Source organism: Diadema antillarum, unplaced genomic scaffold (genome assembly GCF_040938485.1).
Source record: "Diadema antillarum isolate AM-2024a unplaced genomic scaffold, OU_Dant_1.0 seq00000744_RagTag, whole genome shotgun sequence".
Lineage (NCBI taxonomy): Eukaryota > Metazoa > Echinodermata > Echinoidea > Diadematoida > Diadematidae > Diadema > Diadema antillarum.
Genome location: NW_027271641.1, coordinates 157,965 through 405,000, shown reverse-complemented (window position 1 = coordinate 405,000; position 247,036 = coordinate 157,965). Strand labels below are relative to the sequence as shown.

The following is a 247,036-nucleotide window of genomic DNA, read 5'->3' as shown; positions in this document are numbered from 1 at the left end:
TCATCGTTACTTGAAATATATATGGTGTCTCTTGTTCAATGCTTATATGTAGCCTATACAATGCATGGTTGGGAAGGAGTCATCAAATTCTACATAAAACCCAATTAGATGAAAAGTCGACCGGACGTCCCAATATAATCATTTTTCGCACATTTTCAATGAGAGTGGAATATGAAATATACTTATACACACAATTTTGTTTTGGTATTAGGTTACAAATTAATGAACAGTGTAGAGTCATCTGCAATCGAAACTTAACTTACGTAGTCCCAAACCTCGAAAAACATCTTGTTTATACACCCCAACCACCATCTTCTAAGTGTAAGTCATTGGTAATGTACATAACCAATTTAAAGTGAAATTCATCACCATGTTCAAATTGGCTTTACTCAATAAAGTACAACTATACTCAACCAGAAAGGCTTTGCCAGAATCAGACGTTATAGGAATAAAAAAAAATCATTGATAAAAAAGGAGTGAAATTGATAACAAGAAAGCAAAAGGTGAATATGTAATTAGTCAATGTGTCGTGCCTCCAGAACTCTTCCATTTACCTGCACAAAATTGTCACTTTATTAACCATACTTATATGAAGCTTTTGTTGAGGTGCCATGGCAAGAAATTTACACCCGATTATTATTGTAGTTAAACCAGTTGCAGAATTGTGAGGAAGAATTATCATCTTAAGAATATACATACATGCGGTCAATATCAATTTTCGGGGAAAAAAAGGAGAATTAATATAATACACTGACATTCCATAAAGAGTTGTTATTTTACGCCCAATATCCGTTTGTCCAAAATATTGTATTATTTTTCAAAGACAGCGTAAACATAGTGCCAAACTGAACTCAAGAAAACAGGTGAATGAAGTAGGAGAACCCCGTACAAAGATACGTTCTTGCATCAGTGCCAGATTTAAATGCTCAACTGCGCAGTATACACGTAGAGTTCTGTTTATCAGGCACTGGGAAACTTTAGTGAATATCGACAGGAAAAGACGAAACAAGTGTGTTTGCTTTCCCCCTCTCAAACTCAGAAGCCGTAAGTTGCATCGCAGTAGGAGCATCTTGAAATAACAGCAGCCCTATACACATTCTATCCGAGGGTGCGGCATTCCGTTAATGTTTATTCGGCACCAAATCGGCACACACTGCAAATAGTACAGCCCGAATGGAAGATTTACCCAAGAAGCACGACATATGCAACGAATCGCCTCAACTCGCACTCAAACTATATTTGGAGAAAGCTGAAGTGTTGTGTTTGCTGCCTGGAGCAAATAGCACACACTATAGTTTATCGCGGAACCCTTCTCGACAAAATCGTCTATGTTTTCCAGTCACGTATGTGCCAAACTGAACATGTTTTGTTTCGCCAGTGAAAGTGCTACCGCTGCTATTCAATCACCTGCCACAGAAGGAGTAATCACTTTTCACACACAAGACAAAAAAAAAAATATATATATATAGAAGATGTCTCAGGGAGCGGCCTTGTAGCATACATCATTTGGGAAACGCCTTTATCTGACAACAATCGAAATAATCTCCCAAGGTGTCGCGTCCGGGCCAGGCCAAGATGAAAATTGGTTCTTATAGGAATGTACGAATCTGCCATCATCTCGTGAAACTCCTCGCCGTCACTGGCTCGATAGTGGCTACAGCTAGTCACTCCTTTTGATTGACAGGTATGAGAGGAAAAGAGGCGGAGAAGAAAGTATTCTTCACGGTAGACACTTGGGATGAAATCAGTGACGCCAATCCAAGAAATAGGTTCTATCTCCATACGGCGAAGTTTTATATACCTCACAGGAGCTGGGTTAATTGGTGGGTGCTGGGCAATATTGGGTGGTTCATCAGTTCATGCGTTGCTGCCTACTTGCTAAAGCCTTTCTTAACTCAAGTCTGCATTAATTTTGCGTCACTTCGATCCGCACCTGAAGCGAGCTAACGCCCAGTATAAAAGGGGCAAGAGTAAAACAGTACTTGGTTATGCACAAACAGGAAGAAGTTGTCCCAAAGGAGAAGAAGAAGAAGAAGAAGAAGAAGAAGAAGAAGAAGAAGAAGAAGAAGAAGAAGAAGAAGAAGAAGAAGAAAAGCTCCTGTAGAGGAACACGACACGGGGTCTGTTACAAAGCTGCACTGCAATAGGGAACATGAAGTTTGGAAAAGTTAAAAACGTTTAAACGTGTTTCTATTGACCCGATTTCTTGATATGGCTTACCAACTGCACAAGATTTTAGACAGGGCTCTATACATGATCTTATAGCGCAAAAACAAAATCAAAGTCTGTTCAGTTCATCTAATTAAAAAAAATCCAAAGGAAAAAAAAAATCGTACATTGTGGGGGACCGAGGAATAAATTTGCTTTTCTTCAATTTCATAGATTGTCGATAAGCTGGAAGAAGTTTTGAATTTTTGCAAGTTTTGATTTTTGTTTCTTATCATGTCATTATGTGGATATATCCTTAAACATTCAATTTGGTAAGATACTGTAAAGGCAGATATAGATAACTGAAACATTTTTTGGGGGGAGAATTTGGCTAATTTATTCCAGACTTCAAATAGAAAGAGAGGGTGCCACATGGAATCTAACACAGCTTTAAGAAGTCGTATAAGGTTTTAACGAATTTTCCAATAGTTCTCAAACTTTCATGGCGTGTTCTGGTAATCTTTCTTTATTTACTGAATACATGTCTGTCATTGTCTGGGGAACCTTCTTCATCACTAACAGACATAATAGGCGGAAAGATGAGAGGAGAGAAAAAAAGGGTGACTTCAAATTACACAAGACGTTTCCAACTAAGATGCTACTGGGGTATTCCAGATTATTCACACTGATGCCTGATTCAGGTTGTGTCGTTCTCCGAAACGCACCGTACAAGCATTTATTATTTAAATTGCAAACATCAGGTCCACTTACGGGAAGAGAAGGGGACAATTCTAGACGATACAAAGTGCGGAGTGGCATACTCCAATAGGAATGAATCAAATCAGGAAAATAACGACATCAACAAGAACAAAACAATGACAACAATAAGACAAAGTTTTATATACCAGGGGAATTCTATCGAGCTAGACCCTGGGACCAGGATTCCGTCCGGAGAACAGGGGTGTGTTAAGCCGATTGGACAAGCCCGATTGAGGCTGGACAATATATCGACATCGTAAGGCTTCCAAGTTACATGCACACACAACCCCAATCACATTGTCATATACATTTTACACGTGCACATGCTCCTGGAAACTTTCGAGAGACCTGTACATGTACATGTTTTTCTCTTTTGTTGAAATCCTGTTTGACACTTTTTTCTCTACATAAGATTGCCTAACTTTAAGTCATATGAGTTATATATAAAGTGCATGTTTTTATCTCTACATATTGGAACTGAGTGGAATTCAAATCAACACCCATATGACCCGAGTATACAAAATAACATTTATTTGTAACCATATACATCAAAACACAAAATAGCATGTATATGTAATGATTGTAAGTTCATTGATTCAAAGCACAGAAAGTTCTGAAATGAGTTTCTATCCCGGCGCTTTTTATCTTCTCCTACATTTTTGGAGTCTTTCTCCTCATTGTTTATTATTCATCCTTATCATTTCATCTAGAAGCACAAATGTTTAGTTTTATTCGAAAAATAACACCACTGCATCATTTTATTTGATTGACGCCGCCATACATCTTTCTCAGCAAATGTGAAGATTAATTTTGAACTTCAAAGCAGCATCGCGAACAGTCATTTCCAATTCGAAGGTGTTTGTTTCTTCGTTTGTTTCGTTTCGTTTCCATCTGAGAAGATGTATGGATAGCCAATATTCAGCTGCAATAGCTGGTTTTCCATGGGGTCCAGTTACAGTGTCCGCTTCATCACATTGCACACACGCCGAAGCAAATGCCTAGAAATTCGTTACTTATAGATTCTATTTGAAAGCATTTCGTAAAGGGCTCATTTTCTTTGTTTTTATTCATAACCAAACCCTTTTTGATACCAAAGTTAACAACCCAGTTTCTAAGCAAGAGACGGAATTAGCAAAGTTGTTAATTTTGACTAACTTGGTCTACATCTGACTTTCTCTCCACTGAACCGAAGGTGAAGTGTTGGAATAGGCGGACGTTCATTCATTGGACAAAATTTCGAGGGCAACATTCACTTATATTCATGCAACGCCAAAGAGGTTATACATACTAGTCGGTATATTGAGTAAGCAACCTCTTCCTGGAACACGCAAAAAACCCTGAATCAATGAGCTTGGAAAATGTAATGCTCTCTACTCTGTCGTTTATACCCGTAGTCTGCATTGAACCGTTCAGACACGGCTATAACAAGCACCTCGATGCCCTGTACAATGTATTGACAATAGAAGAGCTCGAGACTTCTCCAGGCGCTCTTGATTCCGAATTACCGAACTTTGTCTAGACTTGGCGGCAGCAATTGCAATATATTCACAGATCTCGTCGAGCGAGACCAGAAATCACCGTCCATGCATCTTGTCTGCATGATTTCACTTGTACGTGATCCTTCCAAACTGCCTTCTTTTGGTTTTAAAGTTGCTCCATCTCCGTCCATTCATTAAACTTCCCCTCCCTATATACCTTGTATTTATTCCTTCAATTGCCCGTTTACCAAAGATAGCCTTGTTGTCTCACTTTCTTTTCCTCCTATCTTTCCTCTTAAGATCCAACATCTGTTATGATTACTGTATTTATTGTGAGTAAACATCGGCTTTACAGCTACAATGTCGCATGCAAAATGGCATGCCTTATTATTTTTTTAACGTCTGATATAGCATTTACATTGCAAGTAATTTCGTTGCGTCGGACAATCTTATCAAGTTTGCAATAGAAAAAAAAAATAAAGTTCACTAAGTTGATTGCCGAAAATAGCATTATTAAGTACTCAATCGAACTAACAGCCCTATAGTCCCTTTACTACAATATTATTACTTTTGTTTTATGTGGTATATGGACACTTTTAAGGCATTGTGTTACATATGATCATTCTAAAACTTATCCGAGTTCTACGTAGGTAACGATATCACTGCATTCTATATAAATAGATTATGACGTCGACTACACATTGTAATCCTATATGCCTACAATCACGAATACCTGAAAATGTGGACTGTTCTTCCCTCTGCTTTGTTTGTTATGCGATGTGTTAACGTGTGCGATGTGATGTGACAACCTTGTGTAAATTTGTTATGCAAACCTACAAATCCCCAGTCACGAAATAAGGTTGAATGCGCTTCATTATGATCCGAACACAAATATCCGAAAAGCTCACTTGCACTTTCTTTCAATTTAAAGAAGGCACTGTCCACTAAAGGTGTAAGAATAAAGGAAATCCCTTAAGTAACTGTAAAGTGCAAACACGCGTACATTTAAAAACACAACGTTTCAGCCTTATCATAATTTCGTTTAATTTCATTTATTTTTCCATATAGCCAAATAATGCCAAACTATTACAAAGTAATGAAACAAGTAGGTGAAAAGACATAAATAGGATAGCACAATAAAGCACCTAAAACAAATGCATACTTGAAGAAAACATTAAACAACCATAATGAATAAAATTACAAATAAACACCTGCATATACATGCACGTACAAACACATATGCAAATATTTTGATCTTGGTGAAGTCAACGCGAAATGAAGTAGCACGAAATTGTAAGGAACATAGAGGGAACTTAAAATAAGTACAGCTTGTACAGATATTAGCAATTTATGACCGCTGTCGCAATCTGAATAATCTGTCTTATTGTTCAAAGTGAAAGCACAATGCAATAAAATGTAATTTATAAAAATCAATGCCATTTAATATCGGAAATTCATAATAAACTATCTCATCATTCACCGATGCCATGCACGAAAGGGGGGGGGGGGGTGAGGACACAACGTGCTTTCTATGATACGAGAATTTTCGAGGGAACTCGTCGTGATGCCTCTTTATCCAACTCATCAAATGAAATGTTATATAATCAAACGTCCATCAATTGCAAAATAGGGGATGACATGTACCCCTATTATACGAGCCGTCATTTCACGGCGCCTTGAGCGAACTCCCTCTCATGACGCAAACAATGGTTTAAAAGCAGCGATACCATACCATTAAGGGTATAATGACGAATAGTTGAAGTCGGTTCGTTGTCGCGAAATCCTTTCAATTTCATGTCTCTCCTGTCTGATGTCTGTCTGTCTGTCTGCGCGTCTCTCTCTCTCTCTCTCTCTCTTTTTACCTTGGCAAACAATAGGACTAATAGGCCTACAAAGTGTGCTTCTTCTTGTTTTAACTCTTCAGGGACACGAATATTATGCTTCGAATGGATTCCTTTGTCAGGCAGACATCTTCTCGGCGCTGTTCTCTCACAAGTGCAGACCTCGTCGAGGGAAGGGCTTCGGCACCTCGGCCAGTGCGCGGGGGCTATTCCTGCGTTGTTGCGCTTTTCCAGCACCGTACTGAAATCCTTTCAAGTGAAGAGTATTTCCTCTGGGAGAAACAAGGAGACAGACGAAGCAAGAGAGTTAGAGAGAGGGTAGGAGGGAAGGGAGAGAAAGGAGCAAACAGAAAGACAAAGAGACAAAAAGATGAGAAAGAGAAGGAGAGAGCTGTATTTAAGACAAATGATATACCATTCGTTGGGTTCGTGGATTACTACATATTTACACTTAGAAGTTCCTCCACATCCGTGTGATTTGCATTTCTTGCATCAACACGTTGATCTATCAGGTAAATGCATACAGGGTGTGATCCCTAATTCTGTCTGACAGCACATTGCATCTTTAGTCGGAAGACAAGTAAACAAATTGACTCAATCTCTTTGTTTTATCTTACGTTGTGCTACGTATATCATTTAGTGTTTTGTCCAAGAGCCCATTACTACAATTTCACTTTCGTAAAGGTTTGCTTCTATAATCACAGCAGGCGCATATTGAAAATTCTAAAAGTAGCCTATACCTTTCATGAAAATATCATTTTGATGATTGGCGCTGAAAGAACTTTGACTAACTGCATGGGCTTATCAAATTTCTAATCACGACACTGGCGAATGCAAATAAGAATCACATAATCATTTGAAAAAAAAATTGTGACGCCGTGTTTTCTTCACTGAATTACGCGAATTGCAAAAGACAACTTTTGTAAAAACACGTTTTGAGTAAAACACCCCTACCTTGATTTATCTCAAAGGTGAAACGGTTACAGCAACAACAAATTAGATCTTGTTGAAGTCTTTCGAACCATGGAACTACAACATTTCATCATCGAAAATCTCCATTGTATTTCATCTCGCTTTCTTTACACACATGCATGTACGTCGAAAGTTCTCGTGGTCGTACTGGCGTCCTTGGAGTGAAATTTTTACTTCCGCTCCCGCTAATGCCACGCTACCTCCACCGACCACGCCCAGTTTACAAGCAATTAAAGGGAGGGGCTGTCATATAGTTGTAAGTGTTAATTGCTCAGCAAAGAAATCCCTGTTCATCATTCCTTTGTTTCGGACTTTAAATAAATGAATCATTGTTGGCAAGAAGGGATGTGCCAAAAAAACCACATAAATTGACCTTGGCCAAAAATGAGTTGTGCCCTCGTGGGCTGGTCTCACTGTGGGAGCGCGCATCGCAGATTGTATATCTACAGTTGAACTACGCTTAAAGATCCGCAAACCTGACAGTATATACCTACGACTATTGATGCTCTGTTTGTTCTACACCGACGCGATTACTGACATCTTAGTCAGAAGGGCTTTCAGTGTTTGTGCATATACACAAGTCCTTCTTATCCCAGCTAACAATAAGCCACCAGTTCCAACGTAATACCAAGAGCTGCGATGCATCAGAATCGAATGAATGAAAGACGATTAAGTCATTATCATAACAAACCTTTAGCGATGATCAATTCCTTTCCAAGATGGAGGTTGTGGTATATAGTGGATGATAAGACTCTTGATTTTAAAACGGCGCCGGCCGGAGTTCGAGTGCTGTCAATGGCTGACGTCTTTGGTCAAGATATTTTTTTTACTCATGATATCCCTTTCGACCCGAGTGTATAAAATGGGTCCCTGGATGATGAGAGATGAGATAACTTTAAAGGGGAAATCCAGTCCAAATATAAGTAAGTTGGACAAAAAAAAAGAGAGAGTAAAATCATACGAGTTAAATGGCAAAAATTTGACTGAAATCGGATGAAAACAATAAGTTATGGCATTTCGAAGTTTTGCTAATTTCTGCAAAACAGTTTTGTACAGTGGATATGAATATGCAAATGAGTGAGCTAACCATGTCATAACCTCACAATTTTCCATTGATCGTGTTTCTGTCATTGTACTCCGAATTATGATGTTATCCCTGGTTGTGTAACTTTATGATAGTGATCCTTTAGATATACGAGGATTTGGGCCTCGGGCATAATTGCGTTTGAATGAAAAACTGGAAATTTCACAATTTCACGAACAAACTATATAGTTGTGAGGGATGACATGCTCACTTTTCCATTTGCATATCCATATTGACCGTTCAAGAACCACCCCCCCCCCTAAAGCGAAACTTTAAAACGTCAAAAGTTCTTTATTCTTCATCAGATTTCGATCAAAATTATACTGTTGAACTCGTAAGATTTTACTCTTTCTTGTCAGACTAACTTATGTTTGGACTGGACTTCCCCTTTAAGGTCTCAGTGGGGGTATCAAATGGTTTTACAGGGAATAAGTCTTTTGTGAATTCATCTCCTGGACCTCCGAAATAGTTTGAAACCGTTATCTACCTAAGATTGTAACCTATAGACTGATCGCTGATGTCAAAATGGTATGTCTATTGTGTGTGCGTTTGTGCGCGTGTGCGTGCGTGTGGGTGTGGGTCTGGATGTGTGTGTGTGTGTGTGTGTGTGTGTGTGTGTGTTTGTTGTATGTGTGAGCACGATAATGAGTGTGTGTATGCACATGTGTGGGTGTCAAATAAACCTAGCCAGAGAGGAAGAGAGAGAAAAAAAAATAGATGCACAGACAAGAGAGGGTACACCACCACCACCACCAACAACAACAGCAACAACAACAACAGCTGGCAAGTTCTACAGACACGCACCAAGGTACACCCAAGGGTTATACCAATACCTATTTAGAGCCCCAGAACCAAGTCTCAAGTTGGAGTCCGATGACTGTTTAATCATCGGACACTCAACAGACTGTCATAGGACACAGGATGGACACTCCCAATATCAAACCGCACAACACGAATCTGACACACTGGCACTGGACTGTCTCGACTCTAATCCGACACTGAAACGAGTTGTAACGGCAAACGGTGTCCGATGACGGTCTAGGCTCAGAGCTTAGTTCCTTCATCGGACGATCATGCCTCATCGGCACACGCCAGATACAAAATGGACGACAAGCACAAGTAGGATTCATCGGACGGCGAGCCGATACACTTCGGTGAGTGGTCGGGAGCAAAAAACTTTGTATCCGATGAATGACCAATGAAAAAAAAAAAACAACCCTCTGTGGAACGGGAGCATTACTGCAAGTAATAAGTGTTGGATTCGGAGCGCTCAAAAGCTAGCCCCCTTTTCATTTCTGATGGTGAATTGACCCTCTGTATGACAGTATAAACAATTCGATACGGGACCAACACCAAACGAATGTCATACGTGTAACAGTGTTGCAGCCAATATCCAGAATATGGTGACCGACATAAGCTAATAACAGTGGCTTGTTTCACGAACATGCAAACGATTATTTTCTTGTTGGTAACTTTGCGTTTATTTTTCACGAATGTCTCCAATAGGTCTGTTGATTTTTTTTTAACGTAATCATGCACGCACTCAAGGAAAAACCGAAGACAAGTTGTCTCTCCCTTGATCGGAGCGACGTCCAATTATCAACGATTCTTGATTTTTTTCTAACAGTAGCACAATGCGTTATTTCCGTGTTCGCCGGCGCAAGAGTACAATTGATTTCAAACACCGTGTTCAATTAAGAGGAGAAAAGAGCATGAATTCGGCCTGCCGGGACCGACATTCCAACCAGCTCGATTTACATTTTCGCTAAAGACATTCTAAGAATAGGCGAAATCGTTATCGACGGGTTTCTCAGATCACCGAAAGCTTTTTAAAACAGTGCTACCCTGTGGCAAACAATGCTACATAACCCCCTCGGACCATTCTGGGTTCCGTAATGCTTAATTCGGTGTCATGTAAGGGGCTGAGATCTCGGGGAAATGAAGTGAATAAATTATACAGTCTTGCCATTCTTGGTTTTGACGCTGCTTCAATATCATGTAGGGGAAAATGAGATAGAGGCAACTCCCTTGCGTGTGTCTTGCGTTCCGTGTCATATGTTGCATGATTCATAAAATGCCGAAGTACCCTTTGACTGATCAATGCTCTGCGGCAATTGATTTGCATTGTTACATCACGATCCGAAATGCCAATTTGAACATTCCTCGGAATGGACTCTCCTTCACTCTCTCTCCTTCACTTCTCCCCCACTCCCTCCCTCTCTCTCGCCATCTTTCACCATGTTCCTATTGTCCGAGTGGAGTGTCCTGTCAAGCACGTCCTATTGTCCGCAATTCTTTGCAATTTGCATACGCCAATGAATGGCGAGAATGAAAGGTGAATGGCGAAGGGATTTTAAAAAGAAGCCCTCGATCCTTTGCGCAATCAAAAGAAGAGCTTTGGAGGAGATTGCTACGTACGGCGTCTGGTGCACTGGTGCGTCGTACCAGGTCTATTCAACTCCTCAACAGTTATACGAGGAGAGAACGGAAAAGAAGGGCCAGTCGGCGAGGTTCAACTCTGCGAGGAGGAAGCCAGCCGTCCCGACCACTCCCTTTTCTTCCAAGACCAGTTTTTTTAAATCCCCCCTTTCTTCAATCCGGACCCCCATCATTCCCGCCCATCTTTCCCGGCGACCGTGCTGAGGAAACCTGTGGAACCTGTCCCGAAGCGGGGATTCATCAACCTCAACTCCTTGATTTTGTATTCCCCCAAAGAGGAAATTTTGTCGACAGGGGAAAATAAATCGGTTTGGACTCTCAGCAAGTCCCCACCTTCACCGTTCAGAGTAGATTACCATCCATCCTGTACCTCAAACGATGGGGAGGTTAACATTCATCCTTATAGCAGCCAGCTTCCTTGTCCAGGCTCTCGCACAAGGTAAGGTTGTCATTTTCAGATCAAAAAAGAAAAGTTTAAACTTCACTATTGTTGAAGAAAAGCTGTATTTTTTTCTCTCAAAGTGATTAAAAGATGATTATAACAAAACAAATTCTTATGTGTGTGTGTGGGGGGGGGGGGGGGGGGGGCTAACGTGCTTTCATGGCTTTAGCGACCAACTATACTTAGACCTAGTCTATGTGTAAAGATCTGCTATTTAAGTCACATTTTGTGATAAGTCCCCTCCGGACCCCGAAAAAATAAGAACGAAAAGAAGAAACAAAATTCACCGAGCCGTAAGGATTTAGAGCTAGTCTGTAGACCTATGTCTCCAAGCAGTCCAATCAGAAAGTAGAAAACTGACTTGAGTGTAGAATCCATGACAGTAATAGCTTATTATTTCGCTGCTATACGTTTGTCGAGAAGCCTTTTGGTTTTCAGATTCAAATTGTTAAAACCCGCTGATGTACATTTACATCGTGTATAGAAGAAGCAAAGAGGAGAAGTTACTGCTGACTTTTGTCGTTTTCATTGGTGGTTTGCATTAACATTTTACATAGATCTAGATCTGCCTATCCATCTCTTGTTCACAGAAATGGTATTTGAAAAATTGGTGGGAGCGAGGCATGTTGAATGAGCCGAAGTATGCAAGCTAGCAAAAGCAACAAGTAAAATTAACTAAACCTTGTGAAACTACTACTGAAAAACTTAGAAAAATAAATGTAAAGATTTTAAAAAATGAATTGAGACTTAAAGCCACGCCGAAATTTCCCTCTAAAAAAAATGTATCCCGAAAATCGATAAAACATTCAATCTTGTTAGATCTCACTTCTTTACATCACTGGTATAAAATTTAGTTCCCTTTATCGTTGCCAGTCAATTAGATTCCACTCTACGGCTGTCTGAGCAGCTTCTTTGTAGGAATTCACAGTAAAGCCGCAGCATCAATTCAAAAATGAAAATCAATTCAGACAACTGCACCAAGGTCACGGAATGTTCCTGGAGAATTGATTTGCATAATGTTCTGGGGAACGAAATAATCTAATTATGTTTAGTGTAACCCCGGAATGCAACAGACCGGTTTACTTTTAGTGAGAGCTAGACATTATTATTTTGATTCACCCGTTCTTCTGTGATAACGGCTGCTCGGAAATAACGGTTGTACGCATCACCTGTCCTGTTGCTATGTCGGGTGAATGTGGGTTGGCCTTTGCAGTTACGTCAAACCACCACTGTTTCTGTTAGTGAACTCTCCGCTTGAGTGGGGATGACTACAATACCACATCACGTGATCTTCAAAGTAGTGTCACGTGACATGCACGACTCGGATTAAAAAGAAAATACCAGTAGTTTGTAACTTTGTAGGAACACTTTAAAGTGCAACCGAATCTGAGGTTGCAGATATTCAGTCTCATAAATCTCGAGTGCACAATTAAGGTGTCTATTTTGTTCGTTCAGTATTTATTGCCGGAGTTATGATTCGCAATTTTCCTGGTAATACCTCGCAAGATGTGAATGTATAAATTCTGTTCCGTAAATTTCAGGTGTTCCACAATCTGAGTGTGCGTTTGTGCGTGTATTTGTATTTGAGTTTACGAGCCTACATCCTCCATGATAGGATGGAGGAACCTGCAATGATAAACATACAATATATACTCGATATGTAAAAGGCAGTTATCGAATCGTGCGATTAGTTTTGCACCAGGTTCGTTGGGTGTTTAAAGCTTGACACATTGCAAGTTCCGCTTCAAAGTGCCAGTTTGCATCTCCGATGTTTGTTTCTGCTGCTTCTACTGGTATGAAAATATAAATCTTCAAATCACAGCAAGTCTACTTAAGCGTCTCGAGTTATCGGTGTCACGGTATGGTCCGCTTGTCCTTACTTTCAGAGAAAAACAAATGTCAACAGATACACTTCATATGTTGATCTAAGAACATGGTCAATGACAGTGTTCATACTCACACGTCAGTTTGGTCTGTGTCGGCATATGAGATAATTCTCTATATTACTCTTGACAATGAAAGTCTATCATAGGTAACACTTCGTTGACGGAGCAGCGAAACTCTGTGACGACAACGATTAAACGTTATAATAGCACTTTCGTTTGTCCGAACCGCCATTTGTCCATGTTCAGTGACGGATCCACTCTTTGGTTAAATTTTCATTCTCTTAGCAACGGTTCGCAAAGAAAGCAGATAGTTGTGACAAACAACAACAACAAACAAACAAACAAACCAGGAAGTTTTGTAAAGTTGGCGGAAATCGAGAGGAGAAGATTTTTTTAGGATGAATTCCTGCTAATCGGATCTTGGGCAATTCCATCTTTCGAGCGTGACACGAGGACATAGCTCCGCATGAGAGAGCGAAGCGTCTCCTTTGATTGATTTTATCGAACCAAAACGCGTTCCTTGCCCTGTATCGATTTCACGAGTCCAGTTCGGGCACCATTTTTAAATGGCGATTTCGACGTTCCGCTGTTGGATTAATACTTCAATAATTATCCTCCTTGTGGGAACAGACTATATAACGGTTTGTAAAATAATACTTACGGTCACGGTCGGCCGGTTGATCTGTCCGCACGTGGGCCAGGTACTCGAACAATGATTTGAAATAGGGCATTATTGTACACCCTGCAGACAACCACCATATTCACACAAAACGTTGTACATGCATAATACCTAGTCAAAGAGGTTTTAGCGCTGGGATTCCAACTGGCTACGATTCTTCCAAACAGCCGTCAATATTCTAAGGGGATGTACAAAAGAACCATACGAGTTCGCTTATGCCTTTGATTGTTGGTGTTTGCATTATGTCGCTGTCTTTCTGAGCAATCTTAAAATTGATTTTGAACTCTCATTTTAAACTGTCAATATTTTTTCTTGTTTATTTATTAAATGAAATTGAATTTTGCCCCTAAAAATACACAATGAAATGAAAGTCAATGTAGTCCAGAAATATGATTATACAAAAGTTTCAATCAAAGCAGTACGTTATGAATGTGTTCGAAACTGTATCTTCCTCGAACGAAAATTAGCTTACTTTTCCGATTTATCTGACAAATAAAATTATTTGGTTTTGATAGCACAATCTTCAAGTAGAATTCTTTATGAATTGATACATCAGATAAGTGTCAGGACATGACCAGTCGAGCAATTTTTATTCTTATTTCATCAATTTTTTCTCAATGTTTTATTCACGCATCCCCATGTGTTGACGATTATGATCCGCTCATATTTCATAAAGTATATTAATAGGGATGGCTTAAAGTACTTCCCATCATAAAGACAATCCATGATTCGTGCTGAGAGAGTGGATGGGCAGTATGCAATGTGACGTAATCCATTGTCTTCCTATGTGTGATGCAGATTTACTTTGGTATTAGGGGCTCCATTAAAGTTGGTTCGAAGTATAAAACAGGACTGCTGTGGTTCCATCTCTTAAACTTCCTTGATCTGCAATTTGTTCGTTGTGCGCTTTGATCCCTCTCATGTATTCGAATGCGTTTAGATCACTTGCTTGAAACTTGCAATGATGGATTTTTTAAATAGTTATAATATTGAAGAGCTTGCAACCAAAAGGGCGCTAAATCCATTGAAAATGATGGATTTAGCGCCTTTTGGAAGGAAGCTCTTCAATTATTGAGCAGGTTCCGAGCTAGCGGAATGTTAAAGGTGTTCTTCTCTTTTCAAATAGGAAATTGAGAAAAAATAACTCACAAGGAGGTGGGGGGGGGGGGGGGGGCGGGGAACGTTTGAGCATGCGTCATGAGTTCAATATGTAACTGATAGTCACGTGTTTGCCCGCAGATCACCTGACTTGACTTCCGGGAGTGTCGCCACTGTTCTGTTGCTATTCCCGTATTCGTAACTAGCTTTTATTCCTCCAAGCTATTGCTCTCTACATCCTTCTTAAACATTTAACAAAAAACTCAGACAGACCAAATTACAATGATAAATTAAGCAAATGGGGGTGAGGTACATCGACGACAGTTCACAAGGTTAGTAGGCCTATCGGATCACTATGCATCAGCGACCCGGATCACGTTTTTGTTTTTTTGTTTTTTACTTATTGATGACATGCAGGAAAGCCCGCATTCATGATATCAAACAGTAACGTTCTTTTCCGGTTCATTAAGCACCATGAGTCGTTACTCGATATCCTCAGCACACTATTTAAGAAAAACACTATTTACGTATAGAAAACATTGCGAATGAGATTAGTCAAACCAAAATTGAAGTGAATTCGAGAATGATAATATAAAAAAAAATCAAGACAAAAATGAAATTTTCCGTAGACAATTCATGGAACATGACCAAATGGTCGAAAGATGGAAAAGAACTGCATGCAATTCACAGGTATATGACGGTACATACACCGGCACATGCACTTCGTGTTTTCTTCAGAAAAACATATTCGTCGTGGTTACGATTCATACCAAAGGGTAACACAAACAAATGTTTATAATGAAGTCGCTCGAGTGTTTTTCAAAACAGTGGAGAGATTTCGCTCCTCAGCACCTTAGATGTGAAAGGCAATAGACAGGTTTCACCCACGTCACGTGACTGACCAGATCGTGAGCGCGAGATGCCATGGGAACGCCATTTTTTGATGTTTCACACCTTTGTACTCATTTTTTTCTCATCTCATGGATTTCCACATACACTGTATGTACTGTGTTTTGTTTTGTACGCTGCCTATGTCTTAGGCAACGCCTTTTTATTCTTGAAGGCCTATTATTTCGAACCTATAATCTGACTTCTGCCTACAATATTGGACAAATATTGTATTTCACCTGTTGAATGACTGAATCATCCTTAATGGGAATTTTGAAAGTTAAAACAAAAAATGATGGTGATGCAAAATCGATAGACCATCAGCTTAGTACTCTTTTCTTATAGCAGTGATAATCGAATCTTTATTTCATGTAACGATTGAGGCATTCTTTGTAATTTACCATGAGGTGGCCGCATTTTTCATAACCGGTTCACTGCTTAGGCTTGCCATCGTGTGAATAAAAAAGTAAGTGGAGTCGTCGATGTATACACATAACTTGTTAGTCCTGCTGTGAGCGCATTTTGTAAAACCGTGGCATGGTCTTGATCTTGGTTAGTTGAAATATCCCAGCATTCCCCGCTACATTCGTAATACATGTACTGCATGTGATGAGATGGCGTGCAGGACCCCGAGTGTGTAGTATTTTTGGGCGTGGCCGGTCTCGCAGTGTCCTCGATATACGGCGGAAGCGCTTTCTAAGCTCCCAAAACTAATCTACACACGAATGTGTCACGCATCACAACATGATCCCCGCCAAGTCAGGGAAGCTAGGGAACAAAAAATTCTTTTGTTTGAGAAGCTCACGAATGCCACAGCATTTGTGGGCTTATCCAATCGAGGGTCCTGTAGATTTTGGTCCTGTTCGTGAGCGTTTATGTGTCGTGTGTGTTTCTCGAGCCACGAAGAGACAGCAAAAATCCCTCGTCGGTGGTTTGGACACCGGGTTTTGGGTGATGCCAGACACAGGCTGTTCTTGTAGAATTTCGGTTCATTCCAAACAATTTCTTTTCTTGTAACACATTAATTCCACAAGAAAGTATTGTGCGTCTTGCACAACTGAGATCTTATGCAATAAACGTGTTGACGTCTAGAGGGAACCAAAGGGGGAAAAGTAGGGCCCACACACACAAAAAAAGTTAAGAATGACTCATCGCAATAAGTGTTTACTGTGTTTCGGAGAGATAGTCTGATCATTGTTCACTTTCTGTAAAATATGAAGTATGAGTATACTGTAATACGTGAATGAGTTAACGTGAAAGTAGCTTAAAATTGTTCTTCATTTAGGCTTCCTCGAAACGTTCTTGGCATTGCTAAAGGGGAAAGATTTCAGTGCATAATTTGGGGACTGTAAAAATTTATTCCAAATTAAAAGCAGGATTCTCAACAAGGGCGACGTCAATCTGTAAGCTAAATGTTTAATCCCAGACCGCCTCGGCGAGACGCCATCAATGTTGTGAGCAAGAAGTATAGTATGATGATGGTTATGACGGAGTTTAACAGCAACCACAATAACGCCACCACCACCACCGCCAACATCAACAACAACTTCATCACCACTAGCAAAACAGACGTAAAAAACAACAACAAAGACAGAACAAACAAAACAGACGAAGCTCCTCACTAGGCTAAAAGGGCGCGTCGGTGTGCCTTTTTAAAAGTACGCCTCAGAGCTTGCCCCTCCCTCACGACCTTGGGTATGTCTTGTACTTTTTATAAGTGGATTAAAGAAAAAACAAGCAGAAAAAGACAGGCAATCGACGCCTCGCCTGCCCTTTGTCCATACATTTATTGACAAGAACCGAAATATTGTGTAAGCATATCGATCCTCGGCTTAGCGAGACTCGCATCAATGTATCAGTGCGAACCCACATTACGTGGAGGTCCATTTCACATGGGCATCATGATTTCTTGTCTCTAGGTCTTAATGTTTTTCGTTGTTGCTGTTGTTGCATTTCGGGAGGGGGTATGGGAGGAGGAGAGGGGAGGGGTGTGTTGGTGTTCAGACTAAAATAACCCTCAAAAGAAGAACCCTTTACAAATAAAGCGATGGGGATTGAAGTTGTAAACCAGGATGGGGGGGAAGGGTGTGCACGTCACGATCTAGACACCTACGAGTCATACAGTCCACGAGTAATACAGCTCACGAGTCATAAAGCCTCGAGCTCCAAGGCCAATGAGCTCGACATCAAGACAGACCAACGAGCTATCGAACTACACTACGGCCTTACTTGCCTATGTCTATAGCTCGTGAGCTCGTGGGCCCGTTTAACCGGGTGCACGTCACATGTCCGACATTCACATACGAACGAAGCATTTATGTGTTCATACATGAAAATGGAACATTCATAGCCTAATGGAATGTGATTGATATAGCCATGAGACATGTTTGGGTTATTAACGTAGTTGGACATTCTGCGCTTTATACCTGCATGGTTAAGTTACGTACGATATATTGTACCAAAAAGTTAACCCGAGGCTTACCTACGTAGTATAGCTCAGTACCTTCATATACATGCGATTGGAATCACCACACCTTCACTATACAATATTAATGACGCAGCTTTATAATGAAACAGCCTTGATAAAGCCTCTTTCTCTTTAACGATAATGGTGCCTCAAACATTCACTGATGTGTTATCAATCATTAATATAGCCTATTGATTCGTTAATATTTACGATTCACCGCGCAGCTCCATTGTGGTGGCGAAATGAATAACAGGATCTGGCAAAAGGGCATTTACTTCCCGTCGCTTACCAAGCTCCTGTATTTGCCGCAATTGTCCGGGCAAGGACATAATGCCGTCAACCCTTTTATGCATGTGCGTCCGAGCTCGCTGATGCGAAACGGAGGCCCATTGTTTGGAGTGTCCGTTAGCTGGCATTCCGAACTGTGATTCGGATGAATGGAGAAGAAAGTGTGGTCGCTACATTCAAGAAGAAAAATGCGCTGTTCAGCGACACACCCCGGGAGATCGGTCTTCACAGATCCCATGTGACCTCGCTTGGTGAATGCCTCGATCAGTTCACGAGTCTGAGCTAAAGCTATCATCTTGAGTAATCACACACTCTGGTGTTAAACGCTTATGTGAATGACATGTGTTATGGAATATACACATGTGTAGTACAATAAAATACTCGTCTGTGCTACTGCGTGTATGTTTGTGTTGTGTGTGTGAAAGGAAAGATGGTGCTTATGTTTGTAGGCCTCCTTTATTGGCCATGCTGGTGTCAAATCTCCCCCCCCCCCCCATCTAACGCGAAGATTTTGGGCGGCGCCATTTCGCCGTCCTGAAAACTTGTGACCCGATAATGAAGGTGCACTTACACCACAAATTCACAATGCTTTTAGACGGAAATGGTGCTTCTTCATTTTGTGAACATCACAGTGTGGGGAATCTGAGATCCCTTTTGTCCGCCTTTTTTTAATAGGTTCTATATTTTAGTCATTTCTAACCACTTTCTGGAAAAGTGTCGACAAGAGGGCTGAAAGCTCTCACTTTTTCGTCAGCGGCACAACATTTCACTCGATACTTCGATACTTCATTTGTTCTTTTTTTTAAATTCAATAAGTGGTTTACATGATTCCGCTGAAATCGGCGAGCAACACATGCAAACGTCAAAATATACATACACTGTATATTTATGTAATATTGTGTATGTATGTTTTTCACTTTTGTAAAATCATTTGTAATTCAGCCTCAGGCTGCGATCAATGATTTGTTGAATAAAGATACCATTAATAATAAAAAAGTGACGCAATTTCGACACCATGAGGGCAATGCTCCTGGCTGATTAGAACGTCGTAGCTCCATGATTAGAATGTGCCACGAAGCAGCAGTAGGGCGTTTTTCCAAACGCCGCGAGGTACGCCGATAGCGACCATTATCATCTTTCCTCTTATGATTTGTCGCTTACACAGCGCAGTTTGCCTTTCGTTTTATCCCTATAAAAGGGACTCGCCACAGGATTATACACTTTGGTTAAAAAGAATGACGATTTTAAACATCGGGTGTATAGATAGATCGGCGCTCACATCATAGGATGGTAACCGTTGCGAAAAAGGACTCGTCCATCCTTGCAATCACATCGTCAAGCGTTTGACGCTTTTTCGGAGACGGCCAAAATACAATGCTGTAGAGTGTTACGCTAAATCATGTTTCCATGTTATCTTAATAATAATGGTATTTCGATGTATTGCAATTCAGAAACGTGTCCACAAGATTGATCTGTTATTTCGAATTTCCAAGTCCGGCATGATTTGAATATGAAAACTTTATTTTGGGAGGAACCATGAAACATCTTATTTAAATACCTTACATGCCGGATGAAACAAATTTGAACATGATTGCGCAGGAACTGACTTGTACCCTGGATGTTAATTACACAGATATGGATGAGTGGGAAAAGAAAGGCTACATAAAAATTGCTGCATGAGTGTGTTTATAGGCAAAATACAATAAGAACCATTAAGATACGTGTTTCGTTTTGCTTTTAATCTTGAAGAGATTTCACTGTTCGAGCTTCACTTAGCTTTATCAAGTTGCGGGTCTTTATTTTCATAACCAAAGAGTAACAACACAGTCAGTATTTCGCAAATGGCGATTTCTTAATATTGTTCTTGCCACAATAACCGTGATTTGCGATACCCTATATACATCGACACAATCTGAATCTTTCGCAAATGATGTAAAAGATGTTTGACCCGATTCCCGCTGAATGATTTGAGCAAGATTCTTTTGCAGGAAGGAAAGAAACCCGTCGTTCTGCTCAACATGTGTCTTTAAACATAAAAAAGTCACCAAATAATAGGGAGAAGACTCTATAAGCCGTTGGATTTTTTTCCTCATCGTTTTAAGAAGATTACCACGTGCAATTCAGAGAGCGAACAAATCGATGACATCGCGAACAGAAAAGGTCACTTTTTACTCGCAGACTATACCTCTATTCTACTACTCAGTATTCGCGTTTTGTGTAATCTCCTCCTCGAAGTGCGCATAATGGCGTAACGGGCTTGTCGAGAGTCCGGAGCGAAAGAGGGCGTGGTACTTTGTCTCCTTCGTGATTGGGCGGAGTCCCTCCTTTTTTATTTTTATTTTTCAGGGTCGCGACTTTGCACCCCTTGTTCTGTTGCTCCATTAAAGATTCTTCTTGGTCAGGTGACCATGATGAGTTATCCACGTGATCAGGTGATACAGAGAAAGTATGCACGTATAACGATGTTAGGATTGTAAACCTTTGATTACGCACCATCTAGCAAAGCATTATGGGATACTGAGGAGACCGGTATTATGTCACAGGGAAAAATTACAATGGGATGTGCAAAGCAGGGACTGCGCTCATTCTTGGACACCGATTGAAATATAACAACAGTCTTACGTGGGTCTGTAAAAGATGACAAGTCCCTGGTGTCTGAACAATTTCTGAATTTAGTGTAAGTGTTTCTGCACAAGAAGGGTAGATCTAAATTAAAACAAATAAGGGTAGAAATTTATACACAAATGATTTCACTTCAATTTGTTTCATACTTCTCATAGGTTCTATCAAGTTGCATTGAAAACCATTAATGTGAGCACACATTTTTGCACTTTGTCAATAGTAAACAAACAAAAGAATACACACACATGCACTTCTTTCGATGATAACTTGTCAATATCGACATTACGTTACGGGTTAATAGTAAAGAAGTTATGATGGGATCTATACACCTATTTTTTTTTTTTTTTTTTTTTTTTTGGCTGTATGCCCCGAATGAGCAATGGTTGCAAAATGAACGGAGCGCGGACAAGAAAATTCAGAACAGATCAAATAATATCAAATAAAGAAAACGACTTATGTCTATATGCCTACCAACCGTTACGTTTACATTTTCAATCATGACTGTGACCCAGTTTGCATTTGCTTTGAGAATCGAAAATGTAATTTTTCAGGCCTATATAGGTACGTATTATGAAGCGGAATGCACAAATCGTTATTCATAGGCCTACCCTGCCGTCGAGCTCTCAGCAGAGAGAGAGAGAGAGAGAGAGAGAGAGAGAGAGAGAGAGGAAGAAAAGAATCGCACATAGAGAATGAAAATCACAAATCATTTACGAAGATTTTATAATTCAGCAAGCGAATATTGGTACTAATACTGAATTCTCAGTGACTAGGTCTAATTGGTGTTTGTAGTCGAACGGAAAGATAGTGAAGGAATTAGTATCCTTAGAAACTATCATGGCTAGACCCATTCCGATACGTGTTGCAGTTTTCACACTGATAGCAACATAAGGTGTCAACAAGATTGACTTGCATGTTTGCTAGTCCCACATATAATTGATTTTGTTGATTTAAAAAACAAGTCTCATTCTTCAAATTCATGAAATTCTTCCATCGAGATGTTTTTGTAACACTCTAATGTTTTTAGGTAGATTGATTGTGGTACGCGTGGACTTGTAGGCGAGTGTCACTGGAGTATATTAAGTTGTATCACGACGATGACAATAATGCGAAGACACCACTTGTAACACTTGTATAACTGAGTGTAACTTTAAACGTATAACCGTTCAGTAGACTTTACGATGACACAATAATGATGACGAAGAGACGCGAAGGAAAGTACAGTTCAGCCAGAATGTATACTTTTAATATTTGTCGTAATACAGGAACTGCGTGAAAGTACAACCTCAGTATAATAGTAAAATAAACACTTGGCACTCCCTGTTGTGCTCCCAATCGGGGCTGGAGTGTATAGCTCATATAACCCTCTGCCGGGTGGCAAGAGGTCTGGCAGTACCAGTAGTTAGGCTGAACTAGAACCAAGAGTAGTATGGATTTACAGGGACATTTATACTAAAACTTGTAAATACATTATTATTAACACTTTGCATAAATTGAAAGGGGAGATTATTGTTTACTAATACATATGCAGGATATTTCCTAGAAGGCAACCCAAATTTGGGAAGGGGAAAGTTCTTATACCATATTTGGTCATGAGAGTTTATGAATGAACTCACTATTCTGTAGTAGTGGTCGTCAGCACAAAGGAATGTGCTTTTCTAGTGTTTTAGGGAGAAGTCTAAACAAAGGGGCACAGAGAGGAGGGTGGAATGGGTCAGTGGGGACTGACCACTTTCCTAATAAATCAGTGCGTCATGCGTTATAATGCACTGCAAGGACATCTACAGTGGGGAAGTGAGGAGTGGGGAGATGGACACAATTTTGGGTCTTACATTTTCATTGCAACTGATTGACAATCAGTATTTACGTCGATGTAGGGCAATTTGTCAATCAGTTGCAAAGACTCATTCTTATGCTGCGAATAGCTTATGATAATCATTATTTTGCTCGGAGAGACCCCTCTCCTTGGTTTCACCAGGGAGGTGTTAGAAAAGGAGAGACAACTCTTCGTAATTCATGCAAACACATGTTGGTTCAAAGCGTTACAATGGGATGTCTAGCATTCCACTATACGCTTTGAAGTCATGCTCTGCATCGCTCTAGTTGCAAGGCGAAGTTCGGAGACGAAGAACGCATTTCCCTTTTCGTTGAATTACAAGCTTTATTTCCTCGTAAAATTTGAAATGAAATACTAGAATTGATTAAGAGTAGTTGAGGAAATAATTCAATATTATAAACATGTATTTCTAGTTTCTTCGTAATGCGCAAATTGAAATGAAATGAAAATTAGGCCATCTTAAAAACGTAATATTTTTCTATAATCCGCACATTTCCGCATGTTAGTTTTCTATCCTTTAATCTTGGATATTTTGATCTTTCAAATAAAGTACTCCGCTAAAGCCTGCACCAGCGTGCTTTTAAACTATTTGCTGTTAAAATTGTCAGTTTTACACTGCATTTTGATTCGCTGCTCCAATTCAAGGTACACAAATTCATTGTTGCCATCACATTGAAAGAGAGAGAGCGAAATGCAGTAGGGGCAAGTATTTCTAGATGTGAGAGCGCTATAGTCCCGATTATTGATGCTCTCTTTTGTCAAAGCACCTGATATCCACCTGCAGTTAAGCGCATAACTTCTCGGCGGTGCCGCGCATTACTTCAAAGGAGAGCAGGAGTTGTCTCTCCTTTTCTAACACCTCCCTGGTTTCACCGTAAAGCTAAGGTCGACAGTTTAATTTAAAAAAATAAAATGAGCCTCGATACTTAAAGATTAACAAAACAAACAAATCAACAAAAACGCTGGGCTGGCTATGACATTTTCTTGATGATGAGAATGATATAGGCATAACAATTTACTTTTACTGCCATTGTATTACCATACTAGAACAACCAGAAATGGAGATTCTCAAAACAACAACGATCGAAGGTAAACAACAGAAAACAAGCAAAACACAAAAACCCACGTGTGCAAAAGGTTGCAACCAAGTCACATGACCAAAGTAATGTCAGGTGACTATTTCGCGTCTGTTTTGAAAGGTGCGACATACATACTAGTACTCACAGCGCTGACCTACAGTGCATGATCATGTTCTCTCATACCTCCTTGGTGATACGGTGTCCCCGATTCGCCTGCGCGGCACACTAGCTTGCGCTTACACACGATCTAGCTGAGGTAGAACCAGTGCAGGCCACTGGCAGTAGAACAACAAAGTTGGTAAGAAACTCTCGGCCATGTTTTGTGATGGAGATAGCGATCAAAGCCTGTTGGAGGTAATCAAATGAATGTACACGAATACTACTAGATAGATGATAGATTTAAACACTAAACTTTACCCGGGCGCTCGTACAATTAAGTTGTATAAACGTTACTAGTTAGACTAGATTCTAGTTGTAACAACTGTTGACACTGTGTTGTGTAGGTCCTACCCTGTGGCGCTCTTCACACGGTTTAACTTCGTGTCGCGGGCCGAGATTGTATATTCCAACCTGCTGTGTGTGCTAATGCTGCCTGGTGGAGTGGTGATAACAAAATTTGGTCTTTAATCATAACATGTTAATTTTTTCCACCTTTATTCAGGGCCGGACATCGTGGGCTGCCCCAATGACGTGAGAGTAGTCGTCGCTTCCACGGCCAGTTCGGCGCAAGTGACCTGGACGGAGCCCACGACAACTACACCAGCGTCCGTCATTCAAACGGCATCGCCTGGAGACACGTTTGGCTTTGGCTTTACAGATGTCACGTACACATTTACGGAACAAGCGAGTCCATTTGATTCGTCTGTTTGCAGCTTTACTGTGATTGTCTCTGGTAAGTTGAAGAAAAAACACAAACAAACAAAAGAGCAAAAATGTAAAAATATTTTATTCTTATGACTAATAGATGACGATAGATTGTGAATTGTGTGCAGTTGAGATTCAGAACATGTTCTGGATATATTCTTATTTTGAATATCGATTGCGTTCAGGATCACACAATTAAATTAGAGCTTTGTCTAGCCAACCAAACCGATCAATAAGAGCCTAGATTCAATCTTAATCTATTCATTCTCAACTGAAATTTACACTGAAGTTTGGCATGCAATCAATGGAAGCTTCATGCAGTCAGTACCCAGACAATCGGCAATCATTCATGACCCATTATTGGAGACACCTCACACTAGACTATTTCTAACTGCACTTTAAAATCGAAAAAACAAACAAAACAAACCAAAACTAGATTTTAGACATTCTACCACCTACCCAGTACCATTAAAAGGAAGAATACAACTTCTAGACTCATGTTGTGAACTCTAAGACAATACTACGTGGAGTAAGAAAAGCTTGAAGTAGAATCCTATGTATGATGTCTATCATCAACTGAGTTAGTTTGGATGGTCTCTAGTAATGTCATTATTGCCATCTGCTTGCAGCCATCTTGTTTTTAGTGACTTTATCTTAAACCCTACCGGTAGTGTAAGCGTTCGAGGAAAAATGGATCAATTGAGTATCTCAGTATGACCTTCATTTTTGTCGATTACAGTCCCCAATGACAACACCTTGCCAACGGTCTTCAACTGTCCATCCGACATCATTACCTATGTGGCAAATGGGGTCTCGAGCACTCAGGTGACGTGGACCGAGCCTACTGCGTCGGACAACCTCGGTGCTGTGCGGTCATTCAAGACCAGCTCACCTGGTGACGTGTTCTCCGTAGGCACCACTACAGTCACATACACATTTGAAGACACGGTCCCAAACCAGTCGACGTGTACATTTGATGTTGCCGTTGTTGGTAAGTGGGCAACAGCCCCTTTTTTCATTAATTTAAGATTGTAGTGTGTTGATATCTTTAGAAGAAATAAGGCACCCATCTTTGAATTCTTTTTTTTTTAAAAATTTTTTTTTTTAGATATCATCCTGAAAGAAGATTTTAAACAGCATTGCATTCATACTCATTATGTAGTTAAAGGGTGGAAAGTGCTTGCAGATTGCACATTTTAGAAATATAATTTTATTCCGTCTTGTAGTAGCCAGAAAAATATGGCAGGGTTTTATATGATTTTAACTTGAATTTTATAACAAGCAATGTCTGAAATATCTTATAAATCTATCTTGCGGAATTGAAAATTCTTTTAAAAGTGCAGATTACATTACAAAGTTCAAAGTTAGGTCTTCTTTTCAATGTCAATTTCTCAGCAGCAATTCAGTGCAAAATTGACAAGAGATGTTGTCATGGGGGAGGCATTTCCTGAAGCTTTTTGTCTGATAAATTTGTTTGAAAATTTGCTCCCAGCCAATCAGATGCAAGGATTTCAGTAGCTTATAACATTTTTGTCAGAAAAAATATCTGACAAAATGCTTCATGAAATGCCCCCCAAGGTCTGATGTTGATGAAAGCTCATCCATTCTGATAGTGTCATTTTGCTGCATGCATCATCAAATGTTATGGTGTGGAATTGAAGGTTTAGGTTGGCCTTATTATTCTGTCAGAGGTCTGCTCTTCATCAGTGGCTGGTTCAGTTAGCTTCAGATGAGTGAAGTCTAGTATTAACCTGTTGAGGACGGGTCCTGAGTATACTCGAGCAGGTGTCTATGGTAAATGTAGCAATATCAGTCTGTCCTCAAGGGATAAGGCACTCATCTGTCAGGGGGCTGAGAGTGCCACAGATGTTAAAATGAGGACAGGGATATTTTCCCCCTAGAATCTAGGGACAGACCACCCATTCTTTCCAGCCATTGAATAGGTGAAGAGGGGGAGGTGATGCCCACTGCTTCTGTCAATGGGATTAAGGTTGTTGTGACCACAGGCCTGTCATTTCAACAATGCTTGAACTTTTATATTGGAGGAGGATTACTAGTAGAGCCACTTGTAGATTTACTGTGCTGAATTCGTAGTGAAAGCCCCATAGATGTTAATCCCCAATAAAATCTAGGGCTATGAAATACACAAGAAAAGAACTTCAGAGTCTGGATGACAATGAAAAACAAAACTTGCGTTTTTTTTTTAAGTCGGAAGTTACTGAACTGATCATGCAAACATAGAACAAAGAGCTTGATGCAGGAAACCACATGATAGGGCATAGTATGGGCGTTATAGAGCAAAGCAAGTGGTACAACAGCAAATGTCATTGTCCACCGTGCACTCGCGAGAGAAAGGGCTAATATATGCATGAATTAAACGTAGATGGGTCTTAATGTATCAGCAGAAATCTGTTAAAAACACACAAACTGATCTATGCAGTAACAGGCACCCCCTCAAAAGACGTACATGGGCACACAAACAGCAGGGTGGTGCACCTCCTTGCACAGAGCAAGACTTCATTAAATACTTCATTTGTCACTGTTTGCATGTGAGGAGGAAATGGTTGTACAACAAGCATCTGAAACAAATATAAAGAATGTTGCAATGCTCTTTGTGCCCAGTGGTACTAATTTGTTCTTCATGTTTTGTTCCTGATCCAGTCGATTCGACGGCCCCCGTTGTGTCCAACTGCCCGGCGGACATCAGCTTGCTGGTGAACAACCTTGGGGACACCACGACGGCGACATGGATTGAGCCAACGGCCACTGACAACACTGGACTGGCCGTGTCGGTCATCCAGTCCCACACCCCGGGAGATTCCTTTGAAATTGGTTTCACCGGTGTCACCTACGTCTTCAGGGACTCTGTCAACAATGTCAACATCTGCAACTTTGTTGTCAGAGTTGGATGTGAGTTCCCCTCCCCATATTTTTACCTCTGGAGTAGCATCTGTTTAACCAAATCTCGAGAGAATTTTATGAACCTTTCACATTTCTGGTGTTAGCATTAGGGTAAACTTTTACGCTGTCAAACCTACCTTGCCAAAAGTCCAAAAGGAAGTGAAAAGAACCATACATGATGAAGCCGAAGCTCCCTTTTCCTTGGTTCACAGTAAATATGTAGGGCCTGGTAATTACCTTCACTCTCTTATACCGCATCATTGAAGGTGCTAATAGGGTGAAAAATCTTTCATGTTGCATGAGTTTTAGGTAGCTCCAGTTTTAGAAGTTTTACAATGCAATTTTTGGACCAGTGTAGACAGACAAGATGATTAAAGATAGAACATGGCTGTGAATGATAGTTCAAAATGTACTGAATCATTCAGGTAATATCTTTACCTTTTTGTTGAATTTGGTTAATGCCAGAGCTTTTATTTGGTATCATAAGCAATTTCCACTTTTTTTTGTTGTTGTTGTTGTTGCAATTTCCCATATAACGAAGTCCTCAGGACCAACAATTTTCTTTGGTTTTATCAAAAGAAAGTATTGAAAGACATATAGATAGTGATGTGGGGACCTGAATGTTTATCTTGTTTCAAGAAAGTGTCATAATAACAGTGTTCATAAGAATGGGAGTGCACTTTATAAGCCAGTTCAGCATTCTTGTTCTGTTCATAAAATGTGTCCATTTTTGTTATGGGCAGTTTTTAAATTTCACTCTGGCTGCCTCGGTGATTTTAAATTCTTTCCCCTTTTGCCTTTCCCCTGTGATGCACCATATTTCCTGAAGTGGTGGGAGATGCCACAGCACCTGTAATAAGCAACTGCCCAGCAGATTTCACCATCTTTGTCCCGACGAGTGGCTCGACGGGAACGCCGACGTGGACGGCACCAACAGCGACAGATGACACAGGCGTGACCCAGTTCACCGCAAACCTCTCGCCCCTGACCAGTCTGCCCGTCGGCACGTTTACGGTCACCTACACCTTTGAGGATCCGTCCGGCAACGAGGCAACATGCTCCTTTGCTGTGACAGTGGCTGGTAAGTTCTGCAGGCTGCCCTCTAGAATAATATTGCTATTTTTGAAAGCAAACAAAGTTAATATTCTGTAAAGTCTAGACATACTTGTTAGCGGCTGTCTTTTTTTTTTTAGCCAGCCAACTTCAACGTTGTTATTTCTGACAAGTTCTGTAAATGCCATGATGTAATCATTCAAACAGAGTTCCAACCCTCTTAGGCCCTTAGCTTTACTTGCCAATTTTTTTTTTTTTTTTTTTTTTTTTTTTGTTCTTGCATTTAGTAATTCAACCAAACTTGGCCAAGGTGTAGATTAACAAACCCAATCAGGTGAAACAAGTCTTTTCAGTCCAACAGGAAGGCCATGCTGACACAATAGGGATTAGACAGAGGGGAAAGGTAATCTATTCACTGACAGTTTGTTACCAGACATTTGTGCCTTATTGGCGAACAAAGCACAGTACGAGGTTAAGGGACGATACAAATGTATATGCACTTCCTGTTGTGGCAAAGTGAAGCTGATTCAGTTTTAGGCCATGAACCTTAAGAAGTAGGAAATGGGGGAGTACACTCAGGCTTTATGCAGTGACATTTCACTTGGTTTGCTTTCAGTGTTATTCCACAAATTTGTGTCTTAGCTAAATTAGTCCCACTTCAAGTCAGAATTTATTTCATTGTCTTTAGCAATCTGCAAAAGTGGTGAAATGGATTATTGGGGCTAACTTTCAGGCTGTTTTTTTTTAATTGTACATCACCCAGTCACGGTTGAATAAAAAAAGTAATGCAGCTGTTAATGTCAGAAAATCATATCACTAAATATTAATTTTTTATTCTACTTTGCACATGATGAAAAGCGAATAGACATTTTTTGTTCTATACTAACATATCATGTTAAGATAAAGTGAAGGAGGTTCATTAAGCCTTTTCTTTTGTCCACATTGGCTTGAATGAATATATTTCTCCCTTTTAGATTAAATGAAGTGTAAGGTTTTTGTTACTCTCTAAGTCAGTTATGTACTGCATAAAATTTCAGTTCCATATTTTTGTATTGTTGCTCTCCGTAGTTGGGACTCCCGATACCACTGTTCCCATTGTGACATTCTGCCCATCTGACATCGTCCGCGCAAACGGTGGACAGAACTTTGTTCTCGTCACTTGGGATGTGCCAGTGGTTGTTGATGACTCGGGCGTTGTCAACCAGCTCTCTGGCCCATCATCGAACTCCCAGTTTTACGCTGCTGGTACCACCAACACCATCAGCTACCAGTTTTATGACCCCTCTGGTAACCGTGCAGACTGCAGTTTTACAGCAACTGTTACAGGTAAAGACTTCTTTTAGTCGGGTAGGGTAGATTCCTAGTCATAATTCCATGAGATTTCAGCCTATCCCCACTTTTTAAAAAAAATTAATTCTGTGAAAAGCAGAAGAGAAAATTTGACTGAACTTCCAAGTTTTGCAAGATGTTGTGGAGATACTCCTTTACATACCATAGAAGTTATCATAAACTCTTCAAGCACGATAACCTAATTGTATAATTGATGCTAGAAATTCACAAGTCTATGAGTAGCAGCACAATCACAATGCAGTTTTATTACAACCACCTGGAATCCAAGGTATGAATATTTAATGTGACATCAACATTTTGTGTTTAACAATCAAACTTGACATTAAATTCCAATGTGTAGTTGTCTTTTAGAATAAAAGGCAAACTTAAAGGTCACATGAAATACCTGCAGTGCAACTATGAATTTCTTGAAAGGCTGGAATTCTTGTTGTGGTCTTCATTTATAAGAAAGGGTTGAGGCTGGTGTGTAAAGGTTACCCACAGATCTTCTTGTCACAGTGAATGTTTCATGTCATTGAAAAGGTCAAAGTTTGAGTGACCAGTCTCTGTTGGTCTGTCACAGCTCTTGGTGATACCACCGCACCTGTCATCAGCAATTGTCCAGCTGACATCACCGCTACTACGGCCTTCGGTCAGACAAGCACCATTGTCACATGGACCGAGCCAACGGCCACCGACGACTCGGGAGCAGTCAGCTCATCCAGCACCAGCGTTCCCGGCCAGTCGTTCTCGACGGGAGTGACTACAGTCACATACACCTTTACAGATGGGTCAGGGAATTCTGCAGTGTGCTCATTCACTGTCACTGTATTGAGTAAGTTGATGTTTTTTTCTTGTCTTTGATATTGGATAGGAATGTGTGTGTGTCAGAGAGAGAGAGCTATGAGATATTCTTTATATTATCTAATGGTGTTGGTGACCTTTGACCTCCTGACTTAACTGATATAAACCCTTGATTTACACACCTTTGTCTGTCATATCTTGTACAATGGGCTATGCTTGGCTAATATCGCTACTACTATTCAGCCTAGCTAGGCTGCTGTGGAAGATGTGTCACTTTTACTTGCCCAGAGAAAAAAAATGAAACCAAAATTGAGAGGTTACAAAAAGTAGGTTGAACTGTTGGTTCTACCTGTCTTCACATACAACCCCTGAAATCTCGGCACTTGTGAAAGAATTGACAACTTGTATCAAGTGTATAACTGAGACTTTTTACACAAAATATGAGAGCATCAGCTCCATATTGATTTGCACCCAAACAAATGCATTGTCTTTGCATGGAGCATAGTCTGACATTTCTAAGAGCGGTCAGACTTCAGAAATATCCAAAGTTTGCTTTCGTGCTATGTCAGTGGTGCACAGTGAAACCTCATCTCCTTGCAATGTTGATTTTTTAGTTTTCTTGTAAAAAAACCTGCCAAATGCAATGTAGTATACCAATAATTCATGGATTTGACATTTCCCCCTCCGTACTGTTTGAGTTTTGCAAATTCATCCCATTTCACATTGTTTATGTGTCCAAATGTTCTCTGTGAGTTAGTCCAGTTGCCATTTTCAAGCTGTGATGACTGTTTAAATCCACCCTCTGCAAGATTTAGAACTTTCTGACTACAAAGAGGAATCTAGTACTAGAGCATGGGTCTCATTTAAGAGTGGCAAAAAATTCTTCAGAGGTTGTGACCAAAGGTTTACAGAAAATCCACAAGTCTTGTCTCCAGAGGTTGTCTTCTCAATTCATTTTAAGGCTTAAGATGTATGTTTAGGCCTTTGCAGCAGAAGATTCCATTGCAGTAAAAGGAGGGAAACTTCATAAACTCTGTGTGACATTGATCAATGTCAAGTTACGGTATAATGGCACAATAAGGCTTTCGTTAGTGCTAAGCATGGTATCTCAAGTAAAGCTATTTGAGATGATTGTCATAAACTTAAGAACTCGGTTTTTGCGCTTTATATTAGTATCAAATTATTCTTATTTCAATTATTCATTACAGCCTCAAGTGACACCACCGCACCGGTCATCTCCAACTGTCCGTCGGACATCAGTGTGGCCATTTCATCTGGGTCCTCTGGTGTAGCCGTCACCTGGACTGTTCCCACAGCCACGGATAACTCTGGTTCTGTCAGCTCTGCGTCTACTGCTAACCCCGGCGATTTCTTCCCTGTTGGCACAACGACTGTCAGCTACACGTTTTCTGATCCATCTGGAAATTCAGCTGTCTGCTCATTTGATGTCACCGTCAGTGGTATGTTGTTGGGGAAAATGGAGCAAATGGCGCCCCCCTTTTGAGTGGGAAGTGGTGACGTGGGTCGATGGATTTTGTTGCATTCCCTGCGGGAAATTGTCTGGTTATATACTATCACTTGCAGCGTTTTGTCATATGTGCTTGTCCAAGTCGAGTAATTCTGTCCTGTCAATGTACTTTTCCAAATTAAGTAATTCTGTCATGTCAGTGTACTTGTCCAAGTTAAGTAATTCTGTCCTGTCAATGTGCTTGTCCAAGTTCAGTAATTCTGTCATATCAATGTACTTATCCAAGTGAAGTAATTCCGTCTTATCATATCGATGTAATTGTCCAAGTGAAGTAATTCTGTCCTGTCATTGTTTAAGTCTGTTTTAAAATCTTGTTGAAGTGACTAAACCTGTGCAACCAATGATGAATATTTCCGTGTGATTTACCCCAATTTCCTGTGGTTTGAATTGTATTGAGCTAACTTAATACTCTTTCCACAAGTGATCTCAGATGTAAACAACTTAACACAACTTAACAAGCAACCCACTTGCAAATACCGAGCTTTTCTTGCTAGTCCCTGTTCATCATTCGATCCATTCAGGGACCCCCAGATGCATGCAGCTATCTCCTTATACTCTTCACACAGCAAACTTGCATGAGCTTCTTTCATCCACGATTAGCCTCATCTGTCTTCTCCATGTGCCTTTCTCGTGTACCCACATTCCTTCCTCTTTCAAGCATCGTCGGATGGGGACACGACCCCGCCAGTAATCACGGGATGCCCCGCCGACATAAACCTAGAAATCCCTTCTATTGCCCTCACGTCCGTCTCGATTTCATGGACGGAGCCAACGGCAACTGACGACTCCGGTTCGGTGAGTTCCGTGTCAACTCACCAGCCAGGTGACTCCTTCGACGTAGGGACTTCGACGACTGTCAGTTACACATTCAGTGATGATGCTGGAAATACGGCCACATGTTCCTTTGATGTCGTCATTACCTCTGCTGGTATGGGATCTTTCTTTTCCTCTCCTGACCAGCACGTTGCTTCAAGAAATGTGATTGTTATTCCACACCTGTCTTGTATTCAAATCTTCACTCTTTTGAACCTTGTACCAGACAATTGTTACATTTTGATTGATGAAGCTGATAACATTCCTAACCTAACTCTTAACCAATTATTAGAATTAGTTACAACTCGACTCCTAACACAATGAGAAAGAGTTGTATGTGACATGCTCTCAGACAATAACTCGGTACTCTTGAGTGCCCATCTATCTTCCTATTTATGTGCTGAAATGAGACTATGGCTTTATCTGACAACTATAATATTTCCTGTAAATCCTCTCTTGAAAAATCAAGATGTTTTTGTGGTACAGGATACAGTACCATCTAACTACTTCACTTTTCCCATCATGTTCCGTGTGTTTTTCTTCTCACCTTGTGTTGTACTAGTATTTTTTGTGTGAGTGTTCCATATCATTGTGTGTTTATTTCTGTTCAAACATCTGACTGCCTGTTCCTGCAGCTACATTAGACACCACACCCCCAGTGATTGATGGGTGTCCGTCCAACATAGCGATTGAAGCAGTGAATGGAGCCAGTGATGTTTCAGTCACATGGATCGAGCCAACGGCCACGGACGACTCTGGCTCAGTGAGCCTGACTCAGACGGCCATTCCTGGAGACATTTTCCCTCTGGGGTCCACAGAAGTGACGTACACGTTTTCAGATCCATCGGGAAATTCAGCCACCTGCTCATTCAGTGTTGTAGTGTCTGGTATGTGTTCCTTTCCTTTCATCTATTTTCTTTTCATCTTATATTTCCTTCTTGTGCATGTGTGATAAGCATTTGTAATTGTACCATGCTGTGCACTTTGAAAGGTCTTTGAACCCCTTTGCGCTTTGCACTTTGTGATCAGGGTCTAGTCACTTGAAGTACCTCACAGTTGTGAGTCAATTACGATAAACTTCATTTGGCCACAAATTACCAACCGAGATGTGGAATATGTGGAATATCTTGTACAAAGGCTACAATGATCAGAGCAGTCAATGTAGAATTTCTTTCAAAGTTAAAGTCGAATCCTACACCTGCCAATGTGCTGTGGGATGGCGTCACTTAGCAATAGATGTGATTTAGTGACTCCTGTTAGTAGTCATTTACATCTCATTTCCCCCTTGCCTTCCTTCCCTCTGAAGTGGCCAGTGGTGACACAATAAGTCCGGTCATCACGGGATGTCCATCAGACATAAACCTTGATCTCCCCTCCGATTTCCTCTCGTCCGTCTCGGTGTCGTGGACGGAGCCCACGGCCACAGACGACTCTGGTTTTGTCTCGTCCACATCGACGCACCAGCCGGGTGACATCTTTGATGTCGGATCTCAGACAACTGTGACCTACACATTCAGCGACAGTGCTGGAAACACAGCTATATGTTCCTTTGATGTGATTGTTTCTTCTGGTATGTCTTTCTGAACACTTTTCATGAAGAGAAAGAAAACCTGAATTCTTACTCCTCTTTCAGTGCTTATCAATTCAGACCCCTTCATGTGTGATATGTTTAAATTGCCAATCTCGTCCCTGCCCTTAATAAACCATGTTTTTGTACCGACTGTCAAATGTTGCTGTCATGCATGTGTGTCCCCCAAGTATTGTTTGTTATAATGCATGTGCTTCTAACAACTGAACATTTCTGTTCTAAGTCAAGTTTTCTTGATATACTGTGTTCTGTCATTAACCATCCATCTGTGAAATTTCTATGTGTCCCATCTATTGATTCATGTCTTGAGTGTATGTATTACTTTGTGTGCTATGAAACACAGCCACTCCATTGGATACCACACCCCCAGTGATTGATGGGTGTCCGTCAGGGATAGCAATTGAAGCAGCGAGTGGAGCTAGTGATGTTTCAGTCACATGGGTCGAGCCAACAGCCACAGACGACTCTGGCTCAGTGAGCTTGACTCAGACGGCCATCCCTGGAGACATTTTCCCTCTGGGGTCCACAGTAGTGACATACACATTTTCAGATCCATCGGGAAACTCGGCAACCTGTTCGTTCAGTGTTGTAGTGTCTGGTATGTGTTCCTTTCCTTTCATCTGTTTTCTTTTCATCTTATATTTCCTTCTTGTGCATGTGTGATAAGCCTTTGTAATTGTACCATGCTGTGCACTTTGAACAGTCTTTGAACCCCTTTGCACTTTGCACTTTGTGATCAGGGTCTAGTCACTTGAAGTACCTCACAGTTGTGAGTCAATTACGATAAACTTCATTTGGCCACAAATTACCAACCGAGATGTGGAATATCCCTGAACTAACATCTTGTACAATGGCTACAATGATCAGAGCAGTCAATGTAGAATTTCTTTCAAAGTTAAAGTCAAATGCTACACTTGCCAATGTGCTGTGGGATGGTGTCACTTAGGAATAGAAGTGATTTAGTGACTCCTGTTAGTAGTCATTTACATCTCATTTCCCCCTTGCCTTCCTTCCCTCTGAAGTGGCCAGTGGTGATACAATAAGTCCGGTCATCACAGGATGTCCGTCCGACATAAACCTTGATCTCCCCTCCGATTTCCTCTCATCCGTCTCGGTGTCATGGACGGAGCCCACGGCCACAGACGACTCTGGTTTTGTCTCGTCCACATCGACACACCAGCCGGGTGACATCTTTGATGTCGGATCTCAGACAACTGTGGTCTATACATTCAGCGACAGTGCTGGAAACACAGCTATATGTGCCTTTGATGTGATTGTTTCTTCTGGTATGTCTTTCTGAACAACTTTCATGAAGAGAAAGAAAACCTGATTTCATACTTCTCTTTCAGTGCTGGTCAATTCAGACCCCTTTATGAGTGACATGTGGTTTTGCCAATCTCGTCCCTGCCCCTAAAAAAACATGTTTTTGTACCGACTGTCAAATGTTGCTGTCATGCATGTGTGTTCCCTTAGTATTGTTTCTTATAATGCATGTGCCTCTAACAACTGAACATTTCTATTCTACATCAAATTTTCTTGATATCCTGTGTCCTCAACCATTCATCTGTGAAATACTTGTGTGTCGCATCTATTGATCCATGTCTTGTGTGCATGCGTGTGTTTTTCTGTGTTACGAAACACAGCCACTCCATTGGATACCACACCCCCAGTGATTGACGGGTGTCCGTCTGACATAGCGATCGAAGCAGCAGATGGAGCCAGTGATGTTTCAGTCACATGGATCGAGCCAACGGCCACGGACGACTCTGGCTCAGTGAGCCTGACTCAGACAGCCATTCCTGGAGACTCTTTCCCTCTGGGGTCCACAGAAGTGACGTACACGTTTTCAGATCCATCGGGAAATTCGGCCACCTGCTCATTCAGTGTTGTAGTGTCTGGTATGTGTTCCTTTCCTTTCATCTGTTCTCTTTTCGTCTTATATTTCCTTCTTGTGCATGTGTGATGAGCATTTGTAATTGTACCATGCTGTGCACTTTGAAAGGTCTATGAACCCCTTTGCACTTTGCACTTTGTGATCAGGGTCTAGTCACTTGAAGTACCTCACAATTGTGAGTCAATTACGATAAACTTCATTTGGCCACAAATTACCAACCAAGATGTGGAATATCCCTGAACTAACATCTTGTACAATGGCTACAATGATCAGAGCAGTCAATGTAGAATTTCTTTCAAAGTTAAAGTCAAATCCTACACCTGCCAATGTGCTGTGGGATGGCGTCACTTATTGATAGTAGTGATTTAGTGACTCCTGTTTAATAGTAGTCATTTACATCTCATTTCCCCCTTGCCTTCCTTCCCTCTGAAGTGGCCAGTGGTGACACAATAAGTCCAGTCATCACAGGATGTCCGTCAGACATAAACCTTGATCTCCCCTCCGATTTCCTCTCGTCCGTCTCGGTGTCGTGGACGGAGCCCACGGCCACGGACGACTCTGGTTTTGTCTCGTCCACATCGACGCACCAGCCGGGTGACATCTTTGATGTGGGATCTCAGACAACTGTGACCTACACATTCAGTGATGAAGCTGGAAACACGGCTATATGTGCCTTTGATGTGATTATTTCTTCTGGTATGTCTTTCTGAACAGCTTTCTTGAAGAGAAAGAAAGCCCCAAATTTTTAACCCCTCCTTGAATGCTAATCAAATCAGACCCTTTGATGTGTAATATATGCTTTTGCTTGGCTTTTCTCTGCCCCGAATAAACCATGTTACTATACTGTCAAGTTTTGCTTTCATGCATGTGTGTTGTTATTGTTAGTATTGTTCGTTATAGTGCATGTACTTCTAACAGTTGAACATTCCTGTTCTTACTCGAGTTTTCTTATGTGCCATTTCCTATCATTCATTGTCCATCTGTGAAATTTCTGTCTGTCCCATCTATCAAATCATGTCTTGTATGCGTATGTGTGTCTTTCTGTGTCATGAAACACAGCCACTCCATTGGATACCACACCCCCAGTGATTGACGGGTGTCCGTCTGGGATAGCTATCGAAGCAGCGAATGGAGCCAGTGACGTTTCAGTCACGTGGGTCGAACCGACGGCCACAGACGACTCTGGCTCAGTGAGCCTGACTCAGACAGCCATTCCTGGAGACATTTTCCCTCTGGGGTCCACAGAAGTGACGTACACATTTTCAGATCCATCAGGAAACTCGGCAGCCTGTTCGTTCAGTGTTGTAGTCTCTGGTATGTTTGTCTGTATGTGTATCATACATCTTGACTTCATCTTGCTTACCTGTCTGTGCTCCTTTGTTTATCTCTTCCTGTGCATGGAACTATTCTGTCACAAGATCCTGTCTCTAACAAGAAATTGATGCACAGTTACCCAGCTGATAAGACATTTATGCCAATCCAGCTGTCAAAGTCGTACCCCATTTTCAAAATTGGTGGACTAGTTCTGATAAATGATCAGTTTGATTTGTTACTCTTGACAAATTGTAATTTACAGCTTACATTCAGTGCACAGTACAAATTAGAAATACACAAACATTTCTCAGTGAGCTATATAATGACACCTGGAAATGTAACAATGCTAAAGAGTGTGGTAAAGAGTAGAATTGTGCAAAGTCACCTTTTAGAGGGCATAATGCTTTCACAAAACGTTTCATATTTCAGTCAGCTTGGTTAGACAGGAGTCTTTCTCTATTACTTCTGTATATTCTGTCAGTCCCTCTTGTGCTGCTTACAGCTAATGCCCAACTCCTCCATTCACACTCTCTTCTACACTTCTCTGGCTAAAACCTTCATAAAGTTTGTCTACATCAAGCTCACATTTTCTCCTTTTGTAGCGTCTACAACCAGTGATACCACAAGTCCAGTCATCACTGGCTGTCCATCTGATATAAACATTGAAATCCCTTCTGCTTCCATAACGACCATTTCTGTCACCTGGACGGAGCCCACCGCGACGGACGACTCTGGCTCCGTCACGTCCTCCTCAACCCACCAGCCCGGCGATTCATTCGCGCTTGGCTCGTCCACGACTGTCGTTTACACGTTCAGCGACAGCGCCGGAAATACTGCTGCATGTTCTTTCGATGTTGTATTAACATCGCCTGGTATGTGTTTACTAATCCAATGTGGTCAAAATTCACATCACTCATTGATTAATATTTGCTGGTTATCAGCTACTGTCATGATTTGATAGGCTCTTTACAGAGTGAAAACATTATAGTTGTCATGTAACCTCAATAACAGCATCTGTGTCCACTGTTAAACTCTGTCTCTGTGTATAGAAATGTCAATGTCCTAATTCTGCTAATTACATGTACTACTTTGACTCGACATCTTATACATTTACATTTATGTGACTTTATTAAACAATTGTGTGTGTTTGGACCATTTGTAAAGACCATGGCAAGTTATGTTAGACACCTTCCTTGTGTTTGTGCACACTATGTATATACTATGTGTGCTGTCATTTTTGTAATCCATTCACATGCTTGTCCACATCTACAGCTGTACAAAGTCTTAAAATACATCAAAAAAGGAAGGCTCATTCATACTGTGATGGCTCAAACTCATATTTCACTGTGAGCCATTGTTGTCATTGCTCTGGTATTCGGTCGTACTAACATTTAAGAGTATGTTTTCTAACAGCAACAACAGATACAACGCCACCCGTGGTCAGTGGATGTCCATCCGACATCACCGTTGAAGCAATTTTCGGCTCCAGTGATGTTTCGGTCACGTGGCCGGAGCCGACGGCCACTGACGACTCGGGGTCTGTGAGCTCGACTCAAACGGCCATCCCTGGGGATCAATTTCCGTTTGGATCCACGGAAGTGATTTACACCTTTGCCGACCCCTCGGGAAACACGGCTGCTTGCTTGTTCAATGTTATTGTCTCTGGTATGTTGTCTGTGTTTTCTAATCTTTGTGCTCATCACAAGTGACACATGCTTGAGGGTCACTGTGTTTGGTACTAACACACACACACACACAGATGCGAACACACACATACACACACACACACACACTTGGCAGTAGGTAAAAACCAAGATTTGAGCACAGCAGAACACTAATGTTTTATTGGCAAACTTGAAAGAACAGTTACTGACATTATTTAACTGGTGAGGCCATGAGAGGGTTCACTAATGCAAAAGTCATGCAATAATAATAATAATATAAAATATAATGAGAAATAGTAGTTTCAGATCATATCTTTATCTATTTTTTGTTTTATTTTGTTTTTCTTTTTACGCTTTTGAGAGGTTAATCAAATGGAAACAAGTGCCAGTATCTCCTTTAAACACATGATAGATAACAAAGAATATTTTGACACTTTGTAGGAAAAACTTGACTAGTCTACATTTCATTTTGGACAAATTCAAAATACCAACAAGGTACATGTTATTCAAAAGCTTGTCATGAAAATGCATTTTCCTCTTTGATATGAAGAAATGTTAACCAGTTGATGGAACAGCATTTACTGTCGATGAAGTCAAATGCAAGAGAAAAAAAATTGCACGAGTTGTCCGAGGGAAAATTCACAAATTGATACAAATATTTCATCCTTCAAAAACATAAGAAGTTCAAGAATTGCACATTCACGTCATTGTACCTGTCACTTGTACTAGTGTGTCTTTTACTAAAAAAAAAAAATATTCCTGTCCATGTACAAGTATCTATTTCATGTTAATGCAACCTCACATTCGCACGACCTCTCAGCCATACCCGATGAATTTGCACCTGTCGTTGAGGGCTGCCCGGCGGACATCGTGGTCGAGGCTGTGGTCGGGTCCAGCGACGTTCCTGTGAACTGGACGGACCCCACTGCCACAGATAACTCTGGCACGCTCACCCAGACGCAGACGGCCCGGCCCGGGGATACCTTTCATTTCGGTTCCACTAACGTTGTGTACACTTTCACTGACATGTCGGGCAACAGTGCTTCATGTTCCTTCACTGTAGTTGTGTCTGGTATGTCTGAAACACCTGTCACTACTCTCCATTATTGCATGCCAATATTATCACAGACAAAGAATGCATTGATTATCCCAAGACTTATGTACATGTATTTTGACCCCACTTCACTATCTCAACACTAAGAGTCAGGCAAATGCCTTGATTTTGAAGGGGCTGATACTTACATAACCTTTGAATGAAGTTTTCATACATTTGCTCATGCATTTTACAGATATCCCTCACATATAGGTCAGTGTAATCCAAAAGAATCTCTACTGAAATTGTGAATAATCACGTAAGTGCAGTTGCACTGCATTTTGCATATCTAGCTCTCTTCCCAACCCCCCCCCCCCACCCCTGGTTTGGCCAAACCAGTATGTGCATCCAAATCACTTTGCTATCTACTGAAGATGTGAATTGTCACGAAAGTACAAGCACATTTGTACTGTTTCATTTCTGTAGCAGTTTGGTCGAGTCTGTATCTGCGTCCAAATAGATGTTTGGAATACGCTCTTTGGCAAGGGTATGCATTCACCCAGATCTTGAAATGCCCCAAATTTGCCGTCTTTCTACCCAAGCAAAAGGTTCTGTCAAGTGGCAGTAGCTTCCATATGGGTTTTTATTTAGTATGTCCCCAAGTGGCTACTGCAACGCCACATGCACGACTGATGATGACTAGTGAAGTCAATAAATTCGCAATGCTACCACCAAAAATTTATATCGTATCCAACTGACTTCAGAGTTGCAAGGGAGAATTTGTATACTTTCGAAGGCTTAAAAAAAAAAATATATATTTTACATCTTTTTTTTTGCACCCCTGCCTCCTAAAAAGTGTCTTGCCGCTCTTTTTCCTTCATTTTCTAATCTGTAAATTTACGCAAAAGATGTAAATCACAACCGTCTAGAACCTCATGAAGTCTCCAAACTCCTGTAGGTTTATCCCAGATTACTTCAATGCATCCAGAAAGTTAAGGTCACTGCAGATCATTTATGCATAGGATCCACAATAATGTCAAGTGTGTGCTGGTCTTTTGACCTTTGCTGCCCACCCCTCTCAGTTGAAGGCATCTTGGTCACATACCACTCCCATCATCCACACTAAACCGAATAATAATTCACACAGCTATTCCGGATCTGTCCCCTCCTGTCGTTACCGAGTGCCCCACCGATATCGTCGTGGAGGCAGTGGTTGGCGTGGATGGGGTTTCGGTCAGTTGGACCGAGCCGGCGGCCACGGACAACTCGGGGAACTTCTCCGTCACTCGATCGGCCCTTCCAGGAGACACTTTTTACTTTGGCACCGCTAACGTTCTTTACACCTTCACTGATGCCTCTGGAAACACTGCCACGTGTTCCTTTGATATAATTGTCTCTGGTATGTCACATGTCATCAACTCACCAACTTTCCCCACATTCATTGTGCAATCACAGTAATTTAGTACTTTTCAAATTTTCAAAGGTTTGACTTCTTAAAGAATAAAGAGCAGAAACACAACACAATTGTAACTTCTTAATCAGATGACAATGGCAAATATCAAAACATCAATTGCAGCAACATTAGCAAGTTAGATATGTGTACTTCATTGCTTGTACACAAGCCTTTGATTCTTTGTGATTAGGGAGCACAACCACTTTGTGAACCGTTCTATATTCAGCCATTCATATCCTATCATCCACAAATTGCTGATTCTGTTCCTGAAACAACTTGCAGTCAAATAAAGGACATGACTGGTATGTCACATATCAAAGAAACAAAAAACTTCTCTTTAATGCTGTTACTGTCTCTTTTACTTGTATGTGATGAGCATTGTGAAACTTGTAATTGTGCAGTCCCATATTTGTTGCTCTGTGTTATGTACATCTTATTAATTGCAACATAAACATATCTTTGTTGCTGTCTGTTTCACATTACGGTCACCTGCTAAAACAAAACTGTCTTTTATGTCACTATGTGTTCCATTACCCCTTCTGCTGCTAAAACAACCTCACCTGTGTTTTTCATTATTATGTATGTGTCTCATATACCCTTCTGCTGCTAAAACATTGCCATCCATGATTGGTATGCCTGTAGCCATACCTGACCTTGAAGAGCCAGTCATACAAAACTGCCCTGCGGACGTGGCAGTGACAGCTCCAGAGGGTGCGACTGATGTTAGCATAACGTGGGTGGAACCGACGGCGAGCGATAACTCAGGATCTATCTCCTCCTCGGCATCTCACATTCCCGGAGACACGTTCTCTCTCGGCACTACACCTGTCACTTATACATTCTCCGACGCTTCTGGCAACACGGCGACTTGTTCATTTAATGTGATTGTGTCAACTGGTATGTTTACTCATGACTAATTTCATAATTCCTTCTGCACTTCAGATATTCTGTACTGTTGCTAATTTCTTTCTTTTGTAATTATTGTACAGCAAATGAACACAACACTATGAGTATTCTACTCCCTGACCCACATATATGTATATGCTGTCCTGTTCAAGTTAACTTGTTGTGTGGTTCACATGTATTCTGTGTAATCAATTAACATTGCTGTAACTTAATCAATTTGTGACTTGTAATCATCTACCTCATGTCTTTCAAACATGCTTTGCATACTTGTTCAATCGATAATCGTTGTGTCCACTGTCCTTTACCCACTAATCTTGAAGCTCTTATGTGTCTTACAACTATTCATGTCCTTTCTCTTGCCCGTCTATTCTCTTTCTTGCTTGCCACTATTCATTGCGGAAATTTTAGCAAGCGTTGACACGACAAGTCCAGTTATCTCGGGCTGTCCCTCCGACATCAACCTCCAGATTCCCTCGGATGCCATATCGACCATCTCGGTCACATGGTCCGAGCCCACGGCGACGGACGACTCGGGCTCGCTCACGTCGTCATCGACCCATGCGCCGGGAGATTCTTTTGCGGTGGGTTCATCGACGACGGTGACCTACACTTTTAGCGACGAGGCAGGGAACATTGCCACGTGCTCGTTTGATGTTGTTGTAACCTCTGCTGGTATGTGTAGCTAACCCTTTGTCGGTGTTTAACCTTTGAATGTAATTTCATGTCTTGCCCCCCCCCCTCCCTTCCATGTTGACAAACTGTTTAACTCTGTGTATGTACAACTTTTTTGTGATTGTTTTGTTTTCATGTATTGTATGTGTATGTGTGTGTGTGCTTGTATGCATTATGAGATGAGGATTCTCCCTTGTTCACTTGATTGCATCTCATACTCGGCAATTACTATTCAGATGCCCCCCCCCCCAAAAAAAAAAAAAAGTATTCTATTGCTCATGTTATACATACACGTACATTGTATATAGAGATGTGCAATTTTCCTTCATGTTTACATTTTGTTATTTGCAAAGTTCTTGTCATGTAAATGTTCTTGTTGCCTCACTTGTGCATTGCACCGCATCATTTTACTTCGTCTCATTCAATGTAATGTTTGAAAGGCACTGTAGAAGTTGTTGCTGTTCTCAATACATGCATTGTCCTGTGACTCATCATGCTTATGTCAGTACTGCGCACACAACCCTGCTATTCACTATCCTGCCTCTATGTGTTTAGCCACGATCGACAACACCGCACCGGTCATCTCCAACTGTCCGTCGGACATCAGTGTGTCCATTGCATCTGGGTCCTCTGGTGTAGCCGTCACATGGACTGTTCCCACTGCCACGGATAACTCTGGTTCGGTCAGCTCTTCGTCCACTGCTAACCCCGGCGACTTTTTCCCCGTCGGCACAACAACTGTTAGCTACACATTCACTGATGGCTCCGGCAACTCGGCTGTGTGTTCTTTTGATGTCACTGTTGCTGGTATAATGCCTTTTATATGTCACCATTTGTCTCTGTCTGTTAATGTATATCAAATGCGACTCTGTGTCAAAAGAACTTGAACAAATTCTGCTGATGAGAATTCCCCTCCCGCAATTCTGATTCTGAAAGGAAAGGTTCTTACATGTAGCTTTGGAGTAACAGTTTCCTGTCCATGTTGAACGTTTCTATGAAACCAGCTGGATTGCTGGAATACAATTATCCATTTAAGAGAATCATTGCTTTTGAGAGGGTCTTTTAAAGTTGATTAAGTTTCTACTGACCTTTTGTGTGTGTGTGTGTGTTTCTGCACACAGAAGAGTACTATCTACGAGTTGGTATCAGAGGATTTTCAAGTTACTGAAATATTTGCATATGCATTCTTAAGCACACAATATTCCAACTTATTTCAAAGTATTGAGGCTACCAATGACTGCTTTTTGAAAGTTTATAGGGTTGTCATGTTCACTCTTATTTGCCTCATTGAAGGAAACTGGAGAAAACAACATCAGACTCCGGAAATGTGGCTCCACAAAACTGTCAAAAGCACTATTGTCCTTTAATTCTTTGCTTCAAAGTTTCAGATAATTAGGTAGAAGAGGAAATGGTCTTCAAAAAAAAAATCAGAATTAATCATTTACTTTCATATTTAGGATGAGTGTACTTCACCTGTATATGAAATATCCTGTTGTGTTACAATATGTGTGAGGAAGGGTATTAAACGTGAGGTTGGAATGTGTCAAAGGAAATACAGTTTGTGTAGTCCAGTGTTTCCTCATTCACCCTTGCAGCACATTCCCTTCCCATACACAAGATCTATTATCGTGCAAATTATCTGTAGTTCTAGTCCTCGCCCTGCCTTTGACTTCATTGTGCTAGTATATGTTCATGCCATTTCCAGCACACAGTTGCTTCATCTGATATGTTGCTTGTCATGCATTCTTTTAAGATGTCACATGCACACACTCTCCGTTCACTATCCTGTCTGTGTTTAGCCACGATCGACAACACCGCACCGGTCATCTCCAACTGTCCGTCGGACATCAGTGTATCCATTGCATCTGGGTCCGCTGGTGTGGCAGTCACCTGGACTGTTCCCACAGCCACGGATAACTCTGGTTCGGTCAGCTCTACATCTACTGCCAACCCCGGGGACTTTTTCCCCGTCGGCACAACAACTGTTAGCTACATTTTCACTGATGGCTCCGGCAACTCGGCTGTGTGTTCATTCGATGTCACTGTTGCTGGTATAATGTCTTTTATATGTCATTGTTTGTGTCTGTGTTATGTATGGATGTACTACATCAGTAAAATAGAATGTAGATGTATGTTGTGTTAATGTGTGCTTGCACTATAGCATTTGAAACAGCAAAATGTAAACACGTTTTGTATGCTGCCATTCATATGAAAATTTTTTCATTGCTCATATATATATCAGCATAGCAGCGAATTCCATTTTTTGTGTATGCCAAATCCATTATAAGTAATGGCACGTTTATATCGTACCCATTTCACTGTACCAATATGGTCCAATAAGTACCTTGCATGATGCGATGATGTACACTTGTGCTGCTCTTTTCATGCATATATCTATATCGCATACACATACCAGTTGTACACTATCCTGTCTGTGTGTAGCCACTATCGACAACACCGCACCGGTCATCTCCAACTGTCCATCGGACATCAGTGTGTCCATTTCATCTGGGTCCGCTGGTGTAGCCGTCACATGGACTGTTCCCACTGCCACGGATAACTCTGGTTCGGTCAGCTCTGCATCTACTGCTAACCCCGGCGACTTTTTCCCCGTCGGCACAACATCTGTTAGCTACACATTCACTGATGGCTCCGGCAACTCGGCTGTGTGTTCTTTTGATGTCACTGTTGCTGGTATACATCTTTTATATGTGTTCATTTGTCGCTCTGTTGTTATGTATAAATGTACTCCATCTGTAAAACAGAATGTATGTTTTGTTAATGTGTGCTTGCACTTTAGCATTTAAAAACCTCAAAATGTAAACATATTTTATATGTTGCCATGCATGTGAAAACTTGCTCATTGCTCAAATCGTCATTGCCACATTTTATTCCCTTTTTTGTGTATGCCAAATTCAGGATAAGTAATGGCATATCCATCTCACACTCATTTCATTGTATCAATATGATCCAATATGTTACCTTGCATGGATATGATGATACACATGCACACTGGACTGTTTTTCATGCATCTACGTACGTAGTATCTATATCGCATACACATACCCACTGTATACTGTCCTGTCTGTGTGTAGCCACTATCGACAACACCGCACCGGTCATCTCCAACTGTCCATCGGACATCAGTGTGTCCATTGCATCTGGGTCCTCTGGTGTAGCCGTCACATGGACTGTTCCCACTGCCACGGATAACTCTGGTTCTGTCAGCTCTGCATCTACTGCTAACCCCGGCGACTTTTTCCCCGTCGGCACTACCACTGTTAGCTACACATTCACTGATGGCTCCGGCAACTCGGCTGTGTGTTCTTTTGATGTCACTGTTGCTGGTATACGTCTTTTATATGTGTTCATTTGTCGCTCTGTTGTTATGTATAAATGTACTCCATCTGTAAAACAGAATGTATGTTTTTAGCTCACCTGAGCCAAAGGCTCAAGTGAGCTATTGCGATCGCCCTTCGTCCGGCGTCCGTCGTCCGTCGTCCGTCGTCCGTCGTCCGTCGTCCGTCGTCCGTCGTCCGTCGTCCGTCGTCCGTCGTGCGTCGTGCGTAAACTTTTTACATTTTCATCTTCTTCTTGAAAACCCCAAGACCGATTTTCATCAAACTTGGCAGGTAGCATCCCTAGGGGGTTAGGAACTCAATTTCTTAAAATGGGCACCATGACCCACCCAGGGGGCCCCCAGGGGGGCCCAAACCCCCCAAAATTAAGGAATCTTTAAAAATCTTCTTCTCTAGAACCAGAAGTGATAGAGCTAAGTTAATACTATGAGTTAGTTCATTGATGACTGTAGTTTCAAGTTTGTTCATGGCAGAATCAGGGATGCCCCCCTTGGGACCCAGGGGAGGGGGTGGGGAGGGGTTCTAATGGGGCCTAAATTGTACATTTTCATCTTCTTCTTGAGAACCCCATGACCCATTTTCACCAAACTTGGCAGGTAGCATCCCTAGGGGGTTAGGAACTCAATTTGTTAAAATGGGCACCATGCCCCACCCAGGGGGCCCCCAGGGGACCCCCAGGGGGCCCAAATCCCCCCAAATTAAGGAATCTTTAAAAATCTTCTTCTCTAGAACCAGAAGTGATGGAGCTAAGTTAATACTATGAGTTAGTTCATTGATGACTGTAGTTTCAAGTTTGTTCATGGCAGAATCAGGGGTGCCCCCCTTGGGACCCAGGGGAGGGGGGGTGGGGAGGGGTTCTAATGGGGCCTAAATTGTACATTTTCATCTTCTTCTTGAGAACCCCATGACCTATTTTCACCAAACTTGGCAGGTAGCATCCCTAGGGGGTTAGGAACTCAATTTGTTAAAATGGGCACCATGCCCCACCCAGGGGGCCCCCAGGGGACCCCCAGGGGGCCCAAATCCCCCAAAATTAAGGAATCTTTAAAAATCTTCTTCTCTAGAACCAGAAGTGATGGAGCTAAGTTAATACTATGAGTTAGTACATTGATGACTGCAGTTTCAAGTTTGTTCATGGCAGAATCAGGGGTGCCCCCCTTGGGACCCAGGGGAGGGAGGTGAGGAGGGGTCCTAATGGGGCCTAAATTGTACATTTTTATCTTCTTTTTTAGAACCCCATGACCCATTTTCACCAAACTTGGCAGGTAGCATCCCTAAGGGGTTAGGATCTCAATTTGTTAAAATGGGCACCATGTCCCACCCAGGGGGCCCCCAGGGGGGCCCAAACCCCCCAAATGAAGGAATCGTTAAAAATTTTCTCTAGAATCAGAAGTTATACAGCTAAGATAATACTATGAGTGAGTACATTAATGACTGTAGTTTCGAGTTTGTTCATAGGAGATCCAGGGGTGCCCCTCTTGGGGGCAGGGGGTGGGGGGGGGGGTTGGTTAGGAAGGTCCAAATGGGGGCCTGAATCGTACATTGTCATCTTCTTCCTGAAAACCTCATGATAGATTTTCGTCAAACTTGGCAGGTAGCATCCTTAGGGGGTCAGGATCTCAATTTATCAAAATGGGCACCATGCCCCACCCAGAGGGCCCCAGGGGGCCCCCAATTCCCCAAATTAAGGAATCTTTAAAAATCTGGGCCCTTATTGTACATTTTCATCTTCTACTTCAGAATGCCTGGTCAAATTTTGGTAGAGCTGTGAATAATTTAGATTAGTGACTGCGTGAAAGGTGAACTTGCGATACTCAGGTGAGCGCTAGACCCGCGGGTCTCTTGTGTTAATGTGTGCTTGCACTTTAGCATTTAAAAACCTCAAAATGTAAACATATTTTATATGTTGCCATGCATGTGAAAACTTGCTCATTGCTCAAATCGTCATCGCCACATTTCATTCCCTTTTTTGTGTATGCCAAATTCAGGATAAGTAATGGCATATCCATCTCACACTCATTTCATTGTATCAATATGATCCAATACGTTACCTTGCATGGATATGATGATACACATGCACACTGGACTGTTTTTCATGCATCTACGTACGTAGTATCTATATCGCATACACATACCCACTGTATACTGTCCTGTCTGTGTGTAGCCACTATCGACAACACCGCACCAGTCATCTCCAACTGTCCATCGGACATCAGTGTGTCCATTGCATCTGGGTCCGCTGGTGTAGCCGTCACATGGACTGTTCCCACTGCCACGGATAACTCTGGTTCTGTCAGCTCTTCATCTACTGCCAACCCCGGCGACTTTTTCCCCGTCGGCACAACCACTGTTAGCTACACATTCACTGATGGCTCCGGCAACTCGGCTGTGTGTTCATTTGATGTCACTGTTGCTGGTATACATCTTTTATATGTGTTCATTTGTCGCTCTGTTGTTATGTATAAATGTACTCCATCTGTAAAACAGAATGTATGTTTTGTTAATGTGTGCTTGCACTTTAGCATTTAAAAACCTCAAAATGTAAACATATCTTATATGTTGCCATGCATGTGAAAACTTGCTCATTGCTCAAATCATCATAGCCGCATTTTATTCCCTTTTTTGTGTATGCCAAATTCAGGATAAGTACATGTAATGGCATATCCATCTCATACCCATTTCATTGTATCAATATGATCCAATACGTTACCTTGCATGGATGTGATGATACACATGTACACTGGACTGTTTTTCATGCGTCTATCTATATCGCATACACATACCCACTGTATACTGTCCTGTCTGTCTGTAGCCACTATCGACACCACCGCACCTGTCATCTCCAACTGTCCATCGGACATCAGTGTGTCCATTGCATCTGGGTCCTCTGGTGTAGCCGTCACATGGACTGTTCCCACTGCCACGGATAACTCTGGTTCTGTCAGCTCTTCATCTACTGCCAACCCTGGCGACTTTTTCCCCGTCGGCACAACCACTGTTAGCTACACATTCACTGATGGCTTCGGCAACTCGGCTGTGTGTTCTTTTGATGTCACTGTTGCTGGTATACGTCTTTTATATGTGTTCATTTGTCGCTCTGTTGTTATGTATAAATGTACTCCATCTGTAAAACAGAATGTATGTTTTGTTAATGTGTGCTTGCACTTTAGCATTTAAAAACCTCAAAATGTAAACATATCTTATATGTTGCCATGCATGTGAAAACTTGCTCATTGCTCAAATCATCATAGCCGCATTTTATTCCCTTTTTTGTGTATGCCAAATTCAGGATAAGTACATGTAATGGCATATCCATCTCATACCCATTTCATTGTATCAATATGATCCAATACGTTACCTTGCATGGATGTGATGATACACATGTACACTTGACCGTTTTTCATGCATCTATCTATATCACATACACATACCCACTGTATACTGTCCTGTCTGTGTGTAGCCACTATCGACAACACCGCACCGGTCATCTCCAACTGTCCATCGGACATCAGTGTGTCCATTGCATCTGGGTCCGCTGGTGTAGCCGTCACATGGACTGTTCCCACAGCCACGGATAACTCTGGTTCGGTCAGCTCTACATCTACTGCTAACCCCGGCGACTTTTTCCCCGTCGGCACTACCACTGTTAGCTACACATTCACTGATGGCTCCGGCAACTCGGCTGTGTGTTCTTTTGCTGTCACTGTGTCTGGTACGCTACACTTATTGTCTTGCACGACTGTCACACTTGATATCGAAGTGTCTCTGTAAAGCATGCATGTGTGTCTTTGTACATGGCTTTGTTATTATGTATTGCTTTTGTAAGCATGTTCATTTTTTTTTTGCAATTGATGTGGTCATTCCATCAAATAATCAATATATTACATTCGCCATCTTTGTTCTGTATTACCTTTGCTGCATGAGATGTGAATGAAGTTTTTCTGTCCTGTATTATGTAATCACTGTGTGCATATTCCCTTGCGATAAACTCTATATACAATGTAGCTTTCATACTCCATTATCTTTTTTGTCAGAATTGCGTAAATACTGACGGGTATTTGTATGACTTGAAGCGGAGCCAGCTTTGCGTGTTATAAACCACTACTTACCCCCAGATTGCCCAGCATATTCTAACTATTCTCGTTATGCGCATCGCATGTCAATTCTTTTCACGCAGTATTTCGAAGTGCTCCACAAGCCGAGTCTTGCAGCTGTGTGCTGTATACGGAATATATTTGGCGAGTCTAAATTTTTCGCAAATGGGCACTTCCTGATGATTTCGTGAGTGGTTAAATTTGCGATGGTGGAGTACAGTACTGAATTACGAAATGTATGTGCATGTCATATTCATATTTGGATCAGAGTTAATATTTTTGAATGTCTTTAAATTCCAAAGAGCACCTGACTCGCAAAATTTGCAAAAATAGAAAACCTTGCGATATATTCAGCTTATACAGTACTCGCTGGTTGTCATGAAATGGAGCCAATGTTCTTCTTTCCCATCCCACGTACAATCAGTTGGTATGCCAATGACATAGTGGACGATGTGCGGCAGCTTTCTTCGTTACTGTACAGAGGAGTCACCTCTAAGCATACATAATGTGATATCATTCCTGCAGCTGCCGCTGACACCACGGCACCCGTCATCACCAACTGCCCCAGCGACTTCTCCGTGAACTCGGGCACGAATTCATTCGTCTTTGTCTCCTGGGGCGCCGTTGACGCCACCGATGACTCGGGCACAGTGACTCAAGTGGCTGGGCCCTCCTCCAACCAGGGGTTCTACCAGGCAGACACGGTCAACACGGTCACCTACGTCTTTGAGGATCCCTCGGGCAACCAGGCCACCTGTACCTTCACCGTCACCGTACTGGGTATGTTCTCCCTTGAACGAAAATGCTTCTGAATTTTGCTAGATGTATACCTGCAAATAGTTAAAGGGATGGTACAGTTGGTCGAGATGGGTGATTCAGAGTTTAACTAATTATAATTAAAATATTAATGAGCAAACATGTACAGTATGATTCTAAGAGGAATTCAAAGTTTATTTGATGAAAATCGATAATGAAACGACTGAGATACAGTGTATCAATAAACAAAGTAAAACAAAGTAGTCCTAATAAAAGGTGGTTCCTGCCTTGTAGTAGGACCTCTTTATTTTTTTGTTGTTGATATCTCACCCATCTTAAAACCAGTATTCATCAAATAAACTTTACATTCCTCATAGAATTGTATGCTCTGTGTCACGACATGGTAGGTTACATTGTCCATGTGACAGTCCCACTGATAATCTCATCAGCCCTTTTACATCAAATGTATGGTTATGTGCAAGGCATCCATTAAAATGAGTTTACACTGCACAGGAAGCAAGAGGGTAGTAACCCCTCAGCCCTTCATTACGTCAGGGGCACGAGTGTAATAAAGCGTAACATAAAGGGAGAGGGTGACTCATACCAAGTGGAGACCGCTACCAGGAGCGAGGGTCGTAAACCTACCAAATGTCCACCAGTGGGAGGACAGCCCAGAAGAGGCATAGGTTAAGAAATTGATAGTCACACCCAGCTGCAGTGGTCAGCTAACGTCAGAGGAATATCCTCCTTCTTTGGAAATCATGTTCAAAAACAATTCTTTGAAATTAAGGAAAAGTCACTCATAGGGGTGTGTCCATTCTGACCAATTGGTAGAAAGTTTTCTGAACCATCTAACCCCCTCCTCCAATAAGATAACTTGTTTAATAAATTAATATACAGTGATTGGTCCTACATAGACAAGTGTAGTTAAGAAGGAAATTTTGGAGAACAAAACCGGGATGCAAAACCCGAAATTCTTCAGACCAGAGCACAAAATTGTTTGTGAAATCACTACGTGTGTATCCAGTTCGTCGGGAGGGTTCGGTGTACATCAGTGTCGCCGACATACTGGTTTACCCTTTGGTAGATGGATTTGGAACAAGGAGAAAAAGGTTGTGGTGGCAAAAGGCCACATTCAGTGTACGTTTGACAGTCTGAGCACTAGAGAAATCTCTCATCAACCCGAAGGAGGTTGCGGCAGGGGCCAGGGAGAAAGTAACTTGCACAGAAAGGGGAGAAACGCCAACAAAAGTTGGCAGTTAATGTCGGAGCAGGGATCCGAGTTTAAGGTAGGAGCAAGGAGTTTTAGGCTGGAGTAAGCTCCAACTGTATTGGACTGCAGAGTCTGCTAGAGAGGGATTGAGGGGACTCCGTCTAGAGGGGAATCAAGTTTGATGAAACTTAGACCTATGGGCGAGGACAGATGATCTCATCCCGAGAACAAGAACCAACTGGCTTTAGCGATAACATTTAAATGTATCTCTTAATTGGCAACAGTTTTGTCAATGATTGTTAATCGCCATTTTTATTCCAATGTTGTAAATATGTTTCAAAATTCAGTACAATAAACCATGCAATTATTGAACTGAAGAAGCATTTGTTTCGCCTACTTTGTAGACTCTCAGAAGAGAAAGCCTTTGATCCAGTTACGGGGCGGTGCGGCGGCAGCGCCCTGTGACACTCTGTAATATTTCATAAGAGGTTTCTCATTATCGCACACAAAAAAGTTGGAAACCTGAAGCCCCATCTCAACCAAAATTACACCATCTCTTTAAGCTGTGCGTAGAGACATGTTTAGCTTTTGTTGTTTTGTTACTCTGAAGATGATATCTGAATATGTTTGTATTCTTGGTAGCCAAAGTGTTAAGAGACAACCCAGGCTCACTGATGATGAATTTGCATGTGCATATACTTTATTTATGAAGCGTATAAGGGTTTGGTGTGATCTCTCTCGGAGACATACACTGTATTAACTGGGAGAAGGATATCGCGCTATACCATATTCTACTCCAGCTGTTCGGCAAGAAAAATGCTACTATACAAATGATGCACAGGATAGGGTTAGGGTCAGGGTTAGGGTTGCACTAGATAGATAGGGTTGCACTACATTGTAAATACCCGAGAGTGAGCTGCATCTCCACTAACGCCACAAAATAATCCTGTGCATCATTTGCTTTTAATAAAATGGGTCGAAAACTAACAGCATTTTTCACGTACCTTTGTGGGTCAATACCAGTCAGCTACATGTAGCACTCGCTGAAGAGTCAAGATGTCCGAACGGCGTCCCAAACATTTACGCACGTCGCACTCGGAAATCCCGCACATATAAGTACTGTACGTATAAGAGTATACGTACGCCACACATGTTATGCACACAAGAAAGACCGGCCGGCAGCCCGAACTAGAAGTCGTTAACAAGATTGACAGCGTGTATAGTAGCGCGCGACGCACTTGTAACAACTGATTGAGTGCGCACTGCTAGTGTAAACATTGTGATGTCAGGCCGTGCATGTTAGTGAGCAATTAATGCACGCTCACATGACTCATTTCAGCGCTTCCAATTGGCTACATTCTTGAACCCATTTTATAATGGTTGATAACAAGCAGCAGTATCAAGTTATGGCTGCTGGCAGTAGGAAAATGCTATCTGTTCATTCTGGTCATAAATTCTGAGATAGCGTGCATGGCACTGCCCAAGTGGATGCAGGTTGAGCGTATGCATCGCATGCTCTGACAGATTTGTATTCCACGCTAGACAATGATTGAAGCCTACAGATGTGCTCAGTGCAGACTCTGTGGGTTGAACATGAATGATCGTCAGCATGTCATGTGGCAGACATGGGCATTGTGGTCATTTATTCTGATAAGTAAAAGTAACCTTTTTTTGGTTAATTGTAGGGGTACATGTATGAGAGGTTATTAAAAGCATTTAGCAGGTCATGCTTTGATTCAAGCAACCTTTTTGTTTCAGACAGTGACGATTATGTGCCATATGCGGTTTTAATAATCCTCATCTTGCAGGCAATGTGGACAACACAAGCCCCGTCATTTCTGGCTGCCCATCGGACATCACGGTTTCGACGACGCTGAATGGCAATCCCGTGGCAGTGACCTGGACGGAGCCCACGGCCACCGACGACAGTGGGTCGGTCACCACCACGCAGTCCGCCAACCCCGGCGATTCTTTCAATGTTGGCTCCACCACTGTCACGTACACCTTCAGTGATGCTGCGGGCAACACAGCTGTCTGTTCCTTTGATGTAATCGTGGTTGGTGAGTGTGTGTGTTGTGTTTTGGGGATGGCAAATGTCTTTTGAATAGGGAATAACTTGTTTATCTAACCTCCACCTATACAGATACATGTACACGATGTTCTTACTGTAAAGGAATGATTGATATTTTCTGTGCAGTGTCTATTTTAAACTAATCAGGGTCCAACTATCACTGCATTTTATGATGTTGTGCATGTTTTGGTGGTGGTGACTTTAATGGTGTACTTCTTTGACTCTTAACTCTTTGTTTGTTTTGACTTTTGCCGTGATGAAGTTGAAACTGTGAGAGAAGGCCAGATTGCATATTTGAGTGTTTGTACAATTCAAATACTGTATCACTGATTTTTTGTTTTAATATTGTTATTCACACTAAATCTGATCCATGAACCACATTTTCCTGTGAACAAACCAAATGGCAGATATATATTATGCTGAATGCAGCAAAACTGACCCAAGTTGTGATCCTCTTTTAGTTTTAGGAATCAATTTTCCTCTTTTCAATGGAGCAATAAGGCTCCAATACAAAGATGTAAATCCCTCAAGGTGCCGGTCACTTGAGATCTCTTGTTCTAAAGCTTGGTATTACGAAATTATGCCAGATTCAATTTCCTTTTTTTTTTCCTCTTTGGCTTGCCACTTAAATCTTTGTGGTGGCCATGCAGATGATAATTGTCAAATTTTGTGCACAAAACAATTCAAAATCTTTGATTTGATTTCTGTGGTTTATTAAAGTGTAATAAATAGGCGTTTCATCATGTGTTATATCATAGTCTGCACCAGCAGACAAGAAGAATGAAACTTATTTTGCCTTCAATACATGGGACAAGCCTCAGCTGCTGCTGCTATAAACAGGAAAATGCGGTTTTTAGTAACGCAAAGTTAACATTGAGTGCCTACAACCAGTGGAGGAAACTCGGCAAGTTTGTGAGTATACAGTTCCACGCTCTCCTCACGTTCATCCAAATGCATGTCATGCTTGTCTCGAACAAACAGCGACAATCGACAACACAGTTCCGGTCATTTCGAATTGTCCGAGCGACATCGCCGTCCAGACCACTCTGGGTGGTGCCGCTGTGGCCGTCACCTGGACGGAGCCCACCGCTACAGATGATTCAGGATCGGTTACCTCTGCCTCGACGGCCAGTCCCGGGGACTCTTTCCCGGTCGGGATTACCACAGTCACGTACACATTTAGTGACGGCTCTGGCAATTCTGCTGTCTGTTCATTCTCTGTTACTGTTTCTGGTATGTGTTTTCGATTGTTTGTTCGTTTTTTTGTCCCTTTCCCTGCCTTTGCATGCATATAATCCACAGGGAATGTAATTGCTGTAATGTATCTGCAGACAAATGTTGCATGTCTCATATAATCATTAAATATTACATTTTTGACTAGACACTTGGTTGTCTTTGAAATGTAGAAGCTAACCTTATAACAAACGCTTGTTGTGGGAGTGGCAAATCATGTTCAGTTGTAGCCAATATCCATGATTTTATAAGCAGTAAGAAACCATGAATATACATATGCCCACTTTTTTCAAAATTTTACTTTACCAACTAAGTGCTTTGTGACAGAATGATATGTTATCATGGCAAGAACTTGACTGTTTTCTTCAGAATTATTGAAAGTATTTACAGCAAGCCTTGTGTTTGTAATTCTTATTATAGCCACTTGTATGCCTGTGTACCCTTTTTTGTTGTACTGCATGGTAAAGTCACCTCTGGATATTTTGGAATTGAGCACAATCACAGGAGTTAGGATGAGCACATTGGTCTGAGGGATGTGTTTGTGTTATTCTACGGTGAACAAAATCAAGCAAGAAAAAACAAAATTGATAACTCATCCACAAGTGGTCTGCATGTGTCATCATAGATGGCACTCACTGTGATGTACATCTTTTATAACACCAAGAGGCTAAATATACCTCTACCTTTTTTTGCTGGCTTGTCACAACATTGAGTATTCTCCTCCCCATGATCATATACTGCCCATTCTAAGCACAAAATGTGCCTTCCCAGTGGACTGCACGTGGATGCAATAGAGCTGTAAGTCCACCACTATGTAGTGCTGAAAAGACACAACTCAAAAAGGTTTTCATTGATGCCTTCAACCACGTACTAACTTCGTATCATGCAGCTACCGTAGACAACACCCCTCCCGTTATCTCGGGTTGCCCAAGCGACATTTCTGTCCAGACGACACTCGGTGGCGCCGCTGTTGCGGTGACTTGGACAGAGCCGACAGCCGTTGACGATTCCGGCTCGGTTAGCGTCGCCTCGACAGCTAGCCCCGGAGATTCCTTCAATGTTGGCAGCACTCTGGTCATTTACACTTTCACTGATGGCTCCGGCAACGCAGCCGTTTGCACATTCACTGTGACTGTATCTGGTATGTTTTGCTCACTTGTCCATCCATAGTGAATGTATCAGTAACTGTCACTCAGTTTTCTGTTCTCAGTGTCTCTTGTCACTGTGCCTGTAATGATAATGTTCCCCAAAAAATGCCTTCTATAACGATCGGATGGAAGTTGTCGCAGGAAAATTTACTTCGAAATCAGCCTTCACTTCCTGATGATGCCATGGTTGTGTTGTCAGAATCTGGTCCAGCGTCCGGTTTATGCACATACAGCTGTAGATGAATGCAAAATGATATTAAATGAAGTAAACATCTTCAGAAGTCGTACAGTATCTGTTGAAATCACATCACATTGTTTCACCCTGTACCAAATATATTGTTTTCAGATCACAGTAAGATGCCAAAAGTAGACGCAAATATATCAGCATTGGTTATTACAGTACATATCAGATGTTCATCATCACCATGTAACTATTTAAACAAATATTTCTGCCTGGTACAGAAAGTCCCACCACATCAGTCCTGGTATATTTCATCAACTTGTATTTGTTTTGTGTGTTTGTGCAGTTCTGTGAAGTGTGTCTAAGGTGCATAGATTCTAAAATGCAACTGCATTTGTTTGGAGAGTTTTCTGTGGATTTCTGTTGAAGAGATTGTTTGCATTTTGTATCCTACAGCTACCGTAGACAACACCCCTCCCGTTATCTCTGGTTGCCCAAGCGACATTTCTGTCCAGACAACACTCGGTGGTGCCGCCGTGGCGGTGACTTGGACAGAGCCGACAGCCGTTGACGATTCCGGCTCGGTTAGCGTCGCCTCGACAGCTAGCCCCGGAGATTCCTTCAATGTTGGCAGCACTCTGGTCATTTACACTTTCACTGATGGCTCCGGCAATGCAGCCGTTTGCACATTTACTGTGACTGTATCTGGTATGTTTTGCTCACTTGTCCATCCATAGTGAATGTATCAGTAACTGTCACTCAGTTTTCTGTTCTCAGTGTCTCTTGTCACTGTGCATGTAATGGTAATGTTCCTAAAAAGCAATGTCTTCTTTAGCAATTGGATGGAAGTTGTTGCAGGAAAATTGACTTGGAAATCAGTCTTCACTTACTGATGATGCCGTGGTTGTGTTGTCAGGATCTAGGTCAAGCATCCAGTTTATGCACATACATGTATAGCTGAACATGAATGCAAAATGTTTGATGAAGTAAACATCTTCAGAAGTCATGCTGTATCTGTTGAAATCACGTCACATTGTTTCACCCTGTACCAAACATTTTGTTTTCAGATCACAATAAGATGTCAAAAGCAGACTCAAATGTATCAGCATTGGTTATTACAGCATATATCAGATATTCATCATCACCATGTAACTTAATTACACAGAAATATTTCTGCCTGGTACAGAAAATCCCACCACATCAGTCCTGGTATATTTCATCAACTCATAGTCGTTTGTGTGTTTGTGCAGTTCTGTGAAGTATGGTCAGAGGTGCGTAGATTCTAAAATGCAACTGCATTTGTTCGGAGAGTTTCTGTAGATTTCTGTTGAAGAGATTGTTTGCATTTTGTATCCTACAGCTACCATAGACAATACCCCTCCCGTTATCTCGGGTTGCCCGAGTGACATTTCCGTCCAGACGACACTCGGAGGTGCCGCCGTGGCGGTGACTTGGACAGAGCCGACTGCCGTTGACGATTCCGGCTCGGTTAGCGTCGCCTCGACAGCTAGCCCCGGAGATTCCTTCAATGTTGGCAGCACTCTGGTCATTTACACTTTCACTGATGGCTCCGGCAACGCAGCTGTTTGCACATTTACCGTGACTGTATCTGGTACGTTTTCTTTTATACACCACCCGTTTACCTTCACAATGTACTCAGTTGTGTTTCACCCTTAACTGATGAAGACGTAAATGACATTTCATGCATGCACAGGATTAATTCAGACCAGTATTTTTGTTTCATTTTCAGTGGTTCTCATGCATTATATACTGATTACATAACATGAGTGATCTGTTTATCCATCATACAATGAGAAATTGTTACTCACCTAACTTCCATCTTGATTTATCAGCCATGCATGTGTCTATTAAGCCGCATTCATCCACGCACCGTGTGTTGTGTAATGTATTCACGAACAGCCACCATTGATAACACCCCGCCCGTGATCTCGGATTGCCCCGACGACATAACGGTCCAGACGACGCTCGGCGGGGCCACCGTGGGCGTGACGTGGGCGGAGCCAACCGCCGTGGACGATTCCGGCTTTGTCACCTCCTCCTCCACAGCTGCTCCGGGAGATTTGTTCGGCGTTGGCGCCACCACAGTGACATATACGTTTAGTGATGGCTCCGGCAATGTAGCTGTGTGTGAATTTACAGTCACTGTGGCTGGTAGGTGCATTTTCCAAACCAACCCATCATATTTTCTATTTTTCTCTGTAAATGTAGCAGTCACACTACAACCCTCGTGTTGCTTTATATTCTGTATCCTGTGCATTCCAGTTCCTATGGTTTCAATTTTATAACACTAATGACATTCATGTTTCCATTTTTTCTACATAGAAAAGCCCATGCATGCAGATAATTCTTTATCAAATATCATATTCTCTTCTGTAGCCCATTTCTAGATCCTTGCATCTAAAACACTTTACTCGTCTGAATATGTTTCTCACTGATGTACTGTCCTTGTATCAACAAGTTGTGTGTGGTGTGTGACATAATTTCCCAATGTGTGATTTTCAACAACAATTAAAGAGAAATATAATATTTATGTAATGTCAGGTAAAATTTTGTATTTTCCTCACAATTTGTATATACTTCAAATATTTACAGGCAGTTTTTAGCTGCATCACTCATACATGTATGGTCTTTTCATTTTGTTTTGTGAATTGTTATATGTAACTGTGATAATGGTTGCCCATGACATCACATTCCACATTGAATTACCTGTATTTTCATTATTTTATCTTAATATTCATTTATTTGTTCTAGCAGATACTGCCCTCATACACACTTATTGTGATGTGCTTTTAAAATGTTGTCAAGAATTTGTCAGAATCGACCGTAAATGAAGCAAAGAAGCGAATTTCCAGACTTGCATTTCTCGCCAACCTTCCATTCCTCTGGGATCATCCATCGGCCTCTGTTACCCCACAGATAATTCTATGCTTTGGTTGTAACAGGATTATGGTAGACATATTTTTTCCTTCCAACCTCCCCTGGCTTCTATAACACAAACTGCATTTATTGTAGCATCCATCCATGCTGCCTTAGCTTCTGCCACAAGCAGTATGATTAAATTCACAACGGCAGAATGCTATCTGCCTCCTTTAAGTTTAGCACTTCATGGTGTGGGGATGGTGAAAAGGGAATTTGAAGTGATTAACACATATCCAGTCACCTTGGTTGTGGTAGTCCACTTTTTGTTTTTTTTGTTTCATTTGGTTATCGTCCTCCCTGCGCTTTGCTTAATTGAAAGACTGAAGTTGTAGTACAAATGTGTATGCTGCAACATACAACATTGGCCGTCTCTGATGTACTGGGTAAAGTGTTGACTTGCCTCTATATGGAGTATCTAAACATATTTGCAAATTTCACAAAATTTGACAGCTGTACAAGCGCTTGACAGCTGCAGCTAACACAATATGGTGCAACTGCCCTCTGCTGGTGTTGGAAAGAATTACTCGTGCTTGACCAAGGCCAGGCATACCTTTCTCTCAGAGATGATAACGTACTGAGTTTATTGAGTTCCCTGTATCATTGAAAGCCCAACCCTGCACCCCCCTTCTCTCCCAGCTACCATTGATAACACGGCACCCGTGGTCACTAACTGCCCCTCTGACATCACCGTGGCGACCACCCTCGATGGCAGCCCAGTCAGCGTGTCGTGGACGGAGCCCACAGCGACGGACGACTCCGGCAATCCCGTCATCACCACGTCAACGTCTTCCCCGGGAGATTCTTTTGCCGTCGGGGCAACCACGGTTACGTACACCTTTGCCGATGATTCGGGAAATGCTGCCGTCTGTACATTTGATATCATTGTTGTTGGTACGTGTCAAGCTGCATGCCGCTCTCTGCTGTGATTTTGTTCTTCGAGCTCTGAACTTTGATTTTTTTTCCCTCAATCTACAGTTTGTAGATATTAACAACTTGTTTACTCAAACACTGACAAGTTCTAAGCCATACAAGTATCCTGCCCTTCTGCGTTGATACTCCATTGACTATTACTAAAACTCTGAACTATTTTTTTTCACTCCTGCAACAGCAATGTACATTGCACATGAACAGGATGAATTTGGGGAAAGATTAGTTCAGGTTGATTCTATTTCAGTATGTGTAAACCTGAGAAAAAAAATCAAACACTGCTGTTTAACAGTATTTGTCTGCACAAACGATACATGGTCACTTCTCTTATGCATGATTAATATCTGATTGATGACAAGAAATAATGATTTTCCAGTCTTTAATGTATCCAGTGTGTAACATTAAGTATAAACATCAGGATGTTAACATGATCTATACTTGTACCTCGCATATTCCCGTCACTAACCCAGCTACTGTCGATAACACGGCACCTGTGGTTACTAACTGTCCAAATGATATCACCGTGGCCACCACCCTCGACGGAGCGGCGGTTGCCGTGACTTGGACCGAACCCACTGCTGTGGATGATTCCGGCTTGCCTGTTACCACCACCTCCACATCTGCACCGGGAGATTCTTTCCTGTTAGGAACTACCACAATTGTGTACACGTTTACCGATGGTTCCGGCAATACCGCCGTGTGTACATTTGATGTCACAGTAACTGGTATGTGGTAAATTAACTGCATACTACTACACAAGTAACACTTACAGCACTGTAACAAGCCTTCTCTATCCAACTATTTTCTTTACATCCCAATCCTGCCATAAAATCAATAATGCATCAGTTTCCTTTAAAATGTTGCCTCACATTTGCCAACAAATATGCAGGTTTCAGTCAAGCTGATAAAGTGATTGTAAAGTCAGTTTTTCATAAACAAAAAGCTTGCTCTTAGAACAAAAAATTATTGTTTGGCTTCCTAAGATGTTGCAACTTTAGTTGCTTTTTTTTTTACTCAAGTAGAGAAAAAATTGCAATGATTTTCTTCCAACTTTGTGCAACACCTTAATCATTCAAAGAGATGATGAATGTTTCCTTACTGACGTCACACCTGAAATTGTCCTCTCACTAACTCCAGCAACTATTGATAACACGGCACCTGTGGTTACTAACTGTCCAAATGATATCACCGTGGCCACCACCCTGGATGGAGCGGCAGTTGCCGTGACTTGGACCGAACCCACTGCTGTGGACGATTCTGGCTTGCCCATTACCACCACCTCCACATCTGCACCAGGAGATTCTTTCCCGGTCGGAACCACCACAATTGTGTACACATTTACTGATGATTCTGGCAATACAGCTGTGTGTGCATTTGATGTCACAGTAACTGGTACGTGGTAAATTAACTACTTGTTCATGCACTTGCACTGATACTTAATGTATTCTTTGTATCTAACTTTCATTTCCCTCAAGTTCAAGTCTCATAAATGAGGTGAATAGAGATGATTATAATCAGAACTTTTCTTTTGTTGTGAGACAGCTTTGGTATGTTTTATAACCTGCAGGCATATTGTAGCCATCAATTAATTTATTCAATTCTCGGTGCCAATCTTTTTTTCCTTAGTGCCACTGTGCATTATAAAGTTGCTGTCAAGCTGCCACAATCTCTCTTGAATTCAACTTCTCACCAATTAGACACTGCAAAATTTCAAGTTCTTTTTTTTGTGTCAATATTTCATCAAAGCTCAATACTGCAACTTTTTTCTTCTTCTTCTTGGCACTGCAAAGATCTTTCAAATTTTGTGCAATACTGTGATAAGTGAGCAGAAGAGTCACAAATGCGTTCCTCGCTAACATTAATCCTGTTATTGTTTCTTTGGCAAACCTTAATAGCAACTATTGATAATGCTGCACCTGTGGTTACTAACTGTCCAAACGATATCACTGTGGCCACCACACTTGGAGGAGCGGCGGTTGCCGTGACTTGGACCGAACCCACTGCTGTGGATGATTCCGGTTTGCCCGTTACCACCACCTCCACATCTGCACCGGGAGATTCTTTCCCGGTGGGAACCACCACAATTGTGTACACTTTTACCGATGGTTCCGGCAATACAGCCGTGTGTGCATTTGATGTCACAGTAACTGGTATGTGGTAAATTAACTGCATGTTATTGCACATGAGTCATACTAAATACATTCTTTGTATCTTTTTACTTTCTTAGATCTAAATGAATAAAGATAATTAAAAAACCAAGTAATGAAGCTTTCCCTCTACTGCGAGGTCAGCTTGCGTATTGTCACCTGCAAGCCTTCAGCTTACTTTCTTATCCAACTCTCTCTGTCAATTCTTCCAACTAAGTGCTATTTTGCCTCATAAAGTTGCCATCAAGTTGCCAAAATCTTTCTTGTGGTCAACTTCTCACCTATTGGACACTGCAAAATATCAATCTCTTATGATTCTGGAACTTGTTCCACTCTTGCTTCTTGGCAAAGGAAAAACATTGCTGTCTTCTGTACTATTGCTGTTTTTATTTGATAGCATGATTAATTCAAGCACTACAGAGTCTAATCCTAACTTTGTGTATGGGAGCATTCTTTTGAATGCTGCATCACCTGATGTTTTTGTACTCTTTGCAAGCAAAGCTTCTGCTCCCTTGCACTTTTCCTTTTTCTTCGAGTGCTTATTTTTCCAAATCTACATAAATGTATCTTTGCATGAGGTCACATGAAAGTTGCTAGAATCTTTATTTGGTCGTTATTTCATCAAAGCTCAGTACTGTAACTTTTCTCTTCTTCTTCTTGGCTCTGCAAAGATCTTTCAAACTTTGTGCAATACCGCGAAAAGTTAGCAGAAGATCTAGAGTCACAAATGCTTTCTGTGCCGACATGAAAGCTGCTAAAATCTTTTAAATATTTCATTAAAGCTCAATACTGCAACTTGTTTTCTTCTATTTTTCTTCTTGGCACTCCAAAGATCTTTCAAACTTTGTAATCATTTCTTTGGCTAACCTTAATAGCAACTATTGATAATGCGGCACCTGTGGTTACTAACTGTCCAAACGATATCACCGTGGCCACCACCCTTGACGGAGCGGCCGTTGCCGTGACTTGGACCGAACCCACTGCTGTGGACGATTCCGGTTTGCCTGTTACCACCACCTCCACATCTGCACCGGGAGATTCTTTCCCGGTCGGAACCACCACAATTGTGTACACTTTTACCGATGGTTCTGGCAATACAGCTGTGTGTACATTTGGTGTCACAGTAACTGGTATGTGGTAAAGTAACTGCATGCCGTAACACTAAACATGCCCACAGTATCCAACTATTTCCTTCAGGTTCCAATTCTGTCATAAAATGAAATATGCATCAGTTGCTTGAAAAATGTCAACTTGAGTTTTAACATTTGCAAACAAATTTGTAGGTTGCAGTCAAGCTAATAAAATCTTTGTAAAGTGAGTTTTTCTCATAAACAGTAAGCTTGCAATTTAAAAAAATGTTTGATTTCCTAAGATGCTGCAAATTTAATTTTGCTTTTTTTTTTCACTAAGCTAAGAAAAAATTGCTATATTTTGCTGCCAACTTTGTGCAACATCTTAATTATTGAAAGAGATAATGACTGATTCCTTACTAACATCACTTCTGAAATTGTTTCTCTAACTAACTCCAGCAACTATCGATAATGCTGCACCTGTGGTTACTAACTGTCCAAATGATATCACCGTGGCCACCACCCTGGACGGCGCGGCGGTTGCCGTGACTTGGACCGAACCCACTGCGGTGGACGATTCGGCTTTGCCCCCGGCTACAACCTCCTCGTCCCTCCCGGGGGATTCTTTCCCGGTGGGGACCACCACAGTTGTGTACACATTCACAGATGGTTCTGGCAATACAGCCGTGTGTGCATTCGATATCACAGTGACTGGTACGTCCATCCATCCCTCCCTTGCAAAGTGAGGGTGGCAGTGCTATGCTGACACTGCCTTTCGAAAGGCCAGTCATGTTATTTCAAATACCATCTCCGTATGGGCAAAGAGAGAAAGAGATATTTTCATAATGCTCTCAGACTTGGTTTCATGTGGAAGGAACTGCAACGTCTCATTGTGTTCTCACTCTTTCGAGAACATTTGATTTTGTTCAGCAACAATAATAGCAAAACATGCCACAAACACACACACATGCACTAAGATTTGATCTGATATCTTGATGCCATAACATTTTAAATCAATAGTTACAGCTTCTCCATGATATTAACTTGGTTTGAAATCCTGTCCTCCGAATCTCAAAAGCATCTTCCCTCATACTTTTTTTTTGAGTGTGTGTGTTAAAACTGTTTTTCTAACATTTAAGTGATGATATTGGCATTGTGCAAAGATTGATTCATATTCCTATAAATACTGTCATTACACCACAGCACTGAAATGATGTTATATTCCCTCTCATTTACATGTTCAGTGTATTGTGCTTTGAATATATACTTGATACATGAACACTATTTCTTCCCCTTTCACTAACCCAGCAACTATTGATAACACTGTACCTGTCATTGATAACTGCCCGACTGACATTACTGTTCCGACCACTCTCGACGGCTCGCCGGTCAGCGTGTCTTGGACCGAGCCGACAGCCACTGATGATTCGGGCGAGATGTTGAATGTGATTGCCACTTCAGTACCCGGGATCAGCTTCCCCCTGGGCACAACCACTGTCATATATACTTTCAGTGATAATGCCGGAAACAGCGCCTTGTGCACATTTGATATTACCGTCACTGGTACGTCTCAAGGTTGAATGTCCCCTCGTTATAGCGCCCATCATCCTAGTTTTGGAGCAGCGACCAGAAGAGCATGCAGTTGGAAGCTGTTTTAGAGTAGGGTCAGATCTCATGGCTCAGAAGACATTTGCTGCTTTCTCCAGGAGGTCATGGAAATACAGTGTAGTATACCATAGGTTGGTCTGTTCCGTCATTGGAGAGATGATGCTCTGGACAGTTTAGCATTTTAGTTCCGGTTTTCATCACACAATTTGTCAATCACAGTTAATCCTTCGTTCGGTTCCATTCTCCCATCTTGATTGCATGGCTCTTTAGATGTAGAGCATTGTGGAGATACTGTACTGTGTTCCTACTGTAGTTTCACTCATTTCTTGATCATGAAGACAGGGCAGCATGCGCTTTTGGTGCATTGCAACCCACGATGCGACATTGTGCTTACAGGTTCCAGTTCACAGCTTGATCCATCAACTGTTACAATGCAATTCTTGTACTCATAGATCATGGTACAATAAATTTACACTGTAGCATGTCCATGATGTGTCCATTCCTTCAGGGTATTGGGAAGAAAGCATCAATTTTGATATTACTCTCTAATTCTCTGCATTGACCTTAATCTGTTCTCTTAATTTCAAATGAACTAATGTGGTTTCAACTCCTTACTAATTATTCTTTTCCTCGCTATAGGAATTGCTGCCATCTGCAGGTTCTCGCATCACATTTTTAGCTACTTTTATCCAAACATACATGTATATATTTCTATATGCCTTGTCTTTATATAGTTATGCAGCAGTTGTATCTCATTGCTAATGATTGAAGACTTTGTAGCACTCCTAACAATATCTCTTTCATAGCATAGGTAAGAATGCATCATACTAGTATTCTGTCCATCTTGTTCCTCACCTATTGCATTTAATACACTATACTATAGAGCCATGTCATGTTGATATGGCTTTCTCCATCCTATATGTGTATTATATACAGTTGTCACTCTCATTACTCTATAAAATGGTAACTTTTCTCCCCTACAGCAAGCTGGAAATGAAACTTCTTTGAAATGCAAGCCGTGCATTTCATTTGATCCATTCCCTTCTGGCAGCCAGTGCCTACACATAATTCCTCTTGCAGCGAGCTGCCCAAAAGTGCACACGAAAAGGAACAGCAGAAAGATAACAAAACTGTAATTCAACGTGCCTACTGGGCATCAGTTCTTTTGTAATAATGGATTAGATCTTAGCATTTTTAAAGATTTATGTATTCATTCTTCTTCTTTTTTTTTTTTTTGGGGGGGGGGAAGGGTGGGATATAATGTACATGTAGTTTCCTGTGGTCCATTATAAAAAGAATATTCAAGCCAGTGTGCATTTTATCCTCAAGTGACTTTTGTGAAGTTTTGTTTATGAAGGTACATTGTATGCCATGTGTGCATAAACCTTTCAAATGACTTGTGACACACATTTATGGGAATGGATGAGAAGGGTGCACTAATTTTAGGCCTACATACTACATTCCATGTATGGTTTGGGAGTTTGTGATGTAGGCAATATTTATAATCACCATCTCGGGTTGTTTGGTCTCATTTAAAAATGCCATCCCTCGCTCACACAGCCACCATCGACAACACCCCGCCAGTCATCTCCAACTGCCCCGGCGACATCACCGTACAGACCAGCCTGGGCGGCGACTCCGCCACCGTCACATGGCAGGAGCCGACGGCCGTCGACGACTCGGGCTCTGTGACGTCCACCTCCACGACCTCCCCCGGGAGCTCGTTCCCTGTCGGCACGACGACGGTGGTCTACACGTTCACCGACGGCAGCGGCAACACCGCTGTCTGCACGTTTGCTGTGATTGTTCAGGGTATGGGTTATCACCCGTCACTGGTTCACTTTTGTCTTGTGTTTGTGTTGTGTGAGGCTTTTTATCACCTTTTGTGATTTGTGGACACAATGCTGCCAAGCGTTGCACTCCACCGATTGTTTTATCCCACCGTAAACCCATAATTAAAATGACTTGCACCTCACGTCTGCAATGTGTTTGAAAGCGTACACCCAAATATTGTTTGTGGTAAATGTACACTGTATGGGATGTGTGACTGTAATTGAAGCAATGCTGGATTTGTAATTTCTATTTCTACTCCAATGAATTGTACATTTACCCCAAGTTATTTCATGCATGTTTTTTCTGCTTGAAAAAGGTAGAATAATTGTATGTGTTTCTGGTCTCTGTAACTATCATGTAGTGATATTTCAGTTGGTAGAGACATAGTCACAGACTTAGCAGTCCATAGATTTCCTTTTAATTTTCATCTGATTATGACATTCTTTTGTAAACCAGAAATATTATATTATGACCAGGAATATGTTCCAGTGAGATATTTCCTATTTATTGTTTTCTTTTTCGAAAGGAGATTCTTGCTAGTAAGAACACTTTGGACTGTGATTGCACCAGTACCACATATAGGCGATGGTGTCCAGTTTGTTTGTATTTCAAAGGAGTGAATATACAGTGACACGACATTTGCTCCTGCGACAATTGCTCCGGTCTTACATGTATTTCCTCCAAGGACTTAGGGTTAAGTTTAGGATCGTGATAAAGTTTTAGGTTTAGCTTAATGTGAGGATTAGGATTAGGGTCAGAGTTATGTTTGTGGGTAAAATTTTTGTTTGCTGTCACGTGCAGATACTTCATGGGAGCAAATGTCATGGAACGGAATATACTGCCCATTAATGCAAGGTTTGGGCTTTAGGCCCTTGTCTGCAGACACTCGCCAACCATTTATTAAAATAAACCTGCAATATGTTTGTTTGGATTTTTAAAAAAGAATCTATGTAGAGCCATAGATTGAGTCTCCTTGCTTTAGTATGAGTCCGCAAGTACACAAAAAAAAGAAGAAAAAAATGGTCTGAATGTATCCTCTTCTTTTACCCTTGAAGCCACCATTGATGTGACCGCTCCTGTCATCTTTGGCTGCCCCACCGACATCTCGGCCAACAGTGTGTCCAACAACAACCAGGTGACCGTCACATGGCTGGAGCCCACGGCAGTGGACGACTCGGGATCCGTGTCATCTGTGGTATCCACCAGCAGCCCCGGAGACCCGTTCTTCATCGGCGTGACGACCGTCACCTACACTTTCGCTGATGCGGCCGGCAACACGGCCACCTGCACTTTCTCTGTCACCGTTGTTGGTAAGTCGTGAGTTATTCCACTTGAGCCAATGTGTTCCTATTGATGATGCATGGTTTGCCCATAGCAGGCAAGTACACTCAGTGGGGTTTCTGTGTAGGTTTTTTTTTTCATCTTCTGCTTCTATGCATAGATACTGATTTGATAAGAACAGATATTATACGCTGCATCTTCTTTTTCTGTAGAAGTGAAGAAACGATAAGTGCAAAATTTTGGCAAATAACCAAGACCCTTTCAAAGATATTTACATGCCCTCACCACTGAAAGCTGTGCAAAATGTGCATCATCAGCCAGCTTTGTGGCAGTAAACCTGTGCCTAATCATCAACAGCCAGCCATGCACTCTATGTGATTATGAATGGCAATATGCTATGCAGAAGGGCCTTAGAATGAAATCTTATTCTCGATTTGTCCTTCAATGTCACCTTTCATCAAAAGCGAATAGGTCTATTCAGGCCTTCAGCTCTCCAGTGTGCCTCTATTGAAATGCTGCCCACCCCACCCCATACTTCCTCTGCAGTCCTCGTAACTCTTCAGTGTGGCATCAGCTGGTAAATTTCCTGAAATATTAACGAGAAATGACTTCTCTCCCCCCCCCAAAAAAAAAAAAAAAAAAAAAATTCCCTTCCTTTTTCGCTGACAGACACCAGTGCACCGGTCATCAGCAACTGCCCCAACGACATCGTCGTCAGTGTTCCGTTTGGCACCAGCAGCACCACCGTCACGTGGACGGTGCCGACTGCCACCGACAACAGCGGAGGCGGTGTTACTGTCTCTGCCAACGCCAGCCCCGGAGACACTTTCCTCGCCGGCGTGACTCAGGTTACCTACACTTTCACCGATGAAAACTCCAATTCTGCCGTCTGTAGCTTCAACGTCATCATCCCTGGTAAGGCCATGGGCTTATTTTTTTTATTTTTATTTTTTTTTTTTTGGGGGGGGGAGTAGGGGCAGAGTTTAGTGGGTGCAAAGAGAATTAGAAATGGAATTATAAAAAATTGATCATATTTTGATCACACATTGCCATAGTGTGATCTGTAGACCTAATCACATCAGCTGAAATCAATATGGATTTGATGGGGACCTTTGATTCCCTCTTGTTCTCAACTGGTCAGTCTTGACCATTAACTACATTCGTGGTCATCCTTTTCTTCTCTCTTGCATGCTAGTTGAGGGCGACATCACTCCCCCAGTCATTGCTGGCTGCCCGAATAACATCGTCGTCGCCAGCGACGGCAACTTCAACGGCGCCACCGTGACCTGGACGGAGCCGACGGCCGTGGACAACTCGGGAGATGTTCCGACCGTCGACAGGACGAGGGCGCCAGGCTCCCTCTTCCCCATTGGAGACACCGCCGTAACGTACACGTTCACCGACGCAGCCGGAAACATGGCCAGTTGCTCCTTTGATGTCACCGTCGTTGGTGGGTCACATGCCGCTTGGGTCTTGTCGTATCAAAAATTGATCAAAAGATAGGAAATCTGTATTCCTTCGATTGAACCAGTTAGAAACCTTGATCTTTATGAATGAACTAGTGACCATCTCATGTGAAAATGAAGGTACCAAACATTTCTTTGAATGATACCTCTTTTTGAATGTGGGCTGGAAAATCTGTTGTGGTGAAATGTGAAGTGCTTTCGTTGATACTACCATTGTGTATTGTGCCGAATGCACATCTTCTATCAAATCTACTCCCCAAAAAGTGCAATACAAGGCATTTTCTCAAAAAAATTTTAGGGAAACTGAAGGTTTTAATTTTGTCATGGTTGTCTTTCGGAAAGTAATTTTTGTTTTCCACTAGTCCAATTCATTCGTTCTTAATGTCGATGGTGGTGTTACCACTGCCTACTATAATGGCTGAAGACTGACAGCACTTAGCATCTACATATTTCACATGTTTATTGGTTTACAAATGGAAGATACCTCAGAAAGGTATATTCATTTTACATGGAAACAATTGGCAAAACAGTGTCTGCACTTTCATAATTTTCTTCAGTCTTTTTTTTTTTTTCACTGCAAATGGTCATTGGGTTTCTTATCTGAAATGAACCAAAAAGAGAATTTTGCTGTTACAGAAAACATTTTCAACATCAAAAGTTTCTTATGGTGTGTGTGTTTTTTTTTTCTCCATCGTCAGATGCATCTGCGCCGGTCATCGCCAACTGCCCAGTGGACATCACGTTGACGGTACCGTTTGGCACAACCAGTGCGGTTGTGACCTGGACCACGCCTACTGCTACCGACAACTCGGGCGGAGTGGTGACCAGCACCAACACGGCCTCACCCGGCGACGTGTTCCCTGTCGGTCTGACCCAGGTCCTGTACACCTTCTCGGACAACCAGGGCAACTCGGCCGTCTGTAGCTTCACCGTGCTGGTCACAGGTATTTTTGACTCGCTCGCATGCACTTCCCCCTCCCCCCATACCCAAGAATTACTATATGTGTATATGCCATATATTTTGCAGGTTTTTTTATTTCACAAATACCGGTGTTGGGTGCTAGTCACAAATTCAAGAACACGCAAGAATATTATGTCTGATTCCAACATGAAAGCGACATTAACATACATGTATCTTCGGCTGAGAATGATAAGGGCGTTAAGTTGCCACTAAAGCCATAGTGTTTGAGGCACTTTAACAAACTTTAATACCATTCTTGCCCAGTGGTATGAATTTTCTCCATTCATCACAGTTTTCCATGTTTGCGATTGATTTTAATCACGTCTGATATTGTCAACGAGTCCTGATTCGCAAAAAATGAGACTCGCTAAATGTACGTTGTATACACTATCCGACGGAAGGGCACGTTAAAAATTAGACTTTTAGGAACTGGGACACATGCTAGAACATGATGAATAACGAAAAGCATTCCCCCTTTCTACAATGCATCAAAAAATGCTGGTGAGGGTACAAAGGATTGCCCAGGGATTTTAGATGAAATTAGTTTCGTTACTGACAGAACTTGACATTACACAGAGCAGAAGCAGGAGGTCACAGAGAAAGGAATCGTTACCTTCCCATTATGAAACACTTTGAAAGCAAAAAAATAACAAAAACAAAACAATGAGTGACTGCAAAAGGTCCTGACACTTTGCCAAAGTTCATATCTCAAGTATACACACGTATACACATTCTGTTCTAAGTTTCTTTCCATCTCGATTCACATTGCAGTTGGCCTTGATGAAAAGGCCACTACATTGTACATTCTAATGGTGTCAGAGCAGTAGACTAAGAAAACAAAAGAAGAGAAATTTCTTTCATGTTTGCTCACCCACTTGCACTGACTGAACAAGTTGAAAAAAATATGTAGGTGATTTAAACAGTGCCATATTTTGTTGGTTTAATCCATAGCCCTCGGTGACACCACTATTCCTGTTATCACTGGGTGCCCCAGCGACATCGGTGTCACGGCCGACAGCAGCCTCAATGGTGCATTCGTCCAGTGGACTGAGCCAACAGCCACAGACAACTCGGGGTCCGTCAGCTCGAGTTCCACGGCATCCCCGGATGACTTCTTCGTCATTGGAGAGACGACTGTCACATACACCTTCACCGATCCTGTGGGCAACCAGGCATTCTGCTCATTCAACATCCTTGTCACTGGTGAGATGATTAGGACCACAACTTAAACGACATACATGGAACATTTTCTTTCTTCTTCTTTTTTACATGCAAACGACCATATTGTTCCTTGGATGAGAAGACCTTGTATCTCAGTTGGCATATATTCAGAAACCTACCTTAATTTTGAAAAACAGAGCAGTAATTCAATGTAATTCACCATGTTTCTACATTATTGAACATCAAGAGTCATGTAATCTTGCAGCTACAAATGTATGGGGGGGGGGGTGAGAACTGACTAGCAATTTTTCTGAAAAATGTCATATTGTGCAATCTGTGTCACCTAGAATCTGTGGGTCTAATGTTTGAATTAGTGTCACTCCTTGGCAGAGAGGTCAATGAACAATGAGTTTTTTCACCTTTTTCCATATTGTATATTTTTGTGCATGACCCCATAGGGTGGCCAGTTGTGACTTTGTTCTCAGCTCAGACCACTGCAGTGACAGTATCAGGAATCCATCTAAAAGTTTCCTATGACACCCCAGTAGAAGTTATACAGTATATAATTAAGGGCATATGAATTTTGTATCGGTGTTGATGGCGGTTAGGGGAATAAATTCATCCTGTTTGATTTTGTTTAATTTGGGGGTATTTACCAGATATGAATTCTTCTCCAGAAGCAATAGCAAATAAATTACAAGTATGAACTCGTTTTAAGTACATCGTAGTACAAGATAATGTTGCAATGGTCCTTTTTCATGACAATGGCAAGGTCGCAAATTGTATGTAATAATCATGTATAAGTGGGAGAAAGAAAGAATTACAGGAGACTGGCAACTAGATCTTGAGCCTGGGTGATGGATCCGATAATGTGAGGCTTCTGTCATCTTCTGTTTGTGTAGACACCACCGCTCCTCTTATCAACAACTGCCCCGAGGACATCTCCATCACTGTGCCGTTTGGAGTCAGCTCCGCCGTCGTCACGTGGACTGTTCCCACGGCCAACGACAACTCTGGTACCTCCACCCTCACCTCCAACACGGCCAACCCGGGAGATGCCTTCTCTGTCGGCAGCTCCCAGGTCGTCTACACCTTCAGCGATGACAACGGCAACACCGCTGTCTGTGCCTTCAACATCTTCGTTAACGGTAAGGAAAGCCACCATACTGCTTTAATGTTTGATTTGTGTGACTTTGTCTCATTGTTAAGAGTTGATGAGAAGTTCAAAGCTACATGAATTGTAAGTCATTGCCTTTTTCAGAACAACGAAAATGTAAAGTAGCAAAACAAGAAGTGTCATGTCCACAAGATTTGCACATACAGTGTATCAGTTGGTTTCCATGATTGTTGCAATTATGTTGTAAGTTATAGTTGTAGCAAGTGTTGTATCAGACAGGAATCTTATACAAGCACCCTTCTCGCATCTTTGTGTAGCTAGATTTGCAGAAGCTGCCGAAAAGTTCAGATACGACATGTATCTTGACCTGCTTTGAAAATTAAAGTAGATAGTACCCCTTTTTGTGCTCAGGCACTGAGCTTGATTTGCCAATCTTTGTCACAAGCATTCATTTATCTATCCTAATTTACCTATTTTTAAAGCTAGCAAGCCCACTGAGGTGCAGCGATGTGCCTCAGTCCAACAACAAGGCCATGGTGCCACAATAGGGATTAGGTAATCTCTCTTTGGTTTCAAGTACGGTATCAGTAGTTTCCAGACATATGTGCTACATGTAATTGGTGAAAAAAGCACTCTAGAATACAATTCATGCTATTTAGTAGCACAGTGAGGTTTACATGACATCTTTAAGTCAAATGTCCAGGGGTGCTATTTGACACTGCCTTGTTTTCATCGTTTACCAAACTGTCAAAGCCTTGGGCGACACAACCCCACCGGTCATCTCCGACTGCCCAACTTCCACCATTGCCGCTCAGGCCGACCCTCTCCTACCGGGAAGCAACGTGGACTGGACGGAGCCCACCGCCACTGACAACGACGGAAACGCTCCCACCGTTCAGGTCGCCAATGGCCCCGGCACGTTCTTCGTTATCGGTACCACGACCGTGACGTACACATTCACCGATGCTTCTGGAAACGAGGCGGTCTGTTCGTTTGACGTGGTGGTCATTGGTGAGATTTGATGTGTCATTTTGCCACAGCTGTCCTTTAAAGACCCAGCAGCATAGGGATTCATGTATAGCATGATTCATTTGCTGCCTACTGGGGTACACTCAAAAACCATGAAAGTACCGGTTGGGGTATATGTGCATCAAAGCATCGACTCATTGGTAATGGCCGACTTACACGTTTGAAGTCAAGATTCTTTGGCTATGTGTGTGTACTTTATACACAGACACGAATGATAAAGCAGTACGCAATTTGTTACAGGGATTCCGAAATATATCCGAGCCAGCCTCTCTCCTCCATTGTATTCCCACATTACCTGGTCTTTGAACTCAGTATTTCTTTGTCTGTGATCAGATTCTGTTGTGATGAAGCACATTACAGAAAACATCTTGATGCACCTTCCAGTGAATGTTGTCAAAAAATTTTGCAGATCCAAATGATTTTAACAAAACAATTAAGTATCATGTACACTAATCCTCTAAAGTTATGTCATTTCTCTTCATCAGCACCCTTTCATGAAGAGTAAAATATGATGAGCTTCACACATCTCTTGCATGGTGTAATTGATATTTCACTTGATATTCCCCCAGTGTGTGCACACAGTGATCAGATGGGTAGGCTACACTGCACATCCACTCTCAAAAATCGCCAAGACATGTATGGTCTGCTTCATTGGCAGTGCAGTTTGAAATTCTGGTCTGACTGGTAAATGTGCTTTGTGTATTCTCCAAAATTACTCCAGAGTCTTTAATCAAGACGTAATGAACTACATGTACTTGTTCCGCCCCAATAATGTTAAGGTACATTGTAGTAGGATTTTGTATTTGTTTATTTTTTTTTTCTACTTTTTATATCAAGTCCATGATCACATGAGAAGAGACTTGGTCACTGCATACCTTTACATGAAAATCTTAAAGCTTCAGATTTTTGAAAGCTCACTACCCTCTGTGTGATGACTCTGGCAGATACGACTGCACCAGCTGTTACTGGATGCCCCGAGGACATCTCCCTCAACGTTCCCTTCGGCACATCCACCACCGCTGTCACGTGGGAGGCCCCCATCGTTAGCGACAACTCGGGTTCGTTTGACGCCACCAACAACTTCAACCCGGGCGACACCTTCCCAGCTGGTGTCTCAACCCAGGTCACCTACACTTACACGGATGATTCCAACAATGTCGCTGTCTGTACCTTCCTGGTTACAATCACCAGTAAGTAGTTGAGAAAATGCTATGCTCCACAATCGTCAATTTAACCACATGCTAAGTGTCAGAATACTAATTGCTTGAAAAATTAGTGTTGCTAAATATATGGCATTTCCAGCACATCTAGTGTCTGAAAAAACAAGTAAACTGAAAAGAGACAAACAAAAATTTCATATGTACAAATTATTCCATCACATCCATAGGGTAGAGACCTTCTTAAAAAATTGATACCAATATGTAACACATCTTGTTCTTATACTGTATGCTGCCTACCAGTACACATACGTGTATGTGTGCATGTTGCATTCGTGTCAGGATCAGATTTTCCCATGTTCTTAAATTGTGAATAGCAACCGACTCCAAAAATTTGTGGGCATAGACAGTAATTGTTTTGTTTGTGTCAATGATGGTATCTTTGTTGTTTCATCCATGGTAACTGCTGACCAATGAAAACTATTTCCACAGTCGGAGCTGATATGACCGTGCCCGTCATCGCCGACTGCCCAGCTGACATCGTGCAAATCCTGCCCGACGACGCCAGCAGCGTGTCCGTGACGTGGACCGTGCCCACGGCGACCGACAACTCCGGGGCTACGCCCGCCGTCACCACGACAGGAAACTCTGGAGACTTCTTCGCCGTCGGCACCGCGACCGTCACCTACACCTTCACCGACGTTGCCGGCAATGAAGCAGTCTGTTCATTCATTGTCACAGTCGTTGGTACGTCTTGCAATGTTTGCATGCCCACTCTGACATGATAATGATTATTTTACTATTTCATGCATACTTTCCTCAAAAACTCAGAAGAAAAAGAATGACTTGTTTGCATTTTGCATTGCATGTCCCTCAAACACAATTCATGATTAGAGAGTTCAGAAAGTTCAGAAATAACTTTCCTATTCTCATGGTCGGACATCCGGGTATTTTGCGTGTCACGGGGTCATGGATAGCGGTGGAGTGAAAACAAACAGTCGCGTGAGCCTGGAGTGGTAACGCTGTACGTGTTTTCTGCCGGGGCGCCCCGCGAGCATAGCGCTAGCGCAAGCTGTACTACTGTAGAAGTGCGGGCGGCAGGATTAGGCCCTAGGCCTACCCTAAATTAGGCCCTACCCTAAGCCTACTACAGTACTGACGTTAGGCATATAGACCTACCTGAAGTTTCTATGAGGTACTAAGTAAGCGTAGATATCGGGGTAGGGCCTACTCAAAGAGGTTCTACTGCACATCTGGCCATTTTGTCGGGTCGTTGATCCAGAGTCCTGCCGCGATTTCATACGGGCACAGGTCCAGTCCGACTGCCTTCAACTTGGCAAAATACCGGGCCCGATCGATCGACAGGATCCAGATTATTAGAATATTGCTGGCAAGACATGATGCATGTATCTCATGAATGATGGCACAAATGACAAAATGAATAATGAAAAACAGTCCCCATGTCTGCGTAGAGCTGCACATAAAACGCGTCGCACATGCACAGCATGCAGTATGCGCATTATGCAGGCTTAGCGCGTGCAAGCTGTTTGTTTTCACTCCAGTCAACCGGAAGTGACGTGTAGCCGACCGCAAGAATAGTATCATTAAAGTCATGAAAAAGTTCTAATATTTTGTATTTATGAAAGCGGGTGCATCAATGTGTTGCCGTGGTAACGGATTATTTTGAATGAAAATCATACAACAATATTGTGAATTCAACTAAGTTGAGCATTTGGCTTGAAATTTGGCTCATGTGATGGCTATGATATACAGTTGGGCAAACTTCATTTTTGTCAATGTCAAACATTGTGTTGCCACAGTAATACCATTATTAATGAGAATCTTAGAAATTGTCAGTTTATTCATCTTGCTCACTCAGTTCTTGACCACTTGACTTGAGCTTTGGCACAAGTGACTAACAGTGAGCAAAATACATTTATTCAATGTTAGACCGTGCATTGCCATGGTAACAATATTTAGTTTCCTTTAGAAAGTAACAAGATAAATCCTGGTTGAACTAATTTTCTCAGTTTTAGGTGGGGGTATTAATCACAATGAGTGATAGTTCTAGTTTCTGTAGACACACCTTTGTATGGAGTTCCAGAGAACAGCGGCGGATACTGAGAAGGCTCTATTGCCATTTGTTTGGGTTTTAACCGATTGCACAGATAGATTAAAGTTTGAAACGTTCTCCTCTCTGTTTCTCTCCCTCCCTTCAGACAACACCCCACCCACATTCCTCTTCTGTCCCTCGGACATCGTGCTGGAGATCCCACTGGGCACCGCTTCGGCCATCGCCATCTGGAACGAGCCTGTTGCCCAGGACAACTCGGGCACGGCCACCTTCCAGAGCCAGACGGCATCCTCTGGGGATTCGTTCGCCGCCGCAACCACCACCACCGTCACCTACGCGTACGCTGACGACACTGGCAACGTTGCCACCTGCTCATTTGACGTTACCGTCAACACATGTACGTGTACCCTCGTCAAATAGCAGAATTTGGGGGAAAATGCAACCATGACCCCATTGTAGAAAATTGTTGTGCAATTGATAGTATGGAAGGCATTTCACACCTTTTGCTTTACCTCGCCTTTAGAACTTTTGCAAGAAGTGAGGTATGCATACTGGATTCAAAGTATTGAAATCATTCAGTACAAATGTATAAGTTGTATTGCAGATTACATATGTCCTCTCAGAGAAATTATGCATGAATGTGTTTGCATTAGTGAATTCGCCTTTTCTACGAATGAAAATTGCTGGACTTATTTTTTAGATGTAAATGAATTTGAGCTTTCATCAGTCATCAAACAACTCTGTTTTCAAAAGGCTTGTCAGATATTTATTGAAATGTATTTGTATTTACGTTCAAAAATGTTTGTCGAATACTGTGATAAAATGGATAAGATTTTGCAGCCCTCAAGTTTTACTTTTATGTGGTGTTCACCCGCAGTCGACGATGAAGGACCAGTGATTGCAAACTGCCCCGACAACATTGTCGTTGAGGTGGAGATTGGTGTCGGAGGAACGCCCGTCACATGGGCCATCCCCACGGCGACCGACAACTCCGGTGTCATCGTGACAGTGGAGAACAACTTTGCACCTGGAGACTTCTTTGATGTGGGTTCCACCCTGGTCGTGTACACCTTCACCGACAACGCCGGCAATCAAGTGCAGTGCGCCTTCAATGTGGCTGTCAATGGAGGTATGCAGAGTTTGGGCTGAATCATGTGCATTCACAGCAATTTCCCTGAAGTTGATGAGATGAAACCCTTTCTGGAAATTGAGTTGAATGTTATTGCTTGCATTATTATTGATGTTGGTTGTTGAAGGGATGGTGTAGTATTGGTGGAGGTGAGGATTCAGCTTTAAACTTTTTTGTGAGATACTCAGAAACTAATGTATGAAATGTTAAAGAGCATACAGTTCTAAGAGGAATTTAAAGTTTGTTTAAATGAAAATCAGTTTTAAAATGGCTGGGATATCCAAAATCAAAATAAAACAAAGTGATCCTAATAAAAGGTGGATCCCACCTTTCATGAGGATCACTTTGTTTTGGATGTTTCGGCCATTTCAAAACACTACGCTTTGAATTCCTCATAGAATTATGTTCTTTCACATTTCATAAGAGGTTTCTCTAAAAAAATTGTCACCAAAAAACGTTGGAAACCTGAAACCCCTTCTCAACCAAAACTGTACCACCCCTTTAAAGTTGCTACTCTTCTGTGTGTGTGTGTGTGTGTGTGTATGTATGTGTATGTATGTATGTATATATATATATATATATATATATTTATGATTATAATAGATAAACCTAAAAACCGATCATTTTATAAATGCTTGCATAAAAGTCTTCACATCCACTTTTCAAGTATTTCTTTGCTGTAGCATACCAAATAACATCCTGTTATTCACATTGCTCATTAACTTCTCTTGGTTTGGCATCATTTACATACCTGTTGAAATATTAGCAGTGCTTTGCCTTCAGTCTTCAACTTTGTAGTAGAAGGGAAAAGACTTTTCATCAATATTCTCCTTGTTCCTCTTTTTTTTCTCAGTGGACACCAGACCACCCCTCATCCAGTTCTGCCCCGATGACATCTCCGTGACGACGGACATCGTCAACACCGGCGCCACCGTCTCGTGGGATAATCCAATCGTCGCCGACGCATCCGGCGATCCCATCAGCATCGTGGTCTCCAAGGCATCAGGCACCTCCTTCGACGTCGGAACCACGGAAGTCATGTACACATTCGTGGACTCGTCTGGAAACAGCGTGTCTTGCAGCTTCTTGGTCACAGTTGTGGCAGGTAAACAAAAAAATGAACTAGAGAGAAAACTCACTCTTCTCTTATGAATTTCCTTGATATTATTGTTGAAAGCCATAGCAACCAATCACATTACCTGTGTATTTCTTTGCCCTTCTTCAAACTCTACCATAAATAACAGAAGAAAAAAAGAAAGCAGTAAATGGGAAGAGAGTGATCATCTTACATCACAGAGGGTTAAGTTTAACATTTTCCCATCTTCCTGATTTTTTGTTTTGTTAAGAAGATTGACGGTTCTAAATCTGACAAAGTGTAGTTGTCACTCTGAAGAACTTTGATAAAAGTCTCTGAATATGAAATCAGTTTGAGATTGTGATGATTACTTTGATAAAAGTCTCTGAATATGAAATCAGTTTGAGATTGTGATGATGTTCATGTGGCAATGGTGATGTCACAATAAGGAGTCATCTGCCGTAAGTCTTGAAATCTATTCTTATTTCTGACCAGTTTTCTTCAGTTGTGATGCAATACATACAAGGTGTACATAAATTTGCATACATTAGCAGCTTGTGCGGTGATCAGCTCTTATAGACTAGAAGTGGTGTCTGACACAAGCATCAACCAAACTGCGGGCCTCCGCAATTTCTGATAGTGGTTGTAGTACAAAATCCAAAGCACCATTTTGGAAACCAGAGAAATTATATGTATGAAGTTTATGGGGATTTTTGAGTCTCCTGGAAATGGGCTAAAAAATTGACACGATATGCCTTTAAAATTGAGTCTCGTGTTTGCCTTTCTGCCTACCAGTGGACGATGCCGCCCCAGTCATCAGCGGTTGCCCCAACGACATCACCCGCACGGTGCTGACGGATACCACCGGTGGCATCATCACCTGGACCCCGCCCGTTGCCACGGACAACTCAGGGGAGCCTGTGGATCTCCAGAACGTTCCCAGCCTGCCCGGAACCTTCTTCCCCGTGGGCACCACGGTCGTTGCCTACTCCTTTGCAGATGCCGTGGGCAACACCGCTGAGTGTACCTTCACCATCACCATCGACCAGGGTGAGAGGACATATCCTCTATTTTGGCGAGCTTGATCTTGACCTTTAACCTTTGAACAAAACATCTGTGATGTAGGGTGTCAGTGGTAACAAGTCTTGGATCTGCAATGTGAATACTAACATGCTGCTGTTATACAAAATATAGCATTCTGCACATGTAGGAGACAGCCGTTTCCATTGTCAAACCTGCGAGGAGGCGCATCATCATGAACATTAGCGTTGCGGATCTAAAGCTTGCTATGGATAAGCTGTTACGGCTCACATTTTCAATCTAATGCTGGAAAAAGTGTTTAAAAAAAAAGTGGTGTGCATGCCGTCAAACCCCCGTTTGAGGCGAGACCCCATTGCCAAACGAAGCTGATGGGGTGCTATACCCCCCTAACGATTCCTTGTTTGAGAAGTGGGAGTAGATGTATTTGTCCACTGCAAAATAACTTTCTACTCAGGCATGGCAAACCTGGAGGCCAAGCCAGGGTTTAATGACTGCAACAGCTGTCATATTACGTAAGAGCATGATAAGGATATCTGCCTGTGGCAGACCATTCAAAGTGCACTCAATTTTCTCTATTCTTTCTGAAGTTTTAGATTTTATATTCTATTGAGAAATTCTATAGTCATCCGTTTTGAATTTCGAACGAAAAAATTTGACCCATAAATAACGAAAATACAGGAATAAGAAGGAGAGCATTGTAGAAGTTTGTCGACACACACATGCACCATGGAGCTACATAGCCCATGCCAAAACCAAAACAATCTCCTCCTCTCGCGGGTCCCCCCAGGGTAAAGAAACAGGTGTTTTATATCTTTGGTTTTTAAGTCCTTGATTGCCAAGATATACACTGGCATTGTCTACAGGGGTGTAGCTTCTTCAAACGAGAGATTTGCCTCATGGTGTATAAGGTTTTGTTTTACATTCAGTTTCCTATTCATATATTTGTGATTACCTTTAGATTCGCAGAATTAAAGTCAAGATTATTCGAGATAATTCTGGTGTATTGTTTTTTATTTGTCAACTGTGCCTTAACAACAACTTGCTTTTATGTTCATACAGACTCGCCATGCAACCTCAGCCCGTGTGAGAACGGTGGAGTGTGCCTCGCCCAGAGCTTGACTAACTATGTCTGTGTGTGCCCTGGCTGCTTCACTGGTGTCAACTGCCAGATTGGTGAGTTTAGATCACTTCTCTCTCTCTTTCCTTGCTGTTAATGGGAATTGATTCTACAGCATGATCAGTACAAGACCTCTTTGAAAATCTTCTGTCCTTAAAAACATTCAGGACTCTTTTATCTCTTAAACAATGGGATATCCAGAACTTGTGCGATGTTCATATGCTATGTTTGGCCAGGTTGCACTGAGACAAAAAGTTCTTAATGAGTATATATTCATGACAGAATGAAATACAAATAAGTTATAAATGTACTTTCTTAGCATCAATATCAAAATCAGTATTAATTATTTTTTCTGTTTACTCGTTTGTTAGTGGAAAGATCAAACCAAAAGCTTCATAATGCACCATCAAAAGTCATCTGTAAGTGTACTTTATTAAACATGCATTTCCAGTGAGAAAAAAGAAATTATAGCATTGGAGAGAAAGGGGAGTCATTTCAAAGTGTGAGAAAAACTGATGGATATTTTGCTGTACAACTTGTTAGGGAAGGTGCAAATTTTTGTATGAGGAAAATGAAGTATGTGTATTCTCAATGAGTTGTTTGAATCTGTCTCATTTCTCTTTGTTTGTTTTTTTTGACCTCAAGAACTCGACCCATGTGATGGCAACACCTGTATCAACGGTGGAGAATGTTTCCCTCAACCGAACTCCTGCACACAGTACTACTGTGAATGCCCCGAGTGCTACTACGGAGAATTCTGCGAAAACCGTGAGTGTATTGAATTGTACAGGCATCTGCTTTTTTCTGCCCTTGATGTTAAACTACAATGTTGTCTTCAAGATGAATGTTGTCATTATAGTATCATGATCATGTGTTTGCTATTTCATGTGTGGCTGTGAAAACACAAAAAATACCAAAAATTAATTCATTCAAGAATCATTGGCCCAAAATATGAGTCCAGTATGTCTCTTACATCAGTGAAATGAGATTCACTAAAAGATGATCAATGCCAAGTAGTTTGTTTATGGGGTATGCACTTGCAGGTTGGAGCAGATTCTTTCAAGAAAAGTAGTGGGCTCAAGAGTGCATCTAACTGCAGTATGTACTCTTCTGATGGAATTGCTCCACTTTCAACCGGTTACATTCTCAGCTGTGATGAAAGTTCCTGAGATAAAGACATTTTCGCTCAAAGAGCATAAATCAATGTCATCTTCGTCACCAACATTTTAGTAAATATGATCAGTTAGTAGTCATTCCTACTCATTTCACCTTTATCTACATTTTAACACATTTTGTGCCAAATATTGTTCACCCCTTGAAGGGCATTTTCATTATCTTTTTGCCAAAAGCTCAGTTGTTCAAAGTCTTGGCTCCTAGAAACTGAGCTAAAGTGTTTTAGCACAGCACACACAAATACAATTTCTAAGGCAACATGTTTTATATTAACTGCATTGTTCTTCCCCTGCCGTTTTCCCCACCAGGTGTGGATGCCTGTGCCTGCAATAAGTGTGAGAATGGCGGTGTCTGCGTGCCTTCCAGCGGTACTTCCTGCACCGACTACAGCTGCCTCTGCACCGGATGCTTCGTTGGACAGTTCTGCGAGAATGGTGGGTAAAAAGACAGTGTGATGAAAAGGCATAAATAATTCATTGGTAAAAATGAATAATTCTTATACCTTAGAGGAAAATAAAACTTTAAATATCGATATAAAATTAAGATGTAATTTCCTAGTTACTTTTTTAGGGGAATCCCAAGGTTTGAAATGTCATTCATGTTTCTTATTTACATGTATCAAAAAATAAATATGTATATGTATAAATACCGGTATATGTATATTTTTTTTCCCCCAAGAGGACAGCTGCAAGATATTCAGGGCTTTCTGATATTGAGGAAACCACACAGTACCAGAGTCTTTTGTTTTTTGTTTTGCCATTATCAATGCATTTGGTTTTCCTTTTGTAAAGTATGAATTCAAAAGAGTATTGACTGCAGTGTTTGATGAACTTTGCCTGTGTGATGCATTTGAAATTCTCAGAGTACAACCCGTGCGATTTTGGACCCTGCCAGAACGGAGGAATCTGCAGCAACATTGCCGACTCTTGCTCCGCCTACAGCTGTGAGTGCCAGGGCTGCTTCACTGGCTACAGCTGTGACATTGGTGAGTACTTTGTTGCCAAACGCTGGGCCTCTAGTGGTTTTGAAGAGAGCTAGATAGACCACCGACGAAACAGTGATCAAAATTTTGGAGTGACCACATTCTCACAAGAAATGCTTCCATGTGGTTAATGAAACTCTCATTTAAAGATGTGCATAGAGTATGGAGCCTTGCTAATGGTATGCTGTAGGGAAGAGAACACCTTCTTCCTAATTTACAATGATGCACCTTAACCCTAAAAAGACTGGGCTATTTTGGTAGCTCGAAAGACTGGGGGGGGGCCTAAAGGGCCCCCCCTTAAGATCTCGGCCGTGGAACGCGCGATCGCCGCGAAAATTTGCAGAATGGTAGTGTGCGATGTAATCTACAAGATCGTATATTCAAATTTTACAAAATAGTCTTCGTTTATTTTATTTTGATTATTTATGCTAATTTATGCAAGAAATCAGACTCTTTGATCTAAATCAGTAAACAAAGCTCCAAAAGTGCTAATTTTTGGTCTAATTATTCTTTGTGGCATTCTTAGCAAATGTACTTGAAAAAAAATGCGGTATCAAAATTAATTTCTTATTTATTTTATTGTTTTATGAATTTCTTATGTATTTCTTTGTTTTTTCGACCTTTTGTTTATGTTGTTTTTTTTTCAAAATTTGTGACAGACACTTTTTGAAGCATAATACTCCTAAAACAAATTAATCTTAGCCATTGAGATTAAAAATAAGCATATTTATATGAACCATGTGAAAAAACTCAATTTGTATTGACTTTGTACACAAATTCACATTTTTTAGCCATTTTCGGCCTCACGTGCATGTACAAAAAGTTATGTAACTTCAGAACCGTAACCCCGGGCGTCACAAATTTGGTGTCAAAATGTGCGGGAAACTCGAAAGAAAAAAGTCATAGAACATCGCTGCGAGAGCATTGCGCGTTGCAGAGTAATCGCGCGAAATGTCGAGGGGGGGGCCTTTTAGGCCCCCCCCAGTCTTTTTAGGGTTAAGATCTAGATACTGTGAGATGGTTCACTTGAATACATTGCTGTTTTGAAGGCAGATTAACCCTTCAACATGATTTCTGAATAGCTAATGAATCAAAGTGATTTGATGACATTGGTTGGGGCAGGGGAATTAATTTTGATATCTTGTGATTATGTTATTCATTGGACCCCCAACCTAATGGAGCTGGTTGCATTCAGTTTTTACGGAAAGACCATGGCATTTTCTTATTGTTTTTTTATAGAGCAGTGGGGATCGTCAAATAGGTAAAGAAATTGACAAAATGACTTGTGTCAATTTGCATGTCGTAATTCACACATACACCTTTGGTTTACCTTTATCCTTCTCAGCCATCCCCAACCCATGCGACGAAGATCCATGCGCCAACGGAGGGGTGTGCTCACGGGTGTCCGGAAGTTGCTACGCCTACCAGTGCGCCTGCCAGCCAGGATTTGCCGGGCCACGATGCGAAGATGGTAAGATGGCGACTTTGGATTACAGTGGGGAATATTTTTAACAACACTTTTTACTACAAATTTCTCCAGTGATAGAGGCTTTCTGTACAAGGCTTGATTGTGAAAAGTAGTCGTATGTTCTCTGGGAGTAAAGCAGTTTGTATTGTGTCTTTTTTTTTTCAATTTATCAGTGACATCAAATGAAAAGTTTTGTGCCGCGCTCTCATGTCCTTCAGTCACAATTATTGTCTCTTCTATTGAAGTGGTATCTGAGTTTCACCATCATTTTCATCACCAACAAGGACTTCTTAGACAGCCCGACGATAACTGTTGTTGCTCTCTAGAATTTTCTGGAGTGCCTTGTCAAATGTTGGCAGTTAAAATTTGTACAGACATGAATACACTCTTCAATATTCGGTGAAATATAGAAGAAAAAAAAAACACTTTACAGTCTCATCTCATGGATTACCAAAAGATAACTTTGTATGTAGTGTGATTCAAAGACATGCTACTGTAGTCTTGATTCTGATATTCTGTGTATTTGTGCTCAATGCAGCTGTCGTTGTCCTCATCAATCCGTGCAACAACTTCCCCTGTGACAATGGCGGATCCTGTGTCTGCGACAGCGAGGGTGACTACGTCTGCTTGTGTCCCCCGGGATACAATGGAATAAACTGCCAGTCTGGACTCAGTAAGTAGTGTGAACAAAAGGAAAACGTCTATCAGATGGGGAGGGAGGGGGAGGGGTACAGATGCAATGTGACACAAGAGTACCTTGAGACAACCCTTATAAAGGTATGAATAAAATACATTGTGGCTATTGGAGAAAAAAATAACACATTTTGTCGTCTGGGAGCTTTGCAATTTGATCTTCCCAATGGCATTGTTCTCAATAGGTAAAAAAGGGCCAACTAGAGTTACTTTAAAGAAATTATGATATATTTCAACTCATTAGCTACTGGAATGTGATGAACCCTGTACCAAAGTCTATGGGGTTACAGAATTTTGTAGGGAATGAGTTACGAGTAATGAGTCAAATTATGCAAGTGCTCATGAAATTGTGCTTTGAAATTCTTGCTATTATATTTGCTTTTGTGCATGTTTCTGATATAAAAATGATAACAAAGGAAGACACTCCAGTCACAACTTCACACGGCAACAGTATCTGAATAGCGAATGATGTTTAATATGATATGTACTGTGATGTGCAGTGTCCGGTACATAGGCTGTGTAACTGTACTGTTGAGGGATGAAAACGATGATTAATTTTCCCTTCTGTCTGGTACCTCACAGTCACTGTCCAGGATGCCTGTGCCTCCAACCCATGCCTGAATGGAGGAAACTGCATCAACAGTTACCATAGCGACAGCAACGTCAACGGCAACTACGTCCCAGAATACACCTGCATCTGCCAAACAGGCTTTACTGGCATCAACTGTGCTTTCACCACAGGTACTGCAGTAGTCATTGTATCTTTCCCTGTGGAGGTGAAGAATGAGCTTTAATCCCTTCTCTATGGAAACCTCGTTGATTTTCATCCAGTAAAGTCTGGGGACTCTCAGAGTTCCAAAGGCAAATTTTTAAGAACCATTGTAGAAGTTTAAGATGGTAATCTGTTGGCAAGCTCTGTTGAGTTAAACAGAACTTAACCACATCAAAGAACCACTTTGGCGCGCCTACAAAATCAACATGCTCCTACACCATAGAAGATGGCGATCATGAACTACATATAAATTGTCTGAAATAGGGCCGAGTTGTCCCTGAGACCAAGTTAACCAGGATCCTTCTGGAATAAAAGTTGGTAAACTGACTTTTATTTTTGATCTCAAAATACTTTGAAACAACTCATCATCCCAGCAAATTGCGTCAGCCAGGTAGGTTTCTTGGTAGACTCTTTCGATAAATTGCAAGCAAATATGAAATGGTACAAGACGGGTTCTCAAACCCTTACCAGAACCGTTTTCACCTTAAGAAGAATCAAATGTTTTCAATGTAAGTAATGACAAAGCCATTGTCACAATGTGAGCATAGAAACCTAGCTAACCAACCAAAGACCTATCAATTGAAATCACTGAAGGCAGGGTACAGTGCCCTCCTACAAGCTACTGTGGATGGTAATGATATGAATGCAAAAACACAAACATGAATATGACTGAATATAGAAATGTCAAGGGTGACAAATATAAGGTTTCTTGATGTGATAAATGAGATATATTTTGTGCAAACTTTTGCCTGTCTTGTGCAGCGGACAACCCAGGCCTAGTCGTGTGTGACGACTCCAAGTGTCAGAATGGTGGAGCTTGCTTCAACAGCTACTACAGCTTGGACCAGAGTCTCTCCTACTACTGCAACTGTCCGCTCGGATTCTTTGGAGAGTGTTGCGAGCTCGTCCGTAAGTGCAACTCTGTGCCTCGTTCAAGCATGGACTCTTGATATACGTGTATGATACGTCTACTTTGTCAAGCATAATTATAGATTTATCAGGCTGTAGATGTGGATGTATACTTGCATGTTCAATTCAGCCACTTGCAAATGCGTTTCATGAGTTGCAATGTTTGGAAAGTACTCTTTAGAAAGTGCTGCTGTGCCCTCAGAATTGTGTAGATTTTAATTGTCTATTAAAATATATGATGGCATTCAGGTGTAAGGCATATTTTCGAAACATTTTCGAATTTGGGGAACCTAGTTAATGCTGTCAAAGCAAGGAGCATGGTAATAACTCCACATGTACATGTTGACGAACACTTGCATGTAAGAAGATTGCTCTCTGGTAGAAGATGGACATGTCGTAGCATCAAACAGCGGATTTCATCATTTTTCTCTCTGCTTTTGACATGCTCTAAATCTGTGTAGACCCTGATCCGTGTGCCAGCAACCCGTGCCAGAATGCAGGCAACTGTCTCGCATTCAACACCTACTTTGTCTGCTCCTGCGTTAACGGCTTCACGGGAATCACCTGTGAGATCGCACCAGGTAAGTCTCGTGCCATCTCTTACAACCTCTCCCCCTCCTTCTCTCTTTTGAAGCTGATTATTAAAGATGATATGATTTGAAATCACGGCTGAAGTTTTATTTTTCATCTGCAACAGCAGGCCAGGGAGCAACGTTCACTAGTTACGTGTAAGAGTGAAAAAATTGAAAGAATGATAACTGATAGATTGTGATAAGAATGATAATAGTGAAGATTTTTTTTTGTTGTTTTACTGTTGGCAAAATGTTTGGCAAATCAGTCAGAATGTGAAGGTAGTATAAGTCTCCCTTGTTCATCAAGTGAGATTATCTAGATCCATGCTTCTCAACTAATGGGCTGTAAGGCTCTTGCAGGTGGACGGCAATGTCAGCCAGAATTGAAATAAAAAGAAAAAGATTAATATCAGATCTAGTAGGTGGGCCTCAACAAAATTTATAGGAGCCACAGTGGTCCTCGCGTTGAAAAGGTTGAGAAGTGCGGATCTAGATGAAGACACTGTATCAAAAGTTTGATATGATTGATGATATCAATTGATTGCATAATTGTCTTAACGCATGTGTTTCAAAGTCCTTGGTTCTAACTCCCAAACAGTGATAAGGAAAAGAAATTGTAAAAATACAAGTAGATCACTTGTTACATTTTGTATTTCACATTGCTTGTTAAAGATATGGCTCTATCACATAATTTGGACAAGATTGAGTGTCTGTTGTGTGATTTAGAAATAGGCTAATGTGGCATATGCAGCTTTGCATAGCAGAGTGGCATGTGAACATGTGATTTTTACATCTGGCTGTTACCCATCTATCCCCCAGACGACATCACAGCTCCGGTCCTCCTCTGCCCCAGCGACATCTCGGTCTCTGCCACCACCACCAGCGGTGGCACCGAGGTCAACTGGAACGTACCCACCGTCACCGACAACTCGGGCAGCTGGGGCTTCATCAGCGTCAACAGCGAGCCTGGCGTCTTCTACCCCATCGGCACTTCCCTTCCCGTCACCTATACCTACGCCGACGCAGACGGGAACATTGCCACCTGTACATTCGTCGTCACTGTCACAGGTAAATGCTGAGGATTTTGCAAAATTCGTCCACCTGACCTTCTCACATATGCGACACTGAAGTAACAAATGCAAAGGTGCATTGATCAATGCGTCAATTGCTGCGACACCCTTGGTTTTTCCTCCCCAGCGTGAGAAAGAAATATTTCATCCATTTCTTGTGCTTTTGTCCTGTTTGAAATACTTGGAGGTAGAGTGCATTGACTTACATACGTGTTGTATGACTTCGTGAATACATATGAATACTACAAAATCATCAATGCCTAGTGTACTGATTGAAATAAGAATCATAAAGCTGCAGCCAGAAAAGATTCTACCATCAGCAAAATATCCTATTTTTTTATTACTGAGTGAAAGAAGAGATTAAAACAGCTTAGTCTTGGAATGGTGATAGAAAGTTGAAGTAGTTTTGTATAAAGGTTAGACAAAGGGGGAAACAAATCTAAAAGCTATCTACACCTTCTTGTCCCCTCTGTCCACTATCCAGAATTGGACAACATCCTGCCAATCCTCCAAGACTGTCCAGAGGACATCGAGCTCACGCTGCCCCCCGGCGGCCTCAGCTCCGCCGTCTCATGGCTGGTACCATCGGCCACCGACAACTTCGGCAACGTCAACGTCCTCAGCAACTTCTCTCCCGGCGATACCTTCGATCTTGGTTCCACCCTGGTGTCCTATATCTTCAGTGACGACGCTGGCAACTCTGTCAACTGTGACTTTACGGTCACCATTGCTGGTGGGAAATTGTTTTGACTGTATATCCTGCTTTAGTGATATAGAAATATCAAAGTGATATATCAGTATGTCAGGACACCACTGTCACAATATTTCAATGCCATTATACATTGGTACATACTTAAGTTAGGTAATGTTATTAATATATACACATATAACACTTTCAAAAAGAAACTCCAGATGCACACATCTGAGGAACGATTACAATGATTATGTTATCCATAGATTATTTAAACCTGTGATCGATTTACATGTTTATGATTCTTTAATTGTCTTTGTTCATTCCGTGTTATTATACCTGAAAACATATTGCAATAATTGTAGGAACATTAGAAATTTTTTATGTTATCATTTAATTATCATTGATAGCAAAAGGCAATCGAAGATGGTGATTCCAGGAGAGTTAATTTTTTTTTTTTTTGGCTGTGTTTTTGTTTTGTCCAGTTGAGCCAGATATTGACCCACCGGTCATCAACAACTGCCCTGGAGACCTGGACATCGTGGTTGCCCCAGGGGTCACCGAGTCTCTGGCCACTTGGATCGAGCCCACGGCCATCGACAATGTCGCAGTGGCCAGCGTGTCCAACAACTTCAACCCCGGTACCTCCTTCCCTCTGGGCACCACGGTGGTCACTTACAGCTTCTCCGATGCCGCCGGCAACCCGGCTTCCTGCAGCTTTGATATTACAGTGTCTGGTAAGATTTCCATGCTCAGGCATTCACACCTTGAATCTGTGTGTGTGGGTCCAAAGACACCTGTTAATCAGTTGAGGATGGTTTGATTTTGCAACAACATGCATTTCCCGTAGACACCTGCCTGAGTATACTCAGGACTCATCCTAAACGGGTTAAAAAGCAAAATAAGGGGAAGAGGAACTGTGTGAGCATAAAACTTCTTTTAATAGCTGGGACTAATTTGACTCGTTGTATGTCATGTACTCCTAGTTTACCAGTTAGATGGCACAACTATGTGCGGAATCAATCCAGTTAAGGTTCCAGGTATGAAATGACTGGCTTCATGCTAGGGGACAATGCTAGTAAATAGTTTGATGCTGCCATGCATGTGGTATCATTCCTGGAGGAAAGTGTTCAGTTTTTCAGTTAAGAAAATAGAAGTAGGGTAATGTCCTGTAGCAGCACCATCATTCTCTGCAGCAGTTTTTTAAATTCCTGAATCATGCGAGGTAGAGCATATTGCAGTGTCAGCCTCCATGATGGATATTAACCTGTTGAGGATGGGCTGATTTTGCTACAACACACATTTCTCATGGACGCCTGCCCGAGTATACTCGGGACTCATCTTCAACGGGTTAAAGACATACTTTTGTAGCACAGAGAGCCAAATGAACTTCATTAAAGCTAGCTTTCTATAAAATCTCCATGTTTTGAAATGCAAACAATTTGGGTGATTAGAAATCACCAACTTCACTCAGGTTGATACCTCTTTCAACAGTCAAATAAAATGCTGTCAACTATCGGAATCATCAACTTCATTCAAGTCAATATTTCATTCATCAGGTAAAAACAATGCAATTACCAAACATACAATTTCATTTATTTGTCATCTCTCTCTCTCTCTCTCTCTCTGCCTTTCTGCTACCAAAGTTGGTGAAGACTTGCTGGCACCCGTTGTTCAGAACTGTCCCGGAAACATCGCCATCTTTGTCAGCGTCGGCATCTCCGAGACTGCCGTCACGTGGATCGAGCCCTCCGCCGTGGACAACTCGGCCGGTGCCATCACGGTCACCCAGAACTACGCTCCAGGTGATATCTTCCCAATTGGAGCCACCCAGGTCACGTACACCTTTGCCGATCAGGCCGGAAACACTGCCACCTGTGAATTCTTTGTTGGCCTCTCGGGTACGTTTACTTCCTATACCTTAAGATTCATCTGTGACCTTGCCTTTTTTTCTCCTTTCCATTTATATTTGAGGAATACCATACCTACTTGCGTGTCTGTTGTATAAGATACTTTTAAACATCTTTAATAAAAATAATAATGATAATAGTTGCATTTATATGGCGCTGTATACTTTAAACTATGAATCACAGCAATTAGTCAATTTAATTCGTAACCTTTGGAAAGTGCATACAGTACACTCCCATCATAACAAGCACGGCTATAACGAAATTCCTGTTAGAATGAAATAAAAATCCAGGTCGCAAAATCATCGGCGCTATGTTTTTGTATTGTTTATTTGTTCGGTTATAACGAAATTTCAATATAAAGAAAGATATCTGCCGGTCCCAAGGACTTCGTTACAATGGGAGTCCACTGTAATTCTGTCTGATTTGTCCACTATTCACAGTCGCCGTCGACAATGAGGCACCAATCATCTCTAACTGCCCCGGCGACATCACTTTGAACGTCGATGCCGAGGTGACCCAGGTCACCGCCTCGTGGAGTCCCCCAACGGCCGTGGACAACTCTGGCAGCTTCAACACCGTCAGCAACTTCGTCCCCGGTGACGTCTTCAGCCTCGGCGCCACCGGCGTCATCTACACTTTCACTGACCTCTCCGGCAACGATGCTGTCTGTGCATTCAACATCATCGTCACAGGTGTGTGTCTTGATATCTCTTTGTAAAATAAAAGAAGCATGATGGTCAGCTGTAAATCTTGACTGCTTGGAAGTAGCACATGGTGCTAAATGAATTGAATTGAATGAAGATTGGCATCTCTGGAGGAAGGGGTTAAAGATTTGTTGGCAGTTTGCTCTTACACAGAGCACTGATGAGATGATTTTTACTTTTGTCCCAGGTGGTGAAATTGAAATTAGAAATTTGTTTACCGTAGGCGATTAACAACATGACTTGCAAGAGAACGAGCAGTAGATATCTACAAAATATGTACAAATGATATCTTCACCCCCGACATTGTCATGCAATATAAATTGTGTGATCCCTAATTATGGCTTTAATAAGACCTCGTCAAGTCACTCTACTCAGAAGCTAAGAACTATTTCTTCTTGATTCATGAATTATCAGGGTTTCTTTAAACATGAAATGCATTAATGTGTAATATTTTGTGAATTATGCTTAGACCAGTACAGCACAATGGCCGCCCAAAGGATATGTGTTGTGAGAGTGGTCACAAAGGTGACACAACATTTTGCTACTGTGACAATTGCTCCAGACTCATTTTCTCCTCCCAAGGACTTATTAGGGTTAGGTTTTGGGTTGTAATAGGGTTTTAGGTTTAGTTTGATGTGAGGATTAGGTTTAGGGATAGGGTCATGTTTGTGGGTAGAATTTATGTTTGGCTACGGGAGCAATTGTTGCAGGAGCATATGTCATGGAACCTGTCACACATCACTGTCATCAGTGGTATTGAATCGAATGAATCTATCTAAGGTTTGAGGAAGAATGCCGGCCGAGTTTCTGATATGTCTGTATCGGAAATAAATCTGATATGTCTGTATCTGAAATAAATCTGTAGATCAGACATGGAATACCAGTGAGGTTGTGATCCCTGTTACATACAGGTGTATCTGTTACTTGATGCTGACATTTCTTATAACATTCTTGAATAGTCGCTGCTGATGTCGTGCCGCCCGAAATCTCGAACTGTGCCGGCGACATCAGCGTGGAGGTCAGTGCCAGCGTGGCCAGCGCCACGGTGTCCTGGCTGGAACCCACGGCCGCCGACAACTCTGGCGTGGTCTTCACCAGCCAGACCGCCGCCCCAGGCCAGGTCTTCCCCATCGGAACGTCCACGGTCACTTACACCTTCACTGACCAGGCTGGCAACATGGCCATCTGCTCCTTCGTTGTCACGGTTACCGGTGAGGAATCTCTCTGTGATTATATGATTGCAAAAATTACATTTAAAAATCGCACCGTTTAGTTCCTTTGTTCCTTTGACATTTTAAACAGGGTTTAATCATTATGCAATATTTACAGTAGAAACCTTATTCTGACAAGCTTATATACAGGTGTACTTACTCAAGTTCAGCAATGGAATGTAAGGAAAGTCATACGAGAATGTGACTTGCACGATTTGAATTGTACGATTATCTCTGGGCAAAGCAGGCATTCAAATGTTTACACCAAATGGCTATACATGTATGTTCTTGATGTAAAATGCTTATCAAAGTATCAATACTGTGTACTAATATCAAATATTTGCCAGGCATGCTGATGCGAACAAAGTCATATGAGAATATACATATATTACGGAATTCCACCAGCCGTTGTAATCTAGTCAGGTATGGAAAGTAAACACACAAAAAGACATCCATCCATGAAGCTACAGTGTACAAGTGTAAATTACCCTCCCCCTCGTCTTCCTTCTACCCAGCCGTCGACGACATCGCACCTGTCATCATCGGCTGCCCCAACATGATCACTTACGAGGCACCGCTTGGCTTCACCAGTGCCCCCGTGGTCTGGAACGAGCCCACTGCCTTGGAGGGTAATGTGGTGGTCACCCAGACCAACTCGCCAGGCTCCCAGTTCCCGAGGGGCACCACCCAGGTCACGTACACCTTCACCGATGCCGCGGGCAACTCCGCCTCCTGTACATTCACTGTGATTGTCACCAGTAAGTGCATCAACAAAACACCAGTCAATACCATTAGTTGCAGTAGTAGTAGTAGCAGCAGTAGGAGCAGGAACAGTAGTAGATGTAGAAATAGCAGTAGCGGTAGTAACAGTAGTAGTAGTACAAATAGTAGCTCTTGTCTTTGCAGTCACTGCCGCTGCCATGGTCGCCATGGTCGCCGTTGCCATGGCAGCAGCTGCAATAGTTGAAGTGGTAGTACGTGTAGCTGCAAAAGTAGTACCATAGTAGTGGTAGTAGTTCAGGGTATCAGTAGTAGCAGTAGTAGCAGCAGTAGATGTAGAAGAAGCGGAAGCAGCAGTAGTAGTGATGATAATAGTAGTGCTGACAATGATGACAATGATGATAGTAAGGATAATGTGGTAACAATAATTCCATCAATCCCATCTCCTTTGATGAAACTGAAACTTCATCTTGACCCTTTGAGGACAAGTCTTTGAGTGTAATCGGGCATGTGTCTATGGAATCAGCCCATCCTCAATGGGTTAAGTAGTGGTATTCAATAGTAATATGAAGTATTTGGGCAATATCGGCCAACTAGTGCTTTCACAATTACTTTAACAGGTAATTGTGTAGGTGGTGTGCAACGATTAAAGTCAGATATTCTCTCCAGTATGTACACATTATTGAAGTTGCTCTGAAAATTTCTACATTTGTGCCTTGATCCACATTAATTCCTTTAACCATGCAAGTTATTCATTTCTTTGCTTTTTCAAATTCATAGTTGCTGTTGATGTTACCCGCCCTGTGATCTCCGGCTGCCCTGATGATGTCGACGTCCGTGTCGATGTTGGAGTGACTGCCGGTGCGGCCAGTTGGGTTGCCCCAACAGCTGTCGACGACTCCGGTGTGGTCAACGTTGCCAACAACTTCAACTCCGGTGACCTGTTCTCAGTCGGAACCACCATTGTGACATACACCTTCAGTGATGCCGAAGGCAACTCGGCCACCTGTAGCTTCCTCGTCACTGTCGTTGGTGAGAAATCGAATACAGTGAAAACCTACCTTCGTGGCTGCCTGTCTAGAGTGGCCACCTGCTGTATACAGCCACTAACCCCCTTCCCCCCTCGGAAGAAATAGCCACTATTTTTGTCTCCCTTGGGTGGCTGCAATATACAAGTTTTTTGTACAGTGTGATATGATAAGCTGAGAGCCAACGTCGCAGCTATCTACAGCTACCCAACTGCAAAGATTAAGTACCTCAGACTTTGTCTATAGTACTGTGAAAGTGGATATTTTGGCGCGACTTATTTTTCACGCTCGGCCGGATAAGAAGAGTTTCGCATGTTTTTAATTCCGCGGTATCAAGACATCAACTACAGGAACATATGGCAAGCAGAAATATTCGCGTGCTTTTATTTTTGCGCTAGTTTCTGATTGCGCGAAATGCGCAAAAATTTCAACACCGCGAAAATTTCCACTTTTACAGTAATATGTGCATCTTAGCAATGTGTGCAACGAGATATGATTTATTGTATAATTGCTACAAGAAAAGAGAGAAATTCGTTGAATTCACATGACTTTTTGTGGAACATTATCTTAAATGGATGATATAAAATTATACCATCCTCAAAAGAACAGAATATGCACACATATTGTGCACTGAATTTGATCACACTTTCATAAAAGATCAACATCTTCCTATGTGAACATAATGAATGAGCAAACGTGATACAAAACAAACAAAACAACCCCCTTCTGGAAGAATAAGACTATAAGTCACCAAAGTAAGGTTATCACAAGGTTCCATGCTACAGAGATATTCCCTGCTAAAGTGCTACGAAATTATGATGGACACTATCTTCTTCACATTTGATATCTGTGCTTTACCTTCTACAATGTTCTTATCAAGATTGTATTGGTTGGTAACACAGAGTAACCTGAATGAAATATGTCTCTCTGTAGCTGGATTGCTTGGTAAACGAATAGAAAGTAAACGGAGGAGTTTTTGGATATTTTGATTGGCAGGTTTGTAACCACATACCCTCTCCATCTCCCTTTTCCCAATTTAGCTGAGGCTGACAACATTGCTCCCGTGATCACGGGCTGCCCCGACGATGTCTTCTTGTTCGTCCCACTGGGCACCACCCGGGCCAATGTTTTCTGGACGGAGCCCACGGCAACTGACAACTTCGGTGATGTCAGTGTGAGCCAGTCGTCCACACCGGGCAGCCTCTTCGCGCTCGGCCAGAGTTCGGTCACGTACACTTTCGTTGATGAGGCAAATAATGTCGCTTTCTGCAGCTTTGACGTCTTCGTCCTCGGTGAGTGTTTCTCTTCCATTGCAGTGAAGATGTACAAATGTATGCTACTCTGTTCATACCACTTACAGAGAAATCGTATTTAGTGTTCAGATTGGCATACCACTTGAAGAGAAATCTTACTCAGTGTTCAGATTGGTTCATCAAATGCAGTAAAATTAAACAAACAGAAAATTTAGCAGCTTGAGTGAACTTGATCAGGACAAGAACTTCATTGTTTTATTACTTTTTACCAGCTGGGTGATGTGCCAACAGAGTTCTGGCCTAAATAAAATATATTTCTTCTTGCCTCTATCCCATACTTCAGATACATCCACAGTTTTGAAGGTTCTTGTTTGGATATGACGGTATCCATTCTTGGGACAGTTTTTTAAGGTTAATTTGTAGATGACCTTGAAGTTGTTTGATTTAAATGTGCATTTATGGGAGAAGAAATACAAAGGTTATTTAAAGCATACGCAAGAGCTTGATGAATGGGATATGAGCTTGACTTGGCCTGGCGAGCACTGCATTGTGTGCCTGTTTATGACAACTGTCTCCCTCTCGTTCCTCTAGTCCGTGATGCTGATGACGTAGCCCCAGTCGTGACCGCCTGCCCAGGGGATATCACGGTGAACACGCCCGATTCCAACACCGCCGTCGTGGCCTCCTGGCCCGTTCCGCGGGCCATCGACAACTCGGGCGTCGTGAATGTCGTCTCGACCAACGCTCCCGGAGACTCGTTCCCATTGGGCATTACCACAGTCACCTACACATTCACCGACGATTCCGGAAACAGCGCCACCTGTGTATTCGATGTCAACGTTGTCAGTGAGTGTCTGAGGAATCTTATGCGCAATCTTGTGGATATACAAAGTATATACTCGGGGAAAACAGAAAGAGAGCATTGTTGCTGAAACTGTAAAAGCACGAGTAACATACATGGGCCTTGTTGCACTTTTTTGTAGTTTGTGTCTCAAAATCAAATTCTTATTCATAGTAAGTGGTTTGAACTATTTGAGTAACACCCCTGCTGAAATTTATGAGAAGAAAAGCCAATTGGCACCCTGCTAGAGTATGATTCAGTATATGTGAAAGTATTGGAAATTTAAATCCATTTCTCATATGACATAATCTCCAACAAGCCTCTTTTTTTTTCTTTTTTTTTTTGCTCACAGCGCTTCTGTTATTTGATATGCTATTTGAGTGACTGTTCTTTTTGCAAATTTGTGGTATTCTTTGTGGTACACTGGAAATGGGAAATGAAAGTTCACTTCTTCATATAGTCAACCCTGTCTTAGTGACCACCTCTCTGTAGCAGCCACCTGCCATATACAACTGCTAAAAACAATTCCTTCCGAGAGAAAAAGCTTGTTAAAGGACCTGCCTATAGCGGCCACCTGTCTATAATGGTCACTTTTTTTGTCTCCCTTGGGTGGCCGCCATAGACAGGTTTGACTGTACAATTGAGAACACTAGACTTTCCGTACCCTCATGTCACATCTTTACACCATCTTTTTAAACAAATTTTCCTTCACCCAGTCGGTGCCATTGACACCACGATCCCCGTCGTCAATGGTTGCCCCACCGACTTTGAGGTGCTGACTCCAGAGGGTTCCACATCCGAGGTTGTCACGTGGACGGAGCCGCAGGCCTTTGACAACTCCGGAAGTGTCGCCGTCACCCAGAGCCATCGGCCTGGCGACCTCTTCAACCTCGGCACCACTCAAGTGGTCTATCAGTTCAGCGACCCCAGCGGCAATGATGCCTTCTGCATCTTCATCGTCACAGTAACAGGTTAGTTTTGAGTCCGGACTTCTTGTCTTGACACTGTAGGCAAAATGATATTCATACACTTTGTGTCTTCAATTGACTTTTGCCTGTTTTCTTTTTCCTGTTCATTTTTCTCCAATCCTATTAAATCAATTTATAGAATTGCAAAAAATAATCATCTGAAGGGTACCTGACTAGCATGACAAAGAAGGATCATTTGGTGAATTTTAGTTTTTGGGAAGCTTGTAGCAATCTGAATGTTTTCTCAATACCTGTGTCCCAATGCAGAGCTGATCATTGTGGATAACACCCCACCGGTCATCACCAACTGCCCCGCGGACATCCAGCTGACAGTCCCCGAAAACATTGCCACCGTCACGGCCGTCTGGCAGGAGCCTACCGCCGACGACGAGTCCCTCCCGATCGCTTCCACCCAAAACTTCCTCTCGGGAGATCAATTCCCCGTCGGCGTCACAACTGTCGTCTACACCTTCACCGATGCTGCCGGCAACTCCGCCATGTGCTCATTCGATGTCACTGTAATTGGTGAGGCTCAAGATACGACGTTGTCTCTCGCCTTAGACTTTCTGTGTGGGAAAACCTGGCCAGTGGTGGTGCTACTTTTAATTAGTTCATGTCCTACATATTTTATTCTGAATGTTTCTACTTTATGGTAATACAACTGTAGTTGTGGATTATCAGAAACCTGGTCATTTATTCAATCAGCATATTTCCATTCCATTTATATCATGTCTATGCATAAAAGACTGGGCTCCCTGGACTAACTATTTGAGAGGAAAGCTTTACAGTGGGTAGCCAGTGCTACACTTTGTATTCGTCAGTTTGCCTTATCTTTATGGAATGAAGCATTGTATAAAACATGACACGTGTGTGAACTGAAATCAAACCTTTGTAAAGAGGTGAGGTTGAGATGCAAAATCTTTTAATTTGTGTCTGTGGAATCAATTCTGTTTTGTTTGTTTTTTTGTAGCCATTCCTGTCGACAATACACCACCAGTGATCTCCAACTGCCCCAGTGACATCAGTCTCTCCGTGCCGGCTGGCATCGACAACGTGGCAGTCACCTGGACCGAGCCCACGGCTACGGATGAGACCAGCCCTGTAATAGTCACCCAGACGGCCAGTCCTGCAGACGTCTTCCCCGTCGGTCAGACGTCCATCGTCACTTACACCTTCTCCGATGCCGCAGGAAATGTCGCTGTTTGCAGTTTCCAGGTGTCGGTCACTGGTGAGTTCTTGTGCAAACAATGTATCGGTTGATTGTTGTTGGAGTATCCAAAAGAGCGCTGCCCAGCCTTGATAACAGTGCCATTAATAATGCTATTTTTTCCTGTACCTTGCAAACTCTAACTAGGAGAGAAGGAGTCCTGGTAAATACTCGGATATTTCTGCAAATTCAGTCGTGTAAAGATTTCATCTTCATTTTCAACCTTCCTTTTTTAGCCATTGTTGTGGACAACACTGCCCCCGTCATCAGCAACTGCCCCAACGATATCTCCCTGACCGTCAGTGCCGGAGTCACAAGTGTCCCTGTATCTTGGACCGAGCCATCTGCTATTGATGAAACAAGCGCAGTGACAGTGACCCAAACCCACGCCCCAGGCAACAGCTTTGGCCTCGGTCAGACCACAGTGGTGTACACATTCTCTGATGCAGCAGGAAATGTGGCCGTTTGCGCCTTTGATATCTCGATTTCTGGTAAGCTTTCCTGATTTTTATAACTACCTTGTATTTTTATTTTCGTGTGAATTCGGTGGCAAAAGTCAAAAAGAATTTCCATTCGGTGTATGAATGACATCGATGTCAAAATTGCTCTAGTCACTTTGAGGTAAACACAGATTCCCTTGCTTGAAAACACAGAAAAAAATTCTCTGTTTTCATTTTTATCAATTCTGTGAATACGTGAAGTATTTTGAAGAAGTTATGCGATACTGTCACTAAGGCCGAAATCTGATGTCATTGTCATTATCATATATATATATATATATATATATATATATATATATATATATATATATATATCTTTACCATTGTTATACAGTGCATTATGCCTTTGGCAAGGTCTCTATGCACTTTAGAGGAAAATAAAATAAAAGCAGAAAAAGATAATTACAGTGACAATAGAGTGCTGTATAGATCCTCATCTAACAATCATTACATTACTTTTTAAACTGGTACAGTTTTAAGGTTGTTCTAAGCTTTTAATGGAAATTACAAGTTTAAGGTCATTTGTAATTGATAGATTCACAGGTGTGCCAACATTGCTTCTGTACTAGATGCTCAGCAAAGTGTGAGAGAGCCAATCTCCCTGTAGTTTGAGAAAATGGATGAAGTCTTGTTCTTAATAATATACCTCTTCATCATTTTCAGCCACTTTTGTGGACAACACCGCCCCTGTCGTCAGCAACTGCCCCAACGATATCTCCCTGACCGTCGGTGCTGGAGTCACAAGTGTCCCTGTATCCTGGACCGAGCCATCTGCTATTGATGAAACAAGCGCAGTGACCGTGACCCAAACCCACGCCCCAGGCAACAGCTTTGGCCTTGGCCAGACCACAGTGGTGTACACATTCTCTGATGCAGCAGGAAATGTGGCCGTGTGTGCCTTTGATATCTCGATTTCCGGTAAGCGTTCCTGAAATTGACCTGCTGTTTATTTTTGTTTGTGAATTGGATGGCCAAACTAAAAATACATTTCCCTTTCAATCTGTGAATGACATACATGTCAAAAATTGCTCCAGTCAGTTTGAGTGGATCACAGCATTCCTGGTTTGAAAATAAATAGGATTTTTTTTTGTCACATTTGTAACTTTGATTTATTCTCTGTATGTTTGAAAAGCTTCAATTATCAAATTTCTGTAATATTTTCATGAAACTCAGAATCTAAGATTGTTGGATGCTTAGATGTGGTGACATTTCTGCCCTACTGAAAGCTGTGCTAGATGTGATAAGGTGCATCTCATTTGAGGTTTGAGGAAATGTATATAATGACCTGGTCTTGCCAATATATCTCTTTGTCATTTTCAGCCACCACTGTTGACAACACCGCCCCTGTCATCAGCAACTGCCCCAACGATATCTCCCTGACCGTCGGTGCTGGAGTCACAAGTGTTCCCGTGTCGTGGACTGAGCCTTCTGCTGTTGACGAAACGAGCGCAGTGACGGTGACCCAAACCCACGCCCCAGGCAACAGCTTTGGCCTTGGCCAGACCACAGTGGTGTACACATTCTCTGATGCAGCAGGAAATGTGGCCGTTTGCGCCTTTGATATCTCCATTTCTGGTAAGTGTCCCCGATATTGACCTGTTTATTTTTGTTTGTGAATTGGATGGCCAAACTAAAAATACATGTCCCTTCTGTGAATGACATATCCGTCAAAAATTGTTCCAGTCAGTTTGAGTGGTGCGCTGCCGTCCTGGTTTAAAAATAGACAGGAGAAATGTTTGTTTTTTTATGACCACATTTTGAACTTAAATTTATTCTCTGCGTGTTTGAAAAGCTTCAATTTTCAAAGTTCTCTAATATTTTCATGAAACTCAGAATCTAAGATTGTTAGATACATATATGTGGTGACATTTCTGCCGTACCGGATGCTGTGCTGGATGTGATGAGGTGCATCTCATTCGAGGTTTGAGGATATGTATGTGAAGACTTGGTCTTGCCAATATATCTCTTTGTCACTTTCAGCCACCACTGTTGACAGCACTGCCCCCGTCATCAGCAACTGCCCCAACGATATCTCCCTGACCGTCGGTGCTGGAGTCACAAGTGTTCCTGTGTCGTGGACGGAGCCATCCGCCATTGATGAAACGAGCGCAGTGACCGTGACCCAAACCCATGCCCCAGGCACCAGCTTTGGCCTCGGTCAGACCACAGTGGTGTACACATTCTCTGATGCAGCAGGAAATGTGGCCGTTTGCGCCTTTGATATCTCCATTTCTGGTAAGCCTCTACATGTGTCTGCATCTTTTTGATATGTTTTGTAACTAGAAGGGCTCAATTCTACTGTGGGTTGTATACTTCAGTGAGATTGATCCCCCTCCCCCATATCTGTTCAAGCTTTTGGTGTGTATGAACATTTTAGATATGGAATAACAAATCTCTGTATTCTGTTTTTGTTTGATATTTTGGGGGAATGGGGGAGATCAGAACTTTGGATACTTATGAATTTTCATCTGATTCTCGGAAAAAAAAAATTGCTATACCATTTTTATTTTTTTTTTTGGATGAGTTTCCTATAACTGAATTCATTATAATGGCAAGTCTCCTTGCCTTTTCCAATATATTCGCAGTCTCAAGAAGTTTCACCGACAAATGATGTAGATGTCAGAGTAGTTTGTGTCAGTCTTTACGCGCAAAATAAACAGCCTTCCTGGTTGTGGATAAGAAAAGGATGCTGTATAAAGTTCATCACTAGACTCAAATTTCTTGAGATCACTGGATGTAACTGTAAGGTGTGTACAAACAATAAATAAGCATCAAGCTTGTCATGTATGGATATAAATGGAGACATGTCTTTAAGGTTAATGCCTAGCGCTGACATTTGTGGTCAGGTTGCCCTGCCCAAATTAGGATTAAAGTTTTCATCAAAGTCTTTGTCGAAGTCATATTCATCCTCTTTTAATTGCAGCCACTACTGTTGACACCACTGCCCCTGTGATCAGCAACTGCCCGAGCGATATCTCGCTGACCGTCGGTGCTGGAGTCACCAGCATTCCCCTGTCCTGGACCGAACCATCCGCTGTCGACGAAACAAGCGCAGTGACAGTGACCCAAACCCATGCCCCAGGCAACAGCTTTGGCCTTGGTCAGACCACAGTGGTGTACACATTCTCTGATGCAGCAGGGAATGTGGCCATTTGCGCCTTTGATGTCATAATTTCTGGTAAGCATTCCTGATTTTTATGTTTTATTTACTGGGTAAAGTATGTTTGCACATTGTGTGCCACAGCAACCTTCCAGAGGGTTGCTGATAAGACTGTGTGTTAGATTTTTCATTATACCTACTCAATAAATCCCCCATTCAATGGTGGAGTTTGTTTCGTGAAGTTTCTGCTCAGTAGTCCATACAACAGGCTGGAGCCAGCATTGTATTATAGAGCAATATTTCATCTTCAATTCTTCCTCCCGAAATTTGCAGCCACCACTGTCGACAACACCGCCCCTGTCATCAGCAACTGCCCCAGTGATATCTCCCTGACCGTCGGGACGGGAGTCACAAGCGTTCCTGTGACGTGGACTGAGCCGTCGGCCGTGGACGAGACCAGCGCTGTCACGGTCACTCGCTCCAGTGTACCGGGCGACAGCTTCGGGCTGGGCACGACGACTGTCCTGTACACTTTCACCGACACATCCGAAAATACCGCTGTGTGCTCCTTTGACATCACCATCACTGGTAAGTTACAGCAGCTGCCGCCTGTTTGAAAGATAGTTATGTGGCATCGTCTTTTCTTATCATGTTGCTCTTGTGAACTTTCTTATTCCCTACACATATTGTGGAACAGATTTACTCACTTGTTACCTTTTTTCTTTCAAAACAGAGTGATGCACAGAGCTTGAAAACCCACAGAGGTTGTCTCTGTAGATATCGTGATATAATATTTTGATAACTGGAAGATATGACTCGTATCTTTAAAGGCATATTACATTCCATCACTCTCTTGTAGTCTTTCTATACTCATAAATCACCTCTCTTCACATGTTTACTGCTCCTTGTATTTTCAATTGTCCTATACAACTTTCTTCAATATGCATGATGTTAACCATATCTATCTTTGTACATTTTTTCCTTTCTATGTATTGTAATCACATTGAAAATTATTTTCCTCATGACCAACATACATTGTAAAATGAATGCAGTTAGGAGGGTGTAGAATTAGAAGCCAATTCTTTTTCTGAAATATTCAATCCGAATACCTTTTAGATAAACATTCTTGCATGTCAACATAACCCCTGGTTCCCATTTCTTGCATGCAACTGTCTTTATATCATTCTCTCTACCTTTTGTAACAACTTCTCCCTAACTCACCATGTGTAGCTGCAGTAGATACTACCCCTCCCATCATCAGCGGTTGCCCCACGGATATCACAGTGGTTTCGGCTGGAACCGCCAGCACCCGCGTAGACTGGGTAGAGCCCACGGCGACAGACGCTTCGGGTTCTGTCTTTGTCTCGCGAAACCTCGCCCCGGGCTCCTCCTTCCCCGTAGGCACCACTACGGTAACGTACATCTTCAGCGATAACGCCGGGAACGTTGCCTCGTGCAGTTTTGACGTCACTGTCACCGGTAGGATCACAGTCCCAGACATTACTCTGGACGTTGGACAAAATATTTCCAACAGTTTGCGTTTACACACTGTGGTCTTTTCTTGCACTCTCTGTTGCCGTTCAAAAAAAAAAAAAAAGAATTCTTGCACTCGTATGGGTTGCATTACCATTTTAGTCCAATGGTGTAAGTTGTGTTTCATCCAGGTAATGATCAATAAAGGAACCAAAATTAAATCAATTCATCTGGACTTACTGTTTTACTTCCGAGAACGGTTTCACGTCCGATCCTGGACGCTTCATCAGCTCGTCCGATTTGATCTTTGAGCTGATGAAGCGTCCAGGATCGGACGTGAAACTGTTCTCGGAAGTAAAACAGTAAGTCCAGATGAATTGATTTAATTTTGGTTCCTTTATTACCATTTTAGAAAAACGTTTTTTGATATTTTGCTCCACCCCAAGCACTGTGCTGCAGTCTTGATCTTTGGGTTTCTATTCCCATCATTCAAAAGTTGAGATTCACTGTATGACTGGCACATTAAAACATTAAAACATCAAACTCTTTTGATGACTTTGGGTACAGATTCTAATCTTCACATCATCTTTGGGCTGGGGAGAGATTGGTGATCAGTGAGTTGATGGCTCCTAATTAAAGGGAGTGCTCTTCTGCAAAGTTCAGATAATTAAATCTTGCCCGTAGATATAGCGAGCAGCAGTTTGGGTCACAATTTACATTGGAAGAATTCTGGGGGTCCTTTTTTTTTTTGAGGAAGGAGGGTCTTCTAGTGTCCTCACCTTGGGGTAAAAACTAACAAGCTTCAATAATGCTAGGTGTACTTTCGTAGGAAGCGTTTGAACGCTCAAAAGTGAACCGAAGCGAACCGAATCAAAGCAAACCGTACCGCGCTGTGCTATTGTATTTGAAGTCTTCAAGCACTCTGTGGAGAAAGCATGCTTCACAAGTTATCTTTAGAGAGGGTCACACATTTTGTAGCAACGGGTCACTCACCTGGCACGCTTAGAATACTTACAGATGTCCTGAACAAAGAGAAAAAACTCTTTACATTATGATGTATGTACATGTCACGCGCATTCATCACATGCGTACTGTTTGTACGCTTTTGGCACCCTTTAAAGAGCACATCTGGAAGTTGTCCCCTTTTGGCTTGGTTCAGTTTGGTACAGCTCACTTTACATGTATTAGGAGCGTTTGAGCACTCCTGTGGCACGGATTGGGTACGGTTCTGTTTGCTGTAGGAGAGCGTCAGAATGCACTGCTGGCTAACATCTGTCTATAAAGGTTTCCTGTATCTTTGTCCAAAGCTAAACTCACTCTTCAATGTTTGTGTCTGACTTCTTCAGCTTCTCTGTTTTTCTTTATAGCTCGCTTTCTGTCTGTATCTCTGTGTCTGTCTGCATGTTTGTCCATGTATCTCTTTGTTTTTCTCCCTGTCCACTTGTACTGCCTGTATGAAATGCACCCGTAGCTGCGGTCGACAATACCCCTCCAACGATCGCTGGCTGCCCCATGGATGTCTCCATCGTGCTACCGGCCGGCACGGTCGGCACGGAGGTGGGCTGGGTGGAGCCGACCGCCACCGACGCAGAGGGCGCCGTCACGGGCTCGAGCAACCTGTCCCCCGGGGACACGTTCCCGCTCGGATCCACCACTGTCGTCTACACTTTCACTGATGCCGCTGGCAACACCGCCACCTGCACTTTCGTTGTTACTCTTGTTGGTAAAATGGCTCACTGTCTCTTTTTCTTTCTTTCTGTGACTTCTGTGTTCTTTGTTACAGGTTTGTGTCATATCTCATGCTGCAATGTGGCACATTGGATGTTATTTCTCTGTTGCACAGTAACTCTTAAGCTCATTCACATTCACTCTCTCTTCTTTTTCCTCTTTTTCTTCTTCTCCCATCTCCCATTATTCCTCTCTCGTTCTCTCTCCATCTCTCTCTGCCTCTCTTTGTTTTGTTTAGGTGATTATATTGTCCTGTACGTCTAAACAGTGACAATATAATACTTTCCTTTGCTCACATGATGTTGGTCTAAAAATGTTTGACATTGTGTGTTTTGTCACTCTCAATGTGTTTTTTTCCATGTAATAAGTAGTATGTCATCAAAGATTGTCCGCTGCTTGTTTGATAGTAGTGAAATTTGTCAGCTTCCTTCTGCTTTACTCCCATTTTCTTCTTCCTCCTTGCTGAAGCTGACTTTTAAGTTGACAGTTTTTGCCTTTTACCAGCTTACTCTAAAACCTGACTGATATAAACTTGTTCTTGTTTCCTTTCTTTCATGGATTTTTTTTTTAACATATCCTTGAGAATATTCCCACTGCACCTTTTATTAACACTTTTATTTATTTTCTTGTTAATTTCTTCAATGTCACCGTGGATTTTTAGCATCTGCATATTATGCCATTATTTGTTTTGTTTTTAGATAGATACTCTGTATCACTTTGAGCTGCAGTAAAGTCTGATCACACACAGAGATGGCTCTTTATTATCTTGATCTCGCAAAACTGCAGTATCGTTTTGTCGTCTTGGAGAATGTACATCATGGTCATTTGTTCTATCTGTTGTTTGTCTCTAATTTGAGATGTTGAATAAAATGACTGCCAGCACATTCTGTCTGCTTTTTGATATCTGTACAAAAAATTACGTGTATTGTCATTGGATTATGTCTTTTTCCTTAGGAGTGTTCTGCACAATGATTTACAGTTGTATATCAGTCACACAATCATTGCTCTTTGATTCCCATTGGTAAGGAAAAGCCTACCTGATAAGGCATATACTCCAGAAAAATAGAAGAATGCACTGCAGAGAAATACTGGTGCCTACATTTCTCGAGGCAGTTCCCAACTTTGAAGAGCCTACCCAAGAGTCATCATAATTGTTATGCTGCTCGGGCAGTAGGCTGATGGCTTTTACAAGTTTTTGTTTTGGAAAAGCGATGTTTGCAGAAATTAGTCTGCAGTGCTTATGATAGATAACACATTCAAAATATATCAAAGTGGATGATTAACCATTATGAAGTTGTTATTTTTTTTCAAATATATGAAACTGGTGAATCTTTTCATCAGGACTTCAAAGAAATCAGCCCTCACCAAAGTTTTGTTTGAAATTTTTGCGCAATAGCCTCCGTTGTGGACAACACTGCCCCAGTGATCAGCAACTGCCCCAACGACATCTCCTTGACCGTCGGCGCCGGAGTGACCAGTGTTCCGGTGTCCTGGACGGAGCCGTCGGCCGTGGATGAGACCAGTGCGGTGACGGTCACCCAGAGCAGCACTCCGGGCAGCAGCTTCGGCCTCGGCCAGACCCAAGTCTCATACGTCTTCTCGGACGCGTCCGGAAACAATGCCTTCTGCATCTTCACCATCACAATCACGGGTAGGAACTATGTAGCCCTTTCTATGCCAGCGACTGAAGAGAGTGTTTACAATCCTATGGGGACCTTCTGTGCCAAACGAAATGTAAAGCACCCAAGGGGTTAATACACATCCTGCTTTTGCTTGTGGAATAAACATGCTGCAAAGTTACCTTTCCTCCTTCAACTACTTTTCTTATCTCAGAAAAAAAAGGGAAAAAAGGGCATAGTGAAACATTTGAAGGATGATTGCCCTTTTTATTTCAGAAGGTTTCAGGATATTGAAACCTACAATGTTCTTAAAGTCCTCTTAACCAGTTGAAGACTAATCCTGTGTGTACTCGGGCAGGCATCTGTATGAGAAATGCCTGTTACCTCGTCCTCAGCAGGTTAATGGAAGACACCCTCTACATTTGCTTCATTGTTGTCTACTTTTTGTGTTGACAGACATGGTCTTGGAATTTCAGGCATGAAATAATAACATTGATGCCATAGCTCGCATGGTGATGATCAAGTCTAACCCATCATTGTGGGGACCGAGGGCCTTTGAATGTTTCTACAGATAAATGGCGCTGTAAATAAATGATGCTGTTTCATCATCATCAAGAAGTGAAGGTGATATTTGTTGAGAAGCTGTTTGGGGTAGCCTTCTGACTGTTTTTCATCTATTCACTCACAGCCCAAGCCACTGGTGACACCACCCCGCCCGTCATCAGCGGATGCCCCGATGACATCAGCCTTGTCGTGTCCGGCAGCACCACCAGCGCCGCCGTCTCCTGGACCGAGCCCACCGCGGTGGACGAGACCAGCGCCGTGACGGTGACCCAGACGGCCACCCCCGGCACCACTTTCGCCGTCGGCACGTCGACCAGTGTCGTGTACACCTTCACCGACGCTGCGGGCAATTCAGCCATCTGCCAGTTCACAGTCACGCTGGCTAGTAAGTGCAGAATGTTTCTGTGGACCACACTGATTTCTGTAATACCCAGAATGCTGCCATCACTGTCATTATCAAATATACAGAATTTTTTCTTTTGTATATTCTAGGAATGAATTTGTCACTGGCAAACAGCAACAAAAAAATATATTAGAGTGTACAATCTTGTCTTGAGCTCAAGTTGAACTTTGCCTGTTACGGGCCAAATGAGATCATGATTATTCAGGTAAACGAGTAGTCAGTACGGAAGGAATTTGTTGAGTTGCTTGCCCTAAAGCTGATCCTAAATAAAAAGAATCCATAGCTCACTATGTCATCACCTTCATTTGTAAATGAGTGTAGCAAAAAGCTAGCCTCAAGCCATTAACAAAGTAAGTAGAAGCTCTTTCCAAATCTTACAGAAGAAAAACACAATCTTACATGTATGTTCTCATATATTCAATCACTTTGTGAATGAGATAGAATGGTCCAATTTTAACAAGTTATACATTATTTTAAAACTTAGAGCTTTCTCTTTTAAACTGTACAAAAGTGGAAATTCATCTTGACCTACTCTTTGTGGATTTTGAGCTGGGCAGTCAGATATACATATTAAGATAGAAATAGCAGAACTTTTTTCTATGATGCACTACACATAATCACTCCTCTCCTGCAGCTGCTAATACTGACAACACGGCACCCGTCATCAGCAACTGCCCCTCGGACATCACAACGTTTGTTGCCAGTGGCACCACGAGTTCAGCAGTGTCTTGGATCGAGCCGACGGCCGTGGACTTCGTGTCGGCCGTCACCACCACCAGGACTGCCGCCCCCGGCACCGCCTTCCCAGTCGGAACCTCGCAGGTCACGTACACGTTCTCCGACGCTGCAGGAAACACTGCGACATGCTCATTCCTCGTCACCGTCGGTGAGCTATCAGACACCATGGGCACATTTTGGCATAGGTCATCTATTAATTTCCTGCCTATCAATTAAATGGTCCATGACGAATCACAAAGCAAAGCTGCAACTTGTTGGCTGTAGGGAATATTAGATTTATGGTTGGCCCCAAAAATTAGCAGTTGGCACTACAAAATATTTGTCACCTTTACTCCTTGAGGGCGGTGTAAAAGTGATGATGAACTCGGTCATTTAACTGGAGGCACCTGATAAGTGTTAAAACATTTGTAGAATATATAAGAGCATGTTTTATGAATGCTACGTCTGGGTCAAAAGGGAACACAAGTGAGGTGGCTATCTGCACACCAGGCAGGATTAGAACCGAGAACCTCTGGAATGAGAGTGCTGAGCAATCTACACCGCACCTCATTAATGTACCTGCCAATTTCAAGATTTTTGGATTTTTTTTTTACCTCGTGATGCTGATGGTGCTCCAAAATAGTAATCAGCTGTTCTGTCAGCATGAACCACTGTACATTTTGAGTAAATACCAGTTTCCAAAAGGGATTTGACCTTATTTTTCTCTCTTCCTTCTCCCCTATGTCAGCCATTGATTCCGCCGCTCCTGTCATCCAGAACTGTCCTTCTGACATCACCCAGACCGTCGCAGTGGGAGTGACGAGCACCCAGGTCTCATGGACCGAGCCCTCCGCCTTGGATGCTGAGGGAGGAGTGACAGTGTCCTCCACCATCACTCCAGGAGCAGTCTTCTCGCTGGGGGTCACGCCGGTGACGTACACTTTCACCGACAACGTCGGCAACCAGGCCACTTGCAGCTTCAATGTCATCATCGGTGAGTGCCATCATTGATCCCACACATTTCTCCCTATCCAGTGGTCAAAGAACTAACCACAGGTGCACTATGCTGTGATTGTAGTTAAAGTATCGTGACTGGAAATGGTTACATACCTCTTCATGAAACGAAACGGGCAGCAACAGACACCAAGACCTTCGATGACTACAACACTTTGTAATGAGTCAAGCCCTAGGTTGCAACAAAGTGATTGCCCTTTGACAGACCTGTGAATTTAAATTTGCATGGAAGTAATTAATGATGCTCCTGCAATTTATTACATTAGCCAATATAAAGCAGACATGAAATTCTGCTTTGGTAGATTGTGTGTTTCAATAAAAAGTCATTATATGTGACCTTAAAAAAAGAATTCTATTGCAATTTCAGTGTCTCTTGAGATGACCCCTTTCGTCATTTGTTCCTGGGTTGAGTTCAATTAGAACTCATTCAAGTTTTATTTACTGCTGCTGTACTACAGCGTGCACAGATTTTGGAATGTATGTTAATCAGTAATCAGAGGGCTGAAAGCAGATAAAAGGCTAGGCACGGTAGGATCACTCACAACAACCTAGTGGATGCATCTACTATTAAAACTGCATCTTCACCGCCACTTTCTGATACAGCTACTGCGGGGACCGGCGACACGACAGCTCCAGTGATCTCCAACTGCCCTAGTGACATCACAGTCTCGGACATCAACCTGGATGGAACCCAGGCCGCCTTCTGGGTGGAACCGACGGCCACCGACAACTCTGCTGTGACCGTCTCCCAGACTGCCTCACCCGGAGACAGCTTCATCCTCGGTGACACGACTGTCACCTACACCTTCACGGACACCTCCAACAACCAGGCCGTTTGCCAGTTCGTCGTCACGGTGACAGGTTTGTAGTGATGATGCTCGCGATAACCAGTTGCGGTGCTAGTGGAGATCAAAATGGTGATGATGATGATGATGATGGAGATGATGATGGGAGGTCTTGATGAGTTGAGGAAAGAATGAATTGCTTGCATGATGGAAGAAAGTAAAAACGCCAGTGAAAGTTGTGCTGTACAGCCATGGATTTGGAATCGGAAACATTTCATGTTAAGAACGCAAAGCCTGGCCTTTTATATCTGTAGAACCCCCTTTCTCTTATGACTTCTCGAGTCCTATGATAAAACAGAGTGAAAAATTCCCCCTTGGAATATATTTTATGTTGTTTGTATTGTATTTTTCCTCTTGCCTCCATAAACTTCAGTCTGACCTGAAATATGCACATGGTGATTGCACTTGCACTTGGTTTACATCATGAAAGAACTCCCATCCATCTGTAGCTTTTGTCTTTCCTACATTAATGCCGTGACAAAAGCTTGAGCATTAGAGTTTACCATAGTAACCCCTATGTGGCTGTACAGCACACCTGTACTATGATGATGATGATGATGATGGTGATGATCATGACGACAGCGATAATGATGGGGATGATGGTGATGTTGAGGACGATGATGATGATAATGCTGATGACGGTGATAGTTATGATGATGATGATGATGATGATGATGTTGATGGGATCATGATGATCATGATGGTGATTCTGATGACGGTGATGGTGATGATGATGAAGATGATGGTGATAAAAGATGATATGATGATGATAATAAACAGTCAATGACTTCCCACCACATTGTTAACTAGTCCATACATGCATGCACAGCTAATTTCCCACTGCATGTAATCCCGCATGTTTGTGTACTGGCAGCTCTTTTGGTCTTTGTCGCAGCTGACACATGTCTTGGCTTCACTCTGCAGAAATAATTGATACAATTCAGACATTCATTGGCCTAGACGGTGTCATAATTTGTTCCTCATCCATCTGAGAATTAAAATTCATCAAAACCATGCACCCATCATTTGTTGTTTGTTTGTTTGTTCGTGGCTCAAGTGCAATTTACAAGTGTTACAGGGCCAATAGCAACCAACAATTTAGTCCTTGGCCACTGTTCACCGGAGGATTGGCATTGACCAGTCATATCACTTGATGTTACAGTTGAATGAAATACTGCTTACAAAGACACCAAGAGTAAAGACAATGATTTTTTGTTGCATCATTTATGCACTCACTTTCCAGTCCTTGAGCAAAATGATTCCTGAAATTCTGTGTCACCTTTTTCCTGTTCGTAACCCTTGCATGCCGTAATTCTTTGACGGTATCAAGCTTTTTTTTCCCTCATAGGTACTGGCAATTCAAATTACTGAACTTAACAAGAATATCCCTATTGTTGTAATCCATTCTCTTGAATTGCACACTGTTCTAATGCAACATTTCTAATAAATGTTCTGTAATTCTCCCCTTGTGCAATTTAAATTCTTTAATTTTGCTACAACTTAGAATAAGAGGGAAAATGAGATGAAGTAGATCTTCACCAAAAGTAAATGAAGTAAATTTGCACCAATTGTCTGTGGAAAGATTGTACATAATTTCAATGTTTTATTCTTCATACATTTTGAAACAGACAAATTGGACTACTGTGCCAGTCCATTCATATCTGTACTTTGTGCAGTCATCTTCTCTACACCCTGTCAAATCTTTATCAGTGCACCATACGCTCGCCATGTATTTACCAGCAAAAAAAAAAAAAAAAAACTGTAAAGATTTTCGTGTTTGTCAGTAAATGCCATAATATCTCATAATGATCCGTGAAATGCACAGATTTAATCTTTAAGCAGACAAAATGTTGAATTTTTGTTGAATTTATATCATTTCTCTCACAGTTAGAATGGCAACCCGCTGTTGAAGCAATATGAAGCAAAAACCTGACATTGGATGACCCAATTGCTGATATTTTTCTCTTTTAAATGCGGAAAGTTACCTTTACTTGCTGTTTTCGATTCATGACAGTCTGTTTTACAGGTGGTAACCTTCAATGCAAGCATATGATTACTCTCCGTTTGTGATTGTTTTGTGACTGTTGACACTCACTTATGTAGTCTAATTAGTTGCATCTATGACTCTCCTAACGCAAACATCCTGTGCATCGATTGACATGTGTAATTAATAAGTGAGCTACGTAGAGTTATCAGTTGACTCAAATGAAAACAAAGCCGACTTATTTCCTCCCTCCTTTCCTCCACCCAGTCGCTTTCTTTCGCAAACATTGACCGTCTTTTTCTTCCCTACCCCCCAACCTCTGTGACCTTTCCAGAAAGTACGCCCTGTGACAGCAACCCGTGTCAGGCCAACGAACAATGCTTCTACAGCGCCGACACCTTCCTGTGTCTACCAGGTGCGCTTCTCAATCCTACAGGGAAAAAAGAGAGATTAAAAGATAGAGTGAGAGAGATGTAAAGAGAGAGGGAGTGAGGGTTCAGATATTACGGACTTGATGCAAACCTATACAGAAGGATAAATTCCAGTGTGCACTGTACTTCAGTTTAGCACTGCTGCCAAATACCTGCATGTTAGCCTTGTGTAAAGAAACACACAAATGCACACACACACTACAAATGAATAAATCTAGATATTTTTGTAATTTGTTTCTCTTTGATATTTCAAAGGGCAAGACATGCTATAACTTTGTGTGAATGTTTCCTTGTAATTGTTCATACTTCTCTGAATTGTTGCATAAACTCAACCTCCCAAAATTGTAAGAAGAAAGAAAGAAAACAACAAAAAGAGAAAGAAAGGGTGTACAAGCACTTGAAATGTGTAGTAGGATGTATTTGATTTTTTATTCCTGTGAGGGTGTACAATGTAGGTAGAGAGTGGTATGAGATCATTTCAAAAAGAATGTTAAGAATCAATTGATAATGATTTGCAGTTGGATTTCTTGTGTAATTTTTGGATATTTTTTCAATTTCATTATTTTTTTAAAGTTTTTCTTTTTCTTTTTTTGCACTGTACATTGCTGTGCATGTGAGACTTTGCTCTGCTTGGAGTGTTCCCATTGCATCAAGATATGGCACTGTGTTTTGATTTTTTTTTTCAATAAATCTTGATAAAAAGTCTTCTACTTTGATAGAATATGTACCATTTCACCTCACATTTTACCTTAGTGGTCATTTTTGTGTGCATGAGACCCTTAGTACATGTAGGTAGGTAGGATGCACTCTTCTCGCTTTTACAGATTTCCATCCTCCACAATCGAACCCTGTTGCCCGCGGTAACCACTTCAGTGTCATCTTCTCTCATATCGATCTAGACTTGTCCTCCATCCCCTCATAACCCCTTCCCCCATTCTACCCCCCCCCCCCACCTTCTACCCAAAATATCTCACCCTCATCCTCGGTTCGTCCGTTGACAATGATAGGGCGTTCAGTTGCCACTAAACCCATAGGCCCGAATTCACGAAGGTGGTACAAATGAAACCATGGATTAAACCATGAACAAAAACCATGGAGCGCCAAGCGTCGCATGGAATGTTTTGTTATGAAATCAGTCATTTCGTTGATGAAATGATTATTTTTAACGAAATGACAAGATTTTGTAACTAAATGAACATTTCGTCCACGAAATTATAATTTCGTTAATGAAACGGTCATTTTGCCGACGAAATGACCAATTTCGTAACGAAATATTCCGTGCGACACTTGGTGCTCCATGGTTTTTGTCCATGGTTTAACCCATGGTTTCATTTGTACCACCTTTGTGAATTCGGGCCATTGTGTTTTAGGCAACTTAACGCCCTTCTCATTCTCAGCTGACGAGTTCTTTTCCTCCTTGATAGACTTCTACCGTGACATCCAATAAAATGTCCTCTTATAAATCACTCTGTTCCTCTGACTGTTCATGAGTATTCCTTGTATTTGCCTTCCTTTACCCCTATTTTATGACTTCTTTCTTGATAGAATGTGCCTTCCAAATTTCAAATGCTCTCATTTTCATCAAAAATTGGATTTGTTGTCTTACTTTATTTGCCAAGATCTCAAAAGGATCAACTTTGACCGGATTTGTCCGTGTTAGCACACAAACAGATTGCATTAGATTTAAAGTAAAGGTCTATACTTTGTGAACGACAACAAAGTCTGTGTCAAATGCAGTCAAACTGCCTGTCACTTGTTGGACAGCAATTTTATATTTATCTGAAACTAATCATAATTGTGCCAAATGATAAAGCATTAGCATAATCAATTTGAAACTGGATGCATCATCAACTGTCTAGATTGACGAGTAGATGTCCATTTTTTGCAGCCAATTCATTTCAGGCTCCTCAGATTAAATGTAACCCTACCACCTTTCACTTATTTCGTACCCCGCCGAAACTTGTCATTCATCATATCACTGTACAAGAAAGTCAACCTAGTTGATTTTTTAATTGTTTTTTTTTTCTTTAATAAAGGTTACATATACATATAGGCAGTGATAATTGGAACTTTTTCAATGTCACTATCTGAAAATGCCATTGATGTTTTAAACAAGTAGGATGTCAGTGGTAGTCACAGAGTTAAGAAAAAATACCAATGATGCACTGGGAGCACTCCAACATAATTTGTCTCAAAGTCAGGAATTTGACGTTGTTGAAAAAAAAAAACCGAAAACAATTTTTGAGCAAATTTATTGCTCCACCCTCAAATCTCTAAAACAAAATTGGTAGAAAGTTCTGATATAGAAAGATTAGAATAGTGGCAAAAATTAAGGTGCAGTTTATATACTTGGTTGTATTCAAGAGTGAGTTTGCTGTCTCGTGATCAAAAGAATTCCTGTCGATAATTGACCAAGTTGTAGTTTTACAAAACACACTTGGGAGTTTATATAGCCATGTGAACGAAAAAAAAAAATATATATATATATAACAAAAAAAAAACCCCATAATAAATCGAGAGAGAAATTTTCCTAACTGTGGATTTTTTATTCATTTATTTCTTATTTTTCATTTTTTGTCTTGCGGTATTCTAGATGCACAAACAATGTTGTTTGCAAAAGGTTTTGATTTTTTTTTTTGGCAAATGACAAAGAAAGCAGTGAATTGTATGAATGAAAGAATCAATGAATCTGCCTGTAACGATCTTTTCCCAGCTTTATTTCCCCTACTGCCCTCCTTGTCCTGCAAGCTCTCGCCTTCTGCACCTGCATTTGTGATTTCATAACACCCTATGCATTCTCTTTGCAGAGTAACACTCTCAAGATAATGCCCCCCTCTTTCAGAACCCCTTCACCCCCCCTCCCTCCCCATCTTCCCTGCCTTTGTTTATTTCAGTCAATTTCAGAGTACCCTGTAATCCACAAAGATCCACTCACTTTATGTTCATGTAGTGAAGAAGAAGATGAAGCAACAGATGAGTGAAAGTTTGGGCAAAATTGGGCAGGCGATTAGAAGCATTAAAGATCACGTTACATGTAGTGCTGCTTAATCACCAAGTGTGGTGTTCAATTACCACTTCTTGTCTCTATCATGCAACAGTGCCATGCTCGGGACATACCACTTCATCAGTGCTTTGTTTAAAATTTTCGCCTAGTCTTCAATATCTTCTACAGGTGTGTCGGGATGTCAAGATTCTATCCGTCGTTTCGGGACATTTAATATGAATCAAAGAAACTCATGTTTTGGTTTAAAAAGCAAAGAAACAAAAACACCATTTTGCGGTTATTTGATTCAAATTGCCATTTAAGGTCGGTAGCCTCTAACTCACAGGGCTGTGTGTTTGATAGCTACCTTGTGTTCAGTCTGTTATAAGTTTCATAGGGAGTGCTCTATTTCACTCAAGCTTTTGCCAGTTTGTTGCTTCTTTTCCATCAGTTTCCTTCACAGTCCTTTTTAGATAATGAAAAGGGGTCATTGAGAAGTCATGCATGCACTGCTATATGATCATTGTGAAGACACCTCCCATCGTAGTTAGATTCATTTGCTCAAGTCTTCGCCATGTTCACCAGAGAACAGACAACTATTTTATTAAAGAGTGTACGTTTGTGTATTTTAGATAGATCGGGATATTTTCATGATAGCTTTTGCTCTAGATGTTAACTTCTCGTTTGAAAGGTTAATGTACTTCAGAGGTCATGTCAGCCAAGACAGCATTGATCTTGTGCGGAATGTTTGTGTGTGTCATTACAAAGAAAAAAAGAAACAATTATGAAATGCCACTTCAGTTTATTGGCAAGTTTTAGAAACAGGTGTTTTATACATGGAGTTAAGTTCTGAAATTGCCAAATGTAAATAAGAGCTCAGTGCTTTTCCACGATTACATTATGCCACTATATCACTATGTTCATTTGAAAATTACCCCGACAAATATCTCCCAGACAATTTACCATACTGGACAATTTACCCTGGACAATTCCATTATGTTTGCATAATTGCTCTCCAGAAATTGTAAATGCACATGAGAGTGCTTTTATACCACCCTGGGCAATTGCTCTGGGGTACATGTAGTTCCCAACTACGGGATAGTTGTTGATTGTTCAGTGAAGACAGTCCCCCAGTATGGGTGATTTTCTTGGCTGTCATTGCACCATAATCTTTTTAATGGGGAGGGGGACATCAACCAAATTGGTAAGGGTCTGACTTTATACACAGTGCCATATCACATGATGTCATTGACTTTGAGCTGTGCTGTTCGATCCCAAGAAAAAAAAAAAAGCAATATTTTAAACATGATTTTTCAACATGATGTTGTTGCTTTTTCAAATTTACTGATTCTTGGTTGTATGTGTTCACACCATGTGATTGTGCAATTATACATATATCACAGGAGAATAGAAATAATGGATTCACACTTGATGTAGTTGTAGTGTTTTGGTACTACCACCACCACGTACATCATATGTGAGTATATTACTGAAATTAATTTCTCTTTTTGTTTTGTTTTTGTTTTTTTCTAAAGCTGGCCGAAAGCGTAGGGAGGCTGACTCCATGATGACCGGTAAGTAAATAATGGAATTTGATACAGTGCACTCCCATTATAATGAACATGGTTATCATGAAACTGCGGTTACAACAAGGTAAAAATTCAGACCATAACATTATCCGCTCTATGTTTTGTATCGTTTATTTGTTCGGTTATGACGAAATTTCGATGTAACAAAAGAAAACTACCAGTCCTGAGGATTTTGTTATAACAGGAGTCCATTGTATGTCCATTCTGACTGCCACTTCAATTGTTCCAAATTTACTGGCCATTTTTCAAAATGCCATCCACTATACAAAGAGACTAGTGTCGAGCTAGGTTTCAATCCCCAGTTGCAAAGAGTATATAGGATGCTGTGTGGGTTTACTCAAAATCAAGGGAATTTACAAGTTTTTTTGTGTTTGGTATCTTCCCCCCCCCCCAAGTCTTCCTCTCCCCCTCTTGCCAAGCATTAATAGTTCTTTTATAATTGCATGTATTACATAGTTTTTGACCTCAGATAGCTTCCATTTCATCAAAATAAGGTTTCTGTGTTTACTTTATCCTTTGAAAAGTCGAAAGCTTTTCGTACATGAGGGATGCCCATGTTTTGTCACACAAATTTTTTGTATTGATTTTCTTTTCTTTTCTTTTTTTCAAAGATTATTTTCAACACTGTCTATCGATCTTCTTTTAACCCGTTCTGTACGGGAACCTGGTGGCCTGCATATTATGTCCGTGGGCATTTCAGAATTTAGTATGGAACGGGTTAAAAGATTCTTTTCACTCAGCACTCTCTCCGGATTTGTTCTTTTTAACCCGTTCTGTGCCAGTGAGTCAAATGTACACAAATTATGCACACATACAGTGTACCTGTACTTATGGACAGGCTATAAATTTGGCACACAGAGGGTTATACAATATGTACATTATTCTTTTAATTCTGTGTGCATTCAACATTGTCTCTCGATCTGATTTGTTTTACCCAGAGGATTGCCCGTGTGAAAATGGTGGCCTCTGTCAGGAGGACAGCAATGGGGATAGTTTCTGTCTGTGTGAGCCGGGATTCCGTGGACCTCTCTGTGAACACGGTGAGTTTGTAGTTGGGATCTAAACCCTGGGACTAAAATGTTTGGATATACATCCTGGGATGGAAATGTTTGGATCTACACCCTGGGACTAAAATATTTGGATCTGCACCCTGGGTCTACAATGTTTGGATCTACACCCTGGGTTTAAAATGTTTGGATTTGCACCCTGGGGCATAAATGTTTCGATCTAAACCCTGGGACTTATCAGTAAAAGTTTGAATCTAAATCCTGGGACTAAAAGTTTGGACCTACAGTTGTAAACCCCTTGGACTGAAAGTTTTGCTCTGCACCCTGGGGCTAAAAGGTTTGCAAAAACTTGTGAAAAAAAAGCAGTAATACATGTTTGAAGCCCTTGCTCTCCAGTGAGCTACTACTCCAAAGTGTGGCTTTGATCAAAGTGTAAACTGTAGGGATGTGGCCATTGGAAAGGTATAATGCAAGTGCAGGTCAGTGAAAGTAAATGAGGAGTTAATTCTGCATGTTATAAAAGTTATTGATACGTACTAGTTGTTACTTAGCGATCTGTCTGTTCCTGTCTCTTGAAACCATCCTACAGCTGTGGAGATCGCTGATCCCTGCCATCCCAACCCCTGTGTCAACAATGGAACGTGCCATCTCACCCCCCGCGGCACCACCGTTGCCTTCGTCTGCGACTGTGCCGCCGGCTGGTACGGACGCTTCTGTGAGAAATGTAAGTTTGTCCACAACTCTGTAAATCGTACAATCATTTTGATTCATCACATCTCGTTTCTCCTGACAATTTCTTACTGCTTATGTATCTGAGAAGTGTCATATAGATGGCGTGTAAAACATTGTAGGTATATTGGGCAAGCTGCTTATGCAATAACCATGTAAAGAAATTTTAGTTCGAAACAAAACTTGTGTGCACAATTTTTTTTTCTTGCTCTTGTGAAAGAATTTCAATAACTGAACTGTGTAAGATGTGATGAGCATACACAAGATCACATGAGTGAAGAGAAATTGAGCACGCAGAGTACACTTTGTGTAAGATAGCAGTTGACTGCAGTAGCGGATCCAGAGGGGGGCACATGCCCCCCCCCCCCCCATTATCGTTAAAAACAAAAGAAATAAAAAGAACCCTGGAAGTGGCACCAGAAGTATTAGTTCTCCCCCCCTTTACGGAATTCCTGGATCCGCCCCTGGACTGGATAACAAATTCATGTAGATCTTACAGTGGACCCAGCTTTTTGCACAAATGTCTTTCAAGTCAGTGTCCTTGGTTGGACTTTGCTTTGCATTCACTGGTTGCTGTTTCATGGGCAAACTTCATAGGGTCACATGTATAAGTTGTTGCTTTAATGACAGCTGTCGGATTGTCATTGACAAATATTTTGTAGTTGGCAAATTTGAATTGAAGAAGATTGCAGAATCCATGGGAATGCAATGGGCTGGGTAACAATGTAAAGAAATTCAGGGATATTACTTTTTCAAAGGACCAGACAATAATTAGCTTGTCACTGTAACTCTACCTGTTCATTGTCATGATACAATCTTAATCATTAAGCTATGTACAAGACTTCATTATATTTATAGTACACTAGTTTATTTCCATTGGGTATATTTTCCGTTCACTTTCACACAATTGTGTAAGATTGTGTAAGATTATAATCACCAGAAATCTGCAAATATCTGAAATCCAGTGAAAATCAGATCAGAAGGTATGATAAAACTTTGTGAGAGATTTGTTGTATGTATTGACTAACTTGCCATCTGTCACTTTCTCTATACAGCCGGCGTGGAGCTGTTGTCGGACAACGACCAGCGGCTGGTCAGGATGGGCGAACGCGCCCTGCGCAGGATCGTGGCAGACCAGGAGCAGATGTCGTGGGCCTTCCTCGCCGGCTGCCTCCTCCTTGTCGTTACCGTCATCACCCTCCTCGTGGGCTTGCTGTGCCTCGTTCCCCGTCTCCGGACAATACGCACCGGCAAGGCCGCCCTAGACGAGGTCACCCTCGTCCAGTAGAAGGGCGCCCTCACGACCTTGTTACGCAAAAAGGGGGAATTTTTACTAGATATCCTCTCTCTTCCAGTGTATAGGGATGAGATTTAAACAAAAAAAAAGTTTTGTTTTTCGTATTGTATATAAAGTAGGATATCACTCGCTGCAGCTTTAAGTGTGATTTGAGGAATTGTGATGCAAGAAGAATCAAGGTGGTCCCGTATGGCTTGTCATTTTGCACAACTTGCAAATAACTTGCATAATAATGTGATTGGACTAATAAAAGGAAGGTTGGTGCCTTCAGCATAATGTATTGTTGATAAGTTCCAGATCACCCTTTGCAGCATTGTTTGACTAGCACATCTTCCTTTTTCCCTCCTGTAATTAATTTTTATGTAGTGGAGTAGAAAGTAGTTTGCACAGAAATGTGCATGTTTCTATGGAATACCACTATGTAGAACAAATCTTTAAAAATAGAATTTTATGCAAGCAAATTATTGCTTTCCCCTTCCATCAAATCTCCCATCTTATCCATTTTCTTTTTTTAAGAGGGAATAAGTTCACTGGTGTCGGATAGACCATAACTGAAATTTAGTGTGTGCATCTATGTTTGGGTGACACCTTTGTTTACAGGACTTGTGTTGACGATTGGTTTGATTTATTCTTTTTTTTAAATGGGTTTATGGAAGATTGTCTTTCAGGGAATTTGGTCGGAACGACTTTTTGCACAATCATGTATTTTTCTATGTTTTTTCGATTTAACGATCTGTTATTATTTGAGAACTTTCATGAGCATCGTAATGCATTTTGTGTCTACATATTATATGTGTCCAACTGAGCAGCTATTTACCCAGCAGCTTCGAAAAAAATTTTATGAAGCACTCGACTGGAAAGAAAGCCTGTTTTGGAATTATGAAATATGGGATTTCATATCTTCCTATGAGCAGCTACTCTTGGTATTTTTTAAAAAATCAGTTTGCTTGCTGTATTCTCTTTACTTCACTATCATAACTTTGCTCATTGTTATTTTAATTCATTGCACTGTCTCTGGACTTGAATAAATTCTGAATTTTGAAATGGAGCTCATTGATTCTATGCATGTTGTCATTCTTGTTTTTTTAGTAGCTACATAAACATTAGTAAGCAATATGAGGGTGATTGAGAGTGTGGTATATAAAAATGATAAAGAAGGACAGTGGTGATGAGTATGGTTTTATATGGACCTTCAAGTCAGTATTTACATGTTTGTTAAAGTTTTGTTTGGTATTTTTAGCCTTGGTTGGTGGCATGTAAAAATCTAACAAGAGGCATTACTTATGTATACATGCATAGTGACTTCACAATGAATGAATGTATATATAAATATATATGTATGTGTGTGTGTGTGTGTGCGTGTGCGTGTGCGTGTGTGTGTGTGCGCGTGTGTGTGTGTGTGTGTATGTATACACACACATATTTTTATTTCATTTTTATAATATTTGTATTTGTGATATTTCACATACAACTTACCTCAACACAAATTCTGCATTGCAATAGATTTATTGGGAAGTTACTTTTCTCCATAAGTCGAGTGATTCAGCATCCTATCCATGCTCCTGCATGATTTCTGCGGGTCTCCAGAATTTGACAAGACAAAAAGCATTAAAATTGTCCTTTTGTCAGGTTTCTTTTGCGTAAACAAAATTGCTATTATATTACCATAGCTTGAACATATGAAGGTGCCCCTTGATAATATTCATACAGTTGTACTTGAATTTTTTTGTGTGTGCAAAAGTTGGAACTATTGGACCAGTAGCTTCTTATGGTCGGACTACATATGACCCTATACATTTCCAATGCAGAGGAGCTTCTGTGCATTAACAATATGTGTACAAATGAGAGATGAAGTGGGACTTCCTTGGAATGTATTTGTATGAAATCTATGTGCCTTGCTATTGCAATTGTCACATCCAGATCTGTGGGATGGTTCCTTTTGTTAAAGTTGTCATTTGACAGAAAAGTTCAGTGGGGAAACATGAAGAATAAGATAACAAAGCAGCCAGCTGGTAAAAGGTTGAGCAGAGGTGATATGTTAACTAACAAAAGTTTGAAATGTATTCATAAAACATTCATTATAAACTGGCCAGTCAGTTCTCCAGTAGCCTTTATCTCGTGTTACTGTGATGTTAACTGAGTATTGTCTGGCATTTATTCTTACGTTTAAAAGGACAGTAGGTTGTGGAAAATAATCCTACATGTAATTAGAATGAAATAGTCCAAATACACAGACTAGTAGTTTGACTATCCATCATTTGAATGGTTCTGTTAGCACACTATCAACACATGCACCCCCCTCCCACACACGCACACACACACACACGCACACACGCACACACACACACACACACACACACACACACACACACACACATACACACATACATACACACACACACACACACAATCCACATGTACATACACTTGTATTATGTTTATAGTATGAGTACACACGGTAGAGAACAAGAAATGGGAAAACAGATCACCTTGAGTACAATCATGTGTGTGCACTTGATTTTGTGTACTAGTAGCTTGTGTGTGTGAGATAGAAAGGGGTGATGGAAGACAGAACTTGCAAATAAAAAAAAAGTCCATGTAGAGGAATAAGGAGATCATTGAGAGAAACATTGATATAAATGGAAGGGTGCAGTGAAAGAATAAGCCAGTTCAAAATCATAGTTCCACTTTGCGCATGAGCAGAAAAATCTAATTGTACGAACAGGCATGATGGTTTTTATATTCACTGAGATAAGCATCTGTGATGTGATGATTATTCATGTTATCTTTATAAATGGTGCTTGCCAGCACATCCACCTGACAGCAAGACGAGTCTGGTATTTTGGCAAGATTAACCCAGAAAATAAAAGTTTGTTAATTAAAGCACACAATGCAAAACAAAGATAATGGATGTTTCCCCATTGCAAGAAGCTGACAGACCATTCTGGTCACCTGCAGGGTCTACGCAACCTCATTCTTTAATTAAACATGAATTTCACAAATTGTTTCGTCGGGCAAGCTCATATATGTATTGTGCCACTTTCGGTGTCTAACGATCAGAGAGAAAAAAATAAAGGTCATTTGTACCCATGTGCACGTGAGCTTATTACGAATTGGCTTATTAGATTGACGACAGGGAATAAGAGATATAAAAGGAGTGGAAGAGGGAGACTGGGAGAGGAATGGTTGGAGTGGCGATGGCTCACGGAGCTCATGGGCATGAACATTGAAATGTCGGTGGAGGGAAAAATAAGAATTTAAGTAGAAGGATGAGTTGAAAGAATGGGATAAAAGACAGGAAGGAGATTGAGGAGAGGAGAGTGAAGAGGAAGGGGAGGAGAAAACGGACGAACATGGGATGGGATATAGGAGAGGCAGAGCGCAAGAGAATGAGCTCAATTAAAGGGCGGAGCGAGGGAATTAAGAATGAAGTATTAATTTGTTCCTGATGAGTTGGCATCGTGAAAGAATGAGGACTTTCACTTTTTTCAATGATACTAAATCACTTCTTAATACATTCTTGAATGATTTAAACGTACTTTATTTTTATCACCTAATCTTATTCTTAATGGCTAAAGATTTATTACATTTTAAAAGAAAATATAGAAATGAATGTGTAAATACATGTAGGCCTATACGAAAAACAAGAAAACTCATCAACTGGTTGATAACAGGGGGACAATGCATTTATCTGTGCTTTCATCTCGGAAATTTCTGTCAAGAATTAGAATCACCGCTGGCTCATAAGTTGTAAAGTTCGACTCGTGATTGTCCTGTTGGAATGTTGTTGACAACGGTCCGAACAAACAATGAGATACAGGCTACATTCGTAGCATCAGAGCCCCGGAGCAGAGCATGATTTTAAGACAGATTATCACTTTCAAGCCCACTCGATTTAAAAGCAGAAAATGTAAACGCTAGACGGCTATCTGTATGTGCTTTATTACATTATCAAGAAAACCAAACATACCGGTACTTCCGGATGTTTTGAAATTACATACTTAATGTCAAGATCAAGTCACCATTTGCTTTTATTTTATGCTACAATTAAAAATAAATGCATAATTTTCTAGGTAGTTATTGATTAGAAAAGAAATAAAAAGGATGACAATAGCAATGTCCAGCTAAAACCTTATGAAGACTAGGACCAAGCGGACCTTAATCACTAATAGACTCGGTGAACTGAACATTGATAAGGCGATGAACTTTGTCATTTTTCGGAAGAGGGCAACAAAGCAATCTTTTCAACAATAAGCAAAAATGTGTTGGACAGTGAATGTTGTCGCCAACTACAGTTCAGCATTTTGAGATGCTGGTTCTCAGACGGTTGTAAATATATATTCAGTAACTCAGCTAAGTTTAGAGAAAAAATAAAGAGGATACGGGCTTACAAGGAGATATCTATGTAATTCAAGGCACGGCTCGGAATCGTACAGCTACAGCAGCTGCTGCAGCTCCACAACCCTTCAAGCCGGTGAAAAAGGGGGTTCCCCAACATAATGTAGCGCGACACTAGCTGGCGCCCTCTCGATCATGTTGAGTACACACCAGTTTAGTGTGACACAAAGACGACTGAGTTTGTAAGAATGTGATTGATGGCGATATATACAAATATCCGAGCGTTATTCTCTTTCCTCGCGTACTTTGGACTTGTGGTAATTGTTTGTGAGTATCTAGTGTACTATTTTGTGATGTTTAGATGCGCTTGGCCAAATGTGAGCATGACAAATGACCACAGACATGTTGGTCAAATCGGCGAGTCCGAGTGGTTCTTCAGCGAGAACTCAGATTCCCACCCCGGGAGTTACGGCGAGGACAACAGCGTTGAGAAGGATGCCCAGACGCGTTCATCGGATAGCTTACGAACTTTCTTCATAGCAGATACGCATTTACTGGGGAGCCGTCTGGGTCATTGGTTCGACAAATTAAGGAGGTAGAGTATCAATTTCTGCTTTGTCTGATCATTCTAGTAATACAGAGCGTATTGAAATTCAGTTTCGTCCGTTCTGTATATGAGCTGAGTAAAGTGGAAAGTGAACAATGTCGATACTAACGGTCTACATAAACTAAAGATAAGGCAACACTGGAACAGCAAGTTGTTTTCCAGTTCGTGTGTGGGTTACATTTTAAAGTGATGTGCGATGATCGAGATGAGAGTAGGGCCTACCATTAATTTCAGTGTGTGGACTGGGCTCGGGACTCGACTCTGAGAGTTGTCTGCAGAAGTTGTAAAAACACTTCACAGATTCTCGATTCAAATCCTGCCTGGCACATTCATATGAAAAGTGACCACATTAATGTTCTTACCCAGGGCCATGTTGGTGGTGTCTCTCATGGCCTGGACTGTGCAAATCTTGGTTAACGGGCAACACTATGGTATGGAATGAGTGGGATGATACTGATGACATGGCAGTGACCAGTGTACTGTCGGTGTTCAGCGAGAGAAGTTTACAAAAGAGACTAACCCCCCGGATAAATGAGACCGCTTGATTGTTACGGTATGTTTAATAGTTTATATTTTATGATTTAGATCTGTTTAGTAAAATAAGTATTGATTCTTATGTTTTCATGTAGCCTAGCTTAACTGTGGTAAAATTTCTGATTCAATTTATGTAACCATGGTTACTGTTACCTTGAACAGAGAATGGCAGATGGAGCGTGCCTTCCAAGCCGCATTAACCCTTCTGGCACCGGAGGCTGTCTTTGTCTTGGGCGACCTGACAGATGAGGGCAAATGGGCAAGTGACGAGGTACGTTGTTGGATGGCTTACATTTCTGCACTAATTTTGAGTTTCCATTTTTTCTCCCCTCTCTCAAAGAGTTTTTTTTTTTTTTTCGTATGAATCTTAGGCAAGATGTACACCGTACATGTATGCTAAACAAGTAGCCACAAATGCCCACAATTCAAAAATTGTTTTATTATTCATATTCTTCTTCTCCTCCTCCTCCTCCTCCTCCTCCTCCTTCTTCTTCATCTTCTTCTTCTTATTGTTATCATATTGTTATTGTTATTATTGTTATATTGTTATGATCATGATTATTAATATTGGATTATTATCATTACCGCGGTATCATTATCTGAAAGCAATGCTTTTTATTCGAGTTCTCTTCCATTTACATAGCCTGCTTGGCATGTGTGCGAAAGTTTTCATACAGGTGATGAATCAGAGTGAAGTCAAGAAAAAATGAATGCATGCATTAAAAAAGATGAAATTTTGTTAATTAGAAATAACTGTAAAGCTGAAATAAAAAAAAACAAAATAAGGTGCAAAAGAAATCAAGATGTAAGGAGTCAAGTAGCAGGAAAAGAGAAAACACATTTTAAAGACACGTTCAGAAAACTGAGTAGTAAAGAGAGGAATTTCAGCATTAGAAAAATAGTAAAATTATTGTACTAATAAAAGTAAAGGAGGAAGAAAAATTAAAGAAAAATTGTAAATTTAATTGATGATTTTTATCATTATCCTAATTGCTGCCTGCAGGAATTCCGAGACACTGCCAAGCATTTCTGGAAGATGTTTCGACACCCAGCCAATGTGAATTTCAAAGTAGTTGTCGGCAATCACGACATTGGCTTCCATCATCTGTGAGTTCTGCCATGGCACTTTTCTTGATTAACATTTTGAGGTAGACTATTTGGAAGTTTGTGGCCGTGCATCACAAAACCAACAAAAAATTGCATCCCTTGCTTCTACGTGAGGACTCAAAAAAGGGGAAATGAGTCAACCAAGTCAATCTAGAGTTTCCCATATTTTCTGGGAGAGCTAATCTTCTTCTACATTATGCTAAAAGCTTTTGAACAGCAGTTTTTCTACAACCTTTTTTTTGTAAAGTATTGAGATCAGGTATGTCTTAGAGGCCCCTTTTTGTTTCTTGAAAATTCTTTGCACACTCTTCACTATCAACTCTTAAAACTCTTGAAAGGATAAGGCTACTGCTTTGAAAGTTGGCTTTAATCATGGGCTGAATGTGTTGGTAGAGCATGCTCAATTCAAGCTTAATCTGATAATCTCTTCATTGTTGTTGCTCCTGTGGTTTGCATCCTGATTTTTGTCTCATTCCTCACACAGCCAGCATGGCTTGGTAAGGATTAAGTGCTTGAATAGACTCTGTACTTCAGAGCCTCTTTTCTCCATTCACACTTTTCCAGAGTGTGTGCTTTCTTTCCAACATTTAGATAGGTTTAGGAGAGTCCATTTGAATTGAGTTATACATCATTTTAAAGCTTAGAGTCTGCTTTCTCAGAATCTGCCCTTAACTATAAATCCATATCTGGCGACTTTTTGTTGGTTTTGTGATGCAGGGTCACATTAGATTTCATCTTGTATGGAACAAGTTCACACAAACTTTACATGTGTAGTGATTTGTTTGTATAGCAGGTCGGGGTATTAAAGCCAACTCGAAAACATAAATGGACAGTGCTCAGTCATATAATTTGTGACTTGCGACAAATTTGCATCACAGTTGGCGCTTTGCATCAAGATATTTTTAGCATGCTGGATATCTTTCTCAACATACAAGCATTGCAAATATCTTGAGGTGTGTATCCAATCTGCCTTCTCCACCATGATGGTAATAATTTGAATAATTTTTAATTTTGCACCTAAATAATCCTGTGTCATGCAAATCTTTGAAATTCCATACAATATTGATGTGTGTGTGGACACAGTGTCATTGTTTCCCTTGAATTCTTCTTGAGTGATATTTATCTTCAATAGTAGGATAAAAGGATGTCTGTAGTGCATCAATGTTGTCAAGTCAAAAGTCAAGTTGAAACATTCGGTAACTTTTGCTGATTCATGTGAGTGTACTCATTGACCGATCATTAAATATACAAATGTATTTCTTAAGTTCTATATAGTGTATTGTAGTGTCAAAGTTTGGAAACCATGCACTTGACAAAACTTCCTGATAATGCCCTTTAACATGCGGAATGACTGCAGTAGTGAACGACTGAAAGACTGCAGTAGTGGACTACTACACTAAACAGCTATATAAACCATAATCAATGACGTAATTCCTGGGGCAGTGTGGGAGACACCAGGATTTCCACCGTGTGCTGTTGTTTTATTTATGCCAGGAAGTGTACATTTTTTAACTTGCTAAAATCTGACATATTTGTTGACTTTGTGTGTGTGTGTGTGTGTTTGTGTGTCTTGCAGGTCAATCAAGAACAAACTGGACAGATTTTTGGATGCTTTCAGCTGTAAAGGTGTTGAATTAGTAACCCTGAAAAATATTAGGTAAGTATGAAATGTTTTCTATGGAATATACCCTGCTTGAAATGCCTGTCATGTCTGATTTTCAAACAATTGATAGTATGATTATAGTGGCATCTTACCAGACAATATAACAAAATTTAGATTTTATAAGGACACTTCAAAGTAAAGTAAAAGAGAAAAATGTTCTACTTATGCATTTTAAAGTAAATGTTTTTATTTTGATATCTATAGGACAAGTGAACACATCATGTTTGATTTATAATAACAGCATGTAATGTGTGTCTGATAAATATCAGTGATTACATGTATATTGTGCTCTGTGAGTCTTTTGCGACAAAAGTGGCCAGAATCTAAAAGGAAAATAAATGGCTTCTTAATGATTGTTATTTGACAACATGCATCTGAATTCATTGATACTAAAACCATCCAATTTTCATCCAAGATATGAAAGTTCAAAGTTCACAAGTTCTGACAGAGCCATGGATACCTTGGAGAATTTCATGACAATTTTTTTTTTTTTTTGCATCTGTCTGGAGAGGTTTAAATGGAGATATATACAGTACATGTGTGTAACCAGATAAAAACACCACAGTGTTTGATTGATTGTCAATGAATTAAGTTATGTGAGTGCTTTCCTGTTCTCTTTAAACACAGTTTTGTGCTGGTTAACAGCATGGCTTTTCATGGCGACAACTGTGAGATGTGTTCGGGGGCAAAAAAGGACTTGCGCCGGGTCTCAGAGAGACTGAACTGTTCCAGGAACAGAAGGGCTAGGACAGGGGCTAAGACAGTCATCACTCAGGACAAAAAGTGTAAAGTTCACAAGCCACTACCTCCTTCTGCCCCCATTCTTCTTCAGGTATGATCTTTCATACAGCTCTTATCAGTGACAGTACCATGCGTGAATGACCAGAATTGAACAAATACTGTACGAGCTGAAATTGCTACTTGTTGGGCATTTTCATGTGTTGTTAATTTTGCTGTTGCGAGGGTCTGGTAATCATAACATCACCTTTCACAAAATGAATAAATTTTACCAACAAGTCACAATACTAGCACTGTTCTAGTTTTACTCATTGATTCCGTGTACATTTAGGAAACGTGAAGTTTGTTCTGCTTTGGAAGTTCTGTAGTAGCATGTTGATATGCCCCAGATATCGCTACATCATGGCCCACACAGTGTGCTTGACCTATAGTATACAAATATCGACTGCTGCAGAGGGAGATGGTAAAACTATTTGCACCGAGGTGATTTCTCAACAGTGCTATGTCCCAAGACGAAGTCGAGGGACATGGCACTGTTGAGAAATCACCGAGGTCAAATAGCTTTACCATGGCCCGAAAGAAAGCAGTCGATATTTGTTTTATATCCCTCTCGAGCATTTTACTAGAGTGATGATGGTTCCCTTTTGGAAAAATGTGCAGGTTTCCTGACGTTAAATCTAACGTATAGGCCGTAGCAGTGCAGCAGCAGTGCGTGCAGCGCGTAGCGAACGACACCGTTGGTTCCTACACACGTCGAGCTACACTACAGCGTGCAAAACTCCGAAAGATCGAGGAGGTCCAGGACTACGTTAGAAGTAGGTCTAAAGCGGCTTGGTTACCCACATCATCTTCAAAATCGCTTTTAGTTTATTCCTAATTCGTACCTGATCTGATATGGTGTCCTTCTGCTGCAATCATTCCTCCGTTACTTGAAGCGCGGTCACTTTGTCAATAATGAGCTGAACTGCATTGATCACACTAACGATCCGTACGAATACACACACACACACGCCATCGCACCACAGATTTCTGTAATGCCGTCGCGCAATTCCAAAGCGCTGCTAGCGCTAGCTACAAGCCACACACAGGACTGTCGCTCAAAAGTATCGCTACTACGCGCACTGCGTACATTCTTAAGTGAGAAATGTCGATATCGATCACACGATCACAATTGGGTGCAGATCGTGGATTCCCAAACGTACTATATCCCGCTGGCTAGTTACCAATTGTACCGCATCCAGCTGCTCGTAGCTATCTAGTAAAACTTCACCATGTTCGTGCTCTGTACAATCCTTTGGCAAGAAGCTTTACATGAGGGATATAATAGTTACTAGTTGTTCACAATCCAACACTAACATGGCTTGACTTTTTTGTTGTTTTTTGAAATTGCATATTTGGGCATTGTTAATTCTGCACCCTTTTATATTTGTGCATTGTTAGTTTTGAGGTTCAAAGGCAAGCCATGATATTTGCAAAAATGGAACCACCATGAACATTTTCAGCTTGTACAGTATGTGACCGCAAGGGCTGCCCACTTAAAATGAATAATTAATGTTAAAGGATTCACAGATCTATTGTCTGGAAAATTAGAGTGTGGAACTACTAAGCAGGAGTCTCCTGGGCTCCATTTCATGTAAAGTTGCTATGATAGCCACTCTTGCTGCAATGTCAAGTGAAGTGGTAATGTTAAAGAATCCTGTCTCCTGGTTGTCTGCTACTCCAATAAGTTGCTATTCTAGCAAAAATTACTATCCTAACATCTTTTATGAAGTGACATCCTGTTCCAAGCCTTCATTGTGGTTGCTATTCTATGTCTGTGACAAATGTATGTTAAACATTAAACAAGCTAAAAAAAGCAAAAAACAAGGTAAAACTTGATAGACCTATGAACTGACAGTGATAAAAAAAAAAATGATATGAAGAGTTTGTTTGCAAAATCCGATAAGTCCGTTTTTGAAGATTTTGAAGTACGGTCTCTGTCATAAAGTACAAAATGATACCTTTCAAATGATATATTGGTCAGTACATATAAAGGTACACTTTTGAAGTTATGGTCAAAAGAAGCAAAAATTTTCTTATTATTTTCTTTATTTTTCTTGACCTTTAATCGCAAATATCTCCACCTGGCAAATATGGACTTATTGGTTTTTGCGAACAAACTCTTCATATATTATGACAGTCGCTTGCATGTTCATGTGAACAAATCCCCTGCAGAATGGGAGCTTCATGCTAATTTTGTTTCTCTGTCATGCAACAGACATGGCAGATGTAAAACAGTTTGCCCTTTAGCATGCTGTGTCTTTAGAACCACAGTATTCTGTATCACTCTCTCTCTCCTACTCTTTCTATTTCCCTTTAGTCAGTGTGTTATATTGAGTAATCATTCAGCACACAGAATGCTCTTGGTACGACATGCAGCATATGGAACTTGAAGGATAATAACTCGGCTTTCATTTATCATTTATATTCAGTTATTGATATCACCTTGCTGAGCTCTTTCCTGTTTATGCAAAGCTAATCACTCTGAATAACGTCCCATTTGCCATCTGCGGGTATGAGTGTTAATAAGGGTGCTGGTAGTGTTTGATTGTGTTGTTACTTATCAGAAATGCATTACTGCAACTACTTATGTTTTTGGAGGTTTTTCTTAATTGCATATTCTAGTACTGTGGTGCTTGAGTGCCTAATCAATATATATCTGGTAGACAAACACATCAAAATTTGCAGATGTATATTTTTATTTCATTTGACTTTTATCCTTTTTTATGAAGTTTTGATTAGGTTAGAATCGCGTTGGATTATTATTATTTTTTTTTAACCACACCTCATGATTTTCAGCTAGCCATATGGATAAGTCTCACTATTTGTTACCTTGTGTTCACCTGTCTGGGTGGCAATGCAGCACTTTCCGCTGTACAGGCGTTCTGACGAGATGTGCTCGGGGGTGGACGGGACACCCCTTGATGAGAAGTTTGTCCCCCATGGAGAGCGGAGAGAAGTGATATCCAGAGAGGCTACAAAAATTGTGAGTGGATTGCCAATTTTTGCCTCAAATTGGTCTTGCCGTTGCTGAGATTAAATGAATACTTGCACACAATTAAAAAGAGGAAAGTGCATTTAGAGAAAACAATTTGTAATAACTTTTATTTTGCTGATTATTTATGGTGATTCAAATACTTTTTGTAATTTGGGCAACAACAAATAATTGTTAGTGGAAATTTTTAAATGTTTTTACAACCACCTATGCTTAACATTACAGCTGAATACATGCGAATACAAATTCCAAATATTTCATGGTTTTGAAAATGAACGTGAGTGATTTGCTGGTCTGTACTTTGATATATAAGTGACTAAAATGGGCTTTGCCAAATTATATACTGTCCTTTTGCAGATAATTGAAAAAAACAACTTTGAAGCTGTGCAATATATTTTTATGCAATTTTGCAAAATCATGCATCAGTATTGTATTACTGGTATAGGTTTGATTTTAAGGCATTGTGACCTTTTAAGATGAAAGAGTCATATGAAGGTTACACTGTATATTACAGCAATGAACAATGTTATCATTAACAATGACAACAACAATGCCAATGTCTCTCTGTTGTGTGTTTCATCATCATAGCTACTCTCCTGGATTCGGCCCCGCCTTGTTCTCAGTGGCCACACCCACCATGGTTGCTACGTGGTCCACCAGAACTCCACCCCGGAGATCTCGGTGCCTTCCTTCAGCTGGAGAAACAGGCGCAATCCAAGCATCACCCTGGTAAAGGCATTGTCTTGGTGGGGCCCTCTACTATATATGCTTGCTCTAGAGAGCAGGTCCATAAGTTGGTACAGTGGTCCCCACCTATGTGGGAGGGGTTATTAAACTTTTCTCCCGTTTAAGTGATGATTCTGCTTTAAAGTGGCAGTCCATATCATCCCTGGGGCTACAAGACTTCCCATTTAAAGAAATATGAGAATAAGAAAATAATAAAAAAAAATAATGAATTTTCAGGATAACATTTTTTTTTCTTAATATTTGCACCATTTTTGCAAAATAAAATTGATGTTGACATCAAATAATGTAGAAACATCGTTTTGGATTACATTGATTATTGTGATGTCTTAAACTTGAATCAGTATTTTTTAAATTCAAAATGGAGTTAAGAGGATTTAGAATACATGCTAATTGAGATACGAGGTCTTGTCACCACAAGGAAGTCTTATGCAAGTCTTATGCAAGTCACCCCACATGACACCCATAATATAGGATGTTAAGCTGATAACATTTGACCACTGCATTAGGTGCACAAACTCTCAGACACCCAAAAGACTGAGAAAGCTTCATTCTCTACCAGAAATGACTCTGTAGTGGCATCATAAGAACACCATCATATTTGACTGTCAATGTCTTGTCCATCTTCACATTTTGATTCGTACATATATCAAGCCCCCTGAGGATTTTGTTGAATTATAGCTATTCCAGTAATCATTTTTATTTTGAGCCTACCATCAGTGGGTGTCTGTACAATACCCACTTGATGTTTGTGGAGGTAAAGGTGACTAACTTTATAATATACAGTATTAAAGGACAAGTCCACCTTCATATACATGTTGATTGAGTGAATGCAACAATATTAGAAGAACTCGTCAGTGAAAGTTTGGGGAAAATCCGAAAATCTGTTCAATAGTTATGAATTTTTGAAATATCTGCGCAATCACTGCTGGATGAGAAGACTACTACATTGTATGATGTCACATGGGTAGAACAATATAAAGAATATAAGAGAATTTCACAAAACTTTACTTTTTGAATAAAGCGCACATTTCTTGTTACTGACGTTTGTATGTAATATTATTCCCCCTGCCTTCTGAAAAAGAGGTCAGGTGTTCTTTTGTTATGCGAGAAAAGTGAAAATATGTTGAATATGTTGTATACTTTCTTTATATCGTTGTACACATTTGACATCACAAGCTATAGTAGTCTTCTCATCCAGCAGTGACTGAGCAGAAACTTCAAAAATTTGTAACTTTTGAACGGATTTCCATTTTTCCTCAAACTCTCATTGATGTGTTCTGCTAATATTGTTGCATTCACTCAACCCACATGTCTATGAAGAAGAACTTGTCCTTTAAAAAAAGTGTCATACATCATGCTGCACGTTGTATCCTAAGGAAAACAATCTTTTTGCTTTTACCCTTCTCCAGGCTACCATCACTCCGCGATCCATCGCCATCAACAAGTGTTTCCTCCCGGAAGAGAGCCTCATCGTCAACCTGTACATCTTGTCTGGCGTTGCCATGGCAGTCTTCCTTCTCCGTGCCTGGATCCGCCTCCTATTCAAGGGACGGGCACGCAGGGAGCACAGAAAAGATCTATGACGGCAGTTTGTAGCTTAGCCCATTTATTTCAGGAGGTGCACTTTTTAATACTCGTGTGTGTGTGATGTTGCAATATCAAACAATTAAGATGACTTGTATTGGACAGTAGAGTAACTGTGACTGAAATAACATTTGGTTAAATTTTTGAGGAATGATAACTGGCACCAATTTTTTTTACCAAACACAAAACGGCAACAAAAAGGAGATCTCCTTTACTGACATTACTTGCGTACCAAAAGCATTCCTGGTAGTGTGTAGGTAGTGGCCCTACCTCTTGAGTGTTCTCAGAACTTTCCCCAAACGTGGTCAGGAGAAGTCAAGTCCACTGTATGACCAAGATATTAAAGGACAAGTCCACTTTCATATACATAAGGATTGAGAGAATGCAGCAATATTAGTAAAACACATCAGTGAAAGTTTGAGGAAAATTGGACAATCCATTCAAAAGTTACGAATATTTTAAGTATCTGCGCAGTCACTGCTGGAAGAGAAGACTACTACAGTGTATGATGTCACATGCGTACAACTATATAAGGAAAATAAAAAGAGAATTTCACAAAACTTTACTTTTTGAATAAAGTGCACATTTCTTCGACTTGCTGCTGACGTATGTTAAGGGTAATATTATTCCCCCTGTCTTCTGAAAGAGAGAAGTCGAGTGTTCTTTTGTTATGCGAGAAAAATGGAAGTATGTTGAATTTTCTTTATTCTTTTTTTATATCGTTGTACTCATGTGACATCACAAGCTATAGTAGTCTTTTCATCCAGCCGTGACTGAGCAGAAACTTCAAAAATTCATAACTTTTTAACGGATTGTCCGATTTTGCTCAAACTCTCACTGATGTGTTCTACTAATATTGCTGCATTCACTCAACCCACATGTCTATGAAGGTGAACTTGTCCTTTAAGCGTGAAAGTCTAGCTCGTACTCAGTACATTTGCATATATGGTAAAATCAGACAGACAATGCATGGTAATAAACTACAATGATATTCGCGAGAGATCAAACCGGCAGCACTTAATTGCAATGAATGCCGTAGATTGGTGCACAGAACCATGCTCCTTGCAGGGTGAGATAAAAGGGGGGAAAAGGTGGTGAGGCCGTTCCCGCTTCTGTCTTCAATGCAGGTTGGAAAACTGGCATGATTCAGATGCTTGCATTGACAAGTTAGTGTGGTTGGTGTAAAAAGAGCGCGCCCTTGGTTCAGGTTTACGACTCGTCACATTGGCCCTCTATTGGTGATAGCCGTGATGTTGCACTCCGTCCGCAAGCCGGACACAGTCAGCACTCTACACTGATCCCCTCGCTGTGTCTCACTCACGCTCATTGTTTCATGTGTGTAGCCCATTATATGTTTGGTAATTTTTTTTTTTTTTTCAGATTAGTCATCAGCTCAATAGTTCCACGATTGTGGGCCATTTTCCCCATCATTGCAATTTGCCCCACCCTAATTAATGTTTAAATTGTTATCCTATGCACACTGGAGTTGACTTGGGCATGGTCTATCTCTGTGGGAAATTGTTGTATCATATTCAGTTCTACAAGTCAAGATTCAAGTGTGACGGACCAAATGTGTCCTCTCAATTGCCTACCGGCGTAATACCAAACATACGCAAAGTTTGCCCTTTGCCTGCTTTAACCCTAATCAGGCCGGGCTGTTTTGGCCATGCTAAAAGATTTTTTGAAACGATCAATTTCTAATTTTAGTTATATGATTGTGCAAATTAAGCTCAAGATCATATTTTAGCCTAATTAAAAGCATAGGATTTAGAGTCTACTTTTTGGTCTGTAAATCTGTTTTAGCATATTCAACAATATTGTACATCACAAAAACTTCCAAAACACATTTCAGTTCTTATGTATTTTAGTGTTTTCAGAATTTCTTATGTATTTCATTGTTTTTAAACTTTTGTTTTTTCTTTGTTTTTTATTGGAAATTGTCACTGACCTTTTTTCTACCGTAATTAGCATAAAATCAATCATAGAAAGTGATTAATTGTAACAATAATCAGGTTTTTATGACTTTCATGACAGAGCACTGTTTTCCATAGGGAATGTACACAAAATCACAAAATTGTGCTCATTTTGGGGCGACATGCCGTTACGAAAATAGGCGTAGCTTCATAAAACTATGCGCTGATGTTGCAAATTTGGTCTCAAGAGTTACGTGAGACTTGGACGAAGAAAGTCAAGAAGCCACGCGACGAGGCCGTCTCGCGTTCCAGAATCTGGGGGTAGTTTAGCGCCGGCCCCAGTCGCTTCACTCGTCTCTGTCGAAGCTGTCCTTCCTTCAGTCGTGGCCACACTCTCGTGGTGTTCTTTGGTGGGTTTTTCTGTGTGACGATGTAACAATGTGTGGTGACTCCATTTACAGCCGTCCACCTTGCAGTTGCTTTTCTGCTTGCAATTTATCGCAAAGTGGAACGGCTTTAAGCAATTATCACACAGCTTGGCTTCCCTCACCGTTCAGAGACGTTCATCTTGTGACTTTTGTTTGAACTGTTTACATACGTCAAAGTTGTGCATTTGTGAACAGCAAGGGCATTTTGTTTGCAATCTTTCACCTTGAGGCTGGGCTTGCGTAGATAGTGTTGTGCGTCTGGCCGTACCTGTTTTGTGGTCCCTGTGGGTGGTGCCCCTGCCGCTGCCGATATTTTGCCCAAACATGTTATTGGCGAGCTGAGCACACTCTTCCGTGTAGTCGGCCATCATGTTGAAGGTCGGTGTTATCCCTCGCTTCATCATATTGTGGGCACGTTTTGCCCACTCCGTCTGCAGGTAAACTGGCATGAGTTGTTGGATTTGGAGCAAGTTACTGGAACTATCCATGTCTGCACGATAACCCATGTGGGACAGGACCATCTCACACCTCCTCATATCACGTGCTAGGTCCCAGAGCGCAGTTCCATCATTAGGGCATATTTGTTGACGATTCAACACCTTTTTCATGTGGGCAGTGGTCACTTGGAAGGACTGCCCGAACTGGTCATGTAGAATTTGTCTAGCCCTTTGATAGCCTTCAGAGCTGAGAAACGTACAATTTTCAATGCTTTCTCGTGCCTTACCAACACAAAACTGAATCAAGCACATCAATTTCACCTTATCGTCTACTGGCTTACATTCAATGGTGGCTTCAAATTTGTTCATGAAACCACAATACTCAAGTGGGTTGCCATCAAATTTTGTCATTTCTGGTTTGGGCATACTCATAGCCAAATCTACAACAGAAAAAACATCAGTGACTTTCGGCTCTGTACTAATTTTAGGTGCAGCCTCATTACAGCTTACATCTACTTGGTTACTTACGAACATAGGCGCATTTGCATTCATTTCTTTCTTAACACTTTTGCCTACAGATTGAGATGCACTTACTTCACTTGCGGGTGATTCATTTTCAATGTCTTCTTGGAGGACGCGTACCTCTACTTCAGCTTGCTGCATTTCAATTGCAGCCTCTGTTGTTGCATGTTCCTTTTCTATTTGCATTTGTTTCATTTTAAGTTCTTGTGTCTTCTTTACATGTTCAACTTTAAGCCTTGCTTGCTCAGCCTTGATGCGGGCATCCCTCAGCATGGCGCTGGATGTTGTGCTCGTTGAACGCCGTGATGATCTGCTACTCCGTGATGCTGAAGACCTTAGCGACACGTTGTCATAATCTCCACGTGATCCCGGCTGCACCATCATCTCCTACGGCTCTCCTTCGCTCTCACCATCCAGCTCTGAAGCCTCGTGTCGAATTCTTCTTTGTTTCTTTGTCGCCCTTTAAAGTCGTCCATGGCAAAGTCAGCTTCCTGGCCAGTCAGTCTCTCGTGATATTCATAGAATTGTTCCTCATATGAATTGAATGTCTTGTCTAACTGGTCAGCCTTTTCAACAACGTTATCATAGTTATTCACACTTAACATGCAGCTCTCTAGTTCCCTGAACTTCCTTGTGAGACTGCCAGCATAAGCGCGACACGACTGTTTCAGAGTTGTGACATCATCATTATCACCACTTTCATTCGTAGCATCGGTTCGGGGAATGTTCTCCATTATTGCATTTCCAAATCACAAGTTTCCAAGCATAAGATTTAAACAAGTTGTGAACTTACGATTTGGAATGAGATTTAAAAGTAATCGTGAACTTAATGTAGCTTCTTCCTTCGTTTCCTTAAGCTACATGAGGTATAGTCGGAACGCACTCGGTCGTAATAAAACTTCGTAACATTCAGTCGTAAAGTTGGTCCAATTTATTCATCATTGAGTGTTATCACCGTTGAGTGTGACGTCAGTTAAACAATATATAGCGTACAGTGTCGGTAGATACGTGTATCTCTTGGCGAAATAGAACCACTGCTTTGGTTTTGCTTGATTTCTCTTGGACACATCCAAAACTTTATGCATTTACAAGGACTTTCTCTTTGAAAGGCTATGACTTGACCATATAGCTACAGGCTGCCACATAGTACCTTCGTCACACATTTGTAGAAGTTCTTCAGATCACATTCTTGTCCATTCGATTGGATAAATGTTCTGACTGCTTGACCAACATACAACTCATCATCACTCTTCTGGTTACCTTCGTTAGTGAAGTCTACTTCATACACTTCAGTTTGTGGTGTTATCACCTGGAATTTGACAAACCTGACCAAAATAATGATCACAAAGCTGAGAGCACATTGTACTGTGTAAGCAATGGATACAAAGCTCATCTTTCTGAAGAATCACATTGCTCTCCTCAAACAATGGCATTTCACCTTCCCAGAAGCTTCCACACTCGGTTGGCTTTCTTACTAGTGTAACCCCTCTTTAGTGTAAAGATTGCGGTTGTTACGAAAAGGTTGTGTTGTGAATGGATGGAGTCTGTAACAGAAGAGGCAAAAGCAGAAGATATTTACTTGTTGAACTCGTCGGACGGACTGCTAAAGTTGCCGAACGTGTTTTCTTCAGGTAGATATTGATTTGCATAAAATGAGAACTAAAATCAAGAACTCATCTTTACATTTCCACGGGAGTCCAAAACACCCACATTAACAGATTTCATATCATGTGATACGAGGTTGCCTTGTTGGCAGGTAGCAGGACGGGTTTAACTTATGATATAAGCCATTTCGATTGTTCTAGAACCATGCAACTAGCCTCAGCTGAAATTGCCAGGTTATATCCTCCCCTTCTTCGTACCCATGCCATCCTGGTATACCTCCAAGAGAAATTAAGTTTTTGGATCCAGAAGAAACACTGCCGTACAGTGTCTAGAGTCCGTTCAACCTCAGGATGGCCGATGTCGTCATGGAGCTGTCCAAGCACTGTTTTCTGATAGCACCAAGGGAGGACCAGCGGGATCTTGGACTTGCTGGTGGAGCACTCCATTTCTCATTACCAGTCGAGAGAACTGTCTGAGTAGAAGGTGGGCATTTGGGTGGCAGTTCTGCCACTCTTTCTTGGTAGGTCTAGAACCCTGTTCCACAAAGGGCAATGCTGGACTGATGTCTGGGTCAGCTTTCTGTCGGTGGGAGAGGGTCTCTGGGGTGATGCTGTTGATGGAGGGCACTCCAGGCACATCAGTGCTGTGGCCGGCTATGAGTTGTTGGCCGATGGGGGTCGACATCTCAGGGCCCTTGGTATAAGGCACCTACAACTACCTGTGGGTCGAGGTGGTGGCTGTCCTTGTGCCCCTCTTCCAGGGTGGGTGCCTGTGACAGGGCGTCAGCGGCAGCATTTGTGTGACCACTCCTGTACTCCACACTGTACTCGAAATCTGCCAGTGCAGAAGCCCATCTCTGGCCAGTGGCATTTAGCTTTGCTGGTGTGGTGACATAGAGCAGGGGATCTTGTCTGTCAAAACATGAAACCGCCTGCCCAACGGGTAATCCCTGCATTTGTCTACCACCACCCACTTGAGGCCCAAGAATTCAAGTTTGTGTGCAGGATACTTCCTCTCCGATATGGTCAGCCCCTTGCTTGCGTATGCAATGACCTGTTGGTTCCATCTTGCTTCTGGCTCAAGACTGCCCCAGACCCACTCCAGATGCATCCACCTCCAGTAGGAATGGTTGTTCGAAGTCAGGGAAACCAAGGACGGGAGACTAGACTAATCTAGCCTTCAGGGAGTTGAAAGTATCCTCAGACTTATTAGTCCAGATGAAGGGCGGGGCTGGTTTCTTCACCTTCTGTGGGCCACCGCCCCCTTCCATGAGATGGAAGAGTGGGCGAGCAATCTTGGCATAGTCCTCGACAAATCGCCAGAAGTATCCTGTAAAGCCCAAGAATCACCTGACCTCCTTTGCATTCTTAGGTTGTGGCCATCCCTCCACTGTACTGGTTTTCTCGGGGTCAGTCTCAATCCCATCCTTTGCTGATCACATGCCCCAAGTACTTAACTGAAGTTTTCCAAGGTGGTCATCTGGCACAGCAGCGTCTGCTGCGGCACATGCCATATGCCATGCTGGGCTCACCTCCTTCAGGTGCGCTAGATACGCTGCTCGCTCCTCGGACACGTCTCTCCCCACTCTGGAAGGTGCGGATTAAATTTGTTCCAATGAGGGCGTCGATGCCTTGGCCGTAACTGTTTGATGAAACGATCAGTGCAGGTACCTTAGTAAACCTCTGTCCTTGGCATTCAATGGTGATATGCACAACGCCAATGTGAGGAAGGGTGTATCCACTTGCACTGTTGATCTCAATTTCTGAGGGTGTGGGCAGTATTGTGGAGAGTGATAGGTGCCCTGTTACACAGGAGGTGGAGATTCTAGTAGCCCGTGACCCCAAGTCGATGAGGGTGGTGCATGACATACCAATAATGTAGGCAGTGTCGATGTTGCTCGGGCTGACGACTGGAAATTATTCTGGAGTCCACTAATTGGGGTCTTACATTTGTGGCTCTCGGGGTTCGGTTCATTATGATCATTGGGGTTGAGTTGGGTATTGCCCGTGACCCATCTACATGTATAGTCAGCGCAGGCCGGACCAGTTTAAATTCTGAGCCTGCTGGATAGCATCCAGCCATCCGCTGGTGACATCGTGGGAGTTTGGAGCCGGTTTGTTCGGACAGTTCAACTTCCAGTGTTCTGGTTGGCCACGGTTCCAACAACCCGTTGGCCGGGTTTGGGGTGCTGATCCTTGTCGTGAAGTCTCCAAGCCTTTGCTTCGTGACTCTAAGCTTGCCAGCTTTTGGTCTGATTCTTCCTGTCGTTTTTTTTATCAGCTGGCTGGGGGTTATCCTCTGCAGTGTCTGCTGCGGGTGCTTCGGTGGGGGTCGAGAGTTGCTCTCCAGTGCTTTGCACAACCTTTTCTTGGGGGTTTTCATTGGTGTTTTTCTCACTTTTGTCGATTTTCATCCCTGTCGAGTCCGATCCAAAGTGAAGAAAATATTGTGAAAATTTAGGCGAATCAGGTATTTTGTCCAAACCTTGTTTTCTTGCACTCATTTTTGTGAATTACTGGTGGGTTTCTCACGAGGCAGAATAAATAAGTGCACTTCAGAACAGCCCCATCTTGGGTCCTCTGCCATCAATCTCTTTAGCGGCTACATTGCGCTGTTTGTAAGATTCCAATGTTGCTCCATCAGCCAAGGTGCTAGGGCATCGCCATTGGGTACAGCGTGAGTGCTGAGATTTGTATAGCCATACTCACATATTCCATGGGAGAGCACTCAACGGTTTTTAGCCAACAACTGTCCTGTCTGTTCTGGTTGTGTATCCATTAGGCCATCTGTGCATACATCAATGCTGGATACCACATTGTTTGGGAAGGATGGTTGCGAGACTGATACCTGGAGTGTTTCACCATCAATCTGTTTCAGCTGCACTTGGTGGCTCCCCATCACTGTGTATAGGTCCTATAGTGTGTAGTACTGCAAGTTGAGTGCAGCGGTCTATGAAGATGTCTCTGTGGCCTTGGTTTATGTCTCAAACCGGCACGACTCCCTTCCTTGCTGTCACCACTGTGCGCCTTGTTAATACATCTTTCGGTAAGTTACCAGAGTGGCATGCCTCCACTAGTCCAACCAGCTCATCTTTCTGTTGGACTGCCCGACACACCCCCATCACAATCTGCTCGCACCCGGCCTTCAGCTGCACATGCTTTGCCACAGGATGTGCAATATATCCGCCGCTGGGGCTGACTAACTCTTCCTTCACTGATAACACCTGCTGCCAAGCTGCAGTACTGGCTATTGAACTGAACTGAAGATGTTTCTGCCCATCTGAGCTGAAAAGGTGCATGCTGCACAAGCTGGTCACATTCACTCCTAACAAACATGGAGATGAGGGAGTTTTTTTTTCCAACGACTAACATGCTAACCTTTCCCAAGTCTTGGCCAAGAACTTCCATCTGCACTTCCATATACCCTGTATATGGCACCTCCAAACCAGTTGCACCCTTCAGGCATAACTATAGCAATAGCTCCAGTTTGTTTTGTCGCATTTGCAGTGACTCCAAAACAGCTCTTTGAGATGGTGGATACCTGACTACCAGTGTCAAGAATGCAGAAAATACTGGCACTTTCAATCTTGGCAGTAGCTAAAGGTGTTCTTCAATGATGTGATGGGTAATTTCAGTCGATAGGTGGCCTTAGTTTTTTTGGTTTTTTTTGTCTCTGCCACTTGGCCCTTGGCGCCGAAAATTCTAGTTTCCGTGGAAAAGCTGGTTGACGTTGTTTGCTGCAGGTGGTGTTTAGGTGTTGGCACTGGGTTGGCATGATGTTGGGCTGGACTGTGGTGAGCAGTCTTGAGCCTTATGTCCAAACTGGCCACAACAGAAGCATTTGGGTTGGCCATTATCATCCCAGTTGGGGGTTGGGGTTTCCTTTACCTCTCCCTCTTCCTCTGGTCCCTTGCGAGTTGATGTTCCCAAGGCCCATCTAGTGGCAGACTTCGGAAACTACTGAGCAAAGACTTTTCATCTCCTCTGCGAGTTGCAACACCAACACATCACCGCTTCTTGCTCCTGCCGAGGCATCGCCATGCACAGTGTAGGACGGATGCATGTGTAGTGGTCTCGCTCTCTCCTCTGCCACTTCCTTCCTCTTCTTCCTCGATACACCTGGCCTCTTCCTTCAACACTGCGAAGCTTGCTGCTCCGTTCCGGCGAAAGTATCGTGTTACGACTACTTTCTCTGCTCCCTATCTCAAGCCTTCGAGGAAACAGCCACACAAAATATCATCCATCTTTGGAAGGTAGGCTGGGTACTAGCACTTGATTCTTTGGACCAACCTCCTCCAGCACCAGTGCGAATGCACATGTACTCTCTTCCCCTCCTCTGAACCCTTGAGTGGAGCCTGTTGAGTAGCGATGCAGAGGTTTCCTTGTCCCCATAGACTTTGCACAGAGCTGTAAATACTCCTCAGCATCATCTAGAACCAGAACGTCTCGTTGAGCATCTCCAGCTAAATGGTGGATGACTATTTGTGCCTTCTGGTCAGCTGGAGTGATCCATACTTTAAATGCAGCCCTGAACTGCATAATCCACTCTTCTACTCCCAAAGAAGAATCTACATCGACCCCTGAAAAGACTGGAATCGTAATATGCATCGGAATGGGAGGTGTAGCCCCATGACCAGATGAAGGTGCGGAGAGTGATTCTTGTTCAGACACCGCAGTTGTGTCCAGACTTCCCTCACTTGTAACATGTTTTGGGTTCCATACGAGGAGCTGTCAAGTGGTTTTCCAGGCTCCTTATCCGGTTCGCGAGATGGCCTTCAACCAAATTGCTAAATGTTTCTAGTTGCTGCTGGGTGAATTGGAATTGGGCAAGTCGACAACGCACAGATTTTAGGAGGTTATTTGCTCGGTCTGGCTCCTGCTTTGGTTTGGACTTTGCCTCTTGTTGAAAAACCCCAGCGGGACTCCCATCCCACATCTGCCGAACTTCCACATTGATGAACTGCAAGTCTTGGTGTAGCTCTTTTAATGACAAATCATTGGGTCACATACATTGTAGATGCCAGCCTGCTCTCAACGGTCTGGTCTCGCAGACTGCGCGTGAATTGCTTTTTTCAGCACCTGGTCCCTTGAACTCAAGTCTATCTTTGCTCCACAGCACACTACTTTCCTAAGAAGTGCTTCTAGAGCAATTGCGTATTTGGTGAGGACTCATCAGGCACTCATCACGCATAAAATGCTGCCATGGGAGAAATTGTCAAGGACGACTCACCATACTCCTCCAGGAGTTCAGTGTAGACAGTCTCTGGAGCTGGGATTTTGCCTTGATGGCACTCGAGGTTAAGGACCAGGTCTCTCGCCCTACCACTGGTATGTCTGACGATGTCATTGAAGGAGATTGCAAGCGTAGTAGAACACGTCAACTGGAGGAGATGCCTCATGTCCCTCACCTGATCCTCAATCCTGGGGCCCTGCTTATTATTACCAGAGAAAACAGACACGTTTTTAAACTGGTACGAAGCTACACACTGGACATTGGTGTGAGTTGTGTATTGTAGCACTAGGTCTGACCCAGCCATCTGGAGGGGATTCATACTGGCTGAATCGGACTGCATGCACATCACGAAGTTTCAGGAAGCGTTGAGTGTGTGCCCTCTAGAGTCGGGAGGTCACGTGCCAGTGGTGCTAGGGTGCCCATTGTTCATGAAAGTCCATTGTTGGATGCTGTGTTGGTTTTCTGACATTTTCCATAATACAATTATATGAATTGTTGCAAACTGCACCTTTGACTAGACAGTTATCAGTCTTCTATAAGTATTTAACAAATGTGTCTCCCTTGGCCTAATCTTCCCGGGTTTCAGCACCAAATTTGTGTGACTGACCAAATGTGACCACTCACTAGCTTACCAGAATAATACCAAACATACACAAAGTTTGCCTTATGCCTGGTTTAAACACTTTAAGAGAAGGGATAAAGGAAGACACAAAGCAACAACTTTTATTTCAATTCACAAGGAAAAAGCTGAACTTGTGTATTCAAGCATTTGCAATGATTCCACCAACAAATTAACATACATGACGCAAATCTCTCGTTTGAAGAGGCTACACCCCAGTAAATAATGCCAGTGCATATCTTGGCAATCAATGACTTAAAGTCAAAGATATAAAACACCTGTTTCTTGACCCTGGCCTAATCTAAGCATCAGTCATCGCCACAGCGCCACAGGAGGGGGGGGGGGGGGGGCACCGCGAGAGGAGGAGATTGTTTTGGTTTTGGCATGGGCCATGTAGCTCCATGGTGCGTGTGTGTGTGTGTACGTGTGTGTGTGTGTGAGTGTAGACATTCAGCGTATGCAGACAGAGCATGCCTGTACTGTAGTGACCGGAACTATTGTCATTCCATGTTGCTCTCCCCTTCTCCCTCCCCCATCTCTCCCCCCTCTCCCTCCCTCTCTCCCCCTCGCTCTCCCCCCCCCCCCCCCCCTCTCTCTCTCTCTCTCTCTCCCTCTCTCTCTCTTTCTCAATGATCCAGTCAGCAGGCTGATTGTAACCAGGGAGGTAGTCTCACCTCCCCGTTGTAACTCACTGCCAAATAGCACATTGTCAGCACCGGCAAACTGGCAATGCTCTCCTTCTTATTCCTGTATTTTCGTTATTTACGGGTCAATTTTTTTCGTTCGAAATGTAAAATGGATGACCATAGAATTTCTCAATAGAATATAAAATTGAAAACTTTAGAAAGGATAGAGAAAATTGAGTTCACTTTGAATGGTCTGCCACAGGCAGATATCCTTATCATGCTCTTACGTAATACGACAGCTGCTTTCTCAATGATCCAGTCAGCAGGCTGATTGTAACCAGGGAGGTAGTCTCACCTCCCCGTTGTAACTCACTGCCAAATAGCACATTGTCAGCACCGGCAAACTAGCAATGCTCTCTTTCTTATTCCTGTATTTTCGTTATTTACGGGTCAATTTTTTTCGTTCGAAATGTAAAATGGATGACCATAGAATTTCTCAATAGAATATAAAATTGAAAACTTTAGAAAGGATAGAGAAAATTGAGTTCACTTTGAATGGTCTGCCACAGGCAGATATCCTTATCATGCTCTTACGTAATACGACAGCTGCTGGAGTCATCAAACCCTGGCTTGGCCTCCAGGTTTGTCACGCCTGAGCAGAAAGTTTATTTGCAATGGACAAGTCCTTCGACTCCCAACTCCCAAACGACGAATATACGCACCCCACTTTGGGTATGCCCCAGTTGGGGACTCGCCTCAAACGAGGGATTGACGGCATGAGACAAAGAAAACCCACACAGTACCAGTGCGTGCATGTCACTGAGCGTGACATGTAGATGTCCTTCTGTGGGTATGTCCAAACGGGCTGTATCCATATGACTTGAAGTTAATTTACAGGGAAATGAATTTTCTGGTAGAAAGCTGCATGTCTCCCACAGTCGAGGCAGGTGGAAGGTTTTATATAGGAGAGGCTGGTGCTCCCAGTGAGTGTGTGGCATGGAATGACTGCTCAGATGAGAGGGACAAACTGGTCTTTGTTTAACTAAGGACCACATACGGGTCAATGACCACTCTCTAGATGAAAGGGACAAGCTGGTCTTTATTTCACTTAGGACCACATATGGGTCAATGACCACCTCTAGATGAAGGGGACAAAATAGTCTTTGTTTCACTTAGGACCACATACAGGTCAATGACCACCTTTAGATGAAGGGGACAAGCTGGTCTTTGTTTCACTTAGGACCACATACGGGTCAATGACCACCTTTAAATGAAGGGGACAAGCTGGTATTTATTTCACCCGATGAGGGACCGGGCCTAATGCCATAGATACACAAGTTAATCCTGTGCGATGGGGGAGTTATTGTTCCCCTTCCTGCCTTGACCTTGCTTAAGTCGACTTCGCATAAGTCGAATAAGCGCTTAGATCGATGGTCTTTTTTAAAGTATTGATCTCTTTGTATTCTACTGATTTTGGTCCCTCATAGGTCGAATTTTCAGTTCGGTGTAATGATGTCAGAGGTAAAAATGACAGAAGTAAAAATGTCAGAGGTAAAAATCTTAGAAGTGAAAATGTCAGAGGTAAAAATGTCAGAGGTAAAAATGTCAGAGGTAAAAATGTCACAGGTAAAAATGTCAAGTCAAAATGTCAGGTAAAAATGTCAGAAGTAAATATGTCAGAAGTAATGACAGAGATTATGTCAGAGGTAAAAATGTGAAAGGTAAAAATGTCAGAGGTAAATACAATTGTATGTCAGAAGTAGTGACAGAGATTATGTCGGAGGTAAAAATGTCAGAGTTAATTATGTCAGAGATGAAAATTATAACCTAGCCAGAGCAAACTGTATTTAACGAATTATCAAATCCTAACTGCGGATTTGAAGAATTTTAAGGGAATTTTGTTATTAAAGAATTAGAGCACTCTCAATATTCTCTTGTCGTGCCTTTGCAATTTCAGCATCGACTAGGTCTACGTCATACAATGTTGGTTGCCTGGGCGCGGTTGGGCCCAGTTGAGGTCAGTTTTGATAGTTCCCTTACATCCATGCGTATGTGGAACGCATATCCAAATGATTGAATTCTTGCCCTCAAATTGTTTCGTGTACATGTGTCCGTCATGAATTATTTTCAAACGACCTTTTATGTACACATCTATTCAAATGGAGACTAACTCGAGAGAGAGAGAGAGAGAGACTCAGTACACGTCTTGTTCCATTCTGGTCTGAGATGCCAATCTATTTATTCTCGCCAGCATGGCCGATTATATAACATGTAGAGTATATCGCATTTACAGTCATGGGATGAAGAGGGTGGGTGGCAGAGGAAATGAGATGAACAGGAGATGGTGTTTATGTGAGATAATGAAGCATAGTCACAGTGGTGGCTGGAGAAAGGAGTGTCAGGTTGACTGTGAGAAAGACAGGATAGAGTGACTGAAGCAGTAATGGTGAAATGGGAACATGTGATGGTACAATTTGTTACATACAGTTTGTATATCCAGACATAATATCCCTTTCCTTCTTGGAAAAGAAACACACGACTTACTACGCGTCTCAGAGTGAAAGGATAGCTAAGAGTTAAGGAAGAGCAGTTGACATAGAGGTAATTCGAATGCAATCACAGAATGATGCCCAAGCAAAACAAGTTCATGATTAACCAAAACAAAATATGTTCTGTACTCTAAACTTCAGTGGAATAGTGAAGCATGAGACAAGTTACAAAATCTGTGTGTTTATGCTTATGTCAATGGAAATCTGACATCAACTTTTGAAGGTAAAATTGATACATCATAAAAGTATATTTGTACTTCATGTGCCTTATCATATGAAATCTAAATACACTTAAATCTGGTACCATCAAAGTTATATCGCAAGACTCGTGGTATCATAACCGTAGGTATAGGAGATAGTGTATAGATGTAAGATGGAAAATGGAAGGCAAATTTAAATATAGAGAGTGAAGAACTGCATTGCTTGTCCTGCTATTAATGAAAATATACCTTTTTCAACACACTTGTAGCAATGCAAGGTGGATTTCAAACATGAAAACAGGAATCATGAATATGGTCTTGTTATAACTCATTCTATGAATGTTATAAACGGCTTATACAGACTTTTTAATTCTGTGCATTTATTCTGCACATTTTGATCAGCACAATGTCTGTCTTGGAATCCCTTTTTTTTTTCCTTTTCTTTTTTTTATTTAGGAAGTCAGGTGAGTGGCTTGAAGAAGAATTTGGACAGTGCACACAATATTGATGAAAAGAGATGGGGAGTTATACTTTCAAATCTAGCAGACAGTACTTGTCTTGAGACTATACGAGCAAAAAATGAGCTATACGATACACACATTCTTCTGTACCTGTAAATATCATTCAGGTGTTATCAATTGAAAACACTTTTTTGTATGCTGTTTCTTTTTACAGTCCAATAGTTCAATATGTTTCGCTGTTTCTTATAACAGTTCGACACATTTTTTTTTTTGCTGCTTCTTTTTACAGTCCAGCAATTCATATTATTTCATTGTTTCTTATTACAGTTCACAGTTTCAGTTTCAGTTCCGCAAGCATCAGCAGATATTTACATTGCTGGTCCACCGCAATAGTAAGTAAATCTCTGCGGTTCCCGACATTGTCGAAGTGATAGCCATGGTGGTTCAAGGTGCGTACGACGATTAGTGGGTGGGGGCGGTTGACGGAGTCCGCGACTATCGTCGTTGAATTAGTTTCTCCCATATGAACTGTGTCCTTTTCGTTCAACGACAATCCATGGTTGTGGGTCGAACTTTGTCGCAAACTTTTCGGGTCGAGGTCTAGTGATTACGACCGTGTCACCAAGCGTTGTTGATCTCTCACGTCTTCTCGCACTTCGATCTGTTCTCTGTTTCGTTTGTCGTTTGTATGTCGCGTTGCGTCGAAGAGCTTCGCGGTACGCGGTGGTTTCTGAAGGTGTTGTCGCTGATGGCACCTTGGTTCATAGTTCGCGACCGAGGAGAAGTTTGGCTGGGGTCGCGTTCATCGCAGGATGGATTGTACTCCGATAGGTGAGCAATATGTTGGGAAGAGAGTGGTGCCAATCGCGGCAGTCGTTAATTGCGGCTTTGATTTTTGCCATAATCGTAGCGTTGACCCTTTCAACCTCGGCATTCGCTTGTGGTGTCACTTGTCAGTGATCGATGTCACGATTGCGGGTGTAGACCTTGAATTCATCAGCAGACGTAAATTAAGGGCTGCTGCAGGTTACTATGGAGACAGGAAATCCTTGGGTAGCGAAGATGCGATCAAGTTTTGAAGCTATGCTGGTCGCTGTTGTGGATTTCATGGCTGCTATTTCTGGCCAGTGACTCACATGGTCAACGACCACCTAAAGAGTTTCTCCGTTTGGTATGGGGCCACGTAAGTCAATGTGCACGGTATGCCATGGGCGTGTGGGCATGATTGTCGGTTTGCGCTCTCTTTGTTTTTAACTCACCTCCATGTTTTGTCTCTGTACACTGTGAGTTGCTTTCCTCACATGGACTTTGTGTGAAATGCCAGCAATCCCAGATCAATCGCGGTGTCCTTGCCGAGGGAGCATCCTCCGTAACCATTGACGACAATGATACGAGCAAAAGTTTGCTTCGTGGTCGCTGGTAAGTGATTGTACACATGCTGAAACTCACCCTTCGACGGGAGTGGTTTCTACACCCATAGCCAAGTAGGCGTACATGACTAGGTGCAAGCCGAATTGTGGGGCGTCGTCGTTGGAGTTCGTTCCAAGTCGTGGCATCTATGAGATTGACCGTCGCTCCGGAGTCCATGATCCTGGAGATCGTGTTATCATCGACTTCAATGTCAACGCATGTGGGAGTTGCATTCACGGCACGTATCTGGTAGTTATATTCCTCATCTGAAGATGCATACGGGGAGTTGGCCTCTTGGTCTTGGTCATGGCGTGGTCGTGGTCATCGCGATAGCTCGAATGGGATTCAAACGTGGCTGATTCCATCGTGAACTGCGACATACACGACCGAAGTGTCCAATCTTTTGACATTTCCGACAAGTGCGGCCACGGGCAGGGCAGCTAGGGTCTCCAGGCTTGTGACCATCAAAACCACAATTCGTACAAGCCTGCGTGGATGTCATGGTCGAACTAGACGAATGGTTCTGTCTGTGCTGCTGGTTGCTGCGTCGAGATCGAAAATCGTGCTGGTTGACTTGTGGAGAGGGCTGATCACGGCGATGATTATAGTCACTGCGAGGCCGGGCAGCAATGTTGATGTCGGCACAAGGTCGGGCAAGGGGTGACGAACCATGCCCTTCCACGATGGCAGCTTGTTGGTCTGCCGCTTGGCTTTGCCCGCGCAATGTCTATCAAAGACGTGAGCGTCAAATTCGGTTCACGGAGAAGACGTCTGCAAAGTCCCGATGATGAACACTTGTCCACAAGCTGGTCTCGAATGTGCTCATCTTTCTGATCTGAGAACGCACATGACGCAGCTAAGCCTTTTAGCCTGGTGCAGAACTCGTCTACCAATTCGTCGGGGCGTTGAGCTGCTTGCCTGAACTGGTGGCGTTCAAATGCAATGTTCGGAGTTGGCGAGAAGTACTCATTCAGCGCAATGAGCGCGATGTCATACTCGTTCTGACCGGTGCTGGTGGCTGGAAGAGTTAGGGTGTCGAATATAAACTCCTGTATCTCTGGGCCTGCGATGTGCAAAAGGAGGGCCTTCTTCTGGCTCACACGTGTGATGCCAGATGCATCAATGTAGTAGGTGAACTGTTTAGTCCACCTCGTCCACGCAGTCGAAGCTCTCGCTGAGGTCATTGCAAAGGGAGCTGGCGGAGGTACATTGATGCGCTGTGCCATGGTTACTGCAGGGTTCGATTAGTCCTCGTCGCCACTTTATGTACACATCTACTAGTATTCAGATGGAGACTAACTCGAGAGAGAGACTCAGTACACGTCTTGTTCCATTCCGGTCTGAGATGCCAATCTGTTTATTCTCACCAGCATGGCCGATTATATAACATGTGGAGTATAACGTATTTACAGTCATGGGATGAAGAGGGTGGGTGGCAGAGGAAATGAGATGTGAGATAATGAAGCATGTTGGTGGCTGGAGAAAGGAGTGTCAGGTTGACCGTGAGAAAGACAGGATAGAGTGACGGATGCAGTGATGGTGAAATGGGAACATGCGATGGTACAATTTGTTACATATATCCAGACATAATACGACCCTTATTGGATGCAATGACTTCCATGTTATTTTCCTTCCTCTGTATCAGCTGGAAATCACCTAACGGTGTGTTGATCGCATGCAGTAATGACCTCAGTGCAGTGAGACATGCATTGTTCCTTCACAATAACACGCAAACATGGAAAAAGTGCAATATGTGACAACAATATATGTGACAACAATATGTGATTGTTGTCTTTAAAGTTCATGTGCTCAGTCATGCATGACATTTGTCAACATAATTAGGTATCAATGGAAAGAGGAAAAGTTCCTCTTTCCTCAAAACCAACATTGCGCTCTCCAGAGCTGACAATTATGAAATTGTAGCCCTCCAAAGTTGGATTTTTTTTTTGATACACCCTGTAGAGATAATACCTAGTAAAACAAAATGATTGAGTGAAGGATGAGAAGTCGTTAACAATATTGTCCTCTCACACATGCTGCCCAAGTCATATTTTATTTTATTATTATTATTTTTTTGTTCAGATAGATTCTGCTTATGCAGACTTGACTGTTAGTGTGTCGCAGGTTCCAATAAGTAAGTTCATTTGTTGTGGCAATCTTTTCCTTCAGTTCCAATTCTTGCTTTTCCTCAATTTGAACATCATTCCACCAGAAGATGTACAGTGTATACGTGCAATGTTGCTTTTATGTGTTTTGTAACGATGAACTGTACTTTTATATGTTAAATACTTCATTTGAATCTTGTGACTGTACCTTCAGTATTCATCCTTGGTAATTATGATACATTCGTAAGAGCTACATCCATATCCATGGCGATGTGGGGTATGCCAGCACTGAAACACTGTGCAGTGGACCCTCACTATAGCAAGGTTGGATATAGCCAGATACCCGTTGTAATGAGGTTATCTTGCTGGTCCGATTCCTTTGGTATTCTTTTGGGTTTTTTTTTTCATATCTGATATAACGAGATACCTGATACGTGTCCTGTATAAGAAGAAAATGTCAGTAGCCCGAAGCAGCTTGTTATACGGTTACACTTGTTAAAATGGAGTTCCACTGCTTCCATCAATTTGATATAGAGCCATTTCCTCTCTCATCCTCTCGCCAGACTTTCATAGGTTACTCTTGAATGAGATACATGGAATATTTGTACAATATATGATGAAATCATACGTCAAGTATTATGGTATATGTATATATATTTTTTATGTATCGATGCATATCTCAATGTAGATTATGATCAAGAAAACGAGATATAATATAATAATTATTCAAATACATGCATGTTATGCCTGCCCTTTAATTTGTGTGCTTGTGTATGGTTTGTGTATCAAAATGCATGTATATGCATATTTTGTGTAGTGCAGTGTCAGGCAAGACAGCACTTGCGCAAGAATCCCCCCCCCCCCCAAAAAAAAACAACAAACAAACAAACAAAAACAAACAAACAAAACAAAAACAAAACAAAACAACAACAACAAAGAAAAAACCGAAAAAAACCCCCAAAAAACGAAGGATATTTCTTTGCTAAATGAGGGCAAGTAGTTTTTGCCTCCAGGCAACCCAAATGACTGATCTCTTGCCCTTTAAAAGTTGTTTTTTCCCCAGTCAAGCATACATTTGAGGGGATGAGGGAATAATATCCTAGAGGTTGATAACACACCAGGAAATGGGCATCAATCATTACTTTTGCTTTAGTACACAGTGGCTAAACAAAAGTTCATAATCGAAGGGCATAGCTTCAACACACACACACACACACACACACAGACACACACACACAACATGCTGCCGACAACGCTAATTAGAGGTCGTCAAACACGCCCAACAGCACACCGTAATGACTGGGATAACATCAGTTTTAACTCATCACAGCAATTAGACACTAGCACACTTGACGCATCAGGGAGGACATTACAATCCTCATACTGCCATAATACTGAAAGGACGCATGCCCTCACATTGACAACATATTGCTTAATGTCATCAAAAACCAACCTAATACTCGCTATACCGAAACTCTAAACACATAAGCCCTAAGTAATAAGCACCTCATCATACAAACCAGCAATGACTTCACCGATCACGTAATCTATATAATCCATGCTGGAGAAGTAATGTTGCATTCATTGGGAAAGGTGAAAGATATGTATGTATGTATGTGTGTATGTATGTATATGTATGTATATATATATATATATATATATATATATATATATATGTGTATATACAATGATCGATTCGCAAAATAATGTATGTTATCACAGTTATTCATCTTCATGGAGACTGGTTTATGTCAACTTTAGGGAGTCTGTTTTTCTGTAATCAAGAAATGATAATCACGAAATTGGCATGATTTGTTCTGTTTGTTTGTTTGCTTGTTTGTTTTTGTTTTGTTTTTCAGAATTGAAAGTAAGCGATCTTTGGTGGAATATTTGGTTACTCGTCAATCCTAAAAAAAGGAGACCATTTTATGTTGGGTAGTTGTTAAAGGTCCCCCCCCAAAAAAAAACAAAATAAAACAAAACAAAAAACAAAACACACATACAAAAAACAAACAAACACACACACACAAATGTTTGAAATTGTTGCGTGATTTTGTCACGTTTCATACTATAAATGTAGGAGTTATTCCCCCTCCCACACGAGGGAGCTTTTGATCTCCCCCCCCCCCCATTTAAAAACTTTTCAAGCATATTTAGGCATATTCGGACAAACTATACTTACGATGAAATTTACATGAGTAACGCGAGGAGAGGCTTATATGGGGTGTTGGATTCATGTATTTCATGCTGCCATTAATCCCGCTCAATTGTAATTGCAAGATTGCAATTCTTACCTGTACAAAAAAAAAAAATCCACTAAATCAAACAAACAAACAAACGGACAAACAAACAAACCAAAATCAAAACGCTAAATTAAGAGACACACACATAGAAATAAACAAGTAAAGAAACAGGCAAGAACATGAAGCATCATTTTGTAATACAATTTATACATTTATTCGGATAATATGTGGCTAGTCCTGGTAGGAGTCGCATTCCTGGCTATGGAAAAGTCGGCTGCAGTGCCGTCAACATCTAATCTAGCACAGAACCCACTCCTGGGCTGCAATTCAATTATGATGGCAATGGGGGTAAAAGTCCCCTGAAATTCAAATCAAATCCATATTTACCTATCATGCTGATAAAAAATAACAGTAAGCATTATGCTTCGAGGGATGATATTTGATCAATACTATGTACATGCTTCGCAGATTATATTTCATGCTATATATCATATAGGCTACTTCGTTCCCAGTATATATTGGATGGAAGTTATTTGGTGTCGCAAAAAAAAAACAACCCAACAACAACAAACAAACAAACTAACAAATCAACATAAAGTTACGTTTTAGGGAATCTCAAACTATTCGCCGCTGCGGCTTCACCATCACCATTCACATCAATTTCAACTGCTGCTTTCCCTCCTCTCTTTGTATCCCTGTGCTTTCTGTCTTTCTTCTGCAATTTCACTGATTGAGCTAAAGTCAACGTGTAGCTAACAGACAGACTCCCCGACAATGTACAATTCGTATTGATCCTCTGATGATGAATTCCTTTGAAATAACATAATTACAGCATATCAAAATTACAACATTGGTGAAAGCTTTGGAATAGCCCTGCACTAAATATATTCGCAGTTAAATATCCGTTGTCTTCTTTTTCACATGTTAACACAGCAAACTGTTGGATCAGAGCGAATGCAAACCAAAGGAAAAAAGCCAGTTAAAGACGGTGATGTGTATCAACACGTGGAATTAAGTACCACACAGGCAGGGAAAAAATGATATTGAATATATGGTAAAAACTATATGAGCACAAGAAATATCGACAAATATCAACAGATATCCTTTTTTTGCATGATGGATGGCACTTGCATTGGCGGACCGCTATACGCAATATAATACATGTGATCTAAGGTTCAAACACTAATTTCATTGCTTCGTACTACACATTAATATGATTCAGTATCTCTGTCATCCTTATATTTAGTTATTATAAAGTTGTGAAAATCACAATAAAAAAGCGTGGAGGTCAATGTTGTCTGGAAGTATGGCTACGATGCACTCAGTTATAATTTTACAACGGGTAGCTTCCAGTCTGCACACTGTCTTCACATTGGAAAGAAAGAATACAAACTAGAAAATATTGTCGACTGAGAACATCTGGCGTGGATTGAAAGTGCAAATGCAAGTGGCTATCAACATTGAAAAACCACTAGAAAGTAATGCACGTATGGATAACTATTCAGATGGCTGTTTAGCATATCGATACGTGTACATAAACATTTCCATGACTGAAAATGTTTATTATGTTACGATTTCTTTTCGCTAAATTATTTCTAATGGACTCGGGGTTTTGTAATATTCAGGAATTAATATATTTCCAAACATGTTAATTATTACAGAAGCAACAAAGTTAGAAAATTGTAGGATCTCCATGAAAGGTAAGACCTACACTGGCATTGTGGTCCACAGATGAATGGATTTTAATCTATATACGTGTATTATTATCATACATACATCACACCAGAACCTCAATGTTCATATTCGCAATAAAGTTGTATATAAGGGTACCACCAATCACTAAGATACAGGGTCTGTATAGAATGTTTAAAGACAAAATGAAGTCTCAGTTATTTTTCCTCCGGCGTCGTCTGTCGTCAGTGATGCTTCCCCTATTGGAAAATGAAGAATACACAATTTTGCAAATGTCTTTGTGAATCATGCAATGAGATACATTCCTATGTGTCCTTCAATCGGAAGATGTTTCACATACATTGCCGTCCTTTACTGAGGCTTAGAAGTAGAAGTAAAAGTAAAAAAAAAAAATGCTTATGGCAATGCTATAGTAACAGTAACAGTAACTGCAGGTCAGTTAAGAAAAAAACAAAAACATTGCTGATATGCTACCGGCTTTTACGGATAAATGTATGTGAAACAAATCAGGCGACCCTTGTCATTCTGTCTGTAGATGGAGATGATTCGTTTATCTTTGTTTATGCTACATCTTAGTTTTACATAATTTCTCCTTCTTCAGACTAATTTTGACATCTAATATTTTAATTTCTACGCAAAAGATAAGCCGGAATGTATGCATTAAAGGACAAGTTCACCTTCATAAACATAAGGATTGAGAGAATGTAGCAATATTAGTAGAACACATCATTGAAAGTTTGAGGAAAATCAGACAATCCGTTCAAAAGTTATGAATTTTTGAAGTTTTTGTGCAGTACCCGCTGGATGAGAAGACTACTGCAGTGTATGAATAACTTAGATGTCACATGCGTACAACAATATAAAGAAAATATAAAGAGAATTTTGAAAAAAGTACACATTCCCCTGACTCGTTACCGACAAATGTTATGGGTAATATTATTCCCCCTGCCTTTAGAAAGAGACAAGTCAAGTGCTCTTTTATTATGCGAAAAAAAGTGAAAATATGTTGAATTTCTTTTACATTTTCTTTATATTGTTGTACGCATATGACTCACAAGCTGTAGTAGTCTCCTCATCCAGCGGTTCCAACACAAATATTTAAAAAAATTCATAACTTTTGCATCGATTGTCCAATTTTCCTCAAACTTTCACTGATGTGTTCTACTAATATTGCTGCATTTTCTCAATCCTTATGTTTATGAAGGTAAACTGACAACTTTACCTCTGACATTTTTACCTCTGACATTTTTAACTCTGACATTTTTACGTCTGACATTTTTACCTCTGATATTTTTACCTCTGACATTTTTACCTCGGACATTTTTACCTCTGACATTTTTACTTCTGACATCTTTACCTCTGACATTTTTACCTCTGACATTTTTACCTGGCACCGAAATATCAGTTGAACACCTCAGTGAAATTTGAGGAAAATCGGACAATACATTTAAATGTTGTGCAAGTTTTGACACTGCCATCACTGGATAAGAAAGCTACGCTTTGTGATGTCACAGTAGGGCAGCGATATGGAGAAAATATAGGAATAATTCAACGCACATTTATCTCTGTAGCGTTATGAAATACCGCTTCGCTTATGTTATTCAAGAAGCAGGAGGAAAACATTACCCTCAACTTATGTCAGCAACAACTTTTGATATTGGCGTAAAGAAAACGCACTCTATCAAACGCTAATTGCAGGCACTCGCAACTTGCCATATGCAAGGCAACTTACGATCATTGCAAGTTGCACTCATTTTTTTTTTTTTTTTTTGCGTTTGATTAAAATGTCAATTTACCACAGACAATTCATATCAATCAGAAAATATGACCTGATAAAAGGGATTGCATAGTTTTGGTTTACATGGGGATTCAAGATGAAAATTGAAGGGTTTTTTTTTTTTTTGCAAGATACTTAGAAACCACGTATATGAAACATTAAAGGCATACAATTATGAGGAATTCAAAGTTTATTTGATAAAAATGATTTTGAAATGATGTCCAAAAACAAAGAAGCCTTAATAAAGGGTGATATCCATCTTTTATTAGGACCATATTGTTTTGCAATGCTTTTAGATATCTCAGCCATTTCAAAACAAACTTTCATCAAATAAACTTTGAATTCCTCTTATAATTGTATGCTCTTTGATATTGCATAAAATTAGTTTCTAAATATCTCGCATAACTTTGGAACCTGGATCCCCTTCTCAACCACAACTATAGCATCCCATTAATACGTTATGTTTAAAGAAGCAGTATTAATTTAACGCTGATCTGTCCCAGTGACGAATTAAGTCATATTGTTATTTCAACACTACTATTGTGTTTTCCATCAAATCACTTTCATCCACATTTCACTTTCAAGGAAATAGTATAAAATAAACAAAGGAAGAATAAGGAAAATGAAAAGGTGAAAGGGAACATTTTCAATGTCAACGTGATTTATATGTAATTAAACAATGCAAGAATGTCCGATACACTTCCCATGCTAAACCTGATGTGTGTGACGCAAAGTAAATTACAATAATGATAAATGAAAATGAAAGAGCATGGTGACAACATTTCGGCTGTTTTATGGTGATGGTGTTAAACTTCTATTATTTCGGCCCACGTTCTATTTATTGTTACAACAATAAACTGGAAAGATTTACTTGGTGCAAAGACAATTTGTTCTATGTTTAATACGTTTAATAAAGAGTATCGAATGTTTGCAACTTACCAGTTTTGAAACCTCGACGTATCTTAAGAACGAGATAGATGATCAGGATCCAAGAAAAAAATAAAAATGCAACGAAAAATCCGAACAGCACTGCCGATACTCCTGCGGGTAAGGAGAGGATCTTTCCATTGAAAGATAACTTACGTGTAGTTTACTGTAGGCGAACTTTACGTTGCATATTTATCACAGAGATATTAAAAAGATAATTATCATTGTTTGTCTGTTTGTTTCTTTTTACTTTTCTGACTCCTCATTTTAACGAATACAATGCAGTTACTTCGGATAAACTTCCACATTTTTTCTTTTTTATACTTTATTATAATGCTACCCAGTCTCTTTTCCTTCCAACAATGTCCAATGAAATAGCCGCCTACTTCGCATTCGTCGATTGAGCAATTCAGCGATTTCCTCTTCTTAAACGACCAATAACAAGAAACGACGTGACGCTTAATTTGCTCCACAATAGACACTTCATTAGATATGTGACCATGCATCACAAAACCAACAAAAATCGCACATCAGGATTTTACGTGAGGACTCAGGATAGGTAAAATGGGTGAACCTAGTCAATCGTTAGTTTTATGTAATTTCTGAAAGAGGTATTCTTCCGCAGAAATCTAAAGTTTAGGATCGTAAAAGCAATAAAATAGTGGCGTTTTTGTAAGCTTTTCTAGAACATTTGTTTAATAGTGTGATTGGGTAGGTCTTAGAGGCCCCTTTTCTTAAAACCCTTAACACAATCTTCACTACAATTCCTAATCCGTATTGCTTTTAAAAGGATGATGCTACTATTTTGGAAGTTAATGCATACATTACAATTGTAATGAATGGAAATGGTCAATTGAATGCGCAACATTTGAGCTACATTATCCATTCATTGTGGTTGCTTTGGAGTTTTAGGTCCTGTTTTTCTGTGTGTGTGTGTGTGTGTGTATGTGTGTATGTGTGTGTGTGTGTGTTTCTCATTCATTTCACTGAGCACTGCTTGGTGCAATTAAACACTGGAATAGATATTAATCTTCAAAGTCTCTTTTCCAGCAAACATAGAGGAGGCCCTTTCTTTCCTTTTGTTACATAGGTCAGGCATGTTAGAAAAATGTATTTGTATTGCGTAATATATCATTTTAAAGCTTAGGATTTGCTCTTTCAGAATCCGCTATCAATGACAAATCCATCTCTGGCAAATTTTGGGTGATGTTGTGATGCAGGGTCACATATATTGCATGTTGCACATTCATGAGATGAGAACAATGGTATTGACGGCAGTATAGATGTTGCATGTAGTCACTCAGATGTATCTCTTCCCAGCTCCCCAACATACATTACATTAAAGGTGAACTCCAGCTGCGTTACCAGAAAAGATAGAGCACAATCTTACAAGATGATAAATCAAAATTTGATAAAATTCTGATAAGTATTTAGGAACATTATATAATTATGAACGTTTCTAATTTTTGCAAAAATAGTTCTTTCACACTCAAAAAATGAATACGTATATAAGTGACCTAATGAGGCCATCACCTCACTATTTTCCATTGATCGTGTTATAAAAATGGCACAAAATCATATTTTCTGCTAACAAAATATCGTTTTTTCCTGAATAACTTTAGAATAATGATCACTCACATATATTAGCATTTGAGAAATATACCTGTCACCGGGCATGATAAGAGCATTGATTCTATATATTAGTTTTAAAGTTTGATTTTATAAAACGAATTGGATATTGTGTCTTGTGCATTTTTGTGTGTTTATAATTTAGGAAAGTGTTCTTCTTGTAGAATATCACAATTGCTCATGAATTAGATGCCCCTTTTGTAGTGTTTTCATTTCTTAAAAACCATTCACGCAATCTTCACGTTCAACCCTCACAACTGTTCAAAGTATAATGCGACTGATTTGAACGCCAGCATTAGTTATTAACAAAATGTACTGATAAAGTGTACACTATTTTAGCTTAATGTGATAATCCCTGTGGAGTGTACATCATGTTTGTCCCATTCATTACACAGTAGACAGGTTGGTGAGATGAAGCACCTGAAAAGACCTTAAAGTGTAAAGCCTCTTTTCTTATGTACTTGACTTTCAGTATGTATACTTTCTTTCCATTATTAAGATAGTGTAACGACCGCCCACACCACGCGGCACTTCCCCGTACTTCACCACTCAACACATGCACAGCCACGCCGTCCACAAGCGTTCATGGGACTGACACACAAAGATTCTTGAATTCAGATCAGTTTAACGTCAATATCTCAATGCTTTATTGATCAGCAGTCTCACATGTCATCAAATAATCAAATAATCACAATCGACTTGTCATACAAACCAGATTCGTGTAGATTTATACCGATTATCACAGCTCAATCTCTGTCTCGATTGCCTGTCCTAGTTTGTCACCCAGCAGCTCCGCTAACGTAGGTGGCAGCAAACTACCAACCCGTTACACTACCCCCCTCTTAAGAACAAACTCGTCCTCGAGTGCACTATTCCCAAAAAACAACAACAACAACAATGAAGTGACATGATGAACATAACGGAGAAAATACGTTCTTGTTTTCTTATGAGATAAAGTTATTCGGAGGACGTCGGATACGTTTACTACGCCGGGGAAGTAATTCATCATCTGTGCGTTGCGGTTTGGCCATGGCAGTGTGAGATTCTCTAGTGTTCTTAGAATTGGAACGAGCCACCACTTCCGCGTACGGTCTTTTTGGACTCCCGGTCAATGACTGGTTCTCCTGATTGAACTGCCGAGATGTATCATTATCCTCACTGGCAGTCGATGTGGTTGTGTCTTCTGTCATTGTCTCACTAGCTCCACTCATAGTTCCACGACATTCCTCTGTTTGGTTGCCCTGGCTGAACTGCCGAGATGTACCATCATCTTCATTGGCAGTCAATGTAGTCTCATCTTGAGCCGCATCTCTCACGATTTCCGTTGTGCTGTTATGGTTCTCAGTTTTCTCAGAGATCCAGTCAGGCGGTTGAGAGCCATGAAAGGGCTTTAGTCTGTTGAAGTGGACCACTCTGGGCTTCGACCTGGGACCCTCTTGTATGCGATACACGGCGTCACATAGTACGTTGACAATGTAAAATGGGCCATGCCAACTCTTCTGTAGTTTTGGCGACATTCCTTTCTTCCGTCGTTTGGTGTGCAGCCATACAGCATCACCTACTTTGTGGGTCTTGCCAGTTACATGTGCATCATAGTCACGCTTGTTCTTTTCAGCACCTCCTTTCAAATGACTCCGCGTGAGTTCATGAGTATATGCCATGTGGTCGAGTAGACGTTCGGTATACTCTGGATAGGTGGCTTCATCAGGAGTGGCTGTACGGCCCATCAGCAAATCCAAAGGGAGCAGCACTTGCCTGCCCATCATCAGTTCACAGGGTGGGTATCCGGTTGACTCATGTAGTGAAGAACGGTAAGCCATCAATACGAATGGAAGGCATTCATCCCAGTCACGTTGGTTATCAGCAACTGTTTTTGCCAGGAGGTCCTCAAGTGTTCGGTTGAAGCGCTCCACCATTCCATCACTTTGGGGATGGAATGGGGTCGTCCTCGTCTTTGAGGAACCCATGACTTTGCACATGCTCTGGAACAGTGCAGCCTCAAAATTTCTGCCCTGGTCAGTGTGCACTTGAAGGGGGACCCCATACCTGCACACAAATTCCTCCAAGAATACCCTTGCGACTGTCATAGCTTCCTGATTTGGGAGGGCATAGGCCTCCACCCATTTCGTGAAATAGTCTGCCACGACTAACACGTACTTATTGCCCCGAGATGATTCCGGTAGGGGACCCATGACATCAAGGGCGACCCGTTCCATGGGAGCGCCGACATTGTAGATTTGAAGTGGTGCCCTACGGTGCTTGGGGGGATTCTTTCTCGCTTCACAAACAACACATAGACGGCACCACAGTTCCACATCACTCTGCATGTGTGGCCAATAACATCGTCGCCTAATTCTATCCAAAGTCCTCTTTGCCCCCATGTGAGCAGCAAACTTGGTATCATGTGCTTCCTGAAACACCTTCTTGCGCAGAGCCTCGGGCAAGATCAGTTGGAAGAGTGTTTCTCTGCCACTGTCCGATTCCCAGCGGCGGTAGAGGACACCCATTCTCACTTCAAGTCTATTCCACTGACTCCAGAGGGACTTCACCCTGGGACTATGGCACGCCACATCATTCCATGAGGGACGTCTTCCGTCTTCTTTCCACTTCAACACAATTCTCAGTTCAGGGTCCTGACTCTGATGTGTAGTTCTGAGATATGAAGGTGTCCACTCTTCCTCCTCTTCCTCTAGCGCCTTGGCCGGACTGATGTCTACCTCTTCTCCTCCCACCGCTTCGCAATCGATGGCAGCAACACGGACCCTGTCATTGACTACATTCCGGTCTTCTGTATTAGTACCAACTGATACGAAGGAGGTCTGGGCCACATCTTTCTCCTCAAGGCGCTGACAGCCTGCACAATCACCGCAAGGTCTTCTAGAAAGACTGTCGGCATTGCAATGGACCTGACCAGCTCTGTGTTCAATTACGAAGTCATAGGTTCCCAAAATTTCCAACCATCGTGCAACTTGGCCTTCAGGGTTTCGAAAATTAGTCAGCCATCGGAGTGCTCCATGATCAGACCGAATGGTGAATTTCCGCCCATAGAGGTAATGGTGAAAGTGCTTGACTCCACTCACTACCGCCAGCAGTTCTTTGCGAGTAACACAGTATCGCCTCTCCACCTTAGTCATTGATTTACTGTAGTAGGCTATGACTCGTTCCTCTCCTCCTTGCACTTGTGAGAGAACTGCTCCAAGGCCATTAGCACTGGCGTCAGTGTCTAGGATAAATGGATCATCCACTGTAGGGTAGGACAATATGGGGGCACTTGTCAGTACGTGTTTCAATCTTGCGAAGGATTCCTCGCACTCCTCAGTCCAAACGAAGGACTTGTCTTTCTCTGTTAGTCGGTGGAGAGGACGAGCAATGTCTCCAAAACCCTTCACAAACTTCCTGTAATATGAACACAGACCTAGGAAACACCTGACATCATGTACACTCTTGGGGGTAGGCCACCTGGCGACAGAGTCGACTTTGGCAGGGTCTGTTGCCACACCATCTGCTGAGACTACATGGCCCAAGAAAGGGACCTGTTTTTGTAGGAGGATGCACTTCGTTGGGTTGAGTTTCAAACCGGCGTGGTGGAGTCTCTCGAAAATCGTGTCGAGTCTGCTGAGCTGGTCAGCAATGCTTGTGCTGTACACTATCACATCGTCGAGGTACACCAGACAAATTGTTCCTATCTGATCATCCAGTACTTTGGTCATCAAACGCTCGAAGGTGGCCGGCGCATTGCACAGTCCGAATGGCATCACTCGAAATTGATAGAGACCATATGCTGTAGTAAATGCAGTCTTTTCACGATCTTTTGCTGTCATCTCTACCTGCCAGTATCCACTTTGCAAGTCAAGAGTTGAAAACCACTTGGACCCGGACAACCTATCCAATGAGTCATCAATACGTGGAAGGGGAAAGGCATCTTTTGTTGTTACTGCATTTAATTTCCTGAAGTCCACACAGAACCTGGTAGAACCGTCTTTCTTTTTCACCAACACTATTGGTGAGGCCCATGGGCTTTCCGACGGCTCAATGACACCACGTCCTGTCATGTCTTCGATCTGCCTTGACTCCTCCTCGCGCTGGTGTACTGGAAGCCTTCTTGCTCGTTGACGAATGGGCGGAGAAGGTCCAGTGTTGATTTGATGCTGAACCACGTTCGTTCTTCCAAGATCACTTTTGGAACTAGAAAACACATCTGCGTGCTTATTCAATAATTCCGCGAGTAAGTGCTTCTCCTCTTGATTGAGATGTGTGATAGTCTTGTTCCACACGTCCTCCAGATGCCTAGGTACTTTGAATCCTTCTTTCTCGACGTGACTCCCGACGCTGCTTCCTTCATCTGACTCGTCCCTGCACAATTGGACATCGCCAACTCCTTCACATTTTCCTAGCTTCATCCCTTTGTAAAGTTTCACTGAACTACTAGACAAATTCAGAAGACGGACAGGAAAGTCTCTACCAGCTGATTTTACAACAACTGGATCGACCACAAGTTTGCCTTCACCCTTCCATGTGTTAGACGGTTCTAACATGAGGTTTGTGTCAGGCAACTCACTTTCCATCTCTCCTTTGACAACCATTGCGCTCAGTGGAGGCAATATCACAGTTTCGCTCAGATTCACTCTGCAACAAAGGGGGAAAGATGGCGATCCCTGACATCGCACAAAGTGCCCGTTCACTACCATTCCGGTCCTGGAAAAGTCAATTTGGCACTTCCACTTCTCTAGGAAATCGCATCCAAGTATCCCTTCTGTGGTAACATCAGCAAACCATACTATCTGTTTGTCCACTGTATTTCCGATGCAAACTTCAAGCTCTCCCTGCCCTCTGAAGGGTACAGCATGTCCATCAGCTGCCGTCATTTCAATGCCAACATCGGTCATGAGCTTGTGACCATTCATCCTATCAATGAAACGACTATTGACAACCGTTACAGATGCTCCACTATCTACTAGCATCGTTATCCGACATCCGCCAATCGTTGCTTGAACATAGAGGCCATTATCTTTGGTTGTTGATGTTCCCACAGTAAAATCTCGAACCTGCTCAGTGATATTGGGTCCTTCCTTTTCCCCTACTAGCCCCTGACCCACAGGACTAGTACCACTTAGTTTTCCTGGTCGGGTCCCTGATTTGTCACTTTTTCTCCTTTGGATGGGCATTGCCGCCTGATGTGGCCCTCAACTCCACATGCCCAACATGTGATTGGTCTGGGATCTGTGGAGCCCTCTTCTTTCCTCGCCGCCTGTCGGCGTCCTTGTTCATTGCTGTTTGGCGGCTGACTTGATTTTTTCTTTAAGTCAGTGAGGTTCTCTCGAAGATCATGCATCATTTTTGTCAGCTGCTGCAAAACATCTTGTATGCCAGCATCCCGGACAATCGAAGGGCATTCCTCTTTGTGAATGGCCCTCATTACGTGACCCGGACCACTCCTCAGCCTCTCAGCAACTTTCAAGTCATCCATCCGAGCGGCTACTTTTAAGGCGTCGTCGATCGTCTCGGGTTGTGCTTTGAGAACTTCAAACCTTATATCTGGGTCGGATAGGGCATCAACAAAACAATCCCTTGCAACAACTCTTTGAAGGCTCTCTTGTTCCTTCGGAAAAGCCTGTCTTGCTAGGCGCTTAATGCTGTGCGTCAGTTCCACTAAGGATTCTCCTTTCCTTTGGCGTCTGTTCTTAACCTGCAGGCGAAGCACTTCAAGCTGTTTGTCAGGATCAAACCGTGCTCTCAGGGCAGAGACCAGTTCCACAAAGTCATTGCGCTGAACATCAGAAAGTTCACTGAGAACGCTTTGGGCCTCACCCCTCAAACTAGCGGCCAGAAACAGGACCTTTTCCCGAGCATTCCATGCATTAATCTCGGCCGCCACTTCGAAATGATGGAGGTAAGATTCAAGTGGTTCCTGTCCAGTGAAATTGCCTGGCTTGTACACAGATCTGTTACAAGCGCCAGCCATTAGAGTTTTCTCAGGGAGGAAGGGGGTCCGTTCGTCTCGTGCATGTCCCATTGACAAATTAATCCTTGGAATCGACTCCCTTTCTTCTTGCATCGTGATGCCCCTATGACCGGAAGACGCAAAACGTGAATTTCTCACCGGAGAAAGAGATGACGCACCGTGCGTCATGCATCCACGCTGGAAACAGGCTCCATCGTGAGTCAGGGCCTGTCCTTGTTCTTCTTGTGTAGCGTTAGGTTGTTGCACATCATAATGAGAGAATGTATCGGGCGTTGAGTCCGAAACTTTCCCTTGCGTTGGATCGTGCGCATCGTTTTTATGAAGCGCACTGTGCGTCGAGTTTGAGGCATCGTGAGTGAGGAACGCCTTAAGCGTCGAGCTTTTCGCACCGTGCGTTGAGAACGCTTTCTCCATTGGTTTTTGCGTAGCGCTCTCGAGTAACGCATTGTGCGTTGGTCTTGGCGTGGCACTCTCGCGTAATATCTCGTCCGTTAGTCTAGGCGTAGCGCGTTTCCGGAGGAACGCATCGTGCGTTGGCCCTAGCGCAACACTCTCCAGTGACGCATCACGTATCGGTCTTCGCGCAACGCTTGCGAGCAACGCATCATGCGTTAGTCTTTGCTCAATGCTCGTGGGTAACGCATCATGCCTCAGTCCTCGCGTAGCGGTCTCAGTTGACGTCCCGTGCGCTGGTCTTTGCGTAGGGATGTGGATGAACGCATCATGCGCTGGTCTTTGCGCAATGCTCGTGAGGAACGCATCATTCGCCGGTCCTTTCGTAGCGCTCTCGTTTGATGTCTCGTGCGTCCGTCTTTGCGTAGGGATGTGGATGAACGCATCATGCGTTGGTCTTTGCGCAATGCTCGTGAGGAACGCATCATTCGCCGGTCCTTGCGTAGCGGTCTCGTTTGATGTCTCGTGCGTCCGTCTTTGCGTAGGGATGTGGATGAACGCATCATGGATTGGTCGTTGCGCAGTGCTCGTGAGGAACGCATCATTCGCCGGTCCTTGCGTAGCGGTCTCGCTTGAAGTCTCGTGCGTCCGTCTTTGCGTAGGGATGTGGATGAACGCATCATGCATTGGTCTTGGTGTAGCGTTCTTCTGGATGAATGCATCGTGCGTGGATCTTCCCGTAGCGCTCTCGGGAAATGCATCGTGCGTCGGCCTAGGCGTATGATTCGCTATAAATACATTGTGCGTAGGTCTTCGTGTGCGCTGTTCAAATGTAGGGGTGATCTCCTCGTGCGCATATGCATGTGCACGCATACCGACTGGCTCCTGTGCTTGTGTTGTCTCCCTCTCGTGCGTTCCAATGCTTCCTTGCGCATCAGCACTGGTGAACGAATTCTGCCTTGAAAATCCCTCGCCATGCTCAATCTTGTTCAACATTGTGCTTGGAGGTAGCATGTCAAGCGAGTACCGATATTCTCCAGGCCTATAAATGCGAGGATTTGGGCTAGTGGGTAGTCCATTCCTTTCATTCACATATGGGATGCTCATGCTTACGTATTCATCCACGGTAATTAGTGACTCATCATCGATATCACTGTAATGATGCACAACTTGAGCAGGAATATCCCCTGCCAATTGAGTCAAACAATCCCCTTCTTCTATATCTATGGCAACATATTCCAAACGGCCTAACGGAGAAGCCATTGTGGGCTAGTTATGTACCTGGGTTCAATCGAGCTCGTTACCAATCAAAACTCAATTCCGCAGCTGCCACCAATGTAACGACCGCCCACACCACGCGGCACTTCCCCGTACTTCACCACTCAACACATGCACAGCCACGCCGTCCACAAGCGTTCATGGGACTGACACACAAAGATTCTTGAATTCAGATCAGTTTAACGTCAATATCTCAATGCTTTATTGATCAGCAGTCTCACATGTCATCAAATAATCAAATAATCACAATCGACTTGTCATACAAACCAGATTCGTGTAGATTTATACCGATTATCACAGCTCAATCTCTGTCTCGATTGCCTGTCCTAGTTTGTCACCCAGCAGCTCCGCTAACGTAGGTGGCAGCAAACTACCAACCCGTTACAATAGGTTAGAAAAGCTCACTTGTATTGAGTTACACATCATTCTAAAGCTTAGAGTCTGCTTTTTCAGAATCTGCAATGAACTTAAAATGCCTGGCGAATTTTTGTTGGTTTTGTGATGCAGGGTCACATATGAAAGTTGTGAGAGGATGACATCAACTCACTCATTTGCATATTCATATTGAATGTTAGTGAAGTGTTTTGTAAAAATTAACAAAAATTGCCAATTTTATACCACCCTTAATTCTTATCCAGTTTTGATGAATATTTCATCTTTGTGCATATACTACAATTTACGCTTTCGTATCAGCATAACTTTGTATGAAGACGGAATTCCCCTTCAACGTTTATTTCATTAGAGTAATAGTATCTGTAGACAATAGCTTTCTTGCCGGAAATTGGGGGGGGGGGGGTGGGGGTTGGATGGGGTGGGCCGGAGGGGATGGGCATGGTGTCAATTTGCATATTTTATCATGCTTTCTATTGAAACACTGCCAAGTAATGCTATGTAGAAAATTTGACCATGCACTGTCAAAAAGAAGATAAAGAAAATTAATAACCCATATTTCTGTTAACCCGGTTGGTACGTACTAAATAGTAACCTTGAGATAAAATTAATTAATGTATTTACTTAGAGTGTTTTCTGGTTTTAACGATAAAAACATATAATATATATATATATATATATATATATATATATATAAGTTATATATATATATATAAGTTATATATATATATATATATATATATATATAAGTTATATATATATATATATATATATATATATATATGTTTTTCCTTTTTTTCGTGGATTTACTAATTTGGGAGTTCTGTGCCACCATGGTGCATGGTGTCCTTTTTACAGATATTCGTCATTCTCTAACCATTAGTACTTGCCAAGTTTTTTTTTTTCAATGAAAATCTATCCATGCAGTTTCAAGAAGATGATGAAAATGTGATATTTGGCCGCAATTTGTTCCCACCCACTCCTTCCTGGTCCATTACCCGATACTCAGTGAACAAGTTTGAAACTACAGTCACTTATCTACTCCTTCATAGCACTAACTTAGTTTATCAATTAAAGGGTGTGTACATTGCGGTTCTGGTCGAGGTGAGGATTTAGCTTTTAACGTTTTGCGAGATATTCAGAAACCACGCTATGAGATGTCAAAGAGCATGCAATTCTAAGGGGTATCAAAAGTTTATTTGATGAAAATTGGTTTTGAAATGGCTGAGATATCAAAAAAAAAACAACAACAACAACAAGGTGAAACAAAGAGATCCTAATAAAAGGCGTGGCCTGTAGTATTTTATTGTCACCTTTTTTGGATATCCCAACCAATTTTCATCAAATAAACGTTGAATCCTTCTTAAAATTACATGCTCTTTCATATTTCATAAGGGGTTTCTCAGTATCTCACTTAGGAATGTTCAAAACACGAATCACCACCTAAGCAAGTACTGTACAGTCCCTTTAAAGGTTCGAAAGAAGACAATTGAAAAAGTTGAAAAAAAAAACTCTCTGTGTGCTACGTTCGCACGCCCGATTCAGTCTATAGGGCTCACACGGGTAAATAATTCCCCATAGAGACGTGTGTTAAAATTCAAATTTCAAAAAAAAAAAAAAAATCTGTAATATAGCTGGGAGAAATGAGATGTTTCATCTTCACTAACCTGGATAAGTGAGCTATATTCTGTCATCCATCAAATCTACAAGGCAGGTTCTTCGACTCAAACTCTGTCCAAGGGTCCGCAAAGCCAGACTACGAGTTCTTTTCACTCAAAAAATCACTTATTTTCCGTACACGCACCCAATGAAATATAGTTCCTTCAAATTCCATGAGAAAAGCTTTCATCTTCCAATGAAAATGCAGTTTGTAAGGGAATTCATACTCAATATCTACAGCTATTCAGTTTTTTGCCAGACTGCATCATTGATTTTTAATTAATTTTTTTTTTCATTTATTTTGGTGTCTTTCTATTTACAGGTGTGGCCCTCTACGACGTGCAGAGTTCGCATATTTTGCTCAAACGCACAAACCCACCCAAACAGACCGATAAATCGCCAAATATCACAGTACAATGAAAGGTTCACTCGCGATCCCATTCCTCTCACCTATAGCTTGCATTGTGTGGTGATTGAATATCACGCGGTGTTCCTAATTGGATTTTCACGTAAATTATAAGTTTCTGTCACTGTTTTGAGTGCGAAAATCATGCCTGCACAATAATATACGTAGCTACTGGTTATTTTTCGGGGTTTGCCCCCCCCCCCCCCCACTGCCCATTTGAAGATCTGTCTCCCGAGGGATGCTACCTGCCAAGTGCAGAAAAAAATTGTAATGGTGTTTGAAAAAAGAAGCTGAAAATATAAAACAATTGAACACAACATACGATGCACGACGCACGACGCACGACGCACGACACTCAAAGTATGACGGGCGATGGACGACCCACGACGGACGCCAGACGTGAGGGAAATAAAAAGGAAACTAGCTGGTATTTTTTTTTTTTCAAACTTACCGTGAACTGTAGGACACCCCGCCTCTGTAGTATACATGGGTTGAGTGGTAAGGTCTGCTGAACAAGTTTACAACAGTATTATGGTAAATGATATTAGTACGATAAGCGGCAACGAGTCAATATTGTACACGAAGAGTGCGAAGTATCCGTTGCCCAAATTACGATGTTTACAATTTTATGACCCAGCGTCGCGCCCACAAAAGAAAAGGCATGCATTGACTTTCACTTCAGTAGGGCGTATATAATAAACATATACGTATATATATATATATATATATATATATATATATACATATGTAAACTATATAATTACATAAACATACAACTGTATAATTGTAAGTAAGAAAACAAAACTCTGTTATCTTCATAAACTGCCAGCATAACCTTTGATGATTTGATATCATAAGCACAATGTCAATAATTGCGCCCAGTTTGAATTTTGAATTTTCCTTTTACCTTTTATTCCCGACTATAGTGAAAAAAGTATCCCAAAAGTGGCATTCATCCGTATATGATTTTCTTCATTGTTATGGGTGGATTAGTATAATTTGAATAATCTTCATAAGTTATTTGTAATGTTAGAGATATTCATTTTCTAGGTTACGAAGTGCTAGTAATTTGTATAATGCGCCTGTCAGTTGCTTCTCCGGCCCACGGGTACCCGGGCTCTTGCGGGGTACCGTGTATTGTCTTTGTTTGTTTGTTTGTTTGTTTGTTTGTCTGTTTGTTTGTTTTGTTTTGGTTTGGTTTTTTTTTTCAGGCACACGTCCCTGGCGGCGGGGAACAATAATGTACGCGGTTGTGGCAGTGGCTCGATTGCAGACACCCGTGCCGGGCGCCGGGCGTTGACCATGTACGGGGATGCAGCGGTGGCTCGATGGAATTTGTTTGGGGTAGGTAGGAGCTTGTCACTCACCAAATTTAGCTGGGAATTGAAGCCGGGAGCTCGCTGCTTTTTGTACGGAAGATGTGATGAAGTCCGTCTTTTAATCGCTTCACTCACTTCTTTTGCTTCGTGGTTTGAATTTATCGTGTAGGACTACACTTGCCTTGGATTACTATTAGATCTAGATCTAATTGATATCATATAGCGGAGCCATCCGACTTCGTTGAAAGTCAATATATTAGTTGACAACATCGCCACCTTTCCGCTGTCATTTTACTCTATACGCACGGACCTACGAAAGAACATTCCCAGACTGAAGTACATGCCGTGCTTGAATAAAGAAATGAAATGAAATGAAATGACATATGAAAAAGGGCTCCATTTTTTTAACCACTGAATTCGTGAGTCAGCCCCACAGATACCTTTTTGTGTTGGGAAAACTTTTTTTTTCTCGGAAGGGTCGGATTTTTTTTTAGATCTGTTTTCCCTATAGTTTTATGAATTTGTGAGTCAGACACACAGGTACATACCTTTTCGTGTTGGATTTTTTTTTTTCGCTAGTGTCCTTACGCAACACCTCGTCAATTCTGCCGCTTCCCCTATGGAAAAACGCAGTATCTGCATACAGCTGCATTTCTCCAAAACCAAGATATTTACCAATTTGTATTTTTGCCAAACCTACTCGAAAAATGTTTTCCCTTTATAAAAATCCTTTAATATGAAATTATAGTCTATCTAACTATCAATATTCCTGGATACATATTATTTTGTGTTTTTGGTTTTTTTTTGTATAAAGCTATTGATGGAAATGTAGATCCTCTGGGGAAAACCCAATGCAGCTGTTTGTAGATACTGCGTTTTTCCGGGGGGGGGGGTGATCTCCAAACATGCACAGACTCACTCTAATAATACTCAACAACCAAGAATATTAGCCTCTGAGTGAGACCCAGGTATATCAGAAATGAAATATTCGCCGCTTTCACGCTTTACAGCATAGGCGTAAGTACACTAGGGGGGGGGGGGGGCGGCGGGATGCATCCCCCTGCTCTTGGAGGAGGGGGATAAAGCCTGTACAAACATCCCCTCCCCCGAAATAAAAAAAAAATGGAAGAAAAAGAATTGTGATTATAATGATTTCGGCATACTGCATGACGTTCGATCGCACGCCGGCCTAGTGAGAGCTAAGCAGAGCTTTACAATATTCTTTATTATTATTTTCTTTTAGGATTAAGTTTGTACACATAATTTTCTCAATACCAGGTGTTGAAAACGTAAAATACCTTGCCAGTATACCTTCTATGACGCGCGCCACTCGGGACCATTTACAAATTACTTACGAAAAAACAAAACAAAACAGAACAAAACAATAACACCAAGATTTTACCCCCCCCCCCGTCATTTTCTGAATCATTGAGCAAACGAATGAAGACTTCAATAGTCAGGATATCTGTTTATAGGCACCCAGGGATGATCAGGGGCGTCGATCATACGGTGTAAAGGGGCAGTTACCCTCCTCCCCATAAAACGTTGGGGGCAAGCATACTATTAAGTTGACCCCCCCCCCCGTATAAAACCAGAGATGAGGAAAATTCTCGAACTTTTTTGATGGAAAATTGTCCAAATACTCCACCAGAAGTATGCACCAGATATCGCAATCATAAAAACGGAAAAGCTCCCTCGCTTGGCCCCTTTCTGTAGACTTTGTACACTTTTGAGATTGCATAATTTCCGAACATTTCATCAAATTTGTGCACCAGATCTTTCACTTTATACAAAATGTAAAAGCTCCCTCATATGGGAGGATGATACCCTCTTCCAAATAACCCTTCCGCCTCTCGGTTCCCCTGTATAGATTTAGTATACACTTTTGATTGACAATTTTCCAAATATTCCATCAAAAATGTGTATACAATTTAATTATTTTCATTTCAATTCTGAAAATGCAATAGCTCTCTCGTGTTGGAGGGGCAGGGGATAGAGAGCCTATAAATTATGTAATCTTTGAGGATTGACAACTTTCCAAACATTGCCAAATGCAACACCAAAATTGTGCACCAAGTCGTTGCATGACAATTGATATACAAAAAATCCCTCGTTTTGGAGGGGATATCCCCCTTCTACATCCTTCCTCTGCACATTACTTTGAGTACTATTCTTTATTTTCATTACTTTTTATAGAAACAAAAATCGAATATTTCACAAACATTGTGCACCATATCTCAGAATTTCACGTCTGAAAATATAAAATCTCCCTCGTGTGGGAAGGGGTTTATCCCCTTCTTTTTTGACAGAAACAAAAATCGAACATTTCACAATAAGTGTGCTCTGTACGTCTTTATAATTACAGACCTGAAGGTGCAATATCTCCCTCGTGTGTAAGGGGGTACCCCTTCCACAGCCCCCTCCCTTCCCTCGGTCGCTCCACTCCCTCGCATATAGTCGATTATTTATCTTCTAAGTTTTGCCCCCCCCCCCCGCCCCTCATGAAAACGGGGATGATTATTTTAATTAACTGAATTCAATCAAAGTCATAAATCCGAGAGAAACAAGGAATAAATATCCTTATTGCCATTTTACATATTTCATTTCATTTCATTTCTGTACGTACACATCACGCTTGTGTGCATATTATGGGCTTGGTCTCGTACTAAAGTGTAATGAATATCTCCGCTCATCCCCCTCCCCTCCCCCCCCCCCCCCAACACACACACACACACACAATCCTTGGTACGGATTTACGCCAGTGTTTTACACGTTACTGCACTGTATACGAAACACGTTCACGGCACGGCTCTACAGCGAGCGCAGAGATTGATCTGAACAAAGCGATCTCAAAGCGATCACAAGTCTGTTCTTCTATAGTATCTTTAAAAAAGATAAACTTTTCCGCCTTTTCCTCAGCTTGTACCGAGTGTTGCGGTAGCGGTTGATTGAGGGTTGTGGTTGTTGTTCATGTTGCGTGTGTGTGTGTGTGTGTGTGTGTGTGTGTGTATGTGTGTGTGTGTGTTTGTTTGTGCGTGTGAAGAACTTGTGCATATTTATTCAACGGCACGCCAAAATTTAAGGAAGTCGACATTTCGACATTCCTGGCAGCGCGCGCACCATTTTGATTAAAAATAGATGGGCGCTTCGAACAAAACACATTGGAGGCAGAAAAATACAAACTGAGCGGGAGAGCAAGCGTAAGTTCAATCAACCAGTAATCATTGCTTCACTAATTACCCCGTTGATACCATAGAATTACCTCTTCATAGGGACTATTATGTGGACGGGGTACACACATCAATTTCGTGATACCTACCGTATGGGTCGGTTGAATATTCTTCTTGTTGGGTGGGTTGAATGGATGATATCTTATCCGTAGAAATCTCTGGGGAAGAAGTTCCGTCAGTGGTTTCTGTGATATGAAGAATCGGCGATCAATAACAATACTGCAGTAAGTCGTCCAAAAAATCACAATCAGATTTTCGATTTGATAACACCCAATATGATTAATTTTTTTAAATGCTACTTCAGGGTCTTAAAATTAGCTCTATTTTGCAGAAAATCCCATTCAATTTGGTTAAGCGGTCTTAGAGAAATGTGGATTGTTGTAAAGCATGTCATGAGTCTGATTCTACAATTTTAGCAATTCAATGCTCTTGTGTGTGAATAATAGACAGAATTTGGACGGAAGAGATTCCCGACATCCTCTACAAAATTCCTCATTTCTCTTTGACCACTGAAGCAAATCGAATAGGGTTTTCTGTAAGATGTGGGCAATGAGTTATAGTTTCATACAATGAATTAGATTGATTCACTATTTTTAAAGATATCATTGCGGAGGGCCCCGTTGTAATTTTTTTTTTGACATGCGGTATAATACTGTATGTAACTAAATGTGTGCACGTGTCACTAAGGGCTGACGTCCACTAGAGCCCCGACAAGACTAGGAAGGGTTGCGGAAGCAAATTCTGTCATTTCGGCATTCCTTCCGCGTCAGACGCGGAAAAGGTGTGCGAATCAGCTTGTCCTGAAGCATTCCTAGGAATCTCTGCGGACTGACTGCAGACATTTCCAGGAGTGTCCGTAGGAATCACCCAGGAAGGGCGCGAAATACCTCGGAATATGGTGATCGTAGCCGGACATCGCGGACACATCCAGGATGACACCAGGAGTGGTAAAAATTAATAATGAAGTAGGACAAATAGGATGACTTTCCGACACCATTTAGATACGCGGACAATATGAGGAAATAATGCAAAGTTCCAAATTCCGCGTCGAATTTATTTTTTCTCTCTCTCTTTCTCCCATATGCCTGCTGGCCGTCGTGTCCTGTTTATCTTCTTCTTCTTCTTCTTCTTCTTCTTCTTCCTTTTCCTCTTCCTCTTCCTCCTCCTCCTCATACTCATTGGCACTGCAGCTATCAGCCTCCGACGATTCAAGCAATGGGGCATCACTCACCTCCACGGAACCGCCTTGTTCGGAGTCAATGTTTAAAAGTGGCTGCTGTGTCCCAATAGTGGCTGTATAGATGTATATTAATTAATTTAAGACATAAACAATTTGTATAGATCGGGTTATTAAAAAAAATCCCGTAACTGAAAATATACTTAGCACAAGCTAAAGGAGTCTGCTTCGTCTTCCTTTTAGTAGCTGTGGACAAAAAATATAATGTACGATCTTCTGTTTTGCCCTCGTTCTTAATAGGCCTTGACGATTGTTGATATTGTAAGTTTCCGGTTCATTTTCAAAGAAAGAGCCATTACGATGCAGGGCTATGATTGAGACCTCGCCCCTTCTCTGTCTTTTTAGTGTTAGTAAGCATAATGCTACATGTAATTTTGACCTTGAAAATCCGTTTTATCGTCGCTAAATGTTGCCTCTTTCGTGTCTTGACCGCGAAATGTTCCGCAGCGGCTCCTCGCAATAGATCCGCGTCGGTTCCGCGCCTTCCTAAAAAAAATTCTGGGTGACCCCTGCTTGCCGTCACGAAACTGCACACACCGCGAGATTCTTTCAGGGGCGTTTGCGGAAGAAGCGGGAGTGTTACAGAAGGGCGGGATGTCCCGACGATGTCCCGACGATGTCCTCAGGACAAGTTGTAGAAGGTGTCAGGAATTTCATTTTCGCGTCCAAAATTTGGTCTCGATCATAATTTGGAAGCGGAAATTTTCTTCTCTCCCGAAGATGCGGAAATGTCCGGACGTGTTTAGGAATGGGAAAGACAGTGAACGGACACTTGTAAGAACATACGAAGAGGTTCCCGAATCAATTACTCTCAATTACAATATCAATATCAATTACGGAATTACTCAATTTGCTGTTCACGTCTTGTCCGCGCCCTAGTGGACGTCAGGTTTTACTGACGTAACATAACTTCCTGTTATTTCTTCAAATATTCAGTTCTAGGTTTGGGAAGTCTTAATTTTTGCCCAAAACGGGAGGGGTAGGAATGAGTTACAATTTCAAATTCATCTTTTAAATAAGAAGGAGTTAAATTGTTCATTATCTTATACATAAGAGTAAGGGAGTGATGATACCTTCTTTGGTCAAGGAGTTGCCAATTTAAAGCGTTATGCATTTCGAGAACAGAAACATGAGAATCGCGTTGTAATCTTGATATAATTCGGCCGGCCCTATTCTGTAATTTTTGTAACTTATCTAGGTGTTTCTTAAACGATGACCCATATATAATGACTCCATAATCAAAGTGAGGAAGAATCAATGACTTATAAATTAATTTCAGAATCGATTCACTTACAGAGTGTCTTAGTATACCGAGAAAACCTACCATCTTTCCAATACTCATCAACATACCTTCAATATGATATTTCCAATTTACATTTTCATCACACCACAGACCTAAGTATTTAAAAACACGTACTTGATTCAGAGGAGTGTTGTGTAACGAGACTCGTAAAACATTTTGTTTGGACATCATGTGGTTTCTTCCAAATAACATGCATACAGTTTTCTGACAATTTACACTTAACTTATTTTGACACATCCAGTTATACACATTTTCTAAATCCAGATTAAGAGCAAGTTCAATGTTGGATACTGGAGAATGAGAAAAATATAAAACGGTATCATCAGCATATAGTTGCACTTTACATATTTTGACATATTGTACCAAATCGTTGATATAGATTATAAAAAGCAGTGGTGCTAAAAGGGACCCTTGAGGGACCCCGCACGTTATATTAGATTCGGAGGAGAGTTTGGAGTTGACCAATGTTTGGCAGACTCTGTCCGTCATATAACTTCTCAGCCAAGCTCCGGGGGTACCATCAATGCCTATTTCCTTAAGCTTCTTCATTAGTATATCACAGTTCACTGTGTCGAAAGCTTTTCTGAGGTCGACAAAAACAGCTCCTGTTTATTCATTTCTATCAATTGCATGGAGCCAGTCATCCGTGACTTTCATAAGGGTAGTAATAGTTGAGTGTTGTGGTCTAAAACCAGATTGCACAGACGTCAAAATATTGTTTTTGTGTAGGTAAGCTAATACCTGTCTTTGAACAACTCGTTCGAGAATTTTTGAAACACATGACAAAATTGAAAAAGGTCGATAATTTGAGGGATAATCTTTATGCCCATTTTTATGAATTGGAATGATTTTTGCCCTTTTCCATGGCTTGGGAAACTTACCACTTAACAGAGACAGATTAATCAAGTCAGCAATGCTATGTGATATATCAAAAGCGCATAATTTCAGCATATAAACAGATATCTTATCAAACCAGTGGATTTAACCTCTTTCAAATTACGAATAATTTTACAAACTTCACTTTCCGTCACTAAAGTAAATTCAAATATATCGTTAACAGAGCTAGCTTTATTGTGAATAAAAGGTGCATCAGGAATTTGCTCTGCTAAAGTACTTCCCACTGTGGCGAAAAATTCATTAAAATGATCAGCAGTTTCAATAAAATTATCAGAATTCACATGGACTGAGCTATCAGATTTCTTATTTGGTATGAAAGATTTCAAACTCCAAGTAGATCTGGAATTTTTACTATTTTGAGAGAATTTATCAACATAATATTTTTTCTTTACTTTCCGAACTTCCGCTGTAACTTTATTTCGTAACTTTCGATACTCATTCATCATATTTTCATCTTTACATTTATATGCTTTCTTTTTAGCTTTATCTCGCTTCTTCATAAGTCTGTATATCAGAAGTCATCCAAGGTGAAAAATTATCTTTTACTCTTTTACACCGTTCAGGCATATGTTTTTCGATAACATTTTGAAACTTGTATAATTTTTGAAGAAAATGAAATATCAGACTTCCAAATCATAATACTAATCGAATGATCACTCATTCCATTGTGAATTACATCAAAGCTCACCACATTAAGGGGATTATTAGTTACAATGTGATCAACCAAAGTAGCGGAAAGATTAGTTATCCGGGTCGGTTCAGTGCAATTTATCTGTGTCAACGCGTACGTGTTATTAAGATCAATATACCTTTTGGTGATACCAGATAAAGGCTGGGACAGTAAATCACAGTATCTCCTACCAGGACTGTATCACAACCTAAACTGTCTACATAACTAAGGAAATTTTCATATAAATCAAAGACACCGATATTACAAGAGGGGGGTCGGTACCAAGTAGTGAACACCATTGCCTTTGAACGCTTCAAATAAACCGTTACTGCAAGTACTTCTAACTCGTTCAAACTTTCATGTATGAGGTTCTCAAAATGAATCGACTTATGAACATATATCGCTACTCCTCCACCTTGACGAGTTCTATCTTTTCGCACCAGTGAGTAATTTTCTATATTGAGTTCATGATCGAAAATAGATAAATCAATTTCAGTTTCATTTAGAGCGAGTAAATGTATGTCGTTTGACGTCACGAACGCTCTAACTCCATCTATATGTCTCAAGAGACTATTGACATTTAAATGTGCAATCTTCAGACCGTTACCTCGTACATCTTGATGCAGTTCCCCTGAAGTAGGCAATTTTTTTGTGTGTCATATTGACCTCATGTAAATCAACATCTGCAGCAGTTTCACAATCAATATAAAAAGGCATCTGCTTAAATAAACAAATATTACACTGCCAGTCATTAAAAGTTTCTGTCAAATCATCATAAATTCCTTCAGAAATACCAGAACAAACAATATGAAGCCACTGCTGGCAGTTAGTACATCTCAATCCTTTTTGATTTTTTTTCACAGGTTTCTTACAACAAACACATGGAAATTTATAAATACTAGACTTCATTTAGCAGGGGAAAAGAAACAAAAATGAAACATTGACTGTGCAGAACACAAAAGCATGAGAAAAAAAAATACACAAACAAGTATAATCGCATGTATATCGCAAGTATAGGAACACAATGTTCCGCAGACAGAGTATAAAAGTATTCAGAGTATTCAAAGACTCATCAAAATAACCATGTCATATTCCAACTGGATGTCAATGTATAGACTTCAATTTGCATGAGTGTTCTAAAATTACAGATATAAACACAAATCATTCAAAATCTTATATAAATTCTAAAAGTTCAAGTTCAAGTTCAAGTTCAAGTTCGAATTTAATCGTTTTTCCACAATAAAATCATACAGACATAAATCTCACTTTCTTGAGTGACAGATACAATGTATGTAAATTCGTACAAAGAAACCAACAATAATGAGAAAAACTAATAGTATCAATACATTGCAATTGTTGCAGAAGTAACGAAAATGAAAGAATTGTCAAAAACACGTGTACTAAGCATGCTAAGTGATCTCTGGTGATCACTATGCATTCATCAAATACGTTGTACGATCTCACAAAAACAATTTAATTTTTAAATAGTTTAAACTTTAAATACAATTGAAATGGTTACCAACAGTAACCAGCCGACCGTATAGCGGAGAACAAAAATCTGATCTGTAAAACAACTGTTCATAAAACAGTGTTATCTCTAACTTTATGTAATTATTTGCTTGTAATACAAACACCGTACACATGCATACATACATACAGACAGACAGACAGCCACACACACACATACACACACACACACACACAGACAAATATATATATATATATATATATATATATATATATATATATACCAAAGCCCGACACTAACATTTTCCTTTTGTGAACCGACAATACAATTTGATGCCCCGATCGGGCCATCAAAACGTTTATTTCTTAAAAGAGTGGTCGGTCGACATCTATTATTGGTGGCCTCAGGCCACCGGGCCACCGCCAAATCCGAGCCTTGTCTATACATATACCTGCATATACATAGTTGATTACACTTTTCTGAAGACAAGCAAACGTATAAATCGAAAAGTAATTGAACAAAGGAAACATTTCGTACCTTTCGCATGGACGTATACAGTTGTCCAGCTAAAGTAATCAGTAACGTCAACGATGCTAAATAGGTCCATCACCATACACATGTATTCGCCTTCATCCTCTGGTCTTACGTCATTTATGATCAAGGAAAAGTCATCTGTGATGTTGAATAATCCATCGTCATATCCATCTCCAAACCTTACAGGTGGACTCAGGAATGTATACAGTCCTGCCAGCAAGTATTCAGGATTATCCATTGTCGCCCAGGCTGTGCCATCTAGAGTGTGGTTAATCCTGCATGGAACTACACCTCGTTCTCCTTCTACCAGTTCTACAGACACTTCAACGTAAGATTCGGTGAACATGTAGCCATGTATTCCAGAAACCACAGTACCTGCAATTATAGGCAGTTTAGAGAATGGATTGCTGTCTTTAATTGTGTATTTAATATTTAATTGTGTATTTAATATTTAGTATTTGTTACATGCATTTTGGTTACTACAAGAAAGAAATTAGTCATAAAATTTCGTCTTGTCACGTATAATAGATATCAATACAGATAGCTTCTTATGCTACAATCAATGCTTGGCTATATTAAGTGGTAATATACTGCTCAACGGTGATAGTCGTCTGCATTGACCACCAAGACAGTTTTTTTTAACGAGATAAACGTTAGCAGTGACTAACGTTGTGTGTGTGGGTTTTTTTTTTTTTTTTTTTGCATTGCTCTAGTGCGTATGCTTGCTCAGCGTGTTTATACAGTTTCTCTGACTCCACTACCATTATCGTGCTTAATTGACATTGCTTTCCGTCAGTGTACAAGCTAAAAGATGATGTTTTAGTTATTTGTTTAAAAAATAAATAAAAAAGGAAGAAACTTCATTGATGTCGTTTTATGGGCATAACTAATCGTACTGCGAGTTTTGTGTAGGATTATGTAGGCCCATAGTGCTGAACACATCACTGTAGTCCGCATTTTGTTCATTGATTTATAGTTTAGCCCATAGTGGTGGCTGAGAGCAGACAACCGTGTCTTCTCTATGACGAGATTCTTGTCTAGTTCCTTTTTCCCCTCCATTACTTGTGACCTTGACTTAGGTCCATGTTTCGTATCTGATATATATGTACATTTTTTCTTTTGTTTTTGTCTTGTCTTTCTGTTTCCGGGATCTTTCCCGTGGAGTTTCGTTTGTACTGTATGTTTTTCTTATGGAAAATTTATCAGCAGTTTCCGTTCACACAAAACACTTGCTGTATGCGAGTACTCTAATAGCACTTTTTTACTTCTGATAGAATTAAGAAATCTCTTGTCTCTCACCTGGTTTACTAGAAGAACATTTTTGTGTACCACGCTCCAGAAGCATTCCTTATATTCTTTCTTGATAAGATTCCTCTTACATATGCATTTGTGTGAATTAATGCATGACTCATCCGTTTTCGTAACGACAATTTGCATTTTCGGCGTCAGTTTGTTGCTTGGTATCGAAATCTACCAACTGGTATTTCTCGCTGTTTACGTTTCACACCAGCTTGTCTTAAATGTCTCTTCCTATAATGGCAATGTCAGGTATTTTCTGCTTCCTTTTGAAATGTTTATATGCTACTTGGCAACGAAATCTCCCAATTGTTATTCACACGGTGTTTCCGTTTCTGGCAAAGTATGTCAAAGTGTCTCTTTGTTTAGTACTAATGTCATGCTTTTCTCGTATTTGCAGTGTCAATATCTTGAATATGTTACGCGATGTACATTGAAACCTCCCAACAGGTGTTATTTTCGTATGTCACACGTTTGGGAACCATGCCTCGTTTGTTTCTCCGTCCCGCAAGAAAGTGGTAGTTTCTTTGCTGTCAACATTTCCTCCCCCACTAGTTGTAATCTAAATCACAATGGCTAATGAGGTTAATATAAACTCCTCATTTAGGACCGAGATTTCAGATTGTACTGACAACCCTGGCTTTTTACGGTCAATTTATACGGCCACACCTGAGTTGCAATTTGATTTTGATCCCAATGATCGGTTAGTTTACAACATCACTACTAATTATCACTCTGTGAATGAAATGATTGAACAAATGCAAAAGACTTCTACAAGTGAACTTCTTCTTTTACATTACAATATCAGAAGTCTTAATAAAAAGATTGATCAGCTGCAAATATTTTTAAACCAAGTGAAATCTGATTGTTCTGTTATTGGTATCTCAGAAACTTGGATAAACAATTTGCCGTCCTCGTTTTTTTCTATTCCTGGGTATACATTTCATTCGAATAATAGGCTTGATAGGAAAGGGGGTGGTGTAGGATTTTTTGTTACAAACAATTTGAAAGTTAAAATATTGAAAGATTTGAATATAATGTGTGATAGTTTGGAATGTATTTTTATTGAAATCGAATTATCAAAACAAAAGAATATTGTAGTTGGTGAAATATATAAGCCACCGTCTTCCAATTTCCGGGACTTTTTTGATGCTTTTTCTGATTTGTTGCTAACGCCTTCCCTATACCAAAAAATATTTTCATTATGGGAGATTTTAATTTGAATTTGCTTTACTACAATGAAAATGTTCACTGCCAAGAATTTTTAGATCTGATGTTATCCAAATACCTTATACCGTTAATAAGAAAACCTACCCGTGTGACTGACACATCATCCACGTTGATAGACAATATTTTTTGTAACAATATTTCATCTGTATTATCTGGTGTCATAGTATCCGACATATCTGATCATTTCCCGATATACGCAAAGGTTCCTCTCGCGAAAAGTTGTTGACTTAAGTCTCAAGGATTTACTTTTCGTGATTTTTCTGAAGGAAACATCAATAGACTCAGGGAGAGATTGTTGATTGCTAACTGGGAAGAAGTCTTTGGTATTGATAATGATGTAGAAACTGCATTTAATATTTTTTTGGATAAATTTTCACTGCTTTATGATGAAATTATTTTTTTACGACAATCCACCCGTTTTACCAATAAAAAAAGCACCAAGAATGCCTTGGATCACCAAATCCCTCCTTAAGTCTATCAATCATAAGAATAATTTATTTTGTAAATATAAGAGGAATCCAAATGATAAAACGAAAGGTAAATATGCTCGTTATCGTAATATTCTTACAACTACTTTGAGACTTGCTAAGAGGAGTTATTTCACAAGGCAGTTTGACCTTTACAAAAACGATACCAAGAGCACGTGGAAGGTGATTAATAAAGTTCTCAGAGTTAAAGATAAACCAGAACAAGTCAATGAAATATCCCAGCATGGTATTTTGATCCAAAATCCGATACATGTTGCTAATGCGTTTAATGATTTTTTTGTTGATTTAGGCCCCAATCTTGCTAGTAATATCCCAGTAACAGATAAAGAATTTCATTATTTCTTATCTGATCCAAATCCTCAATCTATGTTTTTTACTCCCATCCAAGAATACGAGGTGAGGGATGTAGTTCTTAAGTTAAAAGGAAATAAGGGTGCTGGACATGATGGTATTACGAATTTTTTTACTGAAAAATATTATATCCGCAATATTGTCTCCTTTAACATACATATTGAATTTGTCCCTTGTTACTGGCGTAGTGCCTAGTCAAATGAAACTTGCCAAAGTTGTTCCGGTTTATAAAAAAGGTAATAAACAAGATGTAAGTAATTATCGTCCTATTTCTCTTTTGACGGCGATTTCTAAGATTCTTGAACATTTGATATATTCTCGTGTAATTAAGTTCTTAAATGAATGTAATATTTTTTGTGAGTCTCAATTTGGATTTAGGAAGAAACACTCTACTACTCACGCTGTGCTTGCTTTTATAGATAAAGTAGCCCACGCTATAGACGACTCATCTCATACTGTTGGTATATTCCTGGACCTGTCCAAGGCCTTTGAAACTATCGATCATGGTATTTTGTTATATAAACTCTCACATTATGGGATACGTGGAATGGCCTTGGACTGGTTCAGGAGCTATTTAACTAACAGGAAGCAGTTTGTAAATATCAACGGATTTAGTTCCAGTCTAAAAACACTATCTTGCGGGGTCCCTCAAGGATCCCTTTTAGGCCCACTTTTGTTTATTCTTTATATAAATGACTTTAGAAATTCATCTAATGTTTTATCTTTTCTCCTTTTTGCCGATGATTCTAATATTTTCTTTTCACATCGAGATCCAACAACTCTTTTAGAAGTAGTGAACAGAGAATTAATGTCGGTTCAAATGTGGATTCAAGCTAACAAGTTATCTCTTAATGTAAACAAAACTGTTTATATGTTATTTAGTAACTCCGTTACGCATTTGCCTGGCGATATAAAAATGAATAATGATTGTTTGACTCAAGTTGAATCGTCCAAATTTTTAGGTCTTTATATTGACCATGAATTAACATGGAAATATCATATAGATTATTTGTCTAAGATGCTTTCGAGAAATACTGGGATCTTAAATAAGCTAAAACATTTTTTTTTCCAAGTATATTTTAAAACATTTATATTCAACGCTTGTTTTACCCTATCTCAGTTACGGTATACTTGCCTGGGGCAACTGTGCCAAATTACACATTGATAAAATTTTCAAACTACAAAAACGGGCTATTCGTTCAGTTAATCTAGCCGATTTTTATTGTCACACGAATCATTTTTTCTTTGAAAACAGACTCCTTAAGGTTGCTGACTTGTTTTTATATAACTTAGGCACATTTATGTTTCAGTTATCAGCCAACGGCTTGCCTGACGTATTTACCCACATGTTTCAGAAAAACTATGCCGTCCATGCTTACCCAACAAGACAAAGAGATTCATTTCACCTTCCACGTACTCGTACACTCCTTGCTCAAAAAACAATTGTTTTTACCGGACCTAAATTCTGGAATGATCTTCCCACCGACTTAATCAATTGCTCTAGTATGTTTATATTCAAACAAAAATTGAAATCAAAGTTAATAAATGAATATAACCTGTCTGATTAGAATTTTTCTTTGATATGTTATCTGCAGTATCCTTATTTAATGTATGATGAATCAACCTGCAGTTTATGATTGTTTGCTTCTGGTTTATGCTCCCATTATATAATCACTGCATCCGTACCATTGTAGTAACATATTGAACTCGTTATGAATTTGATTCTAGATATGTGTGTGTATATACTTGTGTATCTATATGCTATATTAACTTTTTACCCTGTTGTTATTCCTTGGGTTCTTTTTTTTCCCTTTTCTTTTTCATCTCTTTTATTGTCTTTTTCCTTTGTACCTTGATAATTTAGTTTTTATATAGTTTCGTTATTATTACTTTGTGTCCTATCTCCATTGAATGCATATCAAATTTACACTGGTATATTTTCTTGGAACCTGCGTTTACAAGCTTTGCTTTTGCGGTTCCATCATATTTCACAAGTTATAGAGAATTGTCTTATGTACATTATATGCGCTGACACACTTTCTGTCCATGCCCCGATTTATAACATATTTCATATCTTGCTTGGTTTGTATTCTTTTCAGTGTATTTTGATGAAATGTATATCTCATGTGAAATATGAAAATAAATATGCTGGAACTGTTTACTGTGTCTCGAGTGTAAGACCGGTGCAGTTTCAGTTATTCAATTCAATTCAATTCAATTTAATAAAGTATCAGACAGCTTTAAATAAGATATTATGTTGATTGTATAGCAAAACATTCCGTCTGAAATTCTGCAAAATTTACAGCGAAGAAGGTGAATATTCTTGAGTGTGGGAAAAACTACCACACCTTAAAAAAATGCAACTACTAATGATAATAATCATAACAATATCCGCATAGGGAAATCAAACAAAAGGTTTATGGGTTTCAAGTTGTCATATTTGACGGGTAAGTAGTGATTTGCCACAAAGGAAATGTAATAATCTTATTTATCTTAACTTATGTATGTTCTGACATTTTGCGCCGCGGAGTCAAAGCATCATGTCCCCATATTCGGCATATTGCATTGTTTAGCTCCTTATGTTTAAATAAATGTTGACACTTTCAACAAAAACCATGAATTGTTCCTGTTCATAAAATTCCTCGAAAATTCATTAGGCCTACATTTCGTATTTCGTATCAACTGCCCACATCTTACTATTCTTGTTAAAACGTTAGCTGGGTTTTCGGTTAATCTGAAACTCGATTTGACAGGGTGAGGATACCATAAAATTATATTGTAATTGACTTTTTTTTGCCTACACTCTAAAAAATGCGGGGTTAAAAATGACCCCGAACGGGGTTGAAAATGACCCCGCATACTTGGTCAACTATGCACTAACCCCGTGCGGGGTCACTTTAACCCCGCATTGCTGGGTCACCCAAAATGACCCTGCAGCGGGGTTAAAATTTAACCCCGGCGGGGTTGAAATTCAACCCCGTTGCGGGGTCATTTCTAGATGACCCCGAACGATTTCGGGGTCATTTCAAAATGACCCCGCATGATTGCGGGGTCATTTAACAAATAACCCCGCATGACTTGCGGGGTCATTAATCCGACCTTTTATGGGCAGCCAAAAATGACGAATTATTTTCACAAATGTCAAATTTTCACATCAAATTTAATAAACAGATTAACATGAATCTTTTTTTTTCTACTCAGAGCAAAATGTAAAGTGGGCCTACATATCAACATGATACGGCATTCCATGATCATTAAAAAGAAAGAAAAGAAAACGAAAGCGTACATTTAGAGTCTAGCAAGCAGTCTTGAAGAATCATCGATCACTGGCGTAATTTGTATGCTTTGTAGTGATCAATACCAAAATATCAGAATCAGCTCTGCAATGATTCCCTTCTGCTTAAGCAGATTTTGGAGAAAGTGGGCGTGTGTCAAAAGATGTTATGATTATAGATATGACTTGTAATCGTCGATAATGATTATGAATAGATAAGTGCATCAGTTTTCCTGGGATTAGAAAAACGATTTTAACTTAGTATGATATGTAAAAATAATTTCAGTTTTACACAACTAACACAAAAGCACACAAATCACTGCAAAGTACTAGTATTCGTTTCTTTCCCAATTTATTTAGCACTACAATTCTATCAGAAGAAATTCAACACTTGATCGTGATCATTTTTTTTTTAAATTCTTTGTTACAAGCATGCGTTTGTTTACAGTTGGATTTAAAAGATAAAGCTAACCAATTTACAATTGGACAAAAATCAAAACAAACCGTTCAATGATAGGGTTCTATAGAACCCGGGGCCAGACTTGTCTATTTCTATAGCGAGAGACCGCGATGTGAGATAAAACTAGAGAGTTAGTCTGAAAGTCTGCTAATCCTTAGACTTTGAATGTAGAATGATAGAGCCAAGACGTCCAATAACTGAAACTCACTTACGTGGTTTTTAGGAAAGTTAAGCTGCGTCTGCGATAGGTTTAAAAAAGTACATAGATAAGAAGATGATCCGTTCGATATAGCCTACATTTCCGGAAAATTTAAATATTCCATATTCCAAGCTGTTCGCGTTGATCAGAAGGATGATGGCCTGGAAAGGTGCCACGATGTCAGTGAACTCGTTCCAGCTAGGCTCAGTGAAGAGCTCGATCGGCTGCTAGACTAGATTTGCATGTTCAGGATCCCCCTGGGCCTACCTGTTCACGACGACGATGATGACAAGATGTGTCCAGCCCTGCTTCGATGATGACCTAATTTAAATTTCAGGCGCAAAGACGAACATCTCAGCAAAGTTCGATCTCGCGACGAAGAAATACCTATAAGAGCACGATGATTAAAATGCACCTTCTGTTGCAAAAAATCTAGAAGTAGAACTCTCTTTACTTTAGTTGAAGCTGATGATGTCGATAAACAGTAACCGTGCTGGAAGTGGAACACCGGCGGCGGCTCTAAACCATTTGTAACTTCCGTTTCTGTACCCTTTCGTCTGAAATGAGAAGAGTGGATGGTTTACGTAGGTGTAGGATTCAAAATCAGAATAGGAGCCCAATAGTTCCGTAAAACCAAAGTTGAGTTTTCTGCACGGTGTAAACAGATCTGTGTCATGATTTTCTAGATCTTGAAAGACCTACGAGTAAATGTTAGAACTCTCATTTTTTTAAAGCACCCATTCATGCATTCCAGCACTGGAACTAGAAATGCACATTGCAGCGCAATGCGACTCGATGTAGGCCCCTATCTGGCTATAAACGGAGGAAATTTTTGCTACGTTGTATAATAGGCCCACCTGAGTTACATGTAGAGAGTTTCTAATTTCTTTTAGGCCTAACGTTAGATATAGTGTATTCTACATCTGAACTTTTGCAGTTTTGGTCTGGCCTGGCTGGGACCAAAAAAAAAAAACCACAACAACAACAAACAAACAAAATCAAGAAAGCATCACAGTCTGCTTATTTGCCGGGGCATGTTCAATCATCCGTAGGCTAGATCTAGTGAAACAATGAAATAAAATTCTTGGTAAGAGGACAAAATAACGATAAACCACCGAACTTTCACACTTGCATGAGTTATGTTTATTAACTTTAAAGTTTGAAATCTGCATTCCGTTCTTTCTAACATCATGGTGGGCTAGATCTCGAAACTGTTTATCTGACTACCGTTAGCTTAGGCCTAACATGTATTGTTAACGTTACTCGTCAGACAGCTTGCCTTGAGTGTATGGTATAGGTCTAACGTTAGGACTCCAAATCAGAATAGGAGCCCAATAGTTCCGTAAAACCAAAGTTGAGTTATCTGCACGTTGTAAATAGAGCTGTGTCATGATTTTCCAGATCTAAAAAGATCTAATGTTAGAACTCTAACATTTTTAGCACCCATTTTCATTCACGCATTCCAGCACTGGAACTAGCGTTAACGTTAGAATTAGAAATGCGCAATACAGCGCAATGCGAATATAGAGGAAATTTTTGCTACGTTGCGTGTAGCCATATGACTAGGCCCCATAGGCCTACCTTACAGTTAGTTAGAGAGTTTCTAGAATTTCTTTTCTTCGTGGGCCTAGTTATCTAGGCCCTAACGTTAGATATATTCTACATCTGAACTTTTGCAGTGTTGGTCTGCCTGGCTAGGCCAAAAAGAATACCTACAAACAAAATTACGAAAGCACCAATGTCTGCTTATTTGCCGGGGCATAGATCTCTCAAGTCATTTATGTAGGCCGGCTACATTGAACAAATAACAAAGGTCATGTAGGCCTATTAGTACATGTACTAGTATCTCAAACTCAGGTTCTCTAACAAGTTAGAGTCAGTCACATTACGGGGGTAACCCCCCCCCCCCCCCCCCCCCAGTATTACTATTCGGTCATTTAAGCTTTTCTGCAATATTTTATAAACTAAAACAGGGGCGTCACCAGCTTTTTTTCAAGGGGGGTGCGTTTTGACACTAAATGTTTACGAGATTTTTTTGGACAGACATTTGGAATATAGGAAGCTCTCAATCCCTAGACTTTTACTGTTTTTTGAGGGAAACCAAGCGGGGAAAGGGCAACGGCGCGCCGGTAGCTAGGATTTCATCGGGAGGGGGGGGGGGGGGGGGAGGGTGTGGAAGTGCCGGAGAGGGTTGCATCCCTTATAAATGAATTATGGAATGACGGTGTGAAACGACAAATTACTGGCAGCGATATCAGGGGAATGGCATAACGACTACATACGAGCGAGCGGAGCGAGCGAGCTTAGAAATTTTGACATTTGACAGTCCAAAAAACTGCCGTTTGTAGCCATATTTTTTTGCTTTGTAAATTAAGGGGGGCGCACCGAGCGCAACTGCTGGCAATTACTGGCAGCAATATCAGGTGAATGGCATGATAATTAAATGCGAGCGATCAAAGATAGCGAGCCTGGAAATTTTGACATTTTACAGTCCCAAAACTGCCATTTGGAGCCATATTTTTTCGCTTTGGAAATAAAGGAGGGGTGGGGCGCAACGGGCGCAACTGCCGGTAATTACTGGCAGCAACATCAGAATGGCATAACGACTACATACGAGCGAGCGAGCGAGCGAGCTTGAAAAATTTGACATTTTACAGTCCAAAAACTGCCGTTTGTAGCTATAATTTTTTGCTTTGTAAATTAAGGGGGGTCGCACCGAGCGCAACTGCTGGCAATTACTGGCAGCAATATTAGGTGAATGGCATAATGATTAAATGCGAGCGAGCAAAGAGGGCGAGCTTGGAAATTTTGACATTTTACAGTCCCAAAACTGCCATTTGGAGCCATATTTTTTCGCTTTGGAAATAAAGGAGGGGTGGGGGTGCAACGGGCGCAACTGCCGGTAATTACTGGCAGCAACATCAGGAGAATTGCATAACAACTAAATACGAGCGAGCGAGCGAGCGAGCTAAAAAATTTTGACATTTTACAGTCCCAAAACTGCCGTTTGTAGCCGTATTTTTTTGCTTTGGAAATCAAGGGGCGCACCAGGCGCAACTGCTGGCAATTGCTGGCAGCAACATCTGGTGAGTGGCATAACAATTAAATGCGAGCGAGCGAAGAGAGCGAGCTTGAAAATTTTGACATTTTACAGTCCCAAAACTGCCATTTGGAGGCATATTTTTTCGCATTGCAAATAAAGGAGGTGGGGGGGGGGGGGGGTTCACCGGGCGCAACTGCCGGCAATTACTGGCAGCAACATCAGGAGAATTGGGTAACAATTAAATGCGAGCGAGCGAGCTTGAAAATTTGACATTTTACAGTAAAAAACAAACTGCCGTTTGTAGGTATATTTCTATATTTAAGGGGGCCCATCGGGCGCAACTGCTGGCAAATACTGGCAGTAATATCAGGAGAGCATAATGATTACATTCGAGCGAGCAGAACGAACGAGCTTGAAAATTTTACATTTTACAGTCCAAAAACCGCCGTTCTTTTCTTAGCCATATTTTTTCGCTTTGGAAATTAAGGGGGAAGGGCACCGGGCGGAACTGCTGGCAATTACTGGCAGCAACATCAGGTGAATTGCATAACGATTAAATGCGAGCGAGCGAAGAGAGCGAACTTGAAAATTTTACATTTTACAGTCCAAAAACTGCCGTTCTTAGCCATATTTTTTCGCTTTGGAAATTAAGGGGGCGCACCGAGCGCAACTGCAGGCAATTACTGGTATCTAGCAACATCAGAAGAATGGCATAACGATTAAATGCGAGCGAACGGAGCGAGCGAGCTTGAAAATTTTGACATTTTTACAGTCCCCAAATTGCCGTTTGTAGTTATAATTTTTCGCTTTGGAAATTAAGGGGGGGGGGGCGCACCAGGCGCAACTGCCGGCAATTACTGGCAGCAACTTCAGGAGAATGGCATTACGACTAAATGCGAGCGAGAGGAGCGAGCGAGCTTGAAAATGTTGACATTTTACTGTCCAAAAACTGCCGTTTGAAGCTATATTATTATTTTTTTTTTCGCTTTGGAAATTAAAGGGGGGCGGACGCCCGGTGCGCCCGGCGCGCCCGGTGCGCCCCTCCCCCTGGATCCGCCACTGGTAGTCAAGGGTGTGGGTTTATGTTCATGACTGGGGGAGGTATGACCAGCGAGGTGGCGTCGAAGTGACCAAGCGGGGAAAGGATGTCCAAAATCTGCACTTTAGAGCATCCCCTAAACTAATTGTGCGTGTTTGTTTGTGTGTGTGTATTATATGTACATGGAAAAGTTAGGAATTAGCCCAGGTCAAGTCTTTTTATTGGCAATGCAAGACATTTTTACATAGACTAATATGTAAAGCAACACTGCAAAAGCAATGATCTAGCTTTGATACAACGAAGCGTAAGGTACAAAGGTGCTGTACATTCTACATCACATTGCGCAACATTGTAGCGACTCTTCGTTCGGATGTACTGAGTACACTGCGCACATCCTGCTTATATGCAGAATGCCAACCAGGAATCACGCTGAATCACAATCTTTTGTCGGGTCCGGGCTTTTTGAACAATGTTTCACACTATATACCTATCTAATTATGGTTAAAAGAAATCATAGAAAAATATCTTATTTCTTGATCACCCTTTCATTCAAAAGCAGTTCACTAACACTTGAATTACTATTTCGGTAAGTCTTTTTTTTTACCAGCGGATTATGAGGGGGCGCACCCCCCCCCCCCGTAGTTACGCCACTGCTTTTGGGTGAAATAATTGGACAGATTTCTTGAATTCTAACAAAAAAGCAAGACAATCTTTTCATCGCGGGAATTATGATCATGTGGGGTGGGGCAAATGGTGCGCTTGCCTTCCAATATTTTTATGGGGGCAACATTTTTGTTTTATTTCAAAAGCAAGAAAATTTCTCATTTCGGGAATTATTAATTATGGGGGGGGGGCAAAATTAAAATATGCTTGCCCCTCCAATATTTTATGGGGGTAACTTTTTGTTTTTCGGTCCAAAAAAAAGATAAGAAAATCTTCTCGTCTCTGGAATTATGGAGGGGGGGGGGGTATAAGTGCTCGGTATCGTAGGGATGTACAGTACGGTCGATAAATAGTAAACACTGTAGAATACTAATAGATATGTATAAAATCAGTGCTGCCAGAACCAGGGGTGCGAATTGATTTTTTTTTTTTTTTTTGTGTGTGTGTGTGTGTCCCTGGTGCAAAATATGAAAAAAAAAATAGAAAAGAGTAATTATTTAGCGTCCGGCATTGAGGTCGCTCGCAGACTGATTTTTTTTTTTTTTTTTTAAGGATCTGAAGGGGGGTGCGTTCGCACCCAACGCACCCCCCCTGGTGACGCCCATGTAAAATAATACATACATACATCATATCTACAGCAACGTATATGAAATATATCACATTTTTAATCTCAATTTTCATTTTTTACATATCTCACAGAATTTCACAAAATCCCATAAGATATCACCTTGAAAATCCCCAGAATACGGTCACCGCGATCAGAATTCGGTCACGCGATATATAGAAACGTGTTATATAGCTATTGGCCCTACCATTACGGTTTCATAACCTAAAAACCCTAACACCAACGCTGCAAAATTGATAATATAGACAAGGGGTCTAGGCATTATACGCCAGTTAATGTGAATGAACAACATAGAAAGAGGGATATAAGAGGAAAATAGTACCGATAATTACTTTTCTAAACACATAGTAGTCATTAAAAAACTAAAAGATTCACTCCAGATCCAGGCTTACCTTTCGCTTTGCTCTTCTTATCACACGATCCTCATCCCATAGATCCCCAAACCGTGCCACCCACTCGGCCGGCCAATACAGTACATCAACTGCGCGAGGCGCGTCGCGTCGCGGCCCCTCATCTTTCCGTGCAGCACACATACATTATGTATCACTGCGCGCTGCATATAGAATTCCATGACTGACGCGAAATTAAATAGTCCCAAGAAAAATCATAATTTTGACATATTGCTTCTTTGAATTACTGAATGAAACAACCGCTTTATTTTGTACTTTTTATCATCTTGTTACTTCCTAACTGCAATTAGATTCGCAAGCATTGTGACCCTGTTTATCAATATCCGAATATTCGACCACAGATTTTGCGGGGTCGCAATAACCCCGTTTTTTCTGGTCACTAGTGAATCGATCGAAAATTTATCAGACGAAACAACCCCGAACGGGGTCAAATAATTTTGACCCCGGAAAATCCAACCCCGCAATTTTTAGAGTGTAAGACAGAGCGCCTGACTTTGCAGTTCTTCTGAAATTCTCATGTGGATCACTTTCAGTTGGGTTTTATTATGCACGATAAAACATTATCATAAATATACACAGAATAGGTTGCATTGTGCCCCCATCTCTGTCTGTCTGTCTGTCTCTATAATATATACAATATAAATGAATGTTTTGTTTTTGTTTTGTTTTGTTTTTTGGTTAAGGGCAGATTCTGAAGGAGCAGACTGTAAGCTTTATTATGATGTATGACTCACATGGAGTTTACTATACCCGATATCTAAATAAAAAAGAACGTATACACTCTGAAAAAGAGCTTACTGAGAAAATAGCATTTTTACCCACGCCGATGAAAATCGGCAGGGGGTTATGTAAAGGGTTCCGTATGTTTGTTTGTTTGTTTGTTTGTTTGTTTGTGTTTTTTTTTTTGTTACCCACGCCGATGAAAATCGGCAGGGGGTTATGTAAAGGGTTCCGTATGTTTGTTTGTTTGTTTGTTTGTTTGTTTGTTTGTTTGTTTGTTTGTTTGTTTGTGTACAAGATAACAAGAGAACGGGTAAACGGATTTGCACGAAATGTTCAGGGAATGTTTGGATAATGACAGGAAAGAATCGATTAGATTTTGGTGATAATCGGTTGACCCTTGCAAATTCTGTGTGACCTTGAAGTTTTGACCCCATGGTATAGTGACCATTCCGAAAATTTCCCGTTTCTCACTTTGCGATTTTCCGCTACCATACGAAGACATAAACTCCCCAACGATCCGACTTCGCTGCTCAAATGTTCGTAAGAATTCCGAAATTTACGTTTAGGCCTATTTGAGGGACTATGTCCTTCTAGATTTATGAAAGTTCGTTCTCCGTCATCACAAACTGGCCCGTATTTTGATGATTTTTCAAATTAACATTGATTGTTTTTTTCGTTGGAGGAGCATTTTGCTCGGTCGCAGTCACACTGCACGATATGCGTGCTCAATGTCAATGCGTGTGCAAGGCCGCTGAAAATGCATCGCGCTCTACACTGTTGGTGCAAAATTGCACCGGGGACGTTGCGGCGCTCGTTGGTGGCCGAATACTGGTGCAGTAGACATTTGCATTCAACCCTTGCATTGAATAATTCCCGTAGACACTAATCATAGGGGTAATTGCCTAGGGGGTACGTAAATTTTGTTTTTCTTTTTTGCTTTTGTGGATACCATCAAAGATCGTACACTCATACGACCTTTGATATTTGATGATTTTTCAAATTAACATTGATTGTTTTTTTCGTTGGAGGAGCATTTTGCTCGGTCGCAGTCACACTGCACGATATGCGTGCTCAATGTCAATGCGTGTGCAAGGCCGCTGAAAATGCATCGCGCTCTACACTGTTGGTGCAAAATTGCACCGGGGACGTTGCGGCGCTCGTTGGTGGCCGAATACTGGTGCAGTAGACATTTGCATTCAACCCTTGCATTGAATAATTCCCGTAGACACTAATCATAGGGGTAATTGCCTAGGGGGTACGTAAATTTTGTTTTTCTTTTTTGCTTTTGTGGATACCATCAAAGATCGTACACTCATACGACCTTTGATATCATCACACTCTCGGCTTGCTATAATCAAAATATCCCGCAAGAAAACGGCGTATTTCTCGATTTTTAGCGCTTTTTCCGCGACCCGTCGCGTAGACAATACTCTTAAAACTGGACTTAATTCGCGCGCGCTTGGAAAAGTTCCGATTCTGCACTTTTGACGGTGGAATTTGGGATTTTCGATGGATTTTTGGAGGAGACTTAAGGACTTTCCTGTACGTGAATGAGTGTTAATACCGTATGTGTAATGATGTGATTTGCGTGTGATGTGACTGTAGAACCAAAGATCGTACACTTCAGTGTACGATCTTTGGTAGAACTCACTGGCTGGTGATAAAGCACACTGGCAATTAAGTGGCCGAATTCTGGTAGATGACCGAATGCACATTATGTTTACCCCGACTTTGTACTTAGGCGTGGGTCTGCCGCCTTTGACGGCCCCTCTCTAGTTAATTATGGGTTTAATTAAGCTCTTAATCCTCATCAAGCTGCGCTCTGGGTAATAAATGTGACAAACAACAGGATGTGACACTCCATAGTAATCACACTGAAGGGATTATCAAATTCAACTTATAGTCTTCACAATAAGTACATTCTATTCATGGCTACCAAATTTTCAAATCAGTAGATGCATCATTTTAAAGCGTATGTGAGTTGAAAGTGAAGAGTGACGAGGATTTTTAAGAAATGCAAATGGGCCAGTTAAACATGCATAATCCCATTACTAACTTTACAATGAATTGTTGTGGAAAAACTGCAAAATGCACAATTACCCAGTCACTTTATGATCCGAAACTTTACAATTGTGTAGAAGAAGAATTGCTCTTTCAGAAAGCATAAAAATACAGATTGACCACGTTGACCCATTTTATCTATTTTGAGTCGTCATGTAAAATCGTGGCGTGCAACTTTCTGTTGGTTGGTATTGTGATGCACGGTCATAATTAAATATACGTGCACATATATAAGAGACCCTGGACCACAAAACCAACAAAAAGTCGACAGACCTGGATTTTGAGTTAAGGGCAGATTCTAGCAAATAATACACTTATTTACACTGGACCAAATTATTGAAATTCCCTGAATCACGATATAAAATCTGTTCCTTCTCTAATTTAAAAGGAGATTAAAGTTTTTTCTTTTACAATCCTATAATCACGACCCCCAGAATCAAACTAAATAGTTTATAATAGGCTTATTTTGTTACCCGTCCGCAAAATTTGCATTGCCGTTCTTTTTATTATTGTTACTTTTGCCTAAGCTTTGACTATGATCAGATCTTCTTTAACCTGTACTTCGCACTTGAAGGGTTTGTTGTTTATTCTTTTTCTCTTCTTTTTCTTCTTCTCTTTCTTCCTCAAACATCCGAGGATCGTTGTCTGTTGCATATTCCTGTCTATTCTGTTACCTCTTTGTCACGCTACAGTCTTGTTTCCTCTCGTGTCGTCGAGTCATTTTTTTTCCTACAAGTATATAGCCTTGTTGCTGTCCCAGTCTTGTCTCATGCTCATTATTTTGTTTGTTGTTGTTTTGTGTGTAACTGTTTGTCGTCTGTCTCTTAATGGGCTGCCAAACTTTTTGTGCTGCTTTGTTGCTGTTTTCAATTCAATTTTTGCATCGAGCTTTTAACAAGAGGGGCCCACACTCTACAAGCATTGTCTTTTTAGTGGGTCCCTCCGTTTTTCTCACACAGTGCATATCGACAATTATTTCACTTTTATTACCTCAGTAACTATTGAAATGTATCGCTACTGTTAGTTTTTTATATTATTGTTGTTTTCTCTGTACAAATTTACATGCATTGTTTCTGTCACTCAAGAAAGTGAGATTTATGTTTATATATTGTGGAAAAACGAACAAAATTTGAACTTGAACTTGAACTTGAAAAGAGCAGACTTTAAGCTTTTAAATTGATGTATAACTCAAAACAATGGACTCCCTTAACATATCTAAATGTTGGAAAGAAAGCTCAAAGTGGAAAAGTGTGTACGGATAAAAGAGGCTCTGAAGTATAGGGTCTATTCAAGCGCTTAACCTTACCAAGCCGTGCTCTGTGTAATGAATGAGACAAAAGGGGTGTTAAAGACCATAGGAACAGCAATGAAGAGATTATCAGATTAAGCTATCATTGAGCGTGCTCTATTAGCACATTCTATCCGTGCATTATACCAACTTTGAAAGCAGTAGCATCATGTTTTCAAAGTTTATTAGAGTTGAAAGTGAAGAGTGTGTAAAGGGATTCTAAGAAATGAAAAGGGGCCGGTAAGACATACGTAATCACAGGGGCGTCACCAGCTTTTTTTCAAGGGGGGTGCGTTTTGACACTAAATGTTTACGAGATTTTTTTGGACAGACATTTGGAATATAGGAAGCTCTCAATCCCTAGACTTTTACTGTTTTTTGAGGGAAACCAAGCGGGGAAAGGGCAACGGCGCGCCGGTAGCTAGGATTTCATCGGGAGGGGGGGGGGGGGGGGAGGGTGTGGAAGTGCCGGAGAGGGTTGCATCCCTTATAAATGAATTATGGAATGACGGTGTGAAACGACAAATTACTGGCAGCGATATCAGGGGAATGGCATAACGACTACATACGAGCGAGCGGAGCGAGCGAGCTTAGAAATTTTGACATTTGACAGTCCAAAAAACTGCCGTTTGTAGCCATATTTTTTTGCTTTGTAAATTAAGGGGGGCGCACCGAGCGCAACTGCTGGCAATTACTGGCAGCAATATCAGGTGAATGGCATGATAATTAAATGCGAGCGATCAAAGATAGCGAGCCTGGAAATTTTGACATTTTACAGTCCCAAAACTGCCATTTGGAGCCATATTTTTTCGCTTTGGAAATAAAGGAGGGGTGGGGCGCAACGGGCGCAACTGCCGGTAATTACTGGCAGCAACATCAGAATGGCATAACGACTACATACGAGCGAGCGAGCGAGCGAGCTTGAAAAATTTGACATTTTACAGTCCAAAAACTGCCGTTTGTAGCTATAATTTTTTGCTTTGTAAATTAAGGGGGGTCGCACCGAGCGCAACTGCTGGCAATTACTGGCAGCAATATTAGGTGAATGGCATAATGATTAAATGCGAGCGAGCAAAGAGGGCGAGCTTGGAAATTTTGACATTTTACAGTCCCAAAACTGCCATTTGGAGCCATATTTTTTCGCTTTGGAAATAAAGGAGGGGTGGGGGTGCAACGGGCGCAACTGCCGGTAATTACTGGCAGCAACATCAGGAGAATTGCATAACAACTAAATACGAGCGAGCGAGCGAGCGAGCTAAAAAATTTTGACATTTTACAGTCCCAAAACTGCCGTTTGTAGCCGTATTTTTTTGCTTTGGAAATCAAGGGGCGCACCAGGCGCAACTGCTGGCAATTGCTGGCAGCAACATCTGGTGAGTGGCATAACAATTAAATGCGAGCGAGCGAAGAGAGCGAGCTTGAAAATTTTGACATTTTACAGTCCCAAAACTGCCATTTGGAGGCATATTTTTTCGCATTGCAAATAAAGGAGGTGGGGGGGGGGGGGGGGGTTCACCGGGCGCAACTGCCGGCAATTACTGGCAGCAACATCAGGAGAATTGGGTAACAATTAAATGCGAGCGAGCGAGCTTGAAAATTTGACATTTTACAGTAAAAAACAAACTGCCGTTTGTAGGTATATTTCTATATTTAAGGGGGCCCATCGGGCGCAACTGCTGGCAAATACTGGCAGTAATATCAGGAGAGCATAATGATTACATTCGAGCGAGCAGAACGAACGAGCTTGAAAATTTTACATTTTACAGTCCAAAAACCGCCGTTCTTTTCTTAGCCATATTTTTTCGCTTTGGAAATTAAGGGGGAAGGGCACCGGGCGGAACTGCTGGCAATTACTGGCAGCAACATCAGGTGAATTGCATAACGATTAAATGCGAGCGAGCGAAGAGAGCGAACTTGAAAATTTTACATTTTACAGTCCAAAAACTGCCGTTCTTAGCCATATTTTTTCGCTTTGGAAATTAAGGGGGCGCACCGAGCGCAACTGCAGGCAATTACTGGTATCTAGCAACATCAGAAGAATGGCATAACGATTAAATGCGAGCGAACGGAGCGAGCGAGCTTGAAAATTTTGACATTTTTACAGTCCCCAAATTGCCGTTTGTAGCTATAATTTTTCGCTTTGGAAATTAAGGGGGGGGGGGGGGCGCACCAGGCGCAACTGCCGGCAATTACTGGCAGCAACTTCAGGAGAATGGCATTACGACTAAATGCGAGCGAGAGGAGCGAGCGAGCTTGAAAATGTTGACATTTTACTGTCCAAAAACTGCCGTTTGAAGCTATATTATTATTTTTTTTTTTCGCTTTGGAAATTAAAGGGGGGCGGACGCCCGGTGCGCCCGGCGCGCCCGGTGCGCCCCTCCCCCTGGATCCGCCACTGGTAGTCAAGGGTGTGGGTTTATGTTCATGACTGGGGGAGGTATGACCAGCGAGGTGGCGTCGAAGTGACCAAGCGGGGAAAGGATGTCCAAAATCTGCACTTTAGAGCATCCCCTAAACTAATTGTGCGTGTTTGTTTGTGTGTGTGTATTATATGTACATGGAAAAGTTAGGAATTAGCCCAGGTCAAGTCTTTTTATTGGCAATGCAAGACATTTTTACATAGACTAATATGTAAAGCAACACTGCAAAAGCAATGATCTAGCTTTGATACAACGAAGCGTAAGGTACAAAGGTGCTGTACATTCTACATCACATTGCGCAACATTGTAGCGACTCTTCGTTCGGATGTACTGAGTACACTGCGCACATCCTGCTTATATGCAGAATGCCAACCAGGAATCACGCTGAATCACAATCTTTTGTCGGGTCCGGGCTTTTTGAACAATGTTTCACACTATATACCTATCTAATTATGGTTAAAAGAAATCATAGAAAAATATCTTATTTCTTGATCACCCTTTCATTCAAAAGCAGTTCACTAACACTTGAATTACTATTTCGGTAAGTCTTTTTTTTTACCAGCGGATTATGAGGGGGCGCACCCCCCCCCCCCCCCCCCCGTAGTTACGCCACTGCTTTTGGGTGAAATAATTGGACAGATTTCTTGAATTCTAACAAAAAAGCAAGACAATCTTTTCATCGCGGGAATTATGATCATGTGGGGTGGGGCAAATGGTGCGCTTGCCTTCCAATATTTTTATGGGGGCAACATTTTTGTTTTATTTCAAAAGCAAGAAAATTTCTCATTTCGGGAATTATTAATTATGGGGGGGGGGGCAAAATTAAAATATGCTTGCCCCTCCAATATTTTATGGGGGTAACTTTTTGTTTTTCGGTCCAAAAAAAAGATAAGAAAATCTTCTCGTCTCTGGAATTATGGAGGGGGGGGGGTATAAGTGCTCGGTATCGTAGGGATGTACAGTACGGTCGATAAATAGTAAACACTGTAGAATACTAATAGATATGTATAAAATCAGTGCTGCCAGAACCAGGGGTGCGAATTGATTTTTTTTTTTTTTGTGTGTGTGTGTGTGTGTGTCCCTGGTGCAAAATATGAAAAAAAAAATAGAAAAGAGTAATTATTTAGCGTCCGGCATTGAGGTCGCTCGCAGACTGATTTTTTTTTTTTTTTTTTAAGGATCTGAAGGGGGGTGCGTTCGCACCCAACGCACCCCCCCTGGTGACGCCCATGAATCATACTATTCTACATAAAAAAGTGTTCTAGAAAAATAGCTATAAATTCCCATTCGTTTTATGATCCCAAGTTTTAAAATAATGTAGAAGAAGAGCTGCTCTTTCAGAAAATACGAAAAACTCAAGATTGACTAGGTTGACCCGTTTCACCTAGTTTGAGTCCTCCCGCGAAATTGGGATGTGCGACTTTTTGTCGGTTTTGTGATGCACGGTCGTAACCTCCGGCATCCTGTGTCATTAACTGTCACATTTGTATTAGGCAACAAAGGAGATCACAGGGGCGTCACCAGCTTTTTTTTCAAGGGGGTGCGTTTTGACACTGAAAGTAACCTGCGAGATCTTTTTTATTTGATTTATTGTTTCCTTTATCATCATGTACATTCACATAATACACTGTACATATTGTTTATGTAAATACAACTAAAAAAATCAAATAAAATAAAAAAATACATACATTGTTAGTGGCACGTATTCATAAGCAAAATTTCAACATAGTGGAAAAATCACAGTGCAGGACTATGATTATAACATACGGGGGTAGTGACGGTGTGAGATCCTCGGCGGTGGAGCGAAGCGACTGAGCGGTGGAGGGTGTCATGGGAGGGGGATACCCCTCCCACGGTAGGGACTTTTTGTAAAAACAGAGTATAAAAGTCGCATTTCAAGGGCATTTAAAATCAAATTTCTTGGGGTTTAAAATCCCCCGTATCACTGTGAAGGACTATGATTATAATATAGGGGGGCACATTCATGTAACGTTGTGAGATCCTCGGTGAGGGAGCGAAGCGACCGAGCGGAGGAGGGTGTGGGAAAGGGACACCCCCTCCCACGGAAGGAACTTTTTGTAAAAACAGAGCATAAAAGTCGCGTTTATAGGGCATTTTAAATCGAATTTCTAGGGATTTAAACATCACCCCGTATGTGAATGACTATGATTATAACATAGAGGGTACATTAGTGACGGTGTCAGATACTCGGCGAGGGTGTGAGAGGGGGAAACCCCCTCCCTCGGTACGCAAGGGACTTTTCTTTGTGTGTAAAAGCAGAGTACAAAAAGTTGCGTTTGTAGAGCATCTAAAAGCACATTCCTGGAAATCAAACAGTGGAAAATTTACTGTAAAGGACTATGATTATAACATACGGGGGTACATTATGTGACGGTGTGAGATCCTCGGTGAGGGAGCGAATATAAGCGACCGAGCGGGGTAGGGTGTTGAAGGGGGATACCCCTTCCGACGGTAGACTCTTTTTTAAAAAGCAAATTTCTAGGGTACTAAACACGGTAAAAAAGGGGAATGTGATCATAGCTTATGAAAACTATTCATTTTACTATAAGTACGGGCAGAGGGAGCGAGCCACTTTCACTTTGCCATACGTCTGAAAAATTATTCATTAAAAGCTTAAACGTGATCACATTGTTCGAGCAATACAATATATTAGCATAAAAGCATAGAAAAAAGGAAAAACGAAAGGTTTACTAAATGTATGTTTCAGGGTGCACACTCGAGGACGCGAGGCTATACCATCTATATACACTAAATTAACTTATAAGTAAATATCAGTGTATAGATATAATAATGTAAATTGTTATAGGCCATGGGCTAGTGGGGGTCAACGTGCACCCCCTCTGCACTTAACATTCATTGTTGTTTCCATGTAGCCCTTGGTCTGGAGAGTCAAAAAAGTGATGTTAACAACAAAAAAGTTGGGTCCCAAGACCTGCCTCGTGACGTTTTGTGACGTCACTTCCGGAACGACCTTTTCGCGAATACGGGGGAATAGCATTTGGGTATTATCCTAATAAAGTGGTCCCCATGCCTTTGTTTTTCATTGATAACCAAAGATTTTGGTATTTCTAGATTTCTCAGAAGATGGGAAATATGATGCAAAGCAAAGTTTGGCAATATAAGCCCTCAGTTTGTCGTCATCGACAACGAAATGGGCAACGATGTCGACAAAATTCAACAAAATTTTACAAAATTTGTGCAATTTTTCAAGTTTAACCCTTTAAGTTTGTATATTTTCGTGAAAAATTTGTTAAATGACTTGAAATTTGGTCTGGATATTAAATGAATATCCCTTTTTACGAAAACAAAAGATTTTTGCCTAATTGTAATCCGATCTTCTTCTGTAGACATTCGAGTGCGCATGCGCGGTGTCTGGAAATTAGCCTCCGAAATGCCTTTTTTTGATGTCCAGTATCAAAAATGAGTTACAACGAATCCTTTTATCATGTAAATTCACAACTTTAATCAATTTTTGCAATCAGCAATCACCTGATTGAATAAAAGTTGCCTTAGAATGAGAAATCAAAGCTGACCATGGTTCTTTTTGATGATGACGTTGGTCACGACATCGAAGATGAAGACGACGTCAAAGACTAGAAATACGACATAGCAGGGATTCGTTTACAAATCTCATTTTCAATTGATTGATTTTAGCGATAAATTTACAGTAAAGAAAATCAAGATAATTAATTTTCAATTCTACTGGCATTTTATTTCCTTGCAACAAATTCAAATCCTGCTTAAAGGGGAAATCCAGTCTAAAAATAAGTCAGTCTGATAAAAAGACAGTAAAATCTTACAAGTTCAATGGTAAGAATTTAACTGTAATCTGATGAACTATAAGGAAGTTACTATTTTTTGCTAATTTCTGCAAAACATTTCTTGTACAGTGGATAAGAATATGCAAATGAGTAACCTGACCATGTCATAACCTCACAATTTTCCATTGATCGTGTACAAAAATAAAGAAAATTCAATGTTTCAGTCATTGAAGTCTGACAAATGATGTTATTCCTGGTTGCATAACTTGGTAATTGTGATGTTAGATATATCATGATTTGAGCCTCGAGCATAATTGCGTTTGTATGAAAAACTGGAAATGTCAAAATTTTATGTACAAACGATATAGCAAGATGTGAGGGGATGACATGCTCACTTTGTCATTTGGATATTCATATTGACCGTTCAAGAACTACTTCCTCAAAAAATAGCGAAACTTCAAAATGTCATATAACTTCCATATATTTTTCATGCGATTTCGATCACAATTTTACCATTGAACTCGTAATATTTTACTTTTTCTTATCGGACTAACTTTTATTTGGATTGGATTTCCCCTTTAGATAATATGCTTATAACTAGTTTCACAATTAAAACACTTATCTCAACTACGCTGCACTCACTGGCACATTTCTAAATACTGTATCAGGCGTGGATAATATTTTGACATGATTTTTCCTCTATTTTCTTCAGAAATTGCATCTACATTGAACTTGTCACCGAAATGACACTATACATGATGCATAATAGAGACAATGGACTTTTGGAGGCCTAAATTACTTTAATGTTTGTTTGTTTTTTTAACTTGGGAATGCTAACTTGTGGGTTCTTGGCGGTTCTGTGGCATAGTGGGTAAAACTTTCGACTCCCGATCGGAGGACCCGAGTTCGAGTCACGATTCGATCACGATGTACAATTTCTCGATGGAAATGATTATATTAACATCATTTTCATTTTATTGCGAAAATTTGGGAATATGGACTTGCAGGTCATCGACAATAAAGTTGGCATACATGAGTCTGACAAACTTAAAAGTCCACGCAATTTTTTGCAAGTTTTCACGCTAAAACATCTAAATATCCATTATTTGTGGTAATATCATTAAACAAAATTAAATCTAGTCTGGATATTAGATAAATAACCATGTTTAACAAAAAAACAACAACAACAAATAAGGCATTATCTTAATTCAGGCATCTTCTGTAGACATTTAACTTAAAGTCAATACTTTTGTTAGATCAGCCATGGTGCATTATGGATGTCCAGAAGCTGACGCTGATTCACCGGGTGCACTTCACGAGTTCGACACCCACGAATCATACAACCCATGAGTCATAGAGCCCGAGAGTTATACAGCCTGTGAGTCCTACAGCCCTTGAGTTCGTCACCCTTGAGTCTTACACCAGGCAAGCCGGGCCCTCCGAGTTTGCACGTTACAAGATCCACGATAAAAACACATTTACGGCCCTGCGATGTGAATATCGAACTCGTGGATCGTTTTTAACTTGTGAGGTTTTTTTTCTCTTTTTTTTTTTTTGGGGGGGGGGGGTTGTTGCTTAGAAAAGTGTCAAACTCGTGGACCTTGTTTGCCTAGTGTCAAACTTGCGGGCCTTGTTTGTATACTGTCGGACTCATGGGCCTTATTTGCCTGCTGTCGAAGTAATGGGCTGTACGACTCGTTTGCTGTATAATTCGTGGATGTCGAACTCGTGGGATGACAACGAATCACTTTGCCATCCTTTCAAAGTATGAAATTCTTTGAGCTCTGAATCGAATTCCAATCTCACCATCATTGTTATTTTATGAGTGTATAGGTTTAATGAATTCATTTTTGCTCCTGTCACTGCTTCTATGCCAGTATCGGGCTTTGATACATCAGCCATGGTGACTTTCAGAACGTCTACAAGCTGATGCGGCATCACCTCCCCTGAGGTGAAGTCAACAGAGGTCGCATTAGATCTTCAGCCATCGTCTATCCATGATCTTTATTTTAGTCCGATGCTAGCTTCCATATTCTTAGTTTGATAATTGCTACGGAGGACATGCTGTTCAGAGACGTCTCTGATGAGAAGCCAGATCAAAAGTTTTTGCCTTTGTGACATAAATAATTTTACCGCACTTAGACTGTATTGTCAAGAATCGCAGAGTATTCACCTCCAAATTCTTCTGTTACCATGCAAAGCTCAGCAAAGTTCAGTTCATCCATCACCTCAGCTGTCCCATTTCATGATTCAGCCCTTGTATGTACATAATTTCTAGGACTCCATGCATTTACTGGCTGCAGTACCACTGGTGCCTTATAGGTAAGGGGAAGGTAAAAACAATGTCGAGGCAGATGAGTCATTTCATGCTGTATTTTCAAAGCTTTGTGAATCTTGAAATGTTAAAGCTGAGATGATGATGAACTGGAACAATTTACCTGTGCCTTGTATGGTAACAGAAGAAGGCGAATGCCCTCCAAACTCTTTACAGTCCAAGTGCGGTGAAATGGCTAATGTCACAAAGGCAAAAAAAAAAAAAATTGATCTGGCTATGATACCGCCCTGCTGAAAGGTTTTAGAGCAGCATGTCCTACGCGATTATCAAACAAGAATATGAAAGCTAGCAACAAACCCAAATGAAGGACATGGATGGACAAAGGATGAAGATCTAATGCGACCTCTGTGGACCTCAAGGGAGGTGCTGCCGCGTCAGCTTGGGGACATGCATCCTGGAAGTCACTGTGGCTGATGAATCGGAGCCGGTACTGGTATGGCAACAGTGACATGAGTAAAAATGGATTAATACAACATATACCGCACTCAGAAAATGACCATTCTGGACATTGGAATTTGATTTGGTTCAGAACTCATGCACAAATGAATATCAGGCATTGACAGGATGGCGAGATGATTCCGCATCAGCTTGGGGACATCTTGTTAGGCACAATGACCTATGAATCGGAGTCCGATACTGATAGTGACAATGAAAGTAGTGAAAATGAATTCATTCAACCAATAGAATCACAGAATTACAATGATAGTGACATTGGAATTCAATTGTAACAGTGTTCATGGGCAAACAAGTGTCAGACTTTGAAAGGATAACTTAGAGCTGGTGAATGACTCCATCAATTTCAACATATCGGTATTAAACCAGTGGTAATCATTTGAAACATTTCGATGTTGTACCCTCAATAATTTCATCGGAAGTAAATCATGCTGGAAAAAATACATAATAATTAGCAAATAATTTTCATGAAACATCATAACCAATTCTACTCTGAACAATGTTACATTTACAAAGTTTCTTTATACTTTCAGATGGAAAACAAAAATTTAAAAAGAGGTATCACAAATATAATTGTTTAGTGTTGACTAAGTATGAATGCTAATGATATTTTCAAAGCATAAGTTACGAAACTTGACTAAACCAAAAAATACTCTTGAAAGAAAAAAGGCTATTGGAATTTGAGTATCTAACAGCAACCAACTTTTAGCAAAGAATGAATGTATTATATGCCTCATATGATCTATGAAATAAAACTCTTATTACTGAACTATCATTGTCTAATAACCATTTCAGATAATGTCCCATGAATTGGGGAATTGCTTATGAATAATGAACATGTCTTTATAGTCACATTAAATGATTTGTCGTGGTAAATTATAATAGAATTATGTTGTCATTATGATCAATAGAAATGGTGACAAGAGAACTGTATAGTTGCCTCAATCTTTCTCATTTTAAGCCAAAATTCTCTTAGTTATTTTCGTTTATATTTTCTTTAATGCAAATTATAATACTTGAAGTTTCTGATCTTTGACGAAAAACCGATTGCTAGACAGCAGAAAAGAACTTACGGCGGCTTGTTTCACACACCTTGCAGGCACATTCAGGATTATTAAAAAAAACATACTAAATTATCTTTAAAGGATTCGAGTTTGTTGAGAAGGCAAAATGCAGATGTAATCAAAATCTTCTTTTCCTCATAGCTAATGGTGTTAATCTTTAAGGGTCGTCTTAAAGTAATTGCTAAATTCAGTTTAATTTGGTATTTAGACGAAACTCCAATGTGATTTTGTCATCGACGCCGCTGTCTTTGCCGTCATCACTGAAGTCAAATGTATTTCAGCAGGTGTTTGATGATTTAACAAAATGATTAAAGTTCCGATTCTACTTGAAATATACGAGTTAATATATCAATTTACTAGTCACCAAAAGGGACATTTTGTTGGTTCTTATTTCGCACTCGTCCTGCCCTCTTGAACATCTACAGAAGAGGCCAGGATTAGAATAATGGCTCATTTGTTCTTTTTTAATGAAAGATGGCTGTTTATTCAAAGGAAAAGTTCAACTTGACAGACATGTGACTTGTGAATTGAGTGAATACACCAATATTAGTAGAACACATCAGTGAGAGTTTGAGGAAAATCAGACAATCCGTTCAAAAGTTATGAATTTTTGAAGTTTCTCCTCACTGCTGGATGAGAAGACTAATACAGCTTGTGATGTCACCTGCCATGTGTAAAACGATATAAAGAAAATAAAAATAAAATTCAACATATTTTCACTTTTCTTACAAAATAAAGAACACTTGACCTGTCTCTGTCAGAAGGCAGGAAGAATAATATCCTTAATATAAGTCACTGACATGTCGAAGAAATATGCACGTTTTTCAAAAAATAAGATTTTGTAGAATTCTCTTTATATTTTCCTTACATTATATATATCGTTGCACGCATGTGACATCACACACTGTAGTAGTCTTCTCATCCAGCAGAGACAGTGCAGATACTTTAAAAATTCAAAACTTTTGAAACTAAACTTTCCCCAAACTTTTACTGATGTGGAATTCTACTAATATTGCCGCATTTACTTCACCTACATGTACACGAAGCTGGACTTATCCTTTAACATCCAGACTAAATTCCAATTGATATAGTGAATTAACCACAAAGTAATGAATACCTAAATTAGCATAAGAGCTTGTGCTGATTTAGTTTGTCGACCTCACTAATGCCCATTTCGTTGTTGATGATCTGCAAGTCTCTATTGCCAACTTTTCGAAAGAAAACAGTAAAAAAAAATCAAAATAGTTTAGGTCATATACTGCGTATTAATCAAATGAATATAAATTCAGTGAAATCAATGGAATAAACAAACAATCAGATATTGACGTTGATAAAATCATTACCAACGAGGAAATGTTCATATTTGACTGACCCAATTACAAACCTGACTTACAATATTTTACGAAATTTTAAGAGACTAAAACGTATCTAAAATACTCTCTGCTATGTCGTAATTCTAGTCTTTGACGTCGTCTTCATCTTCGATGTCGTGACCAACGTCATCATCAAAAAGAACCATGGTCATCTTTGATATCTCATTTTAAGGCAACTTTTATTCAATCAGGTGATTGCTGATTGTAAAAATTGATTAAAGTTGTGAATTTACATGATGAAAAGATTCGTTGTAACTCATTTTTTGATACTGGACATAAAAAAAAGGCATTTTGGAGGCTGATTTCCAGACACCGCGCATGCTCACTTGAATGTCTACAGAAGAAGATCGGATTATAATTAGGCCAAAATCTTTTGTTTTCGTAAAAAGGGATATTCATTTAATATCCAGACCAAATTTCAAGTCATTTAACAAATTTTTCACAAAAATATACAAACTTAAAGGGTTAAACTTGAAAAATTGCACAAATTTTGTAAAATTTTGTTGAATTTTGTCGACGTCGTTGCCCATTTCGTTGTCGATGACGACAAACTGAGGGCTTATATTGCCAAACTTTGCTTTGCATCATATTTCCCATCTCCTGAGAAATCTAGAAATACCAAAATCTTTGGTTATCAATGAAAAACAAAGGCATGGGGACCACTTTATTAGGATAATACCCAAATGCTATTCCCCCGTATTCGCGAAAAGGTCGTTCCGGAAGTGACGTCACAAAACGTCACAGGGCGGGTCTTGGGACCCAACTTTTTTTTTTGTTAACATCACTTTTCTGACTCTCCAGACCAAGGGCTACATGGAAACAACAATGAATGTTAGGTGCAGAGGGGGTGCACGTTGACCCCTACTAGCCCATGGCCTATTAGTATATTATTCGCCCCGTATTAAGCGAAATATTTCGCATTTTCAGTTATGAAATTGACAACTTTTAGACGAGAAAAGTTCCTTTATTGTTCATGTCAGTTTTTCAATAATATTGATCAACAGGAGCACGAGGGGGGGGGGGGCAATAACTCGTCTTGCCCCCTGACATTTCTATGAAATACTCCGAAAATTGTCAGTCCCTAAATGTGTCGAGTCTTTATCTGTGGGTAGGACCAGAGCGGGGGGAACATAAGCAAAGAGGATAGTAATACAAATAATACAGGGTACTTATAATGCGCCAATTCCACATGACTTATGTGCTCAAGGCGCAGTAGAGAAGGTGAGTTATAAAATATTAACACAAAAAATCACAAGCGCGCACATGAAAATGAATGACACAATAACGATGATGAAAAAAAAAGACATTAAAACAATTCTACTGGAAAAATAGTTACGAACAGTCTTGAGGGCATCTTTAAAGGAGTCAACATTCGAAATGTAAAGGATAGCTTGAGGCAACTGATGAGGGAACTTTTGAATATATTTCAATTCAAGTGACAGATATCAAACTTGCTGATGAAATATTCTGAAATTTGTCAATCCCCCAAGTTTCCTAAGTGTATGGTTGCAGACCTAACGGGGGAGAGTGTGGGAGGGGTATCAACCTCCAACGCGACGGAGATTTTGCATTTTCAGAATAGAAATCTAACAATCCGATGCAGAATGAATGACATAATTGGACAGTTTTCTATCAAAAAGGAAGAAAATTTTCATCATTTCAAGAATTATAGGGTGACGTTTGCCCCGTTGTCCTCCGGGATTGATGCTCCTGCTTACGAGGAAGCTGTTGCAGGTTTAGAATTCAAATGAAAATAACTCATAAAGACATTTGGGATTTAGAAGCTCTCAATCTCCCATGACTTTGAGTGTACTAAAATATGAAGGGAAACTAAGCAGACAAAGGGTCAATTGAAAGAAGATAATTATCCCCTCCCACACGACGGAACTTTTGCATTTAAAGTAAAATGAAAGGTCTAGTGCACACTTGCAATCTAAAGGTGTATCAAGTCCATGGCAAATAGTCCAAACGGGAGAGGGTGTGGGAAGGGGTATCCCCTCTGACACGAGAGAGACTTTTCATTGAAATTCATCAACCTGCTGCACACTTTGGATCAAATATTTGGACAGATTTCTATATTAAAAATAAGCAAGAAAATCTTCTCATCTCGGGAGTTATGATTATGTGGGGGAGGGGGCAAATGATATGCTTACCCTTGCAATGTTTTATGGGGAATTTTGTCATAAACAAGACATTCTTCTCATGTCGGGAATTATTAATGGGGGAGGCAAAATTATAATATGCTTGTCCCTCCATTTTTTTTTTTTTGAAGCTAAGGCACGCACTTGGGCTCGCATTTTCAATTTGTGTTAGTCGAAATAAAGTGTTGTACACAGACCCTACATTCTTGCAGCACACTTACACGTACAGTCAAACGTGTGCGTGCTCCACACCGTACGATATTTACTGCATGGTCGATAAACAGAAAACACTGTAAAATAGTATATGTGTAAAATCAGTGCTGCCAGAGCCCGGGGTGCGATTTTGTTCCCCTCGAATTTCTTGTTCCTGGTGCAAAATGTTATAAAAAGATAATAAAAAAGAATAATTACTTAGCGTCCGATGTTGAGCAGACTAATTTTTTTTCTTTCTTTACGTCTAAAGGGGGGTGCGTTTGCACCCAACGCACCCCCCCCCCCCCCCCCTGGTGACGCCCATGGATCATGGCAAACTCTAGCCGAACACAGGGAGTGGTGCTTGTGCCAAATCGATCCATCAGTAGACAACACTGTTTGAATACCGCCTCTTGAACAAATCACGTTCAATTACCCTTCATATCCTTCAAATAAAAATAAATGTATAATACAATGTATAATTAGTTTGTCAGTTCATACTGTTGAGCAATAAAATAAACCAAGTACAAATCATGAACAGTAATGCAAAATGTACGGATCCTGCTGGACGGTACACGGTGCCCCACAGTGTGTTCACATGGTCGGATGTTCGATTTCATAGTGTGAATCTACTCATTCACAATGTGAAAATGATTTCAAAATGTGGTAAGTATATGAAAAAAAATATTTCACAGTGTAAACGTTATACTTTCACAGAGACACCATTCTGTGGAAAAAAAATAGAATAAATCACAGTTTGACCATAATGTGAAGGATAACCAATAGTGTGAAAAATAGAACCTTATACGGTGTGAGCACCGTGTGGAATATAATCATTTCACAGAGTGGCCACTTTATGGGAAATATTTCACGGCGTCACTGACCCATATTATCTAATGTATGTAGAAAGCATTTTATGTTTAACTTTCACTTTATATTTAATTTAATTAGACACGACATTCTTGTGAATGTTCTCCAAACACATTTTGGAATAACTGACAGGGCATTGTCATGGTTTGAGTCCTATTTGAATGATAGAGGACAGAGGGTTCAGGTCGATTCCAGTGTGTCCAAGGAGTTTGATGTACCCTGGGGTGTGCCCCAAGGCTCCTGCCTGGGTCCCCTTCTCTTTACTTTGTATGCCGGTAGGTTGTTCCATGAAATCCAACACAATTTCCCAGAAGTAATGTGTCATACCTATGCGGATGATACACAGCTGTACATATCTTTTTCACCTACTGCAGCAGATGAGAATTATTCTGTGTCCATTATAGAGCGATGTATTGTGCATCTTCACAAATGTTATTATCCAACAATCTTCTACTTAATGATAAGAAAACCGAATTTGTAACATGTGGCACTCAACAGTAAGTTTCAAAATTACGCACTGAAAGCCTGAAAGTGATCGATGTTGATATTAATTTTATCCTCTTGATTCTGCACGGAATCTGGGAGTATGGTTTGATTCACGCCTAGCTTTTGACAGATATATCTCTGAAGTATGTAAAAATTCATTTTATCATTTGTTTAATATTGCACATATTCGGAAGCATTTGACACGGGAAAGTACTGAAAAATCATCCATGCGTTTGTCACAAGCAGATTGGGTTATTGTAACAGTTTATTTTATGGCTTACCTGATAATCAATTAGGTAAACTACAAAGGGTGCAAAATGCATGTTCCAGATTACTTTGTAATTCTCCTCGTTTTCCTTATTGTAATCCATTACTACGTGCATTACATTGGTTGCCTGTAAAGCAGAGAATCATATTTAAAACTCTGCTAATTGTATATAGAGCTATTGATGGTACAGCACCAGTGTACATACAGGAACTTGTAGAGTTTAAAACATCATTTCAAACATTTTATCATCTTCGAAGTTCACGGGATCAAACATTATTGAAATATCCATCGGGGAAATCAAAAGTTACTCTTGGTGACAGGGCATTTTTGTACGCTGCACCAAAATTATGGAATAATCTCCCTTTGTTTGTAAGACAAGCAGTTACAATTACTAGTAATAAGTTTAAGGTCAGGTTAAAAAGTCATCTCTTGAAGTAATGTGATTTTTTGTTTGAATTTCTTGTATGCATGTCATTTTGTAATGTGCAGTAGAGTATATTATTATAGTAGCTGCGCAATATAACTGTCCTTTATTATTATTATTATTATTATCATTATCATCATCATCATTATTATTATTATTATTATTATTATTATTATTATTATCATTATTATTATCATCATTATTATCATTATTATATTTAAATGTAAAGGACTTAGAGGATTCTTTTAAGCTATTGCTTTCAAGCTGTTGCTCTACTGAACGACAGGACGGGCGGGGGGGGGGGGGGGAGGAATTGTCATTCAACTTGTTACCCGGTACATTTTACCGCACGGCAACTTCCCTGTTGTGCCACTTGACGACATGCAGTTTGCTATCTACACACATATTATCCGTTATCCTGAAAACAGAAGAAGAAGAAGAGGAAGAAGAAGAAACCGGGATATTTAGTCTCGTTGTAACTTCATTATCGTGATTATATGACGGGATGAGATCTTGGCTACTGCAAAAAGACGTCCTTCATTCATATACAGCCAGGACAGAACCAAGTGTTTGGCTGTTGGAGTAATCTAAGCAATTGATGGGAATCTCATTTACGGGGCTGGCAGCTGTATTATTAATAATATCGATATCATATTCCGGATATCAGATATCACTTCAAGGCAACGAATCTTGGTTACTTAAATTGAAACGTCATCGTAATGTTAAGTTGCTTCGAAAGAAAACAAAAATAATCAAAGAAGAAAATCTTTGAAAATGTTGGGAAATTCAATAAGAAAAGAGAAAAAGGCCCAAACCAATAACGAGTTTTAGAGAGTAAGAAAATAGGCATCTCGTTGTGGATATGTAGGTTGGGGCAGCCTTTTCCTTTGGTTTTTAGATAAAAAGTTCAACAATGGCATTTTTCTTTAGAGAAAATGGAAAAAATCACTTCCAATTTGTTTTATTTCTAATGCAAGAAAAAAAAATTTGCCAATCTGGCGTATTATTATACCTTTTAAGCGTCCACGTTGTATTTTTTTCCTCTGTGTGTGGTAGATTTCCCCCGATTTTTTTTAATGATCTACTTTTCTGATTTGTCTGTTTTCCACAGAAAGCAACATATTACCCAGATTAACTTTTCTTGTAAAACTACTGCTTATACTTTGCCGTAAGACTTGCCCTCTAACAAAGTGCATGACTGTAGTGATCCATACTTTATTTATTTATTTTTTTTTTTTTGCATTTCGATCCTTTTAATGTCTCTGACGTCCGCAGTCTCAAACACAGGGATCAATTGCAATACTTTCCTTTCGTTTGTTATTTTTTTTTTTCATCTGCTGCTGCTGCTGCTAACCCTGCATATGACCATGCCTCACAAAACTTTAAAAAAAATCGCAGGCCTGAATTTATGCATGGACTCAAACTAAGTAAAAACGGTTAACCTTGTCAGTCTTGAGTTTTTTTTTCATATTTTTCTGGAAGAGCAATCCTCCATCTACACTATTTTAAAGTTTGGGATCCTAAAGAGAATTGGAAATTGTGTTTTAGACGTTTTCTTATTCCCAGAATATTTTTTTTCAAGAAATTGTGTGATATGGTATGTCTAAGAGGCCCCTCTTATTTTTTTAAACCCTCTACACGCTCTTCACTTTCAAAAATAACAACTTTTGAAAAAAAAGTTACTACTTTGAAAGTTTGTATTCGTCATGGACAGAACGTGTTTACAGATTATGCTAAATTTTAGCTTAACCTGATAATCCCTTCATTGTTATTGCTATGGAGTTTTACAACCTGTCTTTTTTTTGTCCCATTCATCTCACAGAGCACGGCTTGTCGGTGCTATACTCCAGCGTCTCTTCTCTCAGTACACACGTTGCCAGAGTGTGGGCTTTCTTTTTATTGTTAAAATTTTGAATCGAGTCATACAGTTTAAAGCTTAAAGTCTGCTCTTTCAGAATCAGCCCTTAACTAAAAATCCATGTTTTGCGACTTCTTCTGTTTTCTTTTTTTTTTGTGGTGGCGGGTAACATATACAAGTTTATACATACATGAATTAAAAAAAAAGGCTTATTACGATTGGATAATGATAACCATCGGTACTTGTGAGGAAAATTGAATTAACAAAATCGCTACACCGGCGAAATTTGTCTCGAGTTCCCCGCGCTCACTATGCTGGTGACAATGTCGCACCCACGTTTTAGAAAGAAAAATGCACTTGTATCACCAACAGAAAACACACAACATCAACTACTACCAACGTAGACAGCACAGCGTCCAGTCGAGGCTCCATCTAGATCTCAAGCCAACACCATTAATTTCTTTCTTCACTATCAACTACTGCTGTTCAGTATACATCTCAATGTCGTGAATGCACACGAACTTGTTTTTTTTTTTTTAAATACGTATTGCTCTAAATTTGTTAATCAGAGAAAATATACGTCAGGCCACAGAAATAAAAAAACAAAACAAAGTGTTCTAAAACAAATTACTCAAACAATAAACCCAAAACAAACAAACCCCAATCGTTTAATTACCCCGTTATGTACAGAAGAAAACTGACTTTTCTGAAGATAAAGGACTAGAAATTGACTGGGTTAACTCACTTCACCTATTTTGAGCACTTGCCGACATAATAAGTAATTTAGACAGTCTGCACGATCATTGCAAAACAAACAAAAATAAAAGAAAACCCAGCAACAATAAAAGCCGTCATGGGACATGCCTTTACCCGTTCTAAATCTGATGAACAAGAAATGAGCCATTTGTAGAATTGTTCCATGAGAGGACACCAAGCTGTATTCTTTGTCCGTTCTGATAGAAAATGCGGATGAGGAGGCGGAGTCGCCCTGTTCCTATTACACTCGTTATCGTATAAAGTAAGGCCTGATTTGACGTAAAATAACATGGAAATGAATTTGATTGCAAAAAAAAATATATTTTGTGTAATATACAGGCCCCTCATACAGATAGTAATTCATTTTTGGATAATTCTGATGTTTTATTAGACCTAATTAATCAAGAAAACAAAGATGTATATTTGATGGGGAATTTTAACATTGATCTCTTGAACAAAGAGAATATCCTTAGAAATAAACTTTGGAATATTTTGCAAGCAAATTTTAGTAATATTACAATTGATAAGCCTTCGAGAATTACAAAAAATGCTGCTGGAAATATGTCAGCCACTTGGAAGGTTGTCAATGAGGTCATTGGTAAGCAAAAGAAGGTGTCAACATTTCAAATTACGAATGACGGACAAACGCTTTGTAATCCTAAAGATGTATAGCACGCTGTTTTAGTGAGTACTTTGCGTCCAAGCCAAGCTTAAAAAATCGATCATACACAGATTTTTGGCGGTATTTAGGCACGTCAACCGATAAATCATTATTTTTCAGACCAACAGATTTTAGTGAGATCCTTGATATTGTGCATTCTTCATGATGAAATGAGCACATCTCTTTTAAAACAAATTGTGTTGGGAGTACATTGACACCTGTAGTACATATAGTTTTATTTGTAATTTGTCGCTCTCAGCTGGTATATTTCCGAACGCATGTAAATTGCAAATGTTATCCAAATATATAAAAAAAAATGATGACTCCTCTCTTGTCTCGAATTACCGACCTATCTCTATTCTTCCCAGTCTTTCTAAAGTCATAGAAAGGCTTGCTTATAACAGACTGTATGATCTTTTTTTAATACAAAATTATATACTGAATCCAAGACCGATATGGTTTTAGGAAATTTCATTCTACAGATATGGCTCTAGCCCAATTGTACGACAGAGTGTCGACTGCCTTAGCTGAACAAAAACATGTCATCGCTTGGTCATTGGTGTGTTCATGGACCAAAGCAAGGCATTCGACACTGTTATCCCCATATCCTTTTACGCAAATTACATTGCTATGGAGTTCGTGGCATTCCACTGGTGTGGTTTGAAGATTACTTATCAAATAGAAAGCAGTACATATACTATGAATCGGTAAACTCTGAAGTTTTACCTATACATTGTGGCGTCCCAGAAGGATCCATATTGGGGCCGCTACTATTTCTAATATATATAAATGATATTACACATTCATCTCAGGGTGCGTTTATCAACTCCTTTTCTCTTTTCTTTAGGAAAGCCTTTTCGAAAGCCCCAAATTTGTGGCTATCCAAACAGGTTTCCTAAACAGGTTTTCAGAAACCTGTTTGTAAAAGCCTTTTGGAAGTTGATAAACGCAAAGCTGTTTTGAAACGGCTTTGTAGTCTTGTACTTCAGTACTTGTACTTCTCCTCGGGTCGAATAGCGCAATGCAGCTGTGCAGTGACAGGCCAGTTAAACAATCGTGTTCGTGAAGAGAGTTGATAAACGCAACTATTTTGAAAGCCGTTTCTAAAGGGCTTTGGAAAGGGCTATCGAAAGCCGTTTAAACAGGGGAAAGTTGATAAACGCAGCCAAAGTCTCATGCCGCCACTCAGAAATATTTGAAGTATGTGCTAAACTGGAGCTGCCTCACAGATAGGAAGACAATTGATTCATGTGGCTTTGCATCATGACTCGTCACTCTCAAAGAAAGATATGTCTTTATGATGGTAATTGCTTTTCGCCGTCCCTTCTTAGAAAACAAGCGTCACATTAATAGTACAGGCAGTCAGGGCTTTGGAAAGGGCTCTCGAAAGGGCTATGGAAAGGGCTTTCGAAAGGGCTATCGAAAGGGCTATCGAAAGTCGTTTACACTGGGGAAAGTTGATAAACGCAGCCTAAGTTTCTGCAATATATTATGTTTGCCGATGACACCAATGTATTTTGTTCCAATTCTGATTTTCAGTCGCTTCTAAGAACTCTTAATACTGAATTGCCGAAATTGTCTATAGATTAATAGATTATCACTCAACTTAAAAAAGACAAATTTCATTCATTTTCATAATAAAAAGCATGAAAATGTAATGCACCATTGAAATATTATGGTGGATGGTATATTATTGGAACAAAAAGAAAGTGTCATATTTCCTGGAATACATGTAAATGAAAATATGAAATGGAACGCTCATATATATACGCTCGTATAACGTTGGTATACTCCATGATATAAGCTATATAAAGGGGATGGCTAGTAACTGATCAGTGTTTCCAGGTTAGCATGCCTGTACAGTGATGGGGCCTTAAACTGCACATAACTTGAATATGAAACCATTCTGAATCAAATAATTTTCACACAACAATAGATATATAATGTACTCTTGAATGAATCCCACAAGGATTGGAACAATCATCCCCCAGCATTCCCACTGGTCAGTTACTAGCCATTCCCTTTAAGTCCCAAAGAATATTTTATTAATGCTTTAAAACTCGTTGATAACATCGTACATCTCATATTGTAAGATTGTTTCGGCAACTTCAAAAAGTCACTTTGACAGTATATTGCTTCTACAAAAGAAAGTTATATGTATGTGCACCAATTCAGGTGTTCGGGACCATTCAGATCCTTTGTTCCTAGAATTAAAAACACTCAAGGTAAACGACATCAATTTTTTTTTGCAAAATTCACTCTTTATGTTTCGCTTATATATCTTCTTTTTTCTCATTATTTCAGTTGAACAAGGACATACATTCTTATCCCACTAGACAATCTGATAAATTTCATTTAAAAAAAAATACTAAAACGGTGACAGCTCTGAAATCTATCAGACACACTGGACCCGATATTTGGAACTCTCTTTCTGAAATTCGAACTTTAAAGTCTATGTACTCTTTTAAGAAAGCTGTAAAGACAATGCTGCTCTCTGGATATCAGTGATCTCATAATTCTAATTGTAATGTATTGTATATGAAATTCCCTCGTGGAAATATCGCCGTTCTGAATTTATTACGTGATGTTATGTAACCGACCATGACCTGTAACTGTTCACCTGTACCTCAATGAGAAAATACTTTGTCATGCTTTACTGATCACTGATCCAAGTGATCTAACTTTGTGTAAACCTTAAAGGACAAGTTCACCTTCATAGACATGTGGGTTGAGTGAATGCAGCAATAGTAGTAGAACACATCAGTGAGAGTTTGAGCAAAATCGGACAATCCGTTAAAAAGTTATGAATTTTTGAAGTTTCTGCTCAGTCACGGCTGGATGAAAAGACTACTAAAGCTTGTAATGTCACATGAGTACAGCGATATAAAGAAAGAATAAAGAAAATTCAACATAATTCCATTTTTCTCGCATAACAAAAGAACACTCGACTTCTCTCTTTCAGAAGGCAGGGGGAATAATATTACCCTTAACGTACGTCAGTAGCAAGTCGAAGAAATGTGCACATTATTCAAAAGGTAAAGTTTTGTGAAATTCTCTTTTTATTTTCCCTATATAGTTGTACGCATGTGACATCATACACTCTAGTAGTTTTCTCTTCCAGCAGTGACTGTGCAGATACTTAAAATATTCGTAACTTTTGAACGGATTGTCCAATTTTCCTCAAACTTTCACTGATGTGTTCTACTAATACTGCTGCATTCTCTCAATCCTTATGTATATGAAGGTGGACCTGTCCTTTAAGGTTTCGCTAAATTTAGCGAAAGCAGACAGACCTCTCCCCTCCTTTCTCCTTTCTTCTATTCTATCTCTATATGCAAGTCACCCCTCCCTCCTATTTTCCCATATGTTATGTATTATGTACGAGGGCTGCATGCAAATCAAGCAATGCTTAAGCTGTAGCCCTTCTGTATTATTTATTGCATCGCTGATACGTTTTGTTATACATTGTAAAGGCAATGAAGAAACTGTACTGCTGTATATTGTAAAGGCAATGAAGAAACTTACTTTATAAACAACTAATGTTTATGTATGACACCAACAATGTATATTATACATGTGTATGTATCTGCATATGCAATGATATAATGCAGAAACTAATAAATGAAATCAATTAATCAAATCAAATCAAATTCCTCCGTGCATCCGATCTCCATGCATAATCCCCGCTAGTTTGCTTATCTTCCGACGGTGCCTTTTTTTTTTCCAGATGACAAAGATGTAGCTAGAATAAGAAAATTTTTACCTTATGGGTAACCTTTGCCCTTAGCTTTCATGATCTAATATGGAATATCAATATCAATAATTGTGATACTCTTTTCTTTACATTTGAACGCTTATGAAACGGAAAGTAAAATAATTGATAATTTGATAGGTTTAAACAATCACTAGCATCCAGCGGGCTTCTGGATATTATGTTACATTTATAAAACTTGAAAACGAAATTGCTCTTCAGAAGTGACATTGTCCAATGATATACCACTCTGCAATGAAATATATATAGTATAATATATATATAATACATATATATATATATATGCATATATATATATATATATATATATATATATGTATGTGTGTGTGTGTGTGTGCGTGTGTGTGATAGGCCTAAACTTAATTGGTTTTTCGGAAGAAAGTAAACCATAGTAGGTATCCTTTCATACTCACAAGACGACAGAAACATCAGAGACAACAGGCAAACGGTCTTCATTTCAAACTTGAAGTGCTTGCGCCAACCTGCCATGGTTTTTTTTTCAGAGAAGCGAAACTTAAGGCTGATGCCTCTGATGAGTTTAGGACGAATGTTTCTCTTCAAGAAAATTAATTATTTCTGTTCTTTCCGTTGTCATCCAAATACTGTTTCTTCTGCTCAACAAGTCACGATTGGTGAAAATCTGCAATATTTTGAATACCCAATGCAGTGCAGTCCAGGGCGCTTTTGAGTTTGTATCCGTGAGACTACCGTATTAGTGTAATGTATGGGTTTCCCTTTACACAGGTGCCTGAAACTGTTTAACAAAGTTCCTGCAAGAACCGGCACGGGGTACGGAGTTATACGCATGTATGTTTGCTGCATTGTGGTGGTGTACATTTGTTGAAACATTAACTCGATCGTGACAACAGAGGCGGATAGGAATCAGTGATATGTTATCATAATACAAATATTGACACGGAATAATAGGGGGAATTTGGAAGAAAGAAATAAAGAGAAGCAGTTCGGAGAGTATATGGTGAAAATGACTTCATTCAATCGCTGTTTTATGACCAAATTCATATGATTCATATGAATAAATCGCCAAAGAGAAAACAACATGTCTGTTACGAACAAAGCAAAGAAAAGCCAAAAATATCAACGAACTTTTAAAAGATTTAACAAAGAACCCTCCTTTAGACTTGTTTATTTTGTTTTGTTTAGTGCCGTTTTGGTATTGGGGTGATGTGTTGGTGAAACTATCATCAAGTAAGAAAAAATATGTAGACATGTGATTTGATGTTGGATCGGAAGATATTGGCAAATTGGCACATTATCCTCGAATATCTTTGGACAATCACTAAACGCATTCGATACGCAAACACGACCAAAAACTAATTAGGTCCTAAAACCTAACAAAAAACAAAACAAAAACGAATGATTACAAACAATTAACGCCTCTTCCAATTTGGCAGAAGTTTAAGTAATATAATAACATATTCGGCAGCAACAGCATGTCACAGATCACTATTTATGGCATAATAAGGTAAACGTGTCTCATCATTTCAGTTTTTGTTTTTGTTTTATCCAAATCGACAAGGTGAAGATAAGACGATTATTCTAGTTAGATAATAAACGCATTCATGTAGGCAGGAAATGCACCTTTATGTTATTGCTATTTGAAATGACTGTTAGGTATATATACTTAATGATTGTTGAATATTATATATATAAGAGCTCGCGTCCAAAAGGCGCTAAATCCAATTTTTATCGAACGGCATGACTTGCATGATTTGAATAGAGCTTTGTCTCATCAAATTGTTTCAGGAAATATAAATATCACTTTTTACTTTTTTTTGGAGAAATATACATTGATGTTAATTTGTCAGTTAAGAATTCATTGCGTTACCCTGCAAACGTACAAATCTAGTGAATGGAACACAGAGGTGATGAATTCAAATTGATAATACGTAATTTCCATTTTATACATGTGATACAAACATTCATTCTTCAAAGAATTGTTTACTCTTTCTTGTGAAATCTAACCTGCCATACGTCAGTATAAAAATGTCAACTTTTTGATTTCTCATGTGCATGAACAAGCAAGAAGTTATCTCCGTAAAACGACTTCACTATATGCCAATTTCATTTTTGGTTTTGTTTCCAATATCTATGTTTATACTTTTGGATGATCACAACGTGTATGTCCATTTGAGTATCTGGTATCATCAGTGACACTTTTGGACCACTGCTGACTTTGTGTGTCTGAAGTAGAAAATTATGTTCTAATCAGATTTTAAAAAAAAGTTATTTGTACACACAAGTTTGTTCTTCCTTAATATTGTGCATGATATTGGTATTCTGACGTCATACAATGTGTAAGATCTTAAAGTACATTGTGCATTTTGCCTGTGTTGCGAAAAGCTTAGATGTTGATTAGGTGGCTTTGGAGGATTTGGTGAGTGATATCGGAAAGTTTTTTTTTTTTTTTTTTTGTCAGTGTGAGCGTTTTCGTTTTACACCGTAGCGTAGGCATTTTTTTTTTTCGATCAATCGCATCAAACGTTTTAGTTTTAAAGTACATGTATAGGTTTCGTTTCAGCTGATGCGCAAAGTATGAAAACAAAATGTTTACCACGTTTTGGCGCGCAATAGTGTGGTGTACTCTCTGGCACTTCACTAGATTTTGTCTTCTGTAGTCGATGTCTCGTCTACATGCCACATTAACGTATCGGAGTATCGTGTTTGTCTCAGTAATTAGCCAAACGTTATTTTGCCGACAAATATTGAACAACCTTTAACTCATTTTATGTGTATATTAACTATGGCAAACATTTTCTTCACAAAAATTGCAAGACTGTACCTACATATCTCAAATTTAGTCTCAAAAGTTTCGCGAGAGTATAGAAAAAAGAGTCTTAAATTTGCTCAGTGATATGTCTGTGCAGCATTAGGATCATTGCATCGAGAATTTTGATTCAGAAGTGGCCATTATGTCCATTGCCCCCCCCCCCTTTATTGGGTCAATGATGTAACAAGAATGCCAAGGCCAAGATGCATGTACAAGTGTACTTCCATATACTGCTTGACTGACAGTTAAATAGCTCTGATTTTTATTACACTTATACGGAGTATAACATAACTAAATATGACTTGTAGATGCAGATGGTTTATCTAATTCATTCGGTGGAGGTGCCATAGTGTATAGGTGGATTAGGCACTATATAGACTATTGAGTTCTGTGGGATTGTTTTAAAAACAAATTACAAAATACTTTTTTTGTTTTCATTCACCAAGACACTTAATCTCAGCATTACTGCTTCTCTTCCAGGTCTCATAAAGTGTACATGTGATTTGATAAGAAGCTAACGTAGTTTGTATGTAGTGAGTTGCCACGTTTGCCCCTTTATAAGTGACCAGAATGCTTCTCAGATGTGAAGATACATTTGTCATGAAACGTGCTGTATCATAAGAACCAATTAAATGTATTACTACAACCGTGATTTATAAGTTGATTATAAATATCAAACACCTATGAAATCCATATTTTTTTGTCATTGTCTGTTATTATTAATTAAGAGCGAATCCAGCAAAATTAATTTTGAAAACAGATGCCATTTATCATTTATAGTGAGTTTTCTTCCTTTGCTCGTTGGGTCTATGTTATCTGCTTTGCAAATTTTGAACAACATCAAAAAACTTACTTTAATATCATTTTGGTTTGGGAGGATGCAGGAAAGGAAAAAAATCTGGGAGTAGATTCTGACACAATCGTAATGTTTGTCATTTTTATACAATCAGTCTTGGGCTTTTGTTAATTAAAAAAATAGAATGGAGAGATTTTAATACATGGGGAAATGCACGGTGAATGCATAACTATGTATAACTATGAAAAACTATGAAAACTATAACTAATAAAGAGTTCAAATGATTGTTTGTGAGAAATAATGTACAGGTTTATTGATAACACATAATATTACATAATACATAATCTCAGCATAAAACATTTTACATATTGCGCATGTGTGGGTGGGGGTGTGTGACCATGTGTTTGTGATGGTAAATTGCCAATAGATTTAATGTTACTATGGTCTCAGCCAATGTGGTAAAATCATATTTAGTTTGCAATCAGTTCCTCCATACACAATTTGGGTTGGTTTGGTTTGGTTTGGTTTTCTTTCTGCCTTTTTCCAAATCACGCATAACAAAAGAATACATATATTCAGAAATTAGCATTACACCACGCGTAAACTGACATACTAATATACCTTGTATTATTTTGCAAGTAAACATGCATATTATAATTATATGTAACTTTATTATTGTATCATTTCATATCATTTGAAAGTTGTATGTATACGATTGTGACATGATTCCTAATTTATACTGAGTTATGTTTTGTTGGAAAAAGGAGAATGAAATAAAATGAAATTAAATTAAATGAAAAAATACTGTCTTTGAAATTAATTCAAAGTACGTTATACACTATGAACATGACAGTATTCGATGTATGAGATGTATAGCATAATATCGCACACACAATGAAAAAAACGTTCAGAAGGAAAATCGTGACATTAGCAGTTGTAAATTATCTCAATAATGATTGATTATTCATTCAGAATATGTCATGTCTTCACAATAAACGAGTTTCAGGGAAAAAGATAAAAGAGGGAGATTTTAATGAATTGATTTTAGAATGGAGCATTTTAAGTTATCATTGAACAGAAAAGCAGGAGACCGCGATCATAAGCAGCAGCTTGACATGGATCGAGGCTTCGGGGTAAAAGTCGAAACTAGAATTCGATTTCATAACTGTGTAGCGGACGTGTCTACAAAATAGAATTAATAATCAACCCCCCCCCCCAAAAAAAAAAATCGTAGTAATTTATGAGGTCAAAAAGAAAGGAGGGAAAATTCAAAATAGTAATCGTATATTTGTTTTCAATAGGCATTCGTTACTATACTATTGTATTGAGGTGAGTGCTGTGCTGTGCTGCGCTGTGCATGCAGTGCATGGAATACTAATTTCATTAGGTATTTCCTTGCTTTTCCTTCCATCTTTCTTCTATGTACTTTTTTTCCATTATTTCAGTGTTTTTTCCTTTCATCCAACCCCTTTTCACGTATTTCTTTGTGTTTCTTCTCATATTATATCTTCTTCTTTTATAGTATTTCTGTGTTTTCCTTTCTTTTCTTTGTTTTCCATCCATAGATGTGTTCCTTTGTTTTTCCTCTATTCCTTTTTCCTCTAGAAGTCCTCATGTTTCAGTGTTTTTTCACTTCCAGCTATTTCTCATCACCTACTTCTCTTTCCACATCTTCCACTTTTCCTCTCCTCTATTTTCTCTCCTATGTCCTCTTCCATTTCTTTAACTATGTATCTATTTATTTTTCTCCTTTCGTGCAAGTCTATATCCTTCCATATCCTTTTGTATTTCTTTGATTTCCCTTTCATCTGATACCCTCTTTTCTCACTGTATCGATCCCCACAGCATCCAGTGCACTTCGTTCATAATTTATACAGTGTATATCTGCATATACGTGCGTGAAAGAGCGGAGCATGATCTTATATCTACACTTGTATACAAGACTATACAGGAAAGATAAAAAGGCATAATTGATTATATCATAAACAATTATGCCATTCATTCAATGACTTTGTGAATAATAATATTTGCATCTCCGACCAAAAATGCTGCTACCTGTCAAATTTTATCACGAAGTGGTTTGAAGGCAACTTCTCTTGATACAATTTGGCATCCCTCAAGTCACACAATGTCATCTCACGTTGGCGGTTCACGTGTGAACATGACAGATTCTAAATCGCCTGCAATCGCTCCATTTATTCTGAGTGTTTAGCATTTCATTTGAAGATATCAAGTTTAAGATACCAACTATTCAAACCGGAAACCCTCAAAATATATTAGATAGATAAAACTAAAGTTCGATTATGCTTGTTTTGTTTTATATCACTGTCCTTCCTGACCAAAAAACCAAAACCAAAACCAAAACACTACTTTAAACAACACTATACATGTCATTTTATTACAATTCTATACTAATCGATTTTCATTTTACTCTTTAAAAAGTGAGCACCATGATATCCTTTCACATTAACATGCACTCGGGATGTTCCTATACTATTGAACTGACTGATGAGTATAATATGCACATAATGAATTATTGTAATGGCAGTAGGTGGCATTTTTCAGTGTCTTTTGTTTTAAACACAGGCATCGAATGCTATGGGGCGAAAATCGCATGGTGGATAGAAGTATCAAAATCTAATTCCATTGAAGAAACAACATTATTCATATAAATATGCAAGGGCATACAAAAATGTCTACACAACCGTCATGTAAAAATATAAAAGTTCTCTAAATAGAGGATACCCACATGGTATAATAACTAGCAACTTGTAATAATAATAATTATAATAAAAATAGTACTTGTTTCAAGACTGCAGTACTTGTTTCAAGACTGCATGCGTAAACCTTATGTATGCCGTATAGTAAATGGTCTGTTCAAGTAATAAAACATACGTTCGTATCTTGAATCTGTGTTGTCTTCATTGTTGCCTACCTTTGCACCCGTTAATAAGTGAGAAAACAAAACAAAATAGTACACAAAGCGTATCATACTGGCTTGACTTTGATTTTTATTCTATTATTATCATTATTTTACTCATGTGTACATAAAACATTATGAAAAAAAAATATGTAGTGGACTCGAAATATTTGTTAACATTAATTTTGTTATGTATAATGCACTGCCATGAAATCTTACCTATTGCTGGTACATAATGTGGTATGGTGTACATAAATTAATGATACCGTTGCGGTATAGAAAAGCACCGTCAATCAATTGAATTAATTTGAATTCATACAATTTAGTCATAAGATTCGAACAGAATAATGACAGTTTCACATAGCTCAAACATAAACTAAGAAAAAACACGAGATCTCAAATTTCGAATTTATAGGTAATTGAATGAGATAAAAACTTGCGCACACATTTGTTTAGCCAATGACGTCATCACTTCACGGAGATTATTAAGAAAAGTTCATTTTTCACTTGTATTATCTGATGACAACCAAAGTACTCTGTTTGAACTACATTTAGTTCCAATTAGAATTAGAATAAATTTTATAAAGAAAATTACTTTTTAACGTCGCTTGAATGTTTTATGTAAGGATCCTTCCATAAAACCCATATCCGTCCAGAGAGAGAGAGAGATCGAATGGACAAGGGTATACGCAACATGTCGACTTATAATCACAGATCATGCATGGCATTTGTCTAGAAATACACGTACATGCAATTAGGCTATTGCCGGTCATAATTATTGTTGATTTTGTCTACGCTCGATGTGTTTTATGTAGTTAATGACTTTAATGTGTTGGCGTCGTGGTACACCTTTGTAAAATACCCGTTTATAAGTGTGCAATAAAAGCTTGTGAATACATCTTACTTGACAAATTGAGACCCACTAAACACACACACACACACACACACACACACACACACACTCACACACATTCACACACATTCTCTCGGGGGTACTTCAGGTTTCACATTTGACTGCAGAATTGTCAAACTTGACGAATGAACTGCATATCGAGTATAGCTTTGCACGATGAATTAAGTCAAGATGCCTTTTCATTAGGAGACCATACTACTGCTGTGTACCTTCAACTTGTGATTGATGATGAACATGGCGTATGAATAAGTTCATCTGTGTGCCAGACACAGAGGCAGGGCTGTCGACAGTCACATGACCAAGTCGGGGATTTTTTGAAAATTCTCCTGTAAATATTTCCCCCCTTGAGAGCCTCCCGCCGAGTCGGGAGACGTATCAAAGGCAAAATTTTGGCTGTAGGACTATACAGAATGTTGACTATCAACATCAAGTGCTGCGCATCTGTTCCCAGCAAACCCTCTTCTGGCGATTCCCAAAAAGGTGACGTGATGACCCATGAAATCCCTGTTTTATTTTCACGCAGAAATCAGACGACCATTCCGAAAGTTAGTTTTAATATTTTATTAGACCTCTCTCGACCCTGTTTTTCCGAATGCCTCCAACATGCAGTACAGTACAATCATATCACAGAGCATGATAAGGATTATACACGCACAAAGATTATACGTACAACGATAGTTTCCACATGACATATTGACAGAATTGCATACGAAACTAAGTCATTGCGTAATATATATATACAAGAACATCGTTGCAACTGATTGACAAATTGCATTACATTGACGTGAACGAGTCGACGTAGAACAATTTGTCAAGCAGTTGCAATTAAAACAACTCGACGAAAGAAATTCACTAAGTTGAATAAGAACATACATGTAACATTATCGGAAATGTATAAAGGGATAACAAAAGTTGTACAGGCTGCAGATAAAATTCATGGCATTTCCCCCATTTAGCTGTAAAGGGGGGGGGGGGGGGAGGTCCATTCTTTTTTGCTCTGTCGGTCTTTTTCTTTCCGTATTCCGCTTTAAAAAAAAAGCATGTATAGTGGTTACATCTCACAAACCTCCCGAGGCACTTTGGTTGCATGGCTCATTAAAATTCTAAATAAAGAAGCTTCTACGGCCATTTTAACGTGGGTTCATATCCTATCAGTGACTGACGCCAGAGTTCAAACCTGGACACAGTCACGAGTTGATCGTGAAAGGGTCGACGTACATGAACACCAGGTACTGAAAACACATCAACCGAGAGTATGTCTCTCCCTACATACCTCGTACAGGAGATACACATATCGTGGTGAGTCTCCATTTGGCAAATTTCTAAGAATAATTCATAGGGCCTATAATTTTTATATCCTGCAATTTTACAACAGAATCGTGTCGTACACAAGGTGATCTATATGAATTCACACTCGAAAGTTTGTCGCCACAGTGTTGAAATTAACTGACACAAGTCAAGTTGTCTTTTTGTTTTCCATATGGACAGGCGAACAACATATGGACCATTTCAAAATTGAAAACTATCAACGTCAAATTCAGCAAAAGTTATGACATGAGCAACGGTAAATGACATACTATGCGGGTGTGTGTGTGTTTGCATTCTTTGCGAGTGATATCTTTACAGGCGTATCATTAAAAGCATGCAAACCTGATGAGTGAAAATCGTGGATTCATAAGTTCAATAGAAAGGGTGGCCATTAATGGTCTCTGACCGCTATACACAGGCAGATGGCAAATTTCTTGAAATACACTGTAAAATGGCTTCGCCTAATTTTCACTGTCACTGAACGTGCACGCAAAATAGAGTTTATTTTATGTTTTATCTCTGAATGTATAATTATAGGGATGTCTTCGGACTTACGACTTACAGTTTATGAAAACACTTAGCAACGGTTGCTCAGTGTTCGATTTCGCTGTTTTTCAAGGTTCAGATATAAATTCGACCCTGGTTTGGAACAGTAACAATGCAGCAGAGTAAGATTTTATTCATGATACAATGTATTTGTAGCATGGATTTACAAAAAGTTCTGTACATTCATGATTGCATACATTACAGAATACTGAGCCTCGATATATCTTTATTACACTGTACAAAAGCAATGTAAGTTATCGAATTTTTAAATCAAGCCCCAAAATAAATGAATAGAAATACGTATGAAACACGTGAAAATTCATTTGATTATTAAACATATTATAAACAATACATGTATCCGAATCATATTATTTTTAATACGAACAAGTCATGCATGTCTGTGTAAAGAAACATACACTGAGAAAACACATTTATTCCTCTATAGCACATGGCTCATCCATGGCTGATATTACAATTACATTACATCATAATGATATTACAAACATATACAGATATTAGAATTCAGTTCATTCTGACACGTTGAAACAATACACGACTTCGACAGCCATGCACGGTTTTATACGAAATATACTTGATTTACTTGTATAAAGCAAAATCTTGAAAGATCTGCCTTCATAATATTCGCTCGTTCGCGTATTGGCATAGTTGTACAGTTGTAACTCATTGCACTGTAAGGTGTTTAAGAAATGAACACACATCATTGCAAATTCTCTCCTCTTCTTTTCTTTTTTTCCCCCTTTGAAAACAATCTGTTCTCAGCCTGCACGAAGGAATACTTTTTAGGAACAATTTAAATGACGCACAGTATAAAACGGCGTAAATCTTTGACAAGATGAAATTAAAAAAAAAGATATGTTGGCTGAATGATTTTTTTTTTCAGATTAACCAAGCAAAGCTAGCAATACAAGTCGATATAAAAGTATAAAAATCAACTAATCCCCGACCGAAGTGCTTATCCAAGCAAAATTGACGGATTCACGACCGCTTATTGTTCTCTGGCGTCCCCTTTCTGATCTAAACACAGCTCACAGTCATTCCAATTTCAGGTAGATTATCAAATTGACGGATGGTAATCTCTTAAACCTTGGGAAGAAAAAAAAAGCACCATGCATTCATAGTTAATCGGCCCTTATGAGTTGTATTGACACCGAAAGGTTTGGAATCCAAATTGTACAGTGTATGCTCATCATTCATCAACAATGATGAACGTACTCGGGGTAAAGAGCGTCGTTGTTCGGAAAAGCAAAACCGAAACAAAGCGAGGGGGCGGGGCGTGTTGGCAAATCACAATAACGTCGAAAACTTGATCGCCTATCTGGCTTATACCCAGGGCTAATTCCCGTTATCAATATTCATACACACTTTTAAAAAATGGTTATAAACGATTAACATTGACGAATCCACATGAAACTGCAATACGTCAAATGAAGTACTGTCGGTATAAAAAAGAGCGTAGCTTCAATTCCATGCACGCACGAAAACAAACATTTCAACACGAAAGAAAAAACACCGGATGGTGTTTAAACCGATATAAATTGAAAAGAACGCGCGTAGTTTTCTCTTCAGCCGAGAAAGACAATTGACAGCGTACTGAAATTTTATAAGAGAGCAAAATATATCATGAAAACGAATTTTTTTCATCCTCAAAGCGACCTACAGTAACGGAATCCCCCTGGGAATGGAATCCCCCTGGGAATACAGAACTGCCTTTAAGCTACGATCCAACTTGTAGTTCTGGACGAACGCAGGGGCGGATCCAGGAATTCCGTAAAGAGCGGGCGCGTTTGCAAAATTAAAGGGGGGGGGGCACCCCTCCCCCATTTTTTTCTTTTTATTTCTTTTGTTTCAACAAAAAAATAAAAAAGGGGGGGGGGCGTGCGCCGGTTGCGGTCCTCCCTGGATCCGCCCCTGCTAACGAAACATTTTTTGCACTTTTTCTGCGACTTACAGATCAATACTTTCAAGGATCACTGCCGCGAAAGAACTGACCATTTACATCAAAACAATTTCAACGACGAGAAATTCACTCAATTCAAATGATCAACATCACACATTATCAATGCTTATCACCTGTCTTCGTCTTTGTGCTTTTTAGGTCTAAAAATCAAATGAATGCTTTGAGCGATCAACTCGCGTGTAAAGTCGGTCTTTTCTATGTGTAAACCAATGACATTATGAGACAGTGGTCTAGAAGTGGGTACACTGCATACCTCAAGGTCGCGGTGATGATCACAATCAATAGTTGGCAGCTATTAAAAAGCAGCAAATAATAAGCGGAGCATGGAGGGGGTGTGCAGTTTCGTGAACATGGCGAAGGAAGCAATTTATTAACATGACGACGGATCCGACCAAGGACAGGTCGAGGTACACAGTGATTTATCAAGCACTGAACACCGTACGCCCTTAATGGCAAAATGAAAACATTGAGTCGTATGTCTCTTCCACTTCCCTCATCGTATAGACAACCACAAAAGGTTTATTCATGCGTGATGCGTCTGAGGAGTCATGGCTGAATCACTGGATTAGATTTTGAGTTCAAAACTCAAGACTGATTTCTGGTAAGAACTAAAAATAATGCATCACTCTCGATCCGAACATAATACCAATGAGGGCCGTGATGTAGTGATAATATAGCATGTAAGAATCAAACTCGATATACTAGGAAATAAGATCAGTGGGAATAATGCTGGCTGAGTTCTTCCTCATCAGGGTGTATAGGAGAGACAGGCACGTATAGACGAAGATCGGGCCTTTATAAGGCAATTATGATTGGTACGCTGCAGTACACAGGGAAATGATATACAAGATGTATTTACTAAACATCAAACCACATTCAACAGAACTTTTGATAGAGATGCGGTTATAATCATTTTCATCGAGGGCATCGTAACGACCTATCTATTGCTGCGATACTTATCTCGCTTGTTACGCCTACTTTTATAGATTAAATACACGGAATCCATCTCTTCTTGTACATGCTGCATACGTGCATTATGATATGATAGAAAATGTCATAAATCTGTGGAAAAGATTTAATTCCTCCACCTGGTTCTGTTTATTGCAATAGCGTCAGGACGGTAACCGATGGGGTGAAAATGATTTTCTTTTTTTTGAAACGGATGACGGACAAAGGTTGACTGACGACATCCAACCGTATAGCGTGGAACTCGCTTATAGTGGAGAATGAAGACTCTAATTCTAAACGGACCGTGCTTAACGTTTCTTTGTAACATAGCTGATCTAGATTGCACATACAACTGTAACCTTGGCCTGCAGCTGCAGGTATGCGACAACACACAGAGACAATTAAAGAACTGGAAGAAAGCAAACGAAAAGCTACTACACATATATAATGTAATCGAGCCTTGAGTACCTCTATGCATGCATTGTCACTGCATAAAACTCACCATCCGTGAGTCTTTGTGCTAATTTGAAAGAATGAATTCTTCATAAGCGTAGCGCACGCCAAAGGTATACTATATTTAATGCTCTCTTGTCCATAAAAACGTTCATAAGAATATTTGCTGGGTAGGTGGTTACATAACAAAGCGCTATTTTCATGATGGAAGCCATCACCTCTAGGAAAGCATGCTAACAGTAGGTCTACTCGAAGTGCGCTTGTCATTCATTTATAAAGCCCAAGGCTTTCAGTGGATTCGAAAAAAAAAAATCGCGTCATACAAGTTTGGTGGAAATTGACGTGACATTGATCTTGTCATGCACTGATGTATTTCAGTGCTCAGAATGTCAGTTTTCATGATTGATAATTTATTGACAAAGCCGGCGAACTGCACAGGGAGAGAAAGCGAGCAGGAACTGGGAGGTGTTTCATAAAGCTGTTCGTAAAGTTACGAACAACTTACGAGCGACTGGTGATCAGTTCTGATGTGCTGCACCTCTCAGAATTTCCATAATTCAGCTCAAGAACTGATCACCAGTCGCTCGTAAGTCGTTCGTAACTTTACGAACAGCTTTATGAAACACCTCCCTGATCTCTAAAGAAAATAATACAACGTGCAATATATGAACTATCCATAATCATCCCGAGGACACATTCTTTCGTTTTGATCTGATACGATCTGATTAAGATGAAAAGGATATAGGTACACATTGTATATCACTGCGAGTCACCACCTCGGGAAATCGATCAACGTAAATCGAAGCGACCTACATGTTGTATAGCACGAGAGAAATGGATATGATAGCCGGAAGGACAGGAGAAAATTACATGACCAGGACCCTGCTTCATAAAGCTGTTCGTAAAGTTACGAACGACTTACGAGCGACTGGTGATCAGTTCTGATGTGCTATACTTATCAGAATTTCCATAATTCAGCACAAGAACTGATCACCAGTCGCTTGTAAGTCTTTCGTAACTTTACGAACAGCTTTATGAAACACCCCCCTGCTTGGAGTCCGTGTTAAGCAGGCTTCTGTCTGCATACATTGGTAGGCCTTGACTGAAGCTTTTAAAGGGGAAATCCAGTCCACACATAAGTCAGTCTGATAAAACAAAGAGTAGATTCTTACGAGTTCAACGGTAAGCATTCAACTGAAATCGGATGAAATATAAAGAAGTTATGAATTTTGAAGTTTTGCTAATTTCTGCAAAATAGTTCTTGTACAGTGGATATGAAAATGCAAATTAGTGACCTCACAATTTTTCATTGACCATGTACAAAAAATGATGAAATTCAATGTTTCTGTCACTGAAGCATGAAACATGGTGTTATTTGATGGGCGAATAACTTCAGAATAGTGATCAGTTAGATATAGGATTTGAGCTTGGAGCATAATTGCGTTTGAATGAAAAACTGGAAAATTCACAATTTTATGTACAAACTATAGGGCCTATGGCAAGATGTGAGGGAATGACATACTCACTTTGCCATTTGCATATTCATATTGACCGTTCAAGAACTATTTCCTGAAAAATTAGCAAAACTTTAAAATGTCATAACTTCCTTATTTTTCATCCGATTTCAATTAAGATAATTATTACCGTTGAACTCGTAATATTTTCACTGAAATTTAGTTATTTTTGCATTGGAATTTCCCCTTTAATAAACGTTAAAACACCCAACTCAAGTTGTTGCTTACGGAAAGGGTTTGCGCTGTTATGACTTCGATGAGGGTCACGATGTCTCGAAGGCTAGGGGAGAAACATTCGGAATTGTGTCGATGGCTGTTATCAAAATTGTCACAAAATATTGAGACTTCAATATACTCAATTCAATTACATGATTTTCAAAATGACAAACAACCGATTGGCATATCCACGATAACGAGACATTTGCGCGGAAAATAAGTTCAACGTCTGTTCAACAAACTCTCTAGATCATTATATAGCGCTCCCTTAGAGGTCTGCATGCAAGCATCAGTCGAAGGAATGAAGATAGTACTGAAAAAAAGAGGAAAATCAAACGCCAAATCCACGTATACGTATTTCAGAAAGATTTCAGAAAGACCTTCGATAAAGACAGCGATGGCGGAGATGCTCCCCCCCCCCCCCAAAAAAAAAAAAAAAAATGTAGGTTGAACTTTTGACATTTTAATTATGTCGGACAACGGTCTCGAGTCAGAAGACTCCCACAAAAATCATAATTCTAACCGAATTGACAACAGTGTCAACTGCGGCAAACCGAGTCTTCCCTCCTCAATAAGTTACGCCGTGGGAGCAAAAACATCAAAGCTCTATGATTGTACTCATGATTGTAGACAAATAATTACATACATGCCCCTTGCCATGTATATGTTAGAGACATCTAGAGATTTCAATTTACTTATCTTATACCAAGCCGTCTGCTCGCTGTGAGTTATCGAGAGACTGACATTGGTTTGTTTATACTTATGCGCAAGACAAAATTTCGTAATATTTACAATATAAACGTGACACAATTTAATTAAGTCATGATTCCATCTTCTTGCTTCATCAAAATTCACCTGATTAACCTAAAAGATCTGACAAGTATTTTAGACGGATAACGCAGTCAGGACAGTCAGTAGTTTAGGCTATACTATTCCTTTCTTAATCAGAGTTGAAAGCCCCTAGAATTTTTCCAAGTCATGCTAATATCTATAGCTAAAGATGCTTCACTCTGTTCGGTGATTTGTCATAAAATACATACTCCCGTCTGATTGGTCATAGTAGAAAAGCAATTCAATTCTTTAGCTTTGGAGTGTTGTGCCTTGTTAGTTAGCTTTTGGGCAATGCATTTTGTTGGAATTACAACATGCCTCGGAAAGAGCAGATAAAACCAGTGCAATGTGTATAGCAACTTAGATGTGGAATGGTTCTGGCTAAAATCTCTTCCCTTTTTTATTCCCCATTTCAGAAAGCCGTGCGCATGACGATGGAATAAGGGCCCAGTTCTGACAAGAATGCAGTAAAATGAATCTCAAACAGAGTATAGTAGTACGAAGACATCCAAGATTGTATACCGTTCCGTATCAAAAGTGAAAGACAAAAATGGCGTCAAAATTTGCAAATTGCTCCTGCTCCATCAGAGTCGACCACCATTTTACGCTTGGCATAGCCCGATATTCTACTTACAATTTTACTTAAATACAAAATACATGTAAAAATACATTTCAATTCATTTGAATGATGGCGTATCAACAAAGTTCATCTCACATACAGCAATTGCATTACATACGCGACACAACCCTCATAACATAAATATTGCTACTTATTATACTATTACAGATAAAGAGCAATTTTCACTTCGAACTTTTGTGCTTACACGTAAAGGAAAACTGCAAAGTGAGGGCAAAATGTATGAATGAGAAGATATGAAAACCCTTGACTAGCTCGATCGTATCTCCATGTAGGTTTGAATTATTTCGTTAATGACGTCATCCCTTCTCCAGTCGGTCATTCTGTACCGAAATCAACAAAAGAGAAACAATCAAACGGTATGATAATTATTGCATTCATTGCCGGGAATAGCACGGAATGGTATAACGACAAATTGCTGGTTCACGTAACATAAGCTGGAGCAAACCTCGTCTGAGAGTACATTGGCTATTAACACATTAAGTGAACCATGCAGGAGATACACACAGCCCATAGTTAAAAAGCTAATCGTGATTGTACCCGCAGAAAGAATATTGCAGGGCGCAGCTAGTGTTTCAATCTCGACCTCCTTATAATGAGCGATAGAAAAAGCACAGGCAGTGACAGGAGGAGTTTACCACAAGAACTAAAATTATGAGTTTGCTATTATCAAAGATCTTCAATAGTGGCGCTATTGAAATACTCGTGAAATCCCACAAACTGGACACATTTTGCTTGTTCACTTCCCAGCGTCACGACGCGTCGTTTCACAGATATACCTTGCTGGAAACAACCAGTGTCTTACCAGTGTGAACATATTGTGAACACAGTGTGAAATCTCTTCACATTGTTAAATTCAAGCATTTTAACATTGTGGCCCCATTGTAAACACATTGTGAAGCATAAATTTACAGTGTGAAACAAAGCATCACTATGAGAACTCTCTGTAAAAAAAAAACCCAAACAAAAAACAAAAAAAAAACAACAAAAAAAAAACAACAAAAAAAAACAAAACAAAAAACGCACCACAATGTGAAATCACTTCACACTGTTAAATTCGAGCGTTTTCACATAGTCGACAATGTGAACACACTGTTAATACACTGTGGGACACTGTGTTCTTTCCAGCAGTTTAAAACACGGGTAACAGATCGGCTGAGGTCCTCCCTATAGAGCTGACCTCTGTACAACTTCAGCTAAAAAAAAAATGATGATGATAATCGTTGTCTTGTACTAAAGTACTAACTGCGTGTGAAAGACGACTTCAAGTGATAAACTGAGAAGCGAGTAAAATGAAAATAAGTGTGAACAGGTGTTGGATTTTTCGATGAGAGAAAGAGAGAGTGATACAGACAGAGAGACAGAGAGACAGAGAGAGAGAGAGAGAGAGAGAGAGACAGACAGACAGACAGACAGACAGACAGACAGACAGACAGAGAAGAGTGGTTACCAAAGCTGACGTCAGAATAATTGTGATCACAGAGGGAACGGGGAGGGCGGAGGATATTTTTTTTGTTCAAACTGAAAGGAACTAATACATTGTATATAATTATATGAAGTCATACCTTCGTTAGTTGTCCTATCTTGAATTTTCCAAGTAATTCAATGGCATCATCTGAGTGACCTTTGCCCTCAAACGCGTACGTAGCGTCAGTTCCTGTTGAAGTCAATATCACAACAAACGACTATTTTGAATACATTAATTATTTTACTTTATACGTGAATTTTACATGGTATGTCTTGAGATATGCCCTTTTATATTTAGTGGAAGACAAAAAGGTTAAGAACCATCTAGAGTGTGACATGACATCACGGCTTTTAAGCTGTTGAAACATTATAATTCTGCACTTGAATTTCATCACACTTTAAGAATATTACAAACTTCGCGCAGCAAGGTTTCTGATCAGAAAGATCATTATGGTGCTGTATCAAAGACAGAATAACACCTTGACACTTTTACAAAATATGTCATTGAAAATTTTAAAGAACACATTTGCTTTGAGAAACAAACAAATCATGCTATAACGTGAAATAAGCCACAATCATGAATATCATTATGTTAAGAAATATGTATACTGCATCAGCCATATTGCACAGTAAGTTGTTGAAAGTTTCAGCAAGTTTGGAAAGTTTTGAAGGGTCATACCTCCTCGCTCCATAATCACCTCCCATCCTCCAGGGTGCTGCAAAAAGAAATTTTGAAAGGATAATTATGAAGTTCACTCGCTTTGGCCCGAATTCACGACTTGTCAATGGTTTATAAACCATGGACAAAGACCATGGGGCGCCAAGATAGTGTCGCACGGAATATTTCGTTACGAAATCAGTCATTTCGTCGACGAAATGTCCATTTCGTTAACGAAATTATCATTTCGTCGACGAAGTGTTCATTTCGTTACGAAATGTTGTCATTTCGTTACAAAATAATCATTATTTTCGTCGACGAAATGGCTGATTTCGTAACGAAATATTCCATGCGACACTTGGCGTTCTATTGTCTATGGTCTTTGTCCATGGTTTAAACCATGGACAAGATTGTACCACCTCCGTGAATTCGGGCCTATGTGTGATAACTGTCCAGTAACTATTCCTTATACTGAAGATTCTGAAGCCAGCATAAGACCAGGGCGGGTCACGTTGGTAGTTTGGATAGTGACTGTAGCATATCTTAAAGGGATCGCAATAGTCCTGGTTGAGATACAACGTCAGGTTTCTAGCAATTTTGGGTGAGATAATGAGAAACCTCTTATGCAATATGGAAGAGCATGTAATTCCCAGAGGTATTCAACGTTTATTTGAGGAAAATTGGTTTTGAAATGGCTGAGATATCCAAAACAGACCAATCCTAATAAGCTGATAAAAGGTGGGACCCACCTTTTATTAGGGTCGCTTTATTTTACTTTGTTTTTGGATGTTTCAGCATTCAAAAACCGATGTTCATCCTATTAACTTTGAATTCCTCTTAAATTGGTATGCTCAGTATTATTTCATAAGTGGTTTCTTGGTACCTCGCAAAAAGTTAACAGCCCAATTCCCATCTCCACCATACCACCCCTTTAACTCACCCTGTTTGATAAAGGTTACAATGTTCTACAAATCATACACTCTACTGGTTTCCGTACATTGCTATAGGAAGTTTATTGCATTATTTAAGCCACCGGACAGAGACAAGGTATAAAGCTTATACTCTCACCACATGCCATTAAATCGTAGAATATAATGACAAGGGTAATTTACATGAAATTGTGCGTGGAGTGACACCTAAACTCCCTGCAAGACACATTAAAACTATATTGGCCGACACCAAACAGCAGTTCATAACGACATTAATATTTAAGAATCACAATTTTCCTCACTCCTGCTCGTTAATCTCATCAATTTCCCTCTTCATATATTTCTTATCACCGCTATCATTTGATTCCCAATACTCCCCCTTTCTCTCCCTTTCTCGAGATCCCTCGAAGAATATACAGTGTGTTTGTTTTTCGAATCATATCTTGCTTTTTTATTGCTGTATTAGTGCCTATATTCATATCTTTCACATCAAGACTTTTTTTTTCCGATTTCATACACTGAGACAAGAAAACAAAATTAGACTATAAGACTTCAATCCTACCCTTTACAAAGATGGCGCGATTAAAACTGTTTTAGTTTTTGAGTGTTTGTTTTTTGTTAAGTGTTGTTTGTGTTTCTGCTTCCTACATTTATTTCTATTTTTAACAAATCCTTACATAACCTCATAGTCATATCTCATCGCCCAAACGGTACAGAGTCACCTATAAAAGATAATACATGTACAGGGAAAGTGATTAACAACCTTACTATATACCGTCTCACATGATGCACACGAGGGTAAATACGATAGCTCCTTAGAAGATTAATAACCCCAAGGGTGAATGAACAATTCTTCCACTATAATCTCGCAATACTATCAGAGGTGCATGACCACGAGGCAGAATTCGTTACGTTGTGTATACATTTCCACCTGTGTGGCGGATTATTGCTCCTTTTTGCACGTTGCTAATGCATTGTCTCGTTTGCGACCTCAAATTTCTGTACCCGTGTTTCACGTCACTATACAGGTTTTCTGTTGTTTTTGTTTGTGCGTGTATGGGGTGTTTGCTTGGGCTGTTTATTATCATAAATCATCTTTTGGAGCAGCCATACTTATGAATTCAGTGATTGCAAGCGAGAAGAATACAAGGCCTCGAATTTGAAAGGGTTCTTTTTTGTGTCCATGGTATCAATGACAAGAGCTGTTTGGTGTTGTCAGAAAGCCGGCAGGTCATCAATGGTCATATACGATCTAAATACGGCCTTTTACGGGATCAGTGTGTCCTCGTGTATAGTTTAAATATTGTTGCCGGTATTTGCTGCTGCTGCTGCTGCTGCTGCTGCTGCTGCTACTGTTGTTGTTGTTGTTGCTGTTGTTGTTGTTGTTGTTGTTGTTGTTGTTGTTAGAGGTGGTGGTAGTGGTGGCGATGATGTGCGTGTGTGCGTGTGCGTGTGCGCACTCGCGAGGATGTGGGTCTATTAGCCCTAGCGAATGGCGACTTTAACTCCGTCTTTATCCGCTTCCGAGTCCACCAATCAGTGCCAATCGCTTATCGCTATTTCAGGCTCACTCGATTTAGACCCTACTATCGGTTTTGAAACAGTGTAACTTATTTTGGCAATAACTGCGATCGGGTGCTTCCAAAATATAAGAAGGTATCGGCCTCATGCCAAAAGGGCCTTAACACCATAGACTTTGTACACTGTTAGGGCCCTTTTTGCATGAGGCCGACGGTATGATGAGCGGGTTATGCAATGCGTCAGGTGCATTGCTATGTTAGGGCTTAAATCATTTTAGACATACTAAAGCCCCCCCCCCCCCCCCGAAACAAAAGCAAAAACACAAAAACAAAATCAACAAACATAAACTTGAAACAGACATCAAAAAAGTGCGCCCAAACCGAACAGGCCTTTGTCACCAATATGGCACCGAGTACCCGTAATAGTCATGATTTATAGCTGTCATAAGGTTATGTGTCCATAATGATATGCCCGGAGTTATTCACCTCTGAAAGGAAAGACGTGACATCGTAGACGAAGTCCTTGATGACCAGCCAGCACGAGTCTCGGTCGCTGTGTAAGGCGACCTCCTTCATCGGATATTGTCGTATCTCCGTCTCATCCGAGGGAATCAACGTCACATTCTGAAAAAAAAACGCGAGAAGGGATGCGCCGAAGAAAATGAATTGAATACGGGTATTTTCTGCTCAATACTGTGCAAAAAAAGAGTTGTTGAATTCGACTGTAATGCATTTGTGAATGATGTGTGACACTTTGTGGGAGCTGGGCGCCTTTGAATGTTTCTACAGATAAATGGCGCTATATTAATGCTGTTTCATCATCATCATCATCATCCCACGCTATTCCAAGGGCTATCTGTATGTGCATTACAGACGTGCGAATCAAATTTATGGGACTTTCATCCTGCTTTCTCTCCCAGCGGTATACAAGTGGGGTGTCAGTTCATGTGCCATTATTACATAATAAGTAGAAGATCGACTCATTTGATTATAGTCAAAAATCCTCTGGCGTCTTTTATCTGAGTGTGACATATACCTTCAGGTCGTGATACAGGTCTACAGTTTAAAGCCAGTTACAGGAATGGAAACGTGTCTTTCAATGGCGTAGGAAACGCAACGTCATTGGAAGTGGCCAGTAGCTTTCGAGAAAGTTTACCTTTCCACACCTCACACGCAAGCGAGTATGTTTGAAACACTTTGGAGTAGAGGTCGTGTCCTGTTAGCACGATACGTCCGTCCTAACTAAACCTAAAGGCACTGTCACACCTTTCCGGGTAAGCTACGCAGGCTTGTTGCGAGTATATAGGGATTTTCCAGCACGCAGGAGAATTTTCTGAGGGCGAACAAGGATGTTGGCGAGTTCCGTACTTGCATCTTACTACCAGAGGCGTGCTATTATACTTGCGTGTATTCCGTGTGATCTGAGAGCTTTGAAACCGATCAATTTTCAGCTACGAACAAAATACGGGGACTGCGAAGTACCTGCGTGGGAGTTGCCTGGTGCTGCCGCTAAGTGTCTCCTACTGGTGTTATTCGTGTACCTCTGCGGGCAAACCCCAGCGACTCACCGGGAATGAGTTTTGAGCATGCTCAAGGCCTTGTCACATCGTGTCTGGGGAAGCCTTGCGGGTTGACTTGCGGGGATTTTTTTTTTTTTTTTTTGCTACCCGGACCTCCCAGCAGTTGGTCCGCACCTGACAGTATACCTATACAGTTGCCCGGAGGTGCGCACGCAAGTCCGATTTACCCGCAGCCAAGTTTTGAGCATGACCAAAACTTTGGGGGTTTTTTTCTGGGTGAGTCAGTGGGGATTGGCCGCAGAGGTCCACGCAGAACGCCAGTAGGAGGCCCTTAGCGGCAGCATCTCGCAGGCAACTCCCACGCAGGTACTTCGCAGTCCCCGTATGCGGCCAAGATAATGACATTCTGTGGGACTTCTGCCATTCCTTCAGAGGAATTCCTTCACTGAG

At 40.6% G+C, this 247,036-nt stretch overlaps 5 protein-coding genes across 5 annotated transcripts in view; 4 read left to right on the top strand and 1 right to left on the bottom strand.

Moving 5' to 3' along the window:
- The first annotated feature begins 26,831 nt into the window (after positions 1-26,831).
- On the top strand, positions 26,832-123,157 carry LOC139738471 (uncharacterized). Its single transcript, XM_071649098.1, has 79 exons — positions 26,832-26,877; positions 27,533-27,781; positions 28,602-28,853; positions 29,894-30,151; positions 33,145-33,414; positions 36,531-36,789; positions 37,221-37,477; positions 38,698-38,967; positions 39,509-39,760; positions 40,580-40,831; positions 44,379-44,630; positions 45,623-45,874; positions 46,266-46,517; positions 46,919-47,170; positions 49,347-49,598; positions 49,995-50,246; positions 50,643-50,894; positions 55,054-55,305; positions 56,298-56,549; positions 57,439-57,690; positions 58,335-58,586; positions 59,239-59,490; positions 59,799-60,050; positions 61,455-61,709; positions 62,216-62,470; positions 62,883-63,137; positions 63,641-63,895; positions 64,768-65,022; positions 65,422-65,676; positions 66,271-66,525; positions 68,131-68,382; positions 69,459-69,713; positions 70,354-70,599; positions 70,880-71,134; positions 71,849-72,094; positions 73,063-73,314; positions 74,175-74,420; positions 75,143-75,400; positions 76,363-76,608; positions 77,068-77,322; positions 78,795-79,046; positions 79,527-79,778; positions 80,632-80,883; positions 81,649-81,903; positions 82,954-83,067; positions 83,657-83,779; positions 84,493-84,618; positions 85,047-85,169; positions 86,512-86,637; positions 87,173-87,307; positions 87,910-88,068; positions 88,862-89,008; positions 89,470-89,589; positions 90,400-90,648; positions 91,135-91,383; positions 91,827-92,078; positions 92,988-93,242; positions 93,692-93,943; positions 94,915-95,166; positions 95,682-95,924; positions 96,667-96,918; positions 97,955-98,206; positions 98,759-99,013; positions 99,725-99,979; positions 100,244-100,501; positions 100,947-101,204; positions 103,004-103,258; positions 105,117-105,371; positions 106,620-106,622; positions 107,728-107,979; positions 109,381-109,635; positions 110,292-110,552; positions 111,205-111,456; positions 112,905-113,162; positions 115,465-115,545; positions 120,080-120,118; positions 121,072-121,173; positions 121,730-121,864; positions 122,925-123,157. The coding sequence occupies exons 1-79, from the start codon at positions 26,832-26,834 to the stop codon at positions 123,155-123,157; spliced, it is 17,784 nt and encodes a 5,927-aa protein (XP_071505199.1).
- Positions 33,620-36,187, top strand: LOC139738467 (hyalin-like). Its single transcript, XM_071649094.1, has 5 exons — positions 33,620-33,632; positions 33,935-34,186; positions 34,606-34,869; positions 35,231-35,485; positions 35,910-36,187. Exons 1-5 carry the CDS (start codon positions 33,620-33,622, stop codon positions 36,185-36,187), a joined length of 1,062 nt encoding a protein of 353 aa, XP_071505195.1.
- On the top strand, positions 103,615-104,875 carry LOC139738478 (hyalin-like). The gene is made up of 2 exons (XM_071649106.1): positions 103,615-103,918; positions 104,607-104,875. Exons 1-2 carry the CDS (start codon positions 103,615-103,617, stop codon positions 104,873-104,875), a joined length of 573 nt encoding a protein of 190 aa, XP_071505207.1.
- A 4,604-nt stretch (positions 123,158-127,761) lies between the features above and the next one.
- LOC139738470 (metallophosphoesterase 1-like) lies at positions 127,762-137,858 on the top strand. Its single transcript, XM_071649097.1, has 8 exons — positions 127,762-128,099; positions 128,808-128,916; positions 129,649-129,752; positions 131,329-131,409; positions 132,043-132,247; positions 135,056-135,178; positions 135,776-135,916; positions 137,344-137,858. Exons 1-8 carry the CDS (start codon positions 127,762-127,764, stop codon positions 137,515-137,517), a joined length of 1,275 nt encoding a protein of 424 aa, XP_071505198.1. The 3' UTR covers positions 137,518-137,858.
- A 102,933-nt stretch (positions 137,859-240,791) lies between these two features.
- LOC139738469 (cytochrome b5-like) overlaps positions 240,792-247,036 on the bottom strand; it is an 8,014-nt gene continuing 1,769 nt past the window's right edge. Inside the window, exons 2-5 of the mRNA XM_071649096.1 lie at positions 245,553-245,690; positions 242,639-242,675; positions 242,058-242,149; positions 240,792-240,815 (exon numbers count right to left, since the gene is read on the bottom strand). Of these exons, the coding sequence (XP_071505197.1) occupies positions 240,792-240,815; positions 242,058-242,149; positions 242,639-242,675; positions 245,553-245,690 (291 nt within the window). The remainder of the gene's footprint in view (positions 240,816-242,057; positions 242,150-242,638; positions 242,676-245,552; positions 245,691-247,036) is intronic.

Excerpts from the sequence above, each read along its gene's own strand:
- LOC139738478 (XM_071649106.1), top strand. The coding sequence starts at position 103,615 with ATGTATGTGAAGACTTGGTCTTGCCAATATATCTCTTTGTCACTTTCA. Across the intron at positions 103,919-104,606 it reads CTTTGATATCTCCATTTCTG|CCACTACTGTTGACACCACT; the intron begins GTAAGCCTCTAC and ends TTTTAATTGCAG.
- LOC139738470 (XM_071649097.1), top strand. The coding sequence starts at position 127,762 with ATGGCGATATATACAAATATCCGAGCGTTATTCTCTTTCCTCGCGTAC. Across the intron at positions 128,917-129,648 it reads GCAAATGGGCAAGTGACGAG|GAATTCCGAGACACTGCCAA; the intron begins GTACGTTGTTGG and ends TGCTGCCTGCAG. Across the intron at positions 135,917-137,343 it reads GCAATCCAAGCATCACCCTG|GCTACCATCACTCCGCGATC; the intron begins GTAAAGGCATTG and ends ACCCTTCTCCAG.
- LOC139738467 (XM_071649094.1), top strand. Across the intron at positions 34,870-35,230 it reads TGATGTGATTGTTTCTTCTG|CCACTCCATTGGATACCACA; the intron begins GTATGTCTTTCT and ends TATGAAACACAG. Across the intron at positions 35,486-35,909 it reads GTTCAGTGTTGTAGTGTCTG|TGGCCAGTGGTGATACAATA; the intron begins GTATGTGTTCCT and ends TTCCCTCTGAAG.
- LOC139738471 (XM_071649098.1), top strand. The coding sequence starts at position 26,832 with ATGCCCACTGCTTCTGTCAATGGGATTAAGGTTGTTGTGACCACAG. Across the intron at positions 44,631-45,622 it reads TTTTGATGTCACTGTTGCTG|CCACGATCGACAACACCGCA; the intron begins GTATAATGCCTT and ends GTCTGTGTTTAG. Across the intron at positions 111,457-112,904 it reads CTCATTCCTCGTCACCGTCG|CTACTGCGGGGACCGGCGAC; the intron begins GTGAGCTATCAG and ends TTTCTGATACAG.